Source organism: Molothrus ater, chromosome 1, assembly GCF_012460135.2.
Source record: "Molothrus ater isolate BHLD 08-10-18 breed brown headed cowbird chromosome 1, BPBGC_Mater_1.1, whole genome shotgun sequence".
NCBI classification, from domain to species: domain Eukaryota; kingdom Metazoa; phylum Chordata; class Aves; order Passeriformes; family Icteridae; genus Molothrus; species Molothrus ater.
The window spans coordinates 105,552,842-105,774,504 of NC_050478.2; the positions used below are offsets into that span (position 1 = coordinate 105,552,842).

Consider the following 221,663-nt stretch of genomic DNA (forward strand, 5'->3'; position numbering starts at 1 on the left):
ATTATAAAGAATAAATTTTAAGGGCTTAATCAAATAAAATTTCTTTCACAAAAGATAAATTTCTGGAGATTGAAAAGTGTAATATAAAGGTTAATTGTTTGTTTTGTGTCTGTTACTGAAAAAGTTCTGCTAAAATAATAAAAAATGCTTTAATCATTTTTTCTTCCTCTTAATTTTCAAGTTTTCTATATTTTCATTTTTGCATTTTCTCTCCAAAAAGCAGCTTAAATATTGGACCAAAATTACACTTGCAAACAACTCAAATTGGTGCGATGTAGTGGCTCAATGAAGACTGCTGTGTTCAAAGACAGCAGATGGATCCTACATGAAACACTTCCATGAAAATCTAGTCACCTCAGGCAAAGGATATTTTGAATTTTATAACCTAAATAGTGCCAGAGAACCAGTCAGATGAGAAATATGCAAGGAAAAAAACTTAAGATATTTTAAGGAGCTGTCGCGTGGGGACACAGTAAATTTGGGTTTAGGACTTCCAGGATCAGATCAGAAGTTGGCAGTTACACACTGTAAAACATTTTGGAAAAAAACTTTCATGCTTTTAACAGAATTCTGTTTGAAACAATCTTAACTCTGTGCAGGTGGCACTTGGGCTTATATTGATTCTGTCAGAACAAATGTCATCAGCCAGTCTTCAGCTTCTTGTTATTTTGTTATCTGCAGGTTGGTGTGCCAGTCAGTGTCCTTTACTTTCAGATCCAAATCAAAATCTAATAATCTCTGTATTGCAGCCATTTCCATAATTTGCCACATTCTTTGTCAAAAGAATATTGCACATTCTTTTGACCTCTTCTTTTGCATCCACCCTTTGTCTCCCTCCTCATATGCTGAAGAAAGTGAAGAAACTCAGGATGATCTTGGGAACAGATATGGATTTCTATCCATAAAGAGGCACACAGTAAGTCATGTGCACTGTTTGTATTTCTCTAGCCCTGTCTGCCAAAATTCAACCCTGTCCAGGTTGTCAGCATACATAATGATAAAGTTTACATCATGATGAAATTTACAATGCCATTTCTATGTGGATATCACAGGATAGACACCTAAGAGAACTGGAGCAGTGCAGGGATGGAGTTTTGAAGTGTGACTACAAGAAAGGAACAGATGACTTGATGCAATAGGGGGCTGCTGGTTCCTGAGGTGACCAGCTCATTCAAGGAAAGTGGGTACAATGGGATCTCGAGGGCAGACTTCAAACTGAAACTTTGAGCCTAAATGCTCTCTTATCAGAAAATAGAAAAGGATTCAAGGCTTTTAAGGGGACTGTCCCAGGGGCAGCAGCCAAAGAGTATATGGGCAGTACCTTCTTTGTCCTTGGGTGTTGTTTACAGCAGAATGTCAAAATAAAAGAAAAAGCAAAGCCAAAAAACTTGCTTCTAGCCCAAGTAAAGAAGCCATGATGAGAGCTCTCTTCTCCTTGCATTTTTTTATTTGTTTGCTTTATTTCTTTTGTGGGGTGCTTCAGTTTTCTGGGCACGTCTCCAGGGGTTGTGTGCTTTGCCAAGCGGCTGCTTCACATTGTCAGGCAGGCAACATCCTGGTTCCACCCTATCCTTAACACAGGGTGTGCTCACACACCCTCATCTGCAGTCAAGAACACTTTATTTCAGATAGATGTCTGGTGAAGAGAAATTAGACTAAATCTGCATTTCTCCCATGAACTGGCCTTATTTAGTGTACTGACACCTATAAATATGGGCTGTAGCTTGACATAGCAGTGTTGGAGAGATCCCAGAAGAAGAGATACTCCCTGAGATGTGCACAGGCTCTTTCCACAGTCGGGTTCACAATGTCTCCTCAGGCATCATTTTCTGTTGGTGCATTGTGGCATAGTTTGACTTGAGTGACAAGGGACTTCAGCTGATTAGAAACTACATGAATCACTGTCACATTCTCCAGCAGGGCAGAGGCTTCACTTGTGGACTATCGCCCACAGACATTTACTGTCTCCAGGGCTGGCCCAGACAGGGAAGGAAAAAACCAGAAATGCTGTTTCTAAACAGAAAGGAAAATAGTTGCTTATCTGTGTAATAGAGGAGAAGTGCTTAAATTTTACAATACTGCCCCGGAACAGGGATAATTCAAGGGAAAGATGATAAATCCACACGTGTAAAAACTGGGAGAAGGCAAGCTGGGGCGGCAAGGGGAGGGCTCAGCCCATCAAGCACGTATCCCATCCCCGGCGCAGAGCTCTGTTCCGGGATAGCCATGGGCAGCGGCTGGGTCGCTCCCGCACCTCCCGCTCCCAAGGAGAGGAGAGAACAACCAGCTTGGTCAGGAGAACGAAACTTACTGCGGTGTGTGCCGCGGAGCCCTCACTGCCCGTCCCGGGCAGGCAGCGCCGGGCGGCGGCGGGCCCGGCCCGGCTCCCCGCGCTCTCTGGGCCGCTGGGCGGCGCTGCGGCAGCGCGGGCCCGGCCCCGCACCCTGAGGGGACTGGCTTGCTCGAGAGGCTGGGAAGCTGTGAAAATTATATCTATATATATAGTATAAAAAAAAAAATAAAGAAAGAAAGGAATGGAAAATAAAAAGGTGATTTAAAAAATTGGTTTAGGCGCAGAGGGAAGGTTCCGTGGGAGGATGACGTCCGCGGCACTACTTGCGTACGACAGCGAACCCCGGTGGCCCTGTCCCTTTTTCCCCCGGGAGCCCGGGCCACCGCCGATGCATCCATCCCCCGGCTGCCGAGGGTACTGAAGCACGTTCTCGTGTGTCTCCCACACCGAGGCAGTGCCGGTGCTGGAGGGTTTGTCGCGATTTCCACGGACGGACAGAGTGACAGGCGGCAGGCAGCCAGGAGAGGCGGCTGCCATGTAGCACCACAGAAGGGCAAGGATGCCGCAGAGATGAAGAGCAGCATAAATACAGATAATAAACATTTCAGAAGAAGGTTTCTCTAAATGATGGTAACAAATGGATTTTAATATAGTATTTAATATAATATTTAATAGTATTAATTGCCATATGGAGACAGTATATAAGTGGTAGGTAGCAGTGACATAGGGAGGGGTGAAGCTTCAAGCAACATAACAGTGCTCCAGTAGGAAACACTTCAAAGGGATTTGTTAAGACTCTGCCTCAGTTTTGACTCAAGTTTGCCCGGGATTTTTGCCTATGCACAATATAAACCAAACAAAGATTTGCAATTGGCCTGTTTTGGGAATTTCAATGACTACCTCAGTTCTCCATCTGGGAGTAAAAGCAAGTGGAATCACTGCTGTGGAGGAAGAGTGGATATGTCAAAATGCTCAGAACAACAGCCACTGATACCAGGCATTCTAACATCAGAAACTGTGTCAGCACCCCAGAACTTCCTACAAGCTGGCAGAAGCTAGCCATTAAAACTCACTTTCAGAAGACCTGGAAATCCAGGGGATCTCCAGAGGGTCAAAAAAAAAAGTTCACAATGAAACAGTATTTGAAAGGTACACAGAACAACCCAGGCAATTCAGGCAGTGAAATTCTGTCCAGCCCTGACATTGCCTAGATTCTTCTTGCTCTGGGCCTGATGGAAGTCCACAGCCTGAAATGTGTGCTGCCCAAAATGACTATGTTAGTAAATACCAAGATGAAAGAAAGTATATTATTTATACTAAGTAGCATGGATTTGCAAAAAACAGATTTTGCTGAGATAATCTGGTACCTTTCTCAGAAGAGTAATACATTTTCATATAAAGCTGCTAGATGCATAAGGCTTTAGTTTTGTGCAGCTCTTTGATGGAGAGGTTATAGTATATCAGTATAATAGCTCACAATCCAGTTAACTCTATCTTAATGTTAAACAATCATTGTGCAGTATCATTCATTGTTCAGGGGTATTAACTAGTGAAGCTCCACCTAGACTGTCTCCTGGCTATTTTCCATTTTGATCTGTGGTACAGAAAAAAAAAACCCCATAAACTCACCCTATGGCAACAGACCAGAGGAACAGAAACAAAAATAGGCCACTGATGTAATCAGATGGTAAACAAAAAGCAAGCATATAATATGCTACCCTATAACAGGTAAACATGAGTCTATATAGCTAAGAACAGAGAATGAAGGCCATAAAATTAAGATGGGTAACTACGCTTTGAAGCAGTGCCTCTGGAAAAGACTCATGAAAGAGGGACACAGGAACTGAACAGAAACTCCCCCTGAAAGAGGACCTAGAGGGATAAGGAAATTTTTAGATGTACAGGCAAGTGAATTCTTGAGTTGGGATAAGGAAGATTTTGAGATTTGCTAGTAATCTTGCCATTATGTGGAAATATTGGGTCTAGTTCTCCTATGTTTGGGTCTGGGAGGATGCTGTCACATTGGTGGGGGGAGAGGTCAGTGTGATTTTGCTATGTTAGACCCAAAGCACACATTAAGGAGCTCCTAATGGTCCAGGGACTTCTCTTATAGACAAGAAAATGGTGTAATGCAGCAAGCAGAATGCTGACATTGGTGAAAGCAAAGCTTTTTATACCTGAAGAATTGATTTCTGGTTGTTATCAAGTATAACTTTCCTGGAACTGAAACCATTCAATACGACTGAATTTTTCTCCTAGATGGAAGTAAATACCTTTGAGGTCAAGCTTTCTAGCTTCTACCTGTGACTGGGAAAAAAATTATGTCCCATAGGATAGTTGTGTGAGACATGAAAACCTTATGCACTTCTGAGGATAAATGTAAGACTATTTCTTTTACTGGACTTCTGAAAATAGCAAATTAAATCATAGAATCATGGAATCATTAAGGTTGGGAAAGACCACTAAGATAATTTAGTAAAACCATCAACTCAGCACTTTCAAATCTCCCTTCATTCTTTTTGCAAGGGTTTCCTCAACCTCAAGCACCCTTTCCTCTGTCCTCATAATTTGCTCTTGGACTGTTTTTGTGCAGAGCAGCCAATGTCAACACTTGCCTGTGTCCCCGTGTGAGCATTTATGTATTTGCAAGCTGCCTGCACCTTAACACTTCACCACTGTGTTATTTCTTTTCATTTTAGTGACAGCAGCACAGTGTATGCAACTAGGAGGCTGAAAGTGCCTAAAAGTGTCCTTTCTTTTTTACTGAGTCACTCTGCAGTTGCTTACTGATGATGAAAAAAGGGACAACTGGAGAGCACCTGCTCCGACCCCCTGCTCAGGACAGGGCCGATTTAACACATGCTACTCTGTGTCTTTTCCAGTCAGTTGTAAATATGCCAAGGTATGAGATTCCTCAGTACCTCCAGGCAACCAGTGCTTGAAAGGACTTCCCACCCCCCCACCCCCCCCCCCAATGTTGTGATGGAATTTCCATTCTTGTTCCCTGATAGGCAAGTAAGTGTCAACTGGTGTTTACAGGGAAGGCACTATGCTTGATGGTGATGAGATGAAGGACAAACGCAGGGAGGTGGCATTTACATTCTTCAGCTTGCTCTTGGTCTTACTGGTTGCTCCGCAACTCATCTCAGTGAAACCAGATAAGATTTGAGTAGCCACGTTGTTCTCCCAGTCAGAGGGCATTTAAACAACCAGGTAGTTGACCAAAGTGTTTGATGAAGTCAGAGCAGCTTCTGTTTTGGACTTTAATAAGCATTGTGCTTACCTGCCTCCATTTCATGTCCATCTTCTCAGGCCAGTTTTAGTGATTTCTAGTTCCCTCCTTAGTTGCATCTCTTGAAAGATTGCATAAACTGTTCCCATTATCTGTCTGTTTTCAGCTCTGACTTGCTGACAGCACTGGACTTCTTCCTTGACTCTTCACCTCATAAGCGATGTGCTTTTTCTCCTACCCTCAGCTTTATTTGGAATTGAAAAGTTCAAAGTCTTGTGATTTTATGCTTGCACAATGTTCACGCTCCTGGTGCTGATGATTACAGCAGATGTAGACAGACCCAAGCACCAAGAGTAGTCTCTGGCAACACTAAAAGCTGCCACCACTTAGCTGGATAGCTGGAGCCACTATCTGTAAGGCATCATACAACTCATTTGGTACTTTAGGAAAAGTGTTACTCTCAGGCAGTCTCTTGAGGAGGTTCCTGCTGAGAGAGACAACAGCATGCCTTATTTTAATTTGGGGGTGTCAAAACCCAAGAAAATCTTTGGAATTTCAACCACAAAACATTATGTAAAACTGAACTTACTTATGAGGAAAAACCTTCCTCACAGGCTAGGGAAAATAGAACAAACAAACAAACAAAACCCAAAACCAAACAAGACAAAAACAAAAGCCCAATCAACTAACCAACCAAAAAGCAAAGGAAGGCAGGAATACCATATAAATTCATGGAGTGCTAAACATCATGAGTGAACATACTAAGAGACTTAAATGACTTTTTGTTAATTCAGATGAACAAAACCTCTTTTTAAATAAACTGGAAAAGCCAGAGGAATTTGTTTTGCGTAACCTGGATCTGCCCTTTCTCTGGAGCTATTGGAACACGGGCCATTCTATACAATAAACATATAATAAGGGAAATGAATAGAGATTAACCCACAGCATTAATAAGTTCATGTTTTGTAGCCCTCAGGATTTTCTTGCTCTTTTTGTCTGACTGGACAGCAGCTTTTTCTGGAACTGTTTCTAACCAGCAGAGCAAGCAGTCAGGTTTCCTTCCCTGGGGACAGCAATCACAATCCTGTCTGTTTCACTGTCAGGGGATACCAAGAAAATGGTTAAAAAAAGCAATATGGAAATAAAACATGACCTGAAACTACACATTGCAGTCATGAGGATCCAGCCGTGTCTGAGCTGGGACTGGGGGCCACAGATTGGCTGTTGTGGACTCCAGGGCAAAGCCATTCAGGGAGTTAGTGCAGCAGCCTTCCCTGCTGCGCAACCCACATATCCCAGATTGCTTTCAAAACACTAGCAGGGACTCTCCACCAACTCTCTTTCACTGATGTCACAAGAAGACCCACAGAAATCCAAAAGCTCTACAGCAAGTTGTTAGCAAAGGTAATAAACTCATTGTGCATTTTTTAGTACCATGTGCTTGAGAGATGATAATACAGTAAAAGACAGAAAATTACACTAATTTGATGAAACAGCTGGTTTTCTTGAGACATAGATGAATCTAACTCAGTATTAAACCCAGTAGTTTTGTGAGACATTAGCCTAAATTAATCTCCCATGAAAGTTACACACGGAGAAAGAAACAGAAGATGGATAGTTGGGCAAAAGTATTTATAATTAATACATTATAACTCACATACAAATTTATTTTTGCAATGAGATTTGTAGGCATATAGATACTTGTTTTTAGGTATTTAACTTGGTTTGTTTTCTTTTTCTCTTTTGTTGGAGAAACAGGAGAAACAGCTGGGAGATGAGTAACTAAAGTATTCTGTGTCTGCACACCTGCAGAGTGCAGGTTGAGACACCTCAACGCCAAGACCCTGGAAGCTGCCTAAGAGAGGGATGGTAGGCATCTGACATGTTTCTGAAGCTCTGTGGGAAACCTTCACTGTGGAAAACACAGCTGCTGGCAGGTCACACCCCATGGCACACACCCATTTTTCTTTCTGTGCTTCTAGAGCCAAGCTCTTTCTGCATTCATATATCTCTGTAAATTTTTCTGGAGAAGATGGAGATTTTATAAATATGGGAGTCGATATCTGTGTAGGCTTAGATGTTTGCCTCCACAAGACTAAGACAGCATTTGAGTCAGTTAAGATACAGTGAATGCTGGACTGAGTTCCCTTAGTGGGAAGGGAGTTTGGTCTACCATGATGTGTATGGAGCCAATAGGAAAACAGGGAGAAGAGTGAATTGCTGTTACTTCTGGCAGCTACACAAACCCAGTAACATTACCATAGGCTGCTTTAAGTAGGAATTTTTTCTCTGTAAAGGGAACAGTGACAAACCTATGAATAGTTAGGGCTTGTGAAGCCTTATCTACCTCACCTTAAAAGTATTTTCCATTTGTAAGAACCCCAAAAGCTCAAACACATCTGTGACTTTCCGGCAAAACCAAAACAAACTCACAAACCAAAATAAAAATTTGATACCCTAGATACATAAACCTACATAGGTAGTGCAAAACACTAAAAATTCCTTGCACTACAAATATTATACTTAGGCCATGGGTGACATTCCACTAAAGACATGGGTGCTTTAATTGTGAGATGACTGTTTTTCACCTCTAAAATTACCAATTTCCATGTTTTGACTCCAGTATGGATTCAGGGCCATTTTCTCTGCTATTGTTAACATACTTGTAGTTCATAAGCAGCACATCTTATGCAGTGCAAATATCTGTTTAAGAAAAGGGCAGCAAAAATAAAGTAGCAAAGGAACTAATTGCCATTTCCCAGCTGGATTCAGAATAAATATCCCAACAAATGTAAGCCAACACTAATGAGGCAAATTAAATGGAGCTCTGAGCAGCCTGGTCTAGTGGAAGTTGTCCCTGCCAATGGCAGGGTGTTGGAACTAGATGGTCTTTTATGTTCCTTCCAACTCAAACTATTATTCTATGATTCTTTACCAACTTTTATGAGAGTCGCTTCTCTTAGTGATCACAACTACAAGAAACTTTGCAAATTTGAAATTTAAAAAACTAACTATTGAGCTTTACTCCTCAAACTATGTCAGTGCCATGAAAACCCCCCCACCTCTGTAAGCTCTAAATGTAAATGCTTATATGAAAATGCAACTTATCTTTTTGCTGTGTATGACTAATTAGCCAGGGGACTCACAGCCAGCCTGTGAGTGGTTCTGTTGTGCAAGTCAAATGGTGAACAACAGGGAGAAATTTCTTATATCCCTGTGGTAAATGATCAGGTGATCCCAAGGAGACAGTCTGCATTCCCCCATCATTGGTGATGTGTAGGTGCATAGACTAACCGAGGTCTCTAAACATGCTCAAAAGTCAATGAGAACACGAGAAAAGGGATTGCCTTTTGAAGGTGTTCATTTAAGAATGAGATGAAACTGCCAAGTCATTTTCACTGTCTATAAATAAAGATAGATTAGATCTCAAGTTTTATACCTCTAAAAGTTAGGCAAGACTGCCTCCTCTGTAAGTAAGCCCTATTTAAAAGGATTATTTCACTCTAAGCTATAAAATAATTTGATTCAAGTGGATGTGCTTGGCAATGGAGATGTGTCAATTAGAAGTAATGGATCTAAGTTTCAGTAGTGTCTCTGAAGGAGCAACCCATGGTGAAAAATCCAGAGCAGACTGGATATTTTATAGAATAGCCAGTATTATGAATACCTTGTATTAGGCATACCTTTTCCATTTTGTTGAGATTGCTTTTCATATGGTCTCGCACTTTGAAAACATTTAAACAATAGGTAGTATTATGTTTTATTACATACAATTAGCTAAGTAGCATTGGCAAAATTATTTTTTTTTAAACAGTATTTCCTGACGAAGAAAAGACTAATCTATATCTAGATGTCCCAGGGGAAAAAAACAAATCTTTGATCTATGGGCCTCATGAGTATACTAACTATGCATTCAAAGATACACAGAAATTCTTTATAATGTAGTTAAAGTGAACAAATCCAACTAACAATCAGAAAACACTTCTTGAATAATTTCAAGCAGCCGCCATGCTTTTAATTTCCCTTTAAAAATGATGGTGGTATTGATAACATTTTGTTGTACAGTAAAAAAATCTGTCTGTATCTTCTCACTGAAAGAGGTAAAAATGGATTGTGCTAATCATATGGTGTATAAAAACCAGGCTTGATCAAAAACCTGAATTCACAATGTGATTAATTTTACTCAGCTATATTCTAAAGTAATGCACAGATTAGGTAACAAAAATGATTCCTTGATCAATAGCTAATAAAAATGATTCACTGAATAATCAGTGAATTCTGAAAGTGAAATATGACAACAAAATTTGTATTAAAAAAAAGAAAACTTAAAAACTATGTAGACAGTCAGCTTTGACAAGTTCTCACTTACTTAGAGTTTTCCATAACTGAGAACATACTTTTTTGCAGTATGTGTGGTAGCACCAAAAAGGGGTAGTCCTTTTTCACTGCTTTATCTAAAACAAACATATTTAGAAAATTATGAAGAGACACACTGTCTCATGTAGTTCATTCACTGCCTCTCATGTAGTTCATTTTCCCTTTAGCTGGCATCCAGGCTGTTGTTAAGGACAGGGTTTCTAGCAAAGGAAATGGAATCCTGTCGTGCCTTTCATGATGGATGCTGTACAGTTGCCAATTGGTAAACCAGAGCTGACACTACTAAATATTTTATAGAAGTTTCTAAAAAATGGAGACTCTGTTGTAGTTTCTAGAGTCGGTGTGACTGAGATCTAAGTGATTAACTCCACAACTTTGCTACAACCATCCTTTTCTTTTTGTGATTATCTCATTAAGAGTAGTCATTCTAAATGACCTTAAATCCTATCAAAATGGAATAGAAAGTATATGCCTATCACTGACTGTGTACTACTGCTGAATTTCCAGAAAAGCTGATGATGAGTTGCTCAATTTCTATGGCGTGAGTAATGGAAATATAAAGCAAATATGTCCTTACTAGTTGTAAGAAACACTCTTGTCTCCTCTATCTTGCTGTGCACTATCAATTTTTTTGGTAGGAGGTGTGCTAAATATTCATGCTAAAAACATGAATGCCAAAATATGGATTTTAAAAACATTACCATGAAATAATAGTGATAAGGAAGTCTAGATATGATGACTTGGAATTAGAATTACAGCAGTGTCTGAGCATCAGATCTGAATTCAGTTTACCTCTGCCCTCAGACTGTCTGCATTAAAGACACTAATTTTATGTACTTTCACACCCCATCTCTATCTCATGCTTTCTGTTTCATCCTGTCCACCTATTTCACCCATTTAGATTAAACGTTTTTGGGGCAATAGCTCATTTCATACATGCCTTGATGTTAAACAGACCAAACTGTATCGGTCCTAATCCTAATTACAATATTACAGCTAGGGAAAGATCAAAATAATAAAGGGGTAAAGTATAATGAACCTTAAAAGGTCATTGGTGCTTCATGTAGAAGGATAGAAGTTATTTAGAAGGTTCAAACCAGAATTACCCATCAGGTTGGTGGGATTTGCTTTAGCCCCAAAAAAGAAGTCAAAGCAAAGTCTGCAATCGGATTTTAACGATGACAATACCAGGTCTGTGGAATTCCAACACTTCATCCAGGCAAAACTTAATACCAAAGGTTTCATAGGCTGGATCAACTAAAACATTGATACTAAAACAAGATAGAAATTACTGGATTTAGTATGTATGAAATCAATAGTTTGCAAATAATAAGAAATTAAAGCAGAGAGTTCTCTTGTGTGACTATTTGTTTATTTCTTTGTGTTTTTTGAAACCTAATTCCTGAGGCTGGATACATCAGATTATCAGTGAATATTTAAATGTAATGGGCATGACAACAATAAACACCAGCTGCAGTTCAGAGAATGATCTAAGATGAACTTAAAACCTTTGCTTGTAGGATTGAGAAAAAAGGTTGAAATCTGTTGGAACTTTGCCTTTATGGCTTGGAAGAAGGAAATGGACTTCCAGAGCGCTATATCATAAAGGACCTTATTCCTATTGCTCTCAAACCCAGCGAATATGAAGAAAGTGAAGAGACTTTCACTTATATGCAGAGTTAAATGCAATACACAACGAAGGCTCAGGTCAGAATGATACCTATCAACTTCTGTAGTTCCACTGGGCAGTGGCCCGTCAGTCAATCTTTGCACAGTGTAGTATCACACAGCGTTCTTATACAGTAGTCCTTTACAACAGAATAAAGGTATCTTGCCTTGTGAGTATGAAAATGACCATATCCCAGCCTGTGACAATTTTCTTCAATGTTGCCTAGTCAGCAATCAGAAAATGCTGTTTGTTAGACAAGGTGCTTTTTTTGATGCTGCCTCTTTACATCAGTATTAATTGACCTTGATTCCCAAAGTGAGTCTCTAATTGCTGTGTGACTGCATATCTGCTGTCAATAATTCTGAATGATTGACTTCAATTTCTCACTGCTTGAAGTTGTGCTTTCTTTTTCCCTCAAATGTCCTTTTGTTCTTGATGTCATCATGTTCCTCCAACTGTGTGGTCTCTCCTTTATTTCACTCCAGCAGCTGCTTTGGCATTCTGCTTCTTCTGTTTCAGATACATGAGTGGCTCTGCACATTTGTGTTGTGAATATCATGGCTTGAAACCCTGAAAGACTTTTATGTCCCAAAACATTCTCTTTGCAGATTTTATCCTGCCATCTGATGTGCAATATGGCCCACAGATGGTACAGATGAAACCACCCTGCAAGCTGTAAATGTTGATAGTCAAAATAAGAAGTTAGAAGAAAACATATAATTAATGTCTCTTCCTTTTCAAAAAAGCAAAACAAAAATAAGTCCAAATAGGAAAAGAGTTACTGCATTAAAGCTACCAGAATAATTCTCACTCATTCAGTACATATCTCTAACTAAATTCAAACACAAATTTTGAGGGAATCTAGACTGCAATTACTAGGATCAATTTAGATATAATTAGGTAACCTGAGTTAGAGTTATCACAAGCTATAGCACAGTATTATACAGGCACCTTGATATGCTTTCAAATCTCTCACAAACCTTTAATAACAATAATAGTTACTATCTAAATGTGTCCAGTGCCACATGGCAACGCTATCTCAAAAGCACTGACACTGACATTACTTAATTCCATTATATTCGTGTGTAATATCAATAGCAGAGTTGACATACACAGCATAAAAATGTACCACTTAGAACTAGCAAAGTGACCAAAGTGTGATCCTGAAGCCTGACCTGCTTTGGTAAACTCTCTTAAACTCTGATTCAACTACATTTTTAACTACCTGTTGTTAAGGGTCATATTATTAGCAACTTTATAAATGCAGAGATACCAAGATGTTTAGGCTAATGGAGGTAGCATGTCTTCAGGTAATCCATGGCAGAAGCCCAGTTCTAAGCAATTCAAGCATATGAATAGTTGTCTCAAAGACAACTGATACTGCTATTCACATAAAATTTGCATGAAATCAGAATCAAAGTAGTCAGTGAACAACCCAGTTGCAAAGCTTTATTTGGGAGGTGCCTTGGTTTTGAACATTAAATGAATCTAGCCTTTTTCTGCCTTGGCTACAGCCATGAGTTCCAGAACTTCCTTTCATTTATTCTCCTGCCACAGTTGTTCTCATTTCTGGACCAAGCAGCATTTTTGCAGTGCCACACTGTTGCTGTGCCACCTCTACTTTCTCCAATGGGTATGGACAGTTTTTTTCCCTTCCACTTTTTGATGGGAAGTATGCTGGAACTTAATGTTTTAACCAGCAAGTACAAAAGAAAAGGATGTGAGAAAAGTACTGGACTTCTCTTTCTCTATGTCACACTGCAGCAGGTTCCTGTCAAAGAAAATGAACAAACACTACCACTTTTTTGTCACTGTACATTTTTTTCTCAGGTGTTGAAGCAGAAAGATAAAACACTTTTATCATAGCATGGGATTGAGCCTATGGTCCCAAGAGATGAAAAAGACTTTTTGAAAGGCTCTCAAGAAATAAGTCCTGCAAAAAGCAAAAAGGGACATGGTTCGTACACTTAAACAATCCAAGGCAGAAGGAAGGAAATGCAAAATAATTTTTCCCCAGTTCAATGAATATTTACCCTCAGAGCACCTGGCTGTATTTCTAGTCTCTTTTCCATGCTCCTGCTATGTCTGACCTTCATCTTTGTACACACGAAGAATCCAAACCTGCTTCTTTCCCACCCACTTGGACACGGTTTACAGATCTAATTAAATGTTCCAGATCCTTCTGTTTCCAATCTCTCCAACACAATCAGACCCCCTCATCTTTACCCACCTCAATTTAATGTCAGACACAGTATCAGTTCCATTTAATATCAGACACAAATATAGGCAGAGTGTCCTTCTCCTCTTCGCCTCCAGCAACCTCCTAGCATGCTAAATCCCTTCAGCTTCTACTTCAGCACCCCTGGACCAGCTCCATTGCTAACCAAACCCAAACACAACCTCCCGCCGAAATTTCAGCTCTGCCCACAGCTCTGACCAGCGTGCAGTGCAGGGCCGTCTCTCACAGGGCAGATGGCACTCCCAGTGCCATCTTCCTCCCTACCGGCCACCGAGCCACGCTGAATATCCGATAGGGTTTTGACATTCCTAGCTTGGCTCCTCTCAGTGCCCCTTTCCTCACAGACAGGAAGCAACCCAGTTCGCTCCGCTCACCGAGTCTCTGCCCCTACGTCCCGAGCCTCACCTGCCTCCTCCCCTCATGTCCACACTAGCTCCCGTTCCACCCCCTCGGTCCCTGACACGCCGCTGGCATCCCCTTCCCAGCCCCGCCGCCCTGGGGCACGGCCGGGGACGCTGCCGCCGGACACCTCCGCACCTGAGCGCGGTACTCCCGCGGGCACGGCTCGCTCCCCGCGCCTGGCGCCCCCCGACCCCTCTCCTCTCGCTGACAGAGCAGGAGGGGCGGCACCTGCGGGTCCGCCCCATTCTCCTCCCCTCGCCTCCCCTCCCCTCCTCTCGCCGAGAGAGAGAGCGAGAGAGAGAGACCGAGACCCGGAGGGAGGGAGGGAGGAGGAGGGAGAGAGAGAGAGAGAGAGAGAGAGAGAGAGAGGGGAGAGAGAGAGAGAGAGAGAGAGAGAGAGAGAGACGGTAGCACCGAGGGCTCCGGGAGGGACTGCCTGAGCGCAGTGCTCTGAGGCGTGAGTGGAGGGAGAGGGAAATTAAAAAGCCAAAACCAAACCCCCAAAATTTCAAATATTTAAATTTAAATAAAAAAGTGAGGGAGGTGTAGAAGGAGAGTGCTTCAACTTTTTCTCTCTCTGCCCAGCAAGGTAAGGGAGCGGCACGGGGCTTTGCTTCGCTTTCTCGCCGGTTTCTGGGAGGGCACAAAGGTAGCGGGATGGGGCGGCGGCGGCATCTCCGCTGGCGGAGTCGCGCTCGGCGCTGTCACCCCGCGGAGCGCAGCCTCGGGGGCGGCGGCGGCGGGCTGCGGGCTGCCAGCGGCGCGGCAGCAGCACCCGTGTCACCCGCGGGCTACGGGCGCCCGCCCCAGGGTGGGCTCCAGCCCTTTGTTACCGGCGTCTTGCATCGGGGCGGGGGGCTATAACCCGAGCGGATGGGGCCGGGCGGGGGTGGGAGCAGCTCGGCCGGGGGGCTGCGGGAGCACAGCAGCCGCTGTGGCCGAGCCTCGGGACGAGGCGGGCGCGGGGGGTGCAGGTGGCTCGGCCGGGGAGCGGGCAGTGCGCCCCCGCCCCGCGCTGCCAGGCGGGCGGCCGCCGGCAGAGGGGGCTCGGCCGCCTCGCCCTCCGCGGCCGCGGGAGGTGCGCCCGGGGCGGGGAGCGCCGGCCGTGGGTGGCCCGCGGGACGGGCGGGTTTGGGGGCGCTTCTGGACATGTGCAGGCCGGGTTTGAGGAGGGAGGGGAGGATAGGGCGCTGCCCCCCTCGCGGGGTGAGGGGCTGTCGCTGTGGCAGGGGCACGGCTGTGTTCCCGGGAGACGCGGCGGCCCCGACGCGCGGTGGCGGCCCGTGCCACCGGCGGCCCGTCCGTGATGCTTCCACCGCGGGGACAGCTGACCGACAGGGCTCCTTTGCTGTTGGGAAGTACGGGTAGAACGGGGGAAAAGCGGCTGGGATGAAGGCGGCGGCGGCTCCCCGCGGCGTCTGACAGATGCATACAGGGGCCTTTAGGTACCGCCGGGTCCGGCCCTTCTCTCCCGGCGCTCCCCGAAACCTCCGAAAGATGAAAACTTTGTGTACACCATAGGATTTCGGCCAGCTCAGCGGGTGGGCCAAGCGCTGCTGTTTGTTTAGGCCCCAAGCCTGCAAATATTTATCCGTATTCTGAAATTTAGGAATTATCAATGGTTAGATGTGTTCGAAGTGCGGGAGACTCTTTCAGTTACCCCGTGGAAAAATATTTCCCATGTCTGCTGCTTGTCAGCATGTTTGCTTTGAATCCTCTCAAGATAGGACCTTTTTTTACATTATTCCATTTGCCTTTCTTTGAATTGGTGCCTCTTCATTCTTTTCCACTGAATGATACTTTCAGTATTATTGAAATAATACTTCATATTCTTCATACTTCATTGATACCTTGTTACAGAGAGCTTTCTAAAAGATGGAAATAAAAAAAGCTGAGAAGAAAGTGTTGTGTCTCATTGCCTGACTAGAAATTACTTTATTTAATTTAATATATTTTATTTTATTTTACATATTTTTACAATTGTTACTCTTGTTTGAGAGGTGAAGCAAATAGGTGCATAGTTCAGTTCCAGGTACAGTTATATATGTTGCTTCTGAGACAGGTAAAGCTTTCAGCACTTTTAAATAACGTAAGGCACACCTAAGTTTGATTTTTATGAAGGGATATGCCCTCTAAAGAGAAACAAGGATGGGTTTTATGTTGATTGAAAAACTTATTACATATGTGCTAGTGTATTAAAAAAATCTTTACAGATTTTAAACATGATCCTGTTGAATTTGCTTGTGAGTACAACAAAAGCACTTATGAAGCTGGAGGATTAGCTTGTTAAATACCTCTTTGCAAAGGAATAGGGATTGTGTGAGTTTTCTCAGAGCTGTTGAGAAATATTTAGTTATTTGTCATTTTTAACATTGGTGGATTTTGTGCATATGCTTATTTTTCTCATGTATTCTCAAGTATTCCCAGCAAAATGCTCCAGAAAGTCAATGAATAATGCTCAATATGTGCCTACCTGTTTAAATGATTGGGTTCTGAGCCCTGAAGTTTTAATTCAACATCTGTAAATACAGATAAAAAGTACAGTGTTTCTTTCTGCTTACTGTTAGTAGTGCTTGTGCAAAACAATTTTTTTCTAAGGTGTTCAACAGGAAAAAAAATTAGCTGTAAAAAACAATCTGTACATACCAGGAATTTTTATTGGTTGGGTTTGGCTGTAGATAATGTAGCAATCATAAATAGTGAGGATTTTTTGGTAAGGCAGTTTTTAAGTCCAGGATGTATTACTAAAGGAAATACCTAGTAATAGGCGAGCTGATCACTGAGCTTTTACTGGGATAATTAAATTACGTGAAGTTTCTTAAGATGGCATGAGGACATCACAGATGAAAGGAGGGGTGATCTGACTGTGTGAAAAGTTTGTCTAGAATTCAAAAAAAGCACATTTGGTTCAAGGTCTTCCGAAACACATAGCTACTGGCATTGGTATTTGGCAGTTCAACGAGTCATGTCCCAAGTATTTTGCATATACAATGTAAAGAAAATCTGGAGTCCAATTTAGGAGACTCTAATTAGTTACTATGGGATATAGAGAATTAAGCTAATTTTTTAAGGAAAAATGTCTGTACCTTGGAGCCAGTCACACTATGAATGCTGGGCTGTTTATTCAGTGTAAAATTAGACTCAGTATAATGTCAAAAATATACTCCAGGAAACCTTTTAGTGAAAGCTAAAAAAAAAAAAAAAGATTGAATGCTTTTCTCTCTGATTTTCAGTGCTTCTAGGAAATTTGGAGTGGGCATAGGACTGTAAGGATTTTACTTTCAGTGGTGTAACCAGCTTTGTAGTACCTTTTATATTAAGCATGTGGTTTTTAAAGTGCTCTTTTTGCTTTGTACGGTTCTGTACCATATGTTTTGTATTTAATTCTTTGAATGACCACTGAAACGCAGCCAACTTTGGGTAAATGTGGCAACTGTTAACTAGCGCTTAGCAACAGTGCACAATAATCAAGACGGGAAGTGAGGAAGAATACCATGTCTAATTGAAACTATGGGGGGCATTTAGCTAGGTAGGACATAATTAACAAAACATGGAGCTTGGACATGATATTAAGGCATCACGTCTTGACTCTTGCCAAAAAAGGATTGTGAAATCAATAATGTAAAAAAACATTTCGATACTTTACACCTTGGAAGAACAGCCTCTTTGAGATGTATGTTCTTTTCCCTGTTCTTGCATAATCATTTCTTCTTGCATGTAATGCAAAAGATGCATTTTCTTTTGTTTCTACAACATAATTGTGAGCAAGAGAACTGTTGGAAAAACCAACAAATGAAGAAGTAATAAGCCTTGACATTCTGACAATCATGTCTTTTACAGAATTAGTCCTGTGAACTGGAGTTCATTAGATATAGTAAGCAATTAAGAGATCTCTAAAATCCTGAAACAGATTACAGCAGCAGTCATAAAACAACACTAAACTTTTACAATTAATGTGGGGTTTTTTTTCAGAATTGTTAACTTTCCTCAAATCCTGTCTTGTCATTACTTTCCTTAACATGATAAGAAAAGTATTTCTTGTAAGAATATATGTTCAAAATGCTTTTGCTGAATGTAGTCTTGGGTTTTATTTTTTAAAAAATCCAGACCTGATCATTTCGTTTCATGTTGTATTTTGTGTGGAGATACATTCATAGACCAATTTTATTTCTTGTATAACCCAAAAACATCTTGTTTCTAAGAACTCTGAAGATATCCTCACATAATAAGGAGAGACCTAGTGAATAAAGCTTCAGTGAGTCATTGCAAAAGCTTATCTGCAACTCTGAGCAAGCTAGTGAAGATGATCCGAAATCAAGGAGCCATTCTTTGAAGGTGCATATATTGGTGAACTATCCAGTAGCATTAGGCTCTTAATAATTAAATAGAATCATTAATGTTTTTATAATCTGGAAGTAAAAAACACAGGATATCTGTTGTAGGAATGTAGATGACAGAAATTTGGAGCAGTGTTTATTCACAATGAGGACAGCCAAATTTTGGACACTGTTGTTCTTGGCTTGGAAGTATCAAACAGAAGTATGGAGCTCTTACAGAAATTATAGGCTGGATTGATGGGCCAAGGCCAATTGTATGAGGTTTAACGAGGTAAAGTGCCAAGTCCTGCTCTTGGGTCATGATAACCCCGTGCAACAGCACAGCCTTGAGAAGAGTGGCTGGAAATGTACCCGGTGGAAAAGGACTCAGGGGTAATGGCTGACAGCCAGCTGAACATGAGCCAGAGTGTGCCCAGGTGGCCAAGAAGGCCAGTGGTATCCTGGCTTGTGTCCTACTGTGGCCAGCAGGACCAGGGCAGTGATTGTTTCTCTGTATTCATCACTGGATGAGGCTGCACCTTTAATCCTGTGTTCTGTTTTGGGCCACTCAATTCAGGAAGGGTGTTGAGGTGCTGGAGCATGTCCAGAGAAGGGCACCAGAGCTGATGATGGTTCTGAAAGTCCTATGAGGAGCAGCTGAGGGAGGCAGGATTGCTTAGCCTGGAGAAAAAGAGGCTCAGAGGGGACCACCTTGCTAGATGGGTTTTGATCTCATCTGCCAGGTAACAAGGGATAGGACAAGAGGAAATGGCTTCAACTTCCACCAGGGGAGGTTTAGATTGGATACTGGGAAAAATTTCTGCATGGAATGGTTTGTCCAGCATTGCAACATCTTTCCCAGGGAAGCTGCTGAATCACCAGCCTTAGAGATGTTTATAAGAAGTGTAGTCATGACATTTAGAGATATGGTTTAGTGGTGAACTTGGCAGCACTGGGTTGATACTTGGACTCAGTAATCATATAGGTCTTTTTTGACCTAAATCTTTCTATGTTTCTGTGATTCTAAAATGTAATTAGTTTTGGTTTGGGTGACTGCTGAATCCTGGTGAGCTGGTTTCTGTTGTCTTATTCTGTTACACAATAATATCACAATTTCCGTGAAATCCTTTTGGGACATGAGAGACCATAGAGAATTGTGTAAATTACTACTTTCATTGAAGTGTATTTAATGTTATTCTCATTGAGTTAGCATTTTAAGTTCCATGGCACCTCAGATGTTTAGTAAAAAACCTCCATGGACTTGACCTGAAATCTTGCATCATGTACTGTCAAGTGTTTTGATTAATTTGGATTTAATTTTTTAAAAAATATTTATATGAAATATAAAAGATAGGAAGAACTATATGTTGTGACATAAAATCACCAGAAGAGTAAGAAGGTAGGGAGCAGCCTGAGTCAGTATGACAAGATATGATTGATTAATATTGGTCATGTAAGGTTTTAGAGAGGTTATTTTGAGGTAGTTTTTCAAACTGCTGGAGCTGTGCACAGAAAACAGTGTGGGCAGACCTAAGATACTGTTACTTAAGAGATTACCAGACATCTGTTGTACTGGTTCCATGAACAAGCCTGGAGAGACTAGTTTTGTGAAATGCTGTGCAGAGATCCTCTTGTTCTCTCTCTCCTATCTCCATCGCTGCTTGTAATTAGCTCTTTTCAAGACCCTTGGTGTGATTTGATCAGAGCACTTTGAGGGAAGTGATGAAGGTAATTACTGAATGTAACAGTGGTCTGAAACAAACTCTATTCATGGTCTTCCTTTTTAAAATGAAGATTCATCTGTGTGTCTCACCAAAAGTGATAATATTTCCCTAGAACTTACAGTGTGAAGCTTCTTTAAATGGTTATTTCAAGCTGCTGAACATTTTCCTGGTACTCCTGTCCTTTTGCACCAAATTCTGCTGCACCTCCCTCTGCAGCACTGATTTCTCTATTGAATGGAGTGCACAGCACCAAAATTTCAGGGAAATCAGTAGCCTTTTTTGAAAGGCTCTGTTTATGCTGCTGTTTTTCTCTAGAGCCATAATAAATTTAAATTTGGCTTCATAAAGAAGAATTAATGTGCATATGAAACATTTTGCCTCTAGAATTCTGCATATTTGAGAGCTATGATTCGTTCCTCCCCTTTCTTTTATAATGCTACCTCCAACTTCAAAACTTGCTTTCTTGTAGACTCCCAGGTCTGTAGGCATAAGGAAACCTAAGCACAATTTTTCTGAGAGTGTGATAGTTAAATTATGCTTTTAATTTGGTAGAATTCCCTTATGCCACCTCCCCTCCCCCCTCCCCTGCATTATTTCCAGCTGTCCTTTAAGATAGAGGTGGTCATATGCAATTGTAATGCCAGTGCTCAGGGAGACTTGCGTATACTCTGAGTTGTATGGTCCCTTGTGGTGTTATCACTCAGGAGTAATTGAGTAATTAGAGGAGTGTTTGGAAATTGCTGTGAGCCTGATCCTCCACAGTCTTCCTAGTAAAGAGGAAATGATCACTTATTAAAAAAAGTGAAGTGTGGCACAGTGAGATCCAAGCTCTGGGCTTAGTGAGATCCAAGCTCTTTCTCCATCACACCCACTTCAAAGAGATAGTGTAGTGGTAAGGAGCAGCAAATGCAGATAGCTGAGCTCAGCTGCCTCTGATGCTCTAAGGACTCTGGGCAGCTACCTCTTCTCACTGGAATCACTGGTGAAACAGAGGTGTTCACACCAACATTTTATAAATATTACTGTTGCCTGCCCACGCTCAGAATGAAGAGCCTATGTGACAAAACTGTGCCTTGATGGCTTGATTTGTGATTTGCAGAGCCAAGTGCTGTGTTCCGTGTCCTGAGCCCCGGGTCCTTTTCCTGCTGGTACAGTACTTCACTGCTATTAGTTCTCTTATTTATCTCCTTGGTGATAATGTGTTTCACAGTGTACGACTGCATCTCAGTTTTGCCATTCAGCAGAGCAAGCCATCTACTTTTACTGCTTTTGTTCCTGCCTCGCTGACCATCTCCCTGTGGCTTCTCAGGAAGTCTCCCAAACTCTGCATTGCTTTGCAGCATTAGATGGCTTTATTCTCCTGCTCTTTTACACTTTCAGTGTACTTGGAAAACAGCTGTTCAATAAAGAAAGCTTAATCTTTTAATTTCTTTAAACCACTTATGCAGAATCAAATTCTCAGTGCAATTAGGTGATTCCTTTGGGAAGACTGCGAAATAGGTCTTGATTTTTACAACTACAATGCACTGAATCAAGAAGTGGGAAACAGCTTCCTGCCAGTCATGTTGTATGTGACATTTAAGAACATGGTGGTTTCCCATTCTTGTAAAAATTGCTTTCAAAAATTAATATGTATAGATAAGTTTTTAAGATACTGTTGTTACTCTTTTGAACCTTAACCTCTTAGAGGGAAATTTCTGGTTGTGAGAACAATTAGAAATTAGGTGGATTAGCCAAGTGATCAGTACCACCCCACAGAGGAGCAGTTATGAAGAAAACGTAGAGGAGAAGGGAAAGGCAAAGCCATCCAAGAATACTTTAATGCCTACAGGCATGCCAGAGGCACACTGAATGGGATATTTAAAGCAGAAGTCCAGAGTGAAAAATATGCATATCCTCAGAGTCCCTTTTGCAGCAGTTTTTGTAAATTTTGACAGTTAGTGCCTGCCATATTTTTTTTCAGTAGAGTAGCCATCAGTCAATTTCCAAGCCTTTTGAGCAGGATGAAGACAACTTGTCTGCCAGACTGTGGACTTGGAGGCAGAAGGTGAAATAACAATCATGATTATAGCAGATGTGGAAGGTGAACTGGATTTCAAGGGCACAAAGATTAAAACATTAGCAGTCACAAACTTTTATGTCAAGAGCTATGAAATGACAGGGCATCTAAACATGAAGATTGTTTTGTTTTGCTGCATTAACTTAGTAATACTCTTCTTTCTTACTACACATCTGAAAATGTTTTGGGTGCTGCATGGAAATTACATAGGAGTTGCCTTCTCCAGAGTACTCAAAGCTAGAGAGGATATTGTGTATGTCTGTGCATGTACATATATATAAATATATTAAAGAGAAGAAGATAGGAATTAGAAATGCTGAGGTCTGATATCATACTGGTCCAATACATTAGTGGGTCTTTAAAGAAGATTCTTTTTTTAAATGATTGACTGGCTGAGATTATTTATACTGGGTTTTTGTGTTGTTGACAGTTTTCCTTTAGAGACCAGAAGTTCTTAGTGGGTAGTAGATGTGCCACTAGTAATGTTATTCAAAACAGTATGCCTTGGAAGCTTTTAAACAAAGGCCACCACCACAAAAAAACAACAACCCAATTTAATTTTAAACAGCAGATGTGACCTTGTGGCAGAAAAGCCTGAGAAGGAAGGGGAAAAAAAAGGATTATTCTGGCTGTTCTCAGCTATCATAATGAACAGTGTTGCTTGTTGACTGTCCAGCTTGGCTATTTTATTGAGAGAAGTCTTGTGTCTGGTGTCTGTGCAGACAGATGCATTATTTTCATCTGCAGCACAGCTGACTGGCTTTCTGTCAAGCTTGGCTTTGGGGTGATTCCAGTTGTCACATGGATTTGGTGTAGAAGGAGGGAGGCCATGCTTGCACTAGGAGTTAAGCACTCCCCTACACAGTGCAGTGTAGGTTTTCAGCTCCATTTGCTGTCACTGTAGTAAATCCATTTCTGATTATGTGCTAAAGCCAGACAGATTAACTGCCAAGTTGAACTTGTGAAGTTGCATGTGTGTTGCCAGAGTCCCTCCTGCTGGAAAAGGCAGATCTGTATAACCTGTAGACTTAGAACAGTTGAAAATTCATCCTAACATTGTTGCTTTGATGTCTGTTTGAAAGCAAAAAAACATGTTTGCTTTTGATTACCATGTTTAAAGGATGCTGTCCCAGCAGTGTAATAAATGAGAATTGGATCTGGGACTTAGTTTCAGTAAAAAACAGTGTTCTTCCAGATGCTTTTAAATTGAATCTTCCTGTGAAAATGGGCTCAACTTTGAATTCAATAAACATGCAGTTCAGGGGTTTAGGGCTGAAAAAGACAGAGGAATGCAACAGATGCTGGGTAGTTTTGGTGCTTCTTATGTCAGAGTATACTGATACTTTACTGATACTGTTCTCTATTCTGATTCACTGTATAAACAAGAACAGCATGAACCTCAGTGTATAACCTTGACACGAGTGGATCTTTATAGGTCACTAACAGTTTGTCTAAATTGCAAAAACTGCATGTTGGGAAACAGATGCAGCATTTGCATCAATAAAATATTTAATTTCCTTTAACAAAAGCTGGTTTGTGCCTTGGGCTTTTTATTTTTAAGAAACAGACCTTCAGTCCTTGATTCATTGTACTCCAGCTGAGAATCACTGAGAACCTCACAGTTAGATTTGACAGGATAATAAGTCAAAACTATCAATGCAGATCAGCCATGAACCAAAATACATCATAATATGTGTTGTTTTAATGGGATTTCCAATATGGCCCTGCCAAGAGTGTGAGTTTGGACTGGTTGACCTTCAGAGTTCTGTTGTTTGTTGTAAAATGGTGTCGTACAAAACCCATAAAACTTGGCAGTATTACCTATTGGTAAGGTACAGCTTCCTGAAACAATTCATCTGGCCCAAGGCCTTTGCAAAAGTACTCAAGGAACAGGCCACGGGCAGCCTGAACTGTTTTGGTAACCTGCTTTCCACTTTTCTTCTTTCTGGCCATTTTTCTGCTATTTGCCAGCTGTGCTTTCTGTATATCATCAGAATGTGTGCTGGTTGCACATCCAGTCACAGGCATTGACAGAGAGACTCCATGAGTTCTGCTACTGGCAGCTCTCTGCTAGTCTTGTCACCTTGGTGGATGGCAACAGAAATGGTCTGGTGATTGAGGCATCGCTGGGCATGTGTTAATAGGAGGGCTGCAAAGCTTGAGTGATTCCCTAAGAGGTTGTTTGGCCTGTCTGGGATGGAAGATTGAGCATCAAAGGGTAATAATGATACCTGATGGATTGACATTGTTGCATTGTCTAAAATCAAGTCTGTCTAGATTCACGTTCATAATTGAATGTTTTACTCTAAGGAAACTTGGAATAAGCCCAGTAGTATTAATTTTAAACCTTTTTCAGGGCCAAAATAAAGCATGCATAAAAAAGAGACAGTTGTTATTTCAGTCAATCACTTCTACTACTTATTTTGTTAATTAGTGAGATTTGGGTACTGCAGTTTTCAATGACATTCCCTCCAGCATCTTTCTGTTGAGTTGTATGTGAGTCCATATGTTTTATTTTTCTGGACATATTGATTCTTGTGTGATGATTCAGTTTGTGGGTGGCAGTTTCTCCTTGACATATTCTAGCTGAACACACTCCATATGTAGAGGAAAACCGGCCAAGTGTGGAAAGAAGGGGGTTGTGCTTTTTTTGTTGCAATTATGAAAAGAGGAACAGAGGCTGGATGATAAAATACCTTTTCCTGCTTCAACTGATTATCTGAATAAATTGTGGGAGATCGAGGTTTTGTAAAAAAACATAGCAAGGGGGGGAAAGAACCAGACATTTACAACTGCAGATTGAATTTTCTTTGAGAAATTCCACCTCAGGAAGAAGCTGACTGGCAAGTTAACAAGAGCCAGAAAGCAGAACTATTTTATGATTCATTGTCCCAAAGACAGAAGCAAGTGCATTTTGAGGCCATATGCCTGGAAGGAGGCTGGCCTCAGGATGAATTAATTGAAACAATTCTGTCCTCCCTGTTCTAAAGTGCAGTTCATGCTGAGAGAGACTGATAAATTTCTCATTAGGAAATGCTTGTTGAAAATGTGGTCTATTCTCTGTGTTGTCACACTGCCTTTCTGATCTGGAATAAATTACATAAACTGTGCTCCTTTCAGCCAGCATGCAGAGATAAGAGAATGCACGGGTGAATCTTGTGTCCATTCTGTCATTACGTGTGCCAGGAAAAATAGCCCCAAACGAAATATATAAGCAGAAAATTGTTTTAAGAGAAATGTCCCCTTTTAACACTTTGATGTCAACCTGGGGAGCAAATAGTTAAATGCAATGCCACCATATAGCCATATGAAGGATAATACTCAGTTTCTGATGTTCTTTGTTTTGGAAATTAGGCTTGCAATTATGTACTTGCAGTTTTTTACTGGCTTACCTATCCCTGTAGGTTATCCCTTTTGCAAATGCATCTGTGTTTCTATGGATAAACTTATTTTTACTTAACAGAGCTTTTAACTGATGATCATAGTTCTTTAGTGTTCTATTCTTCTGCCCATCCTTTAACAAAAAGTGGTGCTATTATGATTTTAATAAGACTGAGGAATGTTCTTATGTTTTGAACACGGCCTATTGCTATTATATTTCATGGCAAAAAGGGGACTTGTTTGGATCATTCTCAGATACAAACTTTATTTTGCTGTTGAATGGCTTAGTTCAAGTTAAAGAGTCAAGTTAAACTAATTATTATAACAAACTGTGTTAGAAGACCTAGACTTCTAAACCAGCAGTTTGAGAGATGGAGAATCCAAAGAAAATCTGTTGTCATTTTCTAAGGAAAGGATACTGGAATGCAGTTTCCTCAGACCTCATTTCATAGAATCATAAAATTATTGAAAGAGATTTGAGGTAAGCTTGTGTCCTTTTACATTTCAACCACAAAACAGGCAATGTGTCTGGAAATACCGCCTTGGCCAGGGAATAGGGAAATTTCTTTGGTCACTGAAGAAAAAGCGTGATGGTTTACTTAAGAGGGAAAAGGAAAATAATCTTGCTTTCCCCTCTTAGGTGCTTCTCTCTCTCTTACCATGACAGAGTGGTGTAAAGTACATATATTTAATGTAAGGGAAAACACCTCTTTTAAAACTATGTAAATTCCTATGCAAAGCTGTAATGTATGTTTTTCTCCCAGATGATGGTCTGTGTATTAGCAGGTAAAGAGTATGGAGCTTTTGCTACCATGGTATATTTCCCACCATTTACACTGATGCACAAAAGAAACAAAACCCTTGCAGTCCATAATTAATTTAATATCTGTAGAGAAATTGCTAACTTGCATTAGGGAAGGGTTAAAGTTTTATGTCTTATTTAGCCAAATTCTGAATGTGTTAGAAAAATAAGTGGATCCATTCCTGAATAACTCTGGGATGACTATCATTGCCTGCCTGATTGGAGAGACTAATTTTGGTAAAGAAATGGATTTAATCCACAGGTCTCTTGTTCAGCTGTGAAGAGGCAAAAAAAAACCAGCTGTAAAAATGTTGATGTTGGCCATGAATTTACATAAATAACAACTTGCTTGTTTTCAGGTGCATACTCAGGGTGATATTACAATGTGGAATTGGGTCTGTGGAAGATCCGGGTTATTTCCAAATTCTGCCACTGAGAGATGACACATGGCTTCTACATGCCTCAGATTCCCTCCCTCTAAACCAAGGGTGTTCTTGGCCTGGGAGTTTTTGAAGCACTACAGGATAATAGTGATTTGCTGTTAAGGTCTTTTATGGCTGAGCCTGGAGGGCGGCCCTTAGTTCAAGTCTCCTGCTCAGGTCCCTGGGCTGCTAAGCTTCATGCTCCTGTCAGAAAGCTTTAGACCTCAAAGAACAAATGGTGTTCTTGGAATACGTACAAGCAGCTATTTGGCTTTTGTGTTCAAACCTTCTGTTTAATTTCAATTAACTTAATTTTAATTAATTGAATTTAGACATCACAATCTCTGTTTTGCCTGTGAAAACTATTTGCCATGTGCAGAAAGCCGGGGCAGCGTCTCCACTGAGGTGACTTTATGGTGAAATGGATTCGAAAGTCCAAGGCCTTTGGTCAGTGAAGCAGCCCATGGCCCGTGTTTACCCACCCATAGTGGTGGCAACCAGTATCTGCACTGGTGTCAAAGGAGTACATGAAATACCCAGTGAAAATAGGCTGTGTCTTGCAGAAGGTCTTCAGCTGGCTAAAGCAAGCAGTAGTTGAGGAGGGAGTAAATAAAGCTCTTGCAGACCACATGCTGTCACAACCTTTCCCCTCCCCCCACCCCCCCTTTTTTTCTTTTTTTTTTTATTGGCCATATGTTTTAGTAGTCTAAGTATGTGTCAGCAGTAATCCAGGCTCTGCTTTTAAAGGATGATTACCCAGTTTGTTGCTGAAGTGAGACTTTTTCTTCCCCATTTAATTAATTTCTGTGAGGGTTGTAACCGTAAACCCTTTTCTTTTTTTTTTTTTTTTTTTAATTTATCACAGATTACTCTTTGTGTGGCTAAATTTAACTCCCATCTATTTTTGCTGGCTGCCGATCTGTTCCCAGTTTGTATGATGGAGGTGGCGAGGGGGAGTCAAACAAACCGGTTTGTTCCCTGGATGCTAATCTGAATTTCAGAGGCGCTGTCCTTCACCCCCGGGCTCTGCTCCCCTCCCCCTACTCCCTGATCTCTGCAAACAGCCTCTTCGGGTCTCTTTCTCTCCTCCATCCCACCCCCCACTCCAGCCCTTCTTTCCTCCACTGGCTCACCAGAATAGTAAATGTTGATTATCCTTTCCTACTCATCCCACACCCCAATTCTCACTTAGGGTGTTTGATGTACTAGGGAATTAATGCTCCTGAAATTCAAATTATTTAAAAGCCCGCTAGTCTGTGTGTTGTATTAAAGATATCCTTTCCTACTCATCCCACACCCCAATTCTCACTTAGGGTGTTTGATGTACTAGGGAATTAATGCTCCTGAAATTCAAATTATTTAAAAGCCCGCTAGTCTGTGTGTTGTATTAAAGATATCATGGTGCTTTTTTTGGGAATTAAATTTTATGGATTTTCATGGGTTAAAGCAGGTACAGGGTTTTCTGATGAATTAAAAAAAAAAAGGTGGTGACCTTTTGTGAAGATGTGATGAGGGTCATCTTTGTTTTATATAAAATAGTGATTAGGAGCTCCCCTCTTTAGGGAGTAATTTCTCAGGTCACCTTGGCAGAACAAGGAGGGGTTACTAACTAGCATTGGATCCCTGCTTGTAACCCGTCTTCATGGTAGTTCTTATAGCATGGATACAGTTAACCTCCTTCTTGCCTTAAAAAAAAAAAGAAACATGACTAGTGGGCATGCAGAAAGGCATTGTCCTTGCACAGAATAAACCCTCCTACCTGATATGTGGAAAATAAACAAACCCACAAACATACCGCCCTGGTAGATTGAAATGTATGTGTGTCGGGGAGGAGGGGAATAACACGTAGGAAAAGATTTATGCCTTCCTTTGGGCTGTTGCTTGGTAACAGAAAATGCCTCTTAAGCCTATTTTTGGAGAGGGGAGGGGTGAAACTTGATTCAGTGACCATCTGTCCCAAGCTGGTTGATTTCCTGTTGAGCTCTCCTTTGTTTCTGTCAAACAATTGATTCTTACCCTTTACAGATAAGAATACTGTTGGTGACATTGCCCTGAATCAGCAGGTTGCCTTGTGGCAACCACAAAACAGGCCTATTAATTTTAATAATTTTTTTAATGTTTAAGGGTTTTTGTTTTCTGGGAGGCTACTGACTGGTTTTACTGGGATTTATTTATCTGTGTTGTGGTTTTGGTTTTTAGGTTTTTAGCTCTCTGGGAATGCCTGCAGTACAGTAGGCAAGTGTAATAAATGTAACTGAAACATTCTTAGAGAAGATGTAATAAGCTGGTTTTTCACTCTGAAATTGTTGGGGGAAAGAAGCCATGGTTTGGGGCCCATTAAGCCTTTTGTCAGTGGGGGGGAGCAGAAGTTAATTGAAGTCACTATTGAAGAAATCCCCACTGCTTCTGTGAAAACAAAACCCAGATTCTTGTTGCAAATGGAATATTTGCTATTGTTCTTGCTTAATTGTCAGAAAATCATTCTCTGTTTGACTGCCTCCTGATGTTTGCTTAGTAGTAGTGTGCTGGATAGACTTGAACTTCAGTTATTTTTAAATCATCTGTTTTATTTATATTGCAGAAGCCCATATTTTTCCTTTAGTTTTATGCATGCAGGGTACAAGGCCCATGCATATGCCAATATGTGTGTGCCCTCTGTAGCTGTGATTATTTAAAAGCATTCCAATGCCACTTTCTTTCCTGTCCTGAATTTCAGCATTCAGAGAAGCATTTCATAGTTCCAGGTATCTGCTGAAAGGGAATTAAGGCATGTGTGACACAAAGAGACAGTTAATATATGCAAAAAAACTAGTGAAGTCACCCAATACAGTAGGAAAATGATAGTCACTGTTATTTCCTTCAGTCATTGAACCTCTTTCCTGGAGTATTTCCTTGATGTTGTGGTACAGAGGAGGGTGAGAAGGAAAGACTTTCAATACAAATGTCTTGGCATCTTACAGGTCTTTGCTTAGTTGAGTTTAGCCTACTTGTCACTCAGTAGATGAAATTTGGAGGTAATTCCCAAAGGTCACTTCACAGACTTGGAGGTGTTAGAAAAGTTAATTTCCCTTTCTCTTCTATTTTTCCCATGTGCTTTCCAGATTGCTTCCCACAGGCAGGAGCCCTGTTGCCTGCAGCTTTCAGCATGGTCCTGGATGCATGTGGACTCAGCTCTTTTGGAAGCCAATGGCAATATGCCTACTGGACAGTGATTTTGTGCATGTTGAGTCAAGGGATACTTGAGAGATTTCCATCCTTTCAAAAGAAAGCTGCATCTGTGATTTGGCTCAGTAAGGGAGGTTCAAATCAAACCATGGGAATGAGCCTGTGGCTTGTGGTCCATCAGCCCTTGACTCCTTGTTGGTTGCCCATTTCCTCACTCCAGTCTCAACCTTTTCCCTTATTTTGCTGCTGTTTGTTTGGAGCATGGTGGGATCTGGCAGAATAACTGATCCACTTGAAAAACAATGTAGTTTTCCAGGTTACTTTTCAGCTGGATGAATTCCTTGATCCAGTTTACCCACTAAGTGGCATGTCAAGCCTGACTGGTGCAGTGTAACACAATGGGGTAGAAGTGATAAGTACTGAGTAGATTAATTTTATTTTTTCACAAACCTCTAGAGCCAAATGTACTGTGAAGTGGTTTTAAACATGCATTCTCTTTTAGGCTGAGAGATCCTACTTTTGGATTTTACACTGGACTAGTGTAAAATTAATTGAACCTGCATATGTGCATGCTGCTTTGTGCCAAACTTTTTTTTTTTTTTTGGTTAGAAAGTGATAGGTACCACCAACATGCCTTTTGGGTATTTTCAGTCTGTCTTGAAATTATACTGAGATCAAAAAAATCATTTGTAGAACTAGTGCTAACTAGGTCGATGTTGACCTGAGATTTTAAACTTGGCAGTGAAGTAGCTGTTCTGAACTGTTTTAAGAACTGATTAAATTTTGTTTCTTCCTGCAGAGTTATTTTCATGAAGGGAAAAAAAAAAACCTGTAAATTTTATTTCAGGCTTAAAATAAATGAAAAATGGAGCCCTGGTCTAGATACTTGGAATTCATTTTTTTGTCTGACCTAGAGAAGATGATGAGTGGTTGTTCTTTTCCAGATTTTCTCGGAACCCTTTAAAGAGCATTACTAAGCTGTATGACTCAAATTGTAGGGAACTGACAAAAAGTCCAGTTCTCCCGGTATCTGGGGCAAGCAGCTGAGTCCATGACCTGTGCAGATGACACAGTTAGAATACAGTCCTGCACTTGTCTCTGTGCTTTCTCTGCCTGGGTTGTACTGTGCTTCTCCCCTTAGAACAGATGTGCCATGCCCTTTGTTCCCAGATAAGAGCATCTCCAGGTATGCCAGTCAGGAGGCACAGCACCTGTGGCTTACCCTACAGACAGGAAGGCAGTAATTCTAGAAAGGGAAGTTGGTAGAAGACTGGCATCTGCTTGCATTCACCTTCTCATGTTGCTTTTGCAAGGATGGAATTATTTATGAACATTTTCTCCCATCTGAATGCAGTCAACCAGTCTGAAGAGCCACTATTCAATGTCAGGGTGTTTGGCAGGGGTTTTCTTTTGGGAGGGGGAGCACAGAGGTAGGGTCATGATGAGCTGCTTCTCCATGCTGGGTGAGTTCATTGTATGTGCCTCAGGTATTATGTCATTGTCATGCCAATGTCCCTATTGCAGTTCTGACTCAGTGCCATTTACAGAATTGAAGGCAGTGCCTCCCTTAATAAGAGTTTGAGAAATCTTCCTCTCCTGTGATAAAAAGGCCTATTTGTGGTTTGCAGGACAGAGTTTGGGCACTGTAGCAATGACTTTATGCTATAAGGATAAGAATTATGCAACCCTTGCCTCCCCAGCGAAAATCCCCAGCTCCAAAACCACGTGTATCAAAGGTGCAAGTGCCAAGCTTCCCTTCCAGGAAGGTATGGCCATCAGCACCACTGACAGACTCTTCAGGGAGGAAGCAACAAAGAAAAGGCTTTTAGAGAGGCTTTTGTTTCCAGAAAATAGCTTTCTGAAACTACAAAATTGAAACTTAACTTTGGGAAGGACAAACTCCATGTTCTTCAATGAAGTTACTTCCTAGTCTACCACAGCCCTGTTCTGTGTTAGAAGTTACTGCTTAGGTGGACACTCACCTTTAAAAGAGCTCCAGGCCTTGGGCATACTGGGCTGTGCCCATCCTCTAATCTTTGCTTGATGTTCTGAGGCCTAAGCTAATGTCTCAAAACCTACCTTCTGCATATTTCTGAATAAAATGTGCTCTTTTATAACCTACTGGCTCAATGTTCTTATGAGTGTGTTTTCCTTTGTAGAGATGAGCCCATTTCCCACTCAGGACTAGGGAATAGCCACTCCCATATATATCTAAAAAACATGTGAGTGGATCAGAAAGTGTTCTTCCATTTGATTTGATTTAATCTAGATCTTCTTTTTGATTTAACTCATAAATTGCAGTTGCCTGGAGATGCACTGCTGTTTTGCTCTATGATCAATGCTTTGAAAATGTAACTTTGGTGTTTACTAATAATGTTTAACATGATCCAGTCATTTCATATAATGCAGTGTAAAACCAGAGAATCTGGACTATTGCATGTTAAACAAGTGTTGCCTCTGTCTGGTATTGCTTTGTATATGTGGGTCAAGGATTGCAGAAGACTGTAAATAAGTGGAGGATGTAACTCCTACGTGTGTCTATGTTATCCTGGAATGGCAGTTTCTGTGAATAGAAAAAAAATACCTTATCAGTTGAAAAAGAAGTGAACCAATGTAAAGCAAGGCAAGGCCAGTGTCTCTGAACTACTGTTACTCTCCAGCTTTTTGCTGTAAGGATTTTTGTCATCACATGATGGCCAAGTAGACCAATACTTCTACTTTTTTTTTTTTCCTTCGCTGAGCAAAGATATGTTCATTCCTTCCCCACCCTTATTCTCATGAGGTTGAATTTCTCGCTCATTTTTCCAATGGTTTTGCCAGGAGGTTTTTTCAGATTGTTTTCCTAAGTGACTAGATAGCAGCAAGGAATAAGGGGACAGAACTAAAATGAAACCAGCTAAAGCCAGCAGCTGGGAGATCTTTGTTCTGTTCGGTCTTGACCACAAGCTTCCCAACAGACATTGGTGGGGGTGGGGACATGGATCTCAATTCTTTATCTTCTTAATTTTCTTTTCCCCCTTCATGAGTAAAATGGAAATAAAGTGTTACTTAAATGAGCAGCTAAATTCTTCTTAGTGTTGGTGTTGAATTAACATACTCTGTAAAGCCTGTAATAAACTGTGGGCTTACAGAAATATCCTGGGAGGATGTGCTGACTTTTTTTTTGTTTTGTTTTTTTCTTGCAGTACATTTGTTTAAAGTGAATTATCTAAGTACCATGAAAGTGGGTCTTCATTTTACTCTTCTTTTTGGAATGCATTTTATTAGTGATATCCAGAGGGGTCAGCAGCATAAATAATGTTTGTTTCGAGTCATGTTGGGTGCAAAGGAGGGGGGTCCACAGTGAAGAGCTGTTTTGTTTGGTGTGGCTGATGAGGAGTGAGGCTGGAATTGCTCATAGCTGTCATTCAGGTTTTGTTTCAAAGTCCAAGGACCTACTGGGAAAAACAAAAAGCTAATGAAAGCTGACTGTATTTCAACCCAAACCCTGTGGAATCCAAAATGATGTCCTGACACTGCGTGTATTCTTATTCTCCTGCATTCCCATGGTTACTAAGGTAACAGGTTTTTAGAGGCTTTACATCTTCATTGTCAAGTATTTGCTACACTTATTGTTGCTGTTTGCAGATTAGGGCAATTTAAACAATGCCTTTTGAAATGGCGACCAAAAAAAAAATACAAAAAGAAATATAGTAGAAATAGATGTAATGAATCAATTACCTTCCCTTGTGTATATTTTCAGTGCTACATCTCAGAAGCTATGCACAAAATGTCCCACTGGTTTAGTGTAGGGATTTTAGGCAGAGGAAAATGCTTTCTTTTAAAGCATGCTAATTACAGAACTCCGAATACAGATGTGAGGAGTACCAAATGTGACTTGGTGCCTTTTTTGACTACAGAACTGTGAAGAAACTGAAGTTTGTGTTTGTGTCAGGGTATTGTCACTCTGCTTACAGTACATCTGAGACAGTGACCTGAATCTTGCAAGCTGTGTTATCTACTGCATCTGTGAAATCATACTTGAAAAATTAAACAGCTGGAGACTACTTTTTTTCTAACAAAGAAAAAGGCAGAACTCTTGTAGTTGAACACACATTATTGATGCTCCTCTGTCCATTTAGATCAAGCAGAAATATGCTCGTTCACATCTTCACTGTAAAATTGGATTATCGATGAGATGGTACAGCTTGTGAGTGTATCTCCAAGAATACGATATTTAAATTGATTTAGTACCTGCTGACTTCTTGCAAATTAGTGCATTGCTGCAGCAAAGATCTTTAGCATCTGTGCTAGGAGAATTGTTTTTTAAAAAAATTAGTGAAAGTAGTGAAGTCTACATCATGATGATTTGTGCTAGGCAGCTGAGATACGGCACATAATGATTCCACTTTGCCTGACAGAAATAAAATGTTCCTAGTTGAGAAGAATCCTGCTAGACAGGGGAGATACAGGTACTGTTCTCCCTGAGTGGCCTTGAAATGAGTCTTTTGCCATGGACTCAAGAGCCTTTTGTTGGACAAACCCTATGCAGTGGGTGACATCCCTGTGATGCTCAAGTGAATCACCACCAGTGTCCATGCTGTCTCCATCTGGGCAAGACTCAGAGTATGCTCTTAGACCACTTTTTTAATAAAGGTGGGTTATATGAAACAACTTTTTTGCTGCTTATTTGCAGCTAAATATAGTTTCTTTGGAAGCATAAGTGATGGTGGTGGAGGGGCCCTGTTGAGCACCATTTTATTATGGTTTTGCAGATGCTGCTGATGGTGGTTTGTGCTCAGCCAGGCATTTGCCTGGTCTCAACCATCTCTACCCCCAATATCAGCAAGAGGTAACTTTCTTGAGGTAGACAAGACTTAGGAGTCTAGTGTTCAGATAAGTACAGAGCAGATTACCCCAGAAAAAGGGAGGTGACAGATGGGTGGCTGACGCCAGAGGGGTGAAGCCGAATGCAGACTGAATTAGTCCCTGCGACCAAGGACAGAAGGTGCTTGGCACGCAGCTCTCACAAGTTATCATTTTAAAGTGTTTGTAGGGAAGCCTTTAATTTGATTAGGTCATTTCCTTAATAGTTTTGTACTTGTGGTTTGTTACATTGCCCTGGACAGAAGTGTGATTTGACATCAAAATGGCTGCTAACATTTAGCTTTATAATAAGCCATTTATATATGACAAGATTTATTTTTTTTCTGGTACATACAGAAAGTTGAATTATGAATGTATATGCATGTATGAAAATAGGTATACTTTTGTGAGATTACTGAAGGAAAGGTCATCTTTCTTCCATCTCACTTAAAAATATGTATAATGCATAAGAGAAATAAGGTGTGCAACTCAAAAAATTATGTAGTGCATCATATAAATACAATTGTTTGTTAAATTTTTATTTTGTTTTTATGGAGTTTTTAAAACTTCTTTAAACCTGTTGTTATACTTTCAGCACTTCTTTAAGTTTTTTGAAAGTTGTAGAACAAGAGGGGAAAACAAATTTATTATTAGTGCTTTGCAAAGCTTTTGAGATTCAAAGCTACCAGTATTCAACATATGTCAGTTGTAAGCTTACTAGGAGGGGTTGTAAATTCCTTATTTGGGGAAAAAAGTCTCTGAAGTGTAAGGTTTTAAGGACAGGCTTGAATGCAGAAAGGTCCATGACAACTTGTTTTTTAAAAAATAAATAAATAGGAAAGTCATACTGCTGTTTGCCAAACTGGGGATAATCACTGAAAACTAATGTGGCAGGAGGCTGTAGCACCCTCTGGCAGAATTTTTCCATCCTATAATAAGTATCTTCCTTCCCTTCTGGAACAAGGATGAACATCCACCCATCTCTGATGTATGGAGTGTTTTAGAGGAGTTTGGAGGAGGCCTCCACTTTAGGGAGCAGGGAGGATATCAGGGTGCTTTGTTCATGCTTTGGCATTCCAAATCTAACCAAATATAATTTAAAAGCATTTGTATGGGCCTCAAAGGAGCCTTCCACTTTGCTAATGAAAATCAATCCTGCTTCTTCCTTTTTTTGGTCTCCCATCCAAAAGGCAGGAGCAAGTCTTGCTCAAAAACATGTTTTTCAACCCATTTTTTTTCAGTCTCTTTTGTTTTGTGGGGGTTTTTTTAAAGCATAATTTTTTCCCTTTTTGGTCAACTTTTTAGATTTCCCTTTTAATTCCTGTTGGAAACTTCTCTTTCATGATAATCTTAAGAAAGGTTTCTGTTGTATAGGCTCCTTTCTGTTCAAGAAAATTATTTCAGACAAACTGAAAGATGTTAATAAAATTACATGAAGTCATTAGGTTCATGAGTCATTTAATGAGTCATTAGGTACATGCTCTCATGTCCTTCCCTTCAACGTGCTGGTCACTGATTAGATTCTAGGAGATTCTACTGGGTGCTTCATATTAGGAGTGCCAGTCTTGACAGTGAATTTGAGATCAGAGTTTGGCAACCTTGATTTTTTTTTTAAGCATTGTGTTTGTTGTTATTTGGTTTTTTAGTTTTGATTGGTTTGGGTTTTTTTTTTTAATGGAAGATGTTTGCATGCCTTTATTTTTAAATAGCAGCCAGAAGAATTGACTTCTTACTTACCTCTAGATCTTTCAACAGTAAATTACTACCATTCAGTGAGGAAAAGGGTATTTACCTCAGTAAGAACCAGCTGTGGTTGAGCACCAGAGAAAACGGGAGGGGTTTCTTTTTCTGTATGGTTTGGCTGTTAAAAGCTAATTGAATTTAAACTCTTGAGTTGACTTAGCTGTTTGCATTCTTATATATGGCATGCATTTCTGCAATTGTCTTAAAAGACTTTGAAGACTGAAAGTGTGGGTAAAACCAACAAGATGAATTAGTTGCTGGAATGTTTAGTGTGCTCCTGGCTGTAACAAGGGAATGACTTTTATTCTTCGTGGATAAAAACAACTTAATGCTTTAGCAGACATATAATTTCTAGACTAATTGCATAGTATTTATAACCCATAAATGGGTTATAAATTTGCATTATCTGCAGGAGATGCAAATTTTTTCTCCTGAGCCATTAGGCAGCCTACCAGTTTATTCCCATTGACAATGATGGCTGCTGAAGAGACACAGTCATTGCAGGATGAAGCTATAAATTTAATTTCTGGCACACTGGAAGCTCTTCAAAGTGTCTTTTGTTGGCAGAGAAAATTCTTGCAATATAAATAAGTATTGTATCTTGCAGCCCGCACTGAAGAGAGGTGGAATGAAATGTAAGAATATTCTTTGGGTTTTGATGAAGTGGTTTTCTCTGGGAAAACAGAACAGAGAAATAATTCAAGAACCCTTCTAAGGCTGCAAGATTTAACTATTTTATATCTTCTTCAAGCAGCCTGTGCTGAACACCATTTGCTATATAAGAAACACTGACTGAATAAGTTGGGGGGTTCTCCTCAATAACCATGCAGTTATTGCATAAAAGAGAGACTGATGAAAAGCAGTACAAACCTATTCTGTTCTCATCCTCTTTTTTTCCTATAAACTGACTTTTTGGAATTTCCACACAAAATTCTTAAAGAATGTCCCATTTTTTGACATGGCAGCTCTCAAATCTGTGTGGAAAAGCTGTTGGTCGTGAACTAGACCTAAAGCAAATAATTCACTGGGTAACCTCTTCATCTGACACTTAGTGTTATAATAGAAAAATTATTATCACATCTCATTTATTCAGACTATCTAAATGGAATGTATCTAGTGATAATTAAATTGACAATTTTAAAAATGTTTGCATTAGCCTATTAATCTTTTTCTTAATTAATTAAGTGTATGGGGTTCTACAGCCTCTGGTTAGATAGGTATTGGTTGAATAACCTTATGGGAAGAAATTTGGTGTTTTTCAGCTTTGTTTCACAAAACTAAAGTATTCCTAAGGCCAAACAAGTACAAAAGATCAGTTGCAACTAACTTTGGTTTGCAGCAAGGAAACCAGTGGAAACCAGAAGGCCAAGGGGGTTGTCTTCCATCTGTGCTGAAGATGCAAAGTCATGCTATCTATAGGAAAAGAAAGATGACATTGCCCTTTAGCCTGGGTTTAATGTAGGTCAGTTGGGTCACCAGATGACATGACTTTAATGGCCAAACTGCTTTTAACAATTGCCTAGGGCAGTGTTTAATTTCACTGATCCTTGCCAGCCTCCAGGAGAGGAGAGAGGAGAAATCCACCTTATCTTTTGGTTTTCACAGAGTGATGATTTAATCCTCTTTTGTACTGAAATTTCTCTAATGAAACTAATTACCTAGTACACACTTGTTATAGCCCAGGTTTGTATGAAATTTCAGAATGAGTTGACAAAGAGGTTTGTTTGTGTTCTTGGGCTGTTCAGCTGCCATGTTTAAGTTGACCTATGGTTTATCATCTCTCTTTCACATGCAATATCTTCCTTCTCCCTGCAAACCACTGTAACAATCAATCATACTGTAATAACAGAAGAGGAAGGATAGAGCTGAATTCCAGTTGTCCTACTGTTTTTCCATTCTGGTGATGTACTGGAAGAGCAGTTGAGGGAATATACAATGTTCTCTTTTGGAAATATCTCAGTATATATAAATCTTAGAAAGTGCATGGATGTGTGTCAGTTTCTATAGATGCTCTAAATGGGCTACTGCCCAGAAACAGTGTGCTAACGTGCTAGCTTAATGGTCTGTACTGGTAGGGGGGGAAAGACAAAGAAAAGCAAATATTGAGGCATTAGTGGGGAAAAACAAGGAACCAAAGCAAAAAAAATTATTCTGCCATGCACATGCATCTTTAGGATATCTATATCTTGAAGGACACATGCAATTTGTCTCCTTCCTCTTGCTTCTGTGGTAGCACATATTAAGATTGAAAAAAATACAGAGAAATAAATAAGGTCAATCTAAGTGTAGAGCAACTACTATTATGTAAGGAATAACTACATTGACTAGACTTCAGTCCTGCTGAATCCTGAAGTCAGACAGCTGAGGTCCATAAAATGTTGTGGGGCAGAAGGTGAGAGCTGTTCATATCTTCTGGAGGAAAAGAACTGAGGAGCATCAAATGAAATTAGTAGGGGCTATGCTGAATGCAAACAAAAGGTGATAATTGCCAGTGTGGGGTGGGTTATCACATTCCTTTCTCAGGTTCCAGGCATGGTACTTTCTAAAGCAGCTGGATAAATGTATGGTTCCTGTTAAATGAGCCTTGAGCTGCAGATCAGTGGAGGTTGGGAGAATATTTCAGATACTTACCACTGCAGGAACATCATGGAGTTTGTGTTCTTCTTTGAGTATCTGCTGTTGGCCACTGTGTGACCTAGGGAAAGCAGCCTCTAGTCTGACTTTTAGGTGTGTCTGCTTTTAGGTTGATCTGACCACTCCATTGTTCTTCTTTGATTAGTGTGGGTCACTGTGTTGGGTGAGGTGGGCTGTAGAAATGTAACAGGTCTGCTCTATGCTCACAGTGCATTTTCTGCAGGCAGTGAGCCAGATGAAAGCAGCATACAGGTGTCTTGTCTGCACCATGTTGGTTTGATAGGTAGTAAGATTAAGTATTAACAAGCAATTCCAGGTGTGCCAGAACTGAAGAAGCTAGTTTCCTAAAGATTTGTCTCTTTCTTTGTTAATAAACTCTGATTTAAAATGTTTTCTGTATTTAGGATGTGGTTAGGACCAGCCCTTCCAATGGCTTCCTGTTGTACTACCATTACACTGTCAGATGTCCTGCCTAACTGGCAGAGTTTCCCCATGAATATTGAGAAGTTGAAATATTTTTCAGAGCTCTGTTCCTCTGTTTCATTTGCATGGAATTGAGAGTTTAAGAGGTGGTTGACAGAAAAGATGTAATATGAGCTATGTTTCTCTTGGAAGTCAGGCAAACAGAAATAGTGCGAAATAAGTAGAAATAATGAAAAAAGCCAAAGAATCCTTCGTTGTACCATAAAATAGTAATAATATAGTTGAAAAATCACATGAATATAAAAATAGATTAATGTTCATCTTTCTAAAGTATTGAGTGTAATACAGGTTAGTTTAATGCTCATGGCTGTGCACAGGAGCAGTGGGGTACGAGTGTGACATCCTATTTTTCTGACATTATTTAGTAACTGACACATGCTGTGTTCTTGCTGGTTGTTAACAGCATGTGAATTATGAGGCCAAAGGGGTCTTCCTCATGACAATGGCTAATGTTTGCAGAAATGCAAAGGTCATGATCATGACTACTTTTTTTTAATGCCAACTGGATACCAATGACAATTACTGAACTAGACAGTTCTTAAAGGGTCAGTTTATTGACTTACCTTCCCTGCTTTGGGAGGGGTGATGGAATCAAAGCAGCAACTGCCTGGCTTCTGTTCTGATTTAAGTGACTTTAGCCTTGGACAGTTTTCCTTCATATTCCCATGAAAAACGAGAGCAACTCTTTCACTAGGTTTATTTTTCTGTGTGGTGCTTCTTGATTAGCAATATTATTGTAATCTTTAAAAGAGAAAAGAAAATTAACTTCTTAAAACATATTTTGTGGTTTTGAGATAACTTTCTTTTCCTTCTAACCTCTATAAACTTTAATGGAGGAAAAAAAAGGTGGTTTTGCACTTACAGATTGTAAGTGGTGACTGTAGTGTACTTTAAAAAAATAAGTTTTTTAAACAAATTTGAATGTTGACATCTTCAAGCTAAGCCCAGGATGTTAAATAAAGCTCTTTATTTACCTATGGGTGAAAATATGTGAATGAATAGTTTTGGTTTTCTAAGAGACAGAATGTGTTTGGAGGAAATTGCAGCTGTAGGACAAATGGCCATGGGTTGTATCTTCTCTTTCCCAGCTCAGATGTTCAAAACTGTTCAAAACTGAGCTTAAAATTGTTTCTGAATTAATTCCTCTGTAATGCAGTGACCTTACATCTGTGGGAGGCTGGAAGTCTGCACTGCAGTGTGTTTAGTTACCCCTTACAGTGATTAAAAATTTGAAGTGGAGACACGAAGGCTATTATTTGTTACTTTGAAAACCATACTTTCCAGTTACTGTGCTGAGTGATTTCTGGAGTAGTAAAATACTAGACTAGTATTTTGAGAGAGGGCAGGTCATTCATCAGGAAGTTGAGTCACAGTTGGAGTAGACTCAGCACTAGGAAGTATCCTCCTTAATAGCCTGAGAAGACAAGAGGTATTAGATGACCTAATCTTTTTCCTGTGAAATTTTTGCTGTTGTGACTTTATTTTCCTGGTTGCCAAGACTAAATGTGGAGGTCATCTTTTTTCTTTTTTTTTTTCTTTTTTCTCTTTACACAGGAAAGTTTCATCAATATACAGCTGGTTAATTTGAACCTTGCCTGAATTTATGGCCTTCTGAAGCAGGTATGGTAGGAATATGGTAGATGTGATACTAGAACTTAATTTTATCAGTTTACAAAACTGTTGATTAATGACTAAAAAGGAGACTTTGGCTTTATGATAAGAATCTTTGTCTCAAAAGAGGCTGGAAATTATGCAGTCAATGACTTTGTGTTTGGTAATAGCAAATCCGTATGAAATTTGTCTGAAGTTAAAGAAGTTGGTCTAAAGCCAGATGTATCAATGCAACAGCTGAGTGTAACCTTAAAAGTTCTTGTTTGCCTCCCTTTGGGAGCTGGGGAGTAGTGGTGGCAAAATGAAGGTTAAAAGTCTTGCCAAGGTTAAAACAGGCAGTGAAGGAAGAGTCACTTTCAAAAACAAATGACAGGAAACAGCAAATACCTTTCGACAAATGATATTATTTTATTGTTTTAAATAACTATGGGTGAAATTTATAATCTGCTGAGATTTGCAAGTAGTTTCTGTGACACAATTTAGTATCCTAGTGCTTTACCAGACTTCAGTCATATGTCTGAAACTTTGGCTTGTTGAACAGCTGTTGAAGGCTACTCTGTGCCCTTAGTTCAGCTGTTGGCAGTTTTTGGCATGAGGCACACAGCTGGAGTAATTGCTTTTCTTGCAGAAGGGAAAATACTGTGAAAACATTGTTCTTGATTGCTTTTGGTTTTTTGGGTTTTTTTTTTTTTTTCTTTAATCCTTGCTGTCTAATTACTGTACTTGGCAGGAGTAGATTTAATCTTGAGCTTACATCTTTGCTGTCTCTTCAGAAACTAGCCAAAGCTATGTAAGACCCAAAACTTCTAGTTTATTCATGCTCAGAAACTTCCTAGTGTTGCACTGCTAAAATTCCACCTCCCCTATGGTTCTGTTTCAGCCTGCAGCTGTACAACCTTTAGTTGTACCCCCTGATCCTTGGAACCCTTCTGAAGATAACACACTGAAGCTGAGGAGGTTTTTAAGGGTGGCTGTTGTGTGTGTGTGTGACTATATGACTTTACTGGTTGGATTTAGGCAATGCGTGGTGGAAGATGGTGAGGAAATGGGAATCATCATGGGGGGAGTAAACAAGGAGGCTGAGAAAGATAGGAGTCTTGGAGTGAAGGATGTAGAACAACTTGAGAAGGAGATTGGACTGGCCATGGAAGGGCTTGTTATAGTTGAGGGCTTGGAAACTAAAGAGAAAGCACATGTTAAAAGAAATCAAGATTGGTTGGATGAGGAGGAAGTGTTTGAGAATCAGAAAGGGAAGTGAAGGGCTGTTGAAGGCAAAGCTGGGCAGTAAGACTGAGAATGTGTTGACAAGGAACCTGGGAACTGCTGAGATTGGGGGGGGGGGGGGGAAAGGGTACCGAAACCAAGTGTTTCTGACAGATTTATATACAAATAGGCAATGTCGTTTGTAATGAGTCTTGGGATGACGGGAGAGTTGCTGAATTGGGATAAAACTTCACGAGTGGGATGAAGCCCCTGTGGAATGACAAGAACTGGCAGAGTGTGGCCTAGGAAACAGGGTTTAGATTAAGGAAAGGGACTGGTCTGGAGCTTGACAAAACAGTTGGGAGTGGAAACAGTAGGGTTATATCAGAATAATACGTTTCCACAGAAATTTATCCATTGTAATGCCTAAAAAAGGATCAGGTTTTTTTTTTTCACTTTTCTGCTGTGTTTTGGGCTGACCCTGGCTGGACACTAGATACCCACCAAAATCACTCTTATCCCTCCCTTCTTGAGCTGGATGGGGGAGAGAAAATATAGCAAAAGGCTTGTGGGTGGAGATAAGGACAAGAAGAGATCACTCACTCATTTCCATCAAAATAGACCTGAGTTGGGGAAATTAGTTTTAATTTATTACTAATGAAGTCAGGGTAGGGTAACAAGAAGTAAACCCAATTCTTTAAACACCTTTCCCCTACTCCACCTCTGTTCTTGGGCTCAACATTATGCGTCCCCTCCCACTCAGAAGTGATATTCTGTGATATTTCTCTCCCTGCTCCCCTGCAGCTGCACTATGAGTTCATCACATGTTATCTCTGCCATTCCTTCCTCCTCGGGGGAGGACTTCTCACACTCTTCCCCTTCTTCACAAGAGGGTCCCCTTTTCACAGGGTGCAGTCCTTCAGGAACAGACATCTCCAGCGTGTGTCCTCTATGGGGTCACAGGTCCTCCAGAAAATCTGCTCCAGCCTGGGCTTCTCTCTCCATGGGCCCACAGGTCCTGCCATGAGCCTGCTCCAGTGTGGGTTTCCCAAGGGGTCACAGACTCCTTTGAGCAGGGTTTTGGGTCCTCCATGGGCTCCAGATGGGTCTCTGCTCCACCATGGACCTCCACTGGCTGCAGGAGCACATCCTGCCTCATGGGCTGCAGGGGGTTCAGCTCCTGAGCCTGCGGCACCTCCTCCCTCCCCTCCTTCTGTAACCTTGGTCTCTGCAGAGCTTTTCCACGTGTTCTCACCCTTCTTTCCAACTGCAGTTGCAGTAGCACATCAACTTTTCCCCCTTCTTAGCTCTGTTATGCCAGAGGCTCTACCATGGTCACTGATGGGCTCAGCGTTCTTCTGCAGCGTGTCTGTCTTGGACTCCACTGGCATTGGCTCTGTTGGATACAGGAACTTTCTAGAAGCTTCTCACGGAAGTCATCCTTGTACCCTTCGACCACCATAACCTTTCCACACAACCCAAATACATGCTGTCAGTAAATATCATAAATCTTTTCGCTGACAGGGTCTTGCCTCATTCCTGGTGTTCCACATGAAGCACCTGACTCAAGGAGAGGAACTCCAAAGAGCTTTGCTGCTCCCAGCAGACAGGCAGACACAGGAGAAGTGAGCCACCACAGTGTTCTAGCTGATCTGTGGGAATACTGGCAGTGCTGCTTGACTTGTGCTTGTCTGCATGAAAACAGACCATCAACTAATGGTTGCCTACCTCCTCCCCTGTTTGGGGGTTAATTATCCCCACAGATACTCACAGCAGTCTGATCACACACTGCTGGGGCCAGGACATTGGTGGGTTTGGCTTAGTTGTTGGGTCAGGCTGTGGCTGGGATAGAAAGGAGGTCACAGTCAGGGTCAGGAAAACCCAAGGTCAGAGACCAAAGAAGTCCAAACACATTAATCTTGAGGGCAAGGCAGAGGTGTGGATGCCCGGCTGTGATGTGGAACATGGGAAGGGCCGGTGTGCCAGAGTAAGCATCAAAGCCCAGAGTCTGGGCTAAGGCAGAGGCTGGACTCAAACACACCAGAACACAGGAATGCTGAAAAAGGAGGCTGGTGAAGCAGGATGGTTGTGAATGAGTCCCAGAGTATCAGAAAGGAGGATCAGGGATTAGATGTAGAAATTGCAGCATAATACATAGTTTTAGGAAAATTGGCAAGCCCACAGAAAACCTTCTGTGAAGATCTACCTACCACTTTCTGATGGTAGGGCTGAATTTGGGGCAGCTGTCAGGTGGGACACCACAGTGGGGGACTCCTTTCATAAGAAAAGTTCAATCAAAGCACCCTTGTATAAGTGTTTTTGTGTTTTTTCCTAACTTACTGCGGATGCCTAGGCTTCACTCTGTATGGAGACTGTTCTACAAATGTGTTTGTAATGTGTGGTGGTTTCCTTGTTTTGTCCTGGGTATGGAAGGTACGCTGGCACAGAGAGAAGAAAAATACCTTTATGGTGAAATCACATTCTGAGCTCTGATTTTACAAAGGTTTATGAAGAAGGTCCTGAGAGCACTGTTGGGAGAGTAAAATCTGTTCTCTGGGAAACAGCTAAAGCCACAAATTATTACAATTATACGCTTGGCTGTTTCAGAAAATTAGAATTACTAACTTTTCATTGAGGAAAAGAAGGAGGTGTGTGTGCAAGCTGGTCTGAAATGTTGAAAGAAGAAAAAGTAATTGGTGAGGTTTCATGTAGGTGAAACCAATCTCACGAAGGCTAACTAGCCCCTCATTTTCATGACTGTAATAAACACTCATTTATTCCTGGCTGCTGGCAACATAAAGTAGCTGAACAATTAGTGTGGGATGGGCTCATCTGTGGGTGGCATGTGAAGTAATACCAGTCATTCCTGAGGAGAAAACTCATACCTAGCTACTTCTGGTTTTGCCACCAGTAGCACAGTCAGTGGACTGGAGTTCTGCACCTCTTGCTCCAGTGTAGCCAGGATGGAGCAAGTGTGGGGTTTGAATCTGAATTTCCATGGGATTTTGGCTCAAACAAATCAAGTGGCTTGCACTGCCCTCTGTAAGGTGGAAGCTCAGGTAGAATTAAGCTTAAAAACTTGTATAAATAAATGCAAATTTACAGTTTTTGAGATGTGGGAATTCTGTTGACCTATTCAGTGTTAATTCAGTGCTCTGCATGTGGAAGGAGAGTGTGGAAGGAGAGAAAGTGGAGACAGAAGTGACAGATTGTCTCAGTGTAAAACCAGGTCAGAGGAGTTTCCCAGTGGCTTTCATGCTAAATCTTGGGACACAAGAGAGGTATAATAATTTTATTTGATTTAATTTGGTTTTCCATCCCTTAAATGTAATAATTATCATTGGCTGTTTGTTTGCCTGGGTTTTTAAAGGCACACAGAAGGTGCTTTCCTACAATTTGTTTCACAAGACTAACTGATATTTGGTGTATGGACCTTGAGATTTTGTGGGTTTAGGGTGAGATTGCCTTAAAAATCTAATTTTTTGCTGGTATATCAGATTGAATCTGAGAAGCATTTCTTGTTAAATACAGTTAGCTTTATTTTAAAATATTCTTTCAATTTATTTATTTCTTGCTTTCTTTTCTCCTCCTCCCAACTCCCCTCCCTGAACTCTAGGAAAAGCCTATTCATTTGTAAAGCTTCATTCTTCTTTCAGGGCTGGTATTTTGGGAGGACAGTCATACTGTCAGTTGTAAAGGGGCACATCAAAACCTACAGTTTTTATTTCTTTTTTCTACCTAGTATGTTCATCCTGCCTGGTTTTGGTGCAGAGAGTGTAGTGTGTTGCAGAGGATGGGATGGAGAAGGGGAACAGTGACAGAGAAAAATACAGTGCCTAATTTAATAAAATTTCATTTTCTGTTTTAAAGCCTGAATTTTTATTATGTCCTTTTTGTAACACTGGCTTTAGAGAAATATTTAAAATAGTGAATCCATTTTCTAGGTTTAGAGAAGTGCTGTTTATTAGGCAGCAGTCACAGGCAACTAAAGCAAATTTTTTTGTGCCTACACACAGTTTAATAAGGTTCTAATGACAGTAAATTTTACTAAAATATTTAGTATTACTTAGGAGAACTGCCAATCCAGAAATTTCCTAAGTATGAGGACGCATAGTTGGTGCAGCCAGTGATTGTTGTATCTCCCCCTACCCCCTCCCCTTTGATTTACTAATAACTCTGATTCTCTTGAAAATTTTCTTCCTTCCCCACCCAACAACTGCTTTATAGCTGACAAAAATAAGCAATTTCCTAGCCTTATCCTCTGCCTACAGAGGTCATAAAAATTGCTAATGGAAATGCTGTTGCCTTCTGTTGTGTGATTCTAATAGGAAACGGATCACTGCAATTTATGGGGTACTTACCCTTTTCGGTACATGATGAATGGCTCACTTCAAATGATGTTTCCTCATTGATTTCCAAGTATTTATCACCAGAAAAGACAGAGCAGGAAGAACAGCATTTAAACATGAAGTTGATTTTGAAGATGTTGTCTTTTCACTACCGTGTGAATTCATGGCAATATAGCATTTGCTGTAGTAGGGAAGCAAAAGATGTGAAGTCAGTTCTTTAAGTTGCTCTTAAGATTAGGTCTCTAATTAGGTCTTCCACTTTTTGTTATGCTGTATTAGCTTTCTTGCCTGTTCTTTGGTAGGGAGAGTGAGAAGTTTACTCCATGTAGAGGTTTTGCTCACATTCTGCCTATTTGTTGCCAAGTTCTTGAAACAAGCTGATATTATATGATATTTATATGCCAGTAGTCTCTTTGCTGTCAAGCTTTTTCGGATATTTTCACTTAATTTACAGGAAAATCTATATGCAAATAAATTCCATGTAATATTTAGAAGGTGACTGAAATATTTGTATTGGTGTGCTGTTGTTTTATTTTACTGCATGAAGTATTAGAAGAGACCCTCAGAATCTATTCCATTTCTGGCTGGCTGGACTGGACTGAATCAAAATAAAAACCATCTCTTTAGTGCCTGCAGTGTTCATACAATCTATTTCTGTGTGTTGCTGCATGAATCACTGGGCAAAACCACATGTAAGCAAGGTAGGTCATGGGCAGATACAATCCCACAAAATATGTTTGTTTTTAAATTGCCAAGAGTAGAAAATTGATACATCCCTGTGCCAAGTAGGATAATTTGTTTCAATTGAGAAGCATATTGCAGTTTTGCAGTTTGTAAGACTGGCTTAAATGTCATTGACTTGACAGTCTTTGAATACTGCAAATGGTTATAGCTATGCAGTAACTAAAATTTTCATCTTTTTAAATGGTAATGTTAAAATTGTTTGCATTCTTCATTTCCAGAGAGTCCAATATTAGATAATTAGATAATATGCTAGCAAAAATGAGGCTATGTTGGTTAGAAAAAAGCGTGGAGCTTCACAAGTCACTTTGATAGCTACTACTGCAATTAGGTTTACTATTAAATGGATATAAACTGATTTTTCATTAAAGAACTATATGAAACCTTTGATGTAAAATGTACCCATTCCAGAGAACTTGTAATAATTTTAACTTTCACTGTGTAAGAGCACATATTTATACTATTCTCTTACATTATTTATCTGCTTCTCGAGATTAAAATTTTGCTCTTTCCTTTCTTATGGTAATGTGATTTACAAATTTTTAGTTTCAAATCATAATGCAAACAATGGAAGTGAAGAATAAAATCTGCAGATGATGACTGTGCAGTTTCCATTTTTTTCTCTTTTTCTGAAAGCTGTGTTGAGTAAAGCTCTAAAAAAGCTACCAGGCTGCCCATGGATGACTGACAAAAGCCACTCTGTATTGTCTGCTTCCATTGCCAAGATTTATAGAATTGGTCTTCAGATGTCTCTAGTGTAAACATACTGATGTCAAAAGAAAACAAGTGAAGACTGTCATACCTCTCTGATGATATTTGCTCTAAAATGGGGTTAGTATAATGCACAATTTCTTTCTACATGAAAAAGCACTTTTCTGTAAAACCATCCTTTTCAGCTGTCCTTTCCAAAATCAGTATTATCAAGTGTTCTGTTCTTAAGTTCACCTGTTTTCTCATGCCACACTGCAATTACTTTCAAAAGAAGAGCTCATACTTGTGAGATGTCTCATGTAAAATAGCAACCAAAAACTAGTTAGTTACCAGTCTTGCAGAACACTAGATTATATGTTCATGTTCTGGGCTAAAAGTTGTCCTATAAAGGACTTCCTCAATTCTCCACAGTGCTCAAGTGGAACCACCACAGTCAGTGATTAATCTGTGTTTCCTTTGGAAGTAGATATTAATTGGTTGGACACTGAGTAATGGGTGATGGTGTGAAGAATAGGTGCAGCTTTAAATCTGTGTAATATTAGAACATAAAAGATAATTGAAATAGTATCGTCAAAACACAAAAATGGTGTCTGACTTGTTAGAAGGCAAGGAATAACAATATTCTTTATCTTGGGTATGTGTAAAGAGAAAAGGAAGGAAAAAAATATAGTTGTTTACTGTACTTCATTTCAGTTAAAAACAAGCATTATTCAATTCAATGTATCTGCTTTTCTTTGTAACTTAGGGTTTCGTGTACATGCTTGAGGGGCAGAGGACAAAATGTACTTTTTGAAGATAAGAAATGTTCTAAATGATGAGAACAACATGCACTGAACAAGCACAAATAATTCAGATACCTCTCTAAATTGCACAAGTTGAATTCAAGTGACTCAAAATTAGGTTGAAGTAACAATCTAAAAATACATAGAAGTTATTTTTTCTAAACCCTGCTTTTAGAATTTATGTTCTTATTGTACATCAAAGAGCTGTTGACAGCAAGTCTCTAAATGACTGGCCCAAATCTGAGTTGAATCATATTTTGGAATGAACTGTTCCTAGTCTTTGTTCTTCTAAACCAGCCTTGTCTCTGAAAACGATAAACATCTATATTTGCAGTCTTGCCTTTTGCTCTTGGTGGTGGCATGGCCTGCATAGGAAATCTCATGTCTGGAGATCGTGACATTTTGCTGCAGCTAATGAGCATCTGAGTCTTGATAGTCACAGAGCTGGAATGGGCTTGTTTGCAAGGCTGGAGCAATGCTGGTTTTGGATAGTGCTGGTGAGTGTTGCTAGAACATCTGTCAGTCAGGGGATTTCAAACAAGGGCAATTGCAGTAAAAAGTTGATAGAATTTTAATAAAGTTAAAATTGCTTTAAGAATGTTCAAACTTATTTAACTTGTCTTTTTATCGTATTATCTGCCTCACACTGTTAATATGTATATGTAAGAGCTGATTGCAAAAGAGATTATGTAGGTTCATGAAGTATTTTAGCAGTACTACCCAATTCTTTTATTGCCTTTGCTGTAACTCCTGGTAGAGCTTCATGGAAACGCAGACCTCACTGAAAAGTATTGACCTGAATTATTAATGCCATGTACAGCTAAGAGTAGTCCTATGAAAGCTTTGGATATAACTTGGATTTTCTTTAATCAAATAATTTAAAATAATCATCTTAAATTATAAATCAGTAGTTTATAGAGAACTTTGAAAACCATTTGTATTGCAGTTTGTCTTTTAGAGCACAGGTGAGAGAGACTCATAATTGAGAGGAATCATGTTTTCTTTGGTAATTCTAGTGGGGGGTTGTTTTTTGAGGTCTTTTGTGGAAAAAGAAATTTAATAGGTGACTTTACAAAGTTGTGTTATCTCTAAAAACAATTATACTTTACTACTGGTCACGGTTGAAAGTAGTTATTTAACTGTAGTCTAAAAAGCTTTGGGTTTTTTCATTGAAGCTGAATGTTTGAACAGAGGATTCTGTTGTAAATGAGAATTGCTTATTGCTTTGAGTTTCAGAAGGGCAGATTGTATTTAACACCTGCTAGCTGTGTACCACAGAAGAGCACTCCACTAGGCTGCCTTCTTCAGGTTCCAGGTTCTGCATTGCTAGAAGGTACAGCTGTGGCTGTAAGCAAAAAGTCAGAGGAACTTTCAAAATTCCAGTTTGTTCCTTCCTACTTAGTGCTGTTAAATAAATACCAGCTAAGCCTGTTGTACGTACGGGGCTTTTATCTGTTTATTCTGTGCCTTGTTTTTCTTTCTGTGTTGTTTTCTGCTCTATCTGAAACGAGTGTTTTGTGTTTGCTGTTTAGTAACTTGTAGTTTCCCTACTTTTATTTAGTGTAAAGTCAAAACTCCTGGCATATAAATGAGTTGGCAAAGAAAAAAGTTACGCAACCTGTCGTGAAACTTCATCACTGTCAGTTGCCTCTAGTACAGAAATAAATTTTGTTTCCAAAAATGCAGACTAACGAGTATTTGGATGTTTAGTGCTCAGGGACCTGACTTTTATTTTTATGCATCAGAACTTAATCACAAGCTCAATAAAATTCTCTGCTCGGATAAAGCTGCTAGCAGGTTCTTGCCCATCAGTATAGGGATGGAAAGCCAGGTTCTTTGCTCTATGAAGGGAAATGATCATATCCTACAAACAGCTGACTGGTGAAACCCCCCTCAGAGGGTCAGAATGGAGAAGATGTCAGTCAGAATATTCTTTTTCAATACTCTGAGGAGACATTTAGCTTCAGGATGGAGCTTCACTGCTGGAGTCAGCTTTTCCTTCACTGTTCCTTCAGAGACTGATTTTACACCTGCAGCTCCTGGTAATAATAGGACTGCACCTCCCTCTATCTGCAATTCAAACATCAGGATGGGAAGAAGCATTTGATCTGGTTAAAGCTTGTCATGGTGCTGTAAATTATGACTTAGAACCTTAAGCAAGCCAGAAAGTACTAGGGGAGGTTGTTAGTAAAGCAGCAAGCAAAGTCTTAATCCATAGCTTTTTCTCCACTAGAATGAATTCATTGCCAAAGTGCCCTCTGGCCTCATCTTTCCAAAGGAATTCTGTGTTTCTAGTGAAGAGAACCTCACATTCAAACTCTGCTAGCTGGTACCTAAGTGCCCAAGAGGTATTTCGCATAGGGAGGGAAATGTTTTGTAGTCACTGTTGTGACTATTACTTCTAACACAAAAGGATCTACAACTCTGCTCCATGAATTTGCTTTAAATGAATGTGCATATGCTAACAATCTTCTGCTTAATATATACAGGGGAATAGCACCAGTAACAAATGCACTGCCTTCTTTTAAAGTGGCAATTGACTATAAGGAATTTCCAGTTTGTGAATGTCCTGATCCATTCTATCATCATACAGAAAACCCACAGACATGGTATTTCTTCACATGTTTTTTCAGTGCAGTGCAAAGGTACCCAAATGTGACTTTAGAGAAAGGTTGAACTGGGATAGACACTGACCCCAGGACAGCAAGGAGCTCCATGTGAGCTATCCAGTCCACTGCTCAGAACATGATGCCCTCAAAGCTGCCTGCAGCTGTGGGTGGGCTCTTTCTGCTTCTTGAGCTGCCTCCTCCCTCCAGATATCTTTGCTCTGCATGTGCTGGGAAGATACAGCCTAGTCAGGGCTGTAGGTCAGCTCTGTGGTTTGTTAACAAAAGAAACAGACTCAAAGGCATGTCTTATCTTCACAGGAGCTACTGCAGGTCCCAGTGCTCTCCCATTCCACCACTGGGGGAGAGCGACTCCTTTGTTTTCAAGAATGGAATGCAAAATTCATCAGTCAGATACTGAAATTGTTGCATTTGTGGTTAAACTTCACTTCTGACTGACAGCCACTCAGCTTGCTTTTGGGTTTTGCAAATAAGAAAGGGAATACAGACCTCTTGGATGTACAATGCTAGTGATTCTTGCATAGTTGGAGTCTCACTGAAAAATAACCCTTTGCAGTTCTCTGGTGATCTTTAATGCCTTTGTCCAGTTCCTGTGATGCAGTAATACTCTATACAGTGGCAGTAAACACTTGATAAATTTTTGCCACTGACTTGACACCAGAGAGGGGAAATGTTCAGCTGAGGAGTGGAGAGCTTTTATGGACAGAAAACTCTGTGATCTCCTCTACTCTGGGGAATTCATGTTTGCCTGGCCTGGACATTTTTAAAGCTTGCACTTACCATTTATTGATCTACGTTTTTTCCCCCTCTAATCTGACTCAGCATTCCCAGTTTTAAGAAAATAGGTGGGACTGCAATCCAGAAAATAAGTGTTACTATTTCTGAGGCAAAAAAAGATAGCTTGCATATGGAGGAAGACAGCTTTTTTGGTAGTTCAGCCTAGGGGAATGGGGAAGAAAGGAGATGGTCTTACTTGCATTTTCACATCCCTTATATGACAATCTGCATTAGTAGTGTTTGATATTTGGATTAGAGAATAACCTCAAATTTTGCAGCCTAAAGTTCCAATATTCCTTTTGTTTTCCATAGCCTTGTGTTCCATGGCCCTTTGTTCACATTTACCTTTCCTCTGGACTCAGATTGCCTAGCTTTGCTTCTCTGTGTGTCATCATTTCCAGCCTAGTCCCTTCCAGTGTAGAAAGTCTCCTTCCTTCTTTAGCAACATTCAGCAGAGACCACTTTGCTTCTTCCACCTATGTCCCTTTTGCCTCCCAGCTGGCATCCTCCCTGCATTTAACTCCAGGTCTTGGGATTTGCATGGTCTCTTCAGCCATGCCAGTGTTCTCCATCTCTCCTTCATCTATCCTGTTGGCAATGGTCTGTTGATTCCTAAATCCAGATGGGGAAACTACACAAGGAAAAGTAGGAGACTGCAGGTGGCTCTTCCTATTGTTGCCTCAACATCTGCAAGCATAAAATGCCAGTGAAGAGACAGGGAGATTTTCCTCCGGGTTGTGGCTTACAGTATTCTTGAGAGAAAGAATATGTAGTTTTTTTACACTTGCTCTGACATAAATAATATTTAACTGCTCCAGCCTGGTTGGTATCCCTTGAAATTGTGTGTAGTTTATGGCAAGAACACCATGTTCACTTTTTCAATGGCTAATTTTACTCATAAATAGTGATAGTTGTTCTGGTATAAATGAATGAAAGAAGATTGCTTGGAGAACTGGTCTGGGCCAGATAGCACAGGCAGCTATTTTTATGGAACGGTAGGTCCTGAATGAATCAGTCAAGGTCAGAATGGTGTAGTTAAACCCAGCAGTTACCAAGTTCCTCTGACCCAGATGAAGGTCTTTTTCTTGGCAACTTCAGTAAGAAAACACTGGGTCTTGTATGGCTCTGCCTTGGTTGTTACATTGGTGAGACACAGATTGTGGTCTGATTTATATTTGAAATAGATCACCAAGAACTGAGTTGGACTTGCCCTGGCTGGCAACAGTTCACAGAGTGCCATGCCCTGGTCCTCTGTGACCTGGACTGGTTTGCTCTGTGACCAGCAATTATCAAAGAATTAGGAGTTTTTTAAAGGTATGATTAACACAATGTCCACCCTTTATGTAAGTATAGAAAATAATTAATTGTATGTATATACACTTAATATAGTAACATAGTGTTCTATGTAAGTATGTAAGTATAGAAAATAATTAACATATAATTATGCCCAAATATTTTGCTTATCTTTTTGGGAAGGTGAGGGAGATAAGAGAAACTACAAAATTTATATATATATATATATATATATATATATATATATATATATAATGTGTGTATAAGAAAAATATGTATTTCTACATGCAAACCCAGTGATTTATATATTAAGTATCTGTTTCTGAGAAGCTTGCAGAATCTTCTTTACATCAGGACACCTGTTCTTTGGTGACACCAAATCAGTATCCTCAAAGATATGTTACTAATGTGGGGTTTGGTGTATTTTGTAGTGTATGGTATCCCCCTTTCAGGAGCCACTGTATAATGTTTTCCCCTTGAAAACTGGAATTTTTGCAATCTTAACAGTAAGATATGTTAGAATTTGGGGTAAGTAAGGGAAGAGGAGGAAATTTCAACTGCTTTGTGAGAAAAATGATTTGAATAATTAGGAGTACCTAGCAGGCCCAGGGGGAGAAGGAAAGTGTGTGATCCTGCTCACAAGGGAGAGTGAGAAGGAACCGTAATTCAATTCAGAAAGCATAATCTGTGCAAAACTTTTTTTCTTCACAATTTCTGCTCTTTCAGTGCACAGTAATGCTGACTGTCTCTACAATTTGTCTGGATTTTAAACCAGATCAGTGTAATTAGCTAACTTTACTTATTAGCTTGAGCTGACTCTAGTGGCACAATGGTTGAATTGGTTGCCATTATATTTGTTTAACTGCTGTAAAGTAAGATTCTAACAATAAGTTCCTGCACTTAAATAGCACTGTCGAGCACTGGTGCCCTATCAATCAGTCAGACCTCTCCCTCCTGCTGTCTGCTCTGATAGACAGTTCTGCTGATGGGGGGACTCTGGAAGAAGAGATCAGGAAGAAGGGATGATGGATAAAGACCATCTCCTGTCCTGGGAGGAAATCAGAAAAATCCTTTCTTTGACTATCAACAAGCTGCTTTGTCAAGGTGTCAGAAGATTAATTATGCTCGTGCAAGAGGCGAGAGTGGCTGTTTTCCGTGCCGGTTTTGGTGTAATGGGGTGGCATTCTTCTGAACCATGGCAGAGAATTGCAAAGAAAGAGGCTTAAGAGATTTCAGCCCCCAAACATCACTGTCCTGTAAGCGTTTGTAAAGCCCTTAGGCACACATCCACAGTACTGTGAAGTTCTGCCAGTAATTGATTAATCAAAGTGTTTGTTCCGAGTGCTGTATGGACTTGATCTCCTGAAACATTTGGTGCCAACTCCTGTTAAAGTCTGTCAGCATTATTGGTAGTTGGGACTCTTTATATACAATAAGCTTTCAACAAAAAGATGCAGAAAACTTTTCCACAGCATAACAGTGAACATGAAAACATGCAACCACTCACTAGTTTTTGGAGTTTATAAATCAATAAAAGGGAAAATCTCCAGTAAGTGTTTGGAGTATTTCATATTGGAGCTGAGCAAATCTGCTTTGTGTTTTCTTTTATCCATCATCCTTTTGTATGTTTTTTAATAAATTAAATATAAATTATAATTAAAAAATATTGAGTTTACATTTTGGATTAATCTTTTAGGGAATAAATATAATGTGCTAGCTTTAATTCTGAGCAGATTAGATTTTGGTAAAAAAGTGGGGGTTTTTCTTAGAATAAATCTAAATTGTTGACTTGAAGAAATTCACTACTTGAAATATGAGGTCATTTTAATTAAGTCACTTGATATATTAAAAAAGTATCCTCAAAAGCTCTTTAAATTTTGAACAATCTATGTCAGTAAAAGGACTCCTTCCATCTGGTCTAATCTGTCTAACTTAATCCCATGCTCAGATGAAGAAGAGCATTTTTTGTAATCTGCTAATTTGATACAGTTTTTTTTCTTGAAAGAGTCAAGTCCTGAGTTAATAAAATGGAGAGTTAAAGAGCCACATTACTTTAGTTGGGGTTTAAGATGTTTTGAACTCTAGTACACTGTAGTTGAAACTGTAACAAAACCAAACATTTTAAACATGACTGTGCCTGACCTTGAAATGCTGCTGATAAAAGCTAATGCTGTTAAATTGCATGCCAAATTAACCCTCATTTCCAAATGCTTTGTGTGTGTGTTTCCTGTAGGATAGGCTTTGATCCTGCCAGGCAACACTTCTTTTACAATCAGTTATTTTTTAATGAAGGAAAATCAATGAACAAGTTTCAGTAGCTGATTTCAGTGGTAGTGAAATGAAATGTTTTGTTTTACATCTTTCTGCCACTGTGCTTGGGTGTGTTGTATCAGACAGCTGACATGATACAGCGTTTTTGTGTAGAGGTAATGGTGATTTTCATCTTGAAACTTTATTTTGATGTGTGTAAACCTTATCAATGATTACAAGTTCATGTGAGAAAGGCACAGGAAACTGGCTAATAGACTGGCCAAGGAATACTTTCTGAAGCAGTCTTTTTTTTAAGTCTTACTGAGGCTTAGCATCAGTAAAGTGGGGATTTAATCTAAATCAAGAGAAAAAAAATGGTAATTGCCTCACAAGTGTTTTTTTCTTGAAGCATCCAGGTTCACATTATTTTAGCAGTTGTCCATTTTGGAGTGTTTATTTTTAATTCAGAAGTTACGTTGCAGGAGCATCTGTCTGTGCAATCCACAGGTTTTTCATTTGCATCTTTTGAGAAATATAGACTTGGTATGAGATTTCATGGGATATAATCATGTCTCTTTTTGGACCAGCAGGCCTTGTAGGTCTGGTGGTGTAAACTCCACTAAAATCAGACAACAGGCATGAGCAGAAACTGCTCACATACAGATACTGGCTTTCTGTTAGTTCTTGTCTGTTGAGGACCTCGAGTGTTCTCCTTTTAAAATGGAAGTGCCTCTTTTTAACCTCTGACAAATGAACTGCCATCTGCATAAATTCATTTGAGGGGGACATTATCTTCCTGTGTGAACTTTGGCGGGAAGTGCTTTCAGGCCATAAAGTGAATCATTGGTCTCCCTGGGCTGGAGCTGATATCTTGGTCTCTCTCCCTGGCATCTCCTCCAGGATGTTTAGCTCCTCTTCCTCTGTTGTGTGTCTTTTTTCTTCCACTATGCACAAGCCACCCATACCATGACTGTGTCCTGTGTAAGGTCTCTCACCTAGTTGTATTGCCTTTTCATTTGGAGAGGAAAATACCACGGTCCAAGTTTCCATCTTCACCACATCAGGACTATGTTCATTGCACTGGGCAGATGTCTCCTTATGCCTGGTCTGTGTGGCTGTTGTTTTCTGAGTGTCACCTTGATCGTGTTACCTTTCTTTTTGCACTTCTCTGCCAGCTTTTTCTTTTTTTTTTTTTTTTGGTCTCTATAATGTCAGACCTAAGGTTTTTATCTTTTCTTTCAAGGCCCTCAAAAAAAACCCCAAATCATGAAGGTTTTTTCTCTCTGTTATCTTCCACTTGTTCCCCTTTGTTATTGAGATATCCACCCCAGTGCCTAATGAGGCAGCTGACCTTGGTCCAGGGCCAGCTGACTTTGATCCAGGGCCAGCCCAGCACTGGTGAGCCTTGTTGGGTCCCCACTCCCTGGCACCATCTCACTTGCATGGTGCTTTCGCATATGCTGAGACATTTTGGCTGCAGGAATGGAATTGTGGCTGCATGGAACCTGCCCAGACAGCGCCTGAGCCAGGGTGGAAGAGCCTTCTCCAAGCCAGAGGTGGCCATTTGCTGTACCAGCACCAGCCCTGCTGTGGGAAGGGCTTTTCTTTCACCCTGACCTTGCTGCTGTCAGGAGAGCTGCTTAAACATCTCTGCTCTGTGGTCCTACTCTCTGGAATTGGATTTTCCTGTTAGCCAGTGTATTCCAGCACCCACTTCTCTGTGTACTGGGGGTAACTGTATTCCTTTGTGTGGCCTGTTGGCTCATGTGGATGCTTGGGGTCAGGGCAGCCTCTTTCCCAGTGCATGTACTGCCAGGAACACAAACTATTGGAAAAGTATATTGTGCTTTACCTACATAAAGGTGCAGGCTATTTTAGAGACTTGTGGGGGTGGGGAGGTGTGAAGAGTTGGGCGCGAGTGAGCTCAGAGAGCAAGACTTGGGATTTTCCAAAGGCTCTTGTTTTGTTTGTGAGCTTTTAAAGCATCATCCCCTTTCCAACTCTAAATACAAGAATTAACACTACTCCAGCACAGGAAACTTTGGGGCACAGCTGTTTCTTTATGCAAGCTCACATGGCTTTCTGCCTACTTTGTAGGACCCTGGATTTGCTTCCAGGAAAATCCAGAGGCAAGGTTTCCAGTTTGTGCCTGGTGGTGGGGATTTGCAGGGGTGTGAATGGAAGCAGAGGGGAGGCCTTGCCTCTGGAGCAGCAGCAGATGCAGCTCGTGGGTGAGTGGATTGCTCAGGGCAGTGCTGAAGTGCTGCTGGAAGGGCTGTCTGGAGGTCCAGTCCAGCTCCTGCTCCTAACAGGTCTGTTGCCAGCATTTGTGATAGGGGAGGTTGAGAAGGTGATAGGGTATAACCAAAGATATTGTATATTATAGCTGAGAGAACCTTAGGAAATGCTAATAGTGAGAGGAAGAGGTGATGGGTTTGTTGTTGCCTCTTTTTAGCAGCATTTCTCTAAGAATTTAAGAGAAAATGAATTCTGCTGAAATGACCATTTCTTCACCTCTTACTGGCTCTTGAAAAGCCTGTGCTCCCTGAGCTGTCCACGCAAACACACAAATAATCCAAAGAAAAATCCAAGTGCACATGCTCCAAGGGATAGGTAAGCATGTCTAAAAAAATCCTCATCGCTGCTATTATGTTAGAGGTCAGTTGTTTCTGAGTAAAACTGATTTCTTCCACACTTTAATACCTTAAAAATGCTTTTAATCTATCCCTAAGGAAAATGTGATAAGTTCTAAATAACTAACTAGAAGCTTTTTGAAGCCAAGAATATCTTTGTTGTTCTCCCTGTGCATATGTTTTCCCAAGACTAAGGACTTTGTTAAGATGTAGAAATAATATTTAGAAAGAGATAAGGTATCTGATCTTGCTAAGTCCTATGCTATTCTGTAGAAATTCAAGGTAATTGAAGATGCTGTTTTTTCATTTTAAAATTGTGTGTACAGCAGATATGAAGTGAGCTTCAAAAGAGGCTGTTCTGGAAAGGAAGTAACTTGAGAAAAATGGGCAATTGAACAGGAATTGGTTTTTTAGCTTTCCTTTGAGCACAAAGTGTTCCTGTTACACTTGCTGACCTAGTTGCCTCACCATTCTTTCAGAACGTACTTATTTTCTCTTTGGTATTTTTGTCTTTCTATTCTTGGAGGAGTAATGTGCAACATTTACCTGGTACCTGACAGTAGATCAGTCACATCTCTGCCTTCCCAAATGAGACTCTTTCTGTCTGATACTATTTTGGTTTTTTCAAAGAGAATAACCTGTATTTTTCTGCCTTGACAGATTAATGGCCATGAATGACACCTTGCAATAAAATCAGCATTCTGGCACAGTCCCTGTTGGCCCTTTTGTATTTGCAGGGTAGGAATCCCTGATCACCAGGTTGTTTTCTGTGCAAACACTGGGAGAATGCTGGGACCAACAAGGTTGAGCTGACCTTATGTGCTGGCCTGCTCACTGCCACTGACTGTCATGTTTCAAAGGTTAAACTAACTGTGGATGAAATGTAATCAGTAGTGCACTGGATCCTTTCCAGAGCTCACTGGAGGAGTGCAATAACCAGCATTGTTAGCTTTAGGGGAGCAAGAGACAGAGGTCATTACCTGTGTGCGTCTGAGCATGAGGAACCAACTGCCTTTCCTGCTACCTCCCACGTATGTTTATTTAAATCTTATCTGGAATTGTTATCCAACTGGCTCCTGCTTTTTAAAAAAAATATGTCTGTTTATTCTTCATACAATAATTTTCATCCTTCTGCTGCTTTCTCGTAGTTGCCATGAGAAAAATGTGCTTCTCTCAAACCCTGTCATTAGATGGGATGAGAATTGATACTTGGGGAAGCAGAAAAGGCTGTGTTTTTAGATGACAGCCAAACCTAGGCCAGGGTAAACCAGACACTGCTTTTAAGACAGACACATAATGCACCAGCAGAGGAAAGGTGATCATTGTAAATTTTCCCTCCTTCACTACTGGGTAGCAAGGTAAAGAGCTGGTAAAATAGGAAGCTGGCAAGGGACAGAGAGCAAGTGTGGGAGGAGGAGGCCAAACAGAAGCACTGAAGCAAAGATAGCATTTCTGAGAATTGATTTCCTGTTTCTTTCTATAGCAAACCATTCATTTTCCCCAACTCTCTGTCATTTGTGCAGTACTTTCAGTCCCCAGCATTCAGATCTGCAGCAGGAGTCTGTTCTCAGCATCAGATAAAAAGGCTTTCTGGAAGGCACCAGAAGCATATAGGATATGGTGGGGAAGTGCTGCTTGTTGTAACATTAGGAATTTCAAGGGTGACAGGCATTGAAGTCCGTTTTGTTGGGTTTTTTTTTACCTGTATAGCTTTTACACTGCCTGCCCTCTGAAAATGCCTGTAGAATAACAATAGATTTAAGTGAAGAGCAAAAAATTTTCTTCCTTTTGAATCCTGTGGAAAGATTATTTTTCACTCCATCAAAGCATTTTGTTTTCTTTATAGATTGGGGTGTGGCTATGGCCTTGAAAACCAAGACATTTAGCAGAAATGGAGACTTTTCCCTTGAAAGAAGAGAGGGACAGATGGGGGACTTCCATCTCAGAGAAAATCAGAGCTGTAGAGAGGATTAGATTATCCTGATATATGTTTTGTTATACACTTGTGATTATTGGTTTATAATCAACTGGTTGGGGTATGAATGTCTTTTTCTTTCTGTATGGGCTTTTCATTTTGAGTTAGTTTATAAAGAAGCTGTGACAAAAACAGAGCCCTGTACCTGTTCATAGGAAAGTCAGCTCCATTCAGAAAAGCTCAGTGTAAGTTGTTATGATGTCGTGAGAAGAAAATGCCATTATCCTCCTTAGCCCACCCTTATCAGTCTCTCAGGTTTATAATCACAAGCAGAGTGAGTTCCTTAGCACTGTTTTTATCTGTTGCCCCCTCCTGTACTTCAAAAATAGAATGATCTTTTTTTTATTCCCAGTCTTCATGAGATCTCTCTACTTCAGTGTGGGTGAGACAGAACAAGGTATTCTCTTTCTACTTATTTTTCTTACTAAATTCCTATTTCTGAAATGCCTTTTTTTTTTTTCCCGTGGCCATTTTTTTTTTGTTTTTCTTCATGCCAGAGCACTGGAGATGTGGAAGGACTGAATAAAAGCACTAGCAACTGTCTTTTCCTTGTGAATGCAGAGCAGTATTCTTTCCCAGTCCTGCAGCTTTCATATCTCTTTGTCTATGCTAGATTTCTGTGTTAATTGTTCAAAGAGCAGCTTGATTTCTCTTCCCACCTTGAGGTAGAATGCTTCCATAGCCACTTCTGTAAATATTCCTGGACTTCTAGCATGGCACTTCAAGCAGTGTCTGGATTAGATGTAATTTCTCTATGAATGGTTCCTAGTCTACTGGGATAACTATTCCAATGTCCAATATTTGTGGTCCAAAATTGTGCTCAAGGAAACTCTCTGGGCATTGTGCAAGTCTTCATATAAAGAGCTTCTCAACAAAAGCAGTTTTGATGTGAGAAAAGATGCAGACTTAAACTGCAGTCATAGAGGATGTAGACCAGCATGAGTAGTGAAGATGCCCTGGTCTGTTTGTGGTTTTCCTATCAGGTCTATAAGGAACCCATCCATTTTTCTATGTATGTGAGGGTCTTTCTAGAGACCTTGTGCCAGCTCTGCTGAATGACCTTAGGAACAAGAAACCAGTTTCTTCTACCTCACAGGTCTTGGGCTTTGATAGGTATGATGGCACAGATGTCCCCAGAGATGGCCATATTCTATAATTAGATGAGGGCATTACATCTTGCCCTTTCAGATGTGCTTCATGGCTGTGTATTTTGAAAAATTCACCAAGTAGCAGAAGCTGTTTGTAAAGCTTTTTCTGACAAGCCTTTCACTGAGCCAGGATTTCCAGGTCAGTGCATACCATATATTTGTGTCTGGACACAGCTGCAGGTTGTCCTTTTATGCTGTCCCCACCAGACTCTGCTGAGATATTTTTCTGGGTCTGTTTTCTCTGCATTTGTCACTGAGAGGAATCATGTGGCTGTGGATAGATATGCTACATATGTGAGATCCCATCCTTACTGATGCTAGCAGGTTCTGTTGCTGTATGTGTTCAAAAACCTGGGAAGAAAAGTGAAGTGGTGTTCCAGGAAGGCTTGTTCCCTCACCATGTGTCAGCTTTCTGTGTTGTGTGCCAGCAGCAAGAGATGCAGAGAGCAAAGCCAGCAAGCTGAAATGTTCTCTGCATACCACAGTGTTCTTCAGAAAATTTCTTCCGTCTTGTGAATATTTCATAGCAGGACAATTTACTGTCTTGTGAAGAAAGAAAGAGACTTGTTTAGGCTTTGAGCATATAAGACAAAATTGCAGCAGATTTTCCAATTTTACCCTGGAAAGTTTTGACTTCTCTCTCTCTCTGGTGTCTGCATATTCTTACAGACTTTTGTGTTTGAGTTTTGCAGTTTGGTCCTTGTGGTTATAGTGTGCCTGGGCTTTCTTCAGAATAAAAATCCCTTTTTAAGCTTCTGCTAAGGAATATAATATGATTCTTTCCTGTGTTGATAGTAAGTGAGGCACACATGTGAGGAGATGGGGACTGGGGGGAGAAGGCAGCCTTCTTGTGTAATTATATGAGAATATTGTAGTATGTGAATTTTCTGCAGGAGACTTTTAAATACAGATGAAACCAGTGAATCTGTTCCTCAAGCCGAGCCATATGTGTTAAGTCTTCTAACTGAAATCTGTACAACAGATTTAAAAATCATTATTAGACCTTTAAAACGTCATAAAGATTCAAAGACAAAGAGGCCAGTTTGCCTCTTTAAATTATATGGCGTTCAAGGATGTGTTATTTCAGGAGCTTTTCCAAGACACTGCACCGTCACAGCTTCATTGCTTCAAATGTCACTTCAAGTAGGAGCAGTTTTTATAACTACACAGTAAACTCAAGATGCTTTAATGGAAATGATTTCTTCATGTGTCAAAATGACCCCTTTGTTTCTCATTTTACTCTTTTGTTGCCTGCAGCTAATCTGGTTTTTGGGTTATCAGATCCAAGCATCTTACAATGCTGACTCTAGCAGCGGCATTCAGCTGGAATGCTGCCTTTTGTTTACTGGTTTCACCAGGCCTCCAGTGCTTTCTTTGGTCATCTGGTGGCTCCACTAATGTGATTTGCACTCCCAGGCTCTGCAGGTAGTCATGGGCTTTTAAAGGGAATTAGAGGAAAGCCTGCCACCCTGGTTGCTAATGAATCCACAGGGTATTTCTTACTGGTGTTTTGTTTTTCCAGATTCTTTTTTCTGTTTTATGGTATTTTTCTTCTGTCTGCTTGGACTTCAGTTTCTAAAGTGGGTTTACCTGGCTGTGGTGTGGTGACATTCACTTTGCTTGAAATAGAAGTACCAAATCCTGTTGATTAGTGTGTCCATTTGGGGTTTTCTCAGGAACTGTAAATAAGTATGGAAAAAATAGATAGCTACACAAATACTCAAAAATTCTTTATTACAATATATATTTTACAAAGCTTGTTCTTGGTAATAGGGAATGTGGTAAAAAGAGACAAGAGACAGTGTAAACTTCCACCTTCATGAAAGCTTTATTAAAATAGCAAATGTTGGCTCATGTAGGGAAGTTGAAGTGTTTTGCTAATGAGGTGACAGTTGAAATACTGAATTTTTGCAAGCACACCAGGAGAAGATGCAAGTTTACAAACAGCCTCATCACAGTCTGAGAAATGTGAACCAGTGAAGGACAGAGTCAAAGAAATATTCTATTACAGGTTTTACAAAAAAACCAAGTTATACTGGAGAGGGTTTTTTAATATGAAAAGCCTATGCACAAAAGAGGATATATTATGAAAACATCTTCTACTCTTTTTCTGGAGCAAAGGAGAGTTTCAGACTCTGAGGAGTTAAGTTGAGTAGCATGTCAGATGCTGAGTAAGATGCCATTCCTTCTTATATCCACAAGCTCTTACTTAAGTATCCTTGTGGATTTGAGTGGGGATTAATAGACTGATTAGGGTTGGTTGGGGTTTTTTTCCCCCAGATTAGTCCTGCAGTTTTGTTAGGGCCAGCATTTGGCTTGCACAAAAACAAGCACAATGTCAATGTTTTTGAAGCTTCACTCTAGTCTAATTAAGACTCAGCCTCCTGTGGCAGGATGTGCAATGTTTTTATATTTTCATAACGTATTTTTCATCCATTTCTGTTGTTTCAGAATGGAAGGGAAGAAAATCAGTGATAAAAGCAAAATCTGAATAAGACTTTGGAAATAAATGGGCGCCTTCCATGCAAAAATACTTAATATTGAATCTATTCTTATTGTTGTTTCCCTTGAGAGCAAGTCTACCCAAGTCTTAAGAATTTAGACTGGTAGGAGTTGTGCCACTTATATGTGGTTTATAGGCTTGGGTCTTAGGAGTAGAAGAAAACTTTAGAAAAGTTGAAGTACACAAACATGTTTCAGTGCCCTTGCTTTGTGCCCTTCCACAGTGTTGGTGCTGTAGGATTTATGTTTATATTATATGTGTGTGTTTATATTTTTAATATACAAACTGAATATCACAGCATTAAATTGTGTTCAAAGAATGTCACTATTGGTTGGATTGGTATTTTCGCTTCAGAGAAAAAAACCAACCCTGTAGAAATTTGGGTGCAGTGGTTTTGATAGTGGACAAATAAAGCAAGAGTGTATTAACTGAGTTTTAGTGGGCTGACAGCAGCACTCACGGTCCTCTTGATGCAGAAGTTTGTGACCCATGAAATCTCCATTTTCCTTCTATTGGTAATGTACCTTGAAGTAAAGAAGCCTGGAAAATGCATCCTGAGTGACCTAACACATTGATTATCTACAAACAGAAAATTATTTGAGCTTATTGCTAAAAAATGTGTTTAGTACTAGTAAATATAAGGGATAGGCTTAAATGAGATTGCTGAACAAGTGTTCCATGAGCACAAATTCACTAAGGCAACAGCCAGTCCTTACAGGTATGAATAAGATTTGCTATATTTTCCTTTAAAATGCTAATTTCAGATGCTTGGCCATTTTGCCGATTCAGCTTCATCAGCTTGCATGCTGGTGACCAAAAATCAAAATTTTCCCTTATAAACGGTACTTGTGTCTGATTGAAGGAAATAAAGGGCAGTAAGGAATTGAGCAGAGTTGTTTCTAAAATGAGTAAGTATCCAAGGTTCATGAAAAGAAGCCTGTAGCACACAGGCACACCAGCAGGCAGATTTTACAGCTCTGTCCAGAGCACAGAAAGAAGATAAATCATGGCCATCCCCCTCTCATTTTTGAAATGGTTCAACCCTGGGGTTTAGCTGAAGGACTTAAGGAGTTTTTGAAGTGCAAATAGACTGGTGAAGGGTAAACCTTTTCAGAGTTTCATTTAGATGGATTTTTTTTTCTATGTGGATTTCTGGCACCAGCTGAGATCTGGAAAGCCACAGGATTGTTTTGTTTTTGATCAATCAAGCAAGCAGAACTTGCCATGGGGGTGTACATTCTCTGCATACATATTGATCCTATTGTGTTTAAAAGTAGTTAATTTAATCAGGGCTTTTTGAAACCTTCCCTGGTAAAACTTGCATTAATGAAGCTGTCATTTCAAGGTCATGTTTCAGTGTCAATAACTTAATGGTAATGACAGAAGTTACCTGTAAGTTTATTATCCATTTTTCGGTCATTCCATGTTAAACTTGCATTGAATGAGAACTGATTTTGCATACATGCATGTAAAAATGTTCAGCTTCAATTGGAAAATGTGAATCTCATGGAATGAGAGATTTCCAAAGCAGTCTAGAGTTACCAAACACATTAATACTGGCAGTTCTGGTACTGTTCACTGCTGTTTGGATCACTACCCTTGGTCTGCCCTATTCCATATGGAGTTTGGTTCCAGTAATCTATTTTACACCTTGTCTCTTCCAGCAAAATGGTTGTAATATCAGAGGTTTTTACCAAGGCCCTTTCTAGTAGCTTTGACCTTTTACTCACATTTTGTCTTGTTTAAAAGCAGCAGCATGCAGAAGATGGATTGCATATTAATTATAAACACTTCCCTCTACTGTGATAAATATTTAGAAATAAAATGTGTAAGGCCTGGCTGCTTAAGATGCCCATTTGGGTGCAGATTTTTTAAGGCAGGATACAGTTTGCTACTTTTTCATCCATATCTGATCTTCAGGTATTTTGGGTGAAAGCATTGTATATTTTCAAGCTTTTTTCCCTGTGAGGATGTTAAGTGCAGACTTCATTATTTGCTTCATTGATTTATTTGGGTTGGAAGAAGCTTCAGAAAGTTGTTCTGGACATGGTGACACTCAAGGTGTAGTGGAGTTAATGAATTCAGATACCACAGCAGAATGTCCCAGTACATTCCCCAGAGTCAATCTTCTAATTTCTTTTCTTCTTGGTAGTTGCAGTATGCCTTGAACCCTGCCAGTTGCTGAGATATGAGGTGGAAAGCAGAGTCTTGCACAAAACTTTTTCAGTCATATACCAGTAATGGTCTTCTGTAGATTTTCCTGTTCATGTTTTTCCCAACTGAAGGGGATTTTATCAAAGATTTCGGTGTCAGATCACTCAGGGGCTCAGAATGGGAGAGGAGCCCTAAAGGTGGTCTGAGGCCCAGAGCTGGGATCCTCTTTAGGAAGGACCAAAGTGGTTTTTAGTTTAATTTCTGTGTGTTGGATGTCCAAAATGGTACTACAGAATGGTATACTATGGGAAAATGGCCTATTTTTAAAAATGTGTATTTATACATTAATTTTGCATTTACAGTCTGGTGGTTTGATGGGATCTGCTATGAGAGCACAGCAGAAACATTCTACATCAGAATAGGGACCTAAAATCATAACTCATCACAAATTAATAAATATGGCTAAATACAATCAATCAACAAATCTTAAGAAGCCCATGTTATGATTTTTCCTTGACTTTACACTGGACAGGAAATGTTTGGTTATCAGGCCCCCTATTTTATTTTACAGCTCTAACTTTACATTTGTACAGCTCACATGTTCTCAGTCTCATGTACTGTAATGATGGTTATTTCATGAATTGAAGGGTTTGGAAACTGAACATGAGATGCTATTTAAAGCTTTACTGAGAGACAGGGAAATTCTTTGTGTCTCACTGCAGAGAAGGAGTTCTCAGCTTTTGTGGTGTCACTTTTGCACGTATGTCACCAGGAGAAGCTAACATGACCTTTCCTTTTTTTTAAGTAATATTTTCTACCACCCAGGACTCTTCAACAAGTCCTGTCCCACTGACTGTATGGAGAATTTTGAGTGTGTTCTAAATCAGCGCTTTTTAGCTCAGTCTTACAGGCACAGAGGGCAGATTTTTGTTTAGGAACAGGCATCACTCTATAGCTGGATATGTGGGTGTTGGCTGGAAAAATCTATCATTCTAATTTAATTTTTTTTAAGTGATGCATGCTCAAATGTCAAAACACTGAGGAGTTTTTACTTACAGATTACAGATTTATCAAGCAGCTGTGACATTAAAGTGATCTTACTCTGGTTACAGTATGCATTTTTCAAGGGCACAGGCTTGCATGGTGATTCTGAATTCCTGTGGAATTTAACTGAGCAACAGCTGGTCTGTAGGATGTGTAGATTTTAACAAGGTAATGTCTGTGTTTTGCCAAAGGACTTGTGTGACCTTCTGCTGAAGCTGTTGCAAAGTGCCTTCTTCCTCCATTCAAGTCTGTAGGGGTCCTGAAACAGTATTTGTGTGAATTTTCTCCATTCTCTCTTCTCCTCTTGATTTTATCACAAGTAAATTCTACAAAATTCTTCAATGGGGTATTGGGGGGGGGGGGGGGGGAAGAAAATAAAAAGGTCATCAACACCACTAACTACAGCATACGATGGAAAGAATACTCTTTTTGGCTTGTAATTGTGTCAGATTCCTTTTCCCCACAGTTGTTGGTTGGGGTTTTTTTCACTTGAGAGAGGTTTATGGTGCTGTCTCTGCCAGGATAACCATGTCTCAGGGTTGAAGTTGTATTTCTCCCGGAGTTCCTAGAGGTGATGTTATCTTTTGTTCACTCAACAGTATGGTCATTCCTGAGAGCATCTGTCACTTTGGGCATTGTAAGATGGATGAGTCTCAAGTGAACTGCTGGTTGAAGCAAATGGTAAAAATAAGAAAAGACGTGGGGGTTGGGGGTCTTCAGAGGGGACAGACAACAAGGAAGCACTGTTAAAAATCAAAAGTAAGCCAGACCATAGTGGAAGAAAGAGCCAAGATGTGGGTCACGTTAGCAGATCTCACAGGTCTTGGCAATGAAGATTAGTGGTTGATGAATTCTGAAGAGATCTTCTGCATCTTGGCAAAAATGCTGTTGATTTGTTTTCTATTTCATTTGCAAATAAGGGAGGATAAGAAGGAGATGACCTGAACATAAGATGCAAAACATTTTTTTTTGTCACGTTATGTTATATGGTCAGGACAAATTAATGTTGCCAATATTCTGGAAAAGGGTCAACGGTATTTTGTATGTCTTGAATATTGTGTGATTATCTGTCATTTCTGAGTGGGCACATAACAGTATAAAAATCAGCAGTTTAGCTTTTGGAAGAAAAAAATGGAAACTTAAAATTCATAGTTGATGGTATTTCAGAAGGTACTTAATATTTTTAAAAGAGATAAGGTTCCTTACAGCATCTCTGATTTAGCTGTACTAATTGAGATAGACTTTTTTACAGAGAGAAAGTGGTGCAAAACCACATAAACCCCAAGAAAACTCCTTTGAATGCTCTGACAAGCAGATCTGCACCCCCCAGCCCCAAGCTGAGCAAAGGTCTGTGTTTGCAAAAGCAGCCAGCAAAGGACAAAAGGCACTTACAGCCCAGTGTGTGTCAAGGTTTGGGAGGGGTCCAGGAGGATCTTGGCTTGAAAAATTATTTTGTCACACTGTTGGCATTGGTCCATAAGGGGAAGCACTGGTTGAAAGGCGAAGAAATTAAGATGATTAGAAGCTTTAAAGCTTCACAAATGGTGGAGTATCTCTCTTCTCAATGGATATAAATAATAGATGAAAGACTGAGAGTGACAACAAAGGCTCAGGGCCTTTAAGAGAATGTGTGCAGCCTGAATAGAGGTCTGTGGCCTAGGGCCAAAGGTCTTAGCTTTGAGTGTAATTAGAAGAAAATACAAAAATGTCATTACTAGCAGGTGAAATGTTCAGCACGTGTCTGAAAAATAGCAATTTCAGAGCCAGGAGCAGTTGGAATTGGATTACTGACGTTCTGCAGTGGCTGCAGGCTGTGCAGAGCCCTACAGTTTGGTCGGGGGCTGCTGTGTTATCCCTGTTGTCCCTGTGCTCCGGAGCCGCTGCCAGCGTGGCGGGGGCGCGCACGGGCGTGGGGGCAGCATCGGTGCTCCCTGGCAATAGAGCTGTTTAGTGCCTTCCTTCAGGACACAACAATCCTGCCCAAAACCTTCCCTGAGCCAGAGGTGAGGGTTACAGCTGCTCTCTTAAACAGGCTGATTTTTAAAATTGAGAGGAGGGGGAGGAAGCTTTAAGGGTGTTAATTTTAAAGCCTGGAGTTTGAATTTGGGGTGTGCAGCTGAGTTCTGGTTTTGCAAGTGGGCCTGTGCCTGTAGTCACAGCTTTAAGCCTTAAAATCCCATCTGCAAGCACCAGGGAAAATTCCTTTAAATCTTTTGGCAAAATATGGTCCGTTGCTATTGAGAAACCAAACCAGTTTGTCTGCCTAAGAAAGTCTTGTCAAAGTCCACTCAATGACAACTTAATTTAAATATTTTCCTGATGTTAATTGGTGTTCTGTACAGCCCTAGGTATTTTAGGAGTTATTCTTTTGCTTGCTCCTTGCTACACCATTTTTACCATTCCTTGGGATATTTCAGGTGTATTTTCTTTTATTAAGTGCAATTTCTATTAGTAATGTTTTCCCTTCAATATTTTTATGGAAACCCAGATAGGAGAGCAACCATCTAATTCTGATTTAATTTTGAACATTGATCTCCAGGGTCTCACTGATCACCCATTTATTTTGTTTCTTTATAAATAGTAAAAGAATTACTTCTGCATTATCATATATTTTTTAATGTTTCTACAACAGTTAACTTTGTCATATTAATGTGATAAATTCCTAATCTGTCATATAGTAACTTCAGTGCCAAAAATGTGCAAATTCTGAGTTTGGACTTCTGGTAGAATATAGAGAAGCAACCAAGCACTTTCAATCAAGTATTCCTCTAAAGAAAAATGTGCTTTTTATAGTCACTGGCACTCCATTTTTCACCCTAGACCAGGTTTCCACAGGAAGGGTTTTTTGTCTTGTTATAAACTATATGCTGGCATGAGTAATACTGATTTTTTTCTCCCTTTTTATTTTGCAGGTGGTCAAGAGTTTTAAACAATGCAGCAAGGCTTCACAAACTCTTAGCTGCATCCTTTAATCATGACTGCATTTCAAATAGGTTGAAAGGAATCTGAGAAGGTACCGTACTTCCCTTTCCTAATAGAAAATACCCTGTATATTTGTGATCAGCATCTCGGCTTTCATTTCCATTGACTGCATTTTAGGAGCTGTGTGGACTTCAAATAACGATTTTATTTTTAGTTCTTAAAAAAATCATGAAATCCAGTTCATATAATCAAAAAGCCTTCAACAGAGGGCTGATTTGTGCTGCCATTTTTTTCTTATATACCCACAATGAGGTCAACTTCATTATTTAATGACACTTCTTTTGAAGCTGTAACAATCTTCTTCTGTTGTTTTACTTAGAGGTTCTGCAAATACCTAAGCAACTAGCTAAATATATGTTTTATGCACTTGGAGGGTGAATGTTTGTTTGTTTATTTGTCCTCTCAAAGGGTTTAAAACAAATGGGAAGAAGAATGCAGATCTTGGTCATGATTGGGGTAGATTTGTGCTTCCAACTGAGATTCTCACAGGTCTTTTTTTCCCTGACTTCTGAGTGGGGGGAGGCTTGCCTCAGTACACAGTATTGGGCTCACATAGTTTCTTGTTGCATTTAAATAGCCAGGGTACCCAGAAGGCTGAAGATCTATTCCTGCTTTATGACCTGTTGTATCCCTGGGGGCAAGGGCAGCCCTGGGCAGAGCAAGGGGGTCATGGCCACAGCCCAGGTTCTGAACAGCCCTTGGGGACTCCCAAAACCTCCCCGCAGGAACATTCTGCTTGGCAACATCTGGAACGTGGCATAAATCTGGAAGAGGGGGGAACCTCCAGGATTTTGCTTCACCAGGTGCTAGGAGGAAGCAACATTAGCCTTTTCGATGGGGGGGTGGGGGGAGGCAGATTCTGCGGCCCTGAAGTTAGGCTAAACAATTGCAGAGGTCAAAGGACAGCTGAGTGCGGTCAATGAGACACCCTGGGGTGTATTTTGTTACTTAGTAAAAGGAGCAGCATCCTAAAACCCTCAAGGATTCTCTTGAAAATCTGTGTTGTGAAAAGGTTTTATGAGTCTGATGGCAAAAAGTGCTGATTTAGCTAAGGAATGCTTGCTTTTGTCTAAATGAAAGGCTAATCCTTACCAAATGTTGGCAGCTATTATAGTGTAGTCAATGCAGGTCTGAAAGGACAGTTAGAGTAGAAGTGTACTTTGGGATCCCAAATGTTTATCATTTTAATGGTTCTGTAACTGAAAAGATTTCTGAAACTTTCACCATTTCTCCTAATATTTAAACCATGAACAAATTATCTGAAAAAGTAATAAGTAACTCTTCACTTATAATTTAAAAAACTGTTCATAAGGGAGCTGTGCCTGCCTGGTTGTTCTATATTCCCTGACAAATTTGCTTTAGATTTTCAGGGTACTGCCTGGCTTAAAGTGTAACTTCCTTTAATCTGCTAACACTTATTAATTGGCAGGAAAAAAAGTGTGGTTTTTTTCTGGTCTTGAGTAATTTTTACTGTTCTTGTTTCAATGCTCAGGACAAAAAAATAAAGAATACGTTTGGGGTAATTAATTCCTATAATTTGTTTAGCATTATCTTTCTTTAAAAGGACAGCTTATTAACACTTAACATTTGTCATAGAAACAGATAAGAAATCAATGTCAGAGCCAAGACCTTGTAAATAACCCGAAAGGAAATGTAATAATGGCCGTCTTCACCACAGAGGTGGTGGGGGAAGGACTGGGCATGTGGCAGAAAAGGTTCAGTGCTTTTTGTTTTCCTTTGGAAGGGGGGGCTGCTGCAAGGCATGACCCAGAGCCTCTGACTCGCTGGCCCTGCTGTCTTACACAAACACTCATGGTTGTATTAGGAAGAAAAAGGTACTTGGGAGCCAGTGGTGGTGGTGTTTTTATAGTGACCAGCCTGGTGTTTCATCGTGATCTGTAGAAGAACTCTGTAAGAAGAGCAAAAAAAAAATAAACTGCATAATTTTCAAGGTGCGGGGAAGTGAACAAAGAAGTTGACAAGTTGGTTTGGTTTATTTTTGAAAGAAACCTTCTTGCAAAATAGAGCTCTTTGTAGAGTTTAACTTTTAAACTCTTCAGAAGTACTCCATACAGATGCCTAACATTGATTTATGTCAAGGTTAAGGCACCTTTAAACAAATAAAGTCGGGAATGGATAAACCTACTAAAATACAAATCACCTATTAAACACAGAAGATGTTTGTATAGCATTCAGGTTGCCACAAAACTGACACATGTCCAGAAACTCTCCTGATAACCCCTTCTAAACTCATCAGGAAATGATGGCATGTGTTTGAGGGGTACACAAGGGAGCAGCCAGAGAGGATAGAGATGGAAGGTCAGGCTTTAGCTTTGACTTTCCAGGCTTTGGCTTCATGCTTTTGCAATAGGGTGATGGCAAATGAAGAAAGGATTAAGTGATTTATTTATCAATGAGATTGTTCTGGCTTCTGCTGTAGGAATTTAGTGAGAGGTCTGAGACTATTTTCAGCTTTATCCCTACAGACAATGACTATCACATTTTACATATATATCTATGTGGAATTAAGTGCTATATCTGTATAATTAAACTGCTTAGAAGAGTACATATTGGAGCTGTAATGCTTAATTTTGTTTCTAACTTCAGAATTTAACTACTCAGAGTACATAAAATAGGTTTAGATGTGTTATTATATTTTTTTTCTCATCTACTGGAGAAAATTGTTCTGTGTTTATAAACTGTTTATTTAGCAGGGGTTTGGGTTTTTAAAAGAAATTTAAAGCAGATTTTCACTCACAGTGAGAATTTTATGGATAGTATTTATATTCCATTGTGGCAACAGTCACAGAAAAATATTTTGAGTATTAGTTTCTTGAGTGCCAGGATTTACTGGAAGTTTTATGTGTGTGCCATCAAGAATGTGTAGAACCTGTAAATATTCTGTGTTGCTGACTCATTAAACCATAATAGCAGCTTTGGGAATCAAAATTGCCTGTACTAGCATGCTTATGTTGCATGTAAATTAAGTCCAGCCTGTAAACATCATTAAGATTTTGGGGAGAAAAGTACAGAAGTGTATCTAATGCCTCCAACAAGTCAAATATTTTATTACAATTTTTTTTCATGTAAGACACAGCTGCCCCTCCTCCCCCACCCCAAATTTATCATAGTGGTTGATGAGTTGCATTACAGAACAATATAAGCATTAGAAATTGAAAATTATTTCCTTCTCCTATTAAGTGTTAATAGTATGTGATTTGAATTTTTGGATTTCTATTTTGAGTAAAGATAAAGGTGGGTTTTTTTTTTCCTAATGGTGTTGTATAAATGTCATTTGTGGACATTTATCCCACAAACAACTTTTGAGATTCCTAAGTACCTAGAAAAGGTAGCTTGAATGTCGAAACTCTTCTTTTTTAGCCCTATCCCTGGATCTGGTGTTCAAGTGTTGTTCTGTTAATTGCCTGTTTCTTGAAAATTTCATCCTAACTAAAATCTGGGGTATTGCAGATGGACCAACAGTGATGTGCATCTTTGATCTCAAACAGGGTTGCCTCTGGTAATTTCGGAGATTCTGGACAGAAATTTGTTTATTTTACAGAAGAATTTGTGGTATTCTGGGGAGGGGAGAAAGTAGAGTCAGCTTTGAGACGTGACAAACATGTTGTGGACAAGGAAGAACTCTACAAAGCACTCTGCACTTGAAGTTCATTTCCACTAAAATTATCTATGAAAAGTTTGGACACAGTTTCCCACCAGCAGGGAAGTTGCAAAAAGTGTCTGATTGATATTAAATTGACATTACTTGTATTACTTGTGGATTTAAGCTGATTGTTTGGTTTTGACCTAGAGAGGGTTTTCTTGTCTGTTCAGAGCATTGTTTTCTGCATAAAAATGGCCATGAAAGCATCTGGCTTTGCTGTGTTGGTCTTTTCTTGTCTCTGCTGAAAATGAGCTGAAAATGACTGCAGAAATGTTAGATGTGCCTCTCTATCTAGTGACTACATGGGAGTTTCAGATAAGAAAAGTCTTGTTCTGTTCTAAAACATATTTTGAGTCCAAAAGAGCAGAAGCATGATCATTTTGACTTATTTGAAAATGGTACTTTTGGAAAAGCTGTGCAGGTACGTGCTCTGAGTGAACTTGACAGACATTTTGGCACAAGCCTCTGCGAAAGAAGAGGGGCTCATTTCCACCTTTGCTGTTCCTTTTTAGCGATGACTAACCCTTGTAAAACTGAGGAGAACTCTTGTTCAGGCTTGCCTGTTTTCAAACTGGGCTCTGGACAGGAAAACAGCCCTTTTTTGGAGGATGTGAGGAACCAACAGCTTACTTAACCTTCTATCCAAGTGCATTAGTGAAGGCTAGTTTAATTACTTAAGTCTGACTTTATTTCTTGATTAAATTTTATTTTTAAATCTAGAAATCTGTGTTAGGGATTCTTTCAATAATCTATCTGAAGAGGGAGAGGAACAAAACTTGATGGTGCTTTTGGCAGAATTATGCACTTTACAAGTGAAGGAGAAGGGGGAAATGCCATGTGTGAGTCACTTGGATGCAGGGTGTTACCCTTTGTAGAGAGTCAGAGACATGTTCTGGCTGCAGAGACTTTTTCTTTTTCTTTTTTTCTTTTTTTTTATTGCTAACCCTGAAATTACTTTCAAGTTGCATATTTGAAGAAGTGCCATGGTACATCTCCAGCTCTGCCAACTTCATGGGGGAAAAAAAGTTTTGCTTGCAGCAAAGGAAAGGTTGAAGTCAACAAAGTTTTACTCCAGGGCTTTATTTTTAGCCTGTTGCAGCTGTCAGAAACCAGAGCATGGATCAGATAAGATGAATATGGTGGAAAAAGAAAGTATTAAGTGGGTATTTGTGAAGAATTGGGTCATCTTTGTTTGGAAAGTTTTAAGAGCCAATGTAATCTGTATTACCATTATGGCTATTATTCAGAAAGCTTTATTTTTATTAGTGTCAGTTTGTATGTGTTTCAGGAACTGAGAACTTTCAGAACCACTAATGTCTCTGTGAAATGAATAGCGATTTGTTTATATTGCTTGGCAATAAAAATATCTCTTCCTCTCTTATTTAGCAGCGCTTTCACATGAGAAAACCTTAAAAAAAGAAAAAAAATAAAAGAACATGGGGAAAACCACTTTTATTGTTGATATACATATCTGAAATTATCTTTATTAAGGATTTTCTTTTTAATGCTGTACAATCTGATGCTGAGATGTGTCAAAATGGATTACATTTTAGCTTCTATTTTCTGTATCTTAATAGGGATTTTTTTTGCTGTTTCCTATCAAGTAGTGTCATCTTGGTGAGCAGTCTTTAAAAATGTCAAGCATAAGTTCCTACGCAAATGGTACCTTCTGCCTACAATAAATAATTAGCATAAGCTGTGATGTTTAAAACTTTAAATTTTGCAGGCCAGTGGCCTGAGGATTTACAATAATTTACATACATAAATAAATAATACATAAATGTATGCTAAGCCATAATGCACAGTCCTACTCCATAGTCCTACTGAAGGCAGCACCAGGCAGGTGAAGATGAACAGTACTGAGTTCTGAAAGCAGATCAGGACAACTGGTGTAGAGACAACTTGCAGGAAAAAAATGAAACACAAACAAGCTGAACAAACTCAGTGGCTGGAAATTACTTCAATATCATGAGCTTCATATGGGGGTCTTTGTTAGTCCAGTTGTGTTGAAGAGTTGGTCCACAAACTCAGTTGATAAGGCATTCGAAGTATGCCTGGGATTGTAGGCGAAGTGCTCAGCTTCCAGGTGCCCCGTCCTAAAGTGCTTAATAGATGATCATTCCTCTCATTTTCACGAGCAATGCCAGCTGAGATGCCATTGTGATTGCTTCTTTTTATGGCATTACAAGGCTCTTCTGAAACATTGGTGACCTTGCCTTTCAATTTCTCAGGATAGAAGCAACTGGGAAAAAAAAATCCAAACAAAAATCCAAACAAAAAATACAATTCATAAAAGTCAGCAATTAGTGATAATTACCAGCATTAAAATTGGTGACAAGCACAGACTTGTGTTTATTTAGAAGGACCATTCACTGAGTTCCCAGTTATGGATTTTTTTTTCTATTGGTGGAATATTAGACAGTGTTCTCTTGAAATGAACACTAAATCATAATTAGAAACAAAGCTTTAAATTAATGGGTGCATCTGAGAGTATAATTTACTTCATAGATTTTTGTAAACTACCTAAATAGATTTTATATCTCTAATGTTTCTGAATAGTTTGTTTTAATTGGTAAATACTAAACATAGTTGTTAGCTAATAACTTACAATAAGATCTGTGTATTAACAGAATATATGTTGTTAGTGACTAAACACTTACGTATATGGAAAGTATATAAAAATAACCAAGTTTCAATTAAAATGTATTGGCTTTGGGAACAGTTACTGAGTTTGAATACATTATTTGAGGAACAAATTTGTTCTTATTTTATTATGCTAATTGCCTACATACTATATTAATTTTATCTGCTGTGTTATTATGAGTGGTAGCTAAATGAATTCATAGAATCATAGAATGGGTTGAGTTGGAAGGGACCTTCAAGACCATCTAGTTCCAACCCCAGAGCCTCACCACCCTCACAGTGAAGGATTTCTTCCTAATACTTACTGTAAATCTATATTCTTTCAGCTTAAAGCCATTTCCCCTTGTTCTGTCACTCCTTGCCCTTGTCAGAAGTCTCTCTCCAGCTTTCTCCTAGGCACTGGAGGTCGGCCTGGAGCTTTCTCTTCTGCAGGCTGAACAGCCTCAACTCTTACAGCCTCTTCTCACAGAAGAGGTGCACCAGCCCTCTAATCATATTCATGGCCCTCCTCTGGACCTGCTCCAGCAGCTTTACATCATTCTTGGAATGATGGAGACCCCAGAGCTGGATGCAGCACTGCAGATGGGGTCTCACCAGAGCAGAGCAGAGCAGAGGGGCAGAATCCCCTCCCTTGGCCTGCTGGCCACACAGCTTTTGACAGAGCAGGATGTGGTTGGCCTTCGGGGCTGCAGGTGCACATGGCTGGGTTGTGTTGTTCTTCTTGTCAACCAACACCCCCAAGTCCTTCTCCTCAGGGCTGCTCTCAATCCATTCCCCATCCAGCCTGTATTTAGGCCTGGGATTGTCCCAGCCCATGTGCAGGACCTACATGAAGTTTTCATGGGACCACTGAGAAGTGGTGAGATCCTGTGAAGCCTGGAGAAGCCTGTGAGATCCTTCTGCATGGGATCCCTTCCCACAAGTGTCACCCCATTGCAGAAGATTACCAAATTTTCAGGCACAATTTGTCCTTAGTGAAGCTGTGTTGGCTGTCACCAGTCACCTCCTCATTTTCCATGTGCTTTAGCAGAGTTTCCAGGGGATCTGGTCCATGATCTTGCTGGGCACAGAGGTGATTCAAATATAACTGCTTGACTGTGCGAACACGCCAGGTTGTTAGAAGAATAAATTGTAATTCATGTCTGCTACTAATTGCAAAATCAAAATTACACAGCAAAAAAATGCCTTGATCCTATAGCTAGGATTAAGCATTGTTGCTGATTTGGTTGCATTGCACTGGCATTAATAATGTGGTTAATAGTCCTGTTGATTTAGGACAGAAAACATAAGTGAGGAAAGCTATGTATGAGCATGCCTGTTTTAAGGAGGCAGCCTAGGGTTTTCAAAAGTGCTCCTTGGTGATTTATTTGTGCCACCCCTGCCACAACTGTGTGAGCATATACTCCTTTTAAAATAATGAAGTCTTTTAACAATACCTAAACTTCAAAATCAAAAGCGATGTTTGTAGGTTGATAGCCCTTTTTTTTGCACCTGAAGGTTTTTCTATTGAAAGCAAAGTGTATCCCTTTTTTTAAGGGTGCATAGCAATGTTCCTTTTCCTATGTATACTGTGAAAGATCCCTGCAGCATAAAAGGATTTGCTCCATCTTCTACTAATTTATTTAGAAAACCCTACAAAACCTCCACAGTAACTTATCTGCTCATTTCACAACCATTTGAAAGGACTGCAAAAGCTTTGCAGTCAGAATAGGCTAAAGCCACATAATTAACTCCTGAAAGCTTTTATATGTTTTCCTTCATCTGCTTATTACATCTGTTTTTTTAGGAAATGGCATCAAATGAAGTTTGGAACATGCTTAATCTTAAATCACCTCAGTCCTCACTAGAGGAATGTGTTGGTGCACTGGCAGCATCAGTTTTTCTCTCACTGTGTTGCAAGATTTTAACCCATCCAGAATGCAGCATTTTTTTTCTGAGTGGGAGCCATAACCTGGAGAAAAGTAAAGCCAGGGCCATTTTGTAAAACTTGACTTGAGCTCAGCTTGCAGTGCCTTCTGTAGCATTGTGTCTCTCAGTGTACTCTGTGTTTGATCGTGGTTGCAAACTGCTCTTTGTGTGCACGGCTCAGTGGATAACACTGTTAAAAAGAACTAAAGAAACATTTCAAATTTGAGGTAAAAGAGATGAGATGGTGTTTCAGTGCTATTTTTGGTGGTTTTCTTTGCCAGCCTCAATGTCACATCACTAGTGGTTTATCCTGTGAAGCTGAAAACTCCCAGGTCACTGAATTTCTAAAACTGCAATTCAGATCGAATTTTTGCTTTAAATCACTTGGAGGTGATTTGAAGTTCATTCATGTAAGTTCAACTTAGTAACACCATCCTGCATCCAGCTGTTAATTTTACCTTAGTACGTTTATTGTTTTGTGAGCTGATCCTGAGGACTGTAGGAATAGTCTTGGGGTGGAAGAGATGGAGCAGTAAGGGCATAGCAGTCTCCATATTAAGACCACTTGTGATTTGCTTTCTGTTTGATGTTGTGGGGAAACAGCTGCCCTCTTCCACCACCCTGCATGTGGCTCTGTAGTAGATGCATTTTTCTGTCTCTGTGCAAGGAATTGTCCAAATCCCAGATAATCTGATGCAATACACCAAGTACAGATACCATTAATTGAGCAATAAGACAAAAAATCTTGTCAGGAAAAAATATATGTTCTTGATCCTTCCCATTACTTTTACACAGTAGTGGCAACATTAGACTGAATGATGAGACTCTAAATGGTATTGGATGCAAACAATATTTTCTTAAAAATAAAACAAAAAATAAAGATGAGAGGAAACTGCACTGCAAATAGGGTAAATCCAAACCAATAATTCATTTTTCTTAAAAGACATTGTGAATGAGTTATTTATCTGTCACTTGCTACATAAGATTGTAAGCTCTTTTACAGTTGAGTTTGAATACCCCTAATGAAGACAAAACAGGGTTTAAAAGACCTTGAAAAGACCTTAAAACCTTAAAAACCTTTCAAAACCTTGAAAAGACTGTGAGGAGGGAGAAAAAGGTATCTTACTGTGATTATGAAATAAGGCTTCTATTCCACCTTACAATCTTGTTTTAAGTCACACATAAGTCTTCCCCACTGAATACTACAGTTGATGCTGTACATAGACTTTTGACTTTGAAGTCTGCACTTTTAGTGAGTGTATATATTTGTTATTGTCATTATTACCTGACATTCTTTCTGCTGTATGCATGTTCAGGGTACATCCTAGTGATGCTCTAATGGGGAAAAATAATACTCCCAGAACATGACTAAGAATGATGTAAACAATCAAAACCACTAGCTGTACCTGAAACAACCAGTTCAGTTTTTCTGCAGCACAAATAAATGCCTGGTCTCTCTTTGCCTGAGATAACCCTTTGAGATACAGAAGCTGTGCTGGGCCTGGCAGTGCCTTTGTGGAGGAACTTGCTTTCTTTTCCTTTGAAGAGAAACTTCTCTGTGGGGTAGGCCAGATCAGAAGCCAGATTATGTGTTTTGGAGAACACAATTACATTATTAGGTTAAACACAAAGTAAGGACTTGATAGAGCTGACTTAATGGAGGGTGTTTGCATCAGATTCATCATTCGCTATCAGGTAATTGTGAAATTGCTTTAAGCCATAACAACAACACTCACCCCCTCCCTCATCCTCCCCGCTCGGTTCCTCTCCTTTAAAGTCTCTGGGGTCATGACCCACCTGGAGGCCAAATATGTGGTATCTGGTGTACTGAATGATCTGATTATATTTTTACTAGCAGAGCCTTCAACTCAATGTGCAGTTCTGGCTCCCAGGAGTTATTGAGTCATGATCCACTTTTCAGAGGTGACTTTTATTTTTGTTTGTTTTAATGCAAAGAAGCATAGTCACCTTTTTTTCTATCTAAAAGTGGGTAGTGGTTACTGTACTTACACACTGCTGGACCTGGGCTCTGGTTTTTCTCAAACATCCCATGTCATGTTTCTGCACAGATCTTTTGAAACCTGGGTGACCACATGGAACAAGATTATTTGCTTGAATTGACAAGGTCTTTTTGTAAATTCAGCTTCTGGCTTTGAAAGAGTGATTAGAATTTCCCTGAGTCCTTCACCACACAGCGAAGTGTTGCAGTGTTAAATCAATTCTCTTTGAAATTTTGTTTTTGTTATTTCCATTTCTGTCTGCTTTGATAGAAGCTCATGGCAATTGTAGCTTTGCTTTCCACAATGAATGCCCATATTAATTGTTTTATTTAAAGCTATAACAATAATCCTCCTTTACCTGTGGTCAGGTTAGAGGAATTTCCCAATTGCTTTGTTCGTGTGTCTTGGTAAGGAGACAGATGGAAATGTGAGGGCTGCCTTCCAGCTCTGTTTTAAGGCTGTTCTCACTCCAGCAAATCTCATGGTTAATCCTCTAGTTCAGTGATGGGCCACTGCAAAGAAGACTTGAAGTGAGTTTAGGAAATTTGCTTTGAAGAAGCACAGCAGAAATGGAGATGTGCTGGGTGGTGCTTTAGTATCTGAATCTTTTCAGAGAGAACACTGAGAGTGATAGAGCCTGGAGGTGAGGGTGATCTAAATTTTAGGAAATTCCCCTATTATTTCATGTTTTCTTTCAGATTTAATTTTGAAATTATTCAATTCTGATAATGTCTTCTAATCCCCATAGTAAGTTTTAAGGAAATTAAATAAAATTCATCTCTGTACAGTGGGAATGTTGTTGTGGTAGAGGGGAAGCCTTAAGAAGGAGTGTTGCCAAATTGGCCCTCCTTCCTTGGTAGCGTGCTTGGGAAGGAAAAAGTATAAATACAGCTAAATACACATACACTTTGCACATACTAACATTCTGTAAAGTTCAATCCAAAACAGACCTTAAAAGGTTGACAAGAGAAGTAGGCAACTTAAGAATTACACTGGGATCCATCCAGTGGTGCAGGTAAAAGGAAAGGTGAGGGCTGGAATACTGAATTAGAGATGTGCAGATGGCTCATTGCCAGGAATCTAACCAGCTCTGTGCTGAGTTAGTACAATTAGTGTGCAAGTAGATATGGAAATGATTATTTACCCTCTCACCAAACCTCCTGCCCACTGGAAACGTCTCAGTGCACACAGGTTGCTGGAGACTGGAGCTGGTTGGCTCCAGCAGAATTCCGTGCCATGTTGCTGGGTGTGGAACAATGGACACAAGGGTGAGCCCTGATGTGCTAGAGTTGGCAGCAAAAAAAACAGAGATCAGGGAGGAGCTCCTGATCAGGGAGGAGCTCCTGAGTCAAGTCCAGCTCTGTTTTCTCAGTCACTGTGTCAGATTGGCTCAGATGAACTCAACAATGGAATGTCTTTCCCACATCCTCCCAAGCTCACTGATGCATCAGATGGGCAGAATTTTAAGAAAACCTTATCTTAATTTCACTATGAAAAGCAAGAGGGGTTGGTTTGTTGTTTTTTTTTTTTTTTACCAAATGACCTCATATATGAATGTTGGGTGGACATATTATTTGGGTAATTTTTAAACAACGAACGTTAATTTAGTTATGTTAAATCATTGGCTTTGGTCATATTTAAAAGCAGATATGGCAGATACATATGTTAATAAGAGAAATGTTCTTTGGTTTTGGTGGTTTGGTTTGGGTTTTTTTTTTTGCCTCCCTTTAAATTCCATCAATTTATTTTTCCTCCAGGCTCTGCTGCCTCCTCAAACCCCCTCAGCACACTGGAGTCCACTTAAAGCACGTTCTCTCTTCTCCTCTGCTGCTGCTGAGGTGTGCTCCCATTTAGACTGTGAGGAGGAAAATTAACCATTTCCTAATTGCACCAGGCATTTAGGGCTAGAATCAAGTGCAGACACACTAAGGAGTTACTCCCTTGAATTGGTGCTCCAGTTTTGGGGAGGCTGGGTCAAGCACAGCCTGACCCAGGCAGCAGCTCACTGCTGGAGGGTCTTGCCACCTCCTCTCCCCTCCCCAGCTCTATTGAGCTCCAAATGAGGCCCAGCTGCCCTAATGGCCTCAGGCAGTGTTAGGAAATCAGCTGCCCCGTGCTGTTCTCCAGGGCTCCCAGCTTCCCCAGCCGCAGCCCAGCAGGACCCGGGGCCACTCTGCCCCGACACCTCTGCCTGCCCCATCCTGCTCAGGCACATCCCTGCATCCCTGCCCTCCTTCCTCCCGCCCTGCTCCCACGCTGCAGGCACCAGAACTCACACCAGCTGTGCTTCCTGAGCCTTTCTTTACTTGGCATTTCCACCAACAAGCTTGTTTTCTCCTGGCAAGCCAGAAACGTCCTCTGGTAACATTAACCATTAACCATTTCTCTGGTAAATCTCTGACAGTCTCCATCCACAGGCAAGTCTCCTTGTATTGCCAGGGAAGCAAATCAAATTGCCAGCACTTTTTCTGTGTCTGCGCTATCCTTTATTAATAGCTTCCCATCAAAATTAAAATAGTTGTCATAGATGTTATACAACAGGTAGGCTGTAGAAAACATGGAGAGTGAAAAAACTTCATGCAGATGTGCTGTGGGAATTGCAAATTTTCTGATTCATGAAGGTTGATTCATTTTCATTATGGTGTTTTAACTAAAGTCTTTTAATGTGAATACATTCTTGAAATCTTACCTTAAGCACATCATAACTGAGATAAATAGCACAGAAATTAAATTTTATTGCATGAAATTTAATAAAAGTCTGTAATGATTTCACTTGTATTTATGGAAGTATCGTCACTGATTTCAGTAAAATAAGTGTTTCAGTCACTTAGCTGATTTCCAGAAATTCTTTTTTTCAAGGGCACCTGACAGGCTTTAGTTTACTGCAACCTTTATACTGCTTCAGTGTAGTTTTTTCCCTAACACACTTTGTAGTTGTGTGTTTGTACACAGTCCCTACTGTTTCCAAATCTAATGAAAACATATAGAAGGGGAAAGAGAATGTACTTATCTTAGGTATCTCACTGCTGAAATAGCAGAATGTGTCAAGCTAAGAAACATTTTTTTTTCATCTGGTATTGTCTCTGGTTAGGGTAGAGAAGTGTAAATTTTGTAGTTGCCACAAAATTTATTTAAAGCCAGTCTAGCTGGAACTGACCTTCTCTCCCAGGTTATAGGTGAATAATTTGATTTGTTTCACACCTGTGTATCCAGTAGTGTAGTAATAATTAGCTCTTAGATATTTGTCTACACCAGCAGACCTCAAAGGCTGCTGGAAATGGCTGTCACTAGTATTGCCCTTTTACAGGTGGCCCTGAGCACCTTGAGCAACACGGTGATAAAGCAGGAGTGGAACTGTAGGTTTTCAAAATGCCAACTTATCTTCTTGGCCAAGGTCTCTTCCTGTTTGTAGGGCTAGGTAACATCTATTGAGGAGAAGAACAAAGATAATGTTATAAGGTTTTGTACTTTTGTGTCTGTTGGTTTAACTGGGAAAAACTTGTTTCTTTTGAAATAAATTTCTCTGAAAGTTGAGTTTTGTGTTCTGAATATTGGAAAATTTTAGACTGCTGTTTCTTTGGAACAAATGTCATTTGATATAATGATCTAGAAAAATGGAAAATTTCATATTTCAGTGAGTGTTCCTTAGCTCATTTTAAAACCTTCCATGGCCACCCTGTTACTAAATGTTTAAATTTGAGTGTCCATATCCCAGTGCTGGGTGCACAAGTATAACAGTCTTTGGGTTGTGTGATGCCATCCAAGGAGAAGAAATGGTCTACAGGTCTGTTTGTGCTTGAATATTTAATTAGGTTCATAAATTCATCATCAATATAAATAGAAATATTAATTGTTAAAGCAGATATTTAAATGATTGTTATCACTCTATGAGTGTAAAGCATAATTTCAAATAAAGATTTTTACTGCATTTGCTGCATGTGGTTTAGAAGTTATTTATTTCTCTCTTTTTTATATATTTTGTTATAATTAGATCCTTTGATAGGTCAGACTACATGTAAATCATAATATTACCATGAAGACAGAAGGTGAAGAGATTCTGAAAAGACAGAGAAACTGACCTTCCCTGTAATTTCAGTTAATATGAACAAGAGCAAAAATTCAAGTTATTGGATGTCTTTGTGTAAAGTTTTTCTCCAAATAATGGCATACTGACAAGTGAAAAATCATGTAAACATACTCTTTGACAAAAGAGTATGTTTACTCTTTTGACAAGAACTGATGAAGCCCAAATTGATTTTTAGAATTTTTTTTGTTATATGTACCCTTCTGTATTCTACCCTGAATATCCTAAAAAAACCCAAATAATAATGATTTTATCTATCCTCCATTAATTTTTTTATACCAGGAAGGTTCTTGAGGCTGTTGAGAGGCCATGTACTCAGAAGACACAGAGCAGTGTGTTGGAGATGTGCTGAAAGCTTGGTGGAACAGAAGGATGCAGTCTGCCAGACAGAGAGAGAAACACAAACGTGTGGTGCTAGTTAGAGATGTTTGCACAGCATATTTCCTTGCTGACTTTATATCACTGACATGCATCTGTCTTCGTTTGTAAATTCTCTGTGCATGGGCATTCCCATCCCCTTATCAGCTGTTTCCTTTGTGTTTTTAGATCATGGGGAATTCATATGCAGGGCAACTGAAATCCGCCCGTTTCGAAGAAGCTCTCCACAACTCCATAGAAGCTTCTCTGAGATGCAGCAGCGTTGTCCCACGGCCAATCTTCTCCCAGCTCTACCTGGATCCTGACCAGCCTCCTTTCCTGCCGGAAGGTAACCATGAAAGTATGGCACGTTTCAGTTGTTTTTCTGTGTGTGAAAAGGGTGGGGGGGTGTTTCATTAAAAAAAAAAAAAAAAAAAAAAGGCAGAAACTGCCCAGCAGTTAATTGTGTAACAAAATCTGAATCTTGGGCATCGTTAAGGGGAAAGAATGGCATGCTGGTTATTTTAAAAGGAGATAGATGTTGTATTAAAAGGAGATACTGTTGAAAAGTTCAATTTTCTAGGTTATTTTTATCTTTACTATATTTTATTATTTTTTCTATTTTTATTCTTCAGATGTGAAGCCAAAGGTAGAAGAGTTGGATAAAGAGTTAGTACATCGCTATTCACAAAATGGAAGCCTGGACTTTTCTACCAACCAAACTGTTAATGAAATGGAAGATGAAGAAGAGGATGAAGAAATGTCAGATTCAAGCAGTCCACCAATCCCATACTCGCAAAAACCTGCCCCGGAAGGGTCTTGCACTACTGATGGTTGGTATCATTGTGTTTTACTGTATGATCTTCACTACTGAATGATTCTAGTGATAATGTGCACTCTCTGCAGATCTCTTACAAATCCTTAAGCTAGAAAGTCTGAAAATACAGTTTATAGTCAAAGCTGTAGATCTGACAAAATAAGGATTAGAAGGACTTGTTTGAGAACATAAAGTTTAGTTTATCATTTGAAAGCAGTGTTGAGAACTGGCTGTGGCACATCATTAGTTTCTGAAAGCCCTTTTTTGTCTGTCAACCAGGTAACCTCTTTTGATTCACTGTCCTCAGAGAGGTTACCTGAGTTGGCATCAGTATGGCTGGTTCTCAGTCTGTTCCTAAATGATTCTCAGAAACATTGGCAAAGCTGGACTTAGTTGCTTCCATGGGTAGAAAGAAGAGAAAGAAAATAGGGAGGACACTTAATGCACTTTCTGCTGCTGAGGTGATAAGAAGGTTGGCTGTGGAAGCTTGTCTGTTTTGTCTTCCCCACGTGCCTGCTGGCCATTGCTTCCTTACCAACTGAGCTGCCCTGGTTTGCTGTTGTTCAAGATGAGCAAAATTGTTGACCATACTATATTTGTTTGAGTTTAAATGTGTCAAAGAAAGAACCAGGTAATTATACATGAACCTACTTGCCCTAAGAAAAATCGATGTGATTGGTTCAACTTACCCCAAAATTGTTCTATTCTGAAGGTTTAACTTCCTCAAAAAAGGAAGACCTGCTCATAGTTATTAGATGTGCTTCTTGTTAAAACATCTCCCTGCTGACTTCAGACACCTGAAAACAGGAACTGTTCCCACCAGGTCCAAATGCACTTTTGGACATTTTATTCAATATCCCCCTGAATCATGGAATTCCTTGTCCACAGTTCATTAAAAGCTGTAATTTTGAAATGGTTTTGCACCTTACTGAAGTATCTGGTTATATGAAATGACAGAAGTAAGGATCAACCCCTGGTAATTCTTTGACATTTGTGGGGGGCAGGCATTAGTGGCATGTGTTGTCATCTTTGCCTTTTCCATTTCCAAATGCAGCTCACGTTTACCCTCTGTAGCAGCATACTGCCCGTTCCCTGTAGCACAAAGAACAGAAGGGCTGGTTGGCTACTGTGAAAAGATGGGGAATATTGTTGGGAGAATTCGTTATTCACACAGAAGTGTGGTTTTCTGTCCTTCGAAGGCTTGTGAATTTGAAGAAGGAGGGAAGGAGAAAGTATAAAACAATGTATTCCTAGGAAAGTGTTCTCAGTTGAGGACAAGTATCAATAAAGTCTGCACAATCTCCTATGGAGAGCAGGAGCAGTGCCTTTTTCACTTCACATATTATATGTATGTAATGTTAAACTTCTTAGCATGTCCTGGGATTGACCTTTCAGGGGCAGTTTTGTGTTTTGATTTTTATCTATAAGGCTTTTATGATCAAAGCACTCTAGAAGAAAGTTTCATGTGTTACATCTGCAGAATTTTAGGGTTGTTCATTCCTCATTTTTAAGTTTACCATTCTGAGTTTACAAATCTGCCTTACTATCAGATGTTCTCAAGGAACCAATTAAGAGAGCAGAGTTTTTGTGTCTGGAAAAGGAATGGAAATCAGATTTTTTTCCAAATACTTCTGGTGATCTGTTAGGACAGTTTTGCATAATTGTTTAAAATGCCCTGGTTCCCAAACATTCACACAGCAGACCATATCTCAACAAGATATTAATCTGATAACTCATCTTTCATCTCATGAGTATGCCTTCCAGAGATGTAAGACAGGATCACTGTCATTGTTTGCATCCCTTATCTTATTTATTTAATTGCAAAGGTAAATGACATTATGAAGATGTTAAACAATACTGATAGACCATTTGAACTCACTGTATTTGGATACTTTAAACTAAGCCTGTGTTCCATTGCTTATCCAAGAGCAAAATATTGGTACTAGAGCCTGCAGTTCATAGCTCTGCTTGCTGTAAAATCTGTTTCCCACCTTTTGGATCAGGTGGGAAGAAATCTTTTTCCCTTTGAGGTATTTGTGCTGCTTGCTTTTCCTGAATTCAGGATGTGTGCCATAACCATCATATTATTTTCTGTGGTGACTTATTCTTTTATTCAGATGCATTTGTCAGTCACACGGGTGCAGAAAGTAGATCTTAATGCCTTTAGTTGTCAGCTAAAAAAAATAAATGCCTCATAAGTGAGTTTGTTGGAAATTCTTTCTCAGCTAGTATTAGATGTCTTAACTCTCTTCTTAGCCCATTGGAAAGAGCAACTGTATTTGCCACTGAACCTTGCTGTTAGTCATGAAAGTAATTCACTTATTTTCAGGGGCTTTGGGGGTTTGTTTATGTTTTTTTTTCCTGCTCAACACAAATTTTTGTAACTAAAATTTCCATGAAAATAGGGTTTCAAGAAAAGTAATTTATTTGTTTTCATATGGGTATCTCAAATAGTCAACAAAATTCTTGCATTATCAAGAAGCTGTTCTGAACCGCTGGCTTGCTGTAGCTTTGAAAGAGGCTGCTTCTCATTTGTGGAATAACATTCTATGCAAGCTGTGGGAAACACAATAGTATCACCTTTCTTTTGTTAGCAAATCCTCAATTTACCTGATGCTTAAAGAAAGGCCAAGGCAGTTTCAGAAGCAATTAGGTAAGCAGGTACTTAACACCTGATCAGTTACTGTGAGGTTACAATAGCGAGTGACAGTGACCCCTAATTCATATGTAATTCCTGGAAGCTAATTCCTTATGCAAATACCCCATTTATTACAGTGCAACAAGGGGCTGGTGCCCCACATGGAAACTACCTCTTCTTACGGTGGGGAAAGGGAAGACAGATACAATTTTAATTTTTGAGAAGATTCTAGGACTTGTAGTCGTTGACAGCCGTGGGGATACATTTTCAGGAAGATGGGACTGGGTTACTTTAAATGAAGTGATGTTGGAGAATGCAAATATGCTTCTCAGAAGCAAAAACTAATGCAGAGAAATGCAGATGTCTGTAAAAGCTGTTAATATTTTAACTTTTTGGTGAGTGCTCCTGGTATTTGCAAATCTTTAATTGAAATGTAAGTGCCTGTTCCTCTGTTCCTTATTTGAAACAAAGCTGAGATCCTGTAAGAACATGTTGTTTGTTTTGGTTTTGGGGTTTTTTTTTTAGCAATTCAGCAGTTACATGTCGATAAAATATTTCACAAAAAGGAGTTGGTTTGGTTTACTGACTCATGTTTTCTTCTCTTTGTACTAGGATTTTCATAAAAGGTACACAAGTAAATTAAAGTGCTGTTCTTTCTTCTTTAGAGGAAATGTTTTACTGCTGTTTGACATAGAAGTGTAGGTGCCAGCACAGTTATAAATGAATAGCTATGAAATGTAAATGAATTTTAAATGTTCTAAGTCTTACACATTGGCAGCACAAGTTCATCTAGTACTGAGACACTATGTCTTGTCTTTCCTAATGTGGAAATTATTATTTCTAACAGATAATTAATTACCAATGCAAAAATCAGGCAAAACAGAAAAGAAAATAAGGTTGGGGTCTCTGTGGTGCTTGGTAGTTAGAAAAAGACAATGTAACAGGGAGAGGGTTAATCTCCCCTTCATCTCCCCACAGTTACTTGCTTCCAAATCAATGTGTTTTGGGTGGAATTTCCTCATTCAGTTTCAAAAAGCAGCAGAAACTTAAAAGAGTGCTTTTCAGGCCTTAAAGTCAAGGCAAAGAAGGATAATGAAGGGCGCTTGCTCTTTCCATCTGCATGTCTTTGAAGGAAAATTCAAACCTTTTACCGCACAGGGGCAGATTTGCATCCTCTCCCTATCTCCTGGTGGAAGTAAATCCCAGCTGTAGCTGGCCAGGCTCTGCAGCCCTCCCTGCTTCTCCTGTGGCAGCTGTTCCATGAGCAAGAGAAGAGTTCCTGGAGGCTCTGGGGGTCTGTCTGTGCTGCCTCTCTCCCTGCCCACCCATCGGGATCCCGTTCCCTCTCAGAAGGGGAGCCAGAGGAAACCATTCGGTGTCAGCCCTGCTTATTATCTCACCACCTCAGAAAACGAGGTTTTGGCAGTCGCCTGTGAGCTCTGAGCTGGTGGCTGCTTTCTGCCGTTTCTGGTAGTGAATTATAAAGGCAGTGAATTTCAGCAAGATTTGTGAAGTTCAGGAGCTGGTTGGATGACATCGGTGTCCCCAAACTTAAGTCCCCTGGGGCAGCAGGGTAATTATAGCTCTCTCACAGGCTGAACATCCCAGAGGCATGTGCTGGCCAGCCAGTCTGCCCGTGCATACCTCTGTGATCCAGAGATGTCGCCAGCCAAAGCCAGGAGGATGCCAAAGGAGATTGTGAAAGGAGGGAGAATGGGGAGAGTGCAAGGGGTCTGGGAGCACTGACTGAGTAAGAGATGATACTGGGGGTGGGAATCATAGGTACTGCTTGCAGATCCAGTAGGATACAGCATTTCTACAGTCCAGTCCCACATATTCTAAATGGTGGGAAATATTAAGATCTACAGCCTCTCAGCTAAGAGGCTGCTGTTCCCATGATAGCAGGCAGTTACTGAATTGTGCTTGTAAACTTGTTAAGATGTTTTTTCTTAGGACTCTCCTGTAGCTTCTCCCTTGGGGACTGATGCAGAATGGTGACACACCGCTGCTCGAAGCATAGCTGAAGTTGTTTTGCACATAGCCCAGATAAATCTGAGTCTTTTCTTTCACCTGGGGTGTCGTGGAGTGCTGCTTCACTTCACTTCACTGGGACAGCAAAACCCTCAAGCGGCCCAAAGCTTCTCATGTGATATTCACACTTCTCAATGTTGTGTGCTCCTTCAGAAAACAAGTCTGTATTGACACAAAACAACACTGACAACCTTGCTTGTGCCAGTATTGCTATTGCTAGCAATTCCTTCAAAAGCCTTCTCCTGTTGGAGAAGCACCATTTGTGCTTCTGGGCATTTCCGGAACATTTTTAGGTAGAGACTGGGCTAGAAGCTAATTGTGTAAAGCATGGGTTTAAGTCTGTGTTGAAATCTTACTGCACTTGCTGTTTCATAATCCTTATCTACAGATTTCCTGTTTGCCCACATTGTCAGCAGTGGGCAATTTTTCTGCTTTAAATCTAGATGTAAAGTGGTATTTTCTAAGCATGTCAACTACTCAGATTTCGCTGAATGCCTAAATATTTAAGGCCAGCTTCGAAAATTCTGGATTTAATACCTAAGTGACATTAACATTTGAATAAGCAAACTTTATTTTGAATGGAAGGGACTTTTCTCCTGGGTTTGTCTGAGACTTTCTTTCTAAATTACATCAAAAAGTCTAGATAATACTTAGCCTGGTACCTGGCTTTCTATTTGACTATGATCAATATGTTTTTAGAGAACATGCCTTAAGAAGAATTTAACAGATTAAAATCAAATGACACCTAATCAGAAAAGAACTAATTGTGCTTTAAATATGCAGATTTAATACTTCTCTCTTAAAACATATGTAAGTTTTTATTGGTAAGTTATTGATATGATCCACTGATTCATACATGAAAACTTCAGGAGCTTAATTCAATTCATTGCCTGGAAAAAGCAAGTGTGTGAGGGGTGAATTTAAGCTAGCTTTCCATGAGCTGCTGCTGGAACTGAGGTGATTGAAGAAGTGAAGAAACCATTCAGCCAAGAACTGGTTTGGCAGATTGTGAGTGTAGGCACAAGACTGAACCTGTATTGGACCCTGTTTTCAGCAAGCTGCTGCTTGTGAGGAAATTCATGCAAGCTGATTCTGTGCATTCCACTTTGCACATGCTCTGTGCCTGCTACAGTGCTGAGATAAAACCAAAACCCAATAACTTCCATAATTTTTGCTGAAGTTGCTATAGGTTTTGGCCCAGGAGCTAAGAGCACAGACATATGTATCAATAATGGCTGAGGTGGCTTTTGGTTAAGCTGTGATCACATTGTGTTACCACATGCTTACACAAGGTCTTTCTCCAGGATTTTTTTTCTTAAAATTTCTGTGACAATAAATAATATTTACATGAGTAATATTTTAAATGAAGTGTAAGTAATAGGTATTAATAGCTATTGCAGTAGTTTCAAATTTAACAGTAATCTTGATTCTTGTGATTGTGATTTCCTTTATTTATTGTTTATTTAGCCTGGACACTGCTCTGGGTTGCCTTGCTATGCTTTTTGTGTGACCCAGCCTGCTACCTGCTCACTGCAGGGCATAGAACAGCAGAAACTCTCTCAGGTCCCCACTTTTGCCCACTTCTGCTGCTTTAGCTCTACACTGATTAGAAGCCCAAGAGGCAATGTTATGTCCTTATTTTGTGGGCATATGTGTATTTGAGTGGGGAAAAGACTTAACTGGGGACTTGAATGTCCTGCAGTCCACTGAGACTTCAGAGACTCAACTGGAGACGTAGCAAAACATGATTCACATGTCTAAAACTAGTGAATTATTTATTTGCTGGAACTTCTAAAATGTTTGGAGGATTTAAAAATTAGATATTTAATTATTTTAATGTAATAAAATGATTTTTAGTAGCCACTACTAAACTTTCATCATCAATTTTTATCATTCTTTTGTATTAATGGTGTTTATGTATCAATGCTCGCCTTCTGCAAGCAACTAAGACAAAATAGTTTCTCTTGAAAAAACTGTAGACTGAAGTTTGGCAAAGAAAAAATAATCTTTGGCATCTTTTAAGAGCTACTTTCTGTTATTAAATCACAACCTTATCCTCTTATTTTGATTGTTTTTGAAAAATTGGATTTTGGAGCCATTTGATGTCTAATGTTTGGGCACTTAAATTTCTTTTGTGCCTGTATATGTTTAAATATGTATATTTAAAATAATGTTGTCTATTGCCTCTGAAACTCTCAGCTAGTGGTTCTGGTGGGATGCTATCTCAATTTCCTCTATTTCCTTAAAAAGGATATATGAAAACTCCAGTTACAGCATCAAGTTGTGAAGGCCATTTGCTTTTGCAACTGATCAAACAAAGAGAATTAAATGAATTCTTCTGAAGAGTTATCATTTGTTTTGCTTTGTTCTGTAGGTTTTTGTCAAGCAGGCAAGGATTTACGGTTGGTATCTCTGTGCATGGAGCAAATTGATATCCCAGCAGGCTTCCTGTTAGTAGGAGCCAAATCTCCCAACCTTCCTGAGCACATTCTAGTCTGCGCTGTTGACAAGAGGTTTTTGCCAGATGATCATGGGAAAAATGCACTTTTAGGTAAGAGATCTTTTTTCCTTTGTGCCATAATAATTCAGAGGAAAAAAAAGCCAGTTGAAAATTATCTAATGTCATTTCAGCTAATGACCTTCTATTAGAAATATGTTGAGGAGAGGACTGACTTCATTAAATCAAATCTGTAGATGAACCTGCCTTAAAAGCCCATTTTAAAACAAGTCCCTGATTCCACAATTAATCACAATTGAATCTCCCAGATTTTTGTGTGGGCAGAAGTCAATTGCAGCCCTGGCATTCTAAATGTGAGCTATCCATATTCTGTTTATCTCAGCTGGAGCTTACAGCATTTTCATTTAAGAAGAAATATGCTCATGCAAGTACTGAAAATGAACTATATTATGTTTTGGTTTTTTTTTTTTAATTAAGGGATGATTTCTGCCCTTGGCCTCACCAGGATCATTGATCTCAGTAGAAGTTTTGGGAGCAGTTTGCTTCCCAAAAACCAACACATAGGGACACCCAGCCCTACCTTTCCCAATTATGTCATAATCTGTTACATTTATGAAGTTTAAAATCTTAGTACAACAATGCCTCTTGGTAATTGAAGACAGGCCTATGTACACCTAGATTTCCTGCCTGGGTCACAACTGGTACACATTTTAACAAGGTCGTAGAAGTGATTTAATGTATTTTGGCTCCTTTAGCCTATTTTGAATTTACTCTTTCATTTCTGCCTCCAGTCATTGTTCTGCCTAGGATATATTCAGAAAGAGCTTTCAACAGGAAAGAAATTACAACAAAGGATAAATACCCTGATTTACCTGCAATGCTCAAATTCTGGTGCAGACCACCAATATTTTGTGTAACTATTGGAAACAGCTTTGTTTTGTGCTTTAACTTTATGTCTCCATTAAATCCATTTGATAAATCCATACATAGCAAACCTTTGGGCCTAAGGCAGAAATGCCCCTGGCCTGAGTTGGATAGAGGCTGTGGTGTGATGTGCCCTCACTGGTATGACTGGGGATTTGGGATAACAGGGTACACTTCAGGATTCAGAGGAGCTTCTCCCCTGCTAAGCTGGGGAAGTGTCAGGAGCTGACCAATAAGAACTGATAGGCAGATGGTGTTTAAACCTGATTAAATGTGGTACTGCCTGTCTTTGATGGTAAGCCTCCCCCTCCATTCCAGCTTTGTATCCATCCATCCATCCATCCATCCATCCATCCATCCATCCATCCATCCATCCATCCATCCATCCATCCATCCATCCATTCTCTCTGGTCTCATTTGTTAAGGAGCCTGGTGACTCACACCTCTGGTATTGCTGAAGTTTCTGTCACTGTCACCTGTGAGCAAAGAAAGAACTGACTCAGTAGCTCTGAGAGACCCTGGTTACTCTTTCTGAAAACTGTGGAGATACACTGGTAGATCCTGTGGGCTGCAAGAGAGTAAAGAAGAATGATTCAGTCCCAGGAAAAACAGGATGAAGAGATTTGCATCTTGGCATCCTCATCGAAGCTGATAATGAGGTGTAGTAAGGCTAAAGACAATGGCCTTATTATTAAGAGTTTTATGGATAAGGGATTTTGTCAAAAACACTGAATATCTTTGTCATAAACCTGTTACTTTGGCTGACAGGTGAGTGTAGGAGCCAGCATCCTCCAAGGTGTTTGTCATTGTGGAAAATAACAATAGTAGCAAGAATGAAAAATTGATTCTCTTACAGATCTTGAACTGATTAGTAAATGGAAAAAAACCACAAATGAACAAAAATAAAGCATTTCCACTAGGTATTAATCTGCTAGCACTTTTATAAATCATTATTGATATTCTGTAGAAAATCTGTTTCATTAAGGGTTGAAATCAAGTCAGAGATAAGTGGCATGACAAGTAAGACAACAGGGCTTAATTGTTCAGCATTAGATAATAGAGGGCTGATTCAAACAACAAAGGTTTTAAGGCAGACCCATTTCAGAACATACCCTGTGCTTTGTTCTATGAAATCTGCCATCATTATGCCAGATTCCCATTAACACAGCTGTGAATGGCACTGGACATCAAGGCTACTTAGAATTCTTAGTCTGGATTGTCCTCCAGACCTCAACTCAAAATTTCACCCTTTTCTGTGAAGCCTTGTTGGAAATGTTGCAGAAAAACAGTCTTTGTCACTAAAATGGTTATTTTCTTGAGAAGCTATAGGTTTTTGAAACTATTTTAAAGCACTCCTAACTCTGGCCATGCAAATCTTGTGGTTGCTTTCAAGACTGTAATAAAATGTAAGGTTCAGTTTACTTAGAAAGTATTCTACGTAAGAAGCCTCAGGGAAAATTTATTTGATGTTAATTTCAGTCATATGAAATGCTCTGATGAATTAGCCACTGTTTTGAGAGAGATGTCTGCAGTTTGGAATCCATGGTTTTTTTAATATAGAAAAAATGTGGGGTTTTTTTTCCTAATGGAAATTTCCTAGTGTGACAACATAGAGTTGTCCCCCTGTCAAGAGGTTATCCTTCTCTGCACTGTGTAGAGTGGAAAACTGGTGGCAGGATTTTGGCATGAGTCAGTACTTCCCAAAGAGATGTAGGAGTTTCAGAAGAGCTCAGACTGACACCCATGTGCTGTGTCCACAGAAGCTGGCTGGCTGGAGGCTTCCAGTCCCCTGGAACTGGATGTGCAGGTAGGTTTAGATGGCCTTACTCCTAGCAAACAGTACAAGACATTTAATCTGCTTGTGTATCTTCTGCTTCCTTCTTCCAGGATTTTCTGGGAATTGTATAGGCTGTGGAGAAAGAGGATTTCGGTACTTCACAGAGTTTTCCAATCATATCAACCTGAAACTAACCACTCAGCCAAAGAAGCAAAAGCACTTAAAGTACTACCTAGTAAGAAGCTCCCAAGGTGTACTGTCAAAGGGACCCCTTATTTGCTGGAAAGGTAATAAAGGTGCCCATTCAATTAGGGGTGGTTCATGTTGTTAGGGGTGATGTTGAATGAAAAGTTGAAAGTTGCTGTTGAAAATGTATGCATTCAAAAGCAACTGCTTGAAGGGAGAACTCTTACTGATTTCTTACTGAAGTTTGGATTTTGCCAAAGAAGTTAAATGTGACTGTAAACACTCTTCTTTCATCCCCCCATACTTTTGGTGGTAGCCCTAGATCTTCCCATCTTAGAGTGTGCAGCCATCCTGGTAGAAGATAAGAGGCTACTCAGTCTGATTATTCTTTTATGTGCCTGAAGCACACAGCCAGGGCTGCAGCATTGGTTTTCCACTGATATTCATCTTTGCAGGTGCAATCCAGTCTGTCTCATGCCTGAGGATAGCTAGCATGCTGTAAGATTAACAAAGCTCAGGGCACTGATCTCAGGGAAAGAAAAGACTTGGGTGCTCCTGCCATTTGCAGTGTTTTACACTTGGTCTTACTCTACCAGAGCAGCATGTGTGACATTATGTGCTACAGGAGGGTGCATTTGTGACCCCAAGGCAAGGTAGCCATGGGGGTCTCTTATTGGAGGATGCAGGGTTTTGGAGCTAGAACCATACAAAGACTCAAGGAAAGAGTGGTTTACCCACCCACTGTCTGCCAAGCTGGTTTATGTGCAGACTACCTGACCTTTTCATCTGTGGTCTCACTCAGTGGAGACAGAGTTTGATCTGGGCCCTGTTGTTCCAAAAAGTTGATGTGAGGAGAGGGGAAGCTCTGCAGGAGAACTGACATCTGAGGAGTCACATCCTCATGTGAATAGCAGCATGACACCAGAAAGAGATGGTTATCACCAAGCTGTATGAGTGATTATAGTTTGTATCAGTTAGTGGGTCAAAAGGATCTTGGCTTCAGCTGCTTTTCTCTGTTACAAGGAAAATTAACTGCTGCTTTAGAGTGCATGTGGCTTTTCAACAGCATTTTTCACAAAAATGACACAAATATTTAATTTGGTAGTAAATTTCCAAATAAAGACAAAGGAAGCCTTATTTTACTTCTGGAATCTTTTTTTCTGAAACCCCTCCCTGGTACTCATGCAGTTGGAGTTGGTGTGTGTACTGGTAAATGCAGTTGGGAGTAATGCACGTGTAGAAGAAGCAGATACTGGTTCCACTTTTGGTTATATGCTACTTGCAAGTGTTCTGAGCACCCACGAAAGTTCAGAAAATCAACCAAAAGTCAACCTCATGGGCATTACTTTGATAGGTCCTGTCCCCATATTGCTGTCATCCATCTGGTAACCTTTCACTCTTCACTTAGATTATAGGTCTAATTAGAAGAGTGCTTTTAAACATTTAAACCCTTCTCCTAAAACAAATCTTGATTAGATCTCAGTTTTAAAAATGGATTAATGTGTGATTTTCAACATGACTTTCTCCTCCCTCAACTCGGTTTTCATCCAGACAGACACTAACAGCGCTGAGATCTCCCTGAAGGTTTGTATAAGCATATTCAAAATCTGGGTTTCAGCACAATTTCTCCTTTTAAAGGGCAACATATGACCATTTGTATACAGGTTGTGCCACAGAAGTCTCTGAGTGTTTTCTGGGACATGTCCAATACCTTCAAATCTCTTGGAAGCTGTGATCCGAGGGCTCTTGCCATTTTGCAGCATCTGCTCTGTATTTGCCTGGCCCCCTGAGTGGCCCCCAGGGAGGTTTTCTTAATTAGAAGACAAAGTTGACAAAACTGCGAATCCCTATTTTCCTTGGATGCTGCCATTTGCCGCTGTTTGTTGTACGTGCTCTCTGTGTGCTCTTAACGTTTTGTCGCCTTTCGCCACCGCGTTGCTGAACTTTGCTGCTGGGAGGAGGCCTTGTTAATATGTACTGTAGCTGCTTCATTTGCAGAATGTAGAAGCAGGCAATCATCTGCTGCTAGCCTCTCTGCTAAGCCAAATCCTTCGGTGTCACCGTCCACGACCCCAGAGGGTGGATCAGCTAATGGATACAAGTCAGGGTTCACTCAGACAGGTAGGAGCTGAAAGTGCTGTAAAGATAACCATTGGGGGTGGTAAGTTACCTCAGCCACTGCTGGGTCAGGGATGCTGTAAACAACTGGGTATTTACCTTGAGCCATGTGGAGATTACACTGGAGAGGATGCCTTTCAAAATTTGCTTTGGCAAAGATTAAGACCCAGGTGAGGCTGAAGGTTAGATCAGTCTCAAAACAACAATTGATCTAAAAGCATTAAATGGTCTTTTGATTAATTTATTTGATTCTGTGCCTCCTTGTCTTTGTTTCATTAATTTTTTTTGTGCATCTCAAAAAACTTCAATGACATGTTTATAGGGAAGTGTTTGCTTAGTATATAAACTAGGCTATTTGTCTGGAAAAGAATAATAATCTCCTTTTAGGGAGAGGGGATCAGATGTTATTTTATTTACTTGCTAATTTCCTTATTTATTTAAATTTTATTGCACGCAAAGGTGTACTTGGAATTGCAATTTCCCCATATGCATACAGTGGGTTTTTGGTATGTGAGCTAACCAGTCCCTCACAACTATTCTAGAAAGCTATTAATGATATCCTTAAAAAAGGAGAAAATATATAAATCAAATAGACATTGACTGACAAAGAAGCAGCATCTTAATATCATGTATCTATTTATTTATTTATTGCAAGTAGACAAAGTGCTTTTGTTTGAGCTTTCTTCCTCATTGCTTTATTGCAGCTTCATCTATGCTGTTGTATGTTTTTGTGTCTGTGCTATTTCTTGAAAAATTAAAAACAAGAGAAAATGACTTGTTAGTTGTTATTAATTGATATGAATGTCCAAAACTACGTTTCTTTAAAGGGAATGAAATGCAGATAGAAAGCTAGATGGTTAAAATACTTTTTACACCTAGAAAGTTTGTCAAAAGGAGTAATAAACAAAAGCTGAACACAGGCATTCATATGAGACTATAATCATGGCTTAGTATTTACAGAGGCACTTGTCTCAGGTGGTTGCCCCTGTCTCTGTTGAGGAAGCAAAATGCTTTGGGCTTTGGGTAAAATTAAATGACAGTGTGGTTAAAACACATCTGCATTTCATTGCATGATCCCTTGGCTTCCAGATCCAGGCATGAGAACTGTGCAGATGCATGAGAACCTGTTTATTTGGAGCAACAAGCATTCTAATATTTACACAGCTTTGTCTTCTATTGTATCTGCCAAGTTAATAGATACACCTTTTATATACGGCTTTCTCCTTATCACTCCCTGCCATTTTCAGTCTGCTTGGTGTTTCTGTGTGTCACTGTTTGTACTCCTAGGTCATGCTCGTCAAAACCTTTTCATCTCCTTCTCCTGTTATCTCCTGGTGAAGATAATGCCACATACATACACATGAATCCTCTGTGACTGGGAGAAGGGGGGAGAGCACCTTTTATTCAGTGGCATAAATTCTGATGTGTCACCTATGATGTGGGGCTTTTCTGGCTTTTTCTCTTCTAGATTCTGCAAAGCTCTTTCTACTCGAGTTGGCTTCTAGGTTGTTTTAAAACAGGACTACTTATTAGCAGGTTGTTTTCTGAAATTGTTTTCAGCTCATCATCAACTCATATCCCTTTTTTTCTTTAAAAGCTGTGTAAATGTTTCTGGTGAGCAGTTCAGTCTCTGAGTTCTACAAGATATGTGTAGGTAGTTATGGGCAGACAGTATCAAAAATATGGGTTTGGGCAGACACTTGAGGGGAAAATTCAATTCACATGTTAAGCAACTAGAAACAAGGCTTTACAAGAGAAAGACGAAGAATTTTAATAACTGGTATTTTAATAAGTCCTGATTAGGTAACAGAGTGGTGTTTAAACATATACCAGCCACACCCACATTCACAGATAAAATGTGAACATTCAAGAGAATGTATTACAATTAGAGATGGGGGACAAAAAAAAATCCCCAAAGCTTCTGGACAGTTTACTTTAAAGAACTTTTAACACTACATATTTGCTACATCATATTTAATGGCAGACCAGCATCTCCCTCCAAGGGCCCAGACCCAGTGGTCTATTTTGTTAGCCTTTCAGTGTATTTCCTATGAGCATGGACAAGATTTTCTGGTGGGGCAGCAGCAGCAGAGGCTTCTGTGTTTGCTCTTCATGTCAGCTACTCTGTCTGGCAAAGAAGAGCTTCCTCCCACCCTCCTCCACCAAATGGTGTGTGGCCTGAGGGTGAATGTGTTTGGCAGATCAAGTTGGTCTTTGTCTTCTGTTTTCTTTAGCTGGCTGTTTTACTGGGACATCTGTAGGTGAACTTAGACTCCTTTGCCTACTTGTTGCAAACTACTTTCTGGACTGATGCTGAGTTAATATTCTTTCGCTCTGGTCATAAGAATTTGGATTTGCCAGTGTATCTGCATCTGAATGCCAATTTTTTCTTGAAGTAAATTGCAACTATGAAATGCCTGATGTTAAAGGGATTTACATGCTGAGAAGTTTGGAATCAGTTTGATACTGGGCAAATATTCAATTTGTTTGTTCTTCAGTTTATCCTTCTATAAAATAAGATTTATAGGTTTTAGCTGTGGTAGAATGCTCCATGAAGTTTGTTAATTTATGCAAAGAGGTTGGGGTCAAATGCCCTTAATTTTTTACCCAGATTTATAAACGAGCATATGCATTTTATAGTTTTGTAGACAGTAGTGCTGTAAGGAGGCTATGTTTTTGGGTGTGGTTTTTTCTGCCCTTAGTCAAGCTTAGCTGTGTCTGATAGAGATTCAGTAGCTTGTTGTTGAAAATCTCAGGTGATGGAGATGCCACAACCTCTTTTAGGTAACTTTTTCCAGTGCTTATTCCCTATGCTTGCTGGCTGCAAGTTCCATAAGCTCTTCGTCTTAGCTTCCTCATGTGAACCATGAGGAAACTGCATTTACTTGCCTATCCCATGAGGCTATTTTGAGGAGCAATGAGATAACCCTTTCTACAGTTAAAATATTTTTTGAGTGTGTGCGAGTGCAAAATACTGTGGGAGAGATCAGTCATGGGTTCAGTGGATTATAAGATTCTATAGAAACACCCAGTTAAGTGTTAAAACTCCTGAAAGATACATGGTAATTTCTTAGGAGTGTAAAAAAATTGTTTGCAATTTATGCAGAGATGAGTGTTGATAAATGTGTATGCAATAAAAAAATTATATATATATATATGTAAATTTTAATCATTAATTAAACAACTTCTGTTCTCAGATTCTTCAGTGTTCAGTCCAGCAAAATCATCTTCTGCTGCTGTTAACTTAAGTGGAACGCAAGACCCATCCCGGAACAAGAACATTGTGAAACCTCTGGCTCTGTCAGTACAGCTCGTAGGAAAGGCATTTGCTGCAGGTATGGCTTTGCTTTCCAAAACATCTGAGAGCCAAGGGAATAATCAGCTTAACAACTAAGAAAAGAGAGTGTTCTTTTTTTGGTGGAAAAGGGAAAGGAAAACATTCGCTAGCACTCTCCAGAACTCTCATATTCTTGCAGTCTTTGGCACAGAAATTTTTGCAGTTAGTACTGTCCCCAAGGTTGAGCCACACCTTGGCTTTCAGATGTAACATCTTGGTAGGAGTGCAGTGATATCTCTCTCTGCACTTCCTAACCGTAAGAGAGCATAAATGTCACCTCTTGATATCACACTGATTCCTGCCTCAGTAACTGAGAGTTGGGTGCAGTTCTGCATTTCTAACCATTATAGTTCCTCCACATACATGTGCTGGAATTTAGTCTCATTTCAAGGAATTTTAATATATCTGCTGTTTTAATTGCTTATTTCTGTATTGTGTGTTTAATAAATTGTAGCCCTCAACTGTAACATCTAAGTCCCACACTGACACTGTTGGGATAATCTGATTGTTTTTTACTTTAGGTGGTTCATCTTTGAGAAATAAAAAAGAAATCATCACACTTATTGCAGGACAGTATGCTTGAATAAGAAAATATATCTATTTATTTGGTTTATATATGCACATGAGCATATATATATCATTTTATACATGATGTATTACGTCTGCTATTTAATACAACATGGTATTGGTTATGGTACATAATACAATTATGTTGTATCTAATAAATCATTAACAGTTCTTTGTGCAAAACATCTTTCCCCCTCCATACTTGTGTGTTTTTATTTTGCACTGAAATTTCTTCCGAGCTTTTCAACAACTTCTGTAACTGACCCATGCCCACCATATCTGTCTGTACAAAATTATTGACTCTGAGTAGATATGAGGAGCTTACAATGGGCAAGTGAAATGATTCATATTTTGTAATTGGCAATTGTACCAGAATTTATTTGGATGTCTGCAGCTGGGGAGTTGCATTGTTTTGAGCTACATACCCACATCTCTAACACTTGCAGTTGCAGCTGCCATCAGCCAGCTGCTGCACCATCTCCTGGTGTTGCTCCTGGAATGTGTTCTTGGGAGCTAAATCCTTGTGAAGCTGCCTGATACCAGCAAGGAACTGCAGTTTCCAGTGGCCTCCATGTTGGCAGTTTATGCCATTTTTTTGATTCTGCAAAAACTGAGTTCTGAAAAAGAATGAGAATGATGAGTGATGGTAACTTCTGGTGATCATCTGTGGTGGATATAGCGGGTCCTGCCAGAGTGTCAGACTTGCTGGGACTGGAGAATCACCTTAGGCAGAGGTAGCAAAATTAAGCATGGTTTGCCTCAGTAATGCTCAGGCCATGTACACTTTGCAGCAAACTGCCCTGTCTTCCCCTGCCCAGTGTCCTTTGCTAAGGCTTTAGATGAGAGTCCTGTAGTGAATTACTGTGCATAGCGTAGGGATGACTGGGGGAAATTGTGTAGGTACACACAAGTGGCTTAGAAATCTTTACAAACTGAATTCGTGATGTATATTAAAAAAAAAAAAACACTGTGTAAGAAAATATATCAAAAACTTCGCAATAAAATTGTGTGTGTGTAACTTCTTATTGTATTTTGGTGGGGCTTTCTTTGCATTTTTTTCTTCCACCTATCCCTCCTCACCTTGAAGTCTGGACACCCCTTTTCAAGGCTTGGATTTTGCAATCTGCATGTTTCTCTGCTGAGTGCATTTCATGATTTCCCTGAAGTATGTTTTTTTTCAGTCACGCATCTTGCCCTGTTCTTTTGCATCAGTGTGTGGCTGTATTATTTTATTTGTTTGTTTTTAAGAATGTCTCAAGCCACACACTCTGTATTTTATTATACTCAGCTCCTCTTTCACTGCGTGCCACGGATGTTGCTAATGGAAACGCTAATGGAGGAAGAAATAATGCATTGAGTACTACAGTCTCTCGGCCAATGCCTCACTCGACATCTCCAAGTCCTGGCTGTGCAGCTGGAGATCAAGGTAAAGAAAACCTCTCTGCTTTTTTATTCTAAGCTGCACTGGATGGTGAGCTTGAAATTTGTGATTTTGTTCTCCTTCCAATTGTAGCTGTTCCTACTGTTCAGTCTTTACAGATCCATTTGCTTTTTGGCATGACCATTAATGATAATGCTGGACATTTTAGAACAGGTAACAATGTTTTTCACATCACAGTCTGGTTTTATGTAAATCTAGGTATGAGCCTCTTTTGCTTTGCGATGTGATACCCTCTCAACACTGATGGGAAATGGAAGGTGGGCTGGAATTTGGTCATTTGAGAGGACAAAGTTTACAATTAGTTTTTGCTTTCCTTCCAGCATCCATGTCCAGCTCTGGACCACCAAAGAAACGCCACCGAGGATGGTCTCCTGGGTCCCCAGTCCCACCTCCTGGTTTAGCAGTACCTGTTCCTACGATCCGACCTTCGACAAGAACAGGTAAAACTTGAATGACACCGAGATTTCATTTGTTAAAACGTGAATTCAGCCAGCCCAGCAGCCCTGTGCTGCACCTCTCACATGTTGCACAGCAAACATAACTGATCTTGTTGAAGTATTTAAGCACACCATGGAGTATTTAAGTACACCATGCTCCCAAAAAGCACACAGGATGCTTGGTCCTGGTAGTTGTAATCTAAGATGCGACACAGGGGAAGTAAAACTGCTGGGGGAGAACGAGGAAAGGAAGAGGCAAATAATATTATTAAAACTATAAAGCTAAAATAAATCCATGGTTCCCCCAACTGTAACTCAGTTGTTCTAAAATTGTGCAGGTGTATGGATATATGAATATATTTCAAGGATTTTTCATTAGCCTTCACCTTGACTGTTGTGTTTCAGTGTGGTGTGGGATGCTACAGAACCTGTACACTCCGTTTCTGCATGGGAAAAACAGCTTTATATAATTTTGGCCTAACAAAGGACACTGATACTGATACACTAGATGATCTTCAGTTAAAAGCAGAAAGTGAGACCAAATGTTAGTCATGTGTGGAAAAGCTGTTCGAGTTTAATATCATGGCAGGAAATAGAATTAATTACAAGTACTCATCGATATCCATGTAGATACCTCTTTATTCATAACTGTTAATAAAACTGTTCCCTATTTGAGTACTTTTCAGTCGTGAGATTTAGCATATTTTCTAAAGGGGAATAAAGAGTTATTTATTCTTCTCTTATAGAGTGAAAGAATAAGCATCCAAGGAGTGAAAAAAGCCATTCATCAATATGCACAATGCTTTTTTAACTCTGCTCTTGAGAACTTGGTTTTAAGATGTTTTGGAATTATTTTCAGAGATATTCATCATAGGAAGAAGGGTTACATGGTAATGCAGGCCTGCTTTTCTGAACACCTCAAATTGCAGCTTTTGTCGGTTTCTATCTTCAGAAACCTGCTGAAGAGACATGTTATAAGGCATTCTCCCCTGTTTATTGAGTTTATCTCCACTAATCTGCTACCTCTGTTGTGTATTCCATTTTCTATGAGGCTTTAGTAATACTTTTTTCTGTTGGATAGACAGCTTCCCCTGGTAAAACATTCAGGTATGCATTCATTCATCCTGACTTTGATGTTTTTCTATTGATGGCATGGTTCGAAAAAGTGGTTGCAAACCACCAAATGAAGCCTAAGAAACTTGTGAAGCAGGCCTTACTCTGAAACCTGATTACAGATTACAAAATTCTTGCACTTGGCTTCCTTTATTTATGAAAGCTGCTGCTGCTCTTTCATGAGTAAAGCCTGATTTTTATCCTTGTAGCAACTATCAAAGGGCAACTTTGAGATTTTGGCCTGCTTTTATTTTTCTTATCTACATATATTCTAGGTCAGAAGTTGAAGCAGTTTCTTCCCTTGTATTGAGAGGCAGTATTGGGGGGTGGCCTTTTGGCTTAGTACTTGGCATTGTTTAAAGATGCATATTCAAACCTGTGTTTTGCTCTCTCATTCTCACCAACAATACAGTGGCCAGAAAAAGTTTTATTTTAGGGATGGGGCTACAGGAGGATATAGGCTCTTCATTTAAATTACTTAAAACTATAGCAGGAAATGCAGAGACCTTTTGAATTTTATTACAGTTAGTGATTTGCAGTAATTTTTTTCTTATTTGTTCATAAGGCCAAATCACAGTATGAGCCTTTTAGTAATGGAAGTCTCTCTTTTCTTTACTTTATAGAGCCTCTTTTGTCAGTCCCAGTTCCTCAATCCATGTTAACTGGAATTTTACAGCCTCAACCCATCCCAGCAGGGGAGACTGTAATAGTTCCTGAAAACCTGCTGAATAACTCGGGAGTCAGACCAGTAATTCTGATAGGTAAGTCTTACACTGGGGAATCAAATGCTGCATTTTGTACTAACACATACTCCCCAGGACAAAGAGGGGTTTATTTCTTTTTGTTGGTTCTGGCATTCAGTACAATACAAAGTTGGTTTGTCACAGATATTTCCTTTAGTTGCTCAATATTTAAAACTGAGAGTCAGGCAATTTCTGGAGAACCTGATTTGCAAACAGGTCACCACTAGGTCAAATTTATGCAGAACCACTGGCCAAATCTAAGTTTTATACAAATAAGATTTTTGTAAAACCCAGGGAGAGAACAATTTCCAAGTAATGAAAATAGCTTTCTGGTATAAACAACTTATAAACCAAGCAAATATTTCCTGCAGCATTTATAGTTCAGATCTTGAAGCCCCAGAATTCTACATGAGAACCAGAAAATTGATTTGCACTGACTAAACAGAAGTAAATCATACTAACTTTTGGTCATTTATAGTCCATAGTTCTTGTAAGCAATTGAGATAACAGATCAGGCTTCAGGCTTTTAAAATCCTTTAGGTGTATAAAGTACTTTGTTAACCCTTAGGAAGACATTTTATTAAGAGTATGACTTTTAATGTGAATATGCCTTTCAACCTGAGCTATTTGGGCATAATACATTAAAATAGATGGGTCAGCTAGTGCTGCCAAATTTTTCATGAGTGAATTTTTTTTTCACTCTATATTTTATTTAGGTCCAATATAGTATAGATGGTCATATAAAGTAGCTTCAGTGTCAATTGAACATGCTTGTCAAAACAGTCTGTGGAATCATTTACATGAAGGAATGGAGAAGTTCTCCAAGTCCTGACTTGCACAGATAATTTTAATACACACAGCTCCTGGAGAATTAACAGGGCCATGTACACCAGTAAATCTGTCAAGGATAGGGTTACGCTTCTGGTTTGTTTTGCTCAGCGTTGTTTCTGGAAGCCGATTATAAAGCTCTAGCGCGGTGCTCTAATGGTTTTCAGAGAAACACTTCCTTATTAAAGATGAGAGTGCCTACAGCCATCAGCTTAAGTGCAAATTGAATGCAGCCCTTAGGCTCTTGGAGAGCTGCCATTAAGTCCTCAGTTAGGCTAAACTGTTAGTGGCCCTGAGAAACAGCGTCCTATTAATAGTACAGAACCAGATGTACCCAAAAGGATGGATTTGGCAAAATCTCTGTGGAAATGCTTCTTTTGAAATGAAAAACATTCTGAAGGAAAAGAGGAGTTAGCCTGTGCTCATGTGCTTTACCTTACAGAATAGCATGTTTAGTTGTCAATGTTTATTTTACCTGTTTATGAAAACAGAATGGGGAGGTGGCAAAAAAAAGTGAAATCAATCACAGCAATACCACAGTGGTTGAATCAATGCTGATGTGACTTATCCTGCTTTTATAATGTTAAGATCAATGTACTTTTGCTTTAATTGATTTTTCTTCTTTGTACACTATATTATGGAGAATCTGTATTTAAAGGTCAGGGTAAGACCCAAACAGATAATATTTTCATCTCTATTTGGATAACAATAGTTATTACCCTGCTGGATATCATGCAGTTAATGTTAGTTCTTGCAAATGTATGTGATCACTTGTTGTAAAATGCAGCAGAGGATCCCTGGCCTATAATTTATTTTTGTAAGCTATTATAATGCCAAGAGCAGTCATTGGTGCAATGTATTTTGCCAGACAGCTTTAAGAAAATGTTTGGAAATGTATTATTGTGCAAGATTTCATGTAATGGCAAATTTTATGAATTTCTGTGGGGGTTTTGTTTGTTTTATCATAGGCTATGGCACTTTACCTTATTTCTATGGAAATGTTGGTGATATTGTTGTAAGTCCCTTACTGGTGAACTGCTACAAGATTCCACAGCTGGAAAACAAGGATTTGGATCTCTTGGGCTTGTCCAGCAGTCAGCTGCTAAGTGTGGAGAATATGATACTTTTAACTATTCAGTATCTTGTCCAGCTAGGTAAGCAATTTGTCATAAGTACTTGGTTTTATTTGAGACTATCCTTTTTTCTTCATACCTTCTTTATGTCCCTTTTAGGGCCAGTTTTCTGGCTGCTTTTGTGGCTGGAAGAGGCAAGTGGCTCCATCTAGTGTGTGTGACTTTGCCACTTGGCTCCTGAAACGGAAGAAGTGAAGTGAATTTAAAGGCTGATACTGCTTCTACTCTCCATATGGGGATTGACCAGGTCACCTTTGTGAAATGGATTTGCAATGCAGATAACTCATTTTCTTAGGGTATCAAACCATCAGTTATCACAGCCCTTTCTAAGGACACTTGGTCTGTTTTATTCAGTTTTGTGACAAATGCTGGCAGATGTGTGATGGTTGTCATTGTTTTGGTGACAGCACTGTTTACATGAAAACCACATTTGTTATTCAGACTAAGGCAAGTGATTCAGTGAATATCTCATTCTTGTAAATGTTTTTGAAATGGACTTTTTGCAAGTTTGAGAGCTAACCAGCAAGTCACATTTTTTTCCCTCTTATTGCAGGTCCAGTCATTTTCCCCACCTTAGAATGAAAAGAGAGTGGTAGCAGCAAGGTTTTAGAAGTTAAAAACGCAGGATAGTTTTGGGAAACTTCTATGGTAGTCTCACCCTAACTTTTGTATTTGAAAAGATGCCACTTATCACAGGAGAGTGTGAAGTTACTTTTGTGAATAGCACAGTGCATCTGTAATACATAATGGTAAGAAATATGCAGGTGTTCCAAAAGCAGCACAACTGCTGATAGCCTTACAATTTGGGGACCAAATGTGCTCCAAACCCCAAACGGGCAGGTTTCACCCATGAGTGCTTACACTTCTCTGCAGTTTGTGGAGGAGACAGGAAGGAAACCATTTTCCATGTTGTAATAATACTCTCTAAGTGACCTGTTAGCTTTGTTTATCATTCTCTGCCTCACTAGTTCATTGGATGCCATGTTAGAACTGGCAAGGGGTTTCTTAATTTTTTTACAGGATGTTTTTCTGTTACCTTCTTTCAGTGGCCTAAATTTCTTATTTGAGATTTTCATCTTTATTGGGAAGTTGTAGAGTGTATGTGGTAAAAACAGCTGCTTCACACAATTCTGGATTGATAGAGGCAGCTTGCAAATTTGTAGCCAGCTGATAACAGCCTTTCCAGTTAAAATAAACTATTTGTTGAAACCTGTGAGTCAGTCAATCGTGCTCCATGAGCAAGTCTAACTTTAGATGGATGCATCAAGTCTGTACTTGCTGCAAACTAGAGGAGGCTTCATGCAAAGCTTCTGTAGCTGAACTGCGTTCATTGAGCACTGTGACTTCAGCATAAAGCAGTTCTCTTATTAGCAGGTGTTTAGTTTGGCTTTTGTTCTTAGCTGGGCAAAGCTGGATAGTTTGCTACTTGACCTTATGTGGAGATGTGTGCTGGTACTGTAAGATGAAAGAGCCTAATGAGGAGAAAAGTAAAAACATTCTGTAGAGGAGGGGATGAAAACATGCTGCTGGTTTGAATATTGCTGTAAACTTAAAGCTGTTGGAATTGTGACAGCTGCACTGAAATGTAGCCTTTGTCCCTTGTTGTTAAATCAAAGCAGATTAGAGATGAGTGGAGGGTGGCCAGATTCAAAAGTTTTTGACAAGAAGAGACAAATACACATATAAATAAACAAGTTATTAATCTAAACCTCTTTTTTTAATTGAGAAAGTAAGACTAACATGTTTTTCTTTTCTCCAGAGTATATTGCAAAAGAGTAAGATAAAGGCAAAGATAAAAAAGCAGGCAAAAGCATGAAAGAGAGGCTTACCTAATTTTTTTCAGATCTCACTACTTGTATAAAATATATTTGCAGATGACTGTGATCACAGATAATAAGAATATTAGCTATGGAAGTGCTCCTTTTTTGGAGAAAAAAAGATATAGCAGAGAATTTCTGTCAGCATTCTTGTGAAATTATGATAGCATTAATTGTAGGATGTTGCTGTTGTGTTTTCAGAAATCAGCTGAGCAGCTCGTGATGATATTACCAATCAAAGAAAAAAAACAAATGCATTTCTGATGCTTTAAACCTTCTTTGAAGACTATACATAGTTAAACCTGTGATTGTGAGCTGTAGTGTGGCTATAAATAAATTCCACTGACTGTGATAAAGAAATAAGTAAAAAGATAGAGAAATGTGTTTGATTTTAGTCTGGTTTTTTTTTTTTTTTAGTCTACCTCTGGGTTATCTTGTTATCTTTGGCCGCATTCATGGTGAAGTGTTCTCAAGTATTGTTTTTATACATCAGAATGCCCATATTTGCAGTATGGGTTACATTCCACCATCTGCAATCATCAGCTTTTTACAAACACCATCTCAGCCTATGTAGTGCTAAGGTGGTCTGTGTTCTGGTTGAAAAAGATTTCTGAACCCTGTGGTGTACCTCCTGTTTAGGATTCTGAAATCATTCCCCTTTCTCTCTGTGCATTGTTGTGGTGCATTTGAGTCATTTTGACTCTAGATTTTGTATGCTGTGACACCCAGAGGTGTTTTGTAGTTTTAATGTCCAAATGCACATCCAGACTCAAGGCTCTTGCAGGGCTTTGCTTTGAGTAGAAGGGATTGTGAGAAACTAAAAGCAAGAGCTTATTCCAGTAATTATCTTGTCTTAGGTGGTTGGAGAAGTAGTTTCTGTGGGATGTACCCTGAAGAAGATGAGTGTCATGCAGAAATGGATGACATTTGAATATATTGACTTAAACTGTATAGAATAATGGAATAGAATCATAGCAGCATTGAATCATTTAGTCTGAAAAAACCTTTAAGATCAGTGAGACCGATCATTAACTCAGCACTGCCAGGTTCACCACTAAACCATGTCCCCAACTGCCACATCCATGTGTCTTTTGAATGCCTTCAGGGATGCTGAATAGGTTCCCTGGGCAACCTATTCCAATGCCTAACCACCCTTTCAGTGAAGAAATTTATCCCAATGTCCAATCTAAACTACCCCTGGCACAACTTGAGACCATTTCCATCTGTCCTGTCACTTATTATCCAAGAGAAGAGACCAATCCCCACCTGGCTACAGCCTCCTGTCGGGTAATGGTAGAGAGCAGTGAGGTCCTCCTGGCCCTCTTTTTCTCCAGGCTAAACAGCTCCAGCTCCCATTTCCCACAGAACTCGCGCTCACCAGCTCTGCTGCCCTTCTCTGGACACGCTCCAGCACCTCAACACCCTTCCTGTAGTGAGGGGCCCTGAACTGTACACAGGACTCGAGGTGTGGCTTCACCAGTGCTGACTACAGGGGGATGATCCTGCCCTGGTCCTGCTGGCCTCGTGACTTCTGGTGGAAGCCAGGCATTGGCCTTCTTGGCCACCTGGGCATGTGCTGGCTCGTGTTCAGCCAGCCATCAACCAACAGCCCCAGGTGTTCTTCCAGCAGGCAGCTTTCCAGCCACTCTTCCCAAGCCTGTTGCTCTGCTGGAGGTTGTTGTGACCCAAGGGCAGGACATGGCACTTTGTTTTGTTGAACTCTCGGTATCTCTCGCTGGTCACAGTGACCCCGAGAAAAGTTAGAAAATCTGTTTTCCCAGCCCCGGCATTCAAAGAAGGAGTCAGAGCTCTTCATTTCTTGGTCTCTAGGTTGTTTATTGTATCTTATCTATGAAATTCTTTCTTCTGTCCAGCCGAGGTCCATTCAGCAAGACAGTCAGGCACTCTGCCTGCCCCCAGGGTGGTGTTATGTCTTTATACTAAAAATTACATATACAATGTTTACAATTACTTTCCAACACCTGTCACCTATGTTAGACAGTGAGCTTCTACTCTAAACCAATCTAACAGTGCCAACATCACAGCAGAAGATGGAGGCCAAGAAGAAGAAGAAGGAGAAAGGCTGGACATGCCCAGATCCCTCCATCTTGCCCCCTGAACTCCCATTCTAGAAACCCCAAAAATCTACTTTTTCACCCTGTGATAACTTCACTATCATTCTACTTAAACTGTCATGGCTTGCAGATCTTCATCTAAGGTTGGTAACTTGCTCCACGGGTCATAATCAAAACCACAGGCGTTTTGGGCTCTGTGCCAGGGTCTCTGAGACCCCTGGTGGGGGTCCTGGCAGTCCAGGACAGCCAAAGGGATGTCCTGGGTTCCGACATTGAACCTCAAACCGTTGTCCTCAGCCTATTGATCCAGCCTGTCCAGATCCCTCTGCAGAGCCTTCCTGCCCTCTGTCACCTGCAAGCTGCCCGAGGGTGCTCTCATACAGAATTACTGAATACTGTGAGTTGAAAGGCACCCATAAGGATCATCAAGTCCAGGGAATGGCCCATATGGAGTTTGAATGTACTACCTTGGCATTATTAGCACTGTGTTCTGACCAGCTGACCCAATCTCATTCAACCCCCTTGTCCATATCATCAATATAGATATTAAACAGACTGGCCCAAACACTGAGCCCTGGGGAACACCATTTGTGCCCAGACACCAACTGAATGTAACTCAGATATTAATATTTTATGATATTGTTTATTTTGCAGTTTTGTTTTTGAAATCAAGATGATCATTTGCATGCTCATTTCTGTAGAGAATCTTCTATATATTCCCTTTTAGCATCAATATGTTTTTTTAAGGAAACTATTCACAATCAAAATCAATATCAATCATTTTGTCTTGCATCTCATTTGATATTAGTTCCATTATTTTTCTAGACTGCTGTACTTTCTTATAAGTAATCTGAGTGAAGTTCTGTGTATTCTCATACTGAGAATCTGCTTTTCCATTTCTACCATTATTTTAATCTTCTTGGATTCATGATGATGACCCTTGTGTTTAGAGCCTATCTCTTAAGTAGCCTCCCTCAATCAGCAAAAGCTTCCTTTAATTTCTCTTAGTGGGTGACATCATTTTCATTTGTTACTTTATTTCTGTAGAGGAACATTCTTCTCTACTGTTATAAGTCTATTTTTTTTTAATTTTGAGGTCTTCAAGGACCTAGAATGTGTGATGTTTTCTTAGAGGGAAAAAGAAAATCCATTTCCAAAAGAGAGCTCTAAAAGAGAGCATTATGCCCATGCTGTGTTAAATTGGACTCTTCAGAATTTTTCAGTTTGCATCAAAAATGAAAACAGCCTTGCACTTACAAGTTTATAGTTGTCTTACCATCCTGTGGTAATTGGATGGTGGCACTTTCCATATGTTACTTCTCAAAAAGGCAAAAATGACAACAGCTGGCAGTTTTTACAGATTCTCTGCTGTGGGTTATTTACCCACACCCTGTTTCTCACACAACCTTTCTGTTTCCTGGCCTGAAAGAAAACATAAAACCAAACCCACTATTTCACATCTCTCTGGTATTTAAGCGTCCCCCCCCCCCCCGGTTTAGTCAGAGAAAAGCAAGATGCTGAAGTGTGAAGCTGCCTCCTTTGGCACTGATATGAGATCTTGGCAATATAAGCCATGGTTACTTTTTACTCTGTGTTTTAACTGTTCCTGAGTATCTTTGACAATGAGACAAAGCTAACTGAACAGAATGTTAATTGAAGTTCAGTTGGAGGACTGATGCCAAGATAGGATGCCGTATATTCCTGTTTTCCAGTTCAAGTTGACAGTACAGTTGACAGAGTCTGGGGAATGTAGATCTAAGATTGCATATTCTTCTTTAGGTTAGGTGCTTGCAGATTTGCTAAATTAATTTAATGAAGCTAAGGAAGAGGTTAAACGTGTTTATTTGCATCCATGCTTAGTTGATTAGTATGCAAGATGAGAAAAAGCAAAACAAAGAGCACTTAACAGGCTTTGTCAGGCTACATGGCTGTGATTAGGGTGCAAGGATAAGCATTTTGGTTTTCTGCTGCAAAAACACATGGCTGCATGCTTAATCCTTTTCTTCCAGGCAAAAGGCACATATTTTCCCACTCCCTTGTTTGTCCCACCAGTTGCTGAAGCTAGGAATGAGGTGGAATACCTCATTGTTTGGAAGAGGAAAAAAAAAAGGTGGTGGTGGTGGAAGAGAAAGGCTTCTAAAATAAAAAAGAATAAGCCATGTGGGTAGATATCCACTGAGCAGCAAGTAGTTTTTTTTTTAAATATAAAAAAATATGGTGAAGGAGCTGTCAGATCAAGACAGACATGTAATTATTCCTGGTTCAATAACATTTTTATATGAGACACTGTTCTTCTATTTGTTTGTTTTCATTGTAGGTCCTGACCAGATACCCCTGAGGGAAGAATTTGAGCAGATCATGTTGAAAGCTATGCAGGAGTTCACTCTGAGGGAGAGATCCTTGCAAATGAGTGCACAGTGTATCTCTGTGTCACCAGGTCAACTCCCTTGGCTTGCCAGGTTAATCGCCAGTGTGTCCCGGGATCTCGTGCACGTGGTTGTCACCCAGAACTCCCTGGCTGAGGGCATCTCAGAGACCTTGAGGTCTCTCAATGAAATGAAACATCAGCAAAAGCTACCAGATTATGTAGTTGCCATTTGTGCATCCAAGATTAGAGGAAATGAATTCTGTGTAGTGGTTCTAGGTGAGTATATTTGCAGACTGCTTCAAATGGCAATGCCAAATTCATTTTCTTGAGTTATTGATCTGGTTTTTAAATCCCTTTTGTTCTTTTTATTCTCCTTTGTATTGTTGCACTGCAATATCAAAGCTTACTGTATCTTCAGCAAGACTTGGAGTACTGAAGTCCATGAGGATATAGAAAAATATCTTTATGCCAGTCATTACTACTTCTTGAGAGGCCTGAGACTTTATTGTTTGTGTGATTGCCTTAGAAAATATCTTGAAGTGACCCAGTGACAAAAGAGTTGCTTTGACTTTGTTTTGTGTAACAACTGCGATATTTTACGTGGCAGGGTCTTCTGCAGACTGCTTAGAACAGAATGTGCTTTTCATCCTTTTTGTCCTTATTTTTATCCTTTTTATTCTGCACTGATGACTGGCTGTGCTATCTGTGTGTGAATGAGTGTGTCTGGATGGAAATGAACTTTGACTAGTCATCTTTCCTTTGTAGGCAGATAAATCCGTAATGCCATTTTTTACTTTTTTAATCTTTTTTCTCCCACACTAGGGATAATTACTTTTTTCCTATTTATCTAGAATCCTCCATTTAGTCTAAGGTGCAAATACTTATTTTGAGTATCATTTGTCATACAAGTATGCAAAACGATGTGTAATCGCAAAGAACCTGCTAAAATTAGTTATATCAACTAATTCTCCAGTCACTGATGAAGTAGACTTGAGACTGCTCTCCCAGTCTACTGGGTAAAGGCAGTGGAGATCCATGATTGAAAATCAGAGTGCTCCAGACTTCTAGGATGAGGAGGTTGTGTTGACAATAAATTGTATTAAGGTGTGCTCTCACTCTTTCCCCCTCTCTTCTCCAGGTCAGTATCAATCTCGGGCACTTGCAGAGAGCATGCTTACCACCAGTGAATTTTTAAAAGAGATCAGTTATGAGCTCATCACAGGGAAAGTTAGTTTCCTGGCATCACATTTCAAAAATACATCTTTAGGTGAGTGATTCTAAGAAGCAGAAGTTCTAGCCAAGACAGTCTTGTCTTTAGGGTTGGTGTGTCTCCTGTTTAGCAGTTAAAATGCACATGGATATAGCTCTGCTCTTTCCATTGAGAGGCATTCTGTTCTTCTCTCCTCCTTGTGTGTAAAAGAGTGCTTGTCTCCTTCACCTGTGTGGTGGCAGTTCATAACCCTCTAGCAAAACATTTTTAACCCTGTCTCAGCTGTTGAATATAAAGCAGGGCATGTAATACTTATGTAACCCATAAGTACACAAGTGTTTTCTAGTTTGTGCTTTTAGCAAGGTTTCAGAGGTTGTTTTATGGTGTGTATTTCTTGGTAATCATCAGATGTCACCAGTAGCTGTAAAGCCACAGACCTGAAATTATAACTGTGGCTCCTTTAAAAAAAAAAAAAAAATCCAGTTGGTAAATCAGTAGATAGGAAAGTATTCTCCCTCCTCTTCCCTGTATGCCCAGTCCCTTGCCCGAATGCAGATTTGACACCAGCTGTGGGAGAACATGGGTGTATGTAATGTTCAATGGTGTTTCTCTGACATGGTTTCCTGGTGTTGCTCATTCTGATCTAGGTGATGATTTGGACAAGCTGCTGGAGAAGATGCTACAGCAGCGAGGGGAAAGTGTCATTATTCCTTTTAATGGAGATGTTAGTGAGTGTGTGTCATCTCAGGAGGCAATTGCCATGGTTTCTACACAAGAACCAGGTAATTTTTTTTACGTGCAAGATATTAAATAAGTGAGTAGCTCGCTAAACGTCAAAATGCCTACACCTCAGGAGAATCTGAGGGCACATTTGCAGTCAGTGTGCCAATCTTAAAATACTAATACTGCCAGCTAAATGTAGCAATACAGCAGTTGCTCAGACAGAAAATCTCTGTAACAACCTTCAGCAATTTTTTCGCCTGATGTTTCTATATTCTATTAGCTAAAACATGTTATCTTCTGTTAGTCATCAGGCAGACTAGGAAGATGTTTCTTTGTAGCACTGGCAGAGTGGATTCATCTCATCTTTTTGCTCAGAGAAAAGGAATGTAACCTTGAGTTTAAGGCAGAGGGGAATTGTGTCCTCCTGATCTCCTCAGCTGTCCTCTTGCTTGGTAATATGCATTAAAGGCTTGTGCTCTGAGGCTTAAACTTTCAGGGCATGTGTTCTAAGATCTTGGGCTGAAAGTGTTAGGCAAGTGTGATCTGTAAATTGTTGATCTGAGATGTATCTTACTCAGCATAATGTGATGAGATGCTTAAGTGCAAAAGGTAAGCTAGGATTTCCTGTCTAAAATTGCTAATTTTCAGAATTATTTAGCTATTCAGACTTCTAAACATACTTTCCTTTTCATATCACAATACTGGCAAAAGATACACTGAGCTGTTGTGAACACTGAGATTCTTTCAGGTCCAGTATCAAAGCAAATTCAACCTCCAGTAAGCTTTTTTCTGTGAAAGAAAGGTATGCTATTGGTTCATATTAGTTAACTTAAATTCATCTATTTGGTATTAAATCTAAATGAAAGCAAAATGGTTTATTGTCTCCACGTGGATCAGGAGATCCAACTAGAAGTGCTGCCAGGCACTGTGTTCTGGCACCCTCAGAAGTACAAGTCTCAAGCTTCCTCAGAGGATTAATTTGAAAGGAGAATGATCTTTAGATTCTGGGGGTTTTTTTCTTCTTACTGTGTACCTTTTTTTAAACCTTCATATTTTCTCAAACAATTGTTCTGAGTTAGTTTTGTCCTTAACATGTACAGTGGTTGAAGCTCTTGAGAAACTGCCTGAATAAAAAAAAAAAAAGAATTAAGTCTCCTAGGCAATGAGAGGGACATTTCTTCCTTGGCAGATCTGCTGAGATGGACACTAAGGCACATTTGAATGGGAGATGATCACATGTGCATATGCACACATGAAAACACGTCCCTGTGTAAAACCAACACAGTGGTAGAAGTGGCATTAACAAAATTGTAATACTATTACAGGATTTAATCTGGTAATCTGCAAGTTGAAAAGTGGTTGATGAAGCATGGATTGTTGGACATAGAATTTACCTCATGGAAATACTGAAATGGAACATGCTTTTTATTTTGAAGAAACATGAGTGCTCTGATCAGTCTCTCAGTTCTCTGCATCTAGAGTGATATTGGTGTTCATTAAGTCCAAATAAATCTGAATTTCAGGAGAACATTAGAGCTTTGTACCTCTCTCTCTCTCTGCTTTTTATTATGTGTACACATGCACATCTTTATATGTATCTAGGTATGTGCATGCATATTATGTATGTGTTGGTTCATTTAACAGAATGCAATTCATTGTGTTGGCGTTGAGTTTCCTTGGGTTAGAAATCCTTAAAACACTTTGGGTATTTTAAGAAATGGACAGTGCTATACTTGAGGTCATCTGATATATTACCACATTTTTACCAAAGATAGAAAGTTGGCATTTGTGATCTGGACCAAACTTTCCAGAGAGTAGAGATTTATTCTGGTGAGTGATGTTTTTTTCCTGATAATAGAGGGTAGGCTGTTTGGAGGGTCATGCTTTGCTGGGGGGGTGGGAAAGTAAACATGTTTCTTGCTGTGTTTTGTTTTCTTTTTCAAACAAACACACTCTAGATTTGGATGTTGATACCTTCCAAATTTACCAGCCACAGCTCACAGTTGCCAGAAAGCTCTTGTCCCAGGTTTGTGCTATAGCAGACAGCGGCAATCAGAGCCTGGATCTGGGCCACTTCAGCAAGGTGGACTTCATCGTTATAGTGCCCCGTTCAGAAGTCCTGGTGCAGCAGACCCTTCAGCGGATTCGACAATCAGGTAAAAGGGAGGGGAGGGAAAATAGGCTCATAAACCCCAGTATGGGATGTTATTACATCATTACTGGTATATGGGGAAAAGTAAGCTGCTCCAGCATATCTTTTGTCCTCATAGTTTGTCTTTTACTGCACTCCTCAAAAAAAGAAAAATTTACAAAATCATTAAGAACCTGAAAAATACCTAATTGATCCATGTTTCAGAGTAGTTTACTTTTTTAATTCAAATGGCATTCAACATAATATACATTGCACCATGCCTAATTTATGAATATGACAGCAATATATCTTTACAAAGACTGGTTGTATTGACACAAACATTGAAGCAGAGCATGAAAAGTATGATATGATTGATATGATATGATGTATGATACGATATGATTATGATATGATATGATATGATATGATGATATGATATGATATGATAGTAGGAAGAATCAATTTTACATGAATTAATGATATTTGCAAAGGAAAGGTCAGGGTGACTTTTTCTGACTCAAACAATATTAATATATTAGCTTAACGTAGGCAAGTTTGGCCTAGGATCAGTCATGGAGCCATAACCAACTGAGTGCTCTTTTGGAAATGTTTGTGGAGTCCTGATATTTTCCCCCCACTTTTTGATAATGTGAGAAGTTTTTGAAAGGTCTTCAGGCAGTTTCTGGAGGAAATCCAGAAGCCAAGGAGCACCTTTTGGCCTCCATTGTGAGAGAAATCACATTTGGATAATCGTCTTCCTACTGGGGCCTATCAGTGGTTTGGCAGACAAGTGGCAACTTCCCATTGACCCTTCATTTTTGGATGCACTCAAAGGAAAATATTTTTGTTGTATTCTCCTTTTTGACAGGTGTGCTTGTGGACTTGGGCCTAGAAGACAATGGGACAGCCTATCAGAGAGCTGAGAAATACGTGGTCCGGCTGGACAATGAGATTCAAGCTAAATTTGAAGTTTTCATGAGGCGGGTGAAGCAGAACCCCTATACGCTCTTTGTGCTGGTTCATGACAATGCCCACGTGGATTTAACAAGGTAGCTGCTCCAGTCTGCTGAAGGCAAACCATCCTCTCCCAGCATCTTCCCATTAGGTTTTTCAGAAGACTTACCATCTTAGACACATATTGCTTTGCCTAGGCATTTTTAAGGCATTTTGTGCCTTATAATCCAAGAGAATCTCTTTTGGTTGCCCATACTTATTCTGATTCAGCTGAAGGTAGGTGAGAGTAGTTTCAGATTATTGGATGCCTAAGAGGACTCTTTTTAGGCTCGTGTGCTATGGTGCTGAAATCTAGGGGAAAATGCTGGATTTTGCAAATTTCTTTGTTCTTCTTGTCTTTTTTTTCTGTTCCTCTTTTTTTTTTTCTGTGCTCAAACCCAAATGTGTCCGATGCTCACTAGCTGGTTGTGCTTTAATTCATGTTTCTATCTCTGATAATAGTGTTGTTTGTGATATGAGAAAGCCTACAGGCATTTTAAGTCTGCATCATAAGAAAGATGCCATAGCTTCTTTAAGAAAAGGATTTAAAGAAACAGCTGTATTGAATTTGGCTTTCGGTCTAAACACAACATGTATACACGTGCAAAAACATTTATTCACACCAAATCACAAGTTCATATTGAAAGAAGAAAGAAATAAGTAAAGCTGATTATTCTGTTCTTGTTCCATGACTAAACTAAGGAGAATAATGTGGTTTAAACATGATATATAAGGTTGTAGGATTCTTTTCAATATTAGAAAAGGTGTCCCTTCCCATGGCAGAGGGGTTGGAACTAGATGGTCTTTAAGGTCCCTTTCAACTCAAACCATTCTATGGTTCTATAATAAGCAAAATACTCACCTTGAAGGACAGCTGAAAAGAGACAAAAGCAACATTATTTCTACCTGGTCTTCCCATTCACTTTTTTTTACTGTCCTTGCTCTACTTTGAATTTGGAATTTCTGAATATATAATGGAAGTAAAGGCAATTTCAGGAGCTCAGAATATCAGTAGACTTGCCAGCTCTCCACCCTTTTATGAATTTGTTAATTCAGACTGGAAATGCCACTGGATTACATAAAATTGCTGATATATCCTATCCCCACAGCACATGGAACAGCGTTTCTTAGTGAGAGGGGTTTAATCAGCTTTGGCTTATTTTTGGTTTCCTCTGTGTGATGCTTTTTTAAATTGTCACACTAATCCACCTTCTCACTGTCAACAGATTTTGATCCTTTATTTAGGTGTTTGTTGTTTTCCCTTGTTTTCCTGAGCTCACCCACAGAGAACAGTCAAACATTTTTTGAAGTCTTTTACCTTTCCAAAGAGATTTTTGGAAAAAAAAACCCGTGGTTCTCTGTGTCATGTTAATTTAGACATTTTTCTGTAGGAAGAGAGTAATCCATTGAATTTCAGGATGTCTGTAAAGCAATTCTTTGCATTCTTATTTCTGCAGTGCCATTTCAAGTTCCCTGTCACATGGTGAGCCTAATCATGGTCTGGCTGATAGAGTTATTAATTGCAGGGAGGTGCTTGAAGCGTTCAACCTCCTTGTTCTTCAGGTCAGCTCTTTCCCTTATGCCCTGCAAACACAGCAGTCCAGGATCAGCTCTAGCAACGAGGTGCATTGGATACAATCTGACACTGTGGTAAGTGTTTAACTGTTAATTTTAACTGTGAGTTTTAATGTGGAATTCATGCCTAACAGAGTCTAGAAAATGCTTGTGTTGGGAGGGAGCTCTTTCTCTGCTGGAGTTCATTATCTCAGATTCCAGATGGACAGCCCTGAGATAGTGATGGTAGAGGTAGCACCTGATATTTAGGACCAGGAATTAATCAGCTTTCTTTATCCAGTCATGGAAGATGAGAATCCACTTTCTGTGCTCTGGTCAGACAAAGCTATGTAGACATGCCATAAAGCTCCAGAGCTGCCTTTCCCTTTTCAAGCAGTCTGACTTTTGACTGTAAGTTACATGTCACATAGCCTGTCATGTCTGTTCATTACATTCCCAGTCCTAGTTAAAGTTCTGTGCTAGGTTAACAAGTTTTGGTGTAGCAGGTGCTGTCACTGTGCAGAGGAAATGTCCTGTTGGATATTCTGCACTATTAACTTTTTCCATCATTTCAGCCAGCTGATTCTGAGGATGTTTTGGATAAACCTGCTAAAAATAGCATTTTCTCCTATTATTTGTTTGGTGTATTTATATCAGATTTGACTTTACTGTGCTGAGTGGACCATTTATTTCTGCAAAGTGTCTTAAAATGAGAGCTGTAAAAAATAGTTAATGTAAAATGACAGAATGAATGAATATTCTAAGTTTGCTTTTTGGTTGATTGTTAATATAAACCATGTGGTGACCTTCTAAAATGGTCTAGACAATTTTTTTGTTTCCCAAAAGTAAAAAAATTACCAACTTTCAGTCTTCTGATAAAAAAATAACCCACAAGAAAGGGGGAGACTGTAGGTGGTTAATTACATTCCTAGAGATTGCTGCTGATATAAATGCACTGGAGAATATGCTGTGCTTCCATCAAAGGCTCATGAAATTTGAAACACAAATATTCTGTCTTTCTGATAGCTGAATGCAGATTTACATTCCAACAAAAAAAAAATTACTAATTTGTGGTTTTCATTAGAAAAGCATGTAGACTCTGACAATCAAGAACAACTTTGGAAATTAATAATCCTTCTCTTTTCAGGTTCTACTCTAAATAGAAATGAGATGACAGTTGTCAGTAGATTTAAAGCCAGAGATAGGGGATCAGAAAATGAGTAGCAGAATTCTAGAAACCCCATGCAGTCACAGGTAGTAGATAATACTGAAAATTTTGCAAGGACCTACATATGTCTTTCCTAGCTGTAGGCAATTAATAGGTTAAGTAAAAAAATAAAAAAAATAAAATTTACATTTTATTGTATTCATTGAAACAAATAAATAGCATCACTTAGGGAGAATGGATAAAAAGAAAGGATTCTTTGGTTGGGAAAGTGCTTTCCACTTATTTTTTTAAAAGACACAAGAAATAAAAATTTGTTCTGGAATACCTATATTTTTGCTGTTTGTGCATGAAACAGGATGATGCGGCAAGTGAAGAAAAGCTATACTTTGGTTTGAATGAATACAGCAAATCCCTCCAGTGGGGAGTCACAAGTCCCCTTTTGAGATGTGATGAAACCTTTGAAAAAATGGTCAACACGCTTTTAGAAAGGTAAATAATAACATGGAAACTTGGGATTCTGCCCAGTTGGGATCTTAAAGATACATCTTTATGAGCCCCATTACAGGGACGAAGACATGATGACCTTTGATGTTGATCTTGGAAAACATGAAGTAGGTGCAATTTTAATTTTGTAACAATTTTAGTGCAGTTGAAGAAGGGAGTGGATGTCCTTCATTTGTTTATAGAAGAGATTGGGCCCATTCAGCAGCAAGCTGAATTCAGCTGTGCTTCTCTCTTCTTTTGGCTCAGCCCTCACTGAGCTCAGAAGGTAGCACAGGTTTCATGCCTCACCGCTTCTGGTGTCTCTCTCGTTGGTGGTGAGGGTGTTTCTAAAACAATTTTTGTTATTTCAGTAGGTGGCCATGGTTTTGGTTCCTGCAGCTCAGGGCCTGTTAGTACCCTGCAGCTGCCTGAAAAAGCTACTTTCATGGCACATATCCAAGATACAATTAAATGTGTCCATTTCAGGAGTGAGGGGAATACTGTCATTTCCAGCAATGTGGAGTTAATCTGCTATGCATATCAGCAGGACAGATCCCTTATAGCACTTCAAATAATAGGTCTCGTGTTTTCATGTTCGCTAGAACAGGATTGTTCTGTGTCAATACTGTGTTTTCTGTTTTAATTAGGTCAATATAATAGTTGTAAATGTATCTGTATTTATTAAGTAAAAGTATGTTAAATTAGCAACATTAATAATTAAGTATATCATTAATACTTAATTTTGTTATTATCTACAAATAGGCAATAATAATTTGGTCAGTTCCTTAGATTTCTTCTATTCTTTCTGGTCAAATCCAGTGGAAGAGATAGTGGTCACTATCACTCTCTTTCTGTTTAAGTGTGGGTGAAACAAAGGATGAAGGAGGATTTATGTATGTGCAAATAATCATACGAGATTAGGATAATACTAGAAACTGATGGCAGGTGAACCTCTCTACCTTGGAGCCAGGCTATGTTTTTGTGTGGCAGTTTATCAGTTTAGGCTCTGTTTTCAAGAAACTGGGCTATTCTGTCTGGGTGGATGAGCCATTCAGCCTTACGAGCTGAAAATATTGCTGACGTTTCTGTATTATAAGAAAGGCTCCATTTGTTTTAGTAGCAGAAGTGCAGTGGGTACTTTTATGGCAGGAAGAGTAAAAAGTATTTTAAAAATTAACTGGTTTAATGACTGGCTGATGGTATCCAGAACAAACTACTGTATCTACTGGCTAAACACAAACCCAAAACTTTCTTTAAATGGGTATCATATTGTCTATTAGATTACTCAAGAAAGACACCAGAGAAATTTAGAACTTCTAGTTATTTTAGTTATTCGGACTTATGTGACACAAGACCAGCACTCAAAGCATAGTAGTGTGTTTTTCTGTATTATGGTGGCAAGGGAGCTCATGGGAAATGTCTAGAAATTGAGTGGGTTTTTTTGCTTGAGTAGGTTTTAATTTTATTTCTCTTAAAATTTTACTTCATATTTGTTGTCACTGCATGTAGCTGTAATGAAAGCAATGATGTTGGCTGTGTAAGTTAAAAAGCAAAATGGGAGTTCAGATTTGGCTCAGAACCAGCAATTCCTATTGGTAAATCCAGCTTTCTGATGAGAGATTGAGAGTTGTGAAATTATGAAGTACTTTTCCCACTAACTACTTGAAGCCACGATGGTCCTCAAGTTTGTAGAAGAAAAAGCTTGTGGAAAGCAAAGCAATTATAAGCGTGTGTTCTGGGAATAAATTCGATCTGAGGTGTTCCTTATCTCCATCAAGCCAAAGATCTTTAGCTGAAATTTTGGACTAGATCAGGGTAAGAGAAGTTTATAATTTCTGTTACTTGAGCTCAGGACTTGGGCCAAATTTGTTCAAAATTTTTGTCTATGAAAATGGAAGACTTCATTTTTTGACCACTACTGGAAAAAATAGTCACTTCTTCACTGTGCAGTCCTGCTTTTTGGCTGATTTTCAGACAGTGCTGTGATTTTGCACGTGCTAATGCAGAACCGTGTCTCCCGCAAGGTACCCGCGGCTGCACAGCATGGTGATCCGCTGCTACCTGCTCATCCAGCAGTATTCCCAAGCTCTGATGGCCCTCACCACCATGGCCTCTCTGAGGGATCACAGCACACCTGAAACACTCAGCATCATGGATGACCTCATCACAAGTCCAGGAAAGGACAAGAACGGCTGTGGCCACATGCTGGTCATCCGGGTGCCATCGGTGCAGCTGGCCATGCTGGCCAAGGAGAGGCTGCAGGAAGTCAGGGACAAGCTGGGGCTGCAGTATCGCTTTGAGATCCTCCTGGGGAACCCTGCCTCGGAGCTCACTGTGGCCAAACACTTCGTCACACGGCTCAAGGTCAGCAGGAGCTGAATGTTTGTTTGTTTGTGTGCTCACTGTAGTCATCTGGCTGTTGTAGCTGTTTTGTGGTTATTCCCACGTGTTTATAGGTGAATTATTCTGTAGGGAAAGGGCAGGTGTTCTGTATCTGTCACTGTGAATGCATTTCTGTACTTGAGCATAAAAGGTAGAGAGACTTGGAGCAAACCTGAATTGTTACTGGTTCATGAAGTCAAACACCAGCTGTTATTTCACTTCTTAAAGTTGAATAACAGCATGCATCAGAGAGGGTTCACCTCTAAAAGCAGAGCTCAGATCTCTGTAGGCAAACTAATTATTTCCACCAACTTATCTGTCTGTCTAGTGTATCTGTTGTCTGCTCTGTTCATCTATCTTCTGCCCTTCTGATAACTGGTAAAGTATACTATTTGTCACAGATTTCTTTCCTCAACCCCTGCATGCTGAAAGCCTAAAGAGTCTACATGCATATATGCCTAGCATATCTGCACCAGCCTAAAATTTTGCATGGATTTAAAAGAGCATGGTTCAAGTCGCAAAACCCACTTCATGTATTGACCTCACTACATTAAACAAAGGGGAGATGAGTTGTCTGCCTTAGGTATCAGCCTGAAAGTAGTACTGGTTATCTGTCCTGAACTTTGCTCACAGAGAGCTTAATTTTCTGCTTCTACTGTGAGTTACACACTGTATTCAAAGCCACGGAAAAGAGGGATGAAAACCACAGAAAAGAGGAATGAATTTTTTGAGCCTGTCTGAGAGAGCTTGCCTACAGCCAAAAGCAGATAAAATGTCCTTTAAAGAAACTATGACTCCTGCTTCTCAAACTTTATGTGCAGCAGGAGAGGGAAGAAAGTAGTCATAAATGAGACAATGGCATGTGAGATTAACTGCTCTGTGCTGGTGGGTTTTTTTGGATAGGAATGAATCCCACTCTTAAATAATTCTGGGTTGAATCCTGTGAGGGCTTCTTAATAGTGCTTTGCCATAATGAGTTGCAGCCCTTACACAGTGCTGAAGCAGCCTATGAGGCCTTGACTGTGGAGCTGTTGCAGGTGGATATCCATGTAGACATTGGTCTGGAATAGAGGAATTTTATCAGGTAGAGAGTGAAAAATCTTCTTAATAATTCTTCTTGTTCCTCTCTCCAAAACATAGGATGTGTTTTTGGACTGAACAGAGCTGTAGGATTCTTTCTTCTTTTCTTGCAGTTTACTAGAAGAAAAGCCCTCAAATCTGAACCATGCATATGAAGGGAGTTAAGGAGAAGAATTCAGTTGCCCAAATATAAGCCTGTAATGTCTTTTTAGGTGGGGTGTCCCAGTAGTATTTCAGAATAATAAAGGTCACCTGTGAGGCTGGTGCTGTGCTACCATACCTGCTAGTCTGGTGCCTGGGATAACACAAGATTTCTGACGTGGTGTGAGCATATGTTTGGGGAGCTGATTCCCATTATAAAATTCATCAGCCTAGGTTATTGCAGACAAATTTGATTTAGTCTCTATGCTGCTGGGCATTTGTTCTGACATTAGGTGGAGTACTGAAACGACAGGACTAGAGTCAGTGGAGAGCTTTCAGTACGAGCATCCCAGCCCTTTTTTTGATGTGTGTATGGGGAGAGAGCAATATGAGGCTACTGAGTGCTGAGGCTCAAAATGCGGTCCCACCAATAAATACTCTTGGTTGCAGGAAGGATGAGACCTCATCATGACCATTTTCAGAGGCAGGGAGGGAAGCTTTACAGGTGTTAGTGAACCCAGCTGAAAAGTGTGACTTTACTTGGTCCCTCTCTCTGACGGCATTAGCAGAGTGTGTGATGCCACAGCAGGGCAGGGAGGGTGGGAAGCTGTCTCTGCAGTGCTGGTGGCTGCATTGTTCTGTCAGACTAGCTTGCTGGTCAGCCAGACCAGCCAGCCAGGTTGTTCCTCTCCATCAGGGAGTCAGAGCTACAGAATGAAACAAGAGATGGAAGACAGTTTAAATTAACTATTTCACTGACAGGGATGCTGTCATGGCATACCCTTTAAGTGTAACAAGAATCAAACTGTTTGGGAGACATTCAGAAGTGAGGTGCCCTGAGGGTTGCACCTCTCTGACCTTCCTGAGAAAGATGGTCAAGAAATATATCTTCTGGATGCAAGTTTACATCTCAAAGCCCTAGGCACTCATTATTTTTAGGTCCTTATGCTAGCAAAAAAGAAAATCAAGGAAAATCAAAAGAAAAATTGTCTTCCCCTATTTCACTTTATAGTCATGCACTTTCACAGAAACTTTGTTTTGTGGAGAGGCAGAGGAACACACAGCTGGACTAACCCTTTTGAGCCAGAAGTTCTCTCTCTGCTGCCAAGGCTGCTTTCCCAAGTCATTAGATACTGCTAGTTAATTGGGGAAATAAATTTTTTCAGTAAGCTCTGCTGGACTGGGGGGATTGAAGGATGTAAGGACATGAGACTGATGCTACCAACCTTTCCAGTGCTAAGGGAAAATGGTGCAGTTTTGTGGTCTCAGGCCTTGATAGACTGTGGGTAAAGAATTCTTTCAGGGGGGGATTACCTCCAGGGAAAGGTGAAATGTGTTTCTGTCATGTAATCTTTCCTTGTATAAAATAATTAAACAAGGTTCATTGGCCCATTTTCACGCTCCACTTCAAAGTCTTACTTTAGCTTTACATTAATATCTTTTATCTGTGCAAACTGAACGCATCAATGGCTTTTTTCTCTGACAGCCCACACTAATGCCACACCTGGTGAATATTTCCAGCACTGAATAACGTATGCTATGCACCCATTTTTCTTTGCATTTAATGCTTGGCTAACAGTTGGCTACCAGAAAACAAATGCATGCCTGCACCCAAGGTCTCCTTCCTGTTGGCCCTTGAGTAAGCAAGCTCTGTATAAAAAGCAAAAGCAGGAACTGGTGAAAAAAGGAAACAGCAGAAGATTTAGAAGATTTCATTTAGGTGTGACTGGAATATTCTCTGTTCACAGGCTTGGAGGGGCAATGAGCAGGATGACTGGATTCCTCGCACCTATCAGGATCTGGAAGGTCTACCTTGCATTGTTATTCTCACCGGCAAAGACCCTCTGGGAGAGACTTTCCCCAGGTGCTGTTATTACTCTTTCAGTGTGGTTGCTTTCTAACATGTTTAGATGAGTTGGTTTTGATTCTATCTAGCTGTCTTTTCACAAAAGAAGCATATTTTTGCAGACTTCAGTTAGAACTGTTTAAAGGTTTGAAAAGTACAGCTTGTGAAAAGTCATGTGTGGGTCAGTAAGTGTCTGTGCAAAGTATGAAGGAGCACACCTTATGTACTGAATATTTAAAAATAATTTTATATGTATGGGCAAATAAAATTGTTAATGAATTTTTAGTAACCAGTTAAAGATAGGGAGTGTTCTTCAAAGTCAGAGAAAACAAAACTTCTTTTTCATTTGAGTTGGCTTTCCTAGGTCGTTGAAATACTGTGACCTTCGACTAATTGACTCCAGCTACTTAACTCGTACTGCGTTAGAGCAAGAGGTGGGCCTGGCATGCTGCTACGTCTCCAAGGAGGCAATTCGAGGGCCTATTGTAGCTCTTGACCTCAGTGAGAAGGAGCAGGAGAAGGCAAATGGCAGCGAGAATGACTCTGACGAGCTGCTGATAGACTTGGACCGGCCCCAGAGCAACAGCAGTGCTGTCACTGGAACCTCAGGTCAGTTATCCTACTGTTGGTCTGGAAAACAAGTCTTTATTCCTGAGTCACTGGAATTTGGATGCAAACAGTGAGATGTTTTCTCAAATGTGGGTTGCTTAGCTGGATTCAGCTGCAGGCTAGACAATGAAATGGTAGTTGCAGATTCTTCACACAGTGAGCAATTTTCCTGTCTACTGCTAAAAGGAGACGGTGTTTCCATGGAAGGGATGGTGTGCCATGACCAAGCGTCCCTTGTGATTTTGATTTTTAAACTTGTATTTCACATTTGTTGCTAGCTTTGTTCAGTGGATCCTGAAAAGATCTTAAAAATCAGAGCAAAAAGGGCTAGCATAAAATTCTAGGAATAGAAAAACACTATGTAACTCTGGGAATACCTATGGGTGAGGATTGATATCTGCCTCCTTGCCAAGACCAACAGAATGGTTGGGTCTTGCCTACCTCTTCAGGCATCACCTCCCACCAAGCCTTCCATTCTTTGCATTCTGCAGACACTTCTGGTTCCTTCCCTTTATTTCCCTATGAGTCTGAGGTATTAAGGCAGCTGAACTGGGTCTTTGCTGTGCACCAGGTCTTCCCATACACTAACTGAACCTGACAGGTAGGGAGGAGGAGGGGACATAGCCCAGTTCATGTCAAGTTGCAGTGAAATAAATGCTCTGTTCTTCATAGAAAGGAAGATACAATTGATCTGTGTATACAGTGGTTTGTTAAACTTGACTTTCAGAGCATTGTACCATCAAATTCCAAATCCTAGATGGGAAATGATAGATAGCATACAGAGATGAGGAGCGAGCACTTGGAGTCTGACCCCTGTTGCAGCAGGACATTTGCCTCCCCAGCCAAAGGGACAGACAGATATAAATGATTTCTTCTTACATGGTGAAACACTGACCTAAGCCACAGCAGCATTCACTGAACAGAAGTGTTTGTGCATTAGGATTGTCACATAGATCAAATGAATTCATGGATTTCTTTCATCAGTCAGTAACTTTTCATTGCTTGCTATTTGTTTTCCCAGGCTCCCTGGCTGACAACGGTGTGAGCTCCTCGAGTGCCACAGACAAGTCTCAGAAGCAGGCGCCATCCCTGAACTTTCAGGCTGTGGCACACAGCTCAGTAGACGAGGGAGCTTACTCCAGCTTTACAGCCAGAGAGACCCTGAAACAAGAGTGTGACTCGCTGGGTAACCAGATGGCCAGCAGCACCACCCCCAAGCTCTCCTCGCTGTCATCAGTCTCCCAGACTTTCCAGTGGCCTGCCCAGTCAGCCAAGGACAGCAAGGCCCTCCGTGTGGCACTGCCGCGCATCGTCATCCTGTCCAAAGCTGCCTACTGCCTCCTGAGCTCGCAGAAAAATGGGAACTTGCCTTCCTCCTCTTCCCTCCTCCCTCACGCTGACGTATCTTGGCTGAGCTCCCTGAGGCCTCTGCTGCACAAGGACATGAGCAGTGAGGAGCAGTCTCTGTACTACAGGCAGTGGACGACGGCCCGGCAGCACCACGCGGACTTCAGCAATCAGGCCGAGGCGTCTGGCACCAGGACTTTTCACCCCCGGAGGCTGCTTTTGACAGGGCCACCACAAGTAAGTTCCTCCTGCCTTTTCAGCAGTCTGAGGGGGGCCAAGTTTGCAGTGATGTGTTCTGAGGTCAAAAATCAAAGTCAAATTTTAAGGCTAAGTCGATGCTGAAAGTGGTAAGGAGAGGAAGGGTGATGCTTTATGTCATGTTTTAGCCTAGGTGAAACACATGTGGGTGGCACTGGGCATAACATTGTCAACAGGAGAGAAGCAGTTATCACTGCTGATCTCCCTGCATACCAAAGTGACACAGGCTGTGACCAGGTTGTGCTCAGAGAGCAATTTAGTAGAAGTGTTTTCAGTATAGTGGGCAATATTACATCTTGCAGTGTTTTCAGGCAAAGCTGAAAACAGAGCTTTGGGGTAAGCCCAGAGGCATTTATCTGAAATGTACCAAACTTCCACTGTAGTACTTTGGGTTGGCATTTAGACTTTTTCCATCTCTGGCTCAGGTTGGAAAGACTGGTTCATACTTGCAGTTCCTAAGGATTCTCTTCCGCATGCTGATCCGGTTGCTGGAAGTAGATGTGTATGATGAAGAAGAAATTAATGCCAGTAAGTATTTAGTAGGTATTCTTAAGATGTATTATAAAGAGCCTACCTGTGTATTAGTCAGCAAGGAAGTTTTTAGGCTCATTAAAAGACTATGAATTACACCTACTACATGTCCTCTCCATTGGTGTGTAGCTAGGCTCTAGGTGTCTGCATATATTTCAGTATACATTGATAAAAAAGTGAACTTTGTAATGGGCTTATCTGAGAACTATTAAATGTATTTTGGGTTGATACATTTGTGTAGCACTCAAACAAAAGTGAACACAAGGCTGTAAATGGGCAACATCTGTCCATGTTCTCTCTCCTTGCAGGTTTTTAAGTGCTGTCTGCTTTTAAGCAGACAGGACATTTAAGAACATTTTGTTCCTGGCTGAAACCTAACTATTATTTATGTTTGTTTAGAAGTTATATACCCATTTTCAGTAAGATTGTCTCCTGTCTGCAGTTTGCAGGTTTTATGCTGAGGATAAAGGACAGCAGGATCCTCTTTGGATTTGTGCTCATTTGTCAGATCCCACAGATCCATTAACTGCCATGGCAGGACTTTGCCTTGAGAAGAGCAAAACCTTTTAAAAATTAGTCCTCTTCATGATGTTCTGGTACATAATTCTCATGACCATTAGACTGGCATCCTGAAAATGTAGTCGTTGTTGAACCTTTGAAAAGACTAATATTTCTGTTCATACAGTGTTATTAATGCAAAAAAAAAAAAAAGGAAAAAGATATTTTCCTTTGATTTGGAGCTTTGGGGCAGTACCTCAGAAACTTAGGATGAAATATCAAAATGCAGGAGATGTTCTGCACCATGCTGACTGGCCTGTTGAGATCATGGCAATGTATCACACCCCTGCCAGGAATGCATGGAACTCCAGCAGAAGGGCAGTTTGGGTTTGGTTGGGGTTTTTGATTGTGGCTTTTTTGCTCCCACTACTTCTGTTGGAATGCTTCTCCAGAGCCCTTGTGTTCTCATTATTTTTAATACTACTTTATTCTCCACCCCATATATGTTTCTGTCCCATTTATATGCATTCTGTTTGGAACCAAAAAACATAATAATTTAAATTAAAATACTTCTTCTCTTCTTTGAGGTTTGTTTCTTTGGAGTGGTCAGGCAGCTATCTTACCTCCCCTTCAGCATTCACCTAGGTAGTCTGGATCTTCTTACAGGATTCTCACAAATGACAGGCTCTTTATTCTCCTAATCAGTTTGGTACTCTGGCCTGCACATCTATTTTCAATTTATCCTTCTGGTGCATGGGTGAGCAGAACTGAATGTTTAACCAATCCAGCCTACAACAGCTTATGTGTTTCCCTGCCCCCACTGAAAGCCCCATGATTGATGAAACCTGTGAATGGTCTTTTCCATTCTCCCTTTTCAGTGGCATTGATGCTTAGCTGGTACTCCAGGTTTCTCAGCAACTCTGTCATTTCCAACCAAGGTGCTCCCAACCTGCTGCAGAAATGCTTATTATTAATCCTTCAATGTACATATGACTCACATTTTTCCTGTTAAATATCACCAAGTTACAGTTGTTACAGTTGTTGAGGCCATTGAATTCCGTCCTGCTGATCTTTGATTCCTTTTGCATGTTGACAATGACTTTTAGGAGTGTGCCACCAGCAAACTTAAACCAATTTTTTTGTTTAAGCTGGTGAGATTAGTGAAAATATTAAACAGTGTGCCCCTCTATTGAACCTTTAACTTCATTGGTAATCTCACCTGCCTTTATGCTTGCAATGTTACGTACTGCCATCTTCTATCTAGTCAACTCTTTCAATTTACAGACCATTCTCCATTTTCTTCAGCTGTATTAATAATTTGTCCTATAGTATCATACCAAGTACTTGAGTCTAGAAGGATAAGATTCATTGCATTTTCTTTGTTCAGAGAAATAGGGATTTCATGGCCATGAAATAATGAAAGTAACACAGGATTTCTTTAGTCAACCTATTTGCATTTTATCATATTTTTAATTTAATTCAACATCTTTAATTACTTCCTTCACCCTCTCCAAATTTTGAACATTACCCAGGTCAAAGTAATGGACTCAGAGCTCTTTAGATTACTGTCTCTCCTCTTGCAGCAGAGTAGGGTGAGCATGTGCTCATCCATATACCCAACCTTCATTTCACCTGAGTTCACTTTTCTAAAATCAGTAACCTCAGTTACACACCTATTTTCATGTGGTCTTCCATCTCATTTTAATCTGAATTGACTCATGTTCAAGCTGCATTCCAAAGCTGTTTTTTTAGGCCAGTGTTTTCTACCATTCCCATTGCTTAAACTTGATTTTCTACTTTAGACTTATCTCTGTTGGATCAGTACAGAAAAGTTTCATTTGATCCTTGCTGTAATAGAAGCGTTTCTTCTACTGCCTTTATCATGTACCACCAGCTACTAGCTCATAAATATACACAGCCTCTCTTTCCTTGCTTTCATCCTTCTGCCTTTGGATACTTTTGCTTCTCATTAACTCAGTGCTCTTCATTCCATCACAGAGGGGCTCAAAACTACTACACCTGTGCCTTCTGCACAAATAGGACCATTCATCTGAGCATTTTAAGCTTAAACCAGAGTGAATTATACCTCAGCAGCATGAAAGATACCTAGGAGGCCTCTCCTCCTGCACACAGTTTCTAAGGAATTGCCATTTCTTTGGAATGGCTTTGTGTGGATTGTAATTTCACTGGTAGTATTTATGGTGTTCAGAGATGTTGCTCTGTGTGTGTGTGTGCCTGTGTGAGTTCCAATGCAACTGTAAAGCAGCAACCACCACATAGGCATCATTTGGTGGGTATCTGATTCTGCTTACCTGAAGTGTGTTGTTGCAGATCATACAGAAAACAGTGAAGTTACTCAGTCTAGCAATGACCACTGGCCAGACATTGAGATCTTCAGCAAAATATCTTTCGACCTGAGTGTACATGACCCTAAGTACAGAAATATAAGTCCTGTGTACACAGAGCAACTCTCAAGAGTGAAACAAGGTAAGTAAAATGTAGACTTTTAAAGGAATACTTTCCTGCAGAGATTCAGTGTTTATTGGTTCATTTGAACCCAAGTTCACAAGAACCTTTAATCTCCAGAATGAAATGGAAAGAAATAATTTATATATTCTTCACAGTGCCAGGATCACAGTATCTGTTTTTTAACGCTCCTAAAATTTCTGTTATTTCTTTTCTTTGTGCACAGAAACAAGCAAAGAAACAAAATCAGAGGAACCTAAAAAAAGGGAGACTGTGTCCATGATGCTGACTAAATATGCAGCTTACAACACCTTCCATCACTGTGAGCAGTGCCATCAGTACATGGACATTAATCCTGCTGCACAGGTTGGTGTCAAGGTCTAAGGGTAAACTGCATCCTTGGTTTTTTATTGTGGTCTCTCCAGGCATACTGCTCTCATCTCAGGACTCATGCTTTCACCTTGCCTCAGATGGAATTGTTTAATTCTTCCATTCTCAGGGGAGATATTGAGCTACAGACCCAGGAGCATCAACTGTGTCTGCCACGTTCTGAATGAGCAGTTTTTCTCTGCAGCTGCCTCTGGCAAAGGGTGAATATTGTGATTAGTTTTCTGAAGCCAAAGCATTATTCAGCCTGTCCAGAGAGTTTGCAGTGTCTCATGGGAGAAGACTGTAAAGATTAAGAGAAATGCTTGTCTAACCTAAATGCCAGCCATCCGCACCTGTGATGGGAGAGGGCAAGACCTCCTTCTTCCTTGCCTTGTATGTAACTGTGCATCCTTCTCAGCAGTAGCTTATGAGTCACTGGACCAAAATGAACATTTTAATCTGTTTAGTTAAAAAAACCTTTCATTTCTAAAGCAAACAGTTATGCTCACAGAAGACTGGCAAGTAAGATTATTCCTGGTTAATAGCTCACACATTATTTCTTAACCAGCAGCAGCAATTTACCTGGAAGTTTCTTATCTCCATTCATTCATTCCTTGCTTGCTAATGTTTTCCAGCAGCTTGCTATTAAGATATGGCAGTGTAGACACCCTGACCTGGCAGTGCACAATGCCAGTTCCCTCAGAGCAGCACCAGCAGGTCTGATCTAAACCTCATGCTTCATTAAGTCCATTGACAGAAGCAAATGCTCCCCAAGGACATCTGTTGTTCCCTCCACTTATCTTTGTGCATGTGGTTAAACATAACTAGTACTAATAACTATAAACACCTACTTCTATGTGTCACTGTGAGCTGTGTATATAGAATTAAGATAATTAAGCTCAGGGAAATTATACTTGCAAAGGGGAGTCACTGGATAGCAAACATTATGAAGAGAGAGGGATTCTTAAATGCTTTAACAAAACCTAAATAAAGTTGCTTTCATTTTCCATCTTAGGCTAATTATTTCAATTTTTAGCAAAATATTATGGAAAGCTCATTGGTAAGAGTAATTGATTTGACTTTGTAGTAAGACAGATGCTTTTGTAGGATGACATCTATCAGCTGTGTAGGCATTTGTATACACTTACATGGTTCAGTGCAGTGCTGGGCAAACTTAAGCTCACCCAAATTCTTCATAGCCTTGTTAATGGTGCGGTCTGCTTTGGTCACACTACTACTTAGGAGAGTATTGCCACAGGAAAAATACTATACTGACACCAATACAGTAGTGCTCCTGCTGAGGTGTCTGAATGATGGTGCATGCTGCTGTGGAGGCACCCCCATGTACTGCACTGCTCTTTGAACCTTCTGGGTAAATTGATTTGGACAGTTTTTTTCCTAGTATGTATGCATGTTTATGTATGTGTGTGTATCTGTATATTTGACTTCTGTTTGTAAATAATGAGAAATAATTCCTAGCTGAAATGGACTTCAGAAGAGTCCTGTTTGGCCAAAGACCATTACTGGTACAGAAAGCTGATTCCTTTAATAGCAAGGCCTCAATAATGTACCTTATTGTGAGGAACATGATTACTGAAAGAGTGGTTTGGATGTTCTTCTGTGATGGCTTCCAGTACTGTGACTGTAAGAACTCCTCCTCCTTGTTAGTCCTTCTGTGTTACCTGCTGGAAACCTCTTTTTGCTGCTTGTTGGTCTTCAGGTGTCTGACTCCACTCTGCATGCATTCACGTTTTCATCCTCGATGCTGGGAGAAGAGGTTCAGCTGCATTTTATAATCCCCAAGTCCAAAGAGAACCATTTTGTCTTCAGCAAGCAGGGAAAACATCTCGAAAGCATGCGACTCCCACTCGTTTCTGACAAGGTGCGTTTGTGTGCTGCTCTCACCCATCTGCTGCACGCAGGCAGCTTGGCATACATATGCAAATTAATGGGAGGAGGTTTTTTCTGTTGTCTTTTTGTTTTGAAGTCCTTTGTGTAAATCTTTCCTGAGTGCCCTTAGAATGGGTTTTTTGAGGGCAAACATCCTTTTTTCTGTTCCCAGTGTCCAATTCATATGTGTTGCAATAATCACTGATGTTAAAATGTGGTGTAAAAAATAAACAAATGGAAGTCCCTACCAGGAATAACCTGCTTTTTCACCCTAATGTTGCCAAAATACCTTGTGTTCCAGCAGAATTTGAATGCAGTCAAGAGTCCTATCTTCACCCCATCGAGTGGACGTCATGAGCATGGACTCTTGAACCTCTACCATGCCATGGAAGGCATCAGCCACCTGCACCTCCTGGTAGTCAAGGAGTATGAAATGCCACTTTACCGAAAATACTGGCCCAACCACATCATGCTTGTCCTGCCAGGCATGTTCAACAACGCTGGAGTTGGTAAGAGACACCGTAAATGCATTGCTGTGAAGGTACCAAGATCTGCATTGGACAGTGTGGATCATGCTGTTGCAGGAAACCATGCAGCAGCTCCTCACATACCTGCTGTGATAACAGCAGCAATGTCTGTGCAAAAATGCAGAAGAACTGCTGTCAGGGGCATGGAATATATGTTTGCATGGATCACTGCCTCTTCAGCTTAAAGTCTGATGTTTTGTGGGCCATATTCACTCATTTTACTCAATCTTGCTGTGTAAATTCCAGATGTTTAACACATATTCAAATTGCAATGTTTTAGTTAGCAGAAGGTAAATATTAACTGCAGCTGAACACTGGGGGCTTGAACTTTGGAATTTGTTTTCATGGATGCTGAGTTTATTTTGCAAGAAGTTTTAAGTAGCTTCAGTTTTAGAATCTTAGCCCTTTCTTGGTTCAAATTACTTCGTTAATGCCCAGAGAATTGTGTTCTGCAGAGCATCTTAAAGCATCCAGTCTTCTTGGAGTCTGCCTTGTGGATTTAATCACACTGAAAAAGGGACATACAGATTTCTTTTCAAACTAAGGTGATATGAGCACTAAGTTCAGAAAGGGTAATGACTGCAGATGTTTGTGTTACCTTTCTCTGGAAAGAGTGATAAAGTCTAATAAAGATGTCTGTATATCTTCTTTATGGTATTTCCTCAGGTGCTGCCAGGTTTCTTATTAAGGAACTTTCCTACCACAATCTGGAACTGGAACGAAACCGCTTGGAGGAGCTGGGAGTGAAGCGCCAGTGCGTGTGGCCCTTCATCGTGGTCATGGACGACTCCTGCGTCCTGTGGAACATGCACAGCCCCCATGAGCAGTCCAGGTTGGTGCCTACCCACGCTGGCTCCTTGCACTGCTCCAGCACTGCCAGCAGCACTTCTGTGACCAAGGTCCAACATCTGGCAGGGATGCCAGCATCAGAGCAGTAGGAAGGCCGAATGTTTGTTTTGTTGGCCACCAACATTCAGTTCAACACCTGCTGTTGAACACTTCCACATGAATGTGCCCTTACATCTGTGTCAGTACCTCCAACAGACCCCTGCTTGTGTTTGTTCTTTGCCTAGAGCCACTCTTCTTTCTAGCAACTGTTTGAGGGATTTTTCAATATGTTACTTTCTTTTGATTCAATTTATGTTTCTCAGAGCAAACAGTTTATTTGTGGAACTTAGAAGGCATTAAGCTCTTGACCTTCTCAGTGCTTACACTGTCCAGTGCAGAGAAAATAGCATTCCAAAATTTATGTGTAACATGACTTCTTTTCCCTTCTTAAATTGCTGTGTAAGAACTTTGCTGAAAGGCTCATTTTCTGATTGGTTGCCCTGATGAGGTGAAATTAGTTGCCTGTTGCTAAAAAGTCTTCATTTATGTATATATTTTTACAGCATCTGGAGTAAACATTCTCAGTTGTCAATCGAATTTTTTGGCCCTTTTTATACACACACATGTATATATTTGCAGGGTATGTAATACAAAAATAATAAAATATGTTTGTATGTTGTGTATGATGATGTTTTGCAGCCAGTCCCTGGAGCCTGGGAGTTTCAGCAAGAATGTGTCTTTGAAAAGTGTCCTCCAACACATTGAAGCCACCCCCAAAATTGTTCATTATGCAATACTGGGTGTTCAGAAATGGAACAGCAAGCTGAACACCAGGAAATCAAAGGCTCCGTTCTCCAGGTGCCATGTGCGTGATTTTATACTGCTCAACATAGACCTGACCCAGAATGTGCAATATGACCTAAACAGGTAGGCAACATCTCTGTGGAAAAATAGCATCTTGGCTTGATAAGAACCTTGTCACAATGTTTCTGAATGCTCTTGAGATAAACAGAAAGATCCTACCTTAGGTAATGAAATGAGTGCACAATCACAAAAATAAAACACAATGTGATAAATGTTTCATCTGAATGAGTAAGGCATCAAAATGAAACTGCTATAAGCCAAGAAAACCTGGGGAAGACAGATCAAGGGCAAGGAAGGGCTTCAGAGGACTGAAAAAATGAGGAAAGAAGAAACTTGAGGATAAAAAAATAGTTGGTTGTACCCAAAGTCCAGGAAAGGAGCCCAAATGGCCTCAGTTACAGGAAGAATGGGGAGTTTCCAGAGTGCCTAGAGGGAGGGATTCTTGTATTTCTTTCAGAGATAGCTGTCCTCCCTGCTGTCACTTGAGTTTGCAAAAAAACCAGATGAAAACATTTCTACTATTTCCTTCCTCCCCACCCCTGCGCTCACCTAACTTCATCCTAAAGCATTTGCAATAAAGCAGCCATATCATGGGCCTTTATTGCTAGGTCTCAGCACAGATTGAAGAAATACACAATTCTTCTTCTCCCCAGACAAGTGAGTTCCAAATAAACCCCGTCTCTGCTGGCCATAAATGGCCCTGGGGCTTTTCACCTTGGGTTCCTGCTGCTGTTTTCAGGGATCCTGTGTGTTTCAATGAGGAATTGTAGCCTGTCAGAGCAAGCTGGTGTCACTTTCAGAGCTCTTGATTTCACATTCTGTGTCAGGTTGAATCATGAGGTGGGTGTCAGTCCATAGAAATGAACAACATCATGAATAGTGGAGGACTAGGGTTACTTCCCAGCAGCTTTTTCTCCCATAGCCAAGTATTTGTTAAAGCCATATTTTTCCCCTTGACTCCAGTTTATGGAGAAATATATCATATGGAACTGGTTTGTTCAGAGGTGGAGGTTGGTCACTGCAGAGCTTCTGCCAAGTCCAAAAAAAAACCCCAAACATAAAAATAATTTCAAAAAAAGAAGTAAAGGGTGGGGAGGAAATGATTGATTTCAGTGTGTGACGAGCATGAGTGCAATCCAGATTGGGTGTGGGGAAGAAGCACACAGGCACACTGAAAAGTGAAGACTAGTTTGGGTTTAGGGTGACCAGCAGCTGCTTTCCTTGACCAGGAGCTCATTGAAGGAATGAGTCTTTGGAACTCTGCAGAAAATTTGTGGCACCATATCAGATGATCTCCAAAAATCTCTGCTGAGCCCACAGTGGTGCATTTTAGCAGGGGGTTTGTGAATGTTTGTGCACAGCAGCCACACAGCTGCTTTAGTGATCTTGTGTTTAATGTCCAGGTACTTCTGTGAAGATGTGGATTTTAATCTGAGGACCAACAGCAGTGGCCTCCTCATCTGCCGCTTCAACAACTTCAGTGTCATGAAGAAACACATTCAGGTTGGAGGACAAAAGGACTTTGTTGTTAAGCCAAAAATCATGGTAAGTCTGGTATACTTAAGTGGTAAAATCAGGACCTGTTTTCCCTAGAAATAATGAATTCTTTAGTTCCTTAGTCTTTAATTCTTTAATCTTTAGTTCTTTAGATTTATTTTGTGCTTATTTGACATCTGACATTTATGGCTTAATCCATGGTTGGGCTGCTGCATCAAAAATAGAAAACGAGAAACATTTTGCTATTTATAAATTACTAAACAAATCCTCCTAATCTATTAGAAGTTGGACAGAGATTGGGAAGAGTTTGGTGTAGTTTTTCAGTGGTATCTCTGATAGATGAAGATTTTGCAGACTGATCCAAAGCAAGCAAGTTGTACCAGATTCAGTTTTAAAAATTCAGCACAGCTACAAGTTTTTGGTGTTTGCTGATTTGTGATGAGTTTCAGTCCTTGCACTTCCTAACAAAAAGAGGGCTGAAGAAAGGCTCTGAAAACTACAACCTTCTGAAATCCCCCCACGAAATCCAAGTATTTTTAAAAATATATAAAATATTTTACACAGAGTATGTTACACCTGTGCCTATGGAGATGTATTTCAAAGGATTGTCTTTAATCTAGGAATCTTACAGTTTGTGTTCCTGGTGGTTTTCAACACATCCCACACCATCTTCCTTTTAAAAAGACACCTCCTGTACTTCACAATTTAACTGACTAAACTCTGCCTTTAAGTATTTTTGGGTTTAAGTATTTTTTAAGATCATTTTGTGATTTTCCTTTTCTTGTGGTTGCAGTGGAATCTGTAGTAACAGACTGGCCTATGAGAAAACTCCATAGAAAACACTTTTTATGGATGACTCCTCCCAAGGAGTATGTAATATCATGTAATGCCCACAAGTAAGGCAGGATGAAGGCCACTGTGACAGTTGGAACTCCACATTTTATGTCTCTTCTTTAGGCAAGCAGATATTCACAGAAGTACATAGCAATCACAGAACGAGCAATTAATTTATTTCTGTGCTTTGGTGCTATGTTAAAATCGAGTGGGGAGTTTTGATCCTTTTGTTCCTTTTCTCTCTCTTCCTGCTCTGTCATGCCAGTCCCTTCCCCAGTTAGAGGAACTCCAGCAGATCAAATACACAGAGTAGGTGGGTTAAAAGGGTTCCCCTTGGTTTCACTGCAGGTCTCAGACAGCGTGGCACCAATAATGCCTCTTCAGTACGTCTGTGCCCCAGACAGCGAGCACACATTGTTGGCAGCCCCGTCTCAGTTCCTCCTGGAGAAATTCCTTCAACATGCAACCTACAAACTCTTCCCCAAGGCCATCCACAACTTCAAGAACCCAGTACTGGCTATCGACTGCTACCTGAACATCGGGCTGGAGGTACAAGAGATATGCAGGGATGATGGGGACAAGGAAATGCAAACCTTTACTTCAGTATCTTTGTTGTGTTGAAATGCCCTTCCTCAGCTTCAAGGGTAACATTGGAAGACTTTGGTCTGAAACAGATTCTGCTGCTGGAAGTAAAGGACCAATCCACTGGAGAAGCTGGTGGTGAAGCCTCCAGCTGGCTGGTGTGGGTAGAGACCAGAGGTCTGTGATGGATTAATGTGACTGCTGGGCCGTGCCAGGTCCTGCGCTTGGGTCCAACAACGCCATGCAGTGCTACAGGCTTGGGGAAGAGTGGCTGGGAAACTGCACAAAGGAGGAGGATCTGGGGGTGCTGGTTGACAGCAGCTGAACGTGAGCCAGGGTGTGCCCAGGTGGCCAAGAAGGCCAATGGCATCCTGGCCTGTGTCAGCAATAGTGTGGCCAGCAGGACCAAGGAGGGGATCATTCCCTTGTACTGGGCACTGGGGAGGCCACACTTCAAATACTGTGTTCAGGTTTGGGCCCCTTAGTTCAGGAAGAACATTGAGGTGCTAGAGTATGTCCAGAGAAGGGCAGGGAAGATGGTGAAGGGTCTGGAGCACAAGTCTGATGAGCAGCAGCTGAGGGGGCTGGGGGTGTTTAGCCTGGAGAAAAGGAGGCTCACCTTATCACTCTCTGGGTTAACAGTTGGAGTCAGTGATCTTAGATCTCATGGACCCATGATAACAGTGGGATCTCAATGAGTGTAACCTAAACAATTCCATAATTTGCAAAGGAACTGGGCGTGTCTATCTGAAATAATATTTCATACAAAGCAAAAACCCAAAAGTGATGCCATTCTTGACAAAACCTGATGTTCATCCTTTGATGCTTCTCTTTTTATCAGCCTGGGTTTCAAGGAAATCAGATTTTTGCAAATACGTTCTAGATGTCTGTAGGTGAGGAGTTCAGAATTTTTGAATCCAGTGGTCAGCTTGAACTGGGTCTGGAGCAGGGTCAATGTCTAACAAGACATTTGTCTGTTGTTCAGAAAAATTTTATGGAGGTCAGTGGTAAGATAGAGGAGGGACCCTTTGTTATGGAACAGCCATCACAGCACTGAGACACAAGAGTGCTTGGAACCACAAGCACCAGGATTTCCCCTACTTATGGAATCACTTTTTTTGATAAACGTATCCTTATTAGAATAACCTGTATAATCTATACAGTTATTATAAGCAGGTAATTTGTAGAGGAAAAAAAATCAAACTGAATTAGAGAGCCCTGAAATAACGTGTTGCAGACTTGGTGACCAAATTTGAATCTAGAGTTTTGTTCTGTGTGTTACTTCTTTGGAAAGTTTGCTCAGTACTGCAATCTTGTTCAATTGGATTTTTATCAGAGCACCAGCTGACTTGCCTGTTATCACTAAGTTATATTCCATTCCATATAAGTCATCCTTAGACATTTCTGAGACAGAAAGCATTTCTTTCCCCCTTGTGTTTCAGGTGGCCATATGCTACATTAGCTCTCGCCCCCACTCAGTCAATGTCAACTGTGAAGGGGTGTTCTTCAGTGGACTTCTGCTCTATCTCTGCGACTCCTTCGTTGGTGCAGACCTCCTCAAGCGGTTCAGGTTTCTCAAAGGTAATCTCACTTCTCTGCTGGGCATCCTGGCTGCCTCTCTCCAACTAATAATAGCATGGATGAAAAGGGAAAGGCAGAGGAATAAACAGCTTGATTAAATAGCTCCATTATTTTCACAGTTTGTTTTGGCACTGTTTTCAAAAGAAATAGATGGAGTGGTTTTTGAGGGGTGTATGAAACTTCGGTTACTGTTGGCAGATAATTGAACCTTAGGTAAACGTTGATAAATGACATTCTTTAAGTTATTTTAAAGGGACATCAGCAAGGATTTTGGAAATCAGGCAATGAATTGTGCAGTCAGCAACTTGAGAGTTGTGAGCACAGATATTAGTGATGAGGACGGGAAATTCTGCTCTGGCAATCAGTCTATAATGGCAGTAAATCTTCAGTTCTGTAAATAAGGAAGGCTGTTAGCTGATGGATGATTTGGTTTGCCTCACCAGAACTTGATAAATCTCATAAAAATCTTTATTTTTGTCTTAATGCTGGCAATTAGCAAATTGCCAGAGGAATTCAGTAATGCTGAAGTGTGTTGCAGTTGTGGTGGCACAGCTGAGCCATTTCCCTCTCTTGTTGACTGAGGATGGTCCATGTGCAGGGTTACCATAGGGATGACCCTCAGCCAATTCCAAGAACCACATTTTGAAGTGTGCTCCTCTGCCCTCTTGGGCCCTGCAGGGCAGAGACAGAGGAAGAAGGCACAAAGACATGCTGGGGATGGTCCTGAAGGTGTCCAGTTCTCCTGCTTATTAAATGATCATGTATAACACCAGGTGGAACGAAGTTTGTAAATTTGTTAAACCACAGAAGAAATTACAGACTAAGAGTGCTTTACCTAGGGCAGCTCTCATACTTAAGGAAGTCAGCGGATTTTCTTAAGTCAGTTGTGAGACTGGTTTGGCTTCGTAGAATTTCATTGTTGACCTTCTACAAACCCAAATGTCCTATGAAATAAACAGAAAAGTAGGCTTTATTATTTGGGCTTAATTATCAGTAGTAATTTAAAGATCTAGTTAATGTTCTTTCTGCTGCAGTTGATGATATTAACACTGCTGTCAGACAGTGACATCCTGTGATCCAAAGCACATCCCACACCATCCTTGCATCTCCGTGTCTGTGCCTTCGTGCAAATGGACACATTCAGATGGATTGATCTGAGTCTGGTGATATCACTAATTGGTGATAGACTTTTCTAATACTACTTTTTTCCCCCCTAGCAGCAGAGATTTCTCTAAAATATCTTAGGAAGATCAGTGAAGGAAATGAGTTGTTATTGTACCTCCAGAATCTAACATGCTTTTCAATTGAAGGTGCCACCCTGTGTGTCATATGCCAAGACAGGAGCTCACTACGGCAGACAATAGTCCGCTTGGAGCTGGAGGATGAGTGGCAGTTCCGACTTCGGGATGAGTTTCAAACTGCAAACAGTAGTGATGATGAACCACTCTATTTCCTTACGGGACGCCACATATAAGCTTCTCTGAGACACCGCTAACAAAAGAAAAAAAAGAACTTTTTTTTTTAAAAAAGTACAATCACTGTGGAGCAAAGTGCAACCAATATTTATCTTGACTGCTCTAAAGGATTCCCCACATTCTGAAGTAGCTTTATTCTTTGGGGTAAAATTACCACATCGGTTATGATTTAAAGGATCCTGGATTCCAGTTATTCTCACATCATTCACAACCACCGACACCAACCAAGCTGTAGGATCTGGGAAGAGGATGTTGTTTTGTCAAAGAAGAATCCTTTTTATATTCAGCTGAATTAGGGGAAGAAGCTGCTCTCCTCTTGCAGCTGTAAGCTTGAATGTGTTACATGAAACGCACCCTAGCACATGAAATTTATCGAAGATAAGTGGAGGAGAGCCCACCGTGTCTCTTCAGCTCTGTGCTGTGGTACAGGAATACTCAGGGGTTTGAAACTACAATATAAAGTAGATATTTGTATTATGAGGAATAGTCTTGTTCTCTGTGCAGTGTTAGTTTAAAATTTGTAATTGTGTATGTATTGAAACTGTCTTTGGCAAAATTTCCACAGGTGTTCGAAGTTTACTACTTAAACCTGAACAAATGGGCAAACGCATGGCAGGCACTGTGCACCCTTAGCAATGGTATTTTGCCCCAGCAGGCACCCCCTCCTCAGCTCCAGGGCCCAAAGCAAAAGGCTTCTCAGAGCTGCTCTCTCTTCAGTTACAGGCCAGAGTAACTTCCCAGCAAATCATCCTCAGTTTCTCACTCTCCTCAGAGCTTTGGAAACTTGCAGTCCATCCCTCTTTGTGTATGGAAATGCATCCTCCTGTTCGTCCGGTGCCTTTGTGGTGGACAGACTGCCTGCAACTCCCTCTCCGTTTCCTTTACACTCAACTCCAGTCGGCTGCAGAGCGGAGCTCAGGTCTGAGTTGTACCCTGTATGAAGCAACACACCAAGAAATGTGCAGGAGAGTAACAATGCCTGAGCTGGACCCAAGAGAAACAGAAAGTATTCCACAGTAGCTCCAAGGCCGGGAGCAGAGGAGAAATCCCAGGGAGCTGGGACTGCTCAGAAGGGACTCTCCAGAAGCAGAGATGTGTGATCACATCACCTGAAACCATCATCCACGTACCTCTGTAAACACTGGCTCTGCAGCAGTCACACACTGTTGTATTTCCAGCTGCAATACTGCTCCTTGTGAAGGTGATCCAGAATTAGCTCGATGCCGCAGCATTTGGCTGTCAGAGGTGTATGTAGCAGGGCTCTGTTCCCCTCACACTCAGCAGATGTTATCTCACTGAGGCTTGCACACACACCTCCCAACAATCGTCTTTCTGCACATCGTGACCCCCTCTATCAATAAGAAAAATGCAGAATGTTCTTAAAGGCTATTCAGGAATATGAATTTACTCCCCAAAAAAGCAATGAAATTAATGCATCTTTATACCTGACTTGCAGTCATTGCAGAAGGACCTGCCAAAGCTGCATTTTTTTTTAAGGCATAGTGTTAATTAAGCAACTTTTTTTATCTTGTGATGAGATGTTTACAGATGAATAAACATAATATATTTGACAGAGGCCAAAGTAAAATGGTTTGCATATGTCTGTGTTGATGTAGCATTATTTCTGATGCTGTAAATTTAGGAAATTTCACATGAACAACCCCTTTCAGTAAATCTATTTTTACTTTCCTTCAGATAGAACCTGCCTTACCTATTTTAACACTGGGAAGATGTAGGAATATACAAGATCATTCTTGCAGCGTTTGCTACATGCCTGAATGTATTCCAGTAGCTCTGGTTTTGCCAGAGGGCTTAAGGCCAGCCCCCAGTCTTAGCGTGGTGTAGAAAAGTGTCAGGTATTACATGTTCAAAAATGGTTTCCTTTTTGTTCGTGTGTTTGATGTTTGCACTAAGTTCTTAAAACTCCAGATGCTGAGACTACCAGGAGGATCTAGCCCACTGGTGGAGCAGAGCAAAATCGTCCTGAGGGCTGAGAGTGCATTTAGAAAATCAGTGTATTTGCCTGCCTTTACCAGCTGATAGTAAACCCATTTCCTTAGTGCTGTCCCCTATGGAAGCAAGGAGTTTTGGTAACGCTGTGGCCAGAGTGCACAACACCAGCCCCAACAGCATAAGCCTGTCCTATGAACACTTTAAATTGGCTGCCTGTGAATTCCTGGCAAGGAGACCCTTGGTTGACAGGCACATGATTGCTATTCCATTTTGGTTTTAAGCCTTGCCATTAAGGCCATTCTTATGAATGTATGAAAATTGGCCAGCGTTATATTTTACCTGTAGATGTTCTTGTCTATTCACAGGTTAAAACTGAATGTAAACTAAGATTTAAAGAATCATATGCAGATGCTTTTTGCTTAACTTATGTAATTGCTTTTTGTGACTTTTGGAAGAGGGTTAAAAACGTTGCTTTCCTAGTGTAAAGTTTTCTTAACCAAAAACTTGGTGAATCTAGCTTCACTAGTCAGTCTACCTCATGTTACTGTTTATGAACTGAAACTGTCTGAAGTTGTGGCTATGGTATGTTTATAATGTGCTTTCATTAAATTTGAATATATTAAGTTACCATTTCAGACTGCCTCTCTCTTAATGGGTCCTGCTCTTTCTTTCTGAGCCCACCACAGAGGATTGCTTCTAGAGTTCCTGTGCACCTGCACCACTTTTCTGACAAAGCTCTTTACAGGCTGCTCACAGTCCCCAGGAAAATTACACATGGCAGCTTGGAAACAAACAGCCTCTGCAGCCCAGAATCCAGCACTGTTCTGCTACTCCAGCTTTAAGTACTCTTGAGTATTGTTTGGGATGTGGTGCCAGGTCTTTGCTTTAGCTCTAGACCAAGGCTAAGGACAGCACACCATGAACAAGTACATCCTGACTGCACACAGGTTCCAAAATGGAAACAAATGCTAAGTTTAACCTTAGCTAAATCTTTCCCATATTCCATTAGGGCTTTAAACTGTTACTCAAGACTGAAGGCATCCCCACTCACCTCACTATAAACCTTGTATGAGGATGGTCTTGATCCGGAGCTCCTGGGGGCATTGATCATCAGCATGTTATTTTTTTCCACCAAGAAAAATATGAAATACACTAAAGATTCATTCACACTTAGTATTATACAGAGTAACTTTAAAAAAGCTATCAAGTATTTTATTTTTAATCTATCTACATTATGTACAGATCAAGAAAGGCCACAGCAGTTTTTCAACATACAAACCCTTTGAAAGAGGAGAGATTTATGAAGGAGTGACAAGTATCAAAGTGAAGTCCACTAACAAAGGTATATACTCAGTACAATACTTCAAGAATGATGAGTACACCAGTCCTTGGGCTTTTCATTCCACCTTTTACTCCAAAACTAATCTGGGGGAGAAGGGGACAGGGGCCACAAGAGGATTCCGATGCTGCTGCCAGGGAGCAGGGTACAGGGGCACGCCAGAAGGCGCCGTACAGCCTGTGAGGGTTGTTGCCCACACTTCCTGCCCCAATTCCACTGGGCACAGCCTGGAACTCTGTCAGACAAGTGCTGGTAGTGGGAGCTAGGGCAGGAGCCCAGCGCTCCAGTACTGGGAAGCACTGGTATATCACCTCAGTAAGAACTTCAGCATGTACTCATCAGCCAGACTAGAGTCTTTGCATTAGTTTACAGTCCACTATGAACAATTTTCTGCTGCATGTAAACATGAATAACTAGATAAAATACAATCAAACTTTTGTAAAAGTTAATAAAATATCTTTCTTTTAAAAAAACAAAGTTAGCCTATTACTGCATTGTTTACAATTTTAATAAAATAGTACAACCGTTTGGTTGTTACCAGTCCTGAGTTCACTGTAATAAAAATGGCCCTGGCTTCTGCTGAAGGTCTGCACCCACTCCATGCAGTTTGGCAGAAGTCTCCAATAAAAATGGAATTCCTGCAGAGCAGTTAAGTCTGGTGCTGTCCATTGAGGAAGTTGTATACCAGGAACTGGCCAGTGCCACAGTATTGTGTTGCAAAGAGCTTTCCATCAGGAGTGGGGTCAGAGAAAGCAATTTCTTCCTTGCTTAAGTATGAGCCATATATGAAGTTGCTCCTGTTTAAAAAAAGGGAAAAGGAAAAAATAAAAGATGATAATTACTCTCAGAGAATCATAAAATTATTTATGCTATTAGGTGACAAACCATTAATTAAGTGGCACAGACACTCAAAAGGAAGAAGTTCTGTTAGGAGGAGATGGGTCTATTCATAGGATTTATCTCCTCCTTCCAAAGAGCAAGAAGAACCACTTGTTCTGGGAGGGGGTTTTATAAGGGTCTGGTGTTTTAGAAGGAATATTTGTACAGAACAATTACATCAAGAGTTCAAATCCAGAGTTTAAAATAAAAAGTTTGAATTAATTCCAAAGATTTTTTAATAGAAAAGAGAACACTAGGGCTGCAACTGCAATCACTAGGAATGAAAACAAGCTATTAATCAAGTTGGGGTGCTTATGGAGGGGCCTCAAGGGACCAACCCCAAGGCATAATTTCTAAATACACATTCAGTAATTAACTATACAAAAAGAATTAACTTGTTCATGAAGAGTATTTCCTGTACGTTTCAGTCTTATTTGAAGGGAGAGTAGGAATCAAGTGATAGCATTCTAATTCTCTGGCTGGCTGTGCGAGCAATTTTAGAAAACCGAATTCACGGTTTAAGACCTCAACTGGTCTTAAAGGGAGGTGTTATTTTATCCTTAGAAACAGAAGAAACTCCCTGTAGACTTAAGTTCTTTAGTTTCTATAAAATAACCAGAAATGTACTTGAAGAGCAAGCAGAAGCTTCACTCATATGGACATCACCATTAAATACTGAGGAAAAGACAGAAAGAACAAAATCCTTTTTAATTACTATCAGCTTTATTTTCTTCTCTTTCATGTGTTCAGGAAGATGATTTTGCAAGGTTAAGACCAAGTGGATTTCTGTGACTCCAAGGTACTGTGATAGCCTGGAGTGAAATGGGGCAGACATTCTCAAAATGAACTTCAGTCTGTTATGATGCCTTCAACATTTGGAAGTCAGGATTTAGCTGGTTACCAAAATTATCCCATTCCAAGTACCTTTTGCTATGGAAAATGTTTAGGTTTAGGCAGCTGAGCAGATGTAAGTGCTTACTGCCATACCAAAGCAAGTCTCACTCCTTTCCTTTGCCTTCTGTAACTTCCTAGGCTCCCTCATCAACACCAGCTCTAGAGCTTATCAGACCTTTCAACAAACCAATAATGCACCAAAATAATGCAAAACTTTTTAGTGAATACAGCAATGAGCTAATGGAAGGCCAAACAAGCACCAGAGCACAGCAAAAGGGGAGGTGCTGTGCACAGAAACGAGGAAAACTGAGGCCTCACTATCTGCAACAGGTCATCATAATTTATTCTAAAGATCCTTTAGGGCTGTAGCTGAGGAAGTAACTTCAGCATCATTCTGGAAGAGAAATCTTTCCTTTAGAAATAGTTTCTAGGAAGCTACAGAACACACTATTAAAAACCTGCCAAAAACATAAGCAGATCATCAAGTTAATATACTTGTGTGAATACAGCTTTACTGTCAATAGGTCAGCCAAAACATGATCTGACCATGATTTACTCCACCAGCTGGGCAAGATGAATTGAGCAGGGCAAAACAGCTTTGCTGAGCTCTCCAAATACCCAAGGGGGTGAGGACTGACAGAGGCAGCAGTATCTGTTCAAGAAACTCCAAAAAGATGAGGTGAGCACAAACCTGACAGCCCAGCCATCGTTAAGATTCGAGCACTTCTTGCCATTACTTAGAACTGACATTTAAACTTCTTGGAAAGAAACCTAAGGTTTGGAGATTCAACATTTTTAACATTTATCTAGACAATAGCACAGATGTTTGAGTCCTTTTTATGGACTCAAACATTCAGCTGGAATACACTCACCACTAGCTACTAAAGCTCCATGGAAACTGAAAATATCCAGAAGGTTCAGTGAACCTGAGTATATATAAAAGAGCTAAAACATAACAACAGCTGGAACCACCAGAGTACACCCAACAGTTTGGTGCACTGGGTCTCTGTTGCTTCCCTCTTGCTACCTGTAAGTAATGGACAATCAGCCAATGGTTGGGTCCCAGTCCATGGGCAATCTCACACTTGGACCAAAGACAGTCCTGTGTCCTTTACTCATAATTACTGTGGAGGAATTTCCCCCAGGAATCTGCCAGGGTGACCTCGTTACAATTACACTCAAAGGTTTCTGCAAAAGACAAACGACTGTAGAGTACTGACATTAGTTACTGAACTCCACCTAAACTGTCAACTGTGCTCAAATCCATATCCCCAGTAGCACCAGCAGCTTGGAAATACAAGCTTGGGACACACATAACAATCATTGTCTTGCAGGGAGTTCTGTGTAAACCACGTGTGGCTGAGGAATGTTTCCCTCTTACCTGAGACACTCTATCATGCGAGAAGCGATCTTCTTGCGGCGCATCATGCTGAACACCCAGATCCGACTGATCCCGCAGATCGCGGGCTCTGGAGAAGTTGAACAGCACCACGCTTTCTGTCTTTCAAATATCACTTTCTCATTTTCTGAACTGATTTCTGGAACCTTCTCTTCTATAACTCTGTAGCCCTGCAGATGATGTAAAAAACATTCGTCACTTTATAAAAGCATCACTAATGACTGAAGAAAATAATTTATGTTTAATTTATTTCAGTTAAACACACTTGGCTGCTAAAATGCCTTACCAAAAAGACTGTATTTTTGCATCTCATTTAATTTCTCATAACAGTTCCAAAAATCAAGAAAATTATAAAGATTAAATAAAGAAAAAACCATCTGAAGTTTCTCTCACTTAAAATAACAGCAACAAATAATCCAATCCTTATTACTACCTGTATTAAAGTGTTTGCATCAATTTCTCTGGCTTTGGCTAGGATTGTTTTGCTTGTTGTCTGATACTCCCAAGGGACAATAGAAAACAATACAGTTTGGAATGAACAGACAGTTTATGTGACATCAGTGATTAGCACTACAATGACCTCTTGTACTGCCTTCCAGTGCAGTTCTGTCCACTGCATTTATTTCCTGTGGAGCTGTTTGACCCTGCGGTGATTGAACTCAATCATACAGAACATCCACTCTTTCATCCATGTTGGATTTCTGTTGGGTAGGGAGTTGAACCTGCTTGTTGACAAGCAAGAGCACAGCCAGAGCTGTGTAACAGCAGAGGAAGAAAAATTCCACCCCTCAGCTATATCAAGTTTTTAAATGATGAGGGTCTGTCTGAGCCAAGTGTGACACCATCCATGTGTCTCTGCTCAGTGTCAACCACACAAAACTGAGTAACCACACTTCAGAATGGTCCAACCACCCAGTCTCTTCTTCTGTGGAACAGGCACACACAGAATAATAATTTGCTGTGTAAAACAGTTATTAAGCACTGACATAGATTATCTTTCTCCAATTCAATCACTTACCCACTGGATATGTTCTGCAATTAAGCAGCCAATGACTTTTTTGTCATTAGAAATAAAAAGAAGAGTTTTAGTTCTAGAGTAGCACATGAGAGGAGTTTGCTGAAATCCCAAGTCATTGTCTACCATTTCTCTGATTTCTTCAACCTGTCAAAATAATTTTAAATGCTGTATAAGAAACATGTCTAAATGCACATTTTTATAAATTTACATTAAAATCACAGATTTGCAGAAAAATATTAGGATATCTAGAATACTGAAAGCTATTCCAAAAGTTAAGGATCAACCCAAGTACCCTGCAACACATCATCTGCAAAAATGTTCCTTCAACAATACTCGTCTGGAAATAGGAAGAGTAGAGACCCCTCAGTCAGCTTCCATTAAGTCCAAATTTCATTAGACAAAGGCTAATAGAGAGAATGCAGATAATCAAACTGTGAGCTCTGATATTTTAGAAGTCAAGTAGACCTGCAAGGAAAGTTAAAGCAGTTTAGGATTTTTTGTTATTTTTGAAATCTTGAAAGAACTAATCCATTAAGGGTTTTGAGCAGGTAACAGCAGACACAGTGCCAAGGCAGATAGAAAATATAGGCATTTGTTTTAAAGGAGTAAATATTTTCTCTTTCCTTCAGCTTTTTACTCCTCCATTGGATTTTCAAAGAGCAACTGAAACTAAAAATAAAATTTTATTTAGTATTAGCAAGTTTAGAAGAAACAGATAAACTCCAACATGAACGTAAATGAAAGCTTATGCATGAGCTGATTTTTTACTGAGGCATTCCTGAACCTACATCTGGACATTGGAACAGCCTCTGTCCTCCCTCATCTCCTGTAAGACAAACAAGGTGCCCTCACCTATGGTGCATTAAATGGCATAAGCTTCTTGAATGCAAGCTGTAGTTACAGCAGTAATGCAGAAAGAGAATTACTGATGCTGTGAGTATCAAAACCACAGAACAGGTCAGGTTGGAAGGTACCACATTTGGTCCAACCTCCCTGCTCAAGCAGGGCCATCCCAGAGCACATGGCACAGGATTGCATCCAGACAGTGCTTGAATATCCCCAGTGAGGGAGACTCCACACCCTCTCTGGGCAATCTGTTCGAATAAACAGGCACCCACACAGTAAAGAAAGCTGTGTTTAAAATGCTTTAAAATTATTTTTAACAGGTATGAATTACTCTCTATTTTCTCACCTTCAGGTACTAATCATTTAATGACACATCCTATTATCTGAAACATCAAGTAAAACTATTCTTGAAATCAGGCACCCATGGTTATGACATGGTTATGACAGTAAGATTCTATTAGCTTCAGCTACACAGAACTACAGAAAACACTGTCCTAAATGACAATTCACTACAGTCTTCCTTCTTTTTCTCCCGCTATTATATTAAAAAATGAATGCACAACAAATGTACTAAAATTAGGGGAATCCCACAAGAAAAATAAAACTTAAAGAATAAACTTATCTGCATCAAATGTGAAAATTTGTAGTTTCATTTTAATTCAGTAACTTAGACTAAAGAAACCTGCTACAGCCACAACAGCAGCAAGAGCTGTCTTGGGCATCCATTCAGCCTCCAGAGGTCCCTTCCAACCTCAACCATTCTGTGACCCTCTGACAGGGATACTGTAAAAAGTCCCTATTAGCCACAGCAAATCCCCAGCTAAGCAGAGTCAGTGCCAGGCTATTGTGAAATGACACTTTCAGATGTATGAACACAGGTTAGCCAGCAGGACACTGAAGTACCAACTGCTTTAAGTCCCCATTAGTGTGTTGAGACCAGTTTTAGATCTTCAAGGAAGACATGAGTCATGGCACAAATGGAGATTAGCTAGAAAAGAGCATGATAATGAATGGAGCTCTAAAAAACATTATTTAGGAGTATAAACTAAAAAAAAGCAGCACATCTAGTCAATCTCCTTAAGGAAAAAAAAATCAGTTTGTTCAGGCACAAAAAATCTGCTGCAAGGAGGAAAAGAAGAATGTTTTCTTTAGCTATGGCAGAATGATTAGTAGTAATGAGCTTAAATTGCAGTATGGAGATTCTGTTAAGACAGACATTCATCCTAATGTTATGGTTAGCAAAGCACTGTAATACAGTCTGAAGAGGTCAGACAAACCTTTAGTGGTAGAATTTTTAGAAAGTTGTCAGATGCATCATAATCAGAGCAAATTCTGCTTTGGACATGGCAAGGGACTAGATGACTTTAAGGCCACTTTCCACCTAATTCTGTTTTTATCAGAAAGTTGCCTAGAGAATGCTGCCACATTTGTGCTGTGTTATAAAGTTAATAAATGTCACTTCATTTAAATAAAACAGGAAGTTTATATTACATAAAATATCTGTCAGACATTCTGCAAGGATACTTTAAGAAGTCTGTTGGCTGATGCTCTTCCCAGCCCTGCCCAAGCCCAGCCTCTCTATGAAGAAACCAGCAGAGTTTAAGAGTGAGGCACCTGACCTGTCTGTGGAAAAGGGAACAGAACCACTGCAGTTTTGAGTCCAATTTCAACTGTTCACATGTCAATGACACCAACTTTTCTATGAACATTTTCGTTTAGATGAAAACATCAAACAAAGCAAGAAATACAAGTCCAGTCCTTCTCACCATACCTTTTTAAGTGCATACTTTGGGTCATCAGGTAGAACCATTATAATCTTTCCATCAGGATATTCAGCCAAGATTCTCTCCTTTTTCCAACCCTAAATAAAACAAACACTTATCTAAATCATATACATGATGTCCTTCTATAAACAGAAGTGGCAAATTATCGTTCTAGACACTGAATTTATGCAGATTTCACAGAATTTAGCAGTTGCTTTGCTAGAGAAGTAAACTTCATCTAGCCTTTTAAAATGAGCATAACAGATAAAATGTTATTTATACAATAACCTAACTATATCTAAAAACAATGTGAAAGCATCTTGCAATTTCCCAACTAGATTTTCCCCCAGAAGTGCAGTGCAAACTCAATTTTAGAACAGAAGTAACAAATTCAGCTCACATAACTGATTTCCAAACCATGTAAATACTTATTTTTCAAAGTCCAGTGAATGAGAAGGCCCTAAGTTTTATTAGAAGATTTCTTTTTAACATAGTTACCTCCACAAATACACACTCAGTTTTAAAAGTCTGGCATGCGAAAGACCTCCAGGAGGTTCTAAGTGAACTGATTGGCATGCAGCTGCCCAAAATGTAAGGAATAATTTATTTTGTTACTGATCATAATTGTTAAAGCCACAAGAAGGATACTAGAAAAAAATTTATAACTACCTTCTAAGAATCTAATAGGGAAGGAGACTACGTTGTGTGTATCTGAAGTATAAACATACTCAAAAAAATAGAGGTAATTAACTCTTCTTCAGATCCACACTCGTGGTGAATAATGAGCAGTACCTGCATGGAAAAAAACAAAACAAAAAAGCCACTTAAATCTAGCAAGATGGGACTGGTAGATATTAGAACTCAAGTTGCTTTGATGGGACCTAAAAATATTGAATGCAGAAGTAACTTCAGCCACTAAAAAGGCTGATCTACAAGTCTTACTTCAAAGCAACTTTAAATAAAAAAGTCTTTGAAGAAACAATACTGATGGAGTGATTCTCATTGAAATCTGTACCTTCCCAGAAAATAACGTTTGACTGAAGACCAAGCAATGGAATTTGGCACTACATGAATGCCATATATACTACCACAAAAAATGTTAAAATTCAAATGCTATAATACTTGATCTGCACCTCATTTTATTCATATTGATTTTACTCCCTTACCCCAAGGAGCACATGAAGAGAAAAATTTTAGAAATGTATCTACTTGCTGCTAGCCCTGAAACTATTTAAGTATTAGTTTAGCACCCAGCATGGCAATCATCACAACACAGACACAATTTTAATCCTGTCTGCTTTTTTTCTCAGTAATAACTGAACAAATGAAGATTCTACTTGAATTTATATATATTATGGTCTGAACACAAAGGGCAGTAAACAGCAGTTTACAGGGGAGCAGGAAAGTGTAATTTGTGGGATTTTGACATGCTTTTTGAGACTGTCATCAGGAAAGGCATCAAAAATCAGGGAAAGATTACTGCTCTCCAACCTCAAACCTTACCTCTCTAATTTTTGTCTTTTTCTGCCTTTTGGCTACCTGTTTGCTCTGCAAGAGCTTTTTACAGCTTATTTTAGATCATCACTCAGGATATAAATGCAATCTGTTTGATAATCCTGCCATTACAGCATCCAGACTGCCACAAGACTAATGAAGAAAATTCAACACTAATTTTTAGGTTAAGGTATCCTGTTAATGCCAGGTACTTCCAGAAAATGAAATCAAATAAAGAATAGAACACTTCTCAACATCACAGTATTTATGCCTTTAAGCAACAGTATATTAGCACAAGTCTAAAATCTCTAAAAAAGCAGTAATTGATTCTCAAATGTATAGGACTCATTATTTTCATTACTGTCCACCTGTTCATCCTCTTAAGTGATCTGTATAATACGGAGACTGATGATATTCACAGGAGGGGTAGTTTCTAAATAGAAGTATTTTGGAATTCAGAAATGCATCTTTTAGATGCAGCTTTCCAAAAAGTTTCTGCAAAGCCTAAGCTCATCCAGATTTTTAGTGAAGCAATTTCACAGCCATATTGAGCCCTTACAGTCATAAGCAGCTCTAATAAAGGTATAAAGAAAAACTATGATTTCATATATGTATCTGCACCTTATTGCTGAGTTTTGCTTCCTTTAAACCAGACAAATGGAAGCAATGCACAAGACTGGTCACAACTCTGTGATATTAAAACATTGAAGGAAAAGTGCTACAGCTGCGACTAATCCTATTAGATATTTACAGTACACAAAATATGCTTTAGTGTCAGCATTTTCATGTGGTCTGAAAATTATTTCCCTAAATACACCTATTAACAGTTTTTAATCAACCCCCACTATTTTAACACTACTAAAATACTACATTCTGCCAGCTCACTGAGAGCTAAAGTAGGACTCTTTCAGCAGGCAGATAACAAGAACACCTCAGTAGATTAAGAAACAGAAGTTTAATGTCTGCAACATATTCTACTGCAATGACAGAAAAACTGCTTTCCCTTTTCTTTTAATTGACATTACTTTAGGACATTAAGGCTTGTTTACTGTTAAATCAGATGCTCATCGATACACATCCCCTGTGATGACCAAAGAAGTTAAAAGGGAAGCTACTCTTCCACAGGGAAACATGTTCTGGAGTAAAAGCAGATGATTACAGCACTCATCCCTGATGCTGCAAGTCTGTGCCCAAGAACAGATTACCTCCAGCCAGCAGCAGCAAGGCAGGCAGAGACCCTTCACCACAGCTGGGCAGGCTGGTGCTGTATGGGGGTGTGTAAGCATTGTAGCAACACCTTCCTCCCTCCATGTTGGGACTACTGGTCCTACAAATATTTGTAACTGCTTGAGAAAGTAAGGCAACTCTGCAATGCACTGTTAGCTCCTTCTTAGTCTACCTCTAACTTCCTCCCAGTTCAAACACGAATAAAGGCTGCTTCTCCTTTGTTTATTAAGGGGCAATGGCAATAGGAGTACAAAAGACATCATTACAAAAGGGCAATAGAGAGAAGCACCTGCTACCAGATCATGAAATAGTGTGGACAGTAGCTACTACTACAGAGTGCAGCTCATTGTTTTCTCTGGATATGCTGCATGTATATAAAAAATGAGGTAGAACAGAGGTGTAAAGATGGCTCCAACATTAATAGTACAGTAACTAAATGTTCAGTGCTCTGTTTTTCATGAATTACATTCTGCTTATAGTTCAAAATAATATCTGATGGAGATTTGTCTTTAAAAGTGTAAGTTATCAGATGTGATAGCCTGCTTCCCATGAATTCCTGAGTTTTTAGAAATTCTTACATATGAGTAGGAAATGATACAGCAATGCTGATGCCTTTCTGTTTATGTCAGTTCTGACTTTTCTGTACTCACTATTTCTCAACTGAATACAAAAGCATGAAAAAAAAAACTGTTTTTTTTCTAATAAGGCTTTTTTCCTCAAAAATACTGAGTTACTAAGGAAAACATGGTTAATACTGTATAATTCTTGGTCTTCACTACAAAAAACATTTATGAATTTTTTCCCTAGTAATGAAGTCTAGTGTGAAATTTTGTAAACTATTGTCCTTGACAATTTGCAGCAGAGAAATGCACCTGCTGCATTCTTCTTCCTGACAAGTACAGATATTCTGCCTCTCCTTCCTAGGCATGGAATGTAGAGAATGAGTTTTTGACTGCAGAACACATTAAGATCCTTGGATAAAACTTCTAAACTATTAAAACTTCTCACAGAAGAATCTAATGGTAAGAACTTCCTTTGTAACATTATTTTTATGTCATACAGATGCACTACTTTTGGAATTAACGCAAATCAAGACAAGTATGAAATCCTTCTAAGGTAACATGAAGTTCAGCACCATCTTCAATCCTATTAACTTCAGATGCTAAGAGTCAAATATTGCTTTTCTTTAAATGTGAGAATCCTAAGAAGCTCAGAGACTAACTTGGGTACAGTTACAGCAGAATAGCTATAAACTTATCAAGATTACACAGCCCAAATAACAGTTTCCCCCATTTTCTTAAGCTCAAGATATTTTTAACCAAGAAGATGAGCCTGAAATACAAACACATTAACTGCAATCACATATGACACCTGAATCCACAGGCATTTACTAACAACGTTTTGGCTTTGCAACTTCAGAACACCATTAAAAATGCCTTGCTCTCACAAAAATATTTTGCAGAAATACTAAGTTGATCCTATGTGGTAACAGAGAGAGGATGCAGAATTGATATGGTGTGGTATCACAGCTAGATAATTTTATAAAACTGAATCATTTATCCATCCCACAGAGTTGCCCATCCAGCTGCTGTAGCTCCAGCCATCCTGCTGGAGTTAACACCTGATGTGTACATCACTGCTCAGTGCACACTCACACAAACACTAGAGTGGCATAATTTGTCTGGAGACTTTCAGATGTCTGAAACCAGAGGAAATTGAGACAGATTGCTCCATTTGTCTGCAGCTGGGGACATCTCTCATTCCTGCTCCAGGGCTATCTTTGACTATCTTACCTTCTTGCTAATTTAATCTGCATGCTTCTATTAATAGAAAATGTCACCCTTCGGAAAACAATCCTTGCCAATCTTCTGTTCTCAAATCTAGAAATTGTCATTACACTTGTCAAATTTCCTCTCTACACACAAAGCCTACAATTACCTTACCATCTCTATCAGACACCCATGACAAAGCAAGTATCCAATACTAATTCCTTGTTAGCCTGTCCTTCTTTTGGGGTCACCATTGCATTTCTAGAGATCTAAACAGAATTTTTTACTACAAGGAGTAGGACAGGCTTTTAAAATAACCCACTGAACAAAGTTGTATTTTGTTGAAGATAATAAGTAATTTATTATTTATATGCAAACTACCTTCTGGCTACTCAAAACGTTTTAAAAAACCTACAGAGCACCTCCAGGCAGGTGGAAAAGACACTAACAATAATGTCCATTTTCACAGTTCACAGCAAGGAGGTCTACCATGACAATGTATACAGACCTACTTTTTTTGAGTCTGTGAAATGAATCATTCATAGAACTACTAAGCCCATAACAAGATACACTTAAAAGGGAGAAAAAACTGAGAAAAGTTTTCTCCAGTCACACTGGGACATCATCATATGGCATGGAGAATGTGAATGACAAGAGAATGACAAATGCTTATAAAATCCCTTAGAATGGCCTCTGAATCACAAGTAATGCCAAACATATTAACTACTTATAAAGAGTGTCTGAGAGCTAAAAAGTAACATGTCAAGGTCACTGAGAGCACGTGTTCCTGGACCAAGATGTCTAACCAAGGAGTTACCAGGACTTTCCCAGTTAACCCCCTGATGCTACTGTTCAGTTAACACTGTCAGGGCAAGTTAAAATTTCAATGCAGTTAGCTACATACAAATATCCAGAAACCATCCTTCCAACAGTCCCCACTAAAAACCTCCTAGCAAAACCAGGAAAATTAGCAATCATTCCAGTATTTCTGGATGACTAAGAATTAACAAGTAGTCACTTGGTGTACTAATTCGCTGCCAAGAAGACTTATCTTAAATTGAAGTTATTTTCTAAGAGGAGGCGAGAATGTTTCTGTCACAATACTATCAACCAAGAACCAGTGACTCCAGATCAAATGACTGGTGGTAAAAACTCATCTATTTAGAATGGCAAAAGTTACTCATCCATGCAGAAAACAATGTTAAGATTGTTAAGAGGGAAAAAAAAACAGAGGGGAATTTGAAGACTCCTATGAGTTCTTCTTTCACCTCTTACTCTAGTATCCATTCCAGAATAACCATCTAAATCATGGCTCTACAGTCATCTACAAAATACAACAGAAGTCTCAAAAGATTACAGAGAGACAACTCTTTACTCATTGAACTATACAAATAATTTGCTTGAGTACACATTGTTGGAAGTTTTAAGAAGATGGTTAGCAACTGAGAAAACAATAGGGAAAGCTTTTTTCAAATTAAAAGCATATGTAACTCTGTATGAAATTATTTATGGCTGGTTTAAGGCAGTCCACTCATTCACTTTCATGTTAATTATGTAGCTACCCTAGACATACATACAAGTGTGAGATTTCAGCTCTTTCAACTTCCAAAATATCTAAAACTTCAGTACAGCTTCTTACCTACATGAAGCTACTGAACTCATGTGCCAAAGAGCTTCTGTCCAAAAGAACTAAACATCATCTTCTGTGAATTATGTTTACATCTTTGGTAACATTCAAGATCTGAAAGCACTTGAATGGGTGGGGAGAGGGAGGACAAACAGGAATAAAATGGGGAAACGTGTTTTATGCTGCCATAATAATGTAGTGAGTCCCATCACAATTTCTGTCCAGTCCCACCCAACGATGTACCTAACGTGTATCAGAAGAGATCTTTCCAGATGTCCAGATAATTTGGCAAAAACTAACCAAGGACAGAATAAATACCAAAACTATTCACCAGAGACTTTCAAACACTTTAGGGATGAAGTTATGCCTTTATATCTGCAAACAGTGGGATAAAAGTATGGTTGAGATTTAAGAGTAGCCCAACAGCCATTTGGTGCCTACATGAAACAAATAGGTGGCCTCAGTTCAGTTATCCTGGAGGTCTTATCTACTCGAGTGTAGAGTACTGAAGGTAACATGTATGATAAGAAAATAGACTTTGTGGATTCTGTTCTGGATTTCAGACATGTGAACAGGCATTTCCTAGGTCTTGTAATATCAGCTAGTGTGAAGTAGCTGATTTTACAATTTACTTGAAATTACACAGAATTTTTCAAATCTGAGATTTAATGAGAGATACTCAGAGAAAGCATATATAATGAAATTTTCAAATACATATTTTAAAGATCACATTCTCATAAATTCAGTATAGCTTCAATATGCTATGAAATCGTATCAGTTGAATTCCTAAGCAGTGTTTCCTCAAATTACACACAATTAATGGAAAAGTAATTTCTAAGTCTTCTTAGATCACACACTTAAAAAAACACGACAGTCAGCCCTTCATCTAACTATTAAGTCAACTGCTGCTGTGAACACCAGTTGTAGAGAAACCTGTATTTAATACTTTCAGAACAGTGACATTCCTTTGTTTTCCTATCACTACCCTCACACCTCCCCAAGATCAGGTAATTGTAGCAGAAGTAATAGTATGGCAATGAAACACCATTATTGTACTAACTATTTTTATACATAATATATAACCTGTCTACCATGGCTCTTAAAAACATTTAATTCCCAAAGTGATGATTTATGCCCTACTGTGATAATCATTTATTAAAACGCAACTTAATGTAATATGAATTGTAACTAGTACAGAGCAAACAAAAGATGCTGTTTATGTCTTTTAAAAGAGAAGGTTTTCTTACCACATATTTAACAGCACTTATGAACTGGTTGTGGAATAACAGATGTTGGGTTTCATCCTCTGGATTTGACACAGTGTAAAGCATTCCACAAATATTACAGGAAATAGCACCAAATCTCTTCTGTCCTCCATCCTATAAAAAAAAAAACAAAACCAAACCAATAACCCACAAAGGAGGAACTTATCAATTCTTTGCACAGTAAATACAATCAAACAGAACTTTCATTGAATCAGGTATCCCTCCTAATAGCGTATCTCCTGGAAACTCAACACAAAGACTAAAATGGGGTGAAATAGGAGAAACAAGCACAGAATTTAGAATTTCATCTTTCAACAACCCATATACCCTTAAAAGGCACAGGCATCAATCACAAGGCAAACTCTACCTTAAAAATAGTAGCTCCACCCCCATTACTTTTGAACAAATTACTTTTATTCTGTGACATATAAAGAACAAAGATTTCTTCCTTCATTTCACCATCTGCTGAAATATAAACATCTTCCACAAAGAAAATTCCCATATCCAGCCCCACACTACTTGGTTTTTCCTACACTTCTGCTGCCGCCTTTGGTTGTGAGCTGCTTTGAGGTAGGCCACAGGTGAGCCATTTTCCTTAAAGTCTGGAAGCTTATCATAAAAAAACAAAAGTTATGGAAAAAACTATTAATATCAGCAATATGTCTGCAACAGCTGATCACTACCTTCTTTGGTTTTTAATAACAATCAAATGTTTCAAAGCAATTTTTGAGATACTGCATAGCAGCTACACTGCAAATGGAAAATCATACCACTTATGACTTCTAGGTTCTCCTGCTACTCTATATGCAAGCAGTACCAAACTCGTGGTGCTACCCAATACCTACTGCTTTATGTTTATGCATTAAAAGTGTTATTAATCTGGGAACATGCTGAGATTTTGGAGTAAGTGCCTAATGAAGAGTGAAGTATCAGGTGCTGGGGTTGCCTTTTGCAAAGAACAAGAGAATACCAGTTAGAATAAAATCTCTAGCCAAAAAAGCATGTTTTAGTCACAGCTTAATGCTCAACTACTTTTCTTCCTCTTTAACTACATCTGGAAATTGAGCTTATATAAGCAACAATAAATGTCACTTTTAATTTATTTTAACATACATCACAAGCAATAGAGAAATAGGAACTTGCTGTATACTCTAAACTAGTATACTACACAAGCAAAAAGAGATTTGAGGACGTTTTTTAACATTAAATTGATCTGTGTGCACAATTTGCAAGTAAACAGATCACATGAACGTAGTATTGTTTTCTAAGAGCTGAAAATATTCACAGTAAAAAAAACCCCTACTTTACAGAAGAAAGCATTTGCAACACAGAAGTGTTTACAAAACATTTCCTATTCCTTCCACCTTCAAAGACACATCTACTAGCTAAAGAACAGTTCAATTCTCTACACAACAGCAGCTTATTTCAAAGATACATTAGTGCCATCTAAAGTGTAGGTACCAGTTTTTTTCCACGAAGAGACTAAAGGCACAACAGGCCAGACAAACTCAGAGTTGAACATCTCCTTAGGAGCACATCTATGGAACTTAGCCAAAAGAAAGAAGCTGAATCTGGGAAGTCATTGCTTTAACCATACATCAATGTTCAGATCCCTATCACATACAGAAGGAGAAAGAGGAGTGCATGATGTTTCTGAATGAAAAGGGAAAGATGAACCCTGAGGTTAGATTTGTCAAGTCAGAATAAGATGAGCTTTCTAGAAGTCCAAAAATTGAACCAAACACATTTTATTTCACTTGCAGATTTCCTTTAAAGCAGCAAAACAAAGTACCCAACAAAAACAAAGTAGCCACCAAAAGACACTGCATTTCAAGGGTTAATACAAGAAAGTTAAAAAAGGCAGTGCAGCTGACTATCTGAATATGAACCCACTGAACCAGATTTAAGAATCCTACCTTGAAGATGGAGAACATATCCCCTACACCTAGAGTAGGATAAGTGAAAAGGAAGTGTATTTTGATGCTTGGAATAATTGTCAAAAAAACACCTCCACCACTTAAATTAGAAAACTGCCTACATAAAGCAAGTCTTAAGTATTGGTACTGCATTAAGACTCATGACACAATTTCTGCTCAAATCATCAAGAAGCTAAAGGGATTAAACTAACCTGTAAGGTTACTATCAAAAAAATCTCAAGCCAAAGAAATCCTAACTATGCAGGAAGTAATCAGAAAACTCAAGGCAAGGATGTCCTCAAAGCTGTCCAGCTCCCTAGCTCACCCCATCTTGCCTAGTCAATACAAACATTGTTTTGCCAGTTTCCAGGAACAGATTAGTTCCCTGGTTTACAATCAGACTTTCTCAGATGTTGCTGGTATCAGTGGCTTTGAGTTTTGCAGGGGGAGATTTTTTGTTTGGATTTTTTTTTTAAGGATTTCACTGATATTACTATTCTACACATGTTCAGTTGTATCAATGGGCTACCCACAGAGGTTAATACGAAAACCCTGTTTCATCAATTATCAGAAAATACACATTGTAGTATACAAAGCAATCTTTTGAACTCTGTACCCCTAATAAATGTGGACTATAGCATTTAGGGAATATTTCACAGTCTCCTGAAGACAAGGAAGGTTTTTGTGTAACTGAAGTACTATTTCAAAGCCACAGCACAGGACATAACGCTTCAGGCAAAAATTAAACGCAGAAGGTTTAAAATCCAATACAAACTGCAACAACAAAAAAAGACATGCAAAATAAAGTCAGGAATTATGATGAATGCATGTTTGTACTTCAACAAAACAGCTACAGGATGACTATTTTTAAAGTGATGTCATTGCATAAGCAAAAGTGGAAAGGGCATGCATCCAGAGGAAAAAAGTGCTCCCAAATCATAATACTGCATTAAAGCTTGCCAGACCTTTCTAATGGGAAGAGATCAACAACAACCACCCAAAAAACAAAATGAAACAACTCCAAAAAAACCAAAAAACCAAACCAAACCAAAAACCCCAAACAAAACAAAACCAGAAACAAAAACAAAAAAAAAAAAAAGAAAAACTGAACTCCTACAATCTAGGAGCACCTTCTGTACTATGTATGAGAGTAAATGTAACAGGGATTTGAAAGTGGAGGGGTGGAATCTTCTCAGCAAGCATCAGATACTGAAAAATAAAGTGCTGACTTGTCACAACTAAAAAAAATTGGAAGAGGTTTGACTCCCAGAACTTAATGTTTTTCAGAGCAACAATATTCAGGAAAATGTGGGTTTTCAGGCAGAAAAAATGTTGTTATTCCATTTACAACTCAGTTTTCCAAATAACAATAAAGAGAAAAAATACTTTTACCTCTTAAACAAATTCTGCACATGTACATGGCAATTAATTCCAGTATCTCAGGCAATCCTAAAGTACAGGATATCCACTGTTTTAAGGCTAACTGTAATTGAACATTGAGACAATACTGCCTTAACTCCAGAAGGTTTCTTAATTCTGTGATAGAAAGAAAAGTCTTACCAATATCTTCTTTGAGAAGATGCATGTCTGCTGATCCTCCATATGTGCAATAAGGAACCCTGCAAGCAAAAAAGGCATTTGGTGCCTCTGTAGGAGATGAAAAGGGGCCTTTTTTTTTCTTCCTTCCTTTTCTGTCTCTTCAGTCACAGACTGGGTCACCTCCTTCTTGATTACCTAGTATTAGTTAGAGGAAAACTGCTTTTTCCTCTTTTCCTCTAGCCTTTTCACAGAACAAAGAATAAAGCCTAGCCAGAGAAACAGGCAGGCTGGAAAGGAAATACAAGAAATGCAGGAAGAAACAACACAAAGATTTTGGGGCTCTCCACAGAAAATTAAAAGGTCAAAGAATGCTACTTCAGTGAAAGATGCATTCAAGGCTGAAACTGAGGGATAGATCCCCTTGCTGACCAGGAGGATCAGAAGACATGTCCCAACTCAGAATAAAATCCAGTCTTCATTTTGAATAAAAAACCCCAACCAACCAAGAAAAAAAATAAAAAAAATCCCAACCAATCACCAGTGCCCATCTTCCTTACAAAGCTATTTTAACAAAAGGATATAAATCAACTTGAAGCTTTCAAAGCTGTGGTACATCTAATTTTCCTTAGCATATTTGAAAAAAAAAATGGAGGGTCATTATCCATCATGAAATTATATCTTCACTGGTCGTTGGCTAAAGCAATACGAAAAGCAATACAAAGTAAGAAAATAAATCTGTGCAGGATTTACGATGGACAGGCAATCCATTCTGAACTCATATAAAAATACTGAGCAGGACTATTACAGAAAGTGTTCTGATGAGCACAGGTTTTGGCTTGGATGAGGTTAATTTCCTTCACAGCAACTGCACTGGTACTGTTATTAGATCTGTGACCAAAGAGGGCTGATAACACAGGGATGTTTTAGCTACTGCTGCACAGTGCTTACACAGCATTCAAGGCCTTTTCTGTTTCTCACACTGCTGTGCCACTGAGGAGGAGGGGGGTGCCAAGAAGTTGGGAGGTGACAGAGCCAGGACCAGCTGATCCCACCTGAGCAGAGGGGTATCCCATGCCATATGGCATCCTGCCGAGCAGTAAGAGCTGGGGAAAGAGGGAGGAAGGGGGGGATGTCTGGAATTAATGGAATTTGTCTTCCCAATAGTTACACATGATGAAGAGAAGGCTGAACATCTGCAAGCTGACAAACAGCAGTGAACGAATTCCTTCTTTTGCTTTGCTTGCACGCACAGCTTTTGCTTTACCTGTGAATCTGTTCTCCCCCATCCTACCTGGGGCCGATGAGGGAACAGCTGCATGGTGCTTAGCTACCTGCCAGGGCTAACCCAGAGCTCAGTGTTAGCAGCCTTGGTGCCCGAATTCCTGTAGCAGCTCAGTTACAAAGCATTCTCACCTCCCTTCAGGACAAAGGACACCAAGTACAACCCACCTGAATTTGCAAGACAAAGCTGGGTTGCTGCAGAGGAGAAGAAATGGGAAGAGGTGATAATAAGAGAAGATACTATCCCTGAAAGAAGAGAGCACCATTTGTGTGGAAAGAAATAAACCTGCTCACAACTACCAAAATCCCTCCCTTTGGCATATGAAGCAGTCACTGTCTCATTTTCTCTGGGCTTAGAGGACAGGAGAGAGGCAGTACTTAACTAATGAGAACAATTAAAGATTGCCTAAAAGCCATTCTCTGAATCTTCAGAGAAATTGCCTAACCAGACTATACCAGTTTAGGGAAAAAATAGCAACTTTAAATGATTGCTATGTAAGTTTCTTCACGAATTATTCTCTTAAGAAATTACTCTTACACTTATTCACCTTAAAGAAAAAAATGTTTTTCATATATAACCTACTTCAGTCAAGCAGGAAACTATGCTCAACTTCAATCAAAATGTAAGGAAAAATTCAAACATGATATCCAAATGTGTAAACTGGATTAGCATGTATATCACATCCACTTGTAGCACCAAATCAAACCTCAGAATCAAAAACACCTTCCATCAAGCAATCCTGATCCATGCACTTGATGATACTTATAAGGATCAACTACATTTAATCACATTTGCTGGCATCCAGGCATTAACTCAAGAGTTCTAGAAAGGCAAAAAAGTCCCCGTAACTCAAAACTATCCTTCTATCACTTCAGTGATTTGTTTTCACTGTTCATTCATTTTAGATGTGCTCTCCTAAAACTGGTAACTTATTTTCAAACTAGTCAAATGCAAAGGAACAAACCTCAAAATGGAACAAGTATCCCTGTGCTTCACAGGTAATCATTTAGGAGATTTCTTTGTAGCATTAATGCTTTTATCAATTCTTATTTTTATGGTCAAAGTTTTGTCCTAGGTCTGAGAGGCAAGCAGAATTTTTACAAGACAAAAACAACTGACTTTCCTTGTCCTGCTTGTACAGCATCTCTCATTTGATGAAAACTGAGAACACATGCTTTGTGCATTTGTATTTCTTTCCATTTCAGAATTTAAAGGAACAGATGATTTCATATTCAAGTTCTCATATTTGCAAATCACATTCAAGTAATTGCAAAGTCAAGAACAATTTTAGTGCATTACTCTACAAAGCTTCCTATGGTGCTTCATGCAACCTGACAACCTACCAACTGAACATTTAAATGAAGTGTAAGAGGGTGAAGTTCACAAATATTCAGAACAGACTATTTCACCAAACACCAAGTCACGGATTTGGAACACAATGAATTTTCAGCCTTGATCTTAATTTCTTTCCCCCAAGAGTGGGGAAAGAAAGAGAGGGATTTCTTTCCCCTAAAAGAGATAATTTCAGACTCTCTTTAGTCTGAACCTATGTCTTTGCATATCACTTCAAACACCAGTGTTTTCTGGCACTGCTTGCCTTATGAAGTGTCTTGGAGCATTAGATGCTTTTCTGTTCTCAGCTAAGTTCTATGCTCTGAAGAGACTTGCTTTTTAAGATGTGTGACAGCAAGCAAATCTGAACAGAAAAAACTCATCATTTGACTCAGATGTACTTCTACAAAATGAGATAATTTTATGTTTGAAAGCTGCCCAGATAACTAGATGATGTGTACTAGGAAAGAAAACGGTGCAAGTGCAGCTACTAAGTATTTCTTCTACAAACAGAGTTTGTGTTATTTTACTTCTGTTACTCAAATAGCCTTAAAGCTTGTTAAAGATTATATTACTTAAGAAAAAAAAGAAAATTAATCTATTCATTCTAGTAACCATATGGGAGAAGAAGAAAGCTAAGATACATCTTTAAGGATTAAATATAAAAAGCCCAAAGCATATTGTGAAAAACAAAGCCCAGTTTTACCACAACACATCTCTAAATATAGCTCAGGGACCAAAAAGATTAGAATACACAGACAATACTGTAACATTCCAGACTCCGAGCCTCAGATACCGCAAAAAATTGAAAAGGACAAGTGTCAAACTTTTATATAAAAGACAAGGAAAATTCAGCAGCAAACGAGCAGCAAAACAAAAATTTTTCATTATGTCACTAGTCAAATAAAAAATTAGTTTTCAGCTTTGGTTACAAAATGAAAAAAGGATTCTGTACATACATTAAGATGGACTGGCTTGACACATCTCCAAAAGAATCAGATCTCATACTGGAGAGCACTAAATTGCATCTTTCAGGCATTTAGTTTTTTTTAAAAGTGTAACAAAGCTCTAATTAAATGTCTCTTGCTAAGAATAAAAGCATGACTTCCCAACTTTGCTCAAGGTAAAGAACAATGAAACTCCTTCTCTTAATACACCATGCCAGAAACTTGAAATAAAAATGATTTCTAGCTATTAACTATAATTTTTAGACACTATAAATGCTAATTTAAGTGATTTGACCTTGCATAGTGAGACTGTTCTCCACATAGGAGAAATTTCAATCTCAGCAGTTTTTAAACCAAATTACTAATTTCTCTGTTCTCACAGGAGCATTGTGGAACTACATAAACACCTTTGAAAATAATTACTACTAATAATAGAAAAATAAGCCCAGCCATTCAGAATCCACCTCTTAAAAACTCACCATGGTTTTGCAAGCAAAACCATTAATTACAAAAAGTACCACATTTTATTATATGCATTTAATCCCAAATCTTTTGAGTATTTGTAGGAGGGAAGTCTGGTAATTTAGACATTAATTTAGCCACTTTTCACCTCTAGAAGCTGGCACAAACTATTCTAAACATAGCTATGTCTCATCCCCACTGTAACCAAGGTCAAGGACAGTATTTAACAAAGTGGCTTAACTAATATTTGGGTTCTTCTACATGTTTTGACAAAAAAGCAGTTTTCCCAAGGTAAAAGAATAACAGACCAATACTCTAGCTAATGTTGTCTGGGTAAACTGAAATATAGACATTATTAAAATTCCCTTTCCACACAATAAAAAGCTTACTCTGAACTCAATGAAATCAAAGTGAATTGGATTTGCATCAAGTGCTGAAATATGTAAGATATTGTGAAGCTGTTACTTACACATTTAGAAATTAAATACCCACTTGCATTTTCCAGAAATACACATAGAAAACCACAAAACAACTCTTTCCCGTTCTTCATTTTCTCCATTGTTCTTCATCAATGAACCTTTCTTTAAAATTTTGCTTGGTAAATAGCTTTTATTGTTGTATACCTGAAGAAAAAAATACTACTCTCCTAATTCTAGCTGAATATAAGGATACTACCAGCATAATCAGTAACTTGCAAAAAATCTCTTTGTATAATAAACACTGCAAAGAGCTACACAAGCCCTCTTCAGTAGCCAAGCAGGAAGTTCTGTATTTCTTCATGTCAAAGATCCTAGCAACTTTTCAGCCAAGTTCTATCACTGTATGAGTAAAAATTAAGTTTCACAGAAATGAAAAGGGATATTCTGACAGACCTTTTAATGTAGTTAAGATATTAAATAACTCATTTTAATTCTGTTGGTAAAATGGATTTCAAAGAGACAGTAACTGAAATATCTCTTAAATGTTAAGACACAGTTCAGTTATTCTGTGGCTGGGCATTCACATGCCTAGATTTGTATAACATCAGACAACCGGAGGATATATTTATCACTTTATATCTCAGAAGCTCTGATTTTAAAATGCCTCAGTATGGATATAACAGAGTGTTCAGAATTCATTTGGTTCTATTTCAGTTAATATTTTCACATGTATAATCCATGTATTACATGAAAAAAGAAGAATTTACTAACACATCCTACAATAAATGTTAGAGGTGTAATTTCATAAGAAAACTTCTTCCTTCCTAATGGCCTGGATTCCTCTCCCTCTCCAGCTCTTCATTTCTCAAGGATTATCTGACACGTGCATTATTGAAAACACAAACCAAAACAAAATCAAAAACTCCAACTGTCTCACAATCAAGTTGTGTGATCCTGCACGACAACAAAACAACTGTGTCACTCCCCTTCTCATTTCATGTTTTCATTTTACCTGTATTTTGTAGCTAATAGCCAAAAGGGTAAGAATAAATAACCCAAGTGGTACTACTGCTTAAATAGTATGGTAAAAATACATGCATGCACTGGGAAATCTTCAGGTTGGTCTCAGAAAAATGGACACTTAAATGACACAGGAACAAATCTGTTGATAATAATTCTGCACACGATCTACCAGATGAACCTCCCCCTATAATTCTGAAATTTTAAGAAACTGAGAATTTACACATAAGTAAAGGCATATTCACTCTCCCTGCCTATTTTCAATGAAAAACCATTCTATTTAAAAACTGCAGAAACTTATTTTAACAAGAAATATAAAACATTAAGGTTTGCTGACACCATTTTCCCATCAACACTGAATGGCAATCTAGTACAGGTTCTACTTTTACAAGTCATTTAAACAGTGATAAGTAGTATGTATAAGTAACGATTTTTAGACAAGTTCGTTAAACCACAGCACTGCAAATTCAGAGGTAATTTCTTCAAGAAGCTCTAAGCCTTTCTAAAAGGGTATTACTTACTGTGATCAGCTGCTTATCACCATCTTTTCCTGCTTCTTTTAGCTTCTGAATAGGTTCCTCAGATGATGGCAAGTTACTGCATTTTGATGCTAATGAAGGATTTGACAATGGAGCCCTTGAAATACAAATATATTTCATGTTAAAAATGGAACTGCTTATACACGTCATGCTAGATACTCAAAACTTTGTGATTAGTACAAACTTTACCAAGATGCAAATCCAAATTAATTAAATAAAATACAGTCCTGGTATATTTTAATGTGCAAATCAAATGGAAAAATAAGGAAATAAAAGGATTAATCAAAAACACAGTCTGTAACTAGCCTAATTACAATTACAACTAGCCTAATTACAATTTTTTCTGAAAAAAAAATTATTATCAAGTGGGTAGGCTTGCCTCAACCATTAATACCAGCATTTAAAAGAGGCACTATCAGAGCATGACCAATGGTGCCTAATGCTTTGTATTTCCAAAGTAAGATTTAGTATCACACATCAGGCTGCTAAAGCAGACCACGCAAATATATTCTCACAAATCTAAGTCAGATGTCAAATCCCTACAATTCAAACTTGTCCTCTTCTAACAGGTGGCAGTGAAGGGAGGAAGACCCAAGGAATAAATGCATCGGTATCACTGCGATCTTACTCAGTTAAAACCTCTCCTTGTCATAGCTGAAAGAAACACTGGAAAATAAAATAAACTATCACCAAAACGTGCTCCTATATTCAGGGGGAAAAAACTGACATTTGTTCCAGGTTTGGATAAAACTCGTAGAGATTGCCAAAGCAAAGCACACACAAAAATACACATACTTCAACTAGGTATTTACATATTTTTCTGTTTCTGAACAAACTTAATTGTGGCACCTCCTGTAGCACAGGCAGCAGGTTAATCTAGTGAGCTTTTTAAAAAATTAACTCTTCCAGACATTTTTAAAACAGCATTTTGTGCTAAATCAGGAGTAATTTTTTTATTCCCTTCATGTGCCCTAAAATTGCCTTATATAGCTACTTCAAGGTTTGTCTTTTCCTACAAAGCCCTAAAGACAGCTACATGGTAGATATGCACACAGGTAACAGATTACTCTATTTTATGGCAGGATTACCACAGGAAGAATGATGGCTTAAATCTTGGATATCATATAGAAAGCAGGGTAAGAAAGGTCTCAGAATTAAAATATATATCCAGATTAATAGTAAAGCGATATGAGCTTGTTCAGGTAATAAAGGTACTAAATTTAAGTATATACCATAAACCTGTTTGGCAGTTGAGAATAAAAATATAAAGAATCAAAGTTATTGCAGTGCTTATCAGTACATTTTAAACTACTCATTTAACTAGTTTGCATCTACCTTACCAATCATCTTCTGTGAAGTTCCATAGAAGTAGAGTTTTTCAACATGTACAAAAGGGCTGGTTAGTCAAAATAGTTAATCTGGCTTCAGAGAGGTGTACTGAAAATTACCTGAAACATTTCTTCTTGTCCCCATTATGAATACAGAACAAAGTAACAACACACTGACCACTGCTCAAGGTATCAGGTACAAAGAAATTTTTGTCTTAAGCTTGTAATTGGCTAAAACCAGAGCCTATGTCAGAACTGCTCAAAAATGGTAACAGTCAATGTGATTAAGGCTAAAATACAAACTTGAACTGTAAGACAAATTTAGTACTAAGAACTTTTTAAAATGGCTGCTGACATTTCACAGCAGTCACAAAATTCTGAATTAAACCTCCTCCTCCTCACCTAAAAAAGTTCACATGTACAACACTCCCATAGTACAAGGAGTAGAAAAACTCCTCCAGATGTAAGTGAAATAATTCGGTACATGAAAATCACATGGCAAATCCTTCCCCTACTCCCTGGTTCTCATCTGATTTGAGGAAGAAACCAGTATAAATGTTTTCCCAACTCTGTTAAATAATACTTTTTGAAATAAATGTGCAGCTACAAATATCTTAATTATTTTCTTACCAAAGCAAAATCATCCCTAAACAATAGGATAAAATGAAAGTCTGTTTTTCCAAAGGACAAGTCACTTATTTGAAACTGAAAACTGAGGCTGGGAGGAACTGTTTTATAATAAATTCTTTCATAACTCTATCCATGCAAGGTTACTGTAATTTCATAATGTATGAAATACCATACCTGTTCTCAGATTCAGAAGTTTGACTTGTTACTGAAGTTTGCATCAACTGTGTGGGAGCCAAATCTACAATTAATCAAAGATTATAACTTCATTATAAAGTTTTTAGTTGCAAAACAAATTTGAGTTACACAAACAGTAATTTTCAAAAAAGATATTCAAAACAATTTTGCAATCTGTTCATGGCCAATAAAAAAATATTCAAGTTTGAGGCAGTATTCACATGGTTCTCCAAATACACTTTAGAAAAAAGGCATTTTTCTCCAACATTTTGACAGCAGTTCTGCAGGACAGTTTGCCAGAAGCTAAACAAAGCCAGCAGTAAACTACACAGGAGTTTAAATATGTTTACACTGACACACATATAAATAGCTGTCTGTATTTTATTAGAATCATAAATGTACAGTATGCCCCATCTGAGGCATGTTCTACAACACTTAAGGAAAAGAAACAATCAAAAACAGCAAAAGAAAGAATTTTTTTTTAAATTCTGTAACAGAAATGAAGAGTAGTTACCCTTCAAAAGTATCCTACAATGACAGGCAAAAAACTCCAGCTATTTAGTAAAGCTAGATAATAATACAGTGCACTCAAACTAAGGGTCAGATTAAAAAAATACATGAAAATCCAAGAACATACCCCTCACCACTAAGAACAGAAAAAAAAAAATAATGAAGAGACAACTTAGTGATTTATTGACAGTATTTCTTAGTCAAATGCACTTTAGTCAAAATATTCACATCACACTCATCATAAACTTTGACAAACTGCATTCACAGGCTGATAAATGAAGACTACATAATAAAAACAGGGGAGTGATTATTCAATCAATAATTTGGTTAAAATCAAGTAGAAAATTTTAGAAGAAACAAATGTAGATACTTATTCAAAGGAAAGAGAGCAGAGAATTAAGAAAAACCAAGCCAAGAGAAGAAGCCAACTGAAATATGCAAGCTTTACTGCTTTATTACATGGAAAAGGAAAGAATTTGGTTGGGTTTCTCCTCTTTCCTACTCCACAGCTCAGAGAAGAAAGCACATTTCAGTGCTACTCAAGTGGCCTTGGGTGTGACACAAAGGAACACAAAACCCCCTGGTCAAAACTTCCAACTCCTGAAGTTTAGTTCTGCACCAGCTAAGCCTTAGTCTGTGAACCATTCCTCTTAAAGGGAGACTTATCATTCCTACAGAACTGAACAAACCAAGTAGAGAAATCTGCAGTAGAGCGTTACCTTGAGGCTCACTTTCTCTGGGTTCTTTTTTTAATTGTTTTGGTGGTCTAGGAGCTGTAACACACTTTACAGGAGAACTTTCTGGACTTGATTCCAAATGTAATCGAAAGTTCTAAGCAAAAGAGAAAACATTAAATTAAAAAACGTCCAAATTATTCAATACTTTTAACCAATTAATAAAACCTCTAATTGAACTAAGTATTGAAGTTTTGAATACAGCGTCAGTTTTATGTTAATTTAAGTAGACAAAATGCAAATTATTAGCTAGTCGATAATGAAGTTTGTGATATTAATTTCAAAAAATCTTTTTCGTTTTATATGTAAGCTTGTAAAATATTTTCTATAGAGTACAGTTATCCTTAAAATCCTAAACTTTAGTAGAAACACATTCAGATAAAGAAATGAGAGGAAAACAAGTTCATTTACTCCAAAGGTGTAATACACCTTTGCAAAACAAAACAGAGAAGCTGAAGTGTCCATATGAATCCATACAACCTTTGGCTCCAGCACAAAATTTTATTGATCAACATTTAGTTAAACAACAGAATCTAGGAGGGTGAAATCAATTAATTTTTCAGCTTACTATCACCCGTCTATAACATTACAGCAGTAAATTTCTAATACATTTGAAAATTTTAAGTTACTGTAAAGGAAAGTCATTGTTAAAACAATTCTGAGCATGGGATTCTCAGAAAACAGAATAGATTTAGAACACCCTCCCACTATACACCATAATTAAAATAACTTACCTCATCTGGTCTTGGCTCACATAAATGTTTTGTCAAGTTAGGCAACAGACCATTTTCTGCACCTTTCCTTGTGGGCTGCTTTGTTTCTAACGTCACTTCTTTAGCTTCAGCTCTTTCAGATGAAGGATGTGATTTCTCCTGTGCACAAGCTGTACTTTCATTCTCAAAGAGTCTTGTTGACAGCTTGCCTTGTGCCTTTGAAAGCTCTGCTTCTGCAGCCATTTGACTTGCCTCTGAAACTTCAGGGAAATCTTTTAAAAAAGGAAGCCTGGGGACATTTGGAAAATTTGAGTTACTTTGCTTGACATTACTAGCTTTCAGCAATTTAATTTTGGTCCATTTAGAGTTTTTGTTTGAGGAGTTATTTCTACCATTCAGAGTGCATTTGACAGGCATTGCTTTTTTGCTAGGGAAAAACCGTTTGCACTGAGTACTTTGACTGGGTTCTTTCTGAGTAAGCATTTCACTTTGCTGTAACTGTGTGTCATCATGCTTTTCTTCTGCTTTGCTATCCTCTGCATTAGGGGAATCTTTTCTCACTTCCACTGTATCTGACTCAATTTCACCTGCAATTTCTTCACAAAGTTCAAGGATGCTCACCCTTTTGGATTTTGCATCATTCTCTGGCTGGTCAGCCACATTTGTCTCACTTACAGATGGCTGTGAAGTATTTTTTGGTTTTGTACTGGGTTTTATGTTCTGATGTGTTTGTTGCTTTTCCTTAGATGCTGAAGAATTTGGCTTAAGAGAATCAGTTTCCACTTTCTTTGTGTTGCTAGAATTAGGAGATACATGGCCCACTTGGTCTTTCTTGACTTCTTCAAGACTCTCAGCAGGACATGACGAGGACCCTTGAACACTTTGTTGAAAGCTACTGGAATTATCCTTTTTATTGTCTGCTTTGCACTTTTTCTCTTTCAGAGAGCTGGTCACTCCTACACGTATTTCTTTATCCTCATTTTTATTGTTTGGCTTTATCTTTGTGTTTTTCTGTTCCGTTTTCCCTCCAGCAGATTTCAGTGGTTTTGCTGCAACACTGTGAGTCTGTTTTTTTGCCTGGCTACTGTGCTTAACTTCTGGGACTTTTTCTTCTTTAACTTCTCTGCTGCGCAGGGATCTTGCTGGAACATGCACATGTGTTAACTGCTGCAGTCTCTCTGATCTCCTTGTTACTGGCTCATTTGGTGCAATTAAGCACTTTGACTTGGAAATTTCTTGCACAGATTTTTTCTGGCATACCTCCTTATTTTTTGCAGATTTAGGCTGCTGCTGTTGAACTGTTTTGCCAGGTATTGTTTTATTATTTGAGTTGAGTGCTGATGATCTTGTAGTCATGCGTGTTCCTGCTTCAGGTTCATTGGTGTTATTACTGAAAGAGTCAAACAATATTTTTTTCAGCATCGAGAAAGTACAATCTGTCGTAAGATTATTTTCATTCCTCCTCTGACTCTTTCTTTTCTTTTTAAAAACACTGGATCTTATACTTTCAGTATTTTTGGAATAATTTGCTCAAGAATTATCCCAAAAAGGCAGTCACTTCCACCTAGTTACTATTAAGTGCTGTATTTAATGTTTTTTATGCATGGCAAGACTGAACTATGAACCCCAGATCAATACTTTATAACATTTCTAGAAGTTTTTAATCACTGATGCTTGTGACTTTCAAATGAAGTATGAGTTACATATATACAGATAGATAATATTAGATTTATTTTTCCTTCAGAAACTTTTTTGAAGGAGGTCTTTCTCGATTTCAAGGCACTCAGATGGTTGCAGGGAAAACTCATGTAGCAGTCAGCATACATAATGATTTAAATCTGATCCCCCTTCTAGCACTATTTAACTATTTACTGAATAATTCAGTAAATAGTTTTAACTCAGATTCCCTCTGCTTATATTGTTTCTGCACTAATGTAGTCTATCAAGATAATGCAGAATTATGCAATTTTTTTGTCACTCACCTGTTTGGTTTGACAGAGGTTTTGAGCACAGCTTTCTCCTGCACTGCACACTGACTGGGCTTTGATTTATTTGAGCCATGTTTTGTATCTGACACTTCTTTTTCCTTCTTTGACAAAGATGGTTTGCTGTTCTTGTCCAGCTTTGGACGTTTAGCAGAAGGTTCTACTAACGTAGACTTCCTTTTCTGAGCTGCCATTTCTGTAAAAAAACAAGCAACTCAGCTTTGAGACTCTTTGCCAAATATCGTAACTTTTCATTTTTATATATTCACTTTCCTTTTACAGTCAGATCATGGTGTGATCAGAAAGTAAATCATTAAAGCAATCTCAAATCAAATTACACTTATTTTACTTACAGGTTTTTACAAGAGGCAATTGATGTTTAGGCCAAAGTAACTTATCAAGGTGTGACAAGAGCATTCCTTATGCATATGCTTGCAAACAGGATGTTTCATGCCACCTATGAAGAACAGAAAATGTTCATGCAGTTAACACTTCATAACTTCCTATTCAAGACTGCATTTCCACCCTCTTCCATCCCCTCAAACAATGCTTAGCTTTAGAGTTTCATTGATAAGGAGCTAAAAAAAAAAACCCAAACCAACAACCAACCAAAAAACAACAGACAGATTTTATTTTTTATTTCCATATCCAACAATTTTTGGCACTTTGCTGTCTTAAGTGCTATCCTTTTACCTTTTGAAATGTGGTAAGTAACAGTACAATTCAAAAGGAAGTTTCTCAGTCTTTCACCCTTTTCCAGAAAATAGTGTGCTGCTCTCTTTCAGAGCTGGCAAAAAACGTAGGACTGCTGTCAATCCTGTGCTTCACAGCAACAGGGAATAAATCCATTAGACTCAGTTACCAAGTTTTGTGGCTGCGACAACAGAATTTCACAGACATCAGCAACCACCTACAACTGTTCCTTCTAATATGACTTAAGCTACAAATCAGAGATGGAAAGCCTAGAAAATAGCACTGTTAGAGACATTTGCCTTGGGCAGTTAAAGACAATGTTTTCATGAGAACTGAAATGATGTTAACGATGCAGAAGTTACTCTGCACAAGAGTCTGAAAGCTAACAGAGATTCTTGATAAAAATATCTTCACAGATTTGGCTGATCATCCCTTTCTTATACATTTCTGACTTGTGAAACTTTTCAGTTCCCTTATTCAAAGACACCGTTATTGTATTATGATATAGGTAATAATTGTTCAATAAAGTTTCACTAACAACTTTACAAAATAAAGTTTACTGGAAGACTCAGGGGTCAGAACTTCCACAACACCTTTTTCAACCACGAATTACCTATTAATTTTTGTCACTGACAGACTTACAGATTATATTATATACAGATTTCTATAAAACTACATTGCTTTTCAAACCTTAACTAATCTGATGTTAAATCTGACACATTTTTAAAGCCAAACAGGAACAATTCACCAGTTTTGTAACACAGACCAGACACTTTCAGTTCATTACAACTAAAGTATGACTTCCAATATTGACAAATGTATGTCTTTCTCCAACAACTATAAAGATATTTATGTTAAGCTCCTTTTAGTAACTCATCATTATCCAAAAGGAAAAAGCAAACAACTGTATTTTTTCTTTTCTTTAGACTTTATATTGTTCTTAACCTCATTTTCATTTATCCACTTATGAAAGCATTTCTAACCATGCAAAATCAGTAATTTTTTGTCTTCTGACTTTCTCCTTTAAAGAAGATACATGATAAACAACCCATATTTGAGGTATATTATTTTTAATTCTACCCAGGAAAGCAATCTCTAACAGCACTTTTTGTGGTACTATTTTCATGTCTCTCCTAATGAAGTAGGTAGCAGAATTTGTGTGCCTACGTTCTAATAGCTCATGAACTCCACGACACCTCACATGTCTATGGGTTTCCACCAGTCAAAGGAAACCCATCAGAGATGCAGTATGGTCACTCATCCTGAAAACAGCAGCCCTAGCTGCTGAATAGGTCTGTGGTCTCTTTGAGTACAACACCGACCCTCAGAATTTGAGAATATCATGACACTGTATACACCCGGACCTTCTTTGGTTTTTTCCAGACATGACATGGCACACTCGGGGAAGACTTACAAGTACAACACAGAAAGTACAAAACTTCCCTCGCTGGTACTCCTTCTCAGGCAACTAAAAAATACACTCTCCTCCCACGGACCTCTTGAACGTCAATTTCTTTCCTACTAATACTTTGTACAACAGAGCAAAGTCTTTTCCAGACATTCCAGAACTGGCAGTCTCTGCCCTGGAGAAGTCACCCTCGAGTAAAAGCCGGATTATGGAAAGCAGGGAAGACACAGAAGTGCAGGAACAAACCAGAACGGGAGCAAAGAAAGGTTTGGTGCAAGAAGTACGGGGCGGGGCGAGGGGGGACCCCGAAAATAAAACAGAGCAAACAAAAACCTCAAACCCCAAAAATCCAAACCAACAAACGAACAAAACAGAGAAACGCGAGCCGCACAGCTCCCAGTCTTTAGAGCAGGGGCTGAGGCAGGTTGCCCACCAGCTGGACAGGGCGCGGGGATCTCGAACCTGAGCCGTCCCGGCTGAGGGCCACGGCAGCACCTGGCAGCCCCTTCGGCACAACTCAGGACGGAGAGAAGGGAAGGGAAGGGAAGGGAAGGGAAGGGAAGGGAAGGGAAGGCCTCCAAACGTGGCCCGGTGTCAGCCGCCCCAGCGCCCCGCGGTGACAGCCCTCCCAGGGCAGGGCCTGGCGGCGGGACCCCATTCCCGGCCGGGAGCTCCCGCGGCCGGGGCCGCCGGGGGCAGGGCGGGGGTGCCGGGATAAGGCCGGGCGCCCGCCACGGCTCCCGCTCCCGAGCGGGCACGGCCGGCCCGCTCCCCCCGCGACAGCGGCGGGCAGGCCCGGGGAGGAGCCGCCGCCGGGCTCTCGGCCCCGGGCGGGGGCGCGGGGGGCAGCGGGCACGGGGCAGCCGGGGGTGACGGGACCCGGCGGGACACGGGTGGGGTGGGGGGCGGAGTGTGGGGGAGAGCAACTTCCTCAGCGCCCCCTTTCCCGCCCCACGGTGTGCCGGCGGCAGCTTACCTCGCGAGGGTGTCAGCGACGTGCCGGCGCTGGCGGAGGCGGCGAGCCCGAGCCTCGAACCCGCCCACAGCCGGGCACCGCCGCGGCACCGCCCCGTCCCGCCCGCCCCGGCGCGCTGCGCCCCGCCCGCCGCCGGCCCAGCCTCCCCCGGCGGGGACGGGGCATCTTCCGGCGGGAGTCGGAACGGGCAGGGCGGAAAGCGGCGGGGTTCGCGCATGCGCAGCCGCCTGTGAGGGTGGCTGCCGTGTGGGAATGTTAAGGAATGCAGAGACGGTACTAATTAAAACACGCATCTAAGGACTGGAGGGGGTTTACAAGAGCGCCTATTAACAGGATTAGGGGGAATGGCTTCAAACTGAGAGAGAGTAGGTTTAGGGTAGGTATTAGGAAGAAATTCTTAAATTCTTCTCTTGCCCAGAGAAGCTGTGGATGCCCTATCCCTGGAAGTGTTCAGGGCCGGTCTGGATGGAGCTCTGAGCAACCTAGGCTAGCAGGAGGTGTCCCTGCTCACGGCAAGGGGGTTGGAACCAGACCATTTTTAAGCTCCCTCTCTGGCAGCAATGTCCCAGTGGCTCAGCCTGTTTGCACCGCTGGGCACCCCAGCCTTGTCCTTGGGCCAAAAACAAAAGGGAAAAGCAGCGCCCATGTGTTGTGGGGCCACTGGGGACAAAGTGATTGCGGTGGCGGCCTGCGCTGTGTCAGGGGCTGACACCTCACAGCTGGCAGCCATAGTGAAATAAAGAGAGTCGACTGGGAAGGGGCCTCGTCAATGTGTACAAATATCCAAAGGGAGGGTGTCAAGAGAATGGAGCCAGGCTCTCCTCGGTGGTTCTAAGCAGTAGGACATGAGGCAATGGGCAGAAACTGATGCACAGTAAGCTCCATGTGAACATGAGGAAGAGCTTTACTGTGTGGGTGACTGTGGAGAGGGACAGATTGCCCAAAGAGGCTATGAAGTCTCCCTCACTGGAGATATTCAAGAATCATCTGGGCACAATTCTGTGCCATGTGCTCTAGGATAACCCTGTTTGGGCAGGAAGGTTGGACCAGATGACCCTCTGTGGTCTTTTCCAACCTGACCGATTCTGTGTTTCTGGGATTCTGAGTCCCACCAAGTTCCTAGTAGATTACAGCAGATGTGCTTGCAGCAGTGTTTCCTTAGTGTTTGTGGGCCCCTTGTCACAATTATGTTTGCAGACAGCTTTGAAATAGGTTACTCAGCTGCTGCTCAGGTGTGCAGTTGTGCAGACAGCTGCCTGCTCCCTTGGCAGAGGTGTGTCATGGTGTCAGTGTATGTCACTTAGGTATAAAGCAGGATGGATGCTTGTCTGTGTCTGGGAGATTAAAGAGGGTTCTTGAGTGTGACTTGGTCCTGCACTGTGTCCACTCCTCTCTCCAGAGCACTGAGTTCACTCAGTGAGCTGCCTTGTTGAGTCCACTTGTCCAACTTGTTTTGCTTTCCTAAGTTCAGCAGTAACTCTGAAGGTGCCATCTAGCTCCATTCTGTGTATTCTGCACAGTGTTTCACAATTCACTCTATAGCATAGCCATCTATCTGTGATTATTGCCATGGTCTAGGATATTTCAGTCCTTGCAACACTTGTGTTTATACCTCACCAAAACTTATGTCATGGCTTCTTTGCCTCAGGATATTTATGTGCCTGAAATTGTTGTCTGCATTGGCGTTCTGGGGGTGTAACTGTGGGTTTGGTTTCCTTCAAAAGGAAACCATTATGCACACTCCAAGACCCTGGATGGTAAGTGGGAGCCATCAGAGGATTCCCTCAAAAGTGAACTGCTGATCCTATCTGGAATATTGATACAGAGGTACCTCATGCATACCTAGTGTGCTCCATCCATATTACCTTCCTAGGGGTAACCTGGAGTAGGTCCTACCTGAAATGCACATAAGTGTATCAAGATCTCAACATTTGGTATCTTTGCTCTGCATGCCCACTCCTATCAGTCTTTACTTGCCAGTACAGACACAGCCTCAGTTTATTTGACTGTGAATTCACCTAGTGATGTGCATACACCACTGGAGAACAGTGTGATGAACCTCAGCCAAAAGCCATTACAAGTTTTAGAGGAAAAGGTAGTATTTGTGATGGGGTTTCTCACAGAGATTTCTGATTTCCTTCACAATTTCTGGTTACAGTTCACTGATCTAAAGGAGATCATGGAAGTATTTTATTATTTGATTCTGTAAATATTCATTTGTTAGTGCTTGAAGTATTTAAAAAAGGCTATTTTTGTTTTTATAATAAACATTCTAGGTCTGTTTTATAATCTTCAAAACATTTTAGTGATTTCTATTGTTATCACATTTATGGGATTGTTGGAAATTGCTGTCAAGTTTCTAACTAGCATAAATTTATTTATTTAAATATCAAATTTACCTGGAGACACTCTGTTTTGCTTGTAAAGTTTTCTGTCTCTTTGTCAGCTGGAACACAGAACTGCTTTCCTTGATAAGTCCTCTTTCTGGACACACTTCACTGAAGCACAGTTTGTACTGGATAAACGGGAATTTTCAGCAGCTGTAGTTTTTTTTTAAAGCTGATAGGAGGAGATGTTATTTATAACTCCCTGTAGCAGCTCCTCTTTAATGCATGATAATCTTCTGTGACTTTACAATGAATGCAGCCACATGTGGTCTCCTGCTCTCCTTCAGTAACTGACAGAATATTTTCCAGATGAAGGATATTTTAATCACTAGCCTCCATGTAAATTTCCTGAAGGATGATACAAGCATTTCTTTATGTTACCATTATCTTTATAAATTTAAAATTATGTTTTCCCATGTCTCTTTCTTAGGAACATGAAGCAAATAAATTTAGATTTTCTTCCATCCTTCTATGAAATAGTAATTTGCTGTACAGCTGGGAAATAGTAAAGTAGCGGGCATTCTTATAAAGCATTAAATTGCAAAATTTGGAAAAACTTGTTTCACGGGATAGAAGAATATCAGTAATTTTCCAGTTTTCCACAGAAGATGGCAGCATTCTGAAGCACTGATGTCAGTGTGAACTTGCTAGCAAATGCCGCTGTTGAAAGAACACAAACTTTACAGACATTTACTCTCCTTGGAGGTTGTGGTGAATATAAACAGGAGTGCTTGGGCATGAATTGTTGTTGAACTGGGGAACCTGGGGAGGGAGGAGAAACTGCATTCACATAGGAGTAGGACAGATTTAACCCCAGAAGATTTAACCCCTTTGTTAATTTAGCCATGTTTATTTACCACTGCAGTAATACTGCTGGAGTGACTCTTGTCTGAAGCTATGTGAAAAATTACTTGGTTTTAGGTTATGCCTTTTTTCACGGAATAACTCAGCTGATAATGGATCACTCCACTAATTGCAGAGAATGTCCTGTTGGGCTGCAGCTTTGGGAGATGAATGTCACCAGAGAGTGGAAGCTTCTCCTATTATTTTCTCCACTTCCTTTGCCCACTCCCAGCAGTGTTCTCCAGCTCCTTAACCATGTCAGCCTCCATCTAGCACCTGAGGGACCCCCATAGACATGCAAATTTAACCTCCTGAGCTAGCAAAAAAAACCCAAGCAAACAAACAAAGCCAGTGGAAAAACTATCATATTCTACCAGAGTAAGAAAGGCTGCGGACCGTGTGACTGGAATCAGGATAAGAAAAGACAGGGAGGAGGAAGCACGAACCTTCCCCTTTTGGCATGAGGGAGCTGTTACCATTGACAGCTGCTTGTGAAACCGCAGCCTTGGGGCGGGCTGCACAGTTACAGGATTGAGCTCCTGATCCCAAACTCCATCCCAGCCGTCCTACCAGCACGTGGGTTTTACAGCCCCCTTTGACATGCAAACGCGCTTCCCACCTTGCCCTCCTTTTTATCAGACATCTCATCTCAGCAAGGAAGTGGTGACAGACAACCAAAAGGCAGGAGCTGCTTAACCTTTCACCGGTAATTAACCTTGCAAGCACCGCTCGAGCCTCAGAATGCCTCAGACAGGTGAGGTAAGGCCACACGGGAAGCTCATTTAAAACAGTGGCTTTCTAATCACTTCATATACAGAATATTTAAGGAACTGGAGGAGCTGACACAGCACAGGGCTCCGATTTTCCTCCTTTCAGCAGATTCAAAAAGTCCCTCTATCCTGCAAAGAAGGGGGAAGCTGATTTTTGCATCTCCAGTAGAAGGAATGAGACAGGAAAATTGGATCCTTAAGAGGAAGAGATGCTTGTCAATGAAGAACCACTATCTGCTTACCAGATTTTTCCTTTTCTTCTGTTGGAATGAAAATTAAACAACAACAACCAAAACCCAAAAAGTGCCTGAGATATTCCACAGCAGATTGGCTGCAGCGGAGTTACCTGGGGGGACCCAGCATGTATGCTGGAGGTCAGCAGCAGGTCCCCAGGGTGAGACTCTTGGGCTTCTTTCTGCCTTTCTTATTCATTGCCATGAGCACTCCAAGGCTCTTTTTTACAAGCTGGCACGCTGGGATGAGAACCCCAGTAAGTGGCACAGGTTGAAGTGTGCCTGTGTGTTACAGCAACTCGATGACTCAGGGAACAAATGTTTCCTTTTTTTCCCTCGGGGTGATGATGCATTGAGCTGAGGAGACCCGGGGAGAAGCAGACTGCAGGGTTAAAAGTCTTCTTCCTGGCAGGTGTGAGTCACTGGCAGGAGCCAGGTAGCTACAGGAGTTGTAGCTGGAAGAGGCAGTTCCCCTGTGAAATTCCTGTGTAGATGGCACATGGGACAGCAAGGAATGCAGATTGTCCTGGCTGCCTGGAGCTAAAGAGCTTTACAGGACAGTTCGTTGAAAAAGTGGGGGGCCATGTTTGAAATGGGGAGAGGGAGAATTTGAATAGTTGGTTTTCTTTTGGTGTTTTTCTTTTTGCAGGGAAGCAGGAAAAAATATTGGGCTGGGACTTGTCCACTTCGCTTCATGCTGAGTGTGAATTTGGGATTTTTTGTTTTCTTTTTTGGGGGAAGAGGGTAGCAGGAATTAAAAAACCTGCACATAGCTACATCTGGAGGGGAGGCTGGTATAGTTGGCTTACAGAGATTTGGCTCTGGGACAGAGTTGATATATGTGTGAGTGGTACACAGGGGTCTAGACCATTGCAGAAAAAGGGAGAAGGCTGTTGTATGAAACATTTGGGAACTGCTGAGATAAAGTAAGCTGCTCCATTCTGTTGATTTGAAGGGCTCAAACACTTGACTATGAGATCTCAGCTGGAAATTGCAACTTGCAGCATGGAGAAGGTAAGGAGAAGCTTCCTGAACCACATCTAGGGAGTAATTCTTGAATGGAGCCCTTTTCCAATCTCTGTAATGATGAGTCTAGGCCTCGGAGTGACTGCACTCTGCAACAGTCAGCATGTTGGTACCTGAAGTGTGACACTCAGTGCCATGTTGACAGGACCATGTTGAGATGCCTGGAGTCACTGCTGCTTTATTGGCATTTTTTTGAAACCAGCTCTTGTGGAATTGTAGACTTTCATCCACAGCCCTTTCTGCTAAGTATTTTAAATGGTGCTGTTATGTGTCTTGGTTTCTGAAAAGAGCATAAATTCTTCTGTTTGGTGTGAAACGTATACCATGGATTTGTTTCTCTGTATTCAAAGAACCATATTTGCCTATTGGATATTTTCAGGTTTTTAAAGTATTTTCTTTTTTTTTTTTTTGCCAAGAGTGGACATAACAAATTACACCTTTTTAAGTCTTGGTCTTTTATGATCTGGTGCTAAGACAGCTGAGGCCACAAATGGCTCTTGGGTGACTGAAGGCCTCACAGAGAAAAAGAACTGTACTATGCATTGACTCCAAGGGATAAATGTTAAGAGGTGGATGTTCTGGAGCACGTATATGATATGTCCTGTCTTAGTCAGAAGGGTGGAACTAGATATCTCTAGAGGACCCCTTCAACTCCAGCTGCTTTGGGATTCTGAACTAGGAAAAAAGTTTTTTTAAGAGGTAGGTGTCTGCAGCCTTCATGGCCTGGATTTTCATTTTTGTTCTACTCCATCTTTTCAGTAAAAAGTACATTGAGAACTAATAACTTTCTCCCACCTTCAGCATTACCTAGCTCTGTTGATGCCTGGATACTCAGATCACATGAAAAGCCAAATAAAGACCCTGTGAATTCACACTGTTTTGAATAGAGGGCACACTGTGGACTTTGGCTCACTTAATAAAAACTGTGTGTGAGGTACAAAGTTACTACACAGCAAAAATGTTTATGGCATTTGCTTCTAGCTTGTGTGTACCCTGTAAGATCTGAGGTGTCTGCATTTTTTGTTTCAGAAAATCTGACTGGGAAAGCTTGAAGATACCCATATTAAAATTTGATTGTTACCACCTTGCACACTGTGCTTTTTCCCTAATGAGGTATAAGGACACTGTACATTGGGGGGCAGGGGGGAACACTAGCTTTACAAATTTTTGCTTGATGCAACTTTAAAGATAAATGTCTCATGGAGATCAGGCCTAAATTAAGACAGTGCAGAGAGACAGAAATTCTGGCATTAATCATAATACTTTTATTTAAATGGTAAGGTGTGATTTAATGTAAGTGGTTTTATTTTTATTAATACTATATGCTGAATTTTGAACAGTACTGTACCTAAACAATTTTACAAATATAACACTAAATACACTGTTTATTGCTCTTTTTTTTGCATGAACATAAAACCTGGAAATGAATACAAGAATAAATAAGGCACCCTACTAATATGCTATTTTTCTGTATTGTAGTAGCATGCAAAAAATTTCATTTTGCTTTTGCAAGTCACTTTCCTCATTTTTCTTACTAGAGAAAAAATAAGAGTTCATTATTTGGGGAAGTGCCTGTTTGAAAAGTCAAAACTTGAAAGCACTTTTTAATTTTCTTAATTCAACAGTCTACCTTACAAAACAGCTCTCGTATAGCATGTCCTAATTTCTTTTTCTAAAGACAAAAAGTATTTTTGTTCTTCCTTTGCTGTTACTAGGAAACATGCCTTGCAAGAGGAGTGTTCACGTACTGCTTGAGACAAAAGACCTGACTTGCTTTTTTTAGCTGCATTTTCTTCTTGTACTGACCCCGCTCAAAAGATAAAAATAAAAATGCAGAGGCATCTTTCCTGACTTCTTGTACGTGGCTGGGCCCAAATCAGTGATCAGCAAAAGATGGCAGCTTCAGAGATGCTGCTTAAGGGCCTGTTCTAAATTTCAGTATGCCCTAAATTAGGGCTTCCCAACAGTTTCAAAATACGTTCTGTCCAACTGTCCTTTCTGCACGCCGGCTGTCACTCTGTCAGGGCTCCGGAGAACAGCGATGCCTCGGCCACCCTCACAACTTGTCAGCTGCTAGGGCAGAAGCTGGTTTGCAGTGGCTCCAGTGATTTGGCAACCTACTGCCAAAATGGTGACAAATGACCAAATAAACAAACCAGAGGCATGACTATGACCTCCAGCCCGACTTTCTTTAAACAGTTTGTCCATTCTTTTCAGAAATTATATTAGACAAAAGGCTTGAATTTGTTTTTCTTTTTTAATCTAAAGCAGATTATATAATAATTTCTTGATGCTCTAATATTTATTCTTTAAAACTGAAATGTTCTTGCAAGGTAATATAAACATAGCAGGTTCAATCACCAAGTTTACCAGTTATATGAAGTCTGTGTTACTTACTTATGTGACAACACCCAGCTTTACATAAACTCTGAAATGCAAAATGTCTTTTAATTACATAAGTTATTACAGTACTGTTTTAAAGGAATCTTTTGGTTATATGTAAACACTATAAATTAGCTCTTTAAAAAATAACCATGTAAGACAAGTATGGCATTGACAGTTTAAAAAACAATAAACAGTCCTAAATCTGAATACTCTCAGGGCAGAACAGCAAAAGCAGGTATCAGTCTAATGCTGTGGAATAACATGCTGAAATTTCAACTTATTTGAAGAATCACTACTTTTATTTGATCCCTCCTTTTGTTTTAATGTTTTAACATTTTCACCTTTAGTGCTCTAAAGAATGGGCCAAGTGGTACTATTTGTGACAGGATAATATAAGCTCTTTTGCATATTGCCATTCTAGTAGTAAAAGCCATCTAAATAAAGTCTCCTAAATACATACTGATTTAAATTAAAATCCTGAGGAATTATAATCTCTCTACTTGATAGTTTTGGTTAAGTGCAATTTGATGTATGCAGAACACTGTTTCATTTAAGGTCATTCTTAGTAAGGCATATTAAAAATAAATATAAAAGTGACAACATAATATTTAGTTTCTTGCTACAAAATCTTAGGCAAAAATATTTTTGCATGTAGTAATAGACTTTATCCATTTGCTGGCTTACAGGAGTTAAAATTTGTGCACTAAGCTTATCTGCCCTTGTCAGAATGTGCCACTGTGCTATTACAGTGGTCCAAAGCTACATGCTAAAGATTTTATTTCCATGCTCAAACACAGCTTGCACAAACTGCTTGAAGACTCTGTCCATGTAAGTGCACTTCCTTGGCCATATTCCTTCCAGAAAACCGATATGGCCTCCGCATGAAGTCAGAACCAAAGCAACATTTGCGTTTTGTTTGGCAGTTTCTACTGGTATAGCTAAAAGGGGGGGAAAAACGTTTTAAGTCCTTTACCTTCTATGAAATGCCAGCCATTGAAAAACTTCTCTTAAACATTTCTCATGTTATGTATGAATAAATAGGCACAACATTAATATACACTTAAATGTCTTACTTAATATTCACTTGAATGTCAGCGTTTAGAACCACAGCTATATTAAAAGCCATTTTTCTCTTCATCATTAACTCACCTTACCTGTGTGATTTTTTTTTCCCTGGCTGCTGTAAAAATTCCAGCTTCATCTGTCTTTCACTCGCACTGATGGAACAGCACCCATGTTAATGCATACTTAGGATTTGCTATAAATAGTGTAAGTAAAAGGACAATCAGCCCTCTTAATTTTTTACTGTTACTGCAATATTCAACTTTAGAAAAGCTGAGGAACTGGGACCTCAATTGCAATTGTGTGAGACTCCAAACACAGAACCTTTAATGTCAGGGTAAGATTTATTAGGATAAATCTTTTTCTGTAGGATATCCTATCAGCTAATATAAAAGATTACATTACATCTGATCTGCCATATGTTTACACCTGCATATTCAGAGCACACCATGCAAACACACTGGGGGATGGTTCTTGCCCTGAGGAGCCCATAATCTAAGACACAAGGTAAACAGAGAAAGAAGAAGGGGGAAACAACTGTACAAGGACACAGAAAGGTGATCCATGCCACCCAGGAGATTAGTGGCTCTCTACTGAATAGTGACTGCTAGAAATTATTTTAGAATGTAGATTATTAGAATGGATAGTACAAGGATTTTTCTTTTGCTGGGTTAGTTTTCCTGATCTGATTAGCACCCTAACCATATTAATGTCAACATCTGAATAGAGGCAGCCACAGTCAGCCTTCAGTGAGGTGGCAATGGCCTACAATTAGCCTAAAGTCATCAGTAAATGACATCTGAGATATGCACTGATCTGAAAATGTGTAGGAGGGAAGCTTCAGTGCCTCCTGTTTTGACTCTGCATAGATGTGTGGCTTAATCAATTTCACCACCTGGGCAGTTCCCTTTCTGAAGGAAAATAGAGGTCACTTAGCACAGACTGACACCAGAGGAAGCATATGACTTTACAAAGGATACTTGGTGTGATGGGATCACCCTGGTATCATTTGAACTGGCTAACACAGCAGTGGAGCTTTATATGAAGACTGCAAACACCACTGATCTATAAAAATTAAGTTATTTAAGGAAATTCCTCTGGAGTTTTAGGTATGCTAAGAAGACATCTGAATGAGCAGAAATCTCAGCACATTTCAGTAAAGAATGCATTTCAAATTTCCAGTTTTCAAGTAAGAAACGTTATGAAACAGAAAAAAATAAAAATCATACAGATTTTTGGTTATTCAGGATTGACAGAAAAAGCAACAGCAAAACAAAAAAGCTTTGTCCAAAGAAGGGAATAGTAGCAGTTTCACTGTGTTGTCTAAAAAAGGTTATGACAAAATAATTCTGCTTTTAAGTCATATACTGCTCAACTAAAAACGCCTTGTCACTACAACACTAAGCAGCAAGTTGTTCACAAGATTTATATTACTTCTTCATTTACTTTAAAATATTTTTGAATCAGATTCAATTTTGGGCATGTTGAGTTGTTCACATCCCTTTCTGACTGCACTTCCTTCAGAGACACCTTCCACTCATTCCTGTTTCTAGGAGTCTGTTCCTTTACCCCTTTATACATTTGCTATCTCAAAGGTGATTATCCTTGAGTAGTCTCTATCTCTGCATCTTACTGCCTTCTTCATAGATGTGCTCCTTAATTTAATTTGGATGCTGGCAAACTCATAGCTGTGTGCTTGAGTTGCCAGTTTGCCTTCATTTTCAGCAACTGGAGTAGGAGCAGAGTAACCCTTTGCTTAGACAAAAAAGGACCCCCAGCCAGAGTAAGTCACTCAAGGAGAACTTGAGTGCAATGACTGTGGCGAACAGCTATGCAACTTAAAATAGATCAGGGCAGAAGCACTGGACCTGTGGAGCCAGGGGAGCAGCCTGTGCCTCAGAGGTCCCTACCAGCAGGGCCTGGAACGACACGCTCTGTTCCACTCCAGGGCCTCAGCATGGATGCAAAACCAACTGCCTGCAGAGCTGGGTTAGTGTCTCTTGTGAAGATGTGTTACCAGCTCCCTGCCCATAACATAAGGTACCTGACCATACCCTGGGGGAGCACGGACTGAGCTCCAGAGCAATGGGGGCTCTCCTGCCATGTATGTGAGGGTCTTTGCTACTCAGTGCTATCCATTTCTTCCACTCTTTCCCTCCTTTCAAAATTGCAGGCATCTAAGTAGTTTGTAGATTCCAGCATTTACTAAGTGATTTTGATTCCTTACTAGGAAGAAGAAACTGTGCTTCCTACTGTTTCTACAAGAAATCCTTGGCTTTTCTTTTGTTCAGTTGGAAAACTGAAAATACTGTATGCAGGATCTGGCCCTTTTAAAGCAGTACTGTGGCCAGACTAAAAAGTCAATGATGTGAAAGCCTAGACTGGGGAATAGCACATGCTGAGAACATGAGATGCAGAAAACAATGTGTTATTTCTTGCAATCCAACACATGCATCATTTTCAGACTCAGCACATGCTTGTCTGGAGTTTTGCCTGAGTTAATCCGCTCAGCAATCTCTGATCTGCCTCTCTTGGATTCTGTGGAGGAACACATTGCCATGTACAAAGAGAGTGGCTGCAATTCATGTCACCTTCTGCTGACTGCATAGGAATTTGCCCACTTATCTGTACCAAGCCATCTGCTCTTCTTCACTCCAGTAGTCTGTGGTCCATGTTAAACAGAATCCCAAGAGAGAATTGGGGATCAGACACAAACCCCATGCCTGCTTCAGGCAATGAATCACACTTTCCATACCCGTTCTGCAGATGTCTGCCTGGTCACTGAGGGGACTAATAAATAGGCTTCTGTGCAAGGGTATGAGAAGGAATATGTGAGGAGAGACAGATTTGACCTCCAAGTATCAGAGATAGACATGAGAACCCCATCAGTCCTAACAGATTCAGGATCAGCTGCTAACTGGCCTGAACGTACCTCTTCACTCGCTGAAATGGGCAAAAACATGACAGTCATTCAGTTTGGCAGACTAGTGGCAATGTGTAGGGAGAATGTCCCTTCCTGATAAGAAACTGCTTTGCTGGGGGATTAAAAGGGAGATCATAATACATGTCTCCTCTACTTTGCCAGCCCAGCTGGGGAAGCCCTTACAAGCCACCAATCTCACCATGACCTCTGCATGCCTGTCATTCAGAGGTTGCCAGTGTAATCATAGCTCCCAAATCAGTTTGCTGGTGGTCTTTCATTCCCAGACTGGTTGGCAATACTGTAGTGGGTGCCACATGCTGCCTGTCTCCACACAGCTACAGTGGCTTTTTACTAGAAGCCTATCAGTCCTGCACTAGGATGCTGATTATTTTCCATGCCTGGAAAGGTGCAAGCCACATGCAGGTCTGTACAAATGTCATCCTCCCCATCCTGAAATTCCCTCTATTTGTCCATGTAACTCCTCCCCAGCAGAGTTTCCTGCTCTGGAGGTTCTCAGAAGAGAATTGAGTTGCTCCTCAGTGCCAAAATGCAAATGATGCTTGGCAGTGGTGTGGTACTTTTCTCAAGGCTGTTGCTAGGGACTGGTAGCCATCCAGTAAATAAAACCACAATGCAACAGAGTAAATTTTGCAATGTAAAAGCAGATGAATGGAGCACTGGATGTATACGTTCTAGGAGATAGGACTGCATGCCAAAAGATACCACTGTTCATTTTTCTCCACACATAACCTTGTACTTAAGTTTCTTTTGGGCAAAATCTGTACTGCTGTTCGATCCAGCAAGCACAGACCTGATTTGTGATCACAGAACCACAATGTGAATACTTACATGCAGAATTACTTCATTCAAAACCAATTTGTTGTACATTCTTTGCCAAAAAGAAGTTATTATTTTCTTAAAGAACAAAAGAAAAAACACATAAGTCACTGCTGTTGGACATTCCATTTTTTACTTGATTTCTCTTTGTTCCTTAAACTTTTAACCGAATTATTATCTGTCTGTCCACTTCTTGGTCATTTGGTCTCTTCTGGCAACTGCATTCAACTGTGCTCTTTTACATAACAGGATGTACACTAACACCTAAAACAATTCAAGTTTGAATTCAGGGGGACACAAAAGCTTCAGAGAGTTCAATAAAATATATATAACTGAGCTCAGACATGCACTTATTTGTCACAGTGGATCAGGAGGGAGCTGCATGGTACCTAGCTCCAAGGGCAGGCTTCCAGCTTGGACACAATGCTCATCAGCAGCAATTAGCTAAGCATTAGTATAGTGAAATTCAAGTCAGATGCCTAATACACTGCTTAAAAAGTCTCTTCAGAGAAAAATGCCACTTCAGATAAAAAGTTAAATGTGACAGTGATAATGAATGCTATCACACCATCTTCCTGATTTATTTTTCACATTTACAAAATGCAAGGGCTTGACTTGGCTTTATTACATATTTCCTGAAGCAGTGGTTTGTTTAAATTAGTTATGGTGAGAGAAGTGTCATGCAATGAAGAAAGCATTTGTTTTCATTAGTCAGTATTATGCAATATGAGAATTGCATTCCAGAATTAAACTACAGATACATCAGTTGCCAAGCTCTGTGAACTTTAAACAGCAACATTAAGGAAGGACTGCAAATTGATTGCTTCTTCATAATACTGGATTGAGGTCAAATGGCACATTTTCACAATATATTTAAAAATAACTGCTGGGAAGTACAAAGTGTACCAAGAAGCACATGAGAAGAAATGATCAGGTAGTAACAAGCAACTGAGGCAGCATCTGCACTTTTTAAGGGAAGTGTCTCTTTAGGTCCACATTATGTAGTGACAAAGCAGACTTGGGTTAGTATCCCTCAAGCTCTGTTACCAGAAGATAGATGTGCCTGGCTTTATGGAAACTATTTAAATACAAAGGAATTCTGGCACAGCTTTCTCCCTGGTGAGTTTTCTAGGCCAGTTTCCCAGCTCTTGGAAATTACAGCTATCTACAAGAGAACTGGAAGGTAGCTTAAAAGCTGGTGAGTATTACTGGGAGAAATGAGGCATGAAATAACCAGTCCCCAAAGTCAACAAAAGGCTGGGGTTTGGATGAGTATGAATTTTGTGGCTTTGAATCCATGATACAGTTGTGAGTGGAAACTGCCTTTGGTTGCCACAGGCTTCTGTGTGTCCACACATAGAAGTTTTTAAGTTAGAAAAAAAAAGCAAATTGCTAGAATAAAGTCACCTCCAAGAGTAACACCAGCCCTTTATGTTTGCTAACATAAAACAGCTCACAGAAGATGTCAAGATCAACAAACTCCATTAACTAGTGGTAGCAGACATAAATCCCAGGCTGCTAATTGGGGTGCTCCGTGTCTCCTGCCAGCATGATTCCCACTGAGGGTACACAGCACAAATGAAAAAAGAGCAAGGATAGACAGAAATAACAGAGTCATGCTATTAGCAGAAATCAGCATCGTCCTGGTGGCCCTTTCTGAGGTAAACTTGTCTCCACAAGTACAAGGCTTTACAGCTAACAGCATTAACTCTGTGTACAAGGAATAAACGAATGCCTAACCACCCAAATATCTTCATGGAGAAAGGCTGGTTACTGTTAGAGTTTTAAGAGAAGATGGACAGTCATTACAATAGACTCTTATCACTTCTTGTTTCAGAAGTGCTAGTGTTCTACCTCACCCCGCTCTACACTTCAAGACTTCTAAGGCATCCTCACAATAGTTTCGATACCTAATTTTACACAAACAACCATCCCACTGTTCACCAAGACTTGTGTTAGTTTTACAGAAGAGCTTCAAGGATTGAGAGATCTATTACAGCTGTACTCTAAGGGGACTGAATCTTTGAGTACTCAAACTACACATTACAGAACAGCTGAGGCTGTAAGAGACCTCTTGAGATCATCTAGTCTAACCCCCTGCTCAAGCAGGGTTACCAACAGCAGGTTTTCTAGGGCCGTGTCCCATACGGTTGTGAGTATCTCAATAGATAGAGACCACACAAACGATGCCAGCATTTGACCACTCTCACAGTAAAAAAGTGTTTTCTGGTGTTCAGATTGAATGTCATAGGGTCAGATGAATAGCTGGCTCTTCAGAGCTGGAGATAAAAAGGCGATGGAGTATCTGCACTAATTTTCATCTAGGTAACAAATGTCCCTGTCCCAGTCATAATGGGCTGGGAAAGGTTAAGAAATTTTTTCAGGAACTGAGGCACACTGACTGGTTTACTGCTGCTGTCACTATGCCAACTAGGTAGACCTTGCCACAGTTCTTACTTAACTTTAGACAGAAACCACAAACTAAGCTAATGCTAAACAAAGTGGTGAAGCTATTGTTCTCTCTCTCAGATACTCTGTGAAAGAAACAAGGCACAGCAGATGAACTCCCTGCAGTGCTATGGGGAAAGTCATCTCCAGGGTCCTAAGACCTATAAAAATTATCTTCAGAATCACTAGCCAGATTTTATATTTGGACATAGATTTTAGGGTCACAGCTCATCCATTCTCATTTTCAGGCCATAATAAGCTTATGAGAGAACAAGCAACTGTCTGATTTCAAGGAAAAAAAAATCCCACAGAGAAAATAAATACAAAGGGACTAACTCTGTTTCAGAAAGCCTTTGAACTGCAATTTTTTAAGTTACATACAGTATTCCACTTTAATATTGCTATGTTTACCCAGACCTTATTTTTTTTTAAGCCTCTGTTTTGGCCAATGTAAGGGATAGGTAGTTTGGCTAATCTAGAGTCACCATTTTTTCCCCTCATACTAGGTGTCTGTCACCTCTTTACATTGTTCATGCAAAGCATGGATGCTTTTTGTTCTAGAGAAGAAGAAATCAGACTTTTTCTAGTGCAATCTACTGGAGTGGCCCTTTTCATGTCTCTAACATTTGTCTCTAACTGGTCTTCAAACTATAAATAGTAACACGTGTGCATGTTTTTGCATGTGTTGTACATCTGCACACAGATAAACAGTACACACAAAGAGTCTCTTCAAGTTCTTTAATTTCTGCTTGCTGTTCTGATCTGTTTGCCTGCTCACTTTGGTTTCATGACTCATTCTGCAACAATCTCACTCCACTTGTGAAGAAAACTTCCCTGAAATAAAGCAGCTGTATAAACTACATTTTTAAAGGTGTCAGGTGCTCATTGCTAAAGACTGTTGCCTCAAACAGCTGTTCATTTTAGTGGTTTTCTTCTACATTAGCTTTTGTTCTCCTTCTCTTCTCAGAAGCTATAACCAATACACACACCACAGGAACAAGCATATATTTTCAGAATAGTTAACAACAGGGTTTTGATTTTCAGAGGAAAAGAAAAATGTTCATAATGACCACATGTTTGGCATGAAACAGAAAGAAAATGGAAAATGGAGTTTTCAGCCTGTTGCTTAGCTGATATTGATGGTTCTTATTCATTTCAACCTGCCCCCATCTAGGAGCTCACCTTGTGTGTATCTTTTTCCTTACCCTAGATTTTGGCCTACAAGATTAGATGTAAATAATCTAATTTAGTTGTTTTTTTACTTTTAATTTACAGGCATGGGGAGGTGACACTGAGATCAGCAGATGAGGATTTCATATCATCTCAAACATAAGCAACTCCCACACATTCTTTGTAGGGACTCAAAGAATGGCAATAAAAAAACCCACTTGTTTACAGTTTGAATTCTGAATATCTACATCCAGACAGAATGACATCAGAATCCAAATTCCTTTTTTATGGGTTCTCTTCATACTTGGTGAACAGAAACAGGTGCTTCTGAGAGGGCACTACATCTGGTATCTTCCTTACAGTAAGAAAACTCATACCCTAAATGTTCCTATTTCTTTCTTTTGACTGTAAAAACTCCACTAATGCCTAATGAGGCCATCCCATATACTTCTGCATTCTGTACTAATCAAGTCTCTCCATCATCATCTGTTTTATATGTGTCTTAACTGCAAGAGTGAGCCCTCCATGGAAGTTTTGATCCTACGTGCAAGTAATATTTAAATACACTTCTACACATAGGTCTGAGTTTATTCTCAAACCTATGTGGTTTGTCTTAATGACTGCATATACAGATAAATATATTTTAAAAAGCCTAAACTTACCATGACCTGGTGAGAAAACATCATCCACAGAGTTTAGACATAACACTGGAATTCCTACTGACTTCAGCTTGCGACATGGGCTAGCATCTTCATAGTAATCATCAATTGAACGGTAGCCAAACATGACTGAAGTGAACTGCTTATCAAATTCTCTAATAGTTCTAGCCTGAAGTACAGAATTCAAATAGGGAACTATGTCAGCATTTGGAAAACAGCATCCAGCTCAAGCAGAAGTAACATTTTCACATACCTTCATCACAAGATCCATATCAAATAATTTCTCCAACATTTGTCGATGCCTAAAAAGAAGAATATAAAAATTGGAGGGCTTGTATTTTTGTTATATAAACAAACATAGAAGTTCTCTGCTTTACAGATACATTTATGGAAGCAACTGTCTAACATGCTTGTTTTTAGTTTTCTCTCATGAATAATCTGGAATCCAAGAGCAGAATAATTGTTCATCCATATGTAGGTACATCCAGCAACATAGTAAAAATCTGCATAAGCCATGAGAAAGATGCCAAAGATAAGAGAATTTAATATTTGGGAATACAAAATACACCCTGGTTTTATAAAGCCAATGATGAACTAGGTCTTTCTGTGCTTTTGCAGCCAAGACAAACTTAAAAATTATTATATATGCAAATCTACTCAAAGTGAATATGTACAAGTCTAAAAATTTTAAAAATCCATTTACTTCATCTATAGATACAGAAGTAAATTGGGCTTGTTGTGAGTCCCTTGAGCAGCATCTAAATTTAGTCACATTGATGACAAACTTTCTTGAAAAGATCTTTTTGATTTCAAAACTTACCAAATAATGCATGAATTATTATGTAAGAACTAGAGTTCTTACAGCATTAATTTTGCCAATATTTTTATACCTGCTGTCTATCTCATGTTAAAGTCCTTCCACCTTGCTAAATAGTTCAGAAGACAACTCACCTGCTGATAGAGGATTGTAGACAAGTGGTCAAGTAATAGTTGAAAAGAAGCCAGTTTAGTGGCTTCTCCAGAGATTCTATAGATTCAAAAACATTCCAACCCGCAGAGAAAATTGCAGCTGCCATTAAAGGAGTGTCTCTGCCAGTTTTTCCCAGGTAATTTAAAAGAAGCATGCTACAAATGAAAAACAGAAACATACATACTATCAAACTGTTTGCTTCAATTTAGAGTAAATGTAACAGCCATGTTTTTGTCTATTTTTCAATAGTTTCTTGTATGAGTCCTACAGTTGTGCCTAGTACACCTAGAAGGCAGTCATCTAATCAACATATGACTCATGAAGTTTACTTTCTCCACTATCAGAGAGGAACAGGGTAGGGTGTGAGTAGGAGTGCATTTAGAAATAGAAATGTACTTACTGGTCTTACTTAAATCACTAAAGGGAGGAAAAAGTCAAATGATTCTTACTCATGGAACAAGTATTCCCAAGTGTTAGTAACTTTTATCATCTTACAAGCACGGGTCTTCCTGATGTGATAAACCTGATCAGCGTGCCTGACAAATGCAAGCTTCCCCTGGCACACCTGCCTCACTATGAAGAAGTCTTCTGAGATTAAGGTAGTGCCATTACCTCACCTCACACATAAGAAAGAACATAGCTCTTCTTTAACACAAAATACGTGAAGTCTTGGGTAATGAAAAAAACTAGAGAAACAAAATTATGACCCAAATAAATGGCTCAGGTCTTGTCTTTCTGATCAGTTGCAACTCACAGTCTCTACTGCTAATGTACACTTGAGTTGAAAATGGGGGGAGTTCACAAGTATCTACCCTTCAAATGTAGAAAAAATAAAACAGCACAAAGAGAGTAAAACAAAAGTACTGGCAGAAAAGCTCTAAGTCTTACTTTACTGCCTGAGACCATAAAGTTTACAACAAACATTTTAACTCCAAATCTTCAACACAAACAACTGCAGTTGATTAGTAACATTAAGATAGCTCCCTGGATTGCCACACTCTGTACCTTGGCTCTACCGTACTTCCGGAGACAGCAACCTTTAGCAAAGACATTATGAACCAGTCTTCCATCACAGAGACTTTATCCCTCTGCACTCCCTACCACGTCATAGGATGGCAGTCCAATAAACCAACCAAAAAATGTTGCAGTAGCAGAATTCTAACTTCCCTAACAGAATTCACAGAGAATATGTGGTAGAGAGAAGGCATAGGAATCTTTATGTTACAAAATGAAGTCCCTTTCCACAATAATACCTACAGAAGATAGTAGAACAGGTGGTCTTTCATTTACATTTATATATGTCCGTGAAGTGAGCATCTATTTTAATTCTTAACTGGGGCAGATCTGTCTTATATAGATTATCTGACTATTCAGAAAATTCTGAAAAGCAATAGACGATAAAAAAATCTGTAAGCTTTAGACAAGTGGATGATTTTTGCAGTATTCCCTGTTGAGATCTCTGCTCCTGCTTAATTTTAAATGTGCAATGCTCCAATTAATTTTGAAGCAAGGAAACAGTTCTCATGTAGACGATTATGGACTATTCCAGTGTACTGTACAATTAAGCATACGCTTTCTGGTTTTGGTTCAGGATTTTAAAAACATATTGGAGGGGGGAGGTGGAACACCTTGCCTAAAATTGCCCAGTAGTGCTGGTTACATATAAACCAGGTACACAACACAGATTCCCTGTGCCATTGTAACAGACTTTGCCAGTATTTTGGATAAGCCAAGGACAGAAATGGGCTGATGTGGCCTTTTGTACCAGTCTCAGAACTGCCAGCTTCTACCACACTTTCAGCTCTTCATAATTGCAGGCACAGGGAATTGTAGCCATCCCAGCATCAAATGCCACAGCAAGGCACAAGCAGACCAGATTTCTGGAGAGTGTTGAGGACAATATTTTTATATACAATCAAGGATCTAAATAGGAAAAATATTCTTTGGATCTGCTGTTCATATGTAAGGAAGAACTGGTCAGGTAGAGAACAGTCTTGGCCACTGAGATTATTTGATAGTGGATTTTTAAGATGAGAAGTGGGTAAAGTAAGCAGCAGAATTATAATACTGGAGAGAGTTGGCTTTCATTTACCCAGGGATCTGGTTGGCAAGATCTTGCATAAGATGGCCCTGATGAGCAAAGGGGACTTTAAGGATAACCAAACATAAAGCAGAAGTCTGATACATTCTGATATGCAGGAAGTTGAGCAAGAGTAGCAGAAGACCACATGGAGGAAAAAAACCCTTCTGACCAATTTCACGGAGGAAGTATCCTTAAGGTGGAAGACAGGTCATCTATCTGGGAAAACAGTCATTGCCCAACCATGCAGGGATGCAATTAGGAAAACTGAAGTTCAGCTGGAGCTGGAACAAGCAAGGGATGTGGAAGACAACAAGGGAAAGGTTTCTGCAGCAAGAACAGCTTCTGTAAGTCTTTTGGTACAAAAGATTACTCAGAACAAACAACATTGGCTTCTTTCCCCTCATCAGTGAAGCCAGTCATCTCCTCATAGAATGCAATCAGATCACCTGGCCATGTTTTGTCCTTAATGAAAACAGTCACCATTAGTCCCCATATGCCTGGAAATGGCTCCCAGAGATCCTCCCAAAGAACTGAAGTTAGGCTGACTAGCCTTTTTCCCTCCTGGAACCACTGTTTAACAGAACAGGGAACCTAGTGACTAAAGATTTATGAAAAAGCAAAAAATACCAGTTTGAACAAATATGTATTTATCCCAAAGCTCCTACAAGTCATGGATAGATTAATGTCAATATATAGTAATCTATATTAATTTCAATGTATGTGGGCTGTATCTGCCCATTCTCCACAAAATTTATCAAAGAAAAGTGAAGTCTCAGGAAGTTACCACTGTGTCTGCAGTATTCCTAAGGAAAATTCTCCTCTGCTACGATTTTTGTTAAAGAGGCTGCTGGAATATTTCTGCTAGCTTCTAGCACTGTTTTTTTTTTTTTTCCTAAGAAACTGTGCTATCATTGTTCTCACTGTGCTTTCTGGAGAGAAGCCAGGACACAGCAAGTCTTAACACCACATGCTCTACCAATCCATATCAGTTTGAACAACAATACTACTTTTTGCTTCTGAGCCAGACAGAGCAGATATCCACACCTCTTCCAGCCTAACCTACCCACACACTGCAGAATACAGAGTGCAGACAAATCTTATTGCCAGAGGTTGCTATGAAACCTGGTGTATTAGCTCAAGATCCTGTTTTATATCCCTCTGCTCTGAAGACAGCCTCCCTAGTTTCTGACAATTGTATTGCCTGTTTGGCTGTCAATCTGCCTGTCACTGTTTCCTGTCTTTCTCCACCCCCCTCCCCCCAGTTTTAAAATGTTAGCCAATTTCAACCTTCCCTGACACAGAGGCAAAAGCCTCAATGATACAAAGTTTCTAAAAGTCTTCTGCATATTAACTGTTGGAGAGAAACCCAACTTGCTTGCAGGTCAGTAAGCAATGCAAGTATTCCAGAGTAATTTACAATCAGGCTACACCAGTCTTATGATCACAGTTAAGCTGAGGCTTGTGTTACACAACCTTACCCTCCCATAGAAACACCTGCTGCCATAAATGGAGCTGAGGGGTGCAAGCTGTGCACATGATGAATAACAGTCTCTAAGTCCTCTGTGTTAGCTGCACAGTAAGTCCTTGGTGTCTGTAAGGAGTCAAGAGGGAAAAAAAATGCCATCATAAGCTTTTGTATTATCCTTTAAGGACAAAGCAAACTGAACAGTGGATCATTATATAAGAAGATAAATTTAGCATTTATTGTGAGGCTTCACTAAATGGCAAATAGAAATCCAGAACGTTTCACAAGGAGGTGAAGGAAGGAGTTATACTTGTTATCATTACAAAGTAAAAGCAGTGACAGGTATCTTCAGTATCTGCAACCTCCAAGTCATTAGACAAAATCTGAAGAGAGAACAATGTGCTAAACTAGACAGAACTAGATCAGAACTAGATAGACACTGATATTTTTAAAATACCCCAAGGAAATGGAAACATTATAAAGGCTATAGTTTACAGAAAAGGAAGTTATAACAACAATTTTACTATATTCACCCACATTCAAATGCAAAAGAGAGCATCAGATTTCAAGTTCTGTCAGCCAGAATTTGAAAACTAAGCCATATTTAGATTTTATGTACAACACAACCAAATAAACAGGTAAATAAATTCTCCAGTGTGGTTTACCTAATTTAGCGAATTATTCAATTAACTAAAGCAATGAAACGTATATTATCTGTTCTTTATCCATCATTAGTGTCTCTTTAAATCCTGAATTGAGACTTGGAATGACTTCTGCTGGCATCAGGTCGGGTAACCCCTTGGGTAAGATTTGGTTAGCCACTTCCCTGCTGCTGAAGGAGAAGCACAACTTTTGGGCCTCCCCTGCAGAGACACCTGGAAGAGTCCAATCTGAGGGACTATCTGGAGCAGCTTGAGGGAGACAAGTCCATTTAGCACCATAAGAATCAGTGACATGTGTTTTTTTCTAATGGTGTTATCCAAACCTCATCTACATAGAAATAAAGTTTTTAACTTTAGAGCTGCTAGGAACATGTTAGTGACCTGGACTTAACTATAGGTACTGGCTGAACTGCCAAAGTTCAGTGACACATTAAAACTAAATATAAAAATACATAACTATGAGTGAATGGAACTTTTCTGTTTGCCTGAAGGAACAATGGATTTCAAGGGTGTTTTTTTAAATTGCTTTCAGTTAAACTGCCTGGCTATTTGTGGGTGATTTTAACAACACTAAACTAATTACTTAGAACACATTTAGCAAGAATATTGAAATGTTGACGTCAAAGATGAAGAAAAGGAAAGAAAAGCTAAGTCTAGATAATTAAAACTGAAGACATTTTTAATTTCCATTTATGTTGCATTTCCATTTCTCATCCACATTAATTACTCTTCACTGTTTAACATCCTATTAATTATAAACTCTGAATGTGTTTTATTTCAATTTAATTGTCAACCTTACAAGGAAAAAGAAATTATTTTTGGTAACTAGCATCTAATGCATTCTAAGTGAAAGTGTATTTGATTAAAATTCATAAAACTAAAGATATATCATCTATTTTAAATTCAGGTAATTCCAGACAGTTTAATGTTTAGCCATTTAAATTTGTATGAAGGTATTTTAAAACACCATCTTAGCTCACAGTGGCTGTAGTCAATATGATATTTGATTATTCCAGAGCAATAATTCACAATAGCTTTCAATAATCAAGGAGTACAGTATTCTTTAGATAACTATTATTTGTTGCAAATTTAAATCTATCTTTAAAGTGACTAGAAAAAGAACTGCTTACATAACTAATTTCTACTGTGGTGCTTAACTATGCTTCAGACTCATTAAGTAGGGATTTTATACTGAAGTGTTGAAACCTCTTTGCAGAAAATGTGATAATTTTAGCTGGTTTGCTGCACCACAAGAACTTATAAAGCTTAAAGATGTAAATCCGATTACAGTAAAATACACACAATGTATCCAAACAAGGGTTCTTTTCTCTAAATGATTCAGAAATTCATCAATAAGGACTTTGTGTGTCACAAAACTGCTTTGTAGGTCCATCTCCAAAAGTATGCAGAAAACTACTCTTAACATGGCAATATTTGCATTGAAATGCTTTATCTGATTATGGAAAAACATTCTGAGCTTTTTAAAGTTTGAAACCAGGGGATTAAAAAAATGCTAAACAATACCGAGTATTATGCACATTCATTCCAGCTGCAGAATTGTCAACAGAACGCATATGAAAAAAACAAAGCTTATTCAGCAATATTTCATCATGCCTTGTCCCTAGCTGCAGAAAATGTTTAGCTTCAAGATTTTTTCATCTGAGGAATGGCCAGTTATTTCTAAGCAAATATGAAGTGTCTGTCCCAAAAAAAAAAATGTCCTCTGTAGCTGAGTTTGTGTCATGATTGCTGAGAAAAATACAAGAACGCATTTAACTTTCAGGATACAGATATCCATGTAAAGCTGGTTCATTAATTTACTAACATGTAGCATGGATCAATTTTAATGGCACACCTTTTTAACCATATCAAAAATATAGTTTAAACTGGGAAAGGAATCACAGTGGATTATATTTGGATATGTATGTTAAATCAATGGGAGAAAATTGAAATGACTGAGCAGAGATGTGCACATTTTAGATACTGCACTATTTTTGGAAAGAAAATGTAAAGATTGCTCATTTTAGTGTTACAGATATTATTAATTGAATAATTTCCTAAAATGAAATGTTCAGAAAAAATTGTGTGTTGACCAGCTGACCCTCTAGGGTTTCAAAATAAAAAATTAATATTGGCACATGATTGATCTACCAGATGGCTGAATTATCTTCTCTGCATTTTCAACCCATGCTCTGAGTTTCTCTCATTTAAATCCAACTGTACAAACAGGCACAAATGATTTCATAATTACCACTTATAAGTGAGAGGTGTTTATCTTAGAAGTCATCCTTACCAAAAGCTCCTCGCCAGCAATTCCCCGATTGTTAAAAACCACGCATCTAAAAATTGAGACAAATAAATTCAATCGTGCACATTGTTAATTTCACCAGAAGAGATAACTTAAGCACACAAAAAAATGAAAACGCATAAAGAAAAATGAGCCACATCTATGAATAAGTTCAGCACATAAATATTTACAGACCTACAGATTCAAGAGGCTGACCTGTGTGGAACAAGCTTTATACCAAAATGGAGTTCACGGAGGTCAGTGGGACTATCAGACCTCTGTGATTTGTCGAGGTCAGATTGCAGGGTGAGAAGCCTAAGGCTTAGCTGAAAGTGGTACAGACATGTCCTGCCTGCACTCTGCAATGAGCTCTGACACTGCAGGGCCCAGCCTAAAGCTGTGTTCTGAAAAAAGAACGTCAGAGATCCGTGTGTAGACATCCCCCAAAGCTACATAATTCTATTAAATTGGAAGAAATGAGCCAAGTCAAAATTATAATGACAGCTGGATCTAAGTTGCAGGTTCTTGGGAATGCTTTTTTTTTTTTCATCTGGTACAGCAGAAGTTTCTGGTCTCTCTCTGTTGGGAGGAGTCTCTGAATCTTCTAGCAGTATTACCATGATTTAAGAATCCATACTTTCTCAATAAATATTACTTTTCTATGGCTCTTCTACCATCTCACCAAAATAATTTTATTAAATAATATAAATACTTAGATGGGTTAAAGGCATGAAAGAATATTTATTTTTATGTTTTTATCAAATGTTGCTATTTAAAAACAAAATTAGAGCATTCTCTTGAAATCTGACCTAAAGCTCCATTTTTTAATATTCTACCTTCTTCCCTTAGGGGGTGAAATGCAGATAAAACTTCCAGTTTAAAAATTAATAGTAACAAGTTGTTGATTTCAGGGCTTTCCTCTGATATTTTTTACTGCTAAGTTTTAAGGTGATTTAAAAAGTACTTTGAACAATTAAATACTTTCATAATTTAGTAAAGTAGTTATCCAAATAGAGAAGAGATAGCCAAGCATGTATATAAAAGCTAATATATACATAGTCGAAGAACTTACTGGAGTCAGCACCAGAAGCCAATCTGCAAAGACAAAATCTAATATTCCAAATACAGATCCTGGAACAATGACAACTTATTTTAATGCGCAGCAGCAGCAATATGGTCACATAAAGGAGTCTACTCATCGACTAATCCACTTATTTTACCCAAATCTGACCAGAAGCCTTAAATGAAACTAAATTACACAGTGACAATGAAGATATGACAGACCCCCTCAAACGGCATCAGTAAGAGCAGGCTAGCTCTCCTTTCTGCACCCAGGAATTTGAGGCTGCTGAATCAAGCAATTTTGGCATTCAGAAGCTGACCTCCTCCAAGGCCTACTGCCAGCAACCCATCCACACAAGTCTTCATGGAACTGAATACAAACCCTTTCTCTAGAAAGTGGAAAGGTTACCACCTAATATGATATAATAACTTAAGAAGCAGTGCAAAGCTCTGTGCAGACTTAGCTGGCATTCACTGCAATCTCTGGGGCACATCTGTAGATATTAAAACAAGCCCTTCCAAATGTACTGCCTGTTATATAATTCCACTATGATTATTATTACTAATAACACTTTCTTACATAAACTACTGTGTTCAGATCTCATTTGCCTTAGGAAAGCATCTGATACATACACGTACTGATACTGGATCCTACCAGAGGCAGCAAAATGAATAGCAATGAAAAACAACAGTACCTATATCCCAGTGTTTCACTTTGATGGATCATATGAAGAATGTAGGATTCCTTGCTTGTTCCTGTCAGGCCAGGCAACAACAGGACAGTGGGTCTTGTGCTGGCATCGGGATAGTATGAGCTGTCATTATTATCAAACCAATCCAACGAAATCTGTCCTCCATCTGCTGTTTTAATGAGCTCACTGAAAGGTACATTTTAAGGCAACACTGATTAGATTGAAAAATACATACATGCTATTAAGAGTGCTTGCAGTCGACAAATTAAGAGGTATGAATTCTGCACTTTTCATTATGTTTTAATACTCAAAGTGCCACCTGACTAGGCATGTCTGCAATCAGAAAGAGTTACACCTACAGCTGACAAGAGTTAGAACAGTCAATTTGCAGGGTAATTCCCGTTCAGTAAATGAAGACAGTAAATGAAGACATGGCCTTTCGTAAATTGCTGCTGATGTACTGGAAGCTTGTAACTAATGTGATTTTTGGCACTGCCTTGAGTTTTATACAGGCATTTTTGTGTACTGCAGATTTCCTTTGAATCATCTAAGAATCTTTTGATAGCACACTGGGTAATGTGGTAAACATTTTTCACTTTCTTTTTTCGCTCTTCATCCAAAGAAGTAGGATGCATAATGGATTGTTATGTTCTAAACATGCAGAACACAGACACACACTACTGCATATTTCACCCCGTATTACTACAAACTGTGCTAGAATGCACTTTTATAGCATATATCTTAATAATGCAACAAATATGGTAATATCTCAGTAAGATAGGCATGCATTGAACAATGACAAAAAAGTTACATTCTTTTTTTTTGGAAACATACAAATCTTCCCACCTCCTGGAAATTTGAACAGTTAAAATGCTACTTTACTTTCATAATTTAGAAAAGTAGTTATCCAAATAGAGAAGAGATAGCCAAACATGTAGATAAAAGCTAATATATTCATATTTGAATGGTTTGAGGGAGTTGGTGTGGAAACTGCTGAAATGTAAGCCTACCTGGCATTCGATTTTTCTTTTGAAATTCTTGGTAGTAACTACTGCAGATTTTAAAGGCGACCAGCCTTGATGGACTCATTAGCTCAGCTTTGCCCTTTTTCAGTAATGGGAAGTAGATGCACTGCTAGTGAGTACTGCCAACACAATCTAAAATGGTGCAAAATAAGCACTGCTCCATGGAACTATGTTTCTTTTCTCAAAACCCTTGAAATAAAAGTGTACAAGAAGGACTAGAAGAAGTGGACATGGCCATACCACTGAAATGTTTCCTAGTTACTAAAACTAAGGGAAGCTGCTAAATGCTAAATCTATTCTACCGTGCAAGCAGAGCTGAAACAACTTGTGTTGCATCCAGGTTCCGGCGCATAAAAGTCCTTCTCCTTAGGTCTTGTGCCAAATGCCTCATTTGCCAGACTAAGTCTCATTTCTGTGTGAAAGAGATCAGCTGAGGACAAAAAATAAATATAAGGGATTTTTCCCTCTTAGAATGAGGGAAATGTTACCTCTTTAGGCATGCCTCTTAGGCATGAAAAAACACAGCACAAAAACTCCACAGGTAAAAGTTACTCTGAAAATCCCAGAAGTTCTGTATATTCAAAACAAGGCTGAATGTGGCTGTGCTACGGTTAGGTTCAACGTGTTGGTTTAATGGACAGATACAGTGACTGCATGACCTTTGCAAAATTATGGCATTTGAACACCAGAATGTTTGATAAGCCAAGTAACTGTGCTGCCATTCAGAGGGGCCTCTACACCTCTACAGGCTGCAGAAATGGATTGACAGGAATTTCACAGAGTTCAATGAGGGGAAGTGCAAAGTCTTGAGCCTGGGAAGGAACAACCCCACGTACCAGGAGAGGCTGCCCATCTGGAAAACAGCTTGGCAGAAAAGGACCTGAGGGTGCTCCTGGTGGACACCATGTTGAACACGAGTCAGTAATGTGCTCTTGTGGGAAAGATGGCCAAAAGTCTGGAGGCTGTGGAGGCTTAGGAGGACTATAGCCAGCAGATTGAGGGATATGATCCTGCCCCCACTATGGAGCACTGGTGAGGCCACATCTGGAGTACTGAGTCCAGTTCTGGGCTCCCCTGTCCAAGGGAGACATGAACATACTGGAGATAATCCAGCAAAGGACCCCAAAGATGATGAACAAACTGGAGCCTATTTCCTATGAGGAAAGGTTGGGACAATTGGGACTGCTCAGCATGAAGAAAAGGCTCAGGGGGAACTTAGCAATGTGTTTACATACCTGAAGGGAGGGTGCAAAGAGAATGGAGCCAGGCTCCTTTCAGTGTTGCCCATTGACAGAACAAGAGGCAATGGGCCCAACCTGAAGCATGGAAGGTTCCCTCTGAATATCAGGAAACAAATTTTCAATGTGAGAGTATGCCACCAAGCACTGGCACAATTTGCCCAGGGGTATCATGCAGTCATCATCCTTCTGGAAATCCAAAAGCTATTTGTAGATGATCTGGGGCAACTGGCTCTGTGTGAACCTGCTTGAGCAGGGCAGTTGGACTAGGTGACCTCCAGAGGTCTTTTAAGACCTCATCCACTGTGTAATCCTGTGAACATATAACCACATCAGTTCCTATACTGTCACCCATATTTCAGTGCTACAAAACTCTGAGCTAAAATAGGCCCATTTGGGAACATTGACCTTTCAAACCTACTTCATATTGAATCCATGATAAAGGTAGTTCCAAGTCTATGATAAAGTTGTAAAGGTGGGCATAAAGCAAAAAATAACAGGCACGAACTTGAGCAAAGACAGTGGGTGTGACACAGAGTAAGAGAACAGCTGGATATCAAATCAATCACTTTCCAAAATAAAGGCACTTACTTCCTGTACCGTACTTGGGGTCTAGATGTGATAAAGGGGCGCAGGAGTGTCTGCACCCGACCTTCCCAGCACCAAATCGTGGGATAGTAAGTTTCTGTCACAACAGGGCAATATTCCTCGAGAAAGCGGCAGAAACGGTCATTGCTTGCCACCAGCTGGGGTTTCTAGGAAAAGAGACTACAGTCAGACATGGACATTCTTCTAAAACAAATTAAAAAACAAAGAAATAAAGCTTATTTAAATCCTCTCTCAGTGAACTAATTTATTTCATATAATCATTTGCAATGCTCTTACCTTTAATGGTACAGAGAGAAGTAAATTAAAACCAAACAAAATGCCAAAATGCCCAAGCAAAAAGTGAAACCCATTAAGCATAATGGACTCCTTACCCATTTCTAACAACATACTGATCTATCTCTAATTTTACCAGCATTGTATCTTCACTGACATATTAAAATCACACTGTTTCTTAGTAAACAAGAAAGGTTTTACCAAGTCTGTTTTCTTGGACCACACAAAAATGTCATTTAATTCATGCATGCACTTTGACGGCAGTACCTTTTTTAACCTGGTAGGATGCTTCTCCTCCCATCTCATTCTACAGTACACAAGTGCATCGGTTTCTCCTCTCTAATAATGCTCTGCATGCAGACAATTTGCTTACAGTTTCCATTTGTTTACCAATTAACATGGAAAAGTCCCTGTATTCCAAACAGCTCAGGTTTTACCAACTATGTTTCTTATACCTCTCTGTCACAATGATTCCTCAACATACAAGCATTAATAGGACAACAATACATGCTTTGAGGAAAACCATTCCACATAAATAGCTGTAATGGCACATCATCCTTTCGTTTTTCTCTTCTGACCAAAATCAAGTACTCTCTACTCTATGAAGAGGAAGGCTATGTTCCCAGCGGTTCTCTGAAGGACTGTGGCAACACTCAGGTCCTCGACGGTCAAAACCCTTTTGATATGCGTATTTTCAATTGATTACGCATTCAACGAGGCGCTCTCACCAGGGGGCCACTTCAGATCTCGTCAGGCTCGCTGTATCCAAGTAATTTGCGATTGCCTAATTCATCTGTAAAACTACTGCTGATGAGGAGATGCCCAAGAGTGCTCCAGCCCCCAAAACGCTGCCATGGTGCCCCTAGAGGTACTTAGGATGGTACCGACGGGGACACAAGGGCAGCAAAACTACTTGATCGCTTGCCCTGCTAGTGAACCAAGTAGGTCGGGTTTGTGTTGTGCAGGGCAGTCTCCTAACCTCCCTTTCCAAAGCATGGCACCCGGCCAAGCTCTCTAACTGGTACAACTGCATTTTGGGGACTGCCGAGACCGGAGCCCCTTCCCCTCCCAGACGGAGCAGGACTAGGGGAGCCCTCCCTCACCGCAGGCCAGCGGCCTCCGGGGGTCACCGGCGGCCCCTGCGGAAGACACAGCCCCGGGGGCCGGTGAGGCTGCGCTGCCGGGCCCGTGTGGGCTTCGAGCGGGGTTTCGGCCGGCCGGGACCCCGGGGCGGACCGTCCAGGGGACGGACGAGGGATTTGAGGACAGTGCGGCCGCAGAGCCCTGCTCTCCCCCCCAGCCATTTCAGGTGCGATCCCCTCGCCTGCGGGCGGTGGGTCGCGGTGACCTTCGGGGCTGTCTCCATCGGCGGGACACCTGCGGAGCCCGCCCGCCCCGCCGCCCTCCCGCTCACCTTGGCGATGCTGTTGAGGTAGTAGCAGGCGTAGGCGACACCGAAACCCAGTACCAGGGACAAGCCCACGCCGGAGCCGAAGAGGCCCACGCGGACCTGGCTCTCCAGGTAAAGGGAGAGCTCCCTGGTCAGCACCTGCCAGTCCATCGCACACGGGGGACGGCACGGCAGGACACCACACCCCGGCTGCCGCGGGCGAGCCCACCCCGGCGCTGAGGGAGGAGGAGGAGGAGAGAAAGGGAGAAGGAGGAGCTGGCGCCCGCCTCCCGCCGCCGCTGCCCGCGGCCCGCTCCGCGCTGCAGCGCCGCCCCGGGACCGCCCCCGCCGCGGCCACCGGGGCCTGGGGCCGGTTCTCAGGGGCCGGGGCTAGGGCCGGGCTGGCTCGCAGCTTGCCCCGCAGGGGACGCAGTCCTGAGTCCGGCTCCTCCGCGGCAGTGCTGCCGCCATCGGCCGCCCCACGGCAGGTGACATCTCGGTGCTCCTTCGGTGTCACCTTGCCCCGTCGCTTTGCCGGGAGGGCGGGGAGGGCGTGTGGGGGTGAGCTAAGAAAGGGACCCGTCCCAAACCGTAAGGAGCAGCTGATGCAGGCGTGTGGAAACTCAGTCACTGCCGGGCAGGGAAGAGGGAACACGGGCTTCCAAATGCAGCAGTGGTTAATCAGCAATCTCTCTCTAAATATTTTACGTGAGACAGAAGTGTGCTACTGCTCTTCCACTTATCACTGCTGTTACAAGGCATTAGTGAAGACCAGAGAGGAGTAGAGGTATCTCCAATTCCCAAGAGAATTTCGGCTAGCTCCTTTTTCAGCTGTATGGATTGTTGCTTGGAGGCCCTCGTGTTTGCTAACTCAGATGCTCCCCCCTTCAGCTTCATAAAAAGACACACAGTATCTGCGTCTTTTCCTTGGCAAAATCCTAGCACAGCTGATAACACGAAGATCCTGGAGCTGAGCATCTGCTATTTGAGATGCATCCATGCACCACAGTACACGGAAGTGCTTTCCCTCTCCTTATTTTATGGCCCAGCTCCATGAACTGCTGAGAGAAGACAGACGTTGCTCAGTGAGACTCTTCACTTCTTGCCTTATCTGTGTTTTCCTACTCTATCCAAATTTCAAATTTTACAAAATTAAAAAAGGAAGAAAAAAATGTAACCACAGAAAAGGAGATGTGGCCTTTTTCACTTACTCCTCCTAATTAAGACAGAGTTTACCAGAGAGATTCTGCTCTGATGTAAAGCATCTCGGTCCAAAATGTTCTTGTTCACCATGGAAAGACTAATAAGAGTCTATTGCAGGGATCTGAAGAAATTTTAAAATACCTATTCTTCCTATACAGTCAGCTGTCCAAAGTTGAAAAGAGTATGGGAGTTGATAAGCGGAGGCAGGGATGGTCTGGGGTTTGGTTTTTTCCCCCAGAGCTGTTACAGAAACAGGAAATCGAATGGGTGGAAAGCTACTGTCATCAATGCTGCCCTTCCTCTGCTGATGGAGAATAACCATACCCAGGTTTTGGTCCTGACTTGCTGGGAGTGTATGCTGTACACGCCAGATAAAAGGATTTATCATGAAGGGAAACTCTACTGGGAGAGCTGGAGTAGACAGCTCAGTTTGAGAACATGTAGGCTTCACCTGCAGTGTGAACTTAGGAATCTTCAGAGACAATAATTTGGCCGAACTGACAACTAGGTTTTAGGTTGCAGAGGAACCTGCTACATCTGAAGTGGAAGCTAGTTTTGCTTGCAGCAGACTGTTCTGTATCTGAGTCCTGTCCTCATTAAGCTGAAGAATCCTTGAGTCACCCAAAATCTAGAGAAAAAAAAAAATCCCAGATGTCTGAGAAAGAAGAGGACACAGCCTGTGTCCTTGGGTCTAGAAGGCTTCTATATGCATATCCACTCATTTGACTGAAAAGTGTAAGGTGTGGCTGTTGATGGTTAGAGAAAGGCTTTGAGTCATACAAATCCAGTAGTTTAATGATTTGATCAACAATCAAGAGAGATTGAATGCCTGAAAAAACATCCGACACAAAGGTTGATGACGTTTATCTGGTCTTGGACTTCCACCTACCCTGCGTTGGTTACTCATGGGAATATCAACAAGGTTAGGCACATGTGACATGCTGCTGGCAAACTGAAACAAAGGACACCTACTGAGAAGGGCTGAGGGGTTTGGGTTTTTTACTGTGTAAACATGTTGCTACATTGACAACAGCAGAAATGTTAATAACTTCCTTCTTCCTCAAGCAATTCCCATCAGATCCTCCGGTTCTGGTGTTGGGCTTTTTAAGTCTTTAAAAGGTTGTACTTTGGCCTACAATGCATTTTGCAGAGCTGATAAAGAAAAGGCTGTATTGTGCTCGTACTACAACCACTTCCAAGTGATTGAGTCATTGCAAATTGTGCATGTGTGAAAAAACGAGGTGGTCCCTACAGTGTTTTGAATACTTACTGCATTTTTCTTTTTCAGAGAAGGAGGGTGCACATTCCCAGAGAGAGTTCCTGTTTGCAATATGCTCTCTTCTTTCCAAGTGTTTCATAAAACGATTGCCTCAACCCAGTACTAATGGATTATAGATTAAGCAGAAATGAAAAGGCACAGGACTGTTCTTTCATATTGTCTCTCAATTTATCTTGCTTAAGCAATAGATAATAATTGACAGAAGCAATTGAAGAGTCACAGTCTGATTTGCTTTTATCACTAGAAGTCTGCACTATGTTTATGTTATCTTTTGTTTAGGGAGGTGGTTCTACGATCATCTGGAGATTGGGGCAGAATCATTATGTTCTTACTGACATTCCAATGGACAGTTGCAAGTTGGCCCCACTGCAGTTCTCTGGAATGGATTTCAGTGCAGTACCTCTGAGGAGGGGCAAAGTGACTTTTAACCCCAGAGCTCTAAATTCAAGGTTCTGTTTGATTATATTCTTTTAATGTTTGTTTAACTTTAGTATTCATCTAACAAAATGGGATAAATACCTTTGTGTCAGCATAAACTATCTTGGGATACTTAAAAAGTGAGAAGTCCATGCATAAAACATCTGAAAAGTTTTTTTTCCATTAAGGAAAAGGCATCCAGTGTTGGTGATATTTATCATCAGCAAGGGAATGGGAGAAAAAAAGTGCATTTGAAAAATTCAATTCAGCATTTCTCAAGACTTCTTCATGTATATTATTTATTTGTCTTTCCTTAAAATATGAATGAAGTCAGTGAAATTGCTCTGTGTTGGAGGCTCTTCAAATTTCAGATGGAAAAGGCCAGGCTGTGTTTGTGTTTGTACTCTTGGTGCTCATGAAAAAATCAATGATTGTGGCATTAGGAAGGGCTGCTTCTGTTGTCCCTTTCTTAAGCTTTGCTACTTTTACTATTATCTTCATATTCCCATGCATCCATATATTTTTCTTCCATGGTTCTTTTCTTCACTCCATCAAGGAGTATTTCTCAGCCCTTCATGATGGTAAAATTGGAAGGAACAAAGGATTCAAAAAGAACTTATTTGGGACACGTTGGTGGATGAGAAACTCAACTTGACCTGGCAATTGCTTGCAGCCCAGAAGGCCAACAGCATCCTGGATAGTATCAAAAGAGTGTAGCCAGCAGGGAAGGGAGGTGATTCTCCCCCTCTAATTTTTCCTTGTGAGAGCCCACCTGGAGTGTTGCATCCAGCTCTGGAGTCCTCAGCACAGGGAAGATGTGGACCTGTTGGAGGGCCACAAAAATTATCAGAGGCGTGGAGGACCTTTAAAGACAGACTGAAAGAACAGGAGTTGTTCATCCTGCAGAAGAGAAGGCCCTGGGGACACCTAAAGCAGCCTTTGAGTACTTAATGGAGGGCTACAACAGAGTTGGAGAGGGACTTTTTACAAGGGGGAATGGCTTTGAACTGGATGAGGGAAGATTCAGAGATTTCAGAGAAGTTGTTGATGTGCCCTCTCTGGAGGTATTCAAGGCCAGGGTGGATGAGGCTTTGAGCAACCTGGTCTAGTGGAAGGTGTCCCAGCCTATGGCAGGGGGATTGGAACTAGATGATATTTATGGTCCCTTCCAACCCAGACCATTCTATGATTCTATTATAATTTATCTTCTTCCCTTAACTATGTTTCCCTCAATAATAAATATATTATTAAATATATTTCAATTCATCAGGCATAGCAGGTATTGTTTTGCTCTCTGTTTGGGTGACTGAAGATACCTTCAACAGCTGCAACAGGAAGACTGTTCAATATTTGTCTCCCTTGGGATGACTCTTGCAGGATCTGATTTGCATGAAATCAGCTCCCTGCCTTTGACTACAGCTGGCAAACTGCTAAATACAAAATCATGGTCAATAGAGGACCATTGAAAGTGAGCAACTATATTAAGGACATTTGTCTTATCAATTTTTTCATTAAAAATATTAACAGAAGCTGCTACAGAACTTAGAGAATTTTTGAAAGAGCACAGTAGAGCTGGATGTTGAATCCACGTTAAATTTCTTCCCGTCTTCAAGGAAGATTTATTGCAGTAAAGTCTTCTCAGTTTTATTTACCTGTTTTCATTCCTTCATAATCACTTCAAAGAAGTGATTATAACAAAAGGATAAATAGTTGCATTTCACACAAAAGACCAAAATATCTTAGAATGCTTTATAATCATGTAACACCTCCCTCCAAAATGAAGTAACTTTCTTATACATTTGGTAAACTCTTTTTCTATGTACATCAGCACTATGGCACCAGCTGAATTCAGTGGAGTCAGAAATAAGCTCAATGAATCTTCTTCCTTTAGGCAATTTCTTAGATTTTCTTTAGCATGTTAAGAGTGAAGATTATTTCTAAGAATTGTATACTAATGTAATTTTTAATTTTAAAAAAATTTCTAGCCATATTTTAGAAAACTACAGATTTCAACAAGTCTATCACAGTGTACTGCAAACATTACTTCTTAGAATTTAGGATTACATAATGTTGTGACTGGAACAATTTTCTTATGACAAAACATAGAAAATTTAGATTCTGCTTGAGTTGCTCAATGTTTGTTACTATTTTGAAGGATTGTTAAAATTAAACAGAAGTATTTTTTGGTACTGAAGTAATCTTTCAGGCATTACTTAGTGCATATTAAATGCCTTTGTAGTACAAGACTATCCTGTACTTGACACAGGACACTGTATGCACATTATTGGCCCCATTGATTGCACATAAAGTAGGAACATCCTTAAAATATCTTGATGACTTGTGGAGATGGTTTATTTTCCTATCAGTCTAAAAATATGACCTAGCTGGTTCTGATTACATCTTAGAATTTCAAGTAAGTACTTTCTTTACAATCTTTGCAATCAGGAAATGTAATACCAGGAAGAAATTAATCCCTCCTTGCAATGCATCACCTAATTTAAAAATCATCTATAAATTAAACAATATTTGGCTAAACCCTTGGAAACATTAGGTAAGTATATGTTTTTGAATCCTCTAAGGTGTGCTAAAGTAGGACAATTTGTATAGCTGTGCAGACATCAGTACATGGTATTGTAGTATGTATGCCCTAGATTGCTACATAATTTTTAGTTTTTTATTTTATTTTTGACTATTTAAACCTTCAGGATTAACTTCACAGGTTTCTGGTTTTCTCTCCACTCAAAAGAGTTCAGCACAGTAAAACTTAAAACCTTAACCAAGAAAGAAGATTCCAGGATGCTCATTATTATTATTATCCTAAACCACTTTTTTCAACATGTTGAGGTTTTTAGCTACATTAAGAAAAAACAAAAACCAAACCAAACCAAAACAAAATCAAACCCCAAACAAAAACCCCCCAAACATTCTTTTTTAGCAGATCTCCATAAGAGTGCTTCTGTTTCGCTGCAGGAAAATGAAATTATGTCTTTTTATTCTGTTCTCTGCTGTTTTTCTTTTCTAGAAAAGGAGGTAAAACTCCTTAGAAAAAAAATCCAGTGTCATAGACATTGTGGATTAATACATCTGTTCTAATTAACAGTTTCATAGAGGATGCCACTAGCATAGTGAAAACCAAACCCACCAAAGCAATTTGCTCTGGTGCATGACAACTTGCTCACTACCTGACATTAAAAATATTTTAATCTGCAGAAACTAGGAAAAAAAAGCAATGCCAATTATTCATGACATTTCTGAAAATTGAGGAAGAAAATTGGATTGTGCCGGGGTAATGATACTGGTAAATAAAGCAGAGGAAATAAGAGTGCGGCAAGTGCAGACGACGGGTGAGTTTTAGCATTAATGGGAGATGGTTCATGGCCACGCGATGGCAGCAGAGGCTGCGGAATGAGGGCTGTTTTTAACACTAAACCACGGATAAACACGATATGCCCTGCAGTTCCTAACTCGTACTTCGGGTTCCAGAAAATATACATTATGTACATTTGCACTTAAAGAAGTGGCATGTTTATCAGACCAGAATTTTCTGTGGAGTGGGGCTACATACTTTTTCATTACAAAAAAAAAAAAACGTTTGGGGCAATCTTTTTTTCAGTAAGACAGTATTTTTTATCTCGTTTTCCAATATTTCTGTCTGTCTTCCTCAGTTACTCGAGTTAGTTACACAAAGAATAGATAACTTCAATAAAAGCAAGATAGTTGCTTCCTTTTCCCTCATTTTTTTCCTAGTACTTTTGTCCACAGGAAAGAACTGTGGTATAAAATCCCTTTTGGGCAAAACCAGAAAATGAAAATCTAGAATGCTGTCAGTTTTCAGGAGGAGGACTAAAAAAACATGCTTGTTCTAAAATAGAGTCTTGAACTAAGGAAGCAGAATTTTTTGACTCAGATCAGTATAGAGTAATAAACTCTATCTCTGTAATTTAAAAAGAAAACTGCAATCTGCTCATTGTATCCAAACTAGATATTCTTTGTCAATTCATAGGCAGCTATTTATATATATATCCTTCATATGACAAGTTCTAAGAACTCAGGATTTGTGCAAGATAGTAAACAGAACCTTGCAACTCTAGAAGTTAAAAAATACTTTTCCAAGAAGTTGAGATTTTTTTTCTTCTGAAATGTATAAAAGCAAGACTTTCCTATAGAATTCTTTCCTGCAAAAGGCACAGTCCCCTTTCTGTGTTCCAGATAGCACAGTTCCCTTTCTGTGGTCTGTTTCCATTATGTGTTCCAGATACTACACTGCAAGTTCAGCTTTAATCAAACAAGACAGTCCAGAGAAACCTCAATCAAAGCCTCTCTTCAATCAAGGCAAATACTCATATTAGAATTTCCTGCTGGAGCATGACATTTTGCAGATCTGAAAGGCAGCCAGGCAGAGTTTGGACAAGCAGCTTTCTCTATGGCTTTGATGGGCAGGAGCATGCGCTGGATGTTCTCCAAAGTCCTATTTCCTGCGACTCTCTGAGAGTTGTCTTGAGAGTTGCCCTACCCTTCAGAAATGTGGCAGCTGCTCTTACAGAAAGTCATTCTTACAAAAGTGTTTGCTTTCCAACAAAACCAAGGAGGCTACAGGGTATGCACAGCGCTGAATGCTGCACAAACCAGAGATCTTCTCTCTTGGCCCCTTACTGGATTGCTCCAATATGGCAGAAAGTGGTGAGGAAGACCATAATCACCAGCTGGAGGACTGACTCAGCAATATACATAATTTTGGGTAGCCAGAAGACAACTTGTTCACTAGTTCATATTGCACATCCAAACTCTTGCACTGGATGAATATGAATGAGTCATTGCAATTAGAGTTTGCCTACAGCACTGTGGATTCCCTTCCTCCAGCTTCTGATTCAACTGCTCTGCCATGACTACCTGAGGTGTTCAAAGCAAGCACTGTCTCACAGGGCCAGCAACTCTGTAAATAAGCCTTTCACAGATAAACCTTGCTTGCTCATGATGCAGCAGCTTAAGGCATTACTGCTCTGCCAGGCTGAATAGTAGAAAAAACCCCATAGTCCCATTCTTCTACTGGTCCTAGGTTGGAGAGGGGTTATGAGTGTAATTTTGTAGACCTGAAAAGCAAAGAAATAAATTATCTGCCAGATCTAGTACTGATGGTTTATATAGAATTTTCCCCTACAGTCTGAGGACTGGTAGATTAAATTACCTGCACTGTGAGCACATAGATTCACAAGGGACAGTACTGTTCAACCAATTTGGTTATGATACAGTCACACATCTATTGGCTGAAGGGAAGATAGTGAATGCAGTTTTTCTGGATTTTAGTAAGGCTTTTGATATTGTCCTTCACATAATCATTTTGGACAAGTTATCCAAACATGGGATGAGCTGGTTCACAATGCACTGGGTGAAGAACTGGCTGAAGGAGAGGGCTCACATGGTTGTGGTGAATGGGATCACATCTGACTGGTTACTGGTCAGCAGCAGTGCTCCTCAGGGCTCAGTCCTTCTTCTCTTCTCTTCTCTTCTCTTCTCTTCTCTTCTCTTCTCTTCTCTTCTCTTCTCTTCTCTTCTCTTCTCTTCTCTTCTCTTCTCTTCTCTCCTCTCCCTCTTTCCTTCTCTTTCTCTTTCCTTCTCCTTTCTCTTCTTTTCTGTAAAATGGCTGTTCTGTGCAATAAGGGGCAAATGCAAGTTCAGGAGATATGAGAAGTTCTCAGCATACATCAGGAGAAGATAACAGTCCTATTCAGGGACCAGAGACTTGTCAGAGACAACTGCAAATCCGTGTGCATTTATTCTGTGTACAACAAGCCAGCCAAGGAGCTAACTCCTGCCTCACAAAAGGCCTTAAGCCTACAAGGGTTTTTTTCAGCTGAAAAATGAATATGAGTTCTTTCCTTAAGGTGTTATGGTAGCTAGTTTCCCAGTTTCTAAAGAAAATGCTGACACATATCTGAAAATGCAGTGTCTGTCTCTTTTCTTGGCACAATATGTTAATTGGATCCAACTTCCTATGGAATCTCTATCTTGTTTATACTTTTGCTTGTTTTGTTTCTTATCTTAGTTCAGCTTCTTTTCAAAACTCAAAGCTCTCTTCTTCCTCTTGCTATTACATTCTGATTCTTCTATCTACATCCTAATGTGAGTCTCCAATAGACTTCTGGTCCTTACTCAGAATTAGCTTCTCTTGCTTATTATTCTAGCACTAATGCTGTTGTATATTCTTGTGACTGATACTAGAAAAATATCAAGATAGGACCACTAACTGTCCAACTAACTTGAAAATCTTTCCCCAAAGCTATATCCTTTTTCTATGCCCTGATGTAACTTTTTAAATCTCCATTTGAAAACAGTATTTACTTCTTATATTGAAGGCTAATTCAAATAAAATATTTAAGAGCTAAATATCTTTTTTTTTCTTTACTAGTTGGTGAAACAGATGCACAGAATATGGAATATAAAGTATGATTCAAAGAGATAATACAATAAAATATTTGGGATTCTGGAGAACTGAATCATGTAGCCAAAGACAATTTTGCACCTTTCACAATTTTCTGACATATAAGAGTAGAACTGACAGGAGATTAGAGTGCAAAAATTAGTCATGTACTCATTGGCATGTGAATGCATCAGCCCAGTCTATCCAGCCTTTATTTTCTACCACTCAAATAAAAGTAGTACAAGGCTCTGTATTTTGAGCTGGGAAAGAACTCCCTGTCAGCTATTGAGGGAGCAGTCTCATTCAGTCCAATAGATACTGGGTTCCAGTTATTACTTATGTTCTTGTGTGTGTAAGACACCTCTGAAATGATCCAGGCATCCTTAGAGATTCTGGTTTTTGCAAGTAAATCATCTGATAGAAAAAGCAGGTGAGTAGGAGGAGAGGCACAGGTTATTGTGATAGAGCACCAGTTGTCAGAAGGATTATTGGGAGAGAAGAAGTTCCAGGATAATATCTATCCACATGCATTGCTGCTGAACTGCAGCAGCAGCAGCAGATTCTCTTAAGGTCTGTAACTTAGGATATAGCCTTTGTGGAAAAATTAATGTAATGGATGAACGTCTCAGGTTCTCTCCAGGAGAACTAATTCTGATCTCAGACTTTATTAGTTATTTCTGGCATACCTTTCCTGATTACAAAAAACCTTTTTAATGTAACTGTACCAGAGAGTAATAGAAAATCATGGCTCTGGGTTATCCTTAGGCATGTGTGAAATTTTTACTTGTCCATAGCTATCAAAGCACGAAAAAGTAGAATGAGGCAGATAGGCAATTTTTTCCCACAAGAGCCCAGCTAGATCCTTTAAAGCATCAAGAAACCTCCAGAATTTCTGGGAAATTCTGCCATGTGCCAATGTAATAAGCTAGTACAAGCTGTGGGTAGCTTTTGCACAAGGAGAAGCATCTGCCATAAAACCCACACTGCCTGGCAACTGTGTGGTATCTGTTGGGCTTCAAGGTTTCCACTGCAGGAGCAGAAATCAGACACTGCTTGGGATTGCCCATTGTCAGGACACATCACCATGTTTGAGGTAACAGTCTTTAGCCTTAGCAGAGTTTAAGAAGGAATAAATTATGTGTGGAATGTGGTGGCCTGGTGGTTACATGTTCATATTATTCTGCTGTGTTTTACCTTTTGTAAAATAATGCACAAAAGAAGTCAGGATCTGACATCATAGACTATTCTGGCTGTATTAATAACCACAGAGGGGGAAGAAAGCACAGAAACAGTAAAAATACCCAGAACATAAGGTAGCTGGGCTGCCTTTTTTCAGCCATATCCCTGTTGACTAAGGGATATGGCTGAAAAAAAAAAAATAGTTTTCTTTTGTCTGTTTCAGACTTTTCTGTCCTTTAGGATAGATGCTTTTAAAAAGGTGGCATAAAAAAAAGGAGAGACAAAAGCAATGGAGGACCATTTTTGAAATGAAGAATCATATCTATAAAAGATTAGCAAGGTTGTGTGGCATTAAAGGAAATCCTTGAGTGTCACGAGAGTGCTCATGAAGAGGGTAGTTTATGAAGAATTGCATTGCAGGTATGGGCTCAAAGTGTTAGCAGATACAGTCCCTGTGAAGGATCCTCCGAGGTGGGAAGGGCAGGTGGAGGCACTGATTCCTCCCTTTGGCAGACTGGAGCACCTGAACACCAGCTTAAAATGCTCCTGGGTAGCAAAGTGTCGACCCACCAACCTCACCTCAGTAGTACACAAGCCTCACACCCACAGTTTGAAAAGAAAATGGGACGTGAGGACACAAAAGTGAATTGAAAATGAGTAAACCAGTACACAGGTTTAGAAAAATAGA

The 221,663-nt window shown here is 39.8% G+C and overlaps 3 protein-coding genes across 6 annotated transcripts; 1 reads left to right on the forward strand and 2 right to left on the reverse strand.

Moving 5' to 3' along the window:
* The first annotated feature begins 14,632 nt into the window (after window positions 1-14,632).
* On the forward strand, window positions 14,633-146,483 carry GREB1L (GREB1 like retinoic acid receptor coactivator). Of its 2 annotated transcripts, XM_054514015.1 has the most exons (34): window positions 14,633-14,801; window positions 70,500-70,600; window positions 85,415-85,574; window positions 85,861-86,058; window positions 93,086-93,262; window positions 95,981-96,157; window positions 98,055-98,177; window positions 101,372-101,509; window positions 103,367-103,504; window positions 103,840-103,959; window positions 105,693-105,830; window positions 107,609-107,794; window positions 113,983-114,309; window positions 115,172-115,300; window positions 115,891-116,025; window positions 117,925-118,122; window positions 118,966-119,146; window positions 120,548-120,740; window positions 122,168-122,301; window positions 124,320-124,659; window positions 127,647-127,762; window positions 128,109-128,353; window positions 129,375-129,937; window positions 130,384-130,486; window positions 133,319-133,474; window positions 133,680-133,819; window positions 135,543-135,704; window positions 136,017-136,221; window positions 136,906-137,071; window positions 137,767-137,994; window positions 139,335-139,476; window positions 140,611-140,811; window positions 142,287-142,425; window positions 143,736-146,483. In XM_054514015.1, the coding sequence occupies exons 3-34, from the start codon at window positions 85,418-85,420 to the stop codon at window positions 143,897-143,899; spliced, it is 5,919 nt and encodes a 1,972-aa protein (XP_054369990.1). In that variant the 5' UTR covers window positions 14,633-14,801; window positions 70,500-70,600; window positions 85,415-85,417; the 3' UTR covers window positions 143,900-146,483. The 2 variants fall into 2 exon arrangements, with proteins under 2 accessions (XP_054369990.1, XP_054369991.1); XM_054514016.1 differs by lacking the exon at window positions 98,055-98,177 and having other exon boundaries at window positions 85,415-85,586.
* Window positions 146,484-147,039: 556 nt separating this feature from the next.
* ESCO1 (establishment of sister chromatid cohesion N-acetyltransferase 1) lies at window positions 147,040-180,015 on the reverse strand. Of its 2 annotated transcripts, XM_036398795.1 has the most exons (12): window positions 179,981-180,015; window positions 177,257-177,360; window positions 176,901-177,099; window positions 174,940-176,308; window positions 174,191-174,302; window positions 172,962-173,025; window positions 170,812-170,926; window positions 161,356-161,487; window positions 154,000-154,089; window positions 151,383-151,526; window positions 150,347-150,534; window positions 147,040-147,989 (listed from the first exon to the last, which is right to left on the reverse strand). In XM_036398795.1, exons 3-12 carry the CDS (start codon window positions 177,095-177,097, stop codon window positions 147,842-147,844), a joined length of 2,559 nt encoding a protein of 852 aa, XP_036254688.1. In that variant the 5' UTR covers window positions 177,098-177,099; window positions 177,257-177,360; window positions 179,981-180,015; the 3' UTR covers window positions 147,040-147,841. The 2 variants fall into 2 exon arrangements, 1 of the variants encoding a protein (XP_036254688.1); XR_004981659.2 differs by lacking the exons at window positions 147,040-147,989; window positions 150,347-150,534 and adding an exon at window positions 154,661-154,783 and having other exon boundaries at window positions 151,505-151,526.
* Window positions 180,016-186,481: 6,466 nt separating this feature from the next.
* ABHD3 (abhydrolase domain containing 3, phospholipase) lies at window positions 186,482-210,710 on the reverse strand. Of its 2 annotated transcripts, none has more exons than XM_036402776.2 (9): window positions 210,504-210,709; window positions 208,799-208,962; window positions 205,948-206,130; window positions 204,197-204,242; window positions 201,255-201,367; window positions 197,675-197,848; window positions 196,977-197,025; window positions 196,727-196,892; window positions 186,482-188,562 (listed from the first exon to the last, which is right to left on the reverse strand). In XM_036402776.2, exons 1-9 carry the CDS (start codon window positions 210,648-210,650, stop codon window positions 188,384-188,386), a joined length of 1,221 nt encoding a protein of 406 aa, XP_036258669.1. In that variant the 5' UTR covers window positions 210,651-210,709; the 3' UTR covers window positions 186,482-188,383. The 2 variants fall into 2 exon arrangements, with proteins under 2 accessions (XP_036258669.1, XP_036258676.1); XM_036402783.2 differs by lacking the exon at window positions 186,482-188,562 and adding an exon at window positions 192,561-192,710 and having other exon boundaries at window positions 210,504-210,710.
* Window positions 210,711-221,663: the final 10,953 nt, after the last annotated feature.

Coding starts and splice junctions, on each gene's coding strand:
- GREB1L (XM_054514015.1), top strand. CDS start 85,418: ATGGGGAATTCATATGCAGGGCAACTGAAATCCGCCCGTTTCGAAGAA. Junction 85,575..85,860: donor GCCTCCTTTCCTGCCGGAAG/GTAACCATGAAA, acceptor TTTATTCTTCAG/ATGTGAAGCCAAAGGTAGAA. Junction 124,660..127,646: donor ACTTCGTCACACGGCTCAAG/GTCAGCAGGAGC, acceptor CTCTGTTCACAG/GCTTGGAGGGGCAATGAGCA.
- ESCO1 (XM_036398795.1), bottom strand. CDS start 177,097: ATGGCAGCTCAGAAAAGGAAGTCTACGTTAGTAGAACCTTCTGCTAAA. Junction 174,303..174,939: donor GTGAGCCAAGACCAGATGAG/GTAAGTTATTTT, acceptor TCTTTTGCTTAG/AACTTTCGATTACATTTGGA. Junction 173,026..174,190: donor CAGAGAAAGTGAGCCTCAAG/GTAACGCTCTAC, acceptor GATTAATTGTAG/ATTTGGCTCCCACACAGTTG.
- ABHD3 (XM_036402776.2), bottom strand. CDS start 210,650: ATGGACTGGCAGGTGCTGACCAGGGAGCTCTCCCTTTACCTGGAGAGC. Junction 208,963..210,503: donor ACCTCAACAGCATCGCCAAG/GTGAGCGGGAGG, acceptor CTCTTTTCCTAG/AAACCCCAGCTGGTGGCAAG. Junction 197,026..197,674: donor CTACAATCCTCTATCAGCAG/GTGAGTTGTCTT, acceptor TCTTCTTTTTAG/GCATCGACAAATGTTGGAGA.